We start from the raw sequence: 288,358 nt of genomic DNA on the forward strand, positions 1-288,358 counted from the left end.
AATACTCCATAGGAGTGAGTTGATCAGGATGCATACTATCCCAATTATGTATCATGAATTTGTATTCAAGTAGCATTAGCTTAGAACTACCTCAGCCTGAAATAAGAAACTGTGGTACTAAAAAACAATGAAGAAGCCAAAAATTAACGACCACACTATTGCTGTGTATCTTTGGTTTTAGTAGTTATGATTACAGTAGTTATGGTTATAAGAACTGAAATGTTCATCAATTGAGGACTGATTCAATACACAACGTATCTGTCAATGTTAAAGAGAATGAGGCAGACAGAGCTGTATGCACTTATACGGAATAACCTCCAAATATTGGGAAGGAATAATGTTACAGTTCACATATTCTTTTCTTGAAAATCTATTATTTTCTAGATAGTATGTTCCCGGGTTATGAATGTCCAACTTATGGACAACTTGTACTCTCCCTTTAATATTATGCAAATTTGCCCTCACTCTGAAATGAGCTACTCACGACAAATTCTTCATCACAATCACCTTTACTTGCTGCACTTGCAGCTTTTTAATCACTGAAAAGGCTTCCAGCCTTTTCTTGCACTAAAAAAAAAAAAAAGTTAAGGCTAAAGAAGAATGTATGCATCTGTTCAGCTAACCTACAAATTCTTAAAGGCACACTTAGGAACAGATCTCATTCATAACCTGGGGACTGTCTGTATTTTTAATCTCATTTTCTGTTATGCACATTTTCTGATTCCGTTCTGGCAAAAAGCAAAGGGAAGCCTGTCTAAGCCCTGATATTACAAGCTTTAGTAAGAAAGAATTTTAGACAGCTAAGAGGATTGGAAATACAGATGCAAAAAGGAAACAGAAATCTGTAATGTAAAAACATTGAGAAACAAGGTTAACATGAAGACAGAAACCATTCAAAAAAGCCTAAGGCTTAACTGTTTAAAACGCAACCATTATAGAGTATCTTGTAACAGTAATTGTGAAGTCCCTTTCAAAGATTTCTGGACTTCAAAGGCATGATGTTTTCTTTGGCGGGGGGCGGGGTGGGTTATACTTATTCTTAAAACACCCTATGCTAACTTGTTGCCATGGGTAACCATATTCCTAATGTCATCTGTAACTGTCTTCTGAGGATAAAAGGTTGGGATTATTTTGTTTGGGGGAAAAGCCTTAGAAACATGCCAGTTTTCCTTTGGGGTAAAGGAAGATTAACAGATCAGTTTCTGACTTGTTTTAAAACTGTGTATGGGAAAGATTTTGTTGGGGAAGGGCAGTGTATATGTTATGCTAATAATTATCTTTAAAAGATGTATGTGAAAGAATATGTTTGTATATGTGCAAAATATCTCTGGAATAAGGTTATGCAAATTTGCCCTCACTTTGAAACGACTGAACTAACCCAGTCATTTATGAAAGACATAGGTAACAGCTTGCTGGGAGAGGCCTGGGAGACTGGGGTTAGGGTGGGAGGGAGATGGACTTTTCACCTCACACCCTTTTGTGTTATTTTAATTATTATTATTTTTACCATGTGTATATATAGGTTTGGAAACCCTGGTGGCGTGATGGTTAAGTGCTACAACTGCTAACCAAAAGGCCGCCAGTTCGAATCCACCAGGTGCTCCTTGGAAACTCAACGGGGCACTTCTACTCTGTCCTATAGGGTTGCTATGAGTTGGAATCGACTCAACAGCAGTGGGTTTTTGGTATGTACTGGTTATCCAGATGAATAATTTTAAAAGATTTCTAAGTATAATAAAAAGGGAATGAGGGGGAAAAGACAATGTTTATATATAAATTCACAATAACCCTGCAAGATAGACATGTTATTCTTATTTAATAGATAGGAGAACAGAAGCTTAGAAAGACAAAATAATTTGCTCAAAATTATAAAGCTAGAACTAAAATACAGATGAATTTGAATCCACAGCCAAGTTATCCTTAAATTTTATACTCTTAACACATAAATAGCTTGGATTGTAGCTATGATACTAACTGAAAAAAAAAAATTTAATAGTAATTAAAATTTTTCTAATTGCAACACTATTGACTGAGATATAAGCCTTTTCTACCTAAGAAATGGCAATGGCAAATGAAATGGTACTTTTTTTCTAAGGCAATCAAAGATTAATTTAAATTCAAAAACTTGCCAAGGACATTACAAAGGTCCTGGTAACAGCTACAATTAAAAAAAAAAAAAAATGTTGCTATTGCTTCTGTACCTTTTTTAAGAAATTTAGAAAATACTACACAAGTGGAGGCAGACAAGTCTTTAGAGGCTCAATGCTGATTCCAACAGACCCAACTCAATAACAAAAGGATCTAGAAAATTTTAAGAATTACTTCCACTTTGGAAGCCTCATTGTATTTCTATAATTAATAGAAGGATGGGATCTATAAATATGTATCTTCATTCTTCTTAAAGAAGCTAAATAATGTTTGTCATGGATTGAATTGCATCCCCCCAAAATACGTCAACTTGGCTAGGCCATGATTGCTGGTATTATGTGATTGTCCACCATTTTGTCATTTGATGTGATTTTCCTATGTGTTGTAAATCCTACCTCTATGATTCAAACACCAATAGCATTCTTTAATGAGATGGAAAAACTAACCACCAACTTTACGTGGAAAGGAAAAGGGGGCCAAATAAGGAAAGCATTATTGAAGAAAAAGAACAAAGTAGGAGGCCTCACATTACCTGATCTCAGAATCTACTCTATAGCCACGGTAGTCAAAAGAGCCCAGTACTGGTACAAAGACAGACATACAGGCCAATGGAACAGAATTGAGAACCCAGATGTAAATTCATCTACCTGGTCAGCTGATCTTTGACAAAGGACCAAAGTTGATTAAATGGGGGAAAAGATGGTCTTTTTAACCAACAGTCTTGGCAAAACTAGATGTCCATCTGTAAAAAAATGAAACAAGACCCATATCTCACACCATACAAAAAAACTAACTCAAAATGGATCAAAGGCCTAATATAAAACCTAAAACAATAATGTAAGAAAAATTAGGGGCAATGTTAGGGGCCCTAATACATGGCATAAATATAAACCATAACTAACAATGCACAAACACCAGAAGATAAACCAGATAACAGGGAGCTCCTAAAAATTAAACACTTACACTCATCAGAAAACTTCACCAAAAAAAAGAGAGGGAAAAATGTTTTGGTTATGACATATCTGACAAGGGTCCAATCTCTAAAATCTATAGAATACTTCAACACCTCAATAACAAAAAGACAAATAATCCAATTAAAAAATGGGCAAAGGATATGATCAGGTACTTCACCAAAGACATTCAGGTAGCTAACTGACCCATGAGGAAACGCTCAAGATCCATTAGAGAAATGCCAATCAAAACTGCAGTGAGATACCATCTCACCCCAACAAGGCTGGCACTAATCCAAAAAACACAAAATAACAAATGTTGGAGAAGTTGCAGAGAGAATGGAACTCTCATCCACTGCTGGTGGGAATGTAAAATGCTACAACCACTATGGAAAACGATATACCAAAAAACCCATTGCTGCCGAGTCAGTTCTGACTCATAGCAACCCTACAGGACAGACTAGAACTGCTGTCTGGTGGTTCCCGAGGAGCACCTGGTGGATCTGAACTGCCAACCTTTTGGTTAGCAGCCATAGCTCTTAACCACTATGCCACCAGGGTTTCCATGGAAAATGATACGGTGCTCCCTTAAAAAGCTAGAAATAGGAATACCATATGATCCAACAATCCAACTTCTAGGAATGTATCTTAGAAAACTAAGAGCTGTCACGCGAATAGACACATGCACACCCATGTTCACTGCAGCATTATTCACAATAGCAAAAAGATGGAAACCACCTAAGTGCCCAGGTGATTGGGTAAACAAATTACGGTATATACACAAAATACTACACAACAAAAAAGAACAATGATGAATCTGCAAAGCATCTCACAACATGGATGCATCTGGAGGGCATTACGGTGAGTGAAATAAGTCAATCACGAAAGGACAAATGCTGTATGAGACCACTATTATAAAAACTCAAGGAAAGGTTTATTCATACATAGATTAAAAAAAGCAAAAAACATCTCTGATGGTTATGAGAAGAGGGGGTGGGGTTGGAAAGTCACTAGACAGTAGACAAGTGTTAGCTTCGGTGAAAGGATAGACAACACACAAAACAGAGGAAACTGGCAAAGCCTCTGAAGCTTCCTAGACACATCCTGGGGATCATGGTCTTGGGGGACATTTAGGTCAACTGGCATAACAAGTTTCAAGAAGAAAATGTTCTATATCATACTTTGGTGAGTAGCGTCTGGGGTCTTAAAAGCTTTCGAGTGGTCATCTAAAATACATATACTGGTCCCATAAAATTCAGAGCAAAGGAGAATGAAGAAAACCAAAAACACAGAGAAAATATTAGTCCAAAGGACTAATGGACCACATGAATCACAGCCTCCACCAGCCTGAGCCCAGAACTAGATAGTGCCTGGCTACCTCCACCAACTGCTCCAACAGGGATGGCAATAGAGGGTTCTGGACAGAGAGGGAGAAAAGTGTAGAACAAAATTCAAATTCACATACCCACACATACAAAAAGACCAGACTTACTGGTCTGACAGAGACTGAAGGAACCCCCAACTATGGCCCCCAGACACCCTGCTAACTCAGAACTGCAGTCCACCTTTCAGCCAAAAATTAGACAGGCCTATAAAACAATAACATACTTGAGGAATGTGCTCCTTACTTAAATCAAGCATAAGAGACCAGAAGGGCAAAACCTGCCTAAAAGCAAAGACAGAAGGCAGGAAGCGACCAGAAACCTAGATGAATGGACACGGGGAATCTGGAGTGTAAAGGGAAAGATGGAGAGGGCTGACGCATTGCAGGGATTGCAACCAATGTCACAAAACAATCTGTGCGTAAAATTTTGAATGAGAAACTAATTTGGGCCATAAACTTTCACCTAAAACATACACACATAGACACACACACACACACACACACACACACACACACACACACACACACACACACACACAAAGAATTCACTTTGAATGAGACCACTGAGGTAATGGTAACCGTGCCTGACTCTGTGGATGAGGGCTCCTACCCCCTTCCAGACTAAGAAGAAAGGCCAGGCAATCTACTTCCAAAAATCAGCCAGTGAAAACCCTGTGGATCCCAACAGTCTGATCCACAACTAATCACAGGGATGGCACAGGACCTGGCAGCATTTGGTTCCACTGTGCATGAAGTTGTCTTGGGTTGGGACTTGGGACTGACTTAACGGCAGCTAACGACAACCTTCTCCCAAGTCCCCTTCCCACTTATTTTTTTCTGCATCATTTCTAGCCTAACTGGCAGGCCCCATTTCCAGACCAGGTGCATATATTTGCTCACAGTGGCAGTTTTGTTTTTATCACTAACGGCCCTCTGCAACTCCATTGAAAGTGATAATGATTACAATTTTCACGTGAAGCTTTCCTCACCGAAAACAGGAATCATAGCTGGAGGTCAGCCTGAGTCTTTCTGAGTCCTTTCCAAAGGCTGCATGAGTTCTCAGCCAGACCTGGGTTCTTCTACGATTGTTGAACATGGCTCATTCCCATCCACAGTGTGTGCAGGGTGAACACGGGGGGAAGGCAGTGCTATCTGACTGACTCAAACATCATACAGAAGACCAGTCACAAAACCTCTCTGGCAGGGCCTTTCCTGGGCTGAATATCGCCTTAGCAAAGGCTTTTATACCATCAGTGCTCAGGATAGGAAGAATTCATCTTTTCACACAAGGAAGGAAAGAAGTAATCATTGCTGAGCAGCTACTATATACCCGGCACTTTCACAAACATCATCTTTTTAATTCCTGAAGGTCTTTGTGACTGTTATCTTAATTTTCATTCTATTGGGAAAAAAACTGACCCATGTAGGAAGAGGCAAGGCAAGCAGTCACACTCGGCTGCCTGACTGCACATTCTAAAAGAGCACATCAATCTAAAGCACTATGGAGACTTTAGTTTATGTTTTTAAATTAATTTTGCTGACTTGTACAGGTAAAAAGCTCAGAGGGACAATGAAAATTGTCTTGATAAAACCTGTTTCCGTCACACTGATTCCAACTCATAGTAACCCTGTAGGACAGAGTAGAACTTCCCCATCCAAGGCTGTGTTCTTTATGGAAGCAGACTGCCACATCTTTCTCCCACAGGGTGGCAGGTGGATTTGAACCACCGACCTTTTGGTTAGCAGCTCAGAGCTAAACCACGGGGCCACCCGTGCTCAATAGGAACCTAAATACTATGTGCTGCTGCTACAAACATTTTCATGTACCCTGTGTTGTTCATACATACTTTCAGATTCAAGAGAATTCCTGTCCAAAGCCCAGTTTACAGCAAAGGGAGCCTGAAATGCCTAAGGAATTGTGCAACATGCATTTATGCTCACTCAACACGGAATCCTCCACGTGTCTGTCAGTTTGTCATACTGTAGGGGCTTGCATGTTGCTGTGATGCTGAAAGCTATGGCACTGGTATTCAGACACCGGTAGGGTCATCCATGGTGGACAGGTTTCAGCTGAGTTTCCAGACTAAGACAGACTAGGAAGAAGGACCCGGTAATCTACTTCTGAAAAAAATTAGCCATTGAAAACCTTATGAATAGAGCGAAACACTGTCTGATATAGTGCCAGGTTGGAAGGCACTCAAAAGATGACTGGGGAAGAAGAGCTGCCTTCTCAAAGTAAAGTGGACCTTAATGACGTGGATGGAGTCAAGCTTGTGGATGGAGTCGGCATTTGCTGATCTGGCACGACTCAAAAAGAGAAGAAACAGCTGCAAACATCCATTAATAATGGGAACCTGGAACTAATGAAGTATGAATCTAGGAAAATCGGAAACTGTCAAAAATGAAATGGAACACAAACATCGATATCCTAGGCATTAGTGAGCTGAAATGGACTGGGACTGGCCATTTTGAATGGGACAGTCATATGGTCCACTATGCTGGAAATGACAACTTGAAGAGGAATGGCATTGCATTCATCATCAAAAGAACATTTCAAGATCTATCCTGAAGTAAAATACTGACAGTGATAGGATAATATCCATAGGCGTACAAGGAAGACCAGTTAATATGACCACTATTCAAATTTATGCACCAACCATTAAGGCCACAGATGAGGAAACTGATGACTTTGTTACCAGCTTCTGGAGTCTGAAACTGATTGAACATGCAATCAGGATGCTCCGATCATTGTGATTGGAATGCGAAAGTTGGAAACAAAGCAGAAGGATTGGTAGTTGGAAAATATGGCCTTGGTGATAGAAATGATGCTGGAGATTCCATGATAGAATTTTGCAAGACCAACGACTTCTTCATTGCAAATACTTTTTTTCAACAACATAAATGGTGACTATACACATGGATCTCGCCAGATGGAATGAACAGAAATCAAATCGACTACATGTGTGGAAAGAGACGATGGAAAGGCTCAGTATCATCAGTCAGAAAAAGGCCAGGGGCCGACTGTGGAACAGACCATCAACTGCTCATATGCAAGTTCACATTGAGACTGAAGAAAATTAGAACAAGTCCATGAGAGCCAAAGTATGACCTTGAGTATATCCCACCTGAATTTAGAGACCATCTCAAGAACAGAGTTGACGTGTTGAACACCAATGACAGATGAGCTGTGTGGAATGACCAGGATATCATACACGAAGAAAGCAAGCAGTCATTAAAAAGACAGGAAAGAAAGAAAAGACCAAAATGGATGTCAGAAGAGACTCTGAAGCTTGCTCTTGAATGTCTATCAGGAAAAACAAAAAGAAGAAATGATGAAGTAAAAGAACTGAAGAGAAGATTTCAAATGGCGGCTTGAGAAGACAAAGTAAAGTATTATAATGACATGTGCAAAGAGCTGGAGATAGAAAACCAAAAGGCAAGAACACGTTCCGCATTTCTCAAGCTGAGAGAACTGAAATTTAAGCCTCGAGTTGCAATATTGAAGGATCCTATGGGGAAAATACTAAATGATGCAGGAAGCATCAAAAGGTGGAAGGGATACACAGAGTTATTATACCAAAAAGAATTGGTCAATGTTCAACCATTTCAAGAGGTAGCATATGATCAGGAACCAACAGTGCTGAAGGAAGAAGTCCAAGCTGCACTGAAGGCACTGGTGAAAAACAAGGCTCCAGGAATTGACAGATTATCACTTGAGATGTTTCAACAAATGGATGCCACGCTGGAAGTGCTCACTCGTCTATGCCAAGAAATTTTGAAGACAGTACCCAGCCAACCAACTGGAAAAGATTGTATTTATGCCTATTCCCAAGAAAAGTGATTCAACTGAATGCAGAAATTATCAAACAATATCATTAATATCACATGCAAGAAAAATTTTGCTGAAGATCATTCAAAAGCAGGCTATAGCAGTATATTGAGAGGGAACTGCCAGAAATTCAGGCCAGATTCAGAAGGGGATATGAAACCAAGGATATCATTACTGATGTCATATGGATCTTGGCTGAAAGCAGAGAATACCAGAAGGATGTTTACCTGTGTTTTATTGACTATGCAAAGGCATTCGACTATGTGGATCATAAGAAATAATGGATAACACTGTGAAGAATGGGAATTCCAGAACACTTAATTGTGCTCATGAGGAACTTGTACATAGATCAAGAGGCAGTTGCTCAGAAAGAACAACGGGATACTGCGTGGTTTAAAGTCAGGAAAGGTGTGCATCAGGGTTGTATCCTTTCACCATACCTATTCAATCTGTATGCTGAGCAAACAATTTGAGAAGCAAGACTATATGAAGAAGAATGGGGCATCAGGATTGCAGGAAGGCTCATTAACAACCTCCATTATGCAGATGACACAACACTGCTTGCTGAAAGTGAAAAGAACTTGAAGCGCTCACTGATGAAGATCAAAGACCACAGCCTTCAGTATGGATTACACCTCAGTTTAGGGATAACAAAAATCCTCACAACTGGATCAATAAGCAACATCATGATAAATGGATAAAAGACTGAATTATCAAGGATTTCATTTTACCTGGATCCACAATCAATATCCATGGAAGCAGCAGTCAAGAAATCAAAAGATGCATTGCATTGGGCAAATCTGCTGCAAAAGGCCTCTTTAAAGTGTTGAAAAGCAAAGACATCAACTTGAAGACTAAGGTGTGCCTGTCCCAAGCCATGGTATTTTCAGCTGCATCATATGCATGCGAAAGCTGGACAATGAATAAGGAAGACCGAAGAAGAATCAACACCTTTGAATTGTGGTGTTGGCAAAGAATATTGAATATACCATGGACTGCCAAAAGAATGAACAAGTCTGTCTTGGAAGTACAACCAGAATGCTCCTTAGAAGCAAGGATGGCAAGACTGTCTTACATACTTTGGACATGTTGTCAGGAGGGCTCAGTCCCTGGAGAAGGACATCATGCTTGGTAAAATACACGGTTAGTGGAAAAGAGGAAAGCCCTCGGACTGACACAGTGTTTGCAACAATGGCCTCAAGCATAACAGCGATTGTGAGCATGGCGCAGGACTAGGCAATGTTTCATCCTGTGATACACAGGGTTGCTATGAGTTGTAACCTACTCAACGGCACCTAACAACAACACAGAACGCTGAGACAGAAATAGAGACAGATATATATACGAATGAGAATCTTTACACAATGGGGGTGATTCTGCTGTCACTTCACTCAAGGAGTATCTGCCCTGTTATTACAGTGACCTGAGCAATATATGAATCTGATGTTCCTTTAGTAAGTCTCAGTTCCCTTATACTTCTTGTCAGCAATTTCACTGTGGTGTGAGGGATTTTACACACAGAATTAGGACTACACTTTGTTTTTGGCCTTTATAAGCCCCTAAGATGCTTTTTTCTTTTTTAAGATGCAAGTCTTCTATACTATAGCTATGATAAGCAAGTAACCAAAACTTAGGTGTTGGAAACTCACTTTCTTGGGTCTGAGGAGAAATAAATCATCTATGCCTTTGAATTCTGACTGATTCTACATTGTCTACATGTGAGGCTGGCCGTGTTTTAGTCATATGGTGGGTGTGAGGTGATGGGAGTCATGACCCAGAGGAGGTCAGGTCACACCCTCCTCTGGCTAGGTGCCACACTTCTGCCCTTGCATCAGAAGCTCTGGTGGTGGCCTGAGCGGGAACAGGAGCCACCTTGATGTGGAGGGCAGTGATGCCTTAACTTTCTGACCCATGATGAGAAAACCCTTTCTGCCTTTGGTTAGGAAAGACCAACTGGCATTTTCCTCAAAAGAAATGTTTAAGAACTTGAAGGTTAATGAAACAAGGGTGTACTACCAAGAACCCACTGCCAGGTAGGCAGAGCCAACATGGTGCTACAGACAGAAGTACCACACCGTCCCTCTACAGCAAAGACCTGAAAAACTAAGTAAAAGGGATACAAACGTCAGTTCTGGAAACCTCAGTGTCAAATGAAGGGATAAAGAACTCAACCAAGAACTGAATGGAATAAGAAACTGACAGAAAACAAGGAGAGCTAAGGAGTGGAGGTCCCCTACCAGCTAATGTGGCACAGACTCATTATCTTGGACCTCAGTCACCAAAAACAGCCGACAGGGAGTACGGGAAGACAACTTTGCAGAGCTCCTAACAGGTGACAGAGCACCTGGTAACCAGGGACATGTTTTCCCATTCCCCACCCTTCTTCCCTCTACACGGCCTCTGCCACTTTCCAACAGGTCACGGTCATTTGCTTGGCCAGAGATGCCAGCTCCTTGCTGCCCAGGTTCGCCCCACCCACACTGGCCGGTTCCTTCAGTGCCTTTTTTGTCGTTTTGGCTTTCGTTTCTTCTCTCGCTCTCACTTCCTTTCCTTTCTCCTGTCCAGCTAGGCTGGGTGCCATTTCTGTCCATTCTTGACATCGCTTGACTAGAAAGCCACTGGCATATGGCTTCCCTGGTCCACGCCACCCCACTAGCAGGCTCCCTCAGTGCCATTTTTTTTCTTGGTTTATTCTCTCTCTCTCCCTTCCTTCCTTTCCTTTCTCCGGCCCATTTAATTGCATGTGCTGTCTCTGCCCCCCCCCCTTTAAAAATTTTTATTGTGCTTTAAGTGAAAGTTTACAAATCAAGTTGGACTTTCATACAAAAATTTATAAACACCTTACTATATACTACTAATTGCATTCCCCCTAATGAGACAGCACACTCCTTCCCTCCACTCTTTCATGTCCATTCTATCAGCTTCGGACCCCCTCTATCCTTTCATCTCCCTTATAGACAGGAGATGCCAACATAGTCTCATGTGTCTACTTGATCCAAGAAGCTCAATCTTCACCAGTATCATTTTCTATCCCATAAAACCAGTCCAATCCCTGTCTGAAGAGTTGGCTTCAGGAATGGTTCCTGTCTTGGGCTAACAGAAGGTCTGGGGACCATTACCTCCAGGGTCCTTCTAGTCTCAGACCATTAAGTCTGGCCTTTTCATGAGAATTTGGGGTCTGCATCCCACTGCTCACCTGCTCCCTCAGGGGTTCTCTGTTGTGTTCCCTGTCAAGGTAGTCATCGGTTGCAGCCAGGTACCATCTAGTTCTTCTGGTCTCAGGCTAATGTATTCTCTGGTTTATGTGGTCCTTTCTGTCTCTTGGGCTCATAATTACCTTGTGTCTCTGGTGTTCTTCATTCTCCTTTGCTTCAGGTGGGTTAGGACCAATTAATGCATCTTATATGGCCACTTGCTAGTGTTTAAGACCCCAGACGCCACTCTCCAAAGTGCTCTGCCTCTTCTTGATGGGCTCTGGTACACTAGCCAGCTAGACAGCCACCGGCCCACAGCTTCGTTGGGTCTGCACCACCCACTTCTAGGCTCTCTCAGAGTGTCTCCCTTCCCTCCCGCCTATCTGCATGGTGCACCAAGCACTGCACCGAGTGGCACAGGCATGGACTACTGGCCCCTGCCCGGCACTGCCTCCCCAGCCCCGTCCTGTCAGCCCCAGTACGTGCTGCAAACGGCCCATACTTGCCCCTCCCCCATGCTGGACCTGCCCTGCTGCACCACAGCTGAGCGATCAGTCCTGCCTACCTGGATAAGCTGGTGAGAAGTACTGTGCCCACAGGGGAGCAAGCAACAAAGCACACCTAGCCCGCCTGCCCAGACATAACCAAATAAAGCAAAAAAGCAGGATGGAACAAATAAATCTACAAGCAATAAACAAAGAAAATAATTCCTGAATGTCCCAAAGACAACAGACTATATCAAACATATTTTAAAAAAACAAAAAAACAGGACAGGATAGCTCCGGAAAGTGTCCAAAATAATATACCAAATGAACTTCCGGTAGAAGAAAAGGCACTGGAACTACCTGATAGGAAATTCAAAACTCTAATATTCAGGGCTATACATGAGATGAAGGAAAACAGACAAAAATAAGAAAAAAAAATCAACACAATCATGGAAAATACAGACAAGGAAAAGACAAAGCAATGGAAGAATGCCAGATAATAACACAGAATCAAAATATCAAAATAAACAAATGACTAGAAATCATACAAAACAGCAATTAGAAATCCAAAATATAAGCAACAAGATTTCAGAAATGAACAGTGCAAACAGAAGGTTTTAGGAGCAAATTTGAAACAATGAAGACAAGATCAGGGAACCTGAAGACAAATCCTTGGATACCATTTATTTTAAGGAAAAATCAGAGAAAAACATGAAGAACAATGAAGAAACCCTGAAAACTATGTGGGATACAATCAGAAGCAAAAATCTGCATATGATCAGAGTTCCAGAAGAGGGGGAGAAAACGGAAAACACAGAGAGGATCACTGAAGATTTGCTGACAGAAAACTCCTAATATCATGAAAGAGAAAAGCTGACCATCCAAAAAGCTCAACACACCCCATATAGGATAGACTCCAACAGAGAAACAATAAGATATATCATAATCACATGTGCTAAAACCAAAGACAAAGAAAGAATCCTGAGAGTAGCTCAAGAAAAATGAAAAGTCACATGAAGAGGGGAAACAATAAGACTAAACTCTGATTACTCAGTAGAAATCATGTAGGCAAGAAGGCAATGGGATATCATATATAAAACCTTGAAAGAAAAAAAAACTGCCAACCATGAATATTATATGCTGCAAAACTCTCACTCAAATATAATGGCAAAATTAGTACATTTCCAGATAAACAGGAATTAAGGGAATATGTAAAACCAAACCAAATTTATAAGCATTATTATAGGGAGTCCTTCAGTTTGAGAACAACATCAGATGACAGCTTGAATCTAGGACACAAGTCAGCATCAGGCAGATACCAACCTAGGTAATAAATTCTCAAGGATAAAACAAAACTAAGATTTACAACAGGGAACCAGAGAGGTCAATCTGTAAATGACAACAATGTCAGAATAATAAAAGAGGGAATAAAAGGTGTAGGTATAGAACTTTCAAATGGAGAGGAGGGCAAGGCGATATCAAGTAATAAAAGACTGGTTTAAACTTCAGAAGGTAGGGGTGAATTTCAAGGTAACCACAAAGAAAGTTAACAAACCTACTCATCAAAATAAAGCAGAAAAGCAAAGACTCAGTAAACACAAAATCTACAAAAATGAAAGAAATGAGAAAAAAAAAATCCAAACAAAATGAACTCAGCACAAGAGAGTAAGAGGAACAAAGAAATGTCAGCACCACACACACACACAAAAAACACTACAAAATGACAGCAATAAACTCTCAACTATCAATAATGACAATGAAAGTAAATGCCTTAAATGCACCAAGAAACAGAGAGTGATGGAATGGATTAAATAACAGGACCCATCACTATGCTGTTTATAAGAGACACACCTTAGAAATAAAGACATAAATATATTAAAAATCAAAGGATGGAAAAAATATATCAAGCAAACAGCAGCCAAAACAGAACAGGAATGGTAATACTAACCTCAGATAAAAAAGACTTTAAAACAAAATTCAGGAAGGACTTTGGACAAGGAAGGACATCATATGATGATTAAAGGGAAAATCCACTATGAGGACATAACCATAATAAATATCTACGCACCCAAAGACATGGCTCCAAAGCACATAAAACAAACTCTAACAACACTGAAAAGAGAAACTGACAGTCCCACAATAATAGTAGGAGACTCCAACATACCACTCTCGGTAAAGGACAGAACATCTAGAAAAAAATCTCAACAAAGATACAGAAGATCTAAAGGCCACAATCAACCAGCCTGACCTCACAAACATATACAGAACACTCCACACAACAGCAGCAAAGTACACATTCTTTTCCAATGCACATGGAATGTTTTCCAGAATAGACTATACCTCAGGCCACAAAGCAACCCTCAACAAAATCCAAAACACTGAGATAATGCAAAGTATCTTCTCTGATGGTGATGCTATAAAAGTAGAAATTAACAACAGGAAGAGTAAGGAAAAAAACAAAACACATAGAAACTGAATAACACCCTGCTTAAAAACCACTGGGTAATAGAAGAAATCAAAGGTGGAATAAAAAAATTCTCCAGATCAAGTAAGAATGAAAACACATCATACCAAACCTTTCAGACACAGCAAAGGCAGTGCTGGGAGGTCAATTTATAGGAATGAGATGTACACATCAAAAAAGAAGGGATAAAATCAAAATAGCTACACAGCTCAACAAATAGAGAACAACAAAAGAAGCCCACAGCCACCAGAAGAAAGCAAATAATAAAGATCAGAGCAGAAATAAAATAAAATAGAGAACAGAAAAACCATAGAAAGAATCAACAAAACCAAAAGTTGGTTCTTTGAAAGGATCAACAAAATCGAAAAACCATTGGCCAAACTGACAAAAGAAAAACAGGAGAGGATGCAAATAAGAAATGAAATGGGGGACATTACAACAGGCCCAACTGAAATAAAAAGGATCATATCAGAGCACTATGAAAAACTATACTCCAATAAATTTGAAAACCTAGAAGAAATGGACAAATTTCTAGAAACACATTATCTAAACTAACACAAACTGAAGTAAAAAATCTGAACAGACCCATAACAAGAGAAGATATTGAAAAGGTAAGGAAAAAAAAAAAAAAAAAACCACTCCCCAAAACAACAATAAAGCCCTGGCCCAGACGGCTTCACTGGAGAATTCTAACAAATATTCAGAGAAGAACTTGCACCAGTACTGCTCAAACTATTTCAGAACACAGAAAAGGAAGAGACACTTCTGAATTCATTCTATGAAGTGAGCATAACCCTGATACCAAAACTAGGCAAAGATACAAGAAAAAAAGAAAATTACAGACCAATATCTCTCATGAATATAGATGCAAAAATTCCTAACAAAATTCTAGCCAATAGAATTCACCACTAAAAAAACAAAACAAAACACCCCAACCAAGTGGGATTCATACCAGGTATGCAAGCATGGTTAAACACTAGAAAATCCATCAATGTAATTCACAACATAAATAAAACAAAAGAATCACATGATCATCTCAATCAATGTAGAAAAGGTATTTGGTAAATTCCAATACCCATTCCTGATGACTCTCAATAAAATAGGTATAGAAGGGAAATTCCTCAACATAATAAGGGGCACCTATACAAGATCAACAGCCAACATCATTCTTAATGGGGGGAGGCTAAAAACACTCCCCTTGAGAAAAGAAACAAGATGAGGGTGTCCTTTATCACTACTCTTATTTAACATTGTGCTCGAAGTCCTAGCTAGAGCAATAAGGCAAGAAAAAGAAATAAAGGGCATCCATTTTGGTAATGAAGAAATAAAACTGTCCCTAATTGTGGATGATATGATACTATTCATAGAGAACCCAAAAGATTCCACACGAAAACTAATGGAACTAATAGAAAGTTTTAGCAGAGTAGCAGGATACAAGACAAACACAAAAACCAGTTGGATTCCTATACACCAATAAAGAGAAATACAAAAAGGAAATCAGGAAAATATTTATAATAGTTCTTAAAAAAAAAAAAAAACCCAGGAATAAATCTAACCAGTGATGTAAAAGACCTATACAAAGAAAACTACAAAATACTGCTGCAAAGATTCAAAAGAGACCTACATAAATGGAAAAGCACACCATGCTCATGGATAGGCAGACTTAACATTGTGAAAATGTCAATTCTACCCAAAGCAATCTACAAATACAATGCAATTCTAGTCCAAATACCAACAGCATTCTTTAAAGAGATGGAAAAGCTAATCATCATATAGAAAGGGAAGAGGCCCTGGATAAGTAAAGCACTACTGAAGAAGAATAAAGTAGGGAGACTCCCACTACTTGACCTTGGAACCTACTATACAGCGACAGTAGTCAAACAGCCTGGTACTGGTACAACGACAGGTACATTGACCAATGGAACAGAACTAAGAACACAGATGTAAATCCATCCACATATGGTCATCTGATCTTTGACGAAGGCCCAAAGTGCATTAAATGGGGAAAAGATAGTCTTTTTAACAAATGGTGCTGGCAAAATTGGATGTCCACCTGCAAACAAATGAAACAGGACCCATACCTTACATCATACACAAAAACTAATTCAAAATCAATCAAAGACCTAAATATAAAACCAAAAACTATAAAGATCATAGAAAAAATAGGGTCAACACTAGAGGCCATAATACCTGGCACAAATAGGATACAAACCAAAACTAACAATACCCAAACTCCAGAAGATAAGCTAGATAACTGGGATCTTCTAAAAATTAAACACTTATGCTCATCAAAAGACTTCACCAAAAGAGTAAAAAGAGAACCTACGGACTGGGAGAAAATTTTTGGCTATGACAAATCCAACAAAGGTCTAACCTATAGGAAAATCCAAAACTCTGAAAACAAAAAGACAAATAATCCAATTAAAAAATGGGCAAAGGATATGAACAGACACTTCATCAAAGAAGATATTCAGGCAGCTAACAGACAGGAGGAAATGCTCATGATCACTAGCCATTAGAGAAACGCAAATCAAAACTACAATGAGATACTATCTCACACCAACATCACTGGTAGGAATCAAGAAAACAGATGATAACGAATGTTACAGAAGCTGTGGGGAGACTGGAACTGTTATGCACTGCTGGTGGGAATGCAAAATGGTACAACCATTCTGGAAAATTATACGGTGCTTCCTTAAAAAGCTAGAAATAGAAATACCATATGATCCAGCAATCTTACTCCTAGGAATACATCCTAGAAAAATAAGAGCCGTCACATGAATAGACATATGCATACTGATATTCATTGCAGCATTAGTTACAATAGTAAAAAGACGGAAACAACCTAACTGCTTATCAACAGATGAATGGATAACAAATCTATGGTATATATACACAATGGAATACTACTCAATGATAAAGAACGATGAAGAATCTGGGGAACATCTCACAACATGGATGAATCTGGAGGGCATGAGGCTGAGTAAAATAAGTCAATCACAAAAGGACAAATATTGTATGAGACCACTATTATAAAAACGTTTACATACACCAAGAAGCAACCTTTGATGGTTAGAAGGGAAAGCAGGGTAGGGAGGGAAAAACACAGAATAGACAATAGCTAAGTGGTAACTTTGGTGAAGGGTAAGACAGTACACAATACTGGGGAAACCGGCACAACTTGACCAAGGCAAGGTCATGTTAGCTTCGTAGACCATCCACACTCCCTGAGGGACCAAATCACTGGGCTGGGGGCTGCGGATCATGGTCTTGGGGGACCATCCAACTCAACTGGCAGAACATAGTTTATACAGAAAATGTTCTACATCTTACTTTTGGTGCATAGCATCTGGAGTCTTAAAAGCTTGTGAGTGACCATCTAAGATACTCCACTCATCCCACCCCACGTGGAGCAAGGGAGAATGAAGAAAACCAAGGACATAAGGGAAAGATTAGTCCAAAGGAATAATGAACCACAATTACCACAGCCTCCACTGAGTCCAGCACTAGATGGTGCCCAGCTACCACCACCGACTGCTCGGACAGGGATCACAATAAAGGGTCCTGGACAGAACTGGAGAAAAATGTAGAAAACTCCAATTCACCATGAGTTTGAGTCAACTTGGTGACAACAGGTTTACGTGTGTGTACGCACACACACATACACACCTTGTTCTTGTGTGCTGTTGATTCTGGCTCATAGTGACCCTACAGGACAGAGTAGAACTGTCCCATAGGATTTTCAAGGCTGTAATCTTTATAGAAACAGACTGCTACATTTTTCTCCCACAGAAGGGCTGGCAAGTTTGAACTGCTGACCTTTCAGTTAGCAGCCGAGTGCTTAACCACTGTGCCACCAGGGCTCCTTACACACATATGCATATATGTACTGCAGCCCTCATATAGCTCCCTCCTTTCATTTCCCCATCCTCTCCCTGAGACTCAACCTCCTTAAGGTTCAAAATTGTGTACAATGGCAAATGCTGCCCAATAGTCTTGAAGGCTAGAGGGTGGCCAGTGTGATTAGGAGCACTGACCCTGGGTGGAATCAGGCTGCCTGGATATCAATTCTCACATTGCCATTTAATACATGTGTGATCTTGGGCAATTATTCGAGCCTTTCTAAGCCTCAGTTTCTTCATTTGTAAAACGGGAAAATAACTACATCTTCCCTCATGTGGATATTGCAAGGATTAAAAATTATTATAAATGACTTAGCATGGAGCTGGCACATCCTAGGCAATCTATGGCTGCCCCGCTTCACAGCAGAGATCTTATTTCAGTTGGATTCTTTATTCTATTCATTGCTATTAAGTTCTAAACTTTTTTGATAAGGAATTCAGCATAACCACATAATTTGGTTGATAATAAGTCAAGGAGCCTTCAAGATCTTTTGTCATCCAATTAAAAAGTCTAAGGTTACAACCCAGTGGGCCAGAGCCATTAAATTTAATCCCACCAGACATCAGTGGATACAGCTGCCTTAGGCCACCTTAGGCAGAATCAGGTGAATTGTTCTCCTGTGTAATCTCTGTGAGCCATGTAAACACTGAGGTTCCTGTGAAGCAAAATACTCTCAAAAACACTGAAATGTTTTAAATTAAAAAAAAAAAAAAATCTATTTCTCATGCATTACAAAAGTTTGTCCAGTAAGGATTTAAAACTCTGAAATATGAGCCATGTTCTGGACTAATTTTTGGTTACTTTCTAATTTTCAAAATAGTAAGCAAGAAACTATTCAACTTTACACATTGCTTCTATTCACAAAACTGACTTCTTAGTTGGTAGCATCATGCTCATTAAGAAATAGTTGCATTTTGATGCCAATTCTACAAAAATCCACCACACTTTCTGAGCAGCTGTCTTTAAAAGCTTGTGAGCAGCCATCTAAGATACTAATGGGCAAATACCACAGCCTTCACCAGACTGAGTCCGGCACAATAGTTCCTGGCTACCACCACCGACTGTTCTGACAGGGATCACAATAGAGGGTCCCAGGCAGGGCTGGAGAAACATGTACAACCAAACTATAACTCAGGAAAAAAAAAAAAAATCCAGACTTCCTGGTCTGACAGAGACCGGAGAAACCCCAAGAGTATGGCCCCTGGACTCCCTTTTAACTCAGTACTGAAGTCATTCCTGTGGTTCATCCATCAGCCAAAGATTAGACAGGCCCATAAAACAAAATGAGATTAGAGAGGCTCATAAAACAAAACGAGACTAAATGGGCACAACAACCTAGGGCCAAGGATGAGAAGTGAGGAGGGGATAGGAAAGCTGGCAATGGGGAACCCAAAGTTGAGAAGGGGAGAGTGTTGACATGTCGTGGGGTAAGCAACCAATGTCACAAAACAATGTTACTAATTATTCAAAGAGAAACTAATTTGTTCTGTAAACGCTCATCTAAAACACAGTTAAAAAAAAAAAAATTCCTTTACACTGCTAGGTGCAGTTTGCTGAGGAGATGCTCTACCTTGTCAGAAAGAAAAAACCGACTATTAATTTAAAATAAAGAAAAGGAAATGGGATTAAAATCTAAAAATACAGTGGAGTCACTAGGGTTGGCGGCACCCCAGTCTAGTAACTCCTGGTGTCACTCCTCCATGGACTTCCTCGCATACCAGAACATACAGAATCCTTAGTAATGTTTTTTGTACTAATGTTAACTGCAAATCATAATTCCCATATATCGCTCCTTCTTTTTCCTCTAAGTTACTACTTCATTCTCAAAATAATCATTGATATAGGTTCACAAATAACTAATTACCACAACATTGTATCTAAAACACCAGAAACTTTGACAAAATCAGCAACTACAAAAACCCTGGCAGCAAGGAAAACAACAGAATGTGGTTGTAGAGCATGCAGACAAACCACGAAACCATGGGTTTCCAAGCATCATTGTAATTCGGTATTAAGGACAGCTCTGCCTAGAGAGCAGAAGGTTCAAAAGTAAATTGTATACATATGTGCGCACACACACACACACACACATACACACCACTTTCATGATTACAGTCCTACATCTGAGGCTCCCGTGAAATAAAACACTCTTGAAAACACTGAAATTTCTTAAAAAAAAAAAACAAAACTATTTCTCACGCATTACAAAAGTCCGTCCAGTAAGCATTTAAAACTCTGAATTAGGAGCACTGTTCTGGGCTAATTTTTGGTCACTTTCTAATTTTCAAAATAGTAAGCAAGAAGCTATTCAGCTTTACACATAGTTTGTATTCATAAAACTGACTTCTTAGTTGGTAGCATCATGCCCATTAAGAAATAGTTGCATTTTGATGCCAATTTTACAAAAATCCACCAAACTTTCTAAGTAGTGTGTGGGGTCTTAAAAACTTGTGAGTAGCCATCTAAGATATTCCACCGGTCTCACCCCATCTGGCGCAAGGCAGAATGAAGACACAAGGGAAAGATTAGTCCAAAGGACTAATGGACCACAACTACTGCACTTTTTAAGGTACACGTGTGTGCGTGTGCACACAAACACACCACTTTCATGATTACAGTCCTACATCTCCTGATGTACTCCAGCATCTACTGTTAATGAAGAAAAAACTCACCAAGAATGGAAAAAAAAGGGAACAGCTGGCTTTGATTTTTACTAGAATAAGATTAGGTGTGGAAGAACTATACTATTGATCTAGAAAATACTGCAAGAAGGGGAAAAAATGTAGGTATTAAGGAAGATGTCACAGCAATAGAGCCCACCCTTGAGAATAAGGTCAAACATACTCAGCTGAACTCTCTAGGATGTAGAGTTGGCTGATAATCTTAGAAATGTCATTGAAATAATGATTCTCAACAGAAAGATGTAATTAAAAACTTGTGTGGCTATTAAAAATTCTTCAACTCCATATGTACCTAACATCAGAGCCCCAAATTACATGAAGCAATAAGTGACAAAATTAAAGGGAGGAATAGGCAATTCAACAACAATAGCTGGAGATTTCAATACCCCACTTTCAATAATGGATACAAACACCAGACAGAAGGTAAACAGTGAAGGACATCTGAATATTAACCAAATGGAGTCCTTGAATGGTGCAAACAGGTAAGCACTGGACTACCTATCAAACGGCTAGCAGTTCAAACCCACCCAGCGGTACCTTGGAAGTAAGGCCTGGTGATATGCTTCCAAAAGGCCACAACCTTGAAAATCCTATGCAGCAGTTCTACTCTGCACACATAGGATTGCTATGAGTCAGAACTGACTTGATGGTAACTAACAACATTAGCCATTTACACCTAACACACATCTGTAGAACACTTCACCAAAAAACAGCAGAATATACATTCTTCTCAAGTACCCATGGGGACAGAACATACGATAGGTCATAAAACAAATCGTAATTAAGGATTAAAATCGAAGTATGTTTTCTACCACAATAGAGTGAAATTAGAAATTTGTAACAGAAAGAAATTTGGGAAATTCACAGCTATGTGGGATTTAAACAACACACTCCTAAATAACCAACAGGTCAAGGAAGAAATCACAAGGGAAACTAGAAAATACTTTGAGATGAATAAAACCGAAAACACAATAAACCAAAATTTATGGGATGTGTGGGAACAGTGCTTAGAGGGAAATTTACAGCTATAAACGCCCATATTAAAAGACAAGCTCAAATTAAACCCAAAGCAAGAAGGAAGAAAATATTAGAATTAAATGAAACAGAATAGAAAAAAAAAAAAAAGGGAAAAACCAATTAAACCAAAAGTTTGTTCTTTGAAAAGATTAACAAAATTGACAAACCTTTAGACTGACCAGGAAAAAAGAAGACTCGAATTACTAAAATCAGGAATGAAAGAGGGGACATTACTACCGACACTGAAATTTCAAAAAGAGAATATGGAAGAATACTAGTGACAACTGTATGCCAACAAATTAGATAACCCAGATGAGATGAAACACATGAACTACCGAAAACAGACACAAATAGATACAGAAAATCTGAAGAGACCTCCAACAAGTTAAGAGATCGAGCCAAAACAAAATCCAAGGACCAGATGGCTTCACCAGTAAATTTTACCAAACATTTAAAGAATTAACACCAATCCTTAAATGCTTCTAAAAAATGGAAAAGGAAAGGATACTTCCTAACTTATTCTATGAGGACAGAATTACCCTGATAACAAAGCCAGATGAAGACATCACAAGAAAATTTCACCGATAAATACATATGCAAAAGTCCTCAACAAAATGCAAACAAATCAAATTCAGTAATGTAAAAAAAAAAAAAAAATCAATGTTATATACCATAATAATAATAAAGGGCAAAAACCATATGACCATCTCAATAAGTGCAGAGAAAGTATTTCACAAAACCCCACTCTGTTTCATTATATAAACAGTCAACAAACTAGGAACAGAAGGGAACTTCTTCGACATGGTAAAGAGCATGTACAAAAATCCCACAGAGAACATCATACTCAATGGTGAAAGACCGAAAGCTTTCTCCCTAAGATCAGGAAAAAGACAAGAATGCCTGCTTTCACCACTTCCATTCAACAATGTATTACTGGAAGTTCTAGCCAGGGTAATCAGGCAAGAAACTGAAATAAAATGGATCTTGATGGAAAGGAAGAAGTAAAATTATCTCTATATGCACAGACATAATCTTGTACATAGAAAATCCTAAGGAATCCACTAAAAAACCATTAAAGCTAATAAAAGTTCAGCAAGGTTGTAGGGTAAGAGATTGGTATAAAAAAATCAATTGTATTTCTATAATCAACAATGAACAATCTGAAGACGAAATTAAGAAAACAATTCTATTTACGGTGGCATCAAAAAGAATAAAATGCTTACAAGACTTAGACATTGGAAACTACAAAACATCATTGAGAGAAATTAAATAAATGAAAAGACATCCCATTTTCTAGGGCTGGAAGACAATATTGTTAAGATGGAAAAATTATCCAAGGCAATTTAGACTTCACACAAACTCTACCAAAATCCCACTTTTTTTTTTTTTTTGCCGCTGTTGACAAGCTGATCTTAAAATTCACTTGGAAATGCAAAGGACTTCAAATATCCAAAACAATCTTAAAGAACAACAAAGTTGGGGGGACTCACATTTTCTGATTTCAAAACTTATACAGAGCAACAGTAATCAATATTGTGTGGTACTGGCACAAGGATATACAGATCAATGTAATAAAACTGAAAAGTCCAGAAATAAACTCATACATTATGGTTAACTGATTTTTGACAAGGGTGCCAAGACCATTCAATGGAGGAAAGAATAGTCTTTTCAACAAATGGTGCCGGGAGAACTGAATTTCCACAAGCAGAAGGATAAAGTTGAACCCCTGCCTCACACCATATACAGATATTAACTCAAAATGGACCGAAAACCTAAATTTAAGTGCTACGATGATTAAACTGTTAGACATTTTTGTGGCCTTGATTTAGGCAATGGCTTTTTAGATTTGACACCTAAGGCACAAGCAACCAAAGAAAAAATAAATTGGACGTCATCAAAATCAAAAAGTCACTTTTCACTCTTCCTGTTGCCTGAGCTATGGACTTTGGGACACAGGATTATAGGAATCTCCAGCCATCACTGATCTACAGATTTTGGACTTGCCAGCCCCCCACAATTGTACTAGTCAAAGTCCTTAAAATCTCTCTCTCTTTATATATAATACACACACCTCACAGGTTCTGTTTCTCCAGAGAACACTAAGACATTAGGGGGGTGTGGGGCAATGGCACAGGTGGGAGTCTCAGGGCAGGGTGAAAGATGGGGAAAGTTACTGCTAATGGGTATGGTGGCTAATAATGGCTATGGGGTTTCTTTTTGGGGTGATAAAAATGTTCTGGAACTAGATACTGGTAAATACCTAAAAACCACTGAAACGTACACTTGGAAGGGTGAATTTTATGGTATGTGAACTATATCTCAACAAAAAACAAAAAATTCTTCAACCCTGTTTCAATTTCAGAATGATATAGTGAACCTCTATTATTAATGGGACTATGGTCTCATCCCTCAGGTATACTGAGGTGGAAGGTTAAGAATTCACTGCTCAAAACATTTTCAAATACTGGTAATCCTTCAAGTACACAACTCAATATAGAACAGTTCAACATTTTACTCACCCATTAAGTAAAAGTATTTCACTACACATGTAAAATTACTCACAACCAACTTTTTAGACTTTGCAGTTTTTAAAAGAATAGTGAGCAAACTAGGTAAAAAAAAATCTAGTACAGATATAATTTATTACTAATCAATGTGTATTTTAAAAAATCTTTCTTGCACTCATCCCTTCATCCCACAAATATTTATTGAGCACTTACTATGTGCAAAGCACTCTACTAGGTACAGAAGATACAGTGTGAAGGACACACTTAAATGTCCCTGATGCCTTGGAGTTGAGTTTCTGGTACTGGGAGACCAGCCATAAGCAAATGGATAAAAAAAGATCAGAGAGTAAATGGCAACTCTGAGGAAAATAAAATAGTTCCCGAGAGGGCACTGTTGCACAGGACATCTCCACTCCTAGGATCCTATTTGGGCACAAAGAGCCAATGTGAAAATATCAATAGAAAGTGTCAGCGTTCCTGTCATGAGCACGTCTGTCTCTGAAACACAAATAAATCTGGGAACATGATCTCCAAATCAGCCCTTGAAACCCAAGTGGATGAATAATACTCAACAGCACAGTATTTTTATTATTTATTTCTTTTAATACAAAGCTTTGGCATTAGCAATTTTATGAAAAAATAAAATGTACTAAAAATAAATGCTTGTATGGCATGATTGGTAAATGATGCACAAAAATAGGTTCTTTTTTCTTTCAAGGCAGTCAGTCAGAAAGCAGTTTTTTTTCATCTTCAAAACCATTCTACCCTACGGAATAAAAAGAAAAAAGAGGTCATGAATTAGTTAAAAGGTAGTTGTCAATGTTTCAAAATAACAGAGAACATGATCTTAACTGGAGAATCAGGTGGCCCAGGGGCTGTCCCCAGCTATTATTCCTCAACCCCTTTTGGGAAGCCAGTTAGCCATTAGCATTTTCCTGAAATCAGCAGTTTCAGATCTGTAGTAAAGTGGCTCAGTGATCTTAATTGTCTTAACACTCCCAAAAGGAATGAAGAAAAAAAAACTATTGTTCTAATAGTATCTTGGTTTTAAAAACACAGGGACAACTATATCTACAATTTACAATTTTTCCTGGTTTAAATACATGTTCTAAACGCTGACTGTCCTGAGATCTGTAGCTGCTGTCTTTGAAATGTGCCTCCTTTTACCCCTCAAATAAGACTCTTGTTACTTATTTTGAAATAAGATTTGAAGAGCACAGACTTCCAGGCTGTCTTTACAGGAGCTCTCCAGATTGGGGGTGGGGGGGGCTGGGCGTGGGGGTGGGGGGTGGGGGAAGGTGTGCGTGTGTTTATTCCTCTCTCTCCCAGGTGCTAAAAAGTACCTGAAGTCTTTTGAAAAGTTTCCTATGCTGCCCTTTTTGTAGGTCCTGACACTACAGATCAACCCTAGCTCCTTGGACCCTAGTTCTCCCTCTAATTATTCCACAGGGCAGTCTGGCTGGTTCTTCATGGTTCCCAAATCATGTGTTTATTAGCTCTGATCTCTTTTCTCTCTGCTCAGTTCCAGAACTGTATTTCTAACCTCTTATCTTTGATTATCATACAACAGTCTAGCATCTCTTGACTTTTACCTCCTCCCCGTCACCCTGACACCTCCTCCTCCAATTCCAGCCTAAGCCCTTTTAGGTTTATATTTTTACCTAACTTACCTTCCTGCCTCCCGTCTCTACCACTCCAAAGCAACTTACCAGCCACTAGGTGTTACCTTTCTGCTGAAAAACCTTTCTTTGATTGTTTACCAGAATAAAGTCCAAATTCTGCTACCGCTGCGCCACTGCTGCCACCACCTACAGTAGACATGTCAAAACCACACAACTCCCTAAATGTATTTTACTTTTTCCTTGCTCTGTGCCCTTGATTATGCCCTGCCTGGTTCCTAAGTCACTTCCTTTATGAAGCCTACTTCAACTTGCCTCCCTGGGAAAATCAGCAGTCCTCTCAGGTACAACACAGAGCATACCATACTCCTCATCTTGCGCTCACTCCCTCACGCCCTCCTCACACACTTGCTCAATCACTTCAACAAACACACACCATGAATATATGTACAGCACCAGCAGTGCAGGAGGCCTCCTTCCCCAGAGCTCCAGAAGGGCAAGGCAAGGACTGCTGGCTTCATCTCCCAGAGCCTAGCACCTGGCTCTAGGCCTGAGCCCTGGTGAGGACCGGAGATGTTATCAAAATGAATGAAAGGGAGTTGTTCAACTTTTTTGAAAAGGCTCTGATGTGAAGTATGCTTATAACAACTGCACATAATGCTCTATACTTTATTACTTGTGGTTCATATTTAAGAGAACACATGGTCTTTATAAAATTTCCTCAGAAGAACTGGATATCAGATATTTGTAATGGTGAATCAAGGTTTTCAAACTTCCTTTATTTTGCTGCCATTTTAAGAAATTATAAACAACAAATGCAGCCATAATATGAAAGGTGTTTCTTCCGAAAACTGAAAAACTGACTACTGCCACACGTAGTACAGAAATCTAATCAAAAGCCCCCAGTTGCCTTTAATCTCCCTTTCTTCATCGTGTTTTCAGAAAACAAAAATTTTCTTCCCCAACCACGTTATTTGGAGCCCTCAATTGGCTATCTGGAGCAGAGACAAGGGGTGTAATGGGAAGAGCTGGAGCCAGGAATAAAAAAAAAAAAAGTGAATTCCAGGTGCCCTTCTCTTATGGCATCTCTTGGGAGCCACTCAATCCCTCTGAGCCTCAGTTTATGCATTGTGTATATATCTTATACTCAGAGTAAATAAAAGGAGAAATGAATACTAAGAAAAAGAAGAGGATTCACTAGTCACCAATACATCTCAAACCAAGGGTTGAGTTCAAATCTTTGCTGAAGTTGCTATAAGAAATGCAGTCTCGGTAAAATAAAAATAATCGAAGATCGGTGCTAGTGTGGGCAAAACGCATTAGATTAAGAACTATAAATTTAAAATATTTAGATTATTGCTCCTCAAACTGCAGACTGCAACCCAAGAGTGGGTTTAAAAATCAATTTAGGAGTTCATGACTAGCATCAACAATAACGACGGCGATGAAAGTACACATTAGGATGTATCAGAGACTACTGCATGTAGTAAGGGAAATGTTTGTGAAACTTCTGTTTGAGTTACGTATGTAAGTGTACTGGGTCACAGTGTAATATATTTCTTACAGTGGGAGATGGTAAAAAAAAAAAAATTCTGAAAACACTGCTTTTTTAACACGTAAGGGTTCTCATAGAGGCATCAGGAAGAGAACCCAGACCTTCTCTTCAGACTCTGATCTCTCCTAAGGGATCATATGGGACAGACAATTCAATCTGGACCCTCGGAACTGGAACGAATCTCAGAGACTTGCACCTAACATAGGAACTGCCTCTGAAACAGCTCTAATGAGAGATGGCCCAGTAGCTTCTGTCTGAATAAGCAGGTCCTGGCAAGCCCACTAGCTTTCAAAGTATCCTGTGTCATGGATAGACAATTCTGACTGGTAGAAGTTCTTTCTTACATTAAGTGGAAATCTACCTCTCTGTAGCTGTCTTCAGAACTCCAGAGTAAGTATCACTCTTCTGTATTCACTGGTTAGTCAACATGGGGCTATTATTAAATGAGACAACACGGGTAAAGAGTCCAGTACAGTAGCAGCCTCTTTGTCGGCACTCAATAAATAGTAGTTATTCTTATCTCTGGAGTTCTTGGGAGGTGCAAAGAGCCGCTGCTAACTGAAAGACTGGAGCCTTGGGTTCACCCACAGGTGCCTCGGAAGAAAGTCCTGGTGAAAAATCAGCCACTGAAAATCCTATGGAGTACAGTTCTATGCTGACACACATGGAGTTGCCAGGAGTCAGAAGTGACTTGATGGCAGCTGGTATTCTTATCTCTGGGAGTCTTTCAAATACCTGGAGGCATCTTTCATATAACCCACGTTTCCTCTTTTCTAAGCTAAGCACTCCCAGGACATCAAATGATTAAATTTTCAGACCCATTATACTGAGACATGCTCATCTGTCAATGTTCTTAATAAATGCCCTGAGCAGAAACACTCAGTACAGAGTACAACGAAAGTTATCAATTTTTTTTCTCCGGTCTATATGTTTCTGCTAATACACGTAAGAGGAAAACAGCTCAAAGGGACTACCGGCGAGGACAACCAAAGCCCGTTGTTGGCTGCAGTGCTAGGTTTTCTTGATAGTGGCTTTATGCTGAAGGATTTTACATTTGTTCCCTACTTCATCATGTTTACCATACCTGACTCATTTTCTCCTGCCAAGATTGTTTTGAATCTTGAATGTCTGAGCTACACTCCTCAGGGTATCACAGAATATGATTTCTATGAATCTAATGTAGGAGTTGGAAAAAGGCTTTAGAGGAGGATACCCGGTGGAGCCTCTCAGTGAATTAAAAACTCTGCTAAATTATCTATATATCTTGAAATTTGTTCCCCCAAATAAAAATTAAAAAGCAATTTGTTTCTCAAACAACATTTACTTTTCTTATACTGAGATAAAAACAGATTGACAAAAATATAATCTGGTAAGTGTTGGGCTCTTGCAAGGTTTATCTGAATAATGAAGAAGAGCAAAAACTTCCTTTGAGAACTGAAGTTCCATAATTTTGCTTAACTAGGTACTAAGAAAAGGAGGTATGAAAAGCTAATACATAAATATATTTACTTGAATTTATTTGCCTCTTTGTCTATCATCCTGTTTATATTTGCAAAGTCTCAAAATTCACCAGGTATGTTTGAGGTGTTAAAAAATTTAAGCACAACTGGAGTTGAGTACTTAAATAGTACTTCATGGTAACAGGAGGGGAGCGACCCAAATATGTGAAATTTTGATAGACTTGTGATGTAGGACAACGGAGTCAAGCCCTTGATAAATGTGCAAAGCATGGTAAGAATCGGGCAGAGTGCCTTCGTCCCCAGCTAGAGCCTCTCCCTGGGCAGCCATTACTCCATCCACTGCAAGAGGAAGGCCGGATCCACCACGGTTCCACATGCCTGTCCTGACATCTGGCCTCTACTGCTTTATCTTGCCCACAGGGTGTAATGAGCAACTAGAATGGGTGAAGGTCTTGCTGAAATAGCAATACACAAGATCAGTGTCTAGTAACATTGACAGAAAAGTAAACTAGAATAGGTATACACACAGAGGTGATGCTCACTATCAATTTTCAGACAAGTCACTAAAAAGCCAAAAGATGGGATCTATTTATATATAAGACTATCTTACAAGAGGATGGTTATCTATAAAATAAAAACAGCAATTAAAATGGGAAAAAAAAAAAAAAAGGATCTCATTTTGGCTGTAAGTTTCTTGGCAGACAAAGGCAAAAAAGAGAAATAAGGCAAGTTTCACGGAATTCATTAAGGAAGTAAAGATTATAAATTAAAGTCATGTAGGAATTTTTTATCAACATCTCTAAGAGACCTTAAGAATGGTTATTAGCTTTTCTTTTCTCTCCCACAAGAAAAACAGTCTTCTAAAAAGTTAACTAACTCATACTTATTGTAAAAAACAAGATGTAAAAGCACAAGTATGAGAAAAACATCGCCCAAAATTTCACTAGCTTTAGATAATCACCATTAATATTTTTGTCTTTTTTTAAAATTGAACTTTAGATGAAGGTTTATAGAACTAGTTTCTCATCAAACAGTTAGTACACACATTGTTGTATGATAACTGGTGAACAATCCCCAACATGTCAACACTCTCCTTTCTCAACCCTGGATTCCCTGTTACCAGCTTTCCTGTTCCCTCCTACTTTCCAGTCCCTGCCCCAGGGCTGCTGTGCCCCTTTAGTCTTGTTTTGTTCCATGGGCCTGTTCAATCTTTGGCTGAAGGCTAAACCTCAGGAGTGGCCTCATTACTGAGCTGAAAGGGTGTTCAGGGGCCATACTCTCAGGGTTTCTCCAATCTCTGTCAGCCCAGGAAGTCGCATCTTTCTTTTTGAATTAGAATTTTGTTCTATATTATTCTTCAGCTCTGTCCAGAACCCTCTACTGTGATCCCTGTCGGACCAGTCAGTGGTGGTAGACGGGCACCATCTTGTTGTACTGCATTCAGTCTGGTGTAGGGCTGTGGTAGGTGTGGTCCATTAGTTCTTTGGACTAATCTTCCCCTTGTGTCTTTAGTTTTCTTCATTTGACCTTGCTCCTGAAGGGGTGAGACCAGTGGTGTATCCTAGATGGCCGCTCAGAGGCTTTTAAGACCCCAGACGCTACTCACCAAAGTAGAATGTAGAACATTTTCTTCCTAAGCTCTGTTATGCCCGTTGAGCTAGATGTTCCCTGAGACCACGGTCCCCACAGCCCTCAGCCCAGCAGTTCAGTCCCTCAGGGAGTTTGGATGTGTCTATGGTGCTACCATGCCCTGCTTTGTACCGGCTATGCTGGCTTCTCCAGTATTGTGTACTGTCTTACCCTTCACCAAAGTTACCTATTGTTTTTCCATCCCCACTCCTCCTCACCCTCGTAACCATCAAAGATTGTTTCTTTTTGTACGTAAACCTTTTCATGAGTTTTTATAGTAGTGGTCTCATACAATATTTGCCCTTTTGTGATTTACGTATTTCACTCGGCATAATGTCCTCCAGATAGATCCATGTTATGTTATGTGATGCTTCACAGATTCATCATTGTTCTTTAGCGTTTCGTAACACTCCACTGTGTGTATGTACCACAGTTTATTCATCTGTTGATGAGCATCTAGGTTGTTTCCACCTTTTTGATATTGTGAACAATGCTACATTGAACATGGGTGTACATATATCTATTCGTGTAATGACTTTTATTTCCCTAGGATATACTCCTATGAGTAGGACTACTGGATCATATGGTATTTCTGTTTCTAGCTTTCTAAGGAAGTACCATATCATTTTCCAAAATGGTTGTATCATTTTGTATTCCCACCAGCAGTGCATAAAAGTTCCAATCTCCCTGCAGTCTCTCCGACATTTGTTATTTTCTGTTTTACCCATTCGTGCCAGTAATGCTGGGACGAGATGGTATCTCATTGTGGTTTTGATGTGCATTTCTCTGATGGCTAGAGATCGTGAGCATTTACTTCCTCATGTGTCTGTTGGCCACTCGAATGTCTTCTTTGGTCAAGTGTCTGTTCATATCCTCTGCCTGTATGTTAATTGGATTATTTGTCTTTTTGTTGTAGAGGTATTGGATTTTCTTGTAGATTTTAGAGATTAGACCTTTGTCTGGTTTGTAATAGCCAAAATTTTTTTCCCAGTCTGCACGTTCTTTTTTTACTCTTTTGGTGAAGTCTTCTGATGACCCGAAGTGTTTAATTTTTAGAAGACCCCAGTTATGTAGCTTATCATCTGGAGCTTGTGTGCCATTAGTTGTAATTTGTATCCTGCTAATGCTGTGTATTAAGGCCTCTAGCGTTCATCCTATTTTTTCTTCTATGAATTCCATGGTTTTTGGCCTTATATTTAGGTCTTTGATTCATTTTGGGTTAGTTTTTGTATATGGTGTGAGGTATGGGTCCTGTTTGATTTTTTTTTTTTTTTGCAGATGGACATCCAGTTTTGCCAGTACCATTTGTTAAAAAGACTGTCTTTTCTCCATTTAATAGGCTTTGGGCCCTTGTCAAAGATCAGGTGACCACAGGTAGATGTATTTACATCTGGGTTCTCAATTCTGTTCCACCGGTCAATGTATCTATTGTTGTACCAGTACCAGGCTGTTTTGACTGCCGTAGCTGTATAGTAGGTTCAGAGATCAGATAGTGCGAGTCCTCCTACTTTATTCTTCTTCTTCAGTAGCGCTTTACTTATCCAGAGCCTCTTCCCCTTCCATAAAAAGTTCATAAGTTTTCCCACCTCTTTAAAGAATGCTGTTGGTATTTTGATTGGTACTGCATTGTATTTTATAAATTGCTTTGGGACGAATTGTCATTTTCACAATGCTGAGTCTACCTATCCATGAGCATGGTATGTTTTCCACGCTCCATGTTTTTGGTTTCTTGCAATAGTGTTTTGTAGTTTTCTTTGTATAGGTCTTTTACATCCCTGGTTAGATTTATTCCCAAGTATTTTATTTTTTTATTTTATTTTTTTTAGGGGCTATTATAAATGGTATTTTCCTGATTTCCTTTTCAAAATTCTTTTTATTGGTGTATAGGAATCCAACTGATTTTTGTATGTGGATCTTACAGCCTGCTACTCTGCTGAGTCGTTCTATTAGTTCCAGTAGTTTTCTTGTGGAGACTTTTGGGTTTTCTATGTATGGTATCATATCATCTGCAAAGAGGGACAGTTTAACTTCTTCATTACCAATTTGGATGCCCTCTATTTCTGTTTCTTGCCTTATTGCTCCAGCTAAGACTTCCAACACACTGTTAAGTAGGAATGGTGATAAAGGGCATTTCTCTCTTGTTCCTATTCTCAAGGGGAATGTTTTCGGCCTCTCTCCATTGAGAATGATGTTGGCTGTTGGTTTTGCATAGATGCCCTTTAGTATGTTGAGAAATTTCCCTTCTATATCTACTTTATTGACACTTTTTTTTTTAAATCAGGAATGGGTGTTGGACTTTGCTGAATGCCTTTTCTGCGTCAATTTAAATGATCATGTGATTCTTTTCTTTCTTTTTATTTACGTGGTGGATTACACTGATTTTCTAATGTTGAACCACTGCTGCATACCTGGTATGAATCCTACTTGGTCATGGTGTGTTATTTTTTTTTTTTGATATGATGCTGAATTCTATTGGCTAGAATTTTGTTGAGAAGTTTTGCATCTACATTCATGAGAGATATTGGTCTGGAATTTTCTTTTTTTGTGGTGTCTTTGTCTAGTTTTGGTATCAGGGTTATGCTGGCTTCACAGAATGAATTCTGAAGTATTGTTTCCTTTTCTATGTTCTGAAATAGCCTGAGTAGTGCTGGTATAAGCTCTTCTCTGAATGTTTCGTAGAATTCTCCAGTGAAGCCATCTGGGCCAGGGCTTTGTTTGGTTGGGTTTTTTTTTTTTTTAATTACTTTTTCAATCTCTTCCCTTGTTATGGGTCTCTTCAGGTTTTCATCGTCATTTTATGTTAATTTAGGTAGGTAGTGTGTCTCTAGAAATTTGTCCATTTCCTCTAGGTTCTCAAATTTGTTGGAGTAGAGTTTTTCATAATACTGTGTTATGATCCTTTTTATTTCAGTTGGGTCTGTTGTAATGTCCCCCATTTCATTCCTTATTTGGGTTATTTGCATTCTCTCCTGTTTTTCTTTTGTCAATTTGGCCACGTTTGTCGATTTTGTTGATCCTTTCAAAGAACCAACTTTTGGTTTTGTTGATCCTTTCTATTGTTTTTCTATTCTCTATTTCATTTACTTCTGCTCTGATCTTTATTATTTCCTTTCTTCAGGTGGCTGTGGGATTCTTTTGCTGTTCTCTTTCTGTTCAAGTTGTATAACTAGTGCTATAAACTGACCTCTGAGGACTGCCTTTGCTGTGTCCCAAAGGTTTTGGTATGATGAGTTTCCTTCTTGTTTGATTCTAGGAAGCTTTTGATTCCATCTTTGATTTCTTTTATTAGCCAGTGGTTTTTAAGCAGGGTGTTATTCAGTTTCCATGTAATTGATTTTTTGTTTCCTTACTCTTCCTTTGATGGCATCCTGGCCAGAGAAGATACTTTGTATTATCTCAGTGTCTTGGATTTTTTTGAGGTTTGCTCTGTGGCCTAAGATGTGGTCTCTTCTGGAGAATGTCTCAAGTGCCTTGGAAAAGAATGTGTACTTTGCAGCTGTTGGGTGGAGTGTTCTATATATGTCTACGAGGTCAAGTTGGCTGACAGCGCTCTTTAGTTCTTCCGCATCTTTGAATTTCTTTCTTAGATGTTCTGTTCTTTACTGAGCGGTGTGTCGAAGTCTCCTGCTATTATTGTGAAAACTGTCAATTTCTGTTTTCAGTGCTGTTAGTTTGTCTTATGTATTTTGGAGCCTTGTCATTGAGTGCACAGGTGTTTATTATGCTTATGTCTTCATGATGGATCATCCCTTTAATCATTATATTGCGCCCTTGTTTGTCTTTTATGGTGGATTTTGTTTTAAAATCTATGTTATCTGAGATTAGTATTGCTACTCCTGCTCTTTTTTGGTAGTTATTTGCTTGAGGTATTTACATCCTTTGATTTTTAATACATTTACGTCTTTGTTTCTAAGGTGTGTCTCTTGTAGACAGCATATTGATGGATCCTGTTTTTTCTATCCATTCTGTCACTCTGCATCTCTTTATGGGTGCACTTAGGTCATTTACATTCAGTTTAATTATTAATAGATGTGAGTTTATTGCAGTCATTTTGTAGTGCCTTTTTTTTGTGGTGCTAACATTTTCTTTGTTTCCTCTTACTGTCCTGTGCTGAGTTCCTTTTGTTTGTGGATTTCTTTTGTTTTTGTACATTTTGTTTTTATTGAGACTTTATGTTTTTCTTCTTTATTTTGATTAGTTTTGTTGACTTTCTTTGTGGTTACCTTGAAATTTATCCTTATCTTCCTAGGTTTGAACCAGTCTATTATTACTTGGTATCGCCTTGCCTTCCTCTCCATTAGAAAGTTCTATACTATACCATTTATTCCCTCTTTTATTGTTCTCACATTGTTGTCAATTACAGATTAACTCGTCTGGTTCCCTGTTGTAGCTGTTTTGGTTTTGGACAGTCTTTCGGAGTTCATTTCCTAAATTGTTATCTGGCTGGTACAATCTTGCCTCCTAGATTCAGGCTATGGTCTGATGATGTCTGTTCTCAGACCAAAGGACTCCCTTTAATAATTCTTGTAGGTCTGGTTTGGTTTTTACATATTCCCTTAACTTCTGTTTATCTGGAAATGTGCTAATTTCACCATCATACTTGATTGAAAGTTTTGCAGGGTATATTATTCTTGGTTGGCAATTTTTTTTCCTTCAAGGTTTTATATGTCATCCCATTGCCTTCTTCCCTGCGTGGTTGTTGCCGAATAATCAGAGCTTAGTCTTATTATTTCTTCTCTCTATGTGACTTTTTGTTTTTCTCGATCTGCTCTCAGGAGTTTTTCTCTGTCTTTGGTTTTAGTGAGTGTGATTATGATACCCCTTGGTGTTTTTCTTTTGGGGTCTATGCTATATGGGGTTCGCTGAGCTTCCTGGATAGCCAGCTTTTCATCATTCATGATATTAAGGAAGTTTTCTATTAGCAATGCTTCAATGATCTCTGTGTTTTCCATTTTCTCTCCCTGTTCTGGAACTCTGATCACTTGAAATTTTTGCTCTTGATTGTATTCCACATTATTTTCAGGGTTTCTTCATTTTTCTTTGTTCTTTTTTCTGATTTTTCCTCAGAGTTGTATCCAAGTGTTTGTCTTCAATTTCGCTGATTCTGTTTTCCACCATTTCAGACCTGCTCCTCAGCCCTTCTATGACACTGACCATTTTTGAAATCTTGTTATCTTTTGGATTTCTAACTGTTGTTTTGTATGATTTCTAGTTGTGAGTTTATTTTGGCATTTTGTTCCTGTATTACTTTCCTGAATTGTTCCATCTTTTTGTCTGTATTTTCCACGAATTTGTCTGCCTTTTCCATAAATTTGTCTATTTTTTCCTCATTTTTGCCTGCTTCTTGCTTCAACTCTCGGATTGCTCTGAATACTAGAGATTTGAATTCCCTGTCAGGTAGTTCTACTGCCTATTCTTCTACTGGAAAGTCATCTGGTTTTTTATTTTGGAAGCCTACTGGAACCATCCTGTCCTGTTTTTTTTTTTTTTAATATGTTTTGATATTGTCTGCTGTTCTCGGGACATTCAATAGTTATTTTCTTCATTTCTTGATTGTAGATTTGTTTGTTTTGTCCTGCTTTTTGTTTTATTTGGTTATGTCTGAGCAGGCGGGCTGTATGTTCTTTGTTGTTTGCAGTCACAATACTTTTCGCCTCCTGGTCCAATGGGCAGGGTCAGTCCTTCAGCTATGGTGCAGCAGGGCAGGTCCAGCTAAGGGGAGGGGCTGGGATGGGTTGTTTGTGACACGGATTAGGGCCAACAGGCCAGGCCAGGCATCAGTGCTGGGCAGGTTCCCACAGGCGATGCCTGTGCTGCTCGGGGGTATAATGTTCAGTGCACAGTGCAGGTAGGCAGGAAAGAGGGGGGAGGTTGTGATGGGTGGAGCTAAGAGGGGTACGGGAAAGCGGAGGGAGAAAAATGAGCTAAAAGCAAAGAAAGAAAGAAAGAAAAAAAAAGGGTGCTAAGGGAGCCTGCCGTTGGAGTGGAAACGAAACTGAGAAATGGAGAAAAGAAAAAGGGAAAAAGAAAGAAATGAAATAACTAGACAAAAATCTGGAAAAGAAAAAAAGAAAAGCCCCCAGGAGTCCTGGAGTCCCACCAGCGGGGTTGCTAAGACCGGGGAAGTAGCTCCCAGGCTGCACAGTATAGCCTGGCTAGAGAGGGTATAGATGTCACACAGTACCAGGTATTCAGGAGACAGGAAAAGATGATGAGTGTAGACAGACGAGAACTGAGAAATAAGGAAAGACAGAAAGGGAAAAAGAGAGAGAAAAGAAAGCAATGCCCCCAGGGATCCCACCCACAAGGCTGCGCAGATTGGGGTATGGCTCTTAAGTCGTGCAGCAGAACCCAGGTAGAAGGGGCTCCCACCCTTCAAAAAGAAAAAGAAAACAAACAAACAAAACAGAACAAAGCAAAACAAGGTGGAAAAAAATCCCCAGGGATCCCATCAGCGTGGTGTCACGGGCCGGGGGAGTGGTTCCCCAGTAGAGTGTGGCTTCACAGCCTTTCAAGAAGCAGCAAAGATGTCACACGGAGCCAGATGTTCCAGAGAAAGGAGGGGGAGGTGGTAGGAGGCACAGAAGAAACCAAAAGAGACAGAAAGAACCAACACCAGCTCAAGAGCCCTGCCAGTGTGGGCAGGGCGAATCCAAGCAGCCTGAGGATAAAGCAGTTGTCTCGAGGCCAAGAGACTGCAGCTGGTAGGAAGCAGAGGAGGCCAAAGTGGGGAGGAAAAAGAGGGGGGCTAGCAAAGCATATATCGCTCATTACCAGGTGCTCTGTCTCCTGCTGGGAACCTCTTGAAGCTGCTTCCCTGTTCTCCCTGTCCGCCCATCTCCGACATGGGTGGGGTGAATCCAAGTGGCACGGACACTGCACTTCCTGGGGGGCCAAGCCACCGCAGACAGCCAGCAAGCTTGAAGGCAGAGCAACAGGGAGAGAAGGGGGGTGGTGGTGGGAAAGGGTGTATCGCTGGTTACCGGGTACTCTGTCTCCTGCGGGGAATTCCCCGAAGCTGCATTCCCATGCTCTATCTGCTGATCCCCAGTGGAAGTCCAAGATGGTGGATTCGTGCTGCATTAGCAATGGGGCCCTCCACATGTTATCTCTCCTTGTTCACTGTCCTCTGTTAGTTTCTTATTCCATTTGGTGCTTGGCTGAGTGCTCTCTTCATTTGACACTTCAGGGTCCAGGAATGATGTTTGTTTTACTTAGTTTTTTGGATCTTTGCTGTAGAGGGACAGCGGTGCTTCTGTCTATGGTGCTATGTTGGCTGGAAGTCACCATTAATATTTTGGTGACCATTCTTTCATTCACTTACATGCACGTAGGCACACACATGCATGCATGTGTGCACACACACACACACGCTCTGACTAATTTCTCTCTCATGAATATCGTCCTTCATAGTGGTTTTGAGTGAAGGCACGGAAACAATATTCAAACGAGCAATTCCAGTACCACTCTTCTACAAAGGCTGATGGCAGAGGGGTTGGCCTAAGACATAGATCTAAGACCCATGACTTAGATTCCAAGTCATGAATGCATTTATGCATGGAACTGAAATATTATGGCCCAGGTATTCTGATGTCTAAAAGCTAACATGTCTAATGAGCATTCTCTAGAATCTCAAGTATGAGTTGAGCACCTGGCAGATTCTGAGCAGTAGTCAGGTTACCAATGAATTACTTGATAATCCTCTAAAAGTGCCCAGAATGCTGCTATTTGCTGTTATTGGTGATCATTCGTTTAAGAAATTTTTAAGAAGTCAGCTTATGTTATCTAGTCTGATGGGTCAGTATGGGAGTAAGCAAAAGGGGCAGTTGCAGGTAAATATTTCCCTCCAAATTGAGGTGTGAATCACAGGTATTTGCAGAGCTCCTATGTTTCTGTATCCTATTTTATGGAAGAAATTGAATTCATTTACCAATGATAAAGGCAGATGGCCATGTTACCCACAGAACTTTGATAGAATCCCAGTGGAATTGCTTTGGTTAACATTTATTGAGCACTCATTACGTACCAGGCACTGTGCTAAAGCATTTTACATGCTAATTATCACAACAACCCTATGAGGTAGTCCTACAATTATCCCTGTCTTATAGATGAGTAAAACGAGCTTCAAATAAATATAACTCAGGTCTCATAACTAAAAAAAGGAGTTGGGGTTATACCGAGGTCAGTCTGACTCTAGAGTCTGAGCAATGAACATTTACCTGCTGGGTGAGGCCTAGACTACTCACTTATCTGAACTGGCCATGACATCCTCCCAATCTGTAATGGATCTGGGATGCCAAAGGGCATTTCTTACAAGTATCAAGCCAATGTCATTGGAAGTGGCCTGTTGTTTCTTGCCCTTTGTTTCTGAACTGGACAATGGGCAACCAGTTAAATTAATTGCACAAGGTTGTTTGGCCATGATTAATCAATTAAAGTACCAGGACATAACTGAATATGGACAGCCTATGAATTCCATCTGTACCAATTTAGGTTCAGTTGTGGGCAGTGTCCCAGGGTTGCTTTCATCTCTAATTAGTTTCCATAAATACTGGTAAAAGAAAGGACTGAATAATAACCTACAGTAAATGCCCTATATTTAAGATAAAACAATGAAAAAGTCCTTTCTGTATTTGATCCCTGTGAAAATTACTTTTGGAAAATCATTAGATTAAAAGGGACCTCAACAGGCATCTAGTTCAATTTTCCAACCTCCAAAAGCATCTAACCTATAGCAGCCCGACAACTTACATCCAGCTTCTGCAACCCCAGGCCTGAGCACTCCCCATTCCCAAGGCAATCCATCCCACTGTTCAGTGGCCTAATTGCCTGATGTTCCTCCTTTTAGGGAGGCAACATTTGCCTGTAATCCTGCACTCTACCCTCTTGTCCTCATTTTGTCCTTTGGAGATACAGTCTATACTTATTTTCTCATTCCCCTGATAGTCTTCCTAATATTTGGAAATAGTAGGTCTTCCTTATTGTTTCTCTCCAGCAGGCTAAAACCCAAGTCACTATTTCTTGAATGTGGGCTAAGGTGCTAGTGTTCCACCCAAAGCTCCACGTGTCAGACTCCAGGTAAGGTCTGATGAGCGCACAGTAGAGTGGGGCCATCCTTTCAACGACTAGGACACTGACACTCTTGACATCATAAAGACTGTACTGGTTCCCTTGGCATTTGTATTACGCTGCTGATTCATAAGCTTGTGGCTAATAATAGCCCCTATATCTTTTCTCAAGTGAGCTGTGGTTGAGCAAGGTGAACTCCCAACCTGTGCTACTAACTGAAAACATATGTCAATAAAATAAATTATTTTGCTAGATATGATCCCGTTAGGATCAGCTTGAAACTGGTGGGAAGCCAACTCTTACCACCTTTACGAAAAATACATTTTTTGGGGATCATTTGGCACATGCAATCCAAAGAACAAACTAAACAATTTGTTACTTACTCATTAGCATTCAAGCTAGCTGTGGCTCTGATGATCATGTAGCAGAGTGTGAGAGCACTGAGGAGGCCAAAACTGGCAATAATAAACCATTCTTCTGTTGACAAAGGAAAGGGAGGAAATCATTCTGGGGAGAAGGCTTATGTCAAATCGACGTCAACATTTCCCTCAAATGCAACGAAGCAGACGTCAACGGAGGTGAGAGCCAAGACTGGCCCAAGGAAGAGAAGCAGAAGGAGATTTGCCAGAGAGCTACTAGTTGGAGAAGGTTAGTGGAAGTAGTAGTGAAAGCTGTAAAGGAGAAAGGATAGCATGGCCCAACCATTTCTTCCTGTTAAGGTCCTCAGGTATGTAAGGAGTGCGGCCACTAGAGTGCAGAGTCAAAATATGTATATGAAATTGTACATGGACTTTTTTTTTATTCTTAATTTAAATGGCAGTAAACTAGCCATACTTATAACCTTATTTCCTTCTTCATGCTGTCATTTCTGCATGGTTGTAGCACTCATTCTAAAATAAAGGCTAGGAAATACAAAGGAGTGGTTCTCACAGGTCTTGTGGGTGTTCCAAGCAGTCGCAAGCTGACCTTCCATGGTATTCATGTCTACATTCTTTTCTCTTACACAACCAAAACCAAACCCACTGCTGTCGAGTCCATTCCCACTCATAGCGACCCTACAGGACAGAGTAGGACTGCCCCATAGGGTTTCCAAGGAGCACCTGGTAGATTTGAACTGCCAACCTTTTGGTTAGCAGCCGAACTCTTCTCTTATGCATACATTTACTTATAATATTTACATAAAAAGGACTTCTTACTGATGTCTCATAAAAAGAGGGACTTCCCTTCACGCTCACATTGCTGAGAAGCAGTACTCAAGCAGAAGCAGGAAGGATAGGTGATTTATGACGCAACCTGACCCACCAAAGAGCTAAAAACTTCTGATGCACAGCATTCTAAGGGTTTTTCTCTAGTCTTTCTCTCTAGATCTAGGAAGTCAGTTAGTATTTCCCCTTAACTTTCAAAAGCCTGTATTGTCAAGGTAACATGCCAAAAACAATATTTATTAAGAATCTCAAAATAACTTGAGAACCAATCTGACTCCCTAAAAAGTCTTAATTATAAAATATTTCCTAGAGCATACACTAACTAGGAGTGGATTAAAAAAGTGCTACAGGGTAAAATTCCCTATATATCTGCATAAAACAGAGGGAAGAAATATTTATACTTGGCATGCCAACTGTTTATACGTAAAAGCTGTGCTTAACATTTAATCTGTATTCCACGAACCCTAAAGTTATGTGCAAAATTGTGTGTGCACAGGCATTCTTCTACAGTAAGGTTACTGTACTTTTAGTAGTTTTTAAAGATGATGACCTTCAGAAGGTTAAGAAGAACTGCCTAAGGGATTTCAGGATGTTGAGTTTGTTCTATAGCATTTTTCTGCCCACCTTGGTTTGTATTATTAAAATGCTTAGCAAAGCTTTTCCTTTTAAAAGATAACAGTGAAGGTTCTGTTTCTTGAATTACGAACTCATCAGGAGAGTGCATTCATGAGGTTTTTATTTGAGTCAAGATAAACATTCAAGAATCCATATAAAATCCATCTTTTCAATGTATATATTTTCCTGTATACATATTTAGGAAAAATGTATACTGGCATTTGCAAAATAATCAAGGGCTGTGTGGTCTCCACTGCCAAGGAGCTGAATACAGCATCCTTGTTTCTTCTTAGAGACTTTCATACATGATAGACTAGCTTGCAAAACTTCAATTATGTCAATGTTTCCTAATTCTGATCATACCATCCATATTTGTGTGGCATTTCAGTTATTAAAAACTAGTAAACAAGAAGAAGTAAATACCATCATAGCAATGTGCAACAGGCCCGGAGGTTTTCTGGCAGCAACCCACCGTGCAAGGGTCTCTAACACCTCTGCCCTCCTCAGTGCTGATTTAGCACAGTGCCTTACACACAGCGGGTACTGAGTGAATGCACTGTCATTGCTATAGAGCTACAGGACTTTGGAGGGAAAAACAGAGGTAGCTTTGGTCTAATTTAAACACGAGGTTTTTTTTAAACTAACTTCATGTATAAACTCTGCTAAAGGTGATTAATTCGGTACATAAAATAGTATTTTTTATCACCCAGACGAGATTTTCTAAGTACATTTTCACATAAAATATAATGGGGTCGGTACTTAATGCAGTAGTAGGTGCTCAATAAATGTCTGATCAATGAAGGACCTATAAAAAGTCATTACAAAAAAATCAATAATCAATCTTCATCTTCTTTATTACCCCTAGATCAATTATTAAAATTCTAGACCATAAAATCTAAACGTCAAAGTAGGACAAACATGAAATGCTGTTAAACAAATCATTGGGAAATGATAAGAAATGAGTCAAGCTACATCATGGTTTTACTTCATAACTGAATGAAAGTTCCTTGAGTTTAGACAAATGACAGAATAAAACTTGGGATATCATTTTTTAATAATAATTTTTGGTTGGTTAAAAACATGTATACTTCAATTGAACAGACCCCATAATATATGAAGTCTTAATATGTGAAAGAAAAAATATTTTGTAATAAATTTACCCATTTTACTGACTCCCAGAGTTAAGCAGAGTTCCATCAGGTTCAGGGCTTGAAGCTCTAGCCAAGCAACAGCATATACTGAAAAAGGCAGTACCAGAATGGCAATATAAAAGATGGGATGAAAGGTTGTTAGATGAAAATAACATGGAAAGAATGGAACTGGAGAAAGAGCTGGCTTGTTACGGCTGAATTTCTACACCGCCCACACACACGTCAGTCAGACCACTCATACTGTATGTAGGCATTTCTATCAGAACATTTGACTGCTTTGTTCAGAACCAGCCCAAAGAGTATTTTTTAGGCAGACTACACTTTGACTTTTTTCCTGACTCGTGTACAACCATATCAAAAAGTGTCAAGAAACCAACATTAAACCAACTTCCATAAAAAGCGTAAAATAAAGACCATTTCAACTATCTCTAAAGATGTGAATTTTATTGTAAATTTTTATGTTCTAATTCTAGGTTAGTTTTTTACTAGGTTGTCTGCAGCTTCGTAAATATAAAGCATTAGTGCTCAGTTACAAAACGTACCAGAGAAGCTGTGGACAGCCTACATCAAATCCCAAAAATTACCTTTTATAATATCTGTTTGCAATGCAATGATTTCAAAACATGTTTATAAAACAGCTACTAAAAGCACATCTCTGAACACTACTCATCGAATGATAGCTATTATGGCTAATCACATACAAATACACAAGGTCCTTAATATAAAGAAATTTTCATTATTCCAAACATCTCTTTTAACAAAAGCACACATTACTTTCTTGGTTACAGACTAAATCGATGGCCTAGGTGAATGGCTCAACTCTCTTCTTGAGCAGTCACCATAGGCCCAACGCAAGAAGCAATAATTGCCTGCACCTGGGGCAAAGGGTCCCCACTTACTTGTTACTGCAATGTTGATTTCTCCTGTTCTAGGAGTAAGTTCTCCATCCTGAGGAAGAGGCGATATCCCCGAAGTTCGAAGTGGCTCAAGGCCAAGAGAGCTGTCGCTGGCAAGGTCACTGAGGGCTGATCTTCGGTTAACTGCTTGGGTTCTGGTGAGCCTTTCCATATCAAATGCTACGTTATCAGTACACGGCAAATTTGGCTGCAAAATATTTCCATATTAAAAATAACTGTAAGAATAACAAATCCTTTTATGAAATTCTAAGTGTTTGACACCCATAGAAAAGATGTAACCAAGTTTTTCCATGAGATTTCCTCTTGTTGTTTCCCAATCTACCCTTTCCATTCTTGCCCAGAAATTTTTCTACAAAAGGACAGACTATCTCCTCCTAAGAAAAGTAAAACCCAAATCCACTGCAGAACTGAGAATACTGACCACTGCATCTTTGTAAAGAAATGACAGCCTTTTGTGGACACTGCTCACAGGCAGAGAGAAATCATGTTGTTAGTTGCCATCAAGTTGATTTCTACTCATGGAGGACCCATGTGTGCATAGTAGAACTGCTCCATTGGGTTTTCAAGGCTATGACCTTTTAGAAGCAGATTGCCAGGCCTTACTTCCAAGGAGCCCCTAAGCAGGTCTGACCCATTAACCTTTGGGTTAGTAGTCTAGCACTTAACCGTTTGTGCTACCCCAGGACTCCTTTATTAAAAGACAAGCATTTGATGTAAAAAAACGGTAAATTCTATTTCTTTGGCTCTTATGGTAATGTTGAGGCATAACAGGTAACAAAGTATTGCTCATCCTATTAACTTCTCTATCATTCTCCAGTTATTTAGTAATCAGTTAGGTAATATCTTCTACCTTTAAACACAAGTAAAGCACACATCCAAGAGCAGATCAGTTAAAAGACTTTCGAATGGTAAGAAAACAATTTGTTTTCAAAACTTAAGCAGCTTATCTTGAAGGACATTTGGTGCCAAAGCCTACCAATTAAAATGTGGGTACAAAAGTCTTCTCATTCAACAATATGGATATGGGATTTCCTTAGTAACTTTCAGTTCTCTTAGCCTCTAGTGGACAACATATTAGAAGCAGAGATAGGAAGGCTGGCTGAGAGGAGCTTACATATAAAGAAGTGACAGTCAACCAAATCCAAAACCAACGGTTTCCTGTTCTATATCACCCCAGAGCCCTATTAAAAATTAGAATGCGGTGTAATAGCTGATACTTATAAGCATGCCCAAGGAGCCCTGGTGGTGCAATAATTAAGTGCTTGGCTGATAATCAAAAGGTTGGCCGTTTGAACCCACCCAGTGGCTCCATGGGAGAAAAGACCTGGCAATCTGCTCCTGGAAAGACTATAGCCTAGAAAACCAGGTGGGGCAGTTCTACTCTGTCACATTGGGTTGCTATGAGTCAAAAACAGACTTAATGGCACCTAAAAACAACAACAACATTATAATGCCTGGTTAGTCAAGGTTTAATATTTATTATATTTAAGAAGCCATGGTAGCTTGTAATACATTTTATGAGAATTTCCATTAACTACAGGAGGGAAAGTATTAGTCCTTAAAAAAAAAAAAAAAAAAAAAAGAACAAGGCTGGAGGCAATGAGAGAGGCTAAATTAATATTTTCCAAGTGTCTACACATACCAAGATGCTTTATGTTAAACCAATCTCAAAAGGGGGTGACTTTTCCCCAGGGACATTTGGCAATGTCTGGAAACACTTTTGATTGTCATGACTGGGGTGTGACTGGCATTTAATGTTAGAGGCCAGGGAAGCTGCTAAACAGCCTACAATGCACAGGACACCCCATCCCTCAACACAGAATTATCTGGTCCAAAATGTTAATAGTGCCAAGGTTGAGAAACCTTCGCTGATACGGACCACCACAATCTCAGAAGACAGAGGATAAATGAGGCATTACTGCCTGACTGGACTGCACCTAACCTGTAATCTGATACTGTATTTCAAATACAACTATTTAGCTCCTCTTTGGATTGCAAAGCTAAAATAATGAGTTCTTCTGTTAGGTCAAACTAGACTTTTTGCTCCCTAAGGAGGTTATTCAGTCACTTTTTTTTGAGACCAGGAAGTATTTTATTTTTCTTTAAAAAGCAATAACCCTGAATATACATTGCTCTTAAGCAAGGAAATGTAGACAGTCTTCAAGGTCTTTGGTGGGTCAGCATGGATTTAGCACCTGTCAAACCTCAAATACCAGATGCAGTACATCTGGCTAACGCAATTTCCAGGGTGTCAAAGGTTTCCCCCAGGACTTTTTTCATTGCCCACCTCCACTGTTCACAACTTATCAACACAAGAGGCCAAGGCCAAACTCATGAGGAAGGAACACAAGTGACAACATAGTGTCATATTATGCTGCATACGGAAAAAACTACTACTGGACCAAAAGTTAAGTCTTAATCATTCTTTTTTTTTAAGATACTGGAATAAAGAAAAATCATTTATCTTTCTCTCTACCTCAGTTCTTGATCATACCCACCACTCAACAGAAGCATACTTTTTAAAATGAACTAGTATAGTTATTGATCTTCTTTTCCAGGAGTTCCCTCAGATGGATTAGAGGTTAAATAATCTGGAAGAAAGGTACTGCTGCATTAACTGTGTTTTCTCCTGAGACGTAATTATGCTTATTATGCTAACTGTTATATTATGTTACGCTTAAGATATGATACTACACAAACGTAGTTACAAAACAGGAAACATACCACAATTCCCAAGGCCTTCAAAATATTAAGTTTGCACATAGGACAGGTACAATGTTCACTAAGCCAGGGGTCCACGCAGGATTTGTGGAAAACATGCCTATAAAACAATGGAAAATTATGTTACAAGTTATACACTGAAAACCTACTAGTGCCAAATGCAAACATGTGGAATTTTTAATTAGTCTGTTTTTCCTCCCTTTTAGGACATATTTGCAAGTCCCAAGAAACAAATATTGGAGATTTATTAAACAAAAAATCTGAACCCAGTATTATGTATCTATACCACTGTATAATGAGACTGATAAGTAGATTTGGCTGTTTGGACTTTTTATTTCACCAAATTTCAAAATAGACTTGAGGAAACTTAGGAAATTTATTAGGAATGGAGGTCATGAATCATACCTTAATGAATCAGCTATGTTTTCTGTAATAGCTAAAGCAGAAAAATGGAATTTCAAAAAGATATTGAATCGAGTTCTCTGCATAATTATTAGTTTCATGTAACCCTGTTTAAAAATCACTTAAAATATTATTTAAAAAAAATTCTAAGCAACCTATGTTAACCGTAAAAGTTAGAATAGTTTGAACTGTTTTTAGGGCTGTACTGTGCTGAAGGATCAAATAACACTTAGCTAGCAGATTTCAGCCAAAATGTTAAAAGTGGAGGATGGGTGATATTTCTCTTATTTAGGAGAGGAAAAAGTCACATCCTCGTGACTGGAAATAAGTCAGTCACATAGGGTTTTGGGTTCTTAGAAAAAGGAACCTGTGCCCTTCAGAAGGGAGAAAACACTTCGAGAGAGCTGTAGAAATGATTCCCGAAGTTCGAGTACCCCTGCATGGTAGCCCTGAGAAGCCAAAATGAAGCCATATGGAAGTGACAGAGTCCTGGTCACCTGGAAAGGGCAGATGCCAGGACAGGCACTCAGGGCATCTTTGGAAGGAATGTTATAACCTGAGTATTGGGATAAGAAAAACTAAAGAAATGTTGAGAAGGATACCAAATTGAACCATGGTATGCCTTTAAAATGTTGATTGCTAATTTATAACTTAATGTTTCTATATAGAGCTGCTTAAAAATGCAGTTTTGATTAAAAAGTAAGAGGTCTAGAAAACTCACTGTTTTAAACTGGGATATGGAATAAGCATTAGCTTGAACATTATATACCTACCCACCTATTACCATGTAAGGAACCCATATATAGACCGAGAGGCAGTCCTTTCAACAGAATGAGGGGATACTGTGTGGCTTAAAGTCAAGAAAGGTGTACGTCAGGGTTATATCCTTTAATTGTACTTATTCAATCTCTATGCTGAGCACATAATCCAAGAAGCTGGACTATATGAAGAACCTGGCATCAGGATTGGAGGAATTAACATTAACAACCTGCAATATGCAGATGACACAACTTTGCTTGAGCGAAGTGAAGAGGACTTGAAGCATTTTCTGATGAAGATCAAAGACCATAGCCTTCAGTATGGATTACACCTCAACATAAAGAAAACAAAAATCCTCACAACTAGACCAGTAAGCAACATCATGATAAATGGAGAAAAGACTGAAGTAGTTGTCAAGGATTTCATTTTACTTGGATTCACAACCAATACTCATGCAAGCAGCAGGCAAGAAATCAAACAACGTATTGCACTGAGCAAACCTGCTGCAAAAACCTCTTTAAAAGTGTTAAAAAGCAAAGATGTCACTCACTTTGAGGACTAAGGTGTGCCTGACCCAAGCCATGGTATTTTCCAATTGTCTTGTATGCATGCAAAAGCTAGACAACGAATAAGGAAGACAGAAGAATTGATGCCTTTGAATTATGGTGTTGGCAAAGAATACTTGAATAGGAGCCCTGGTGGCACAGGGGTTAAGAACTCGGCTGCTAACCAAAAGGTCAGCAGCTCAAATCCACCAGCTGCTCTTTGGAAACCCTATGGGTCAGTTCTACTCTGTCCTATAGGGTCACTATGAGTTGGAATCGACTCAACAGTAATGAGTTTGGTTTTTGGTTTTGCCAGAAGAGTGAACAAATTCGTCTTGGAAGAAGTACAGCCAGAATGCTCCTTGGAAGTGAATATGGCGAGACATCGTCTCACGTACTTTGAACATGTTATCAGGAGGGACAAGTCCCTGGAGAAGGACATCATGCTTGGTAAAGTAGAGGGTCACCAAAAGAGAGGAAAACTCTTAACAAGATAGGTTGACAGTGGCTGCAATGATGAGCTCAAGCGCAGCAACAACTGTGAGGATGGTGCAGGACTGGGCAGTGTTTCATTGTGTTACGCACAGAGTTGGTATGAGTTGGAACAGATGGCACCTAACAACATTCGCCTGAACATTATATACCTACCCACCTATTACCACTTGGTGGCCTTGTACCCAATTCTTTGGGATAAGAAGATCTTGAAGTCTGAATCTTTTAATCTAGTCATTCTTATAGCTAATAAAGTTAACCAGACCCTCATCATACCTAAAGGCTTTTATCTAAATTCTTAAGGATTTTATGTAAGGAATGGAAGAGTGACCAATCTGTAGCTGAGACCTAAATTTACTTAGTATACATATAAATGCACTGTTATATTGGCTTCTTGGTACACCTAACAGTCATGCTTGTATCCACCTATGAGCATACTCTAAGATGAAGATGAAGGATGGCGTTCCTTACTGCATAGCTCCACCTGAGGTGGGTTCTCAGAACCAGAGTTTACTTCCCAGCACTTGTCAACTATACCAGTGCTGACTGTAGTCTAACAAAGACAAGGTTTCTTAACTGTTCTGGGGATATAGATCCCTTTAGATCTGATAGAAATTATAGAACCTCTCCCTAAAAAGTTACGAGGGCACATCTGCCTCATATCTGGCATATGTCTTCAGGTGGCTGATGGACCCCTGATTAAAGGGCCCTGAGCATTTAGCTTTTACTGGGTGGAGATGGGGTGGCTGGAAAGGTACTGTAGGCCAGTTCTACGCAGGGTGACAGAGGGATTTGGCAGGTTGACAAGTGACAGAAGAAGTAAGGCTATGTGATCTCTGACAGCGCCAGAAGATCAGGACTGCTTTGGTGTAGAGTGGGGAGATATGAAGGGTGGGGGGCAGCTAAATTTAACCAGCTGTTGAGTGGAGACATTGGTGCAAAAAATCAAGTAGCAGTGACTTTGGGTAAATAGAGGTCTTTCAGCCTTCCTTATTTTAGACAGTGCTTTTGTTTCTTCCCTTTTCTTACTGTCCTTCACTGATTATTTGGAAAGAACAAAAATGTATAATCTCTGTACTTAGATTTAAAAGCTTCATGAGCTAAGTGTTCTTTGCCTATCTGTTCCTTAAACTTTACATTAATTATGGACTTTTCTAACACTGGCTTCTTGAATAATTTTTTCCCTGTAGGTTTACTGATCTAAAAGAAGTGGCCCTCTCCCTTGTTGTAGTATATAAATTCGATAACTCTTCTCCAAACTGTGGGGTATTGTAATGAAAGACAATAAAAACTAACAGGCCCTCTAGGAACAATCTGAAAAAGCCTCCCCTCCTTAGCTAACTCAAAATCTGGAAGGAAGTTTTTCTTTAAAAACAAAATAAACTTTTCCTTTTGACTATCCACCTATCCCATAACTTTTTTATTCCCCCACCCACCTTGGCCTCTCGGCAAAAGTAAGAAATTTTCCTTTTCTTTCCTCTTCCCTTCCTCTGATCTAGCATCTACCTTTTCAGATTTCCTAACAGTCCAGCTTCTGTGCATCCTGCCCAGATATCTTGAGTCTCTGATTCCCACAGCACATCCCTCTTCTGAAAACAAAGTCGAGCAATTTTTCTCTTTACTGACCCTCTGACACAAGCCAAGTGCTCTCCTTCCCATCACTGATGTAATCTTTGTGAAAAACTGTCCTGTATTGTTGCCTCCTTTGGTCATCACCCATTCTCTTAACCCTCTTGCTTCTGTTTCACCAAACTCGACATGGCCTTTCCCTTCCTTCTAGGCAAAGCTCTGTCACTACAGCTGTCTGACTCTCTCCAAACCATCCTTTCTGACTCCGAGCTTTCTCATCTGAAAAGTTGCAGGGGGCAAGGAATACTGGGGAAATGTGTTTGGAGAAGTAAATGAAAAACTGTATGTGGAATACTTAGAAAAGTACCAAAGACTGTACAAATGAAAGGTATTACAAATATATGCTCAGGCAAAGTAACATTAATTTTTTCACATGATACTCCAGTAAATGGTTAAGACATTGTTCTAATGTGCTTCAGGCCCCAGACATGCCAGCACCCATATGCCCGGGCCAACCAACATCCAGTTGTCAGTTGGCCAGGAAGCTGTCTTCCATATTTCTTGGCATATTTCTTCCTGGCCAACTGACTGGAATATGCCTGTTCCCAAGAAAGGTGATCCAACTGAATGTGGAAATTATAGAACAATATCATTAATATCACATGCAAGCAAAATTTTGCTGAAGATCATTCAAAAACGGCTGCAGCAGTGTATCGACAGGGAAATGCCAGAAATTCAGGCCGGTTTCACAAGAGGACGTAGAACCAGGGATATCACTGCTGATGTCAGATGGATCTTGGCTGAGAACAGAGAATACCAGAAGGATGTTTACCTGTGTTTTATTGACTATACAAAGGCATTCAACTGTATGGATCATAACAAGTTATGGATAACATTGCGAAGAATGGGAATTCCAGAGCACTTAACTGTGCTCACAAGGAACCTTTACATAGATCCAGAGGCAGTTGTTCAGACAGAACAAGGGGATGCCCAGTGGTTTAAAGTCAAGGAAGGTGTGTGTCAGGGTTGTATTCTTTCGCCATATCTATTCAGTCTGTATGCTGAGCAAATAATACGAGAAGCTGGACTGTATGAAGAAGAATGGGGCATCAGGATTGGAGGAAGATTCACTAACAACCTGCGCTATGCGGACGACACAACCTTGCTTGCTGAAAGTGAAAAAGACTTGAAGCACTTACTAATGAAGATCAAAGACTACAGTTTTCAGTATGGATTGCATCTCAACATAAAGAAAACAAAAATCCTCACAACTGGACCAATGAGCAACATCATGATAAACGGAGAAAAGACTGAAGTTGTCAAGGATTTCATTTTACTTGGATCCACCATCAACAGCCATGGAAGCAGCAGTCAAGAAATCAAAATATGCATTGCATTGGGTAAATGTGCTAAAAAGGACCTCTTTAAAGTGTTGAAGAGCAAAGATGTCACCTTGAAGACTAAGGTGCACCTGACCCAAGCCATGGTATTTTCAATCCCATCATATGCATGTGAAAGCTGGACAATGAATAAGGAAGGCCGAAGAGAAACTGATGCCTCTGAATTGTGGTGTTGGTGAAGAATATTGAATATACCACGGACTGCCAAAAGAACGAACAAATCTGTCTTAGAAGAGGTACAACCAGAAAGCTCCTTAGAAGCAAGGATGGCGAGACTGCCTCTTACATACTTTGGACATGTTGTCAGGAGGGATCAGTCCTTGGAGAAGGACATCATGCTTGGCAAAGTACAGGGTCAGCAGAAAAGAGGAAGACCCTCAACAAGGTGGACTGACACAGCAGCCGCAACAATGAGCTTGAGCATAACAACAATTTTAAGGATGGTGCAGTGTTTCGTTCTGTTGTGCATAGGGTCGCTATGAGTCGGAACCAACTCGACAGCGCCTAATAACCACCACCACCAACACCCAGAGAGAGACCTCAGAAGAAGGCACTTGGGGCAACCCAGACTCTTAAAAGAAGCCCCTTTGGACTGTTACAATGCAAAAGATTCAAATAATCAAAGTCCACATAAAAGTGGAAAAGGGCCCACCATATTACAGTTGGGTCTACTGGGGCAGAAATCAGACGATGTATTGGGGAACAATGAAACAGGAAAATCACAGGCATATTAGAGCTTCAACAAAGTCCTTTATTCTGTAAGAAAGACGGAATGTGAAATGTATAGAATATAAAAGGAACAAAACCAATAATTCTGAAATCATGTACCCTCTCCTTTCCTACTTCCCGCATATGCCATAAGCTAGAGAGTGATCAGAAAGCAGCTGGTGGTGGAATGAGGAGTCTATATTTAAGGGAAGTTGTTTTCACAGCTCTGTAGCCTCTTGGCTGCTAACCAAAAGGCTGGCAGTTTGCATCTACCAGCTGCTCCTTTCAAACCCTATGGAGTTCTACTTCGTCCTATAGGGACATTATGAGTGAGAACTGACTCCACGGCAATGGGTTTGTAGCCTATGAGTACGTGCAAAAACCTGGCAAATATAAAAGAATCCAGGATTATTAAGGGTCAGAGGCAACTCTTATCCCCTAGCCTGGGCTGGCAACAGACACTGTTTAAATCAGAACCTCCCCTCCCTGGGTGCAGGGGGAGGGAGGGACGAGTGATCACAGTAACTCCTCAGCCAGCTAGCTGACTGACCCATTTTAGCTTCTAAAGTGGCATCAGAGACTTTAGTTTACCCAACTTGTAGTTCTCCACTCCTAAAAAAGTATTTCTAAGTACTAAAAAATTTGTGGCTCATGTTCAAATAAAAGAGGTCTAAATAAGGTGACAGTTTTCTAGTTTCTAAGACATTCTGGCTAACATCTAAAGGATGATCAACTGTAATCAACTGACACAAGTAGGAGGTCCCCAAAACAATGCCAGATGCCATCTGTCCACAATAAATTAATGTGACAGAAGGTGAAAAGTAAAGGTCACGCAACAAGAAGTCAGTAATCCATGAGAGGCTTCTTATCTACACAGAGTTTTTGTTCCCTCTCCAGGCAGACTTGTTAAAAATTACTGAGGTGAAGAAGAGGAGAGTGCAGACCCTTTTAAAAGTCTGACTTGAAGGGCAGAAGCTGCAGTGTGATATCTGGAGAAGGGTGGGTTCGAAAGAGTTTAAAAATTGGAATAGCAAATGGTTGAGCATGATTAAATGCTGATGAGTAGAGATAGGAAGAATAAAAGCCGGAGAAGGGAACAGAGAGTCAACAGTGCAAACCAGAGAAAACTGGTATGCAGTGGCCCAGGCTGATATGGTGGTACAAGAGAGGTGTCCGAACGCCCGTGGTCAGGAAGTTGAGAGAATACCCATTATTTTCTCTGTGAAGTGATGGGTGAGTTCAGGTGTTTAGGTGAAAGTGCTGCTGTGATAATGGGGAAAGCCAGCCAGGGGAAGAGAGAAGGGTTTAAGGGCAGTGCTCAGGACCTGACTGAAGTGCCATTTTAGCATCTGTCCAGAGTCCTGTGGGAAGATAGTGAGATACCAGAGTCACCTGGCAATGTGAGATCAAGGAAGACAAGTATTCCTTCTAAGGAAGGGGCAACAACTAGGCTTGGTTTCAAAGACCACAGAGACAAAGAAAAAAAAAAAAAAGGAAGGGAAGGGCATCCTAGGCATAAGGAATAGTTCAAGTAGAAGCACAAGGTAAGAGGAAATTCAAAGGTACTTGAGGGACATCATTTGGAAAGAGGTTTGGAGAAGATGTGGCATAAAGATGATCATTTGTGAGCTTTTTGTAGCTATTCTGCCCCCCATGTGTGTAACAGTTTGTAGTACTGTGGGGGCTTGCATGTTGCTGTGATGCTGGAAGCTATGCCATTGGTATTCAAATACCAGCAGGGTCACCCACGGCAGACAGGTTTCAGCTGAGCTTCCAGACTAAGATAGACTAGAAAGGAGGACTGGGCAGTCTACTTCTGAAAAGAATTAGCCAGTGAAAACCTACTGGAAGAGATCAGTATTTATGCTTATTCCAAAGAAAGGTGATCCAACTGAATGTGGAAATTATTGAACAGTATCATTAATATCACAGGCAAGTAACATTTTGCTGAAGATTATTCAAAAGTGGCTGCAGAAGCACATTGACAGGGAACTGCCAGAAATTCAAGCTGGATTCAGAAGAGGGCGTGGAACCAGTGATATCATTGCTGATGTCAGATGGTCCTGGCTGAAAGCAGAGAATACCAGAAAGATGTTTACCTGTGTTTTACTGACTATGCAAACACATTCTTCAACTGTGTGAATAATAACAAATTATGGATAACACTGCGAACGGGAATTTCAGAACAGTGAATTGTGCTTATGAGGATCCTGTACATAGATAAAGAGGCAGCTGTTCAAACAGAACAAGGGGATACTGTGTGGTTTAAAGTCAAGAAAGGTGTGCGTCAGGATTGTATTCTTTCACCATACTTATTCAATCTATATGCTGAGTAAATAATCTGAGAAGCTGGACTATATGAAGAATGGTGTATCAGGACTGGATAAGACTCATTAACAACCTGTATTATGCAGATGACACACCTTGCTTGCTGAAAGTGAAGAGGATTTGAAGCACTTACTGAAGATCAAAGACCACAGCTTTCAGTATGGATTGCACCTCAACATAAAGAAAACAAAAATCCTCACAAGTGGACCAATAAGCAACATCATGATAAGTGGAGAAAATATGGAAGTTGTCAAGGATTTCATTTTACTTGGATCAACAATCAACACTCATGGAAACAGCAGTCAAGAAATCAAACGACATATTGCATTGGACAAATATGCTGCAAAAGACCTTTATAAAGTGTTAAAAAGCAAAGATACCGCCTCAAAGACTAAGGTGCCCCTGACCCATGCCATGGTATTTTCAATCACCTCATATGCATGTGAAAGTTGGACAATGATTAAGGAAGACCAAAGAAGAATTAGCGTCTTTGGGCTATGGTACTGGAGAAGAATATTGAATATACCATGGACTGCCAAAGAACGAACAAATCTGCCTTGGAGGAAGTATAGCCAGAATGCTCCTTGGAAGCAAGGATAGCAAGGCTATGTCTCACAGAGTTTAGACACGTTATCAGGAGGTATCAGTCCCTGGAGAAGGTCATCATGCTTGGTAAAGTAGAAGATTATTGAAAAAGAGGAAGACTCTCAAGGAGATGGATTGACATAGTGGCTGCAACAATAGGCTCAAGCATAACAATGAGTGTGAGGGTGGCGCAGGGCTCGTGTCTTAGGCTGGGTTCTATAGAGAAGCAAAACCAGTAAAGCATATAAGTATATACAAAGAGAGATTTACATTAAGGGAATGGCTCATTTGATTGTAGATGGAAGCCCGTGGACCAGGATAGAGGCTCTTCTCAATTCACATAGCTGCAGGGGCTGGAGAACCCAAGATTGGCAGGTTGGACAGCAGGGCGTCCGCTCTCAGGCTGTGAAGACCCATGAATTCCAAGATCTGCAGATAAGCTGACAGCTCAACTCCCAAGAGCTGGAAGTCAGATTACAGGAGGCAGACGCAGGATCCAAATCCCAAGATCTGCAGATAAGCTGATAGCTCAAGTCCCAAGAGTTTGAGGTCAGATGAACAGTAGGTAGCCACAAGATCCAGAGTGAGCAAAAAGCCAGAATGTCTGTTTATATTCGGATGCAGGCCACACCGCCAAGGAAACTCCCTTTCAACTGACTGGCTACTCACAGCAGATTCCATCACGGGAGTGATCACATATAAACACAGAGAATCATGGCCCAGCCAAACTGATACACAGTATTAACCGTCACAACTGGGCAATGTTTCGTTCTGTTGTACACAGGTTCACTTATGAGTTGCAACTGACTCGCTCACGCCTAACAACAAGCCATTCTCCACATTAGTGGTTCTCAACTTGGGGTGATATTATTCCCTGGGGACATTTTGGCAGTGTTTGAAGTCATTTCTGGTTGTCACGATTGGTGTTGTTGGTGGTGGAGCTACTGCCATCTAGGGGGTATACTGCTAAATATCCTGTAATACACAAGCCTTTTTTTTACACAAGCCAGCCCCCACAACAAAAAATGATCTGGTCCAACATGTCAACAATGCCGAGGTCAAGAAAGCATGATCTAGGTCAAACTGTCAAAACGCTGCTCAACGTGCAGTTAATTTTTAGTACACCTGAGCCTCATACTGTTGTCACCATCTCAGTTCGGTTAAATGTTTTACCGAGCAGGTTGTCCAATATAGTTCAGACAGAGGTATAACTTGGTGAAATTTAAGATGTTACAGTAACAAGTATCAACTGGGTTCCAAAACCACCTGGAGAACTCTGAAACACAGTCAGGCAGTAAGCATTCCTTGTCAAAGACTGAACTAAAAGACAACCAAGTGAATAGTGCAGTAACTATTGAGGCAAAGAAATTCTAGTAAGTTTACCTAAAATTCAAAACTAGACCACAAACACAAAAGGTTGATGGCCACTTCTCTGGTGGTAGGTGCAGTCACGGAAAGGGAAGAGATCAACCAAAGCTGTGAATCTCAAAAAAGGACATGGCTTTGCAGGATCAAACCACCCAGGTACTTATTAAAACTAAAAATGCCTGGGCTCTGCCAGGATGTGTTTTTGAAGTTCCCCTCCCGATTCCAACACACAGTCAGGTTTGGAAAGCACGAGACTAAATTAAGACAAAGAGAACTAAGAATGAAACTTTGGGAAAGCTAACAGTAAGGGATATAGAGAATGGGGAGCAAGCTTCCCTGAATAATCTATTTTCGGTGGGACTTTTTTGAGGAAGATACTTTTATTAGTAATAACCAGGAATGGTTTTGGAGGCCTTCGTTCCTAGGTCCCAGATGGCTCTGGAGGATTGTGGACTGACATAGGAAGACAGAGATTTTGGAAATACTTGGCTTCTTTCTGGTCATTATGCTGTCAAAAAAAAAAATCTGTGCATGTAAAAACATTTTCTTGAAAGCAGGTTATAGCTGGTTATGCTTTATGATGTATTCTGCCAACTGTTTTCCTGATTTTTATCTTTATTTACATTTCTGTTAGGTGTTCTGTTTTTAGATTGTCAATGACTGCAGGTGACGATAACTTGGTCATTACATACTTTAACTTTCTTTAGGACACCATTACTTTATTTTTTGTTTGTTTTAACCTTTATTTTTGAAATTTTTTCTTTTAAAAACATTGTTGAGTGATTTCGTTCTGATTGCAAAATTAATATTACTGTAGGAAACTTAGAAGGTATTTAAAAAATAGAAGAAAATTAAAATAGTGATCTCTAATAGCTTATGGTAAACTTTGTCTATAGCCTACTCATTTTTCTACACATATATATTTTCCTTTCAAAACTTAGATCAGTGGCACATGCTTACCTAATCCTTCAACAACGGCAGCATACTTTTTGTTTCATAGATTTTCCTTCACATATACACTAGAATGACTTGACTTTCGGAATCTTGACTTTTCTATTTTAGTACATAAAATTATTCTTAGGTTCCATGATTTTTAAAAAGACCTATCTACCTTGGCTCAAAATTGATTACTTGGTGAGTAAATAAGACCAGGAGCCTTAATGGAGATAACTACTAACAATTATTTTGTCATTTACATGCTCTGTAAGGCCAGAGTTGTTGTGCGTGTGTTTTAAAAAGAAGAAAGAAGAAACATCCTTCTCAGTACGTAATTTCGTACTTTTTCAATTGATACTCAGCATCACATTACTTAATATTTCACATTCCCCAGAGCTTGGTAGAAATCAACATGCTTATGAAGAAAATGTGGCCTTTTCAGTACACCAAAGTACAGGCCACTACTCTCCTTCTGGAACAGGGGGTAAGGCACTACACAACAAGCACTGACAGGAAGGCAGACCTGGGTGAACATTGGCTCTGCCATTTCTGAATTATGTGACCCTGGGAAATGACTATTGGCTTCATTATTCTTCACTGTACAGTGGGGATAAAAATACCCACATAGGACTGCTGGGAGGATTATAAAAAACCAAACCCATTGCTGTTGAGTCAATTCTGACAAATAGTGACCCTACAGGACAGAGCAGAACTGCCCCATAGGGTTTCCAAGGAGCAACTTGTGGATTCAAACTGCTGACCTTTTGGTTAGCAGCCAAACACTTAACCACTGCACCACCAGGGCTTATTATAGGATTATAGGAGACAGCAAATGCAAATGGCACAGAGTACCTGACCTCAAGCAGGCACGTGACAAATATCAGTCCTCCCCACCTGGCATAATTCCAGTTCAGAAAAAGACTTAATCCAAATCCCTAGAGTTCTGGTATCCACAGCCAAGTGAACACTGCTGAGGTTTTACTGGAGGGCCTAGTGATGTACCCTGATTGCAGATGGAGATAAACAAGTTGCTGTTTTTGAAGCCCACAAAAGTCACAAATAAAACTTCTCAACCTTGTGTTTTTATGTCATAGATGATCCTGGAGTTGTGGCACATCTGTTTACCATAACTAGAAAAGACTTGTGAAATTTGCTCTTGAGGCACACTATTCACTGGTGACTGCAATCTCCCACTTCAGCAACATGTAGTGGGCCCCTGCCTCCCAAAGGCCCTATGCTAGGTGGCTCTCAAAAACAAGTCGGATACCCATTTGGAGTGGGTCTGGTGCACAGGAGACACACAAGCCACATCAGCAGCATTCTTATTTAAGCAAATAAAGTCAACATACTTGCAGGGCAGAATTCGGACAACATCATTCTGCTTATAGCTCTCTATGCAGACTGCACAGTGATCAAAGTCAGGGTCTGTTTCCTGAAAAGAAAAGCACAGTAACAAGTCATGCTAAAAGTACACAAACAGAGGAGATGTAATTGAGCAAAGAATCTTCCTATGGCAACTACTGTAAACAAGTGATTATAAAATGAAAGGTTATTTAAAAACTTAATAAATTATCAACTGCTATCTTTTTTTTTTTATCAATATACTGACCCAAGGTATGACAATATCTAAGCCAACCTATTTTGTTTTTAAATTATGTCATTATAATTAACATTAATTCTGTTTATGAAATATCTTAAAACAAGTCAGATTTCTAATTTTTTTCAAGATCCAAATCAGCAATAACCTTGGGTTATCCTTATATCCTCTCTCCACCTCCTTGCTGAACGCCCACCCTATCACCTGACAAAGTTTCAGCCATCAAGGCTATAATAAGTCATCTCAATTTTTAAACATTTTTCAAATACTCACAACCACGTTACAATTTTCTTTCAGTTCCTGGAAATGCCCCAGTCTAAAGTATATCATTAACAAATCCTTTCATTGTATTCAGCCAAAACTTTATTATGGTTTTCTGAATACAAATTTCTTTCACATATAAAAAAGCAAATCTGTAATATTGCCACAGAGCTAGATACACATTGTTGCATTAATATTGAATTATTTCAAGCTAGCTTACACTCAATTCCATTTAACTTCCTGTTATGTCCTAAGAAGGGAAATAAAAATGGATTATACACTCACATGCCACACTGTTGAGTAAACAGGCAGACTGTTGTTAAAAGGCCTCATTCAAGTGGCTCAGATAGTAGGGGGTACAGTGGCTGAATTTAGACAAGATACCTTGAGTGGCTGAAGAGAAGAAAACTGAGTTGGGTCTTGGAGTATAAATGGGATCTGGACAGAGGAGAGAGAGACTATTCTAAGCAGGCAGAAGAAGAGGTGGAGATGGTGTGGCACAGTAATTGAACAGTCAACAGATTAGTTGCAGTGCTGCAGGTGTAGATGCTAATGTCTTAGAAGGAAAGTGACATGATAAAAACATCTCAGGAGACTAAACTGACTGTGGTATGCAGAATGGCCGAGAAGATGGCAAGAATGGCTCCAAGTAGACTGTGTAGGAGCTTCAAGGGTAAAGTGATATCAGGACCACAGGAGTGACAGGAAGCAATGGAGACGCTGGGATGGAAATGAGAGTGCTATTAGAGAAGACAGATTTGGTAACCAACTAGAGTAAGGAAAAGAGATGTAATTCTCAAGTATGTATTGGAGATTTTTGAGAATGACAGAAAAGCTGGTTAGAGAAGGTGACCTGGGGAAAAGATGCTGAGCTGGATTTTGAACATCTTGAGTAGGGGTTAAATCTGAAGAAATGCCTAGAGCAACTCCTGAGATGACTGACTAAAGATTAACAGAGAAGTGATGGCTCAAGCCAAGAGGTGGGCTGCAGAGAGGCAGACAGGCTCAAGGAAGGAATCCTTAGCAACACAGAGTAAGATGAAGACATCTGGCACTAGAGAAAAGGATAAAGGAGAAGAACTAAGGAATGGTAAGAACAGAAAAAACAACCCTGGTTCATAGTAAGTAGTTTAATAATACTAACTGAAAAATGAGCCAAGTTATGGAGTTATTCTGTTTCTAAGCACTACCGTAACAGAGAGGAGGGCGTGAAATACCTATTCATACTATATTAGCTTTGTTGGTTGCCTAGGAAAATGACGTCTAGTCACCTAGCATGGCAACATGAGGCACAGGTGAGAATTCCAAACTGCTTAATTTTAATAACTGTGATTATTTTATATTAGTTTATAAGAGTCTTTGGAGTTATAAGTTCCTTTTAGCTAATATTAAATCTTAGCAAAAAGTATTCAATTGTCATTCTAGGATTCGTTTTTTCATCTCTGAAACTAAGGAAAGAAAAATATTTGAGAGTATCTAAAAGCAAAGGCAAGAAGGAAGGTGAGCCCTATGATTGTCCCAGCTTACTGTCTGGACAGACTTTCCAGGCCATAGTAGTGCAGGGCAAGGGAGCCCAGAGTCCAGTGTTCTGAGTAAGTTAAGAAGACAGAGTTTGGCTTTTGGGGATACCAAGGCAATTTTCAGGCAGAAATACCAAAGGGGGGCGAGCTGCATGGAGAGAGAACTTCAGAGACCTACAGAGAAGTCTTCTTGAGTCTTTGAGTACTTTTCTGTACGTGCCTGGGAGAAAAACATTCAAGGCCAGGGAAAGAACCACTGGTAAGGAATAGGTGGAACAAGCCCCAGAGTTTACAAAGGGCTGACAAGTTCATGTACCAATCAGCCAAAGGGGACTGGTCTCTTAAAAAGAGAAACATTGAGAAGAGAGTCAAGTACTGAGAAAAGCATTACCTTAATAGTAGGGCCAAATTAGCCCTAGACTAAAGGCTTCTCTTTAATAAAGACTAAAATAAGCCTCAACTGATTCTAAGTAACTTAGCTATGTCCCAGAAGAAAGCCCCCAAATAATTAATGGAATTAACAAAATCCAGCACCCCAAAAATGTAAAATTTACAACATCCAGCAACCAATACAAAATTGCCAGGCATGCAAAAGAAGTAGAAAAGTACAATTCATAACCAGTAGAAAAATCAATCAGTAGAAACAGACCCCAAAATGACAGATAATAATTAGCAGAAAAGGACATTAAAAAAGCTATTATAAATATACTCCATATGTTCAAAAAAATGGAGGAAAACATGACCATGATGAGAAGAGGAATGTAAAATATAAAAGACCAAAATGTAACCTTTGGAGATGAAAAAATAAAAATCTAAAATGAAAAATACACTGAATGGGATTAAGAGCAGATTGACACTTTAGAAGAAAAAATCAGAGAACTTGAAGTCATAGCAATAGACGCTATCTAAAAAGAAACACAAAGAGATAAAAGATAGGGAAAAAACAGAGTATCAACGAGCTGTGTGACAATACCAAGATATCTAACATATGCGTAATTGAGCTACCAGAAGGGGTGGCAAAACATAAAAAATATCTGATAAAATAATGGCAGAAATTTTCCCAAATTTGATGAAAATTATAAACTCACAACAAACTCCAAGCAAAACAAACATAAAATCACATCAAGACATATCCCAATCAAATTCACTGAAAACGAATGATAAAGAGAAAATCTTATAAGCAGCCAAAGAAAAAAGATATTATGTACAGAGGAACAAAAATAAGAACAACAATAGGCTTTTCATCAGAAACCATGCACGCCAGAAGACAGTGAAGCAACATCTCTCAAGTACTAAAATAAAAATGTCAACCTAGAACTCTACACCCAGCAACAATATCTTCCAAATGTGAGGGAGAAATAAAATTATTTTCAGACAAAGTTGAGACATCTCAAGTAGACCTGCACTACAAGGAAAATGATACCAGATGGAAATCTCATCTTCACAAATGAGGGGCACTAGAAATGTACTGAAACATCAAATTTCTCTTACCTACATTTCTAGATTACTTAGGTTCATCTTCTGTAACTCTTTTGAGATTCCCTGAGAAGCAGAAAGCGGCTAATCTCAGGTCTGCCAATTCCTGCCTTGGGCAATTTACTTAACCTCTCTATGTCTCACTGAGGGTGAGAATAATTTATCTCAATGAGCACATTAAAAAAAGATTGCAGGTAAAGCACTTCACAATGCCCAGTTAATGATCAAAGAATATTAACTATTGTATTTTCAATTACTGTATTTAATTTGTACTAATTTTCTATTAAGGCATTTTAAAATGAAAAAAAAAAAAAAGGATCTAATAAACAATTGGAGATACTGGTTTGGAACTCAGAAAAGCAGAATAAGCAGATTTCAATTTGAGAGTACTAAAACCTCCATATAATAGCCTTAACAGTCAAGAAAACAGTGCTATCTCCTCTTAACATAAGGCTTTTGCACTAATACCCACTTCTGCGAAAAGGAGTGGATGATCAAGATGGTAGGAAGCCAAACAAAACAAAAACGAACACCACCACCAACAACCTTATATACCTCTGCTAATTCTACAAATATAAAGCACATTAATTTAGCTATCTGTTGGTTACTAAAACAACTGCTTTAATGTCTAGGACCTATTATAAATCAACAGGCTTTCAATTTAGCCTTCAGTTTCTGCATTGCTATGCACTGCATTTCACTGCAATGAAATAAAATGCTTACAACTAAGGATATGTTTAATGCAATAGCTTTTTAAAAAATTTTTGAAGCAAACTTTTTTCTATTATCAATTTCTATTTTTGTCCCACAAAATCATTCAAAATTTGTTTACCATAAAGAGTACCATAAAGTCTAAGGACTGACTTTGGAATACAAAAGCACATTTATAACATTCAAAATGGAAACTCTAAGGACAGACAGGGACAGAATGATCTAGGAGTGGCTCAGAAACATAATTAACAAGGGAGCCAGGGAGAGTGGCACTAAGTGTTGCGGGGGGAAAGGGGATGCCTCTATAGGAGAGGTTAGCAAACTATGGCCTGCAGGCCAACTCTGCCCACTGTCTGCTTTTGTAAATAAAGTTTTATTGTAACACAGCCACACTCATTCAGTTACACACTGTCTTTGGCTGCCTATGTGCTACAATGCTATTTGAAAGTTGAGTAGCTGAGACAGCATCCCTATGGCTTACAAAGCTGAAAATATTAACAATTTGGCCTTTTGCAGAAAAAGTTTGCCAACCCCTGCTCTAGGGAAAAAGCAGTCTACAGCCAAGGCATGGAAACTGACAGATGCCTGATACACAATTTGAGGATATACGGAGATTATGATCACAACGAATAGAGATTTTTCACAGGACAATGGAGAGTACAGGTTCAAAGAGTTCAAAGATCTAGGACCAAATGGGAACCATTAGAAAGTCTACATGTAAATACACTGAGGACACATTTTAGTGTTATTAGAAAGGAGAACAGTGAAACTACTGTTATCAGGGTTGTATCCTTTCACCATACTTATTCAATCTGTGTGCTGAGCAAATAATCCGAGAAGCTAGACTATGTGAAGAAGAATGTGGCATCAGGATTGGAGAAAGACTCATTAACAACCTTTTATATGCAGATGATACAACCTTGCTTGTTGAAAGGGAAGAGGATTTGAAGAATTTACTGATGAAGATCAAAGACCACAGCCTTCGGTATGGATTACGCCCCAACATAAAGTAAACAAAAATCCTCACGACTAGACCAATAAGCAACATCATGATACAATGGAGAAAAGACTGAAGTTGTCAAGGATTTCATTTTATTTGGATCCACAATCAATACCCATGGACGCAGCAGTCAAGAAATCAAACAACTCATTGCATTGGGCAAATGTGCTGAAAAAGACCTCTTTTACAGTGTTAAAAAGCAAAGACATCACTTTTAGGACTAAGGTGTTCCTGACCCAAGCCATGGTATTTTCAATCACCTCATATGCATGTGAAAGCTGGACAATGAATAAGGAAGACCAGAGAAGGAGTGACGCCTTTGAATTATAATTTTGGTGAAGAATATTGAATATACCATACACTGCCAAAAGAATGAACAAATCTGTCTTGGAAGAAGGTACAGCCAGAATGCTCCTTAGAAATAATGGCAGGACTTTATCTCATGTACTTTGGACATGTTATCAGGAAGTACCAGTCCCTGGAGAAGGGTATCATGCTTGTAAAGTAGAGGGTCAGTGAAAGAGGAAGACCCTCGACAAGATGGACTGACACAGTGGCTGCAATGATGGGCTCAAGCATAGCAACAATTGTGAGGATGGCACAGGACCAAGCAGCATTTCATTCTTTTGTACACAGGGTAGCTCTGAGTCGGAACTGACTTGACAGCACCTAACAACACCGTTATTAAAAGAGCTTGGACTGCTGACTAACCTCAATTTGTATTTGGAGCTGGTAGTTATCCCTGGAAATAACTTTAAATCTTATGTCTATGCTGTTTTCTCTAGCTAGTGTCCCCACAACATTCTTGAATGTCACCCATTCTTCAAGGACCAACTCAAAGACACTAACTCCGTAAGTCTTCTCTGATACTCCACTAACTCTATCAGCTGGAAAACATTTCTCCCTCAATACCTCATCCGTTCTTTTTCATGACCCCCATTACTCTGTGCCTTCAGAGTTATCTATGTGTTTGTCTCTCTTTCCCCTCACGCCAGATCGTGAGTTCACCTGAGGATGGCTCCTTGACAGCCCAGGACCTGACCACAGCACATGCTGTTGCTCTCTATGAATGAATGCTCACATACACAGCGGGCAGGGTCTCCATGGCAAAGGAGGCTCACACTGACCAACAGCTCTGGCACTAACAATGTACCTAATAGTACCTGCCACAGTGTGAATTCTGGATGGAAGGGTAACCACTCTTCAACACAAGGCAGGGCCAGAAGCCTAGGGAGTAGCTGCCTTGGAATACCCTGGTCTGTATTTTCTCTGGTTGCTAAAATATGTGCAAATTATGAAGAGTTCTTTAGTAAAACAAAACATCAAGGACTCTGGAGATAAAAATCCAAGCTCTACCACCGATAAAAGCTATATATTCTTGGGCAAATTAATCTCTTTGAGTCTCAGTTTCCTAACATTAAAATAAGGACAATAAGCCCTACCTCAAAAGGTAGTTGAGAGTTTTAAATAATATGTAAACACCCAGTACAACATTAAAACCCCCTCTTTACAAATAAAAACACTGTATTACTTAACCTCTCTAAACTTCAGCCTTCTCATCTACAAAACAAGGGTACCACCATCTAATACTTAGGGTTGCTGTAAAGATTAGGGGTAATGTATGTATGTAAAGCATTAGGAAAGTATCTGTCACTTAGTAAGGACTATGGATTTTACTGTATATGTTATTACTCATGTATGGTTCAAGTATTACAGGTGGCAGTGACAACCACGGAAGCCTTGGTGGTATAGTGGTTAAGAGCTATGGCTGCTAACCAAAAGGTTGGCAGTTTGAATCTACCAGGGGCTCCTTGGAAACCCTATGGGGCAGTTCTACTCTGCCCTAATGGGTCGCTATAAGTCAGAATTTATTTGACAGTAATGGATTTGGTTTGGTTTGCTTGTGATAAGCACTAGTATCCAGCAAAAAGAATACAGAAAAAATTCCAATCCAGATCCAACTACTTACTCAAGGTTATAACCCTTAGTAACTTAACTTCTCTGAGCCCCGATTATTTTGTGTAATATGGATGCACTATAACTTCTGAAGGTTGTTATGAAGATTAAAGACATTATGTGTAAGATACTACAGCTGAATAGGCACAGAGTCTCTTTCTTCCCTTTCAATATAATATGAGCGTATTCAACGTGAATGCTAGGATACAGAGGAGCTGGTGATATCGCATAGGGAGAAATCTTACTGGGAATGATAGAGGTCTACAGGATGAAGCCTGTTGGGTATAGTCAAACAGAACCCCCTCCAAAAACCTCCCCCAGAGAAATTTACTGCTAAAAAGGGGAAGAGAGACTAGACTTTGGGAAAAATACCACATGGTGGATGGGGCCCAGTGGGAGACTGTTGCTGGGCAAAGTGCTGTGTAATTATTCTAGAGTTTTAAAGGAGGCCAGGTTTCCCAGCTGGCAAGATAGCTCTTCCTATGCCCTCTTCTCACGAAGCTACTGCCGCTCAGTCTTTCTCATTCTATTCACATTGCCATTCTGATCTGAATAGCTTTCATTATACAGCCTACAAGTACCTAAGTAAAGGCAGAAAAGATAGTTAGCCACCAATGACTGCTATCTAGAGACCCACCATAAGTACGGAAGCTGGGCATCTGGCCACAGACTTGGGGTAGAAAACAGTCATGGGGATCATCTCAATATGGGTCTTCATAAACAGGAAGAGTCAGCCAGGTGTTTGGTCACCAGTTTACTTGATTTCCTCCCTCCTCAAGCTGAGGAGGGGTTCCATCTGAGTTGTCTGGACCAAAGCCAGGAACCTAAGTCAGCAAAGGTGAGATTATTTGCTATGTCACTGCCACTTGGTCCAAAGCTCAGTGTGACAACTCTTGGCAGGTCTGGGAAGTACAAACTAGGAAGATGTATTGGTTTTAATGAGGAAAGATTGTTTTGTGCTGGCCTGGTGGACAGAATAAGATGGGTAGGTTATACTCCCGGGAAGGTCAAATTAATATGGCAGCTGGAAGTCACCAGGCCAAGAGATGGAGGAAAATTTTGGAGGGCAAGAAAATGTCTATGTACGTTACCACTCCTCTGGGGTGAAAGTGCAACTGTTTTGATGCTGCTTCTGTTTTCTGTGTTTTTACTTTTTTCCTTCCTTAATGTACAATGAACTTCACTAAAATGTCTCTGCCTTCTAGAGCTGTGTCAAAAGAAACTAGACATGGTGGTGTGAATGCAATGTGAATAAAAATGGGTACAGGCCAAAAAAAGCAGTAAAACTTAGGAGGATGAAGAATCATTTGAAATTATCTTTCTAGGGTTATTTTTTGCTAAAATTTTAGAGTTGAGGGTGGAACATGAGACATTTCTGTTTTTACACCTTTAGAGATGCAATTTTTTTTTTCACTCTAGGTAACCTTAGGCGAAACCCTGACAACTGTGAAGTGCTCTCCTTCTTCCAAACTGCTTAACCCACCGTAATGAGAGCACCTTGTTAACCGAAACTCCCTTGAAAGATGGGTTTCTAGTTTTCCATTTAACTGGTAAAGAAATAAAACAAAGGAGACACAGCAAAGTCACAGGGCACATATGAAAAGAATGCACATCTTCTGGCTGTTTAATGTACAAACTGTCCCATTAGAATTCTTCTAAAACGTATGCTACGTTTTAGCATAAAAAACTCTACTGAGAGACAAGGCTAGGGCAACTGCGCACAGTCCAGTGACATTAACGTCAAGAATGTTAAAAGTTCAGATAAGTTAAGGAACAATAGGGAGGGCTTCCAAATGATAAGTGTACTAAGAATAAGATTTCAAAGAGAAAGCAATTTAAAATAAAACATTAGGTAGCATACTTGGAGAAAAATAATGATCTAACAAATAAAGCACAGAAGATTAGGGGATAGTCTCTCCCACCAAAACTATTATTTCTTCAGTGTTGAAGTTATTTCATTACAATACCTTATCACCCTTTTTTACTGTCCTGGTTGTCAACTTGCTGATGGCTTTCTTAGCTGCATCTCCAAGACGACGCTATGAAAATTACAAAGAAAAAGAGACATTAAGTGCAAGATCTCTGAATGATGCTCTTTATTTTTATTTTACTTTTTTGATTGTACTCCAGATGAAGGTTTACAGAACTAGTTTCATATAAAAGTTAGTACAGACATTGTTCTATGACATTGGTTAACAACCCCACAACATGTCAACACTCTCTCTTTTCAACCCTGGGTATCCTATTACTAGCTTTCCTGTTCCCTCCTGCCTTCCAGTCCCTGCCCCAGGGCTGGTAAGCCCCTTTAGTCTTGTTTTGTTCCATGGGCCTGTTCAGAACAATCTTTGGCTGAAGGGCGAACCTCAGGAGTGGCCTTATTACTGAGCTGAAAGGGTGTCCAGGGGCATACTCTCAGGGTTTCTCCAGTCTCTGTCAGGCCAGGAAGCTGGGTCTTTCTTTTTGAGTTAGAATTTTGTTCTACATTTTTATCCAGCTCTGTCCAGGACCCTCTATCATGATCCCTGTTGATGCTCCATATTTTTAAATAATTAAATTTATACATCAAGTCTCTACTATCGCTCTCCATGTCAAACCACAGAAGACTTTTAAAGAGCAATTAAAAAAGATTAGAAAAGCTGGCAGTTGTCCCACATATTCAGTATTCTGGTTGAATAATTAAGAGAGTATATAATGAAAATGAAAAAGTCAGGTGTTATAAATCACTACTGCATTTTGTATTTTATAAAAATTTGAAATATTACAGCATTAACAAAACCTACTTTTTGTATACTCTGGAGCTACCACTAATGTTCTAACAGCTTTCCTATACTTCAACCCAAGGATGATCACTCTAGATGCATAAACCCTTTCTTAATACAAGGGCACCTTCAATATACCTTTAAATTGTTTATTACATCATGTGTGGCAGAAGAGATGCACTGGAGAAGGCTCTGCCACTGCTGATCACTATGTGGCCTTAACCCATTGCTGTCGAGTTGATCCCGACTCATAGCAACTCTATAGGACAGAACAGAAATTCTCTATAGGGTTTCCAAGGAGTGGCTGGTGGATTCAAACTGCTCACCTTTTGGTCAGCAGCTGAGCTCTTAACAACTGCGCCACCAGGGCTCCTTAAAAAAAAAAGAAACAAAAAACCTAAACCCACTGCCGTTGAGTTGATTCTGATTCACAGTGACCCTATAGGATTTCCAAGGCTGTAAATCTTTTTGGAAGCAGACTTTCTCCTGTGGAACTGCTGGTGGTTTTGAACTGCTGACCCTGCAGATGGCAGCTGATTGCTTTAACCACTGCACCACCAGGGCTCCTCAGGAAGGTGCATTTACCATTCAAGCTGAGTTATTCTCATTTATCTGAGAGAGTTAAGCCAGATAATCGCTGTAACTGAATTTATTCAATGTTTTGCCAGGCATTGTACTAGACATCAAGGACCCAAAGATGAAAAATACAAGTGTAGCTCTAACCTTCAGTTGAACTGGGAAGCAATGTAAACACTTTTAATCTCATATTGTACAACAGAGCATGCCCAGGGTGGTGTGGCAGCACCAAGAAGGCAGTGTAAAGCAGGCAGAGGGGCAGAGGAAGATTGTCAGGGAAGGCTTCAAGGAAATGATGCCTGAGCTAAGACTTCGGAAAATGAGCGGGAAGGAGTGAGATGAGGAATAGGATGAGGATAAGATGGGGATTCTGGACAAGGGAATAGTCTTAGTAAAGACAAACAGGTGTGAACTACAGGTGTGTAAAGGAAAGTATACTTCAGTATAACTAGGATGAGCATATAATTTATTCAAATGAGGAAGCTTTATGAGTCAAACAGGGCACTATTGCTAATTACACTGGGACAATTGGTGCAAATCAAGACTGTCCCAGCCACCAGATACTAAACTGTGAGAAGAGGCAGAAGCTGAGGCTGAAGGAATAGGGTAGGAGCTAAAAAAGAGGAGACCCTGGATATTATCCTGATGACAAAAAAGAAAAATTTTAGGGTACATTGAAAAATTTAGTCATCTGCACAACCTAGGGACATTGCATAGATGTACCACAATTTATCTTTTCACCTGCTGATAGATTCGCATTGTTTTCTGGCTTTGGGCTATAATGAATAAAATTTCTATGAACATTCTTTACTTGCAAGTACTGCAAAAATCTTTGTAAGGACATATACTTTCTTTCCATTGGGATAAATGTCCGGGAGTGGGAAGACTGACGCATATGATAGGTGTATGTTTGACTTTTCTGGAAGTATTTTCCAGACTGAGTCTATTGCATTACATTCCACCAGCAGTGTAGGCGAGGTCCAGTTCCTCCACATCCTCACCAACATTTGATATGGTCAGTCTTTATAATTTAATTTTAATCATTCTAATACCTATGTAGTTGCATCTCATTGTGGTTTTAAATTGCATCTCCCTAATGATTACCATAATGATGCTGCAGCTCTGTTCATGTACTTACTTGCTACCTGTATATCTTCTCTGGTGAAGTGTTTGTTCAAATCTTTTGCCTACTTTTCCACTGAGTTGTTTGTTTTCTTATTATTGAGTTTTGAGAGTTCTTTACCTATTCTAGATACAAGTTCTTTTACAAACATTTTCTCCCACTCTGTGGCAGAAGTTTTTAATTTAGAAGAATTTATCAATTTTTCATCTGTGGATGGTGCATCTGGTGTCATATCTAAGACATCTTTGCCTATCTCAAGGTCACAAAGACTTCCCCATAATTTTTCCTCTAGAAGTTCTGTAGTTTTAGCTTTTATATTTAGGCCTCTGATTCATTTTAAATTATTTTATATATGGATTCGAAGTCTTCCTGCCCTTAGGAATACAGATACAGATTTTTTTTCTACCACCGCTTGTTGGAAAGGCTGCTCCCTGTCCCCTGAATTCTTTGTCCACTGAATTACTTTTGCACATTTGTCAAGCTCCAGTTGTCCAACTTCTAAAAGATAATATGGGAGAAAATCTAGGTGACTTTGGATTTGACAATGACTTTTTAGATATATTAAAATCACGAGCCATTAAAAAAATAATAAAAAGAAGAAAAGGTAACTAAAATTAAAAATGTCTGCCCTATGAAAAACACTGTTAAGAGAATGAAAAGATGAGCCACAGATTGGAAGAAAATATCTGTAAAAAATATATCTTATAAAGGACAAAGCAGCTTTAAAACTCAACAATAAAAAAACAATCCAATTACAGAATGGGCAAAATATTTGAACAGAAACGTCACTAAAGAAGATATACAAATAGCATATACACATATGAAGAAATGTCCAACATCATTTGTTATTAGAGAATTGTAAATTAAGATAAACATGAGATACCACTAATACACATATTAGAATGATTAAAATCCAAAACACTGATAAATTTTAACTGACCATACCAAATGCTGGCTAGGATGTAAAGCAACAGAAACTTTCATTCATTGCTGGTGGGAATGCAAAATCATACAGTCCCTTTGAAATACAATCTGGCAATTTCTTATAAAGCGAAACATAGGCTTAGCATATGATGCAGCAGTCACACTCCTATTTACCCAAACGGAATGAAAACTTGTGTGCAACTGAAAAAATGCACATGAATGTTTATAGCAGCTTTATTCACAACTGCCAAAAAGTGGAGGCAACCAAGAGTCCCTTTAATAAGCAAATGGATAAACTGTGGTATATCCATAAAATGGAATGTTATTCAGTGATAAAAACAAACGAATTATCAAGCTATGAAGACATGCAGAAACCTTAAAGGCATACTACTAAGTGAAAGAAGCCAGTCTGAAAAAGCTACATAGTGTATGATCCCAACTATACGACATTCTGGAAAAGCAAAAACTAGAGACAGTGAAAAGATCACTGGTTGCTAGAGGCTTGGGGGTGGGGGTGGGTTGCTGAACAGGTAGAGCACAGGGCATTTTTAGGGCAGTGAAACTAACCTGTGTAACATTATATTATGCATTTGTCAAAAGCCATAGGACTATATATATAACACAAAGAGTGAACCCTAATGTAAACGATGGACTTTAGTTAGTAAGAATGTATCAATACTGGTTCACCAATTGTTAAGAAATGTACCACACAAATGCACTGATGTTAATAAAAGAAACTGCAGAGGGTAGGGCAGTATATGAGAACTCTGTGCTTTCTGCACAATTTTTCTGTAACCTACAACCGCTCTAAAAAACAAAGACTATTAGAAAAAAGTGAGTACTGGTATAAGGATAGACTTATGGGAATAGAACTGAGAGTCCAGAAATAGACCCACAGATCTATAGTCAACTGATTTTTGACAAGGGTAGGGTGCCAAGTCCATTTAATGAGGAAAGAATAGCTTCTTCAACAAATAGTGGTGGGACAAATGAATATGCACATGCAAAAGAATGAAGTCAGAACTATACTATGCACTATATATGAAAGTGAACTCAAAATGGATCAATGGCCTAAATATAAAAGAGCTACAACCATAAAACTATTAGAAGAAAACATAAAAGTAATGCGTTGAGACCTAGTTTTCAACCACAGACACTCAGATATAATATCAAAAGTTCAAGCAACAAAAGGAAAAAAAAAAAAAAGAATAAACTGGACTTCATCAAAATTAAAAACTTTTGTGCACTGAAGGACTTTATCGGCAAAGTGAGGAGAATCAACAGAAAGGGAGAAAATATTTGGGAACCATCTATCTGATAATGGTTTAATATCCAAAAAATACTAAGAACTCCTACAACTCAACAACAAAAAGACAAACAACCCAATTAAAAAATGGCCAAGGAACTTGAATAGACATTCTCCAAAGAAGACATACAAATGGCCAATAAGCACACAAAAAGATGATTAGTGTCATGTAATCATCTTTTTTTTTTAATCATCAGGGAAACGCAAATCAAAACGACATTCACATCCATTAGGATGGCTAATATCAGAAAAATGGAAAATAACAAGTGTTGGAATAGTGGAACAGTTGCAAAACATGGTTGAATGTAATTAATATCTGTGAATTCTACACTTAAAAATAGTTACAACAAATGTTTTGTTTTACATATTTTGCAAAAACAAAAACAAAAACGGATCTATGTCTATAACCATTGATCCATTTGAATGTCATGAAACAAATGTCTAGATTTTTGTAGCTTTATAGTAAGTTTGAAATCAGGTAGTGTCAGTCTTCCAACTTTATTATTTTTCTTTCCAAAGTCCTTTTAATGATTCTTCTTCTTTTTGGCTTTTAAGTGTGATAGAAAATTATTAGGGTTATAAGAGTGTATGATTTGAATTTTTAAAAGATCACTCTGGCTGCTGGGTGGAAAATGGATTAGCGGAATGAGGCTAGAACAGAGGTTGGCAAACTACAGCCTACAGGCCAAACCTTCCCACCACCTGTTCTGATTATTTTTGATCCTATGAATTCCCACATGAATTTTAGAATCATCTTGTCGATTCCTACAAAAAAGTCAGCTGGGTCTGGGATTGTGTTGAATCTATAGATCAATTTGGGAAGTGCTGACATCTTAACAAAAATGAATCTTCCAGCCCATGGACACAGTATAGCTCTCCACCTATTCAGGTCATCTTTACTTCCACTCAGTAATATTTTGTAGTTTTCAGTGTACTGGTCTTACACATCTTTTGTCAGATTTATCTCTAAATATTTCATATTTTCTGATGCTACTGAAAATAGTATTTAAAAAAATTCAACTACCACCCGTTGTTTGCATATAGAAATAAAACTGATTTATATAAATACTGAGCTTAGCCTGCGACCTTGTTAAACGTTCTAGTTGCTTTGTTTTATGGGATCTGTCCAATTTTCTACATAAAAAATAATGTTGCCTGAGAATAAAGAGTTTTACTTCTTCATTTCCAACATGGATGCCTTTCCCTTTTTTTCATTATTATGCGGACTAGAATCTCTACTATAGTACAATGCTGAAATAGAAGTGGTCAAAGCAGACATTCTTCTCTTGTTCCCAAAGTATTTAGTCTTTCACCATTAAGTAGGATGTTAGCTGTCAGTTTTTCATAGATGCCTTAATCAGGTAATGAAATTATCTTCTATAACTAGTTCCCTGACTTTTTGTCAGGAAGAGATGTTGGATTTTGTCAAATGTTTTTTCTGCATCTATTGCAAGAACATATGCTTTTTCTTTTTTAGTATGTTAATACAGTAAATTACATTTATTTTCCAATGTTAAATCAACTTTTCATTCCTGGGAAAAACACATTCAAAATGAAAGACTCTTTTTATATATTACTGAAAATGATTTGCTAGAATTTTTTAAAAAAATCTTTGCATGTATGTTCATGAGGGATTCTGGTCTGTAATTATCTGTTCTTGTAATTTTTCTGTCTGGTTTTGGCATTAGGATAATGCTGGCTTCATATAATGAATTGGGAGGTTTCCTGCCTTTTTACCTTCTGAATGAATTTGCGTATAATTGGTATTTTCCTGTGAATGTTTGGTAAAATTCATCAGAAGCCATTTGTACCTGGAGTTTTCTCTTTTGGAACGTTTTTAACTACAAATTCGATTTCCTTAGTAGATAAATGGCTATTTAAATTATCCATTCTTGAATGGGCTCTGGTCAATATTATCACTCATGGGATTTGTCCATTTCATCTAAGTGGCTGAACATTAACTTGTTCATAATATTCCCTTAAAACTCATATCGTCCTTATAATATCTGCAGAATCTGTAGTGATGCCATTTTTCTCAATTCTGATATTGCTAAATTTGTACTTTCTCTTTTTCCTGATAAATATAGCAATTTTATTCATTTTTTTCTCAAGAAGCAGCTCTTGGAGTCATTTTCTCTATCATTTTTCTGTTTTCTATTTCACTGATTGTCGCTCTCTTCATTATTTCCTTTCTTTTGCTTTGGGGTTTAATTTTCTGTTTTTCTAGTTTTTTAATGTGTAAACCGAGAGTATTGAGACCTTTTATCTTCTACAAATAGGCATTTCCTGCATCCCCTAAAATTTTGATATATTGTATTTTTTCACTTAGTCCAAACAATATTCTAATCTCCCATTTGCTTTCTTCTTTATCCCATGGGTTATTCAAAGTGTGTCGTTTAGTTTCTAAGTATTTGGGGAGTTTCTAGAAATCTTTTTATTATTGATTTCAAATATAATTCCACGTGGTCAGAGAAAATGCTTTATATAACTTGAATCCTTTTACATTTATTGAGACTTGGTTTATATGTAGCCCAGAATGCACTTGAAAAGAATGTCTATTTTGCTTTTGCCGGATGAAGTATTCTTTAAATGCCAAACTGGTCAAGTTAGTTGATTATGTTGTTCAAGTCTTTTATCTTTACTGATTTTTTCAATTAATGAGGGGAAATGAAACCTCTAACTATAGTTGTAGGTTTGTCTATTTCTCATGACTTTGCTATTGGTTTTCACCTCACATATTTTAAGCTTTGTTATTAGGTGCATAAACATTGAGGATTGTAATGTCATTTTGATGAACTGACCCTTTATTAAGAAATGACTTTTATCCCTGGCAATATCTCTGCTCTGAAATCTACTCTGTCTGATATTACAACCATTTCAACTTTTTAAATTTGTGTTGGTATGGTATATATTTTTCATCCCTCAAACCTGTTTGCATATATATACATTTTTGAAAGCTGCAAATTGACATTTTATTTTTGGTTTGGATATTAAGTCTTCTTGGAATGGTTTCTGCCCTGGAGATGTAGTATCTGTCATGAAGATGGGATCTGTCAACCGATTTTAAACACATGACATAATTGTTTCAGAAAGGTCCACATGTGGATTTCAGTGAATAATCTAGATAGCAAGATTAACCTTTTTTTTCTTAAATTTTTATTGTGCTTTAAGTGAAAGTTTACAGATTAAGTCAGTCTCTCATACAAAAACTTATATACACCTTGCTATACACGCCTAGTTGCTCTCCCCCTATTTAGACAGCACGCTCCTTTCTACCCTGTATTTCCGTGTCTGTTCAGCCAGCTTCTGACCCCCTCAGCTTTCACATCTCCCCTCCAGACAGGAGCTGCACACATACTCTCATGCATCTACTTGGTCCAAGAAGCTCACTTCTCACCAGTATCATTTTCTGTCCCACAGCCCAGTCTAATCCCTGTCTGAAGAGTTGACTTTGGGAATGGTTCCTGTCTTGGGCTAACAGAAAGTCTGGGACCCATGACATCCTGGGTCCTTCTAGTCTCAGTCAGATCGTTAAGTCTGGGTTTTTTTAAAGAGAATTTGAGGTCTGCATCCCGCTGCTCTCCCGCTCGTTCAGGAATTCTCTGTTGTGTTCCCTGTCAGAGCAGTCATGGGTTGTATGTAGCCGGGCACCATCTACTTCTTCTGGTCTCAGGCTGATGTAGTCTGATTTATGTGGCCCATTCTGACTCTTGGGCTCATACTTATCTTGTGTCTTTGGTGTTCTTCATTCTCCTTTGCTCCATGTGGGTTGAGACCAATTGATGGATCTTAGATGGCCGCTTGCTAGCGTTTAAGACCCCAGATGCCACTCTCCAAAATGGGATGCAGAATGTTTTCTTTATAGATTTTATTATGCCAATTGAGCTAGATGTCCCCTGAAACCACAGTCCGCAAACCACCACGCCTGCGATACTGGGCTTCGAAGCTTTCGGTTTATTCAGGAAGCTTCTTTGCTTTTGGTTTAGTTCAGTTGTGCTGATCTCTTCTGTATTGTGTACTGTTTTTCCCTTCACCAAAATTAGTTCTCTACTATCTAATTAGTGAATTCCCCTCTCCCTCCTTCCCTCCCCCCTCTCGTGATCATTAAAGAATATTTTCTTCTCTTTTTAAACTATTACGCAAGTTCTTATAATGGTGGTCTCATACAATATTTGCCCTTCTGCAACTAATTTCACTCAGAACGATGCCTTCCAGATTCCTCCATATTATGAAATGTTGTACAGATTCATTGTTCTTTATCAATGCATAGTATTTCATTGAGTGACTATACCATAATTTATCCATTCATCTGTTGATGGGCACGTTGGTTGCTTCCATCTTTTTGCTATTGTAAACAGTGCTGCAATGAACATAACTGTATATATATCTGTTCATGTAAAGGCTCTTAACTTCTCTAGGATATATTCCAAGGAGTGGGATTACTGGATCGTATGGTAGTTTTATTTCCAAATTTTTTTTTTTTAATTTTTATTGTGCTTTAAGTGAAAGTTTACAGATCAAGTCAGTCTCTCATACAAAAATGTATATATACCTTGCTATATACTGCTAGTTGCTCTTCCCCTAATGAGACAGCACACTCCTCCTTTCTACTCTATTTTTGTGTCCATTCACCCGCTTCTGAACCCTCTCACCTCTCATCTCCCATTCAGACACGAGCTGCCCACATAGTCTCATGTGTCTACTTGACCCAAGAAGCTCACTCCTCACCAGTATCATTTTATATCCTATAGTCCAGTCCAATCCCTGTCTGAACAGTTGGCTTTGGGAATGGATCCTGTCCTGGGCTAACAGAAGGTCTGGGGACCATGACCTCTGGGGTCCTTCTAGTCTCAGTTTGACCAAAAGTCTGGTCTCCTTAAAAGAATTTCAGATCTGCATCCCACTGCTCTCCTGCTCCCTCATATACTATTTGTCCTTTTTCAAGTAACTAATTTCACTCAGCATAACGCCTTCCAGACTCTTCCATGTTATGAAATGTTTCATGGATTCATCATTGTTCTTTATCGATGCATAGTATTCCATTGTGTCAATATAACATTATCCATTCATCCGTTGATGGGCACCTTGGTTGCTTCCATCTTTTTCCTACTGTAAACGGTGCTGCAGTAAACATGGGTGTGCATATAACTGTTTGTATAAAAGCTATTATTTCTTTAGGATATATTCCAAGGAGTGAGGCTGCTGGATCGTATGGTAGTTCTATTTCTAGCTTTTTAAGGAAGCGCCAAATTGATTTCCATAGTGGTTGTATCATTTAACATTCCCATCAGCAGTGTGTAAGTGTTCCAGTCTCTCCACAACCTCTGCAACATTTATTATTTTGTGTTTTTTGGATTAATGCCAGCCTTGTTGGAGATGGAATCGCATTGTAGTTTTGATTTGCATTTCTCTAATGGCTAATGATCATGAGCATTTCCTCATGTATCTCTTAGCTACCTGAAAGTTTTCTTTAGTGAAGTGCCTCTTCGTGCCTTTTGCCCATTTTTAAATTGGGTTGTCGCATTTTTGCAGAAACACGTAGATTTTAGAGATCAGCTGCTGATTGGAAATGTCATAGCTAAAAACTTTTTCCCAGTCTGTACATAATCTTTTTACTCTTTTGGTAAAGTCTTTGGATAAGCATAGGTGTTTGACTTTTAGGAGCTCCCAGTTTTTTTTTTTTTAGTTATCTAATTTCTCTTCTGGTATTTGTAAAGTTCTAGTAATTTTCTGTATACTGTTTATGCCATGTATTAGGGCTCCTAGCATTGTTGCTATTTTTTCTTCCATGATTTTTATCGTTTTAGATTTCATATTTAGGTCTTCAATCCATTTTGAGTTGGTTTTTGTGCATGGTGTGAGGTATGGCTCTTGTTTCATTGTTTTGCAGATGGATATCCAGTTATGCCAGCAACATTTGTTAAAGAGATTGTCTAGTCCCCATTTAAGAGACCCTGGGCCTTTGTCAAGTGTCAGCTGCTCATATGTGGCTGGATTTATGTCTGGATTCTCGATTTGTTCCATTAGTCTATGTATCTGTTGTTGTACCAGTACCAGGCTATTTTGACTACCGTGGCAGTATAACATGTTCTAAAATCAGGTAGTGTAAGGCCTCCCACTTTGTTCTTCTTTTTCAGTAATGCTTTACTTATCTGGGGGGCCTCTCTCCCTTCCATATGAAGTTGATTTGTTTTTCCATCTTATTAAAAAATGTCACTGGTATTTGGATCGGGATTCCACTGTATCTATACATCGCCTTTGGGCAGAAGAGACATTTCTACAACGTTGGGTCTTCCTATCCATGAGCAAGGCATGTTATTCCACTTACGTAGAGCTCTTTTGGTTTCCTGCAGTAGTGTCTTGCAGTTTTCTCTACATCTTCCTTTTACATCTCTGGTTAGATTTATTCCTAAGTATTTTACCTTCTTACAGGCTACTGTAAATGGTATTGATTTGGTGATTTCCTCTTTGTCTCTCTCTTTGTTGGTGTAGAGGAACCCAACTGATTTACGTATGGTTTATCTTGTATCCTGATACTCTGCTAAACTCTTCTATTAGTTTCAGTAGTTTTCTTGAGGATTCTTTAGGTTTTTCTATATATAAGACCATGTCATCTGTACACAGAGACACTGTTATTCTTCTTTGCCAATTTGGATGCCCTTTATTTCTTTATGTAGCCTAATAGCTCTAGCTAGGACCTCCAGCACAATGTTCAGTAAGGGTGGTGATAAGGGGTATCCTTGTTTGGTTTCTGATCTCAAGGGGAATATTTCAGTATCTCTCCATTTAGGATGATGGCTTTGTATAAATGCCCTTTACAATGTTTGGGAAATTTTCCTTCTATTCCTATGTTGCTGAGAGGTTTTATCATGAATGGGTATTGGACTTTGTCAAATGCCTTTTCTGTACCAATTGATAAGATCATGTGGTTCTTGTATTTTGTTTTTTTTAATGTGATGGATTAAATTGTTTTTCTAATGTTGAACCATCCCTGCATAAAAAAAAAAATATATATATATATTTTTTTTACCTGGTATGAATTCCACTTGGTCATGGTGAATTATATTTTTGATAGTTTGTTGAATTCTATTGGCTATAATTTTGTTGAAGATTTTTGCATCTAAGTTCATGAGGGATGTAGGTCTGTAATTTTATTTTTTGTGGTGTCTTTACCTGATTTTGGTATCAGGGATATGGTGGCTTCATAGAATGAGTTTGGGAGTATTCGTCCTTTTCTATGCTCTGAAATACCTTTTGTAGTAGCGGTGTTAACTGTTCTCTGAAAGTTTGGTAGAATTCTCCAGTGAAGCCATAAGGGCTAGGGCTTTTCTTTGTTGGGAATTTTTTGATTACTTTTTCAATCTCTTGTTATAGGTTTATTTAGTTGTTCTGCCTCTGTGTTAGTTTAGGTAGGTAGTGTGTTTCTAAAAATTTATCCATTTCCTCTAGGTCTTCAAATTTTTTAGAGTACAACTTTTCCCAGTACCCTGTGTTATAATTCTTTTAATTTCAGTTGGGTGTGTTGTGATAGTGCCCATCTCATTTCTTATTTGGGTTATTTGGTTCATCTCCTGTTTTTCTTTTGTCAGTCTGGCCAATGGTTCATTGGTTCTGTTCATCTTTTCAAAGAAGCAGCATTTGGTCTTGTTAACTCTTTTGTTTTTCTGTTTTCTATTTCATTTAATTCTGCTCTAATTTTTATTATTTGCTTTCTTTTGGTGCCTGAGGGTTTCTGTTGTTGCTTTGTATTTGTTTAAGTTGTAGGGATAATTCTTTGACTTTGGCCCTTTCTTCTTTTTGGATGTGTTCATTTATTGATATAAATTGGCCTCTGAGCACTGCTTTCACTGTGTTCCAAAGGTTCTGATAGGAAGTGTTTTCATTCCCATTGGGTTCTATGAATTTCTTTATTCTGTCCTTAATGTCTTCTATAATCCAGTCTTTTTGAGCAGGGTATTGTTCACTTTCCAAGTGTTTGATTTCTTTTCCCTGCTTCTTCTGTTACTGGCTTCTAGTTTTATGGCTTTATGGTTAGAGAAGATGCTTTGTCATTTTTTGACGTTTTGGGTTCTGTTAAGGCTTGCTTTAAGGCCTAATATGTGGTCTATTCTAGAGAATGTTCCATGTGCACTGGAAAAGAAAGTATATTTGGCTGCTGGTGGGTCAAGTGTTCTGTATATGTCTGTGAGGTCAAGTTGGTTAATCGTGGCATTTAGCTCTTCTGTGTCTTTGTCGAGCTTCTTTCTGGATGTTCTGTCCTTCACTGAAAGTGGTGTGTTGAAGTCTCCTACTATTATTTTGGAGCTATCTATCTCACATTTCACTACTGTTAGAGTTTATGTATCCTGAAGCCCTGTCACTGGGTGCATAAGTATTCCATATGGTAATATCCTCCTGGTATATTGTCCCTTTAATGATTATATAGTGTCCTTCATTATCCTTTGTGTAGATTTAAGTTTGAAGTCTTGTTTTTTCAGGAATTAGTATAGCCACTGCTGCTGTTTTGAGTGTTGTTTGTGTGATATATTTTTTCCATCCTTTGAGTTTTTGTTTGAATCTTTATGTCTAGGGTGTGTCTCTTGTAGGCAGCATATAGACGTCATGTTTATTTTATCCATTTTGCCACTCTCTGTCTTTATTGGTGCATCTAGTCCACTTCCATTTAGAGTGATTACAGATAGATATGGGTTTAGTGCTGTTGTTTTGATTCCTTTGTGTTGCTGACATTTCCATTTTTCACTCACTTTCTTGTGCTGAGTTTTAATTTGTAAACCGTGTGAAACTCTTTTTCATTGTAGTTGTATTTGTTTTTGCTGAGTCTTCATGTTTTCCTTTTGAAATGTCAGATTGTTCATCTTCCTTGTGGTTACCTTAATATTTACCCCTATTTTTCTAAGTTTAAACCTTACTCATATCTCTCTACATCTACTTAATTTTCTCTCCATATGGAACATCTATGCCTACTTTATCTGGTCCCTCTTTATTGTTTTAACGTTGTCATCTTTTACACAATGACATCACTGATTCCCTGTTTTGAGCTTTTTTTTTTTAATCTTTATTTTTGTAATTTCCCTATCTGGGTTGATATCTGGTTGCTCTGTCCTATGTTCTAGTCTTGGGTTGATACCTGATATTATTGATTTTCTAACTAGAGAATTCTCTTTAGTATTTCTTGTAGTTTTGGTTTGGTTTTTGCAAATTCCCTAACTTTCTGTTTATCTGTAAATGTCATTTCACCTTCATATTTGAGAGACAGTTTTGCTGGATATATGATTCTCCGTTGGCAATTTTTCTCCTTCGATGCTTTATATGTCATCCCATTGCCTTCTTGCCTGCATGGTTTCTGCCGAGTAGTACAAACTTATTCTCATTTGCAGGTGACTTTTCGCTTATCCCTGCCCACTCTTAAAATTTTCTGTTTATATTTGCTTTTAGCAAGTTTGATTATAATATGTCTTGGTGACTTTCTTTTGGGATCTTTCTTGTATGGGGTTTGATAAGCATCTTGGATAGATATTCTCTCATTTTTCACAAGGTCAGGGAAGTTTTCTGCCAACAATTCTTCACCAATTCTCCTTATATTTTCTGTTATCCCTCCCTGTTCTGGTATTCCAATCACTCTCAAGTTATTCTTCTTGATAGAGTCCCACATGATTCTTAGGGTTTCTTCATCTTAAAAAATTCTTTTATCTAATTTTTCTTCAAATATATTGGCGCCACGTGTTTTATCTTCAATCTCACTAATTCTGCATTCTACTTCCTCAGGTCTGCTCCTCAGGTTTTCTACTGAGTTGTGTAATTCTGTAGTTTTATTATTAATCTTCTAAATTTCTGACTGCTGTCTCTCTGTGGATTCTTGCTGTTTATTAAATTTTTCATTATGTTCTTGAATAATCTTTTTAATTTCTTCAAGTGCTTTATCTGTGTGTTCCTTGGATTCTTCTGTGTGTGGCCTGATCTCGTCCCCGATGTACTGAAGAGTTCTACACATTAATCTTTTGTATTCTATATCTGGTAATTCCAGGAATACATCTTCATGTGGGAGAGTCCCTGATTGGTTTTGGAGTTTGCTGAAGCATTCATGGTCTTCTTTTTGTGATTTGATATTGACTGTTGTCTCTGAGCCATCTGTAAGTTATTGTATTAATTTATTTTATGTTTGCTCATGGTGTCCTAGTTTTTTGCTTTGCTTTGTTTTGATATACTCAAATGGGCTACTATAGTGAGCTAACTTGATTATTGGAGCCTTTAAAGCACTAATGTCCAGTTACCAGATGGCTAGAGCTGTTACCAGGTATATGAGCCTAGGGATCCGTTCACTGTTCTTGTGTAGATTCAGCTCAGGTGTCCTGTGTCCTAGTGTGTGGTGTAGGCTCTCACCTACTATCTTAGAGAAGCAATGATGACAGCTGTATGCACAGGTTTCTGGCAGCAGCAGGGGTGGGGGTCACAATCTGAGGAAGGCAGGGTGCTGAAAGCCGTCCCCTAAGTGTCCTCGTTCTCTACAGCACTCTGGTGGGTGGGCTCTGCAGTTGTACGTTAGGCACCCAATGCTTAAGGACTGGTAGGCACCACTATCCTTTGACCCCTTTCACGGGTGGCTAGGTTGCATGGATGTTGCCTGCCGTCCTCAGGCCCCTGCTGTGGGTAGGTGAAGGCCCTGTTTAATAGGCAGAGCAGTATCAAATCTCCAAAAAATGCCTCTCCAACGCACAGCTGAAACAGTTACAGTCAGGCCTCACACAGATTTGTCCTTGTAATATAATAGCCAGATCCTATCTGGTATAGTGGAGCCACTTGGATCCAAGCAGGGGTGAAAGATAAGGCATGTGTATCACTTATGCCTGGACTAGAGCTGCTTATGCTCTGAGCTTCCAGATTAGAGGAGCTGGCAGAGTATCTTTCCCCCATTTGTTAATCTGTTCCTTCTCCAAGGCCAGGAGAATGGCTCAGGGAGCACAGCAGGACCTATTTCAGGCCCAGTTAAATCAACTGTTAATGAAGTCGGCTGGGTTAGAGGGAGGAGGGATCAGACAGACAGGAGAGAGTTCTTTCAAAAGAAGGAGCTATTAGATCTGCCCAGAAAATTAGACAAAACTACTTGTCTTGTGCTGAGAGCGCTGTTTTATCTCAGATTCCAGAGGAATGTGTGTATGGCCAGTGTGCACTGGCTAGGTCCCCACCGAGAGTGTCCCGCGGGTTAGGGTTGCGTCTTGTGATTGCCTTCTTTCGCTGAAGCAGCTGTGTCCTAAACTCTACCGCCAATCCCACAGCCGTCACATCAGGAGGTCAGGGGTGACAGCACTTTGGTTGTTTTCGTTCGCTGAAGCAGCTGCTTCTTAAACGCCATGGCCAGCCCCACTGTAGATACGACACAGGGTCAGGGGTATACCACTCTGCTTGCCTTCTTTTGCTGAAGCTGCCGTGTCTTGGAAAACTACCACCAGCCCCACTGCAGTCATGCCAAGGAACGCGCCACGGAATCGGAGCTCAGGCACTGCCGTGGGCTCGGCAGCAACTCCTTGCTGCTCAGCACTGTCTCTCCTTCCCTCATCTCTCAGTTCGATTCCTTAACTTTGCCTTTGATGCTCAGGGCTCCTAGCTTGTCATATATATAATCGATTCACTTGTTATTTTGGGTCTTTGTTGTAAGAGGGATCACCGGAAGCATCTGACTACTTTGCTATCTTGGCCCTGCCTCCTGTGTATTTATATTTAAAGTGGGTTCCTTGTAGTGATATTAAAAATGTCCAGAGGGTTCAGATTTTGTCAGCCTGATCCATCCATTATAAAGCTTCCCATTAATCTTTCACCTGATTTTAGTATTCACTGATCACTGCCTAAATCCATCATTTTATTAAGGGTTGCAAAATTGTGATTTTTTAATTCTGCATTCATTTATGAGTTGGAATTCTTCTATAAAGAACTTTCTCCTCATCGACTGGTTACTCTGCAACGTGATTCATAAAGAAATAGGAGGATAAATAATTATTTTCTGTTATTGGTTTTCAGAATAAGCTGGTCTTTTCAAAATGCCAGTTTCAATCCATTGCAGTATTTGTTCCTTGGAGTCTCTAAATGTCTCACCTGTGGATATGGAGAGTTCCTTCAAGTTGGCATCTTTGTCCTTTTTGTATCACCTCAGTAGTCTTTAATAGCTTTCTTGCTTTCGGGCACAATGTTCATCTTATATACTTTCTGCCCTAGACCTGAAAGAATTAAGTTTCTCCAAGGAACCCTGGTTTCTTCTAGTGGGAAATGACATTTAAAGACAATCTTAGAGCAGTCTGGGGTACGATGAAGTGGGGCAGAGATTCACTATTTTATTAAGTAAAATGGTCGTTTTCTAATTGTCACTCCTTCTGCATTTATTACTTGAAATTCTTTCATAAACAGAGGTGCTCATTGTTATTGGGTTGTCATTGTCATGGACAGAGGGGCTCTGTGATTTTAGAAAAAGAAAAATAAACCATGTGTTCATACTGATTATTTCCAATTCAAAAATAAAACTGTAGGGTTATTACTTAATTTCTTTGATTTTAATCTTTTTCTCTTACTCTAAAAATCTTGGTTCCAAATATCATTAGTATAATTACTTATTTGCTTTATCCTACAATATACAAATAATAGTTTCAAAATAAATTACTTCATATAATATTAACAATAGGACTATTAAATATAGTTTAGAATTTTTTTTTATCCTTGGAATACATTCCAATAGAAAAGTACCATCAAAAAAGACCTTTCTCTGTGTGTTTATGCTACCAACCAGCTTGACATATATTTAGATTAATTTGTTTCCATTTATTTTTCAACTTTGATCGTTTTTTAAAATTATTTACAACATTTACATGATTTCAAAGTCAAAACTATACAGTGAGATACAGGGAAGTCTCACTTTACTCTAACAAACTACTACATGAACACTGTTCTGCACCTTGCTTTTTTTCCCTTAATAACATATCCTAGAGATCACTCCATAGCAGCATACAGAGATCTTTAGAAGCCCCTTCTTTTTTGCAGCTGCATACTACTCCATTGCATCAGAGTATTTCATTGTGTAGAATAGTTTATTCCACCAGCCTGCCCTATTGATGGCTATTTGGGTGTTTCAAGTCTTTTGCTATTACAAATAATATCACAATGAATAGTCTTGTCTATCTGTCATTTTTCATTTCATAAATTTATTTTCAATATAGATTCCTAGATGTAAGATTACTAAGACAAATCACATATGCAGTTTTGCTAGATAGTACAAATCCATGCTTCCTTCCCATTGGAGCTGTACCACTTTGCATTTCTATCTTCGATGTATAAGAAAGCCTGTTTTCCTGTAACCCTGACAAAAGAGTATGTTGTCAAACTGTTTTTTTTCCAAACTGATTGATACAAAATCAACCCCTCCCCCCCGAATTTGATAAAAACCAGTATGGTTTTAGTTCACATTTAACTTATGCATGAGGTTGAGCATCTTTTAACATTTTAAGGACCATTTGTATTTGTTTTTAGTCCACTGTCTTCAATCCTTTTTGCCCCCATTTTCCTCTCTGGAGTCCCTGAGTGGTACAAACAGTTGCCACACTCAGCCGCTAACTGAAAGGTTGGCAATAGACCCTATCCAGACTTCTTGCATCAGACTGAGGTTGGTGAGTCTTTGGGAATTAGCAGTTTTAAAAAACTGTCCCCACAAAATTCTTTCTCATAGTAAGGTTTGTGACTGAGTTAGTGGACTTATAAAATGGAGGCTTTTGAGTCAGACCTAAGACAATGGAACAGCAAATTCTGTCCTGTGATAAGCAGAGGCAAAGGGGAAGGGTCCCAAGGAAATAAATGTTGAAAGATAAGCAAAAGTGCCAGTTTTAGATGTTTGCAAAAAACTGCTTGCTTCATTTCTCTATCTCTTATGCACACTGTTCTAATGATTAATGTTGAAACAAGATAGTTAAAACGTTTATCAAGAATGCTTGTGTAGCTTGTTCTAGAAAGAATGAATGTTTAAAATAAGATTAATGATGTTAAGAAAACCGAGATCATGCACCCACCTCATGACTTGAATCATGCACACCTTCCCCATTTTATCATATAAAAGACCTACCCCTTTTTCCACTAAGTTGGAAAAATCTGTGTTCCCACACTGTACTGTGTTTTCCAGTCTGGCTGTTTCTATTCCCTGAATAAATCTCTTTGCTTTCACTTTCAACAGCGTGTGAGTTTTGTTCAATGTTATGACATTTCTGGTGCCAGAAGTGGGATTTGAAGGTTAACTGCCAGTGTTGACCCCAAAGTGCTGAAGACCTGAGCTCCAGTACCAGCAACAGCTATTTTGTCTCATCGTCTTTGTGAACTCCTGGGAGTTGTGGCAGGTAAATAACTTCCTAGATTTGAGTTTCGCTTTCTTGCACTGATGCTCTCTTAGATTTTATTTAGGGATCTGGTGTCTATATATTTGTCTGTCTCTTTTTGTTCAATGTCAATTTGGATACTCTGGCTGAGACACGAGTTCAGGTTTGTGACTTGATCACTGCCTAAGAATCTCAGAATCTATAAGCCACAAAAATGTAGGCACGGGTTTGATAAAAGCCCTAGGGCGCCTGGCTACCAAATTAACGTCTCCTCTGAAGGGCAAGAAGCATTAGGCTGCCCTCCAGTCTCAGGACAACTGCCCTGCAATGAGGCACACATTGGTATAAACAAAACACATTGTCCAATCCCCGTGGTAATCCTTTTTAGGTATTTGTTTGACTCTGAGAAACCGAAAGCAACGATCAAGGTTGGATTTCATCGTGCTCATGTTCTGTCTGTCAGAAAGTAGTTTGCGGACTGCTAAGTCTAAGAGTAACTCAGGACCCCCGCCTCTGGGACCGCTGCTCACTACATGAATAAGCACTTTGGTCTTCTGACCTGTGCATATATATCTTGGTGGCATAATCTTACTAAGCATATTTTGAAAAACCAGTGGCCACTCTAGAGTTCTTTTTAAACTATTGGTTTTCCTGCACAGTGAAGTAGGAAATAAAGGCTTCCAAATTAAGCAACCTCAGTGGAATGCCTAATTTGACGTTACCTAGAGGCACCTAAGAAACATCAGGGCAGTAAGATTGTTTCCCTGCAGGATATCCCCACCTCCAAAAAAAAAAAAAAAAAACCCCAAAAAGCAAACTCGTTGCCATCGAGTTGATTCCGACTCACAGTGACCCAAATATTGCATAGCAAAACTGTTCCACTGGGTTTGCAAGGAGTGACTGGTGGATTCGAACTGCTGACCTTTGGTTAGCAGCCTGAGCTCTTAACCACTGTGCCATCAAGGCTCGGTTCCCTGCAGGATACTATCTCGAAATTAACCAAACAGAATAAAGAATTGCAAGGTCAAACTTCAGATCCTACCTCCTCTGCTCTATTGCTGGCTACTACTCCTTTGTATCCTTCTCCACCCTCCTACTCCTCTAATAAAACTCTGTCTGAACTCCCTTTCCAAAGAAACCAGCTGGTAAGCCTCTGCTTGAAATGCCTTTTAAAATCTGCCCTGGTACAGATGAAAATACTACTCGTATCACTTTTACTCCTTGGATATGGTCCAAACTACATGGTATTGCAAAAGATTTTCCAAAACTACACGAGGACCTCTATAAATTTGCAAAAGAATTTAAGATCCTTGTTGAGGCTTACCAGCCTGGACTCCTTGATTTATACCAACTAAACAAACACAGTGCTGGGGTGCTAACTCATCTATGCCAAGAAATTTGTAAGGCAGCTACCTGCCCAAGCAACTGGAAGAGATCCACATTTGACCCATTGCAAAAACAGTAATCCAACAGAATGTGAAAATTACTGAACGATATCATTAGTATCATACAAAAGTAAAATTCTGCTAAAGATCATTCAAAAGCTTTTGCAGCAGTACACAGACAGGAAACTGACAGAAATTCAAGCCAGATTCAGAAGAAGACGCAGAACCAGGGATATCATTGCTGATGTCAGATGGATCATGGCTGAAAGGACAGTACACCAGAAAGATGTTTACCTGTGTTTCACTGCCTATGCAAAAGCATTCAACTGTGTGGATCATAACAAATTATAGATAACATTGAGAAGAATGAGAATTCCAGAACACTTTACTTGTGCTCATGAGGAACCTGTAAGTAGAACAAGAGGCAGTCTTTCAAACAGAACAAGGGGATACTGAGTGGTTTAATGTCAAGAAAGGCGTGCATCAGAATTTTATCCATTAACCATACTTACATAATCTGTATGCTAAGCAAAGTTCAGAGAAGCCAGGCTATATGAAGAAGAATGTGGCATCAGGACTGGTGGAAGACTCATTAACTTGCAATATGCAGATGACAAAACCTTGCTTGCTGAAAGTGAAGAGGACTTGAAACACTGATGAAGATCAAAGACAACAGCCTTCAGTATGGACTGCACCTCAACATAAAGAAAACAAAAATCCTCATAACTGAACCAATAATTAAGCAACATCATGATAAATGGAGAAATGATTGAAGTTGTCAAGGATTTCATTTTACTTGGATCCACAGTCAATGTCCATGGAAGAAGCAGTCAAGAAATCAGACAACGCACTGCACTGGGCAAATATGCTGCAAAAAGACCTCTTTAAAAAGCAAAGATGTTACCTCGAAGACTAAGGTGCGCCTGACCCAAGCCATGGTGTTTTCAATTGCCTCCTATGCATGTGAAAGCTGGACAATGAATAAGAAGACCAATGAAGAACTGATGCATTTGAATGATGGTGCTGGCAAAAAATACTGGATATACCATGGAGTTCCAGAAGAACGAACCAATCTGTTTGGAAGAAGTACAGCCAAAATGCTCCTTAGAAGCAAGGATGGTGAGACTTTGTCTCATGTACTTTGGACATGTTATCAGGAGAGATCACTCTCTGGAGAAGGACATCATGCTTGGTAAAGTAGAGGATCGGTGAAAAGAGGAAGATCCTCAATGAGATGGACTGACACAGTGGCTGCAACAATGGTCTCAAGCATAACGATTAAGGATGGTGAGGCATTGGGCAGTGTTTCGTTCTGTTGTACAAAGGGTTGCTATGAGCCAGAACTGACTCGGCAGCACCTAACAACAGTTCATATGGTAATTAGTCAGAGTGAGGTCCCTCTAATTTAAGAATGAAAGAATTAATTCCAGCCATAAAGAAACAAGAAGTGGAAGGTTCACAGGACTGGGAAAATTTAGACTCCCATGTAACAGCTTTCTGACTCCCTAGCACTGAGAACAACCAGGGACAACTAAGAGAAACAAAGGAAAAACCCTTCAAGAAAGGCTTGTGTTGAGCTGCTTTGAAGAGATTTTATTGGCTTCCTCTAGAATGTCCTGATAACTGTCCCTGCCAAGATAACCAAGGAGCAACATACTTGCAGCTGCAATAGTAAGATGAAAAACTAAAATGAGAGGGACTGCCTCTGTGCTACCAGGCAACTGGGTTGAACTCATGCTGCTTGCACTTAAAATGTTGGAGGCATGGCTCCACAAATGACTGAGGGCTCTGCCAACTTTGCCCAGATTGTCTGACTTACAGAAGTAATTAAGACTGAGGAAATTAAGGGAAGCAAACCTACAGACAAGGCATCTAAATAAGCTGCTTCTCAGATTTACTCTTGCCCTTATGATGAGGAAGGAAAGAGATTTCTCATGTTTATTTATTGATTACTCTAATTTTCATGGATTAACTTTAGAAAGACGTTTAAAACACCAATAATTAGCTCAAACAGAAGAAACTGGAAGATGGGAAAAGGATAAACTGCTTACCAAGAAAACAATAAAAATCAGAAGGAAAAGAATTCAGTTATCTCTTGTCTTTCAAAATACCTAGGCCAGCTTAAACATATATAAGTAAAATGAGATTAAATGACTTTTTATTAATAATGAACATTTGAAACCTACACTGCTCCAGACAAGATTCTGAAATGACCAAATGGAAACCTTTTTAAGACAAAAGAAAATTTATACTCTATTTAGATGAACTTTAACAACAATTATGTTTTGCAGTATATAGGCTCAATTTCCAAGATTTTTAGAGAACTTACTGATATTGAGTTAACAGATATTCATTAAAGGAGACATATGTATAAAATCAGGTCTGATAATATGTTCATCTTTGTAACTTAAAAGGTTATACTACAAGAGATATGTAACAAGGACAAGAAATTTCAAAGCTTCATCAAAAAGGAATTTGATGGGGGGGCTAAGATGGGAGAGTAGTCAGATGCTTCCGGTGATATCTCTTACAACAAAGACCCAAAAAATCAAGTGAAGCTATTATATTTACAACAAGCTAGGAGCCCTGAACATCAAAGGCAAAGTCAGAAAACAGACTGAGCAGCAGCAGGAGAGAGAGACAGTTCAGAAGCGGAGACGAGTTACTGGAACTGAATCATCAGGAACCCTCAGGGATCATTCCCTGGAGCGACTGCAGTGGGGCCGGCCATAGCTCTCCAGGTGTGGTTTTCTCAGCGAGAGGCAGCAAGCCGCGCAGCCTACTCATACATCTGGAACTAGAGCAGAACAGTGCCCTCGGCAAAAGCTAAGTACTTGCGCTTATTTTATTGTGCTCCCAGGCCCCAAGCTGGCTTCGGCGGCTGTTGATTTCCCTGGGCCTGAGATAGGGCCTGCTGTGCGCTCGGAGCCATTCTCTTGGCCATGAACAAGGAGTAAATTCACAATTATGGGAAAAGATAATCTGCCAGCTCCACTAAGCTGGGAGCTCAGGATGGAACCGGCTCCTGTCCAGACATAAAGAGTCTATGGCCTTTAAATACCTTTCCTCATTGTATGGACCTGTGTAGGCCTATTTTAGGAGAACAGACCCCTCTTGGCAGACTGCGAATGTTTCAGCTGTGCAGTAGAGAGGTAGGTATTTGATGTTTGACACAGCTTTGCCTATTAAACAGGGTTCTCACACACCCGTATCAGGGGCCTAAGGACTGCTGGCTCCACGTATGTCCCCTAGCTACCCACAACAGAGGTCCAAGGATAAGTGGCACCTCCCAGTCCTTACGACCAAAATCTTTGGATGCCTGTGGTCTATCTGCAGAACCAACCCACCTGTGCGCTCTAGGGGACAGGGAAACACTTTCCTCACAGACATTCAGGGGATGGTTGTCAGGCCCTACCTTGTTCTGAGCATGACCCCCCGCTGCAACCGGACGCCTATACCTACATCAATCGTCCCTGCCCCTCTAAGACTGGAAGACAGAGCCTGTACCACATGCTTGATGACCAAATACCTGGACACCTAAGCTGAATCCATACAAGAAAACTGAATGGACTTCTAGGCTCATATACCTGGTAACAGCTCGAGCCATCTAGTAACAGGACATTAGAGGTTCAAAGGCAAAAATAATCAAGCCAGGTCACTCAAGCAGCCTATCTGGGCATATCAAAACAAAACAAAGAAGTTAGGATACAGTGAACAAGCATAAAATAAACTAATACAATAACTTATAGGTGGCTTAGAGACAACAGTCAATATCAAATTACATAAAGAAGCAGACCATGATCACTTCAACAAGCTCTCAAAACAAAGAATCAAGGAATCTTCTGGATTAAGGTGCCTTCGGGAATTACCAGATGCAGAATACAAAAGATTAATATACAGAACTCTTCAAGACATCAGAAACGAGATCTGGAAGCAGATCAGGCAAAACACAGAATGAGCCAAGGAACACACAGATAAAGCAGTTAAAGAAATTGAAAATGTTATTCAAGAACATAATGAAAAATTTAATAAACTGCAAAAATCCACAGAAAGAGAGCAATCAAAAATTCAGAAGATTAACAATAAAATTACAGAATTAGACAATTCAATAGAAAGAGGAGCAGAACTGAGGAAGAGGAAGGCAGAATTAGTGAGACTGAAGATGAAACATTTGGCACCAATATATTCCAAGAAAAATCGGATAAAAGAATTTTAAACACTGAAGAAATCCTAAGAATCATGTAGGACTGTATCAAGAGAAATAACCTATGAGTGATTGGAGTACCAGAACAGGGAAGGATAAAAGAAAATACAGACAGAATTGTAGATTTGTTGGCAGAAAACTTCCCTGACACCGTGAAAGATGAGAAGGTATCTATCCAAGATGCTCATTGAACTCCACATAAAGTAGATCTCAAAAGAAAGTCACCAAGGCATATTATAATCAAACTTGTCAAAACCAAACATAATGAGAGAATTTTAAGAGTGGCTAGGGATAAACAAAAAGTCACCTACAAAGAAGACTCAATAAGAATAAGCTTGGACTACTCGCAGAAACCATGCAGGCAAGAAGACAATAGGATGACTTATACGAAGCACTGAAGAAAAAAACTGCCAGTGAATAATCATATATCCAGAAAAACTGTCTCCCAAATATGAAGGTGAAATTAGGACATTTCTAGATAAACAGAAGTTCAAGGAATTCAGAAAAAACAAACCAAAACTATAAGAAATACTAAAGGCAGTTCTCTGGTTAGAAAATCAATAATATCAGATATCAACCCAAGACTAGAACATGGGACAGAGCAACCAAATGTCAACCCAGATAGAGAAATCATGAAAATAAGACAAGATTAAAAAATGCTCAAAACAGGGAAACAGGGATGTCATTATGTAAAAGAAGACAATATTAAAAATATAAAGAGGCACCCAGTTACAGATCTTTCACATGGAGAGGAAGTCAAGGAGATATAAAGAAATAAAATTTAGGTTTAAACTTAGAAAAACAGGGGCAAATATTAACGTAACCACAAAGGAGACTGACAATCCTAGTAATGAAAATAAAATACAAGAAATAGAGACTTAGCACAAACAAAATCAACAGCAACGAATAAGAGGAAAAGACAATATATAAACTACTCAGCACAAAAGATTAAGTGGGGAAAAAAAACTGTCAACAACATACAAAAAAAGACATCAAAATGACAGCACTAAACTCATACGTATATCCATAACTACACTGAATGTAAATGGACTAAACGTACCAATAAAGAGACAGAGAGTGGCAGAATGTATTAAAAAAAATACGATCCGTCTACATGCTGCCTACAAGAGATATACCTCAGACTTAGAGACACAAACTAAAACTTGAAGGACGGAAAAAAAATATATCAAGCAAACAACAATCAAAAAAGAGCAGAAGGGGCAATATTAAGTTCTGACAAAATAGACTTTAAAGTTAAATCCACCACAAAGGATAAGGAAGGACACTATATAATGATTAAACGGACAATATACCAGAAAGATATAACCATATTAAATATTTATGCACCCAATGACAGGGCTGCAAGATACATAAAACAAACTCTAACAGCACTGAAAAGTGAGATGGATCGCTCCACAATAATAGCAGAAGACCTCAACACACCACTTTCGGTTGAAGGACAGGATATCCAGAAAGAAGCTCAATAAAGACATGGAAGATCTAAATGCCACAATCAACCAACTTGACCTCACAGACATATACAGAACACTCCACCCAACAGCAGCCAAGTATACTTTCTTTTCCAATGCACATGGAACATTCTCTAGAACAGAACACATATAAGGTCATAAAGCAAGCCTTAGCAGAATCCAAAACATTGAAATATTACAAAGCATCTTCTCTGACCAGGCTGTAAAAGTAGAAATCAGTAACAGAAGAAGCAGGGAAAAGAAATCAAACACTTGGAAACTGAACAATACCCTGCTCAAAAACTACTGGGTTATAGAAGACATTAAGGATGGAATAAAGAAATTCATAGACTCCAATGGGAATGAAAACACTTCCTAACAGAACCTTTGGGACACAGTGAAAGCAGTACTCAGAGGTCAGTTTGTATCAATAAATGCAAACATACAAAAAGAAGAAAGGGCCAAAATCAAAAAATTATGCCTACAACTTGAACAAATAGAGAGCAACAAAAGAAAACTTCGGGCACCAGAAGAAAGCAAATAATAAAAAATTAGAGCAGAATTAAATGAAATAGAGAAAATAAAAGCAATTGAAAGAGTTAACAAGACCAAAAGCTGGTTCTTGGAAAAAATTAACAAAATTGATAAACTATTGGCCAAACTGACAAAAGAAAAACAGGAGAGGAGGCAAATAACCTGAGTAAGAAATGAGACAGGCAATATCACAACAGACCCAAATGAAATTAAAAGAATCATATCTGACTACTATGAAAAATTGTACTCTAACAAATTTGGAAACCTCGAAGAAATGGATCAATTTCTAGAAACACACTACCTACCTAAACTAACACAAATAGAGGTAGACCAACTAAATAAACCCGTAACAAAAGAAGAATATGAAAAGGTAATCAAAAAACTCCCAGGAAAAAAATGCCCTGGCCTGGACGGCTTCACTGGAGAGTTCTACCAAATTTTCAGAGAACGGTTAACACCACTACTACTAAAGGTATTTCAGAGCACAGAAGAGGATGGAATGCTCCCAAACTCATTCTATGAAGCCAGCATATCCCTGATACTAAAACCAGGTAAAGACACCACAAGAAAATTAGACCTACTTTCCTCATGAACTTGGATGCAAAAATCCTCAACAAAATTCTAGCCAATAGAATTCAAAAACAACTTATCAAGAAAATACTTCACCATGACTGAGTGGGATTTATACCAGGTCATGCAGGGATGGTTCAACATTAGAAAAACAATTAGTGTAATCCATCATATAAATAAAACAAAAGACAAGAACCACATGATCTTATCAATTGATGGAGAAAAGGCATTTGACAAAGTCCAAGACCCGTTCACGATACTCTCAGCAAAACAGGAACAGAAGGAAAATTCCTCAACATAATAAAGGGCATTTATACAATGTAGTCAACAGCTGACATCATCCTAAATGGAGAGAAACTGAAAGCATTCCCATCGAGAACAGAAACCAGACAAGGATGCCCTTTATCACCACTCTTATTCAACATTGTCCTGGAAGTCCTAGCCAGAACAGTTAGGCTAGATAAAGAAATAAAGGGCATTCAGATTGGTAAGGAAAAAGTATCTCTATTTGCAGATAACATGATCTTATACAGAGAACACCCTAAGGAATCTTCAAGAAAACTACTGAAACCAACAAAAGAGTTCAGCTGAGCATCAGGATACAAGATAAACATACAAAACTCAGTTGGATTCATCCACACCAATAAGAAAATGTTGAAGAGGAAATCACTAAATCAATACCGTTTACAGTAGCTCCCAAGAAGACAAAATCCTTAGGAATAGATCTAACCAGAGATGTTAAAGACCTATACAAAGAAAACTATAAGACACTACTGCAAGAAACCAAAAAAGACCTACGTAAGTGGAAAAACATGCCTTGCTCATGGATAGGATGACTCAACATTGTAAAAATGTCTATTCTACCAAAAGCGATCTATAGATACAATGCAATCCCAATCCCAAATACCAATGACATTTTAAAATGAGATGAAGAAATAAATCATCAACTTCATATGGAAGGGAAAGAGGCCTCAGATAAGTAAAGCATTACTGAAAAAGAAGAACAAAGTGGGAAGCCTCACGCTACCTGATTTTAGAACATATTATACCGCCACAGTAGTCATAACAGCCTGGTACTGGTATAATAACAAATGCATAGACCAATGGCACAGAACTGCGAATCCAGACATAAATCCATCCACATGTGAGCAGCTGATATTTGACAAAGGCCCAAAGTCAGTTAAATGAGGAAAAGACAGTCTTTTTAACAAATAGTGCTGGCATAACTGGATATCCATTTGTAAAAAAATGAAATAAGACCCATACCTTACACCATGCACAAAAACTTAAGATGGATCAAAGACCTAAATATAAAACCTAAAACGATAAAGATCATGGAAGAAAAAATAGGGACAACGCTAGAAGCCCTAATTCATGGCATAAACAGTATACAAAACATTACTAACAATACACAAACACAACAAGAGAAACTAGGTAACTGGGAGCTCCTAAAAATCAAACACCTATGCTCATCCAAAGACTTCATGAACAGAGTAAAAAGGTTACCTACGGACTGGGTAAAAGTTTTTAGCTATGACATTTCCGATTAGCATCAGATCTCTCAAATCTACATGGTACTGCAAAAACTCAACTACAAAAAGACAAATAATCCAATTAAAAAATGGACAAGGGATATGAACAGGCACTTCACTAAAGATGACATTCAAGTAGCTAACAGATACATGAGGAAACACTCATGATCATTATCCATTAGAGAAATGCAAATCAAAACTACGATGAGATTCCATCTCATTCCAATAAGGCTTGCACAAATCCAAAAAACAATAAATGTTGGAGAGGTTGTAGAAAGGCTGGAACACTTATACACTGCTGGTGGGAATGTAAAATGGTACAGCTACTTTGGAAATCGATTTGGCGCTTCCTTAAAAAGCTGGAAATAGAACTACCATACGATTCAGCAATCCCACTCCTTGGAATACATCTTAGAGAAATAAGAGCCTTTACACGAACAGATATATGCACACCCATGTTCATGGCAGCACTGTTTACAACAGCAAAAAGATGGAAGCAACCAAGGTGCCCATCAAAGGGTAAATGGATAAATAAATTATAGTATATTTACACAATGGAACATTACACATTGATAAAGAACAATGATGAATCCATGAAACATAACATGGAGGAATCTGGAAGGCATTACGCTAAGTGAAATTAGTCAGTTGCAAAACAACAAATATTGTATGAGACCACTATTATAAGAACTCAAGAAATAGTTTAAACAGAGAAGAAAATATTCTTTGGTGGTTACAAGAGTGCGGAGGGAAGGAGGGAGAGGGGTATTCACTAATTAGATAGTAGACAAGAACTATTTTAGGTGAAAGGGAAGACAACACAATATAGGAGAGGTCAGCACAACTGGACTAAACCAAAAGCAAAGAAGTTTCTCGAATAAACAGAACACTCTGAAGGCCAGCTTAGCAGGGGCGGGGGTTTGGGGACCCTCGGGGACATCTAGGTAAACTGGAATAATATAATCTATTAAGAAAACATTCTGCATCCCACTTTCGAGAGTGGCATCTGGGGTCTTAAAACGCTAGCAAGCAGCCATCTAAGATCCATCAATTGGTCTCAACCCACATGGAGCAAAGGAGAATGAAGAACACCAAAGACACAAGGCAATTATGAGCCCAAGAGACAGAAAGGGCCACATAAACCAGAGACTACATCAGTCTGAGACCAGAAGAACTAGATGGTGCCCAGCTACAACCCATCACTGCCCTGCCAGAGAACTCCTGAGGGAGCAGGAGAGCAGTGGGATGCAGACCTCAGTGTCTCATAAAAAACCAGTCTTAATGGTCCAACTGAGACTAGAAGGACCCCAGAGGTCGTGGCCTCCAGACCTTCTGTTAGCCCAAGACAGGAACCATTCCCAAAGCCAACTCTTCAGACAGGGATTAGACTGGACTATGGGATAGAAAATGATACTGGTGAGAAGTGAGCTTCTTGGATCAAGTAGACATGTGAGACTATGTGGGCAGTTCCTGTCTGGAGGGGAGATGAGAAGGCAGAAGGGGACAGAAGCTGGCTGAATGGACACGAAAACAGAGGGTGGAGAGAACGAGTGTTCTGTCTCATCAGGAGGTGAGCAACTAGGAGTACACAGCAAGGTGTATATAAATTTTTGTATGAGAGACTGACTTGACCTGTAAACTTTCACTAAAGCACAATTTAAAAAAAAAAAAAAAGGGAATTTGGTATACCCAAAGTTCTTATTTGCTGCAGCTAAAAGTCTGATGGCTTAATTTATAAGGATTTTTTTAAAAAGCTTTAATGTCAAGTAACAAAAAGTTGAATTTCTTGCTGTTAAAAAACAACAAAACTTTCTTTAATTACTAGATTACCAATTAATTTTTCTACATTTTCAAGCTTTTCTTAAGTATTCTCTAGATATTTTCACTAACTCCTGCTCAGAATTAAAGAGAATGTTTTTGTTAAGCTGGCTCAATCTGTGGCTAATGCAAGTGATTTAACTGACTGCTGGATATGTCATCACGTTCCTCAAAGTGCATGAGAGTATTGTGATCCCCTGTCTCTGCCACTACTAAATTACAAACTTGTACCCCACTTTACCATAGATTTTGAAAGACAGTTGATACAAGACACATGTGCCAAATTCTGGCATCCTCCTGAGCCCTGACCTATCCCCTCGTATCTTGCCTTAACTTAACCCATGTTTTGGTGGTCCCTGATGAACGTTCTAGCTCCCTGAAAAATGCACTCCTTTTGTTTGTAATGTCCGGCATTATCCTGCTTGAACAGACAATTGCGTTGCCAACGATCAAGCGTTCTCAGTTTTCTCTAAACTCAGGGAACACCTGGATTTTGGAGGCTTACCCCTTTGCGGTGATTCACACTCACTGAAGAATAGCTTGAGAGAGCTAGCCAAACTATTCCTTTTCCCAACAAACTGGAGCAGTGATGTTATGTACCCTACGTGGATATGAGTTTTTACGTGGAGGGTCACTCTATTTGAGTAAACATCTTGTTGACACCTATACCTGGGCTTTACTATGTCTGAATGGATGGAACATGTAGGGCCAAAGCACCTTGGGTACCCTAGGGTTCCATTAAATATTTATTTATATATTTAACATTTGTATTTGTTCATAGAAAACCAAAAAGAGAATTAAACCCCCCTAGTTTTTTTTTTAAATATAAAAAAAAAATTCATAAACATAATAAGGAGGGATATGTGCTATTGCTCATACCTCTTCTTGCTACTAGATAAAAAAAAAACCCATTGATAAACACCACAAAGGAGAATAAGATGTCAAGAAAATCTGAAGGAAAGCTATATGGCTACACACTCCTCCCAAGCCTGATTCCCCTCTTGACATTTTTAGCTCGTTACCTGTGATGGTTAAGGTTGTGTGTCAACTCGGCTGGGCCATGATTCTCGGTGTTTATATATGATTACCCCCAGGATGGGATCTGCTGTGAGCAGCTAATCAGTTGAAAGGGAGTTTCCTGGAGCGTGCAGCCTGCATCCAAATATAAGTGGAACTTCTGGCTTTTGCCCTCTCTGCAGCCGCCTCTTGTTCATCTGACCTCCAGTTCTTGGGACCTGAACAGCAGCTTATCTGCCGATATTGGGATTCATTAACCTTCTCAGCCTGTGAGCAAGAGCCCTGCTCTCCCACCTGCCGATCTTGGGTTCGCCAGCTCCTGCAGCTACATGAATCCGGAGAGTATTGTGATCTTGCCTGCTGATCTTGGGATTCATCAATCTTCACAGCCTGTGAGCAAGAGCCCTGCTCTCCGGCCTGCTGATCTTGGGTTCTCCAGCCCCTGTGGCTATGTGAATCAGGAGAAGCCTCTATCCTGATCCAGACCTGGGATGTTTCAGCCCCTACAATCACATGAGCTGTTTCCTTGATATAAATCTCTCTCTCTCTATATATATGTTTTACTGATTTTTCTTCTCTAGAGAACCCAGCCTAAGACATTACTCAATAGTCTTGGTTCCTGGATTAGAACCGCATTACTAACTATCTTGATGTTACTCTTACCTGTCATAGCAATCACTGGATTAATTAAATGTGGCATGAAATGTTTTTCTAAACGCTTTTGATCAGACTACTAGTTCTATGCCTATGAAAAGAATCATGTATAGATGAAACTATTTTCTCAAGAGCATAATTTCACTCCTTGATTAAATGCCTAATGTTCTGACTATACTTTGTTACAGTTTCAATATTCTTGATTAATCCAATGTATTATGAAATGTTTGTCTAACACCTATGACCAAACTACTAAATCCCTTGCTATGCAAAGAATTATGTATATTGAAGATATATGACAGACAGTCCCTAAACTCCTTTCTGCCCTCCCAAGATAGAATATTTAAGTTTCCATTGTCCTGGCTTAATTTATGTTGTTCCCCACATGTGGCCTATGTCTCTTATCTTTACCCCGATCAACCAGCTCACCCTGAAGATGACACCTATTAACATGGCAAGGTGAAGGTGGGCCTCTATTGAAAATCAGCAATGAAATGCCCTAATAACTAGATGGTGCCCAGCTATGCTTTTATTGAGTAGTGCCTGGGGTCTTAAAGGTGTGCAAAGACAATCTGCTATCTAACTGGTACTCCTACATAAAGAAAGCCCCTGCAGAAGAAAGGATACCCCTTGTGGGCAATTTTAAGTGATCATGGCCCCATAGTGGAGACTTGATCAAAAGGGGGAATGAGTTCATAAAATTGAGGCATTTGAGTCAGGCCTGAGACAGTGGAACAGGGCATTCCATCTTGTGACAAGCAGAAGCAAAAGGGAAGATGCCCAAGGAAATGAATATTGAAAGATAAGGAGGAGAGCCAGTTTTAGATGGCTGCAAAAAACTTGGTGGTGTAGTGGTTAAGTGCTACGGCTGCTAACCAAAGGGTCAGCAGTTCGAATCCACCAGGCGCTCCTTGGAAACTCTATGGGGCAGTTCTACTCTGTCCTATAGGGTCGCAATGAGTCGGGATCAGCTCGACGGCACTGGGTTTGGGTTGGTTTTTTGGTTCATTTCTCTATCTCTTATGCAAACTGTTCTAATGATTAATGTTGAAACAAGACAGTTACAATGTTTATCAAAAATGCTTGCGTAGCTTGTATTCTTGATTAACATTTTAACTTTCTTGAAGTTCCTTTGGCACGCATGCTCCCTGTAATTCTTACTGTACCCTATTCAAAGGAACGTGTTGCATATGATTCAATCAGTTGGCCTTTTGTATAGCAGAATCACCTCTGCTCGTTGCTGTCAAGTCGACTTTGACTCATGCAACCCCATGTGTCTCAGAGTAGAACTGTACTCCATAGGGTCTTAGGTGTCTGATTTTTCAGAAGTAGATCATCAGGCCTTTCTGCCAAGGATATTAACTGTTTGTACCACCCAGGTACTCCAATGTAATCACCTTATATAATGTCATCAAACGTAATATAATCAATCAGTCGAGGTCATACCAGCATAAGGTGGAACCTAAACCTAATCATTTCTGAGTTATAAAATGGAACAAAATAGATACAGTTACACAAAAAGGGGAAGAAAGATGACATGCTGAAGATTGTCTATAAAAGCAAAGGAACAGCAAGGATCACCACCAGACCCCTGAAACTAGGAGAGAGGTTCACTGAAGGAACTGACATAGTTGAGACCCTGATTTGGACTTTTAGCCTCCAGAACCACAAGAAAAAAATTTCTGTTCTTTAAAGCCACCCACTTGTGGTATTTGTCTTATGGAAGCTAAGACACTAGCACAAAATATGAAGTGATACTGTCAGGTTATATTTTTCACTCGGTCAAAGCTACCATAACACTAATTTCAAAACTGTTCTGTATTTGGATGCAAAGTGTCAAAATGCCTTAAACCGGTGGAAAATGATTTAAAACAATTTACTGCTTAATCCAACAGGAATAATTGTTCAAAGGCAATTCAATGATCATTTGCCACATGGTTCATAGTATATTGAGGACACTTTAATGAAACTCATTTCAGGTTTCTCACTTTCAATAAACAGAGATCTCCTATAAAACAGATTTAGGTATATATTGGCACGGACTAGTGTTTTCTTCTTTTAAAACACTGGTAAAATCCAGGTGCTAGAAATGTAATTTTTCTCTGATTGAAACTGTCCATGTTGTCTACATCCTCTTTTATTCACTCTCTCTCTCTCTCTCATCACTACCACCGTTTTCCCTTTTTGTCTCCAAAGAAGTGGCCCTCTTTTCCAAAGTTAATCATATGTCTGTGATTCCCCTCCTCCAGCTCCCTACAGAACTCTGCTTTATTAATATTATCTTTCTTTGTTCTTCAATATTTTGCTCTTCAATACACTTCCTTTCCTCTCAGACTCTTCCATCCTACAAAATTCTTGTATGACTCCCCTGCTAAAAAACCTTGATGACTCCTTACTGCTTAGAAAACAAAGTCTAAACTTCTCAGTATATGATTGAAGCCATTCTAAATTCTAGTGTCAGTTTACTCTTCTAATATCATTTCACAGTCCCCGGTATCCTCCCCACTTTTCCTGATGTTCCAGCCACTCAGCTCTCTTCTCTCTCTTCATGGCTCTGTGGAAAATGATTCCTTTGCTTAACTTTTCTCCCTGTCTCTGTATGATAAAGTCTTATTCAGGCTTTAAAACTGAACTCAAATGTCACTACCTCTTCTGCGAAGTGTTCCTGACTCCCCTAGGGTAAAAGCACCCTGCCCAAAAAGAATAATTCAAACCACACAGTAGTCTGATTAGCTGCACAGCTGTCTGCCTTTCCAAATAGATTTTAAGTTCATTCTTTACTTCATTTAAACCTTTACTGAATCAGTGTGACACCCAGGCCACATGCTAAGCCTCGAGGATGGAGAAATGTTCTAGAAACACTCTGACCTCAAGAGCATATTTTGTGCTAAAAAAATTAATTCTCAAGCTCTTGAGGTATAATGTTTGGAAGGTATATAGTCTCCATGTACAGAAAGTGGTGCTCATTTACATAAATTTGTCATTATCAGCAGGACATGAAAAAGATGGTATCAGAGTATTTGCAATATATTAAAAATTGCAAAGGCAATACATTCTAGGCTCAACCACCTGTTCCCCTTTTCTAGTCCTTCTGGAATTGTTAATCCCTAATAAACACAATAAGCAACATTCATTCTACCATGCAACAATACCGAAAGAAGTCTGCCTCTTTTGGCCATAAAATCTTCCGAGAGAAAAAATTATGGCAGTATATGCAATATGCATTTTCTAAAAAACTGTAAGGAAAAACCTTTGAATCTACTACCTTTCAAAGATTAACTGTATACACTCAAATTATTAGCCTTCTTCTAACACAGAAACATTCAATGTTCTTCCACACCCTGCATGCTACTCAGTGACCTTCCAAAATAAAAATGGGCAATAAAAGCATGCTTTATTTCATACTGGTGATTTCAGGTAAGACTGTGGGATCTGGCTGGGAGCCTAAAAACAGTCCCACCTAATAGGTCCAGAATGACGGCTCCTCTGCAACACAGCAGAATAGCCAGCCCTGTACCATGTGAAGAAACAACTACAGTTCATAAGTGATTCAACTAGGGGACTGGGAAGGCAACAGCTCCGGTGTGCTTTATTAAGTACAATTAACACTGTGCAATGTTTTACATTGTATATACGTTCTAATGCTCCTAACAGCACTGTGAGGCAAGTAGTAGTGTGGTCTCCTCAATTTAAGAATGAAGAAAATGAGGCTCAGAGAGTTACGTGAATTGTACACAATTACTAAGAGACAAAGCTGAAATAAGAATGGAGGTACGCTATTCCCTCTGTACCTGGCCTTGCTTAAGAGTTCTTGTTACATATGTTCCTGAGTATTTTATCCTATTTGATGCTGTTGTGAACGGAACTGTTTTCTTAATTTTGTTTGGACTATTCATTGCTAGTATATACAAATGCAATTGATTAGTGTGTGTAATGTGCAACTAATTTTTGTATATCGATCTTATGTGTCCTATGACTTTACTAAACTCGATTAGTTCAGTAGTTTATTTTTTATAGATGCCTTATGATTTTCTATGAGATCATATTGTTCATGAATAAAGACATTTTTATTTCTTCCTTTCCAAAAAAAAAAAAAAAAAAAGCATATTTCATTTCGGCAACTTTGAGGCATTTATAAAGTCTAAGAATACTGTATATACAGATTGTGGCAAGGAGCTTTTGCAGGTTTTATATACCTAGAAACTGTATGTATTTTTATGAGGAATTCTGATAAGAAGGCAGTGTCAACTCAGGAGTTCACGAGGCTGTGCAATTGTTCATATCTGCCCTATTCCTCAACAGTAAAACAACATTTTATTACTTTGTTTTGGGAACCAAATTTGACTACTTTGTTATTAACTATGCAATATTAATCATGTCATTGTTTAAAAATTTACATTTCTCAGAAAAACCTTAGTCACCCTTCGAATATAAATATACCAAATTTATCTTCTTGTGTGAAATAACTAACAGACTTATACAATGGTGACATTTAAGTTGGAGCCCTGGGGATGCAGTGGTTAAGAGCTCGGCTGCTAACCAAAAGGTTGGCCGTTTGAATCCACTAGCAGCTCCTTGAAAACTCTACAGGGCAGTTCTATTCATTTAAGTTTACCATCAGTCATCATCTGAGCTATTCACACCTAAAAATTGCATTTAAATGTATTCTAATAGTTTTTGAGGGAAGTTAAACCACAGAGAGCCTTAGCAGTAAACCAAAGAGCCAAAGCCATCCTTCTTATTTCATGGGTGAAATGCTCTCAATTTTGAACATCTTACACTGTGCTTACAAAGTTATTTACAGTATGTGCTCTCCTTGGTAGCATATTCTGTAGAAAGAACTGCTTCATGATGAGAATATGAGAAATTGCTTCACTGTTTCCTCTTTGCTAAGAGTTCTGGCTTTTCTTAAGGTAGCCAAAGGTTTCAACCAGTCAAGTTGCTGCCACCGTCTTATTAAACTTTAATAAGCTAAGCTTTTTAAACCACATAAAAATTTAATCGGGCATTTTTCAACCTTAGGAGAAATGGAAGGAGGAAAAAAGGTCAGAAAAGCATGTCTCATTAAAGCAGCTTCTGAAGTGGGATGCTTTGAAATGAGCCTGCATGTCATCATCACAAAATAAATGCTATGAAACAAATTCCCCATTTCTGACCCGCACCAGATGGTAATTATATTTCATCTTTTGCCATGCAAAGGCACCACACTGGGTGCTAATTAAAGCCCTATCATGGAAGTCAGGACTGGGAGGAATCACTCACTTCTGTTTAAAAGTCCTTGGATGTGCCAGATTCAACCCACTATTAGAGGTCTTCTGTCAAGAATAACATTTCAAAGCAACTTCTGATCATTTTACTTTCACTGTTTCAAAATGACAACATATTTAAATAGAAAATCTTTAGTGAAAATTTTAAAAAAGGTGTATAAGTTTGTTACTTAGCTATATAAACTTAGTAACAGAAGAAACAGGTAAGAGTTGAAGAGGTGACTTATTGCTGCGCAACAAGAATTAAGAATAGGAAAAGAATGGGCAAGGAACCAAGTCTTGCAAGTAGTAGTTATTTTTTAAAATCACGTGTAATATTGGCTAAAAATTAAATTTAGAAAATGAAGGCAACATTACTGAATACAGAGGGCTGTTTAAAGAAAAAAAAAAACATGCTATAATACTGTCCTTCAAGAATCTGAAAAGCTTAAAATGACACCTGTGTTCTTCAAACTTCATTAGACCCAGAATTTCTTGCCAGGCACTTGGATGATAAATGCATAAATGCTGCCATTCTGTTACTGCTGACATGACTCTATTTTCCACGCCATAGAATTTGATTTTACATTTATTCACTTTTGTCAAAAATCTCATAAAAGGGTATATTCTATTTTGAAGCTGTAAATCTGACTACATATATATATATTCAGTAATCTTTCCTACAAAATGGCATATTTTTAAACCAGTTACCACTTTCATCTAATATTCCTTAATTGCTTCTATCACATATGTCCATGTCAAAAATCATGTGGGATCCTATGCGGGCCTCTGGTTCCGCCAAAATGGAGGCAGCCTTTTTCCTTCCAGCACCCCTCCTCTTTACAACTAGAAAACCCTGAATATAACACCACAATAAACAAGCATAGGAAATCTCTGAAAGGTTGAAGATGAGGTGTGGGCTGCCAGGGGACCTTGAGACTTAAGGAATCACAGGGTGGTGAGTTCCCTTGGTTTCCTTATTGGCTCCCATATATCCTGAACAACATGCTGCAGAAGTCCCTAATCCAGAGCCACCAACAGGGACAGAAAAAAAAAAAAAAAAAGTTCAAGAGAAGCCAGTTTCTCCTAGAAAAAGTACCAGGAAAAGAGTGGCCTAACAACAGAAAATCTTTTTGTTAATATTTGGCCTACTCCAACCAAACACCAAAAGAAAAACTGCACCCCTCCTCCTCCCGTGGTTTTATCAGGGCCCAGAGGGAAACTGATCTTCCATCCCACCTTCTTGCCTCTTGGAGACAAGCTTAGTACACCATTCTAACTGACAGATATAAAACGTTCCACCCAACAGCAGAATAACTGCCATTAAAAGGAGAACATGGGAATACCATGAACAAGTTTAAACTTATAAACTTGACAACAAAAAGGAGACTAATTTCTTAAAAACTCAAACTACCAAAACACAACCAAATCCATCAGCCATTAAAGAAATTAAATTTGTAATTTAAAAGTTCCTGAGGAAGGTATCTCCAAGCCCACATGGTCTCGTGGAAGAATTCTACCAAATATTTAAGGTGAATTAACAACAATTTTACACACTTTAAGAGGTCAGTATACCTGGACATCAAAACCAGATAGACAGTACCAAGAAACAAAACAACTATAGACCAATATCTCCCATAAACATAGACCTAAAAAATCCTCACCAAAAAATTAACCAATCAAATCTAGCAATGCGTTAGAAGAATTACACACTTTGATCAAGTACGATTTATTCCAGGGATCAAAGGCTGGTTTAACGTTCAAAAATCAATGAATGCGATCTGCCATATCAACAGGCTAAAGAAGAAAAATCATATGATCACATCAACCAATGCAGAAAAAGTATTTGACAAAACCCAATACCCATTCATGATAAAACCTCACAGGAAACTAGGTTGATGATTGTTGTTGTCAGTTGCTGTTGCATCAATTCCAACTGATGGCAACCCTGTTAAGCATCTAGAAAACACAAACAGCTAATAATACACTTAATGATGAAAGTACTAAATCCTTTCCCTGTAAGATCTAGAAAAAAGGCAAGAATGCTCACTCTTACTACTGCTGTTCAACATACTACTGGAAGTTGTAGCCACTACAAGAAGGCAAGAAGAAGAAATAAGGCATGCAGACTGGAAAGGAGGAAATAAAACTACCTTTATGTGCAGATGACACAGCTGTCTACACAGAAAATCTACAATAATAAGTGAATTTACCAAGGTCACAGGATACAAAATCAACGTATGAAAATTAATCGTATTTCTATACACTAACAATAAACATATGAAAACAAAATAAAAAACACAATGCCATCGACAGTTACTCCAAAGAAAACAAAATACTCAGGTATAAACTTAACGTGTAGAGTGTCTGCATGTTGAAAATTATGAAATGCTGATAAAGAAATAAAAAAATTTCTGAATAAATACAAAAACATACAAAGTTCATGTACTGGAAGACTCAACATAGTAAAGATATTACTTCTCCACAAATTGCTCTATAGGTTTAATGCCCCCCCTCCACCCTTTTTTAAATAGAGACACAGACAAGCTAATTCTAAAATTTATATGGGAATCCTATAGGACCTACAATAGTTACAACAATCTTGGGGAAAAAAAATAAAGTGGGAGGAATCATTTTTCCTAATGTTACCAGTTGCCACTGAGTCAATTCTGACTCATGGCAACGCCATGTGTGTTGTAGGACTGTGCTCCATAGGGTTTTCAATGTCTGATTTTTTGGAAGTAGATCACCAGGCCTTTCTTCCAAGGAGCTTCTGGGTGGACTTGAACTGCCAACCTTTTGGTTAGCACCTGAAAGCATTAATTGTTTGCACAAAAATAAGGGACTCCCTATCCAGTATTAAGGCCTAATATATAGCTATACCTGGGGTACTAGCAGAGGGACAGACACACGGATTAATGGAACAGAATAGAGAACCCAAAAACAGACCTGCACTAACATGCCCAAATGATTTCTGACAAAGATGCAATACTAGAAATACATAGGTAAAAAAGGACCTTATACCTAGAACTCATACCTTATACAAAAATCAACTGAACATGGATCACAAACTTAAATATAAAACTTTTAGAAAAAATAGGAGAAAATCTTTGAGATCTAAGGCTAGGCAGAGTTCTTAAACTCGACACCAAAAGCATAGTCCACAAAAGGAAAAATTGGTAAATTAAACCTCATCACAACAAAAAATGTTAGCTCTGCAAAAGACTGTTAAGAAGTTGAAAAGTAAAGCTATGAACTGGGAGAAAGTATTAGTAAACCACATTCCCAAAAAAGGACTTATATCTCAATTATAAAGAACTTTCAAAACTCAACTGTAAATAAAAATCAAACAATCCAGGGAAAAAATGGGGAAAATATATCAACAGACACTTCACTGAAGAGCATATACAGATGGCAAATAAACACATGAAAAGATGTTCAACATCATTAGCCATTAGGGGACATAGAAATTAAAGCCACAATGAGATGTTACTCCACATGTGATGAGAATGCCAAAAATAAAAAACAGTGACACCACCAGATGTTGGTGAGAATATGGAGAAACTAGATCAGGCATATGCCGCTGGTGGAATGTCAAATGGTACAACCACTGTGGAAAGAGTATGGAAACGTCTTAGAAAACTAAACATGCAACTACCATACAACCCAGGAACTGTTATTTACTCTTTGGGCATTTACTTATTCTAGAGAAGCAAAAATTCATGTTCATACAAAAATCTGTACATGAACGTTCATTGTAGCTTTATTTGTAACAGACTAAACTGGAAGCAACCCAGATGTCCTTCAATGGTTAAACAAACTATGGTACAGCCTTACTGCTGAGCAGACTACTACTCAGCAATAAAAAAGAATGAATGAACTACTGATACACACAACAACATCAGTGGATCTCAGGAGAATTGTGCTGAGTGAAAAGTCAACCTCTAGAGTTTACATTACATATATAATTTCATTTATGTAACATTCTTGAAATGACAAACTATAGGAACAAAGAGCACGTCAGTGGTTCCTAGAGGTTAAACAGGGTGAGGGTGGAAGGGAAGTGGGTGTAGCTATAAAGGGGCAATATATATACGGATCGTTGGGTGATAAAAACATTCTGTGTCTTGACTGTATCAACATCAATATCCTGGTTGTGATACTGTACTACTGTTGTAATTTTGCAAGCTGATACACTGGGGCAAACTGGGTAAAATGTACCCAAGATCTCTCTGTATTATTTCCTACAGCTCCATGTGAATCTACTATTATCTCAAAGAGTTTAATTAAAAAAAATAATAAAAATCAGGTCTTAGATTTTGCAGCACTGGCAAACAAACATAAAAAAAACCTGCTTTCTGAAAAAACTCTCAAAACTTAATAAGCAAGCAACCCAATGTAAATACAGGCAAAATATCTGAACAGATATTTTACCAAAGAAGTTATTACACAGTTTGTAAATAAAGACACTAAAAGGTGTTTGATATCATTAGTTATTAGGAATATGCAACTCAAAACCACAGTGAGATACCACTATATATCTATGGTTGTTGGCTTGCGCTGAATCAATTTCAACTCATGGCGGCCCCATGGGACCTCATATGTTCATGGTAGAACTGCTCCATAGGGTTTTCAAGGCTGTGACCTTTTGGAAGCAGAGTGCCAGGCCTGTCTTCTGAGCTGCCTCTGGATGGGTTCAAACTGCCAACCTTTCAGCTAGTAGTAGTGCGCTTAAGCACTTCCACTGCCCAGGGACTCCCACTAAAACTCGTTGCTGTTGAGCTGATTCTGACTCATAGCGACCCTATAGGACAGGGCAGAAGTTCCCTACAGGGTTTCCAAGGAGCAGCCAGTGGATTCAAACTGCCAACCTTCTGGTCAGCAGTCAAATGGTTAACTGCTGTGCCAGCAGGACCCCATATACCCACTTAAAAACAAAACAAAACACCAAACCCATTGAGATCGAGTTGATTTCGACTCATAGAGACCCTACAGGACAGAGCAGACCTACTCCACAGGATTTCTAAAAAGTGGCTGGTGGACTCAAACTGCGACCTTTTGGTTAGCAGTGGTAGCCTGCCATAGCTCTTAACCACTGCACCACCAGGGCTCCATATATCTACTAGAGAATGCGTAAAATTATAAAGACAGACCCTACAAAGATGTGGAGGAAGGAACTCTCATATAATGCTGGTGGCAATGTAAAACTGTATAACCACTTTGGAAAATATTTTGGCAGTTTTTTAAAAAGTTAAACATACTCCTCTCATACGGACATTACACTCCTAGGTATTTACCCAAGGGAAATGAAAGCATGTGTCCATACAAAGACATGTATGTGAATGTTCACAGAATTATCTGTAATAGCCAAAAATCTTGAAACAACCCAAATGTCCATCACCAAAACCAAAACCAAACCTACTGCTGTCAGTCAGTCCTGACCCTACAGGACAGAGTAAAACTGTCCCATAGAGTTTCCAAGGCTGTAAATCTTTAGAGGAGCAGACTGCCACATCTTTTTTCCATGGAACAGCTGGTGGGTTCAAACCCCCGACCTTTCAGTTAGCAGCCAGAGTGCGCCTAACCACTGCATCACCAAGGCTCCATCAAATCTCCATCAACAGGTGGATTAAAAAAAAAAAAAGTGGTATAACCATACAATGAAAGACTATTAACCAATAAAAAGAAATAAACTATTGATATATACAAAATGGATCAATCTCAAATTAATTATAATGAGGAAAAGCCAGACAAGAGAGAGTACATATTATATACTTTCATTTACATAAAATTAGAGTGTACACTTCATGATTCTATTTACATAAAATTCTAGAAAATGCATATTATACTGACAGAAAGCAGATCCGTGGATGCCTGGGGACAGAGAGGGTCAGAGGAGGACGAGAAGAATGTATTCAAAGGGTCACTAGGAAGCTTGTGAGGTAATGTACCTTTTTATCATTTGATTTTGGTGATAATTTCGTAAGTATGTACATTGTATCAAACTTATCAAAGTATATACTTTAAATATGGGTCCTTTATTGTATGTCAATTATACCTCCAAAAAAGCTGTGAGAAGGTTAAAAATCACATGAGGTTTCTATTTCAGACTGGGTGGGTAATGCAATCTGACAGTGTCCAAAGTGACAGGCTAGTCCTTTCTTCTCATCTTTTCAAGGATGAAGCTAGCTTCCTTTCCCTACTCCTGAAAATGGCCTTTTTATCTTCCACAATTTACACAAGGTATCCTGTAACCAGTTAGTTATGTCATATATATCACATTATCAAAGAACGACTAGGTCAGTGGTTGGGAATCCTCTGATCTGTTAAATACACTAACCGAAAAACCAACCCCACTGCCGTCGAGTCGATTCCAACTTATAGTGACCCTACAGGACAGAGTAGAACTGCACCACAGGGTTTCCAAGGAGCGGCTGGCGGATGTGAACTGCTGACCTTTTGGTAAGCAGCTATAGCTCTTAACCACTGAGTCACCAGGGCTCCTAGAGACTATCAAAAGCATTAATATTTCCTCTCTCTTTCTTCTTGGCAAACCTTGGACTAACGCTTCTCTTGCCATCTCTATCTGAATTTCCTACAACTATACAATTGATTAGTAAAGTTGTAGCACAATATTGGTCTCTCTTTGAACCCTGGCTGCTCACGTAAAATTGTACAAACAAGTACACTGCCACATCACAAACACCAAGCTAAACTACGCTCCAGGCACGACTCAGGCCCATCTGCTTGATGCAGGGCCCTGCTGAAGCATTAACTCTCCACTGTACAATCACAACTGAATGAGTATTGTGTCTTGCTATAACATAGTATTACAGATAGCTTTACTGTTTATCTGAAGTTGTAGGTGGTACCTGTCAATCTATAAAAGGTTATGTATTTTTTTCAGGGATGTAAAACATTCACATTTAAAACTAAAAATGAATTGCTTTTTAAAAATAACAGGTGTGATGAGACCGATGTGGCTCAAAATGAAATAACTCATTACTGCTGTCTAGTTCTTTGGCTAGTGTAAACAACAATAACGGTATACAAAATAACAGTAGTATGTTGAAAACTCAGTCACTCAGTGAAAGCATGGGTATTTCTTGTGTATGCACACAAACACACACACACAGAGTTGAACAGAGGATTTACTATCTTGTAGGATGCTATGACAGAGTCACTCAAAAACAAAAAAGTACAGTGAAAAGTTACTGATTTTTACGGCAGAAAAATGTGGACATTTAAAAAATTTTTAATTTTTACAAAAGACTTCCATGGTTACATCATCTGGAAACAAAACACTGTCACCACAAAAATAAGGCTTTCTATTACTGAAAAAGAAGAAGAAAGTGGGAGGCCTCACTACCTGATTTTAGAACATATTATACACCCACGGTAGTCCAAACAGCCTCGTACTGGTACAACAACAGGCACATAGACCAATGGAACAGAATTGAGAACCCAGATATAAATCCATCCACGTATGAGCAGCTGATATTTGACAAAGGACCAGTGTCAGCCAATTGGGGAAATGATAGTCTTTTTAACAAATGGTGCTGGCATAACTGGACATCCATTTGCAAAAACATGAAACAGGACCCATACCTCACACCATGCACAAAAACTAACTCCAAGTGGATCAAAGACCTAAACATAAAGACTAAAATGATAAAGATCATGGAAGAAAAAATAGGGACAAAGTTAGGAGCCCTAATACATGGCATAAACAGAATACAAAACATTACCAAAAATGACGAAGAGAAACCAGATAACTGGGAGCTCCTAAAAATCAAACACCTATGCTCATCTAAAGACCTCACCAAAGAGTAAAAAGACCACCTACAGATTGGGAAAGAATTTTCAGCTATGACATCTCTGACCAGCGCCTGATCTCTAAAATCTATATGGTTCTGTTAAAACTCAACCACAAAAAGACAAACAACCCAATCAAAAAGTGGGCGAAGGATATGAACACGCACTTCACTAAAGAAGATATTCAGGCAGCTAACAGATACATGAGAAAATGCTCTCGATCATTAGCCAGTAGAGAAATGCAAATTAAAACTACGATGAGATCCCATCTCACTCCAACAAGGCTGGCATTAATCCAAAAAACACAAAATAAGAAATGTTGGAGAGGCTGCGGAGAGATTGGAACTCTTATACACTGCTGGTGGGAATGTAAAATGGTACAATCACTTTGGAAATCTATCTGGCGTTTTCTTAAAAGGTTAGAAATAGAACTACCATACAACCCAGAAATCCCACTCCTCGGAATATAACCTAGAGAAATAAGAGCCTTTGCACGAACAGATATATGCACACCCATGTTTATTACAGCACTGTTTACAACAGCAAAAACATGGAAGCAACCAAGGTGTCCATCAATGGATGAATGGTTAAATAAATTATGGTATATTCACACAATGTAATGTTACACATCGATAAAGAACACTGATGAATCTGTGAAACATTTCATAACATGGAGGAACCTGGAAGGCATTATGCTGAGTGAAATTAGTCAGATGCAAAAGGACAAATATTGTATAAGACCACTATTACAAGATCTTGAGAAATAGTATAAACTGAGAAGAACACATTCTTTTGTGGTTACGAGAGGGGGGAGGGAGGGAGGGTGGGAGAGGGTTATTTACTGATTAGATAGTAGATAAGAACTACTTTAGGTGAAGGGAAGGACAATACTCAATACAGGGAAGGTCAGCTCAACTGGACTGGACCAAAAGCAAAGAAGTTTCCTGGATAAACTGAATGTTTCAAAGGTCAGTGGAGCAAGGGAGGGGGTTTGGGGACTATGGCTTCAGGGGACTTCTAAGTCAATTGGCAAAATAAATTCTATTAAGAAAACATTCTGCATATCACTTTGAAGTGTGGTGTCTGGGGTCTTAAATGCTAACAAGCAGCCATCTAAGATGCATCAATTGGTCTCAACCCACCTGGATCAAAGGAGAATGAAGAACACCAAGGTCACTAGGTAATTATGAGCCCAAGAGACAGAAAGGGCCACATGAACTAGAGACTTACATCATCCTGAGACCAGAAGAACTAGATGGTACCTGGCCACAACCGATGACTGCCCTGACAGGGAGCACAATAGAGAACCCCAGTGGATGTAGACCTCAAAAATTCTCATAAAAAGACCAGACTTAACAGTCTGACTGAGACTGAAGAATCCCGGCGGTCACAGTTCCCAAACCTTCTGTTGGCCCAGGACAGGAACCATTCCCGAAGACAACTCATCAGACACGGAAGGGACTGGACAATGGGTGGGAGAGAGATGCTGATGAAGAGTGAGCTACTTGTATCAGGTGGACACTTGAGACTGTGTTGGCATCTCCTGTCTGGAGGGGAGATGGGAGGGTAGAGAGGGTTAGAAACTGGCAAAACGGTCACGAAAGGAGAGACTGGAAGGAGGGAGCGGGCTGACTCATTAGGGGGAAAGTAAATGGGAGTATGTAGTAAGGTGTATATAAGTTTATATGTGACAGGCTGACTCGATTTGTAAACTTTCACTTAAAGCACAATAAAAATTATTAAAAAAAATAAGGCTTTCTGATTCTTTCAGAATAAACTGAACATCTTGATGTTACTGGGGGAAAGATATCTGTAAATTTAAACCACACTGCAAATATATCTATAAGGTTATTAAAAGAAAGTTACTGGGTCATTAACGAGAGGCATATACCATAGAGAAAAGCGCTGGCAGCATATTATAAGTACATCAGATGAATGAGCACACAGTACACAGAGGCGTAATACCACTGCCTGTTAATATATCTTGAAAAGAATTTAAGAATGCACATGTAATGTAACTGATGAATTAATTCAAAAGCTGAGAGTATGAAATCTTTATGACTCAAATGGTAAAAGGACAACTATTTTTGTTTATAATCTCTCCATTTTGCTTGGGTTCATATTATTTATACATGCAGTTGAACTGAAGATTTGTTACTGTGCAAAATATATGATATTACCAGCATCTGGATCAGCTTTTAATACCATCAAATGAGATGATAAAAATGTCGTCATACCTGATTCAACAGTGGGAAGGTGACGGCAAGAAAAAGCCAATGTTAGCTGCTTATATAAACGCTACTGCCAAAAGTATTCATATGGTCATTCTACCCAAGAGCTAGATAGGCACTAACTGTTAACATGCCAGCATCTTTCAGAACAGAGCTGAAATATGCCATACAAAGTATCAGTTTCATCAAGGAAGTATTTAAATTGAACTTTTCTGAATTATCTGAGCTCCAGATTTTTTTTTTTTCCCAATCAGTGTCTGTTGCCCATCCAGAGGCAAAGCCTAATAGAGACATTTCAAATGACAGAAGTCTTTTTTTTTTTTTTGAGGGATGTGGACTGTGATAAAAACGCCCCGCCCCCCACCCCCCCCCCCCCCAAGAAAATACCCTAAATATCAATAGGAAGTTGGTTAAAGAAACTATGGTATACCTGTACTACAGAAAACCATGCAGCAGTTAAAACAAATTAGGGAGATCTAGTGTACAGAGGACCGATGCTTTCCTATATCAAAGGAAATTAATTTAGAAAAACAAGCTGTAAAACATCAATCACGTTAATGCCCATATGTATGATTCAGTTGGGAGAGGGGAGAAGGGGCAGCCAGGCTTAGCTCGGCTCCAGAGATTGGTTCCCTTTGTGTCAGGTTTGTACTCCTGATTCATTGAGAATTGGCTAGGCTATCACACTGTCACACTCTACAAAGACCAAGCCAGATGGTAGTGGGCACCAAAACTCTAACATCTTGTAGCTGCTGGTTGTGTTGAGTCACTGCACAAGCACAGAAAGTCTCCAGGGAGGAACATGGAGCAGTACACAGTGGTAAACCAAAAACTGTCGCTGTAGAGTCAATTCTAACTCATAGTGACATTACAAGACAGAGTAGAACTGTGCTATAGGATTTCCAAGGAGCGGCTGGTGGATTCGAACTACTGACCTTCTGGGTTAGCAGCCGTAGCTCGCCGTAGCTCTTAACCACTGCACCACCAGGACTCCTTACACAGAGATTAAGTAGTGCTGAAAAACCATGCTATGGGGGTGGGGGTGGAAGCGGGGTGATGGGGTGGTAGAGGGAGTACCTGTATGACTTTGCAGTGTCCACAGAGCTCATTTTTACCTACTGTACTTTGCTTCCATGGGATTCCCTGGTATTCTTCCAACAATTCTCCACTTAGACAAAATTTGACCGTTTCTATTCCTTGTAACTAAGATATGGGTGCAATGTGAGGCAATGCAATAAAGTAAGGATTTTTATGTACTATCTTTTTGGAAGGGAAAGGAGGCAAACTGATTTCCCATACAGGCCTATCATATCAAGGCCATTCCTGTAAAAAATATTTTGAACAATTTTAAAAGGTAGCTTCTAAAGTGACAGTGCCCTTTAAGGTTCTTGCTTCTTAGCCAGCCTCTTCAAATATTCTTGTCAAAAATCTTCCCAGCCATGCCACCTCTCTTTTCTTAAATCACTCTGTGAACATTACCTTTTGCCCAATGTAAACTTTTTTAACCTCACCCTCTAGGGACTTTCTCTATCAACAAATGCTTTTTGCTTAAGAGTCAGATATCTACTTCTATTCAGCCGCCTTTATCCTGCCCCCCCCCCCTTTTTTTTAGCATAGGAGTGGGATGACAGTGGAGAGCATGCGGAACAGGAACTCAAGGAACTTGAGCCAGAGATCATCTCTCTTGGGGAAAAAAATATAGCTGAACTCCACACTAAAAAGGATCTCTGAGGAGAACAGACTATGGACAAAGCTCTCCAGACCCATCCTTCTCACTCTGGTAGAGACCAGACTGTCTGTCTCTAAGGTTTAGCTGTTCCTTCTCATCGTTATTCTGAAATTTTATAAAAGTTGCAAAAAAAAATCAGTTTTCTCTGAATGAAAGTAATGACAATATTTTTCTGTTTTCCCACAGCAGACAGGAAAACAGAAGTCTCTATTTTGATTCTCCTTTACCCACCTCATTCAGACAGAAATGAAAAACAAAATTAAAAAATAACAAAAGATAAATCACTCTTTATCCTAAATTTAATTTGGAGACTATGTAAAGCACTGACAGGTATGTTGCATTTACCAAGTGCCTGGTCTTTATGTGGGCAATTCCAGACCAAATGAGGCTTCTGGTATGCATGTGTGTTTCAGGAGAGAGTCATTTTATAACTATAGTAGGGATGTAATAATACAGGTATAAATCTTTAATAATGGTTAAGCTTTAATTCTCTTGAATAAAAAATAGTAATTACAAGTAAAACTGAGGAAATATGAGTAAGATCAATAGATTGATTCAATGTCTACTTCTTGGTTGCAATACTTAGTATATTTTTATGCAAATAACACGTGCCTTCTACATGTATTTGCCAACTGCCCCCCCATGAGTTGTTTTCATAAGTGTTGCTATGTTAGTTTTTTTTACTTGTTGCTTATAAAAAAATCCTCATGGGGAAGGGACTGGTTGGCAAACAAATGTAGAAGGGATATGTTATTTACATAAATATACAGTAGTTATGTGAGATTCTGCCACTGGGGGAAAATGAGTGAAGGGTCTATGGGAGCTCTCAATATTATTTATTAAGAATGCATGTGAATCTATAATTATCTCAAAATAGAAAGTTAAAAAAATGTAAAGGACTGGTATTCCTGACAAAAATGCAAACAACCTGAATCTCATCATGAAGGAACATCAGACCAACTCAAATACAAAAGAACAGGCCTGTGCACTAAAAAACATCAGTGTCATGAAACATATTAAAAGAGACATGCCAAATGAATGCAACACACAATTAGATCTGATCCAGGCTTTTCCTCATTAAAAAAAAGAAAAGAACAAAATCCTGTTGCTGTAGAGTTGATTCCAACTCAGAGCAACCTACAAGACAGAATAGAACTGCCGCACAGTTTCCAAGGAGTGCCTGGAGGGTTTGAACTGCTGACCTTTTGGTGAGCAGCACTTAACCACTACGCCACCAAGACATTACTAAGACACATTTATGAAATTTGAAAAAGGTCTACAGATCAAATAACAGTATATCAATGATAATTTGCTGATTTTGATAATCATACTGTGGTTATATAAGAGAAGGTTCTTGTTTTTAGAAAACACACAATGAAGTATTTAAGGGTAAAGGGGCTTCATGTCTCGAACTCCCTCTCAAATGGTTAAAAAAAGATGTGTGTGTGTGTATAACAGAAAAATGAAAAAAGTGGCAAAAACTAACAACTGGAGAATCAGGGTAAAGAAATACTTTGTACTATTCTTGCAACTTTTTTGTCTAAGTCTGAAATTATAAATAAATAACAAACAAACAAAAAATTGGTTTTGAGGTTGGGATTTGAACTTGGATCTGTCCCATTAGAACGTTCTTTTCACTAGAATGAAGAAGGATGAAAATTTCAACTCTCCCACAGGGATCTGGTTATACTCTGGTTTAGGAGAGGATGGTGTTATATAAAAATCAGCTTCAAACCACTCTCTAAGCAATTCATGCCTTAGCTTCCTACATGGAAAGCCTAGGACTAGGCCTTAACACCTTGAATCTTGCTCCCAGGGTAGATATTTCATCTATACCACATCAAACAGAATACTGACCTGGGAGAACTATCATCTCCAGGCCCCCACTACAGGGCAGCACACTTTCTTTCCTGTGGCTTTATTCATTCAACCACAATTTAACAAGCACTTACTTTATGTTGGGTGGGTACTATATACTACATAATGGAATTTTAGGGTAGCTATACCTTTTTTTTTTTTTTCTACCTAGACAGGAAACCCTGGTGGTGTAGTGGTTAAGTGCTACGGCTGCTAACCAAAGGGTCAGCAGTTCGAATCCACCAGGCGCTCCTTGGAAACTTTATGGGGCAGTTCTACTCTGTCCTATAGGGTCGCTATGAGCTGGAATCGACTCAACGGCACTGGGTTTGGTTTTTGGTTTGCTACCTAGATAGAGCTCTTCTACTAGTATTTACCTCCCAAACAGTCCTCCCTCACCTCACTCTTACCCCTATATCTTAGACATGACAGAGAATTTGTTTTTAATTAACTTACTTTTTTCTGAATAAATATATAGTTCAAAATTCACATGGAAATAAAATTCACATGAAACAAGTCTGCCTCCCCCAGCCACCCAGCTCCCCTCTCCAGAGACAACCAATGTTTCCAGTTTAAAAAAGCGACTTCCTGATATTTCTCCAAATTAACAAAATTAGCTAGATCATATGATATTAAGCTATCTACCAGAATATTACAAGTCATCACTATAAACTTGATAATTTCCCCTTTTAGGCATTTAAAATATCCTTCAAATACTTTTGTACATATGTTTTCAACATATTAAAATAACATAATAAAATGAAGGCCACTAATGTTTTTTTAAATAAAAAATGTTTGTAATATGTATGATTACAACAGATGTATATGAATTATGGCTGGTAAGAATCAATCACTATAGAGTATTGGTAGCTCACCTGATTCCTGTCACGTGCATTTGTGTACCTGATCTTCTGAATGAAGTAGAAGATGAGCCATGCTGAAGAAATAATCATCAAAACAATAAAGGATATTGACACGAAGACTAGAGAGCCACGGCTGAAGTTCTTTGGCGGCATACGAGCTCCAACAGCTATTGTCATTTGTACAGAGATGTTTTTCTCCAGATAACTCAAAATATCCTTACCCCTCAATTCTGTAATCATGACAGCAATAATATCTCCAGTGCCTGTAATGTAAAATAAATATGTATTCTCAAGTGACATTTAAAATTTACAGAAACATCAAATATATAAAAATGCTTAGAAAAACAACCGCAATTTTCAACTTTTCAACTGTGCGCAGAGCTAGTGCAAGGAATACAAAGAAGTACAAGATGCAAAGTTTTATAATATCTCAGACGTAGGACATACACTTGATAATAGCGTCGCAACAGCGAAATGCCAAACAGTGGTACCTTTTATTAATGACATGTGAAACTAACTCTGGTCTATGACTAGACCTGACTGGAGTAAGATACCTTCCTAATCTGCCCCAGAACCTTCCTGGAAGACAAACACTTCCTGAGACAGGTCCAAGCATCAACACTCCAGACTACTTCCAGCTTCTACAGTAAAACCTGGAAAGTCGGAAATATTTTCCCCTAAAACCAATGATAGAAAAGTGGTAAAGACTGCACCCTATCAAAGGCGGAGAACTTGCAAGTCCTGGAAAAACAAGGCAGTCAATCCCATTGAGTTCCCGCTCTCACAGGTTTCACTGTAATAGCTGGCACAAACTATTTAAGTTCATTATAAGGATGTCCTTATATTGCCTTTCTAGTCACATTATTTTTTCTCTTACCTAGTTTTCAGAAGCAGAAATACATTAAAGGCAAGTGATCATCTCCCCCATGAATGGCATGAAATTACAAGACCTTTCCTCCTCTACAAAGGGAGTAACTTCCCACTTTCCTTTAAGGAAAAAAAAGAAGCCCTTCTACCACCAATCTAGCAACCAGTGTCCTTTCAGAGGCTACATGCAAGTTTTACCAGTTGCCTTCTTCAAGGTGCCTCAGTGGGAAACTAGGCGTCAGGGGAAGGGGAATAAACATTTTATTTGGGAAACAGAAAATTATAACCACTTATTCAAATTTGAATAAGGTTTGTACATACAAATGTAAGTCATCAAAACAAAACAAAGCAAGCAGCAAACAAAAAACCGAAAACTGGTCCCTTCAAAGGCTTCTTGAATGAATACTACGTACTAATATTTGGTTTTGTATGTTTCATTGACCATATTTAGTTAACGAGGCTATCCTTGTGTCACATACAGTCAAAAGACCACATGCAACTGAAAAGAAATTCATTAATAAAAGGTATTTTATGAAAAAATGTAACCCCATGGAACATATACCTTTGCATTACCTTATGCAAAATTGTTCCAGATACTTTACCAGAACAGCAGTTTATCAAAATGCTGATTAAAAACCCCAAAACAAAAAGAGAACTAAAAAATTAAAGCAAGCAATAAAGTTAACATCTAGTTTTCTGAAATAAGAATTCTGATCAGTAAGTTAAAGAAAACCGTATTTCCATTTAGAAACCTTAGGCTTGTGCTACTGAAATGTTGGTCAACAGGCAATGATCTGTGGTATAAGATACCAGGTATGGCTATAAAGTAACTGAGACGGATCCCACAAACTACACATGACAATCAGTCTCATTGCTTTATAATCACACCAGGTACAAACAGTTTTAGGAATCGGTTCTGAGGCTCCCTCTTGAAGGCTCAAGCTGGAAAAGGAGTAGGGAACACTGCACAGGTAGCCAAGGGAGCCAATCCATGTAATTTCACTCTTTCAAGGAACACTAAGTGAGCTGCAACTAATTTCAACTGGAAAGCTGTTTGGGAAAAGAAGTTTAATTACTTCAACCATCCATTGAACAGTACTTTTTGAGCACATACTATGATCAAGGTTCCTTAATGTTCATCTTTCAAAGAAGGTGAAAAATTACCTGCTCTGGATTAGATGAAAACGTCACCTACCCTCATGAGGGCAAAGGAGGATATAAAAGGCACTAAAGAGAGGGGCCAAACACAGGCAGTCTCATCATGCTAGTAAAAAGGGAGGAGGCTGGGAAGAGCAACAGGGAAGAAAGGAGGCTAGGCCACTGGTTGAGCAAAACGAAAAACAATTATAGCAGATCATTAGAACACCAGCAGGTTCTTTACCATTTTACGCGCCTTAGAGAATCTGAGGACCTCTCCCAGAAGACCACCACCCCCCACCTCCCCCCCAAAAAATTCTGCTGATTTCAGGAGGGGTCATGAACTTCCTCACCCCTACCCCTTGACCCTGTCTGGGTCTTAGACCCTTAAGGATGCTTGGCTTTTGATTTGTGGAATCCTAGCCCAAGTTCAGGAGGGATATCAAAGAGAAAACTAAAGCTTTAGGGTGAGACTAGGGTGAGATCAAGCAGTGACTGAGAAGAGTTAAGGATTAGCCTGTAATGATGTAACCATTCAACCAAAGATGGCAAATATTTGGAACATCCATTCCTACTCCCACTTCCTAAGTCCTTGGCAAACACTGCTAATAAATCAAGGATATGGCCTCAGAATCCCATGCATTTCAGCATGTCAGGTAGAAGCTCCTATAAATTTACCAGAGACAATTAATTAAGTAAAAACCTAGGAATTTATGATCCCTGCTTTCAACTACTTCCTTCAAAACTTTGTCCACTGTTACTCTTAATGCAAACCTATGTTTCTACTACTTGGGTTTGGCTACTTTAACAAACAATTTTATTTTTCCTCACTTTATTTTGAAATTTTCAAACTCACAGAACAATTTAAATAATACTCACATACTTTTTATTTAGATTTGCCAACTAGTTAACATTTTGTCACATTTCCCCTTTCCGTATATATTTTTACTGAACCAATTGAGAGTAGGATGTAAACATCACAACATTTCATCCTTAAATACCTCAGCATTATCCTCTTAAAACATATTCTAAATAATCACAATTCAACTATCATACTCAAGAAATTTAACTCTGACACAACATGGTTCTTTACTGTACTATCCATACCAAACATCTCCAGCTGTCCTAATACTGACTTTTACAATTTTTTGGCTTTGTTTAGTTTCGTATCTGGGATCCAATCAGGGACTACAGACATCATGATTAGTTATCACATCTCATTAGTCTCCTTTAATCTAAAATAGTTCCTCAGTTATTTTTTGTCTTTCATGACGCCGACCTTGTTGAGGAGTCCAAACAAGATGTTCTGAAAATATCTCTCAATTTCTGCTGTCTGACTGTCTCCTCATGATTAGATCCAAATTAGACATTTCTGGTAACAACAGTCCATAGAGGATGCTGTGTCCTCCTCGCTCAATCACCTCAGGAAGCACAGGCTTCATCTTTACTGGTGACGGCAAACTTGATCACTTGGTTAATCTGTCTGCCAGGTTTCTCCGGTAATCGTACTCTTTTCTCTTTAATTAATGAGTAGCCTGTGGGGTGATACTTTCAGATTGTGTGAATATTTAGTTCCCCAAGAAACTTTCCCTGAATGTTTTCAACATCCACCAGTGCTTGCCTGAATTGGTTATTACAGTGGTGTCTGCAAAATGATCTTCTACTGCTATACTTTCTCCTACATTTTGTAAATGGATTCTATAGCAGAGGCATTACTGTATTTTTCTACTTATCTTTTTTCTCATTAAAAAAAAAGAACTGCTGGGTAAGCAACTTTTTAGTAAAAGAAAGAACCTTCCGCTCTCAGCAATCCCATTTTTAATGGGAAAAAAGTATGTGGAAAAATATGGTAATCCTGCTACAATCCCAACTACAGAATCAATCTTGAGGGGCCCACAGAAGGAACCTCAGAATTAACCTCCTTTAAGCTCTGGAGTCAAAACATCTAGGCTCAAACCCCAGTGTGATACTCAACCTCGCTGAACTTCAGTCTCTTCTTTCAAAAAATGAGATGCTAGCTAGCTACTGCAGGCTTCATGACAGACACTCGGTAAGTGCTACAGTTTACTGAGTTATCCTATCTGAACTGTGATTATTTACAGAAAGTAAAGGAAGGCATTCTGGGGAGGAAACCAAAAAGTCCCTTCCACAAAACTTTGCAAGTTCTATTCCCTCTGTTAAATTCCATCCTGTTAGCTCAGAAAATGCTCAGCTATGAGATGACCATCAAAATGTGCCTCTCAACTATAAAAGGATTCAACTTCCAGCTCAGAAAATGAGTCCACCAGTTGGGAAGTGTCAGAAACACCTCCCTTCCCGCTTGTTTTCCTTCCACCCTTTCTAGGAGTGAACCTTAGGGCAAGTACAGTTCAGCTGGAAAGCTGGGCGGAGTTCATACCTTAACCCTAGAAGGGCAGATTTAGGAAGAGCAGAGTGGCTGTCTAAGGTGACCAGAAACTGGTGAGAGGTGGTTTTACTGTAAACTTAACCTGCTTTCCAAGAAAACATCCGTATACAAAATGCCATTAAGGAGATGTTTTATACCTTAACAGATGAACTTGTTTGTTGTTTATATCACCTGCCAAAGTTTTAAGGAATTTCAAAACTCTAAAAAGACAGAGAATTTTAGGGAATTTCCAATAAAAAGAGTTCAGGGGATGCTGTATTCCCACATTAAGTATCTGCTATGATACTTTTATGACTTCTAGTCGGTTACTATCTATGGCTTTAAGGGTATTCATATAGAATTCAATGTCCTACTTATATGTAAAGCTCAACACCACATACTTTAAATCAGAGATTAAAACTGCTTTAAAGCTCTAGAATAACTAATGCTGAGGGAACAGTTAGTTATAATTCAGGGATTTTCTGTAATACTCTCCTAGTCAAGTTACCCAGATGTGCCTGCTGAGCCCTGGACTAGTTGTGTCTACAATTTGTCTGATGTTTGACCTCTTTCCATTTTCATTTCCACTGGCTTAATTTAAATCTTCATCAAATGCTTATCTACAATACTTTAATTTCTTCAAACCTGGCCCTCATTTTTCTCTCTTCTGATTGCTTAAAGAACTCAAGGGCAAGACAAAGAAAAAAAAAAAAAGATTCACTACATTCTTTTCTGAAGTGAATACAATGGTACTTCTGCCAGATGTAGATGACAGGTTATAGTATCAATTACAGAATTCCTGCTTAGATATGTCAGAGTAATTTTCCCATAACAGAGATTTGTCATCTCACTCCCTCGTTAAAAATCCTTTGATGTATCCTTTCTGTCAATTAAATAAAGTTCAAACTCCTTAACCTGACATTCAAGGCATTTTGGAAGCCAAATAGGCCTAAAGGTAGTTATCTGATAGTCATGTTACAGTGAACACTCCTTGCTGACCAAATGAAATTTGTTGGTCAAAGTGACTGAAATAGTGGCTCATGCAGTCTAAGCAGAATGGAGGAGTGAAGCCAGGGGGAGAATAATTGGGAGAGAATAAAGACAGGGTCCAATGAACTGGAACAAAACCGAATTATAGAGGAGAGAAAGGGAAGAGAAAATAGTCACAGGACAGAATACTGGACTTTGAGACTCAAGAGAGGTAACAATTACGGGAGATGAGGTCCAGGGAAGTAGTGGAATGGTCTAATGACATGAGGAAGGAATTTCAGGTTAGTGTGTTCACTTTCCACACAAATTCTGAAGTTGCCCAGGATGATGGCAGAACTGTGGGCAGATAAGTAAGCCAGGAGTCAAGGCTTTTAGTGAATGTGAAGAAGGCAAACAAGTAAATGACTGTGATAAGGAGGGACAAAGGGTGTGTAGCATAAGACTTAAAGGTGAGTTTTTGTTTCTGCGGAAGTGTATTGGTTTGAAAGCAGCAGTACTGAATCAAGGAAATGCTGGCACCTGACTGTCCAGTTGGTACCCACACAAGGGTTCACCAGCTACTAATTTTGCTGAAGCACAGAAGTGCTTTTGCAGAAAGAGAGGGATAGGGGAAATTATGAAGACAAATCACCATTCAGCAGAGAGTCACAGACTCTTTTAGTTAAAAGAGCCCTTAGGGGTCATCCAGTTCAGCCTTCAACGTAATACAGAAGTCCGCTATAACAGACCTTTCTTAGGTAGCCGATTATAGGTAATTTTAAGTATTAAGAAGGTCTTCCTTTTAACTAAATATTCCTCGAATGCCCATTCATGGCTCTTGGTTCTCTCCTTCTGGAGAAGCAACACTGAAAAAATGAACTGTATTTCACTTATTTCTGGTGTAGAACACCATCAATTGTAAGATACATCATAATTTTATGTATCACTAAGAAAAGAATAATCTTGTCAATAAATTGTTAAGATGCCACTGAATCTAAGAAATGTCCCAACTTCTAACTGCACATCCTAAAATCAATGAAAATTCCTCTTCCATACAATTCTTCAGATATTCAACCACATCTTCCCTTAGACCCCATCTCAGTGTTTTCTCCATATTAATTATTTCTTGTTGTTGTTAGCTGCTGAGTAGGCCCTTAACTCACGGTGACTTCACGTACAAAGGAATGAATCACTGCCTGATCTGGGCCATCCCCATGATTGGTTGTGGATTCGACCGTTGTGGTCTACAGGTTTTCACTGTATGATTTTCAGAAGCAGACCACCAGGCTTTTCTTCCTCGCCTGCCTTAGTCTGAAGCTCTGCTGAAACTTGTTCAGCATCATAGTAACCTGTAAGCCTCTACTGACAGACAAGTGGTGGCTGTGTGTGAAGTGCACTGGCTGAGAATCAAACCTGGGTCTCCCAAATAGAAGGCAAGAGTTCTACCACCGAACTGCCACTGACTCATAACTATTCCTAGAGCCCCAAATTACTCATTTTAAAAATATTTTTGAACTATCGAACAATCTAAAACTTTCACAGAAGCTGGAAATATCATATTAAAAAACTATCTTCCCAACACTATTTTGAGTAAGTTGCCAACAGGATACCCTATCGCTCCCTAATATTTACTGTGTATCTTCCTACAAACCAAAAACATTTATAACAGAAAACCAAAATCAAACCAACCCGTTGTCACTGAGTCAATTCTGACTCAAAGCAACTCTATAGGACAGGGCAGGACTGCCCCGCAGGGTTTTAAAGGCTGTAAATCTTTACAAAAGCAGACTGCCACATCTTTCTCCCATGGGGTAGGTGGTGCGTTCGAACCGCCGACCTTTTGGCTAGCAGCCTAAGCACTTACTGCTCCATCAGGGCTCCTTTATAACAGAATATCTCCAAAACCCACTGCCATCGAAGAATACAACTACCAAAATCAGGAAATGAACACTGACACATTACTACATCTAATCTCAGATTCCATTAAGTTTTCCCAACTGTCCCAGTAATGACTTACAGCAGTCCAGGCCAGAGTCACACATCACATTTAGTCACCATTTCTCATTGGTCTCCGTCAATTAGGAACAGTTCCTTAGTCTTTCCTTGACTTTCATGACCATGACACTTTGGAAGATCACAGACCAGTTATTTCATGAGGATACCCCTCCTTGTGGATTTATCTATTTCCTCATGGCTAGATTCAGGTTGTGTACTTCCGGCAGGAATATCACAGAAGTGATTCTGTATTCTTTTCAGTGTATACTATCAGGTGGTGCATGGTTTTGATTTGTCCCTTACTGAGGATGTTCGCTTTGATCGTCTGGTTTAAGTGTTGTCCTCCTGGTATTTCCAATATGAAGCTACTCTTTTTCCTTTTGTAATTAATAAGTGTTTTGTGGGGAGGTACTGTTAGACTATGCAAATGTTCCGTCTCTCATCAAACTTTCAATTTATTCTTTTATTTATTCTATCAGTATGGACTCATGGTTCCCATTTTATTCAGTGGGTTAAAATAGTTACTATCATTACCCATTTTGATACTCAAATTCCAAATTATTCTTCATAAAGCACTGTTTACAGAGTTTTTCCATGCTGTCCCCTTTTGGACATCAGTTTTTCACTGTCCTTAATAAAATAAGTATTGAACACAATACTTCCTATATCAAGGGTAATATGAAACGAACCTCTCCCTACATCTGAATATTCACAGGGATACAGACTAAGTCTTCAGTATTTTTTAGCTGCCATGGCAAACACCAGTGTACACTGAGCTCACATTACTGAAGGTTCCCAGGAGTTCTCCACTTGAACTGTTACTTAAACCAGGTCTCCACGAACCTTTATGACTAATTTTTTGAAACCATTTGCAGGTCGACTTAATGAATACTTTCTTCTTGTTAATAACTGTATTCCAAGATCCACCTCCTTTGTTCTGTGTCATTTTCAAGTAAGATATGTACATTTATGCTTTCCTTTAAGTTTTTTTAAGTGGGTGGAGAAAGAAAGGTTAAGTACACAGTCAGGCATTCCAACCAGGGAAGATTTAAGTTGGGAGGAAAACCGTCTACATTAGCTTTCACGCCAAGCACCAAAACTCTAAAAGCCTTTGAATTTGTGACTTACATTTAAGAATTTATGAGAGCTCAGTGAAGTGAACAATTAAGTAAATGGATGGCGGAGGGGGAAGACAGGTTTATCACTGTTGGAGCGAGAGGTTACAGATAAGCAAGGGAAGGAAGCTAGAGTGATTCATGTGGTAATGGATTAGAACTGGAGACGACATTAAGAATGCATGTTTAAAGTAATATAGATATGGATGGTACACAGAGAAATACTTACAGATATGAATATATATATGGGTTAGTATACACACATTATTTCCTTGTTCTGTCAGCCAAGATGACCTAAAAGCAATGACACCCCAGTAGCAAAAAGTATGCCTAGTGCCCAGATTTTTGTTTCTAATAAAAGGAAACCAGGGTGCCTTGGAAAACTAGCTGATTTTAAAGCTGGGGCAGGAAATATACAACATGAACCAAAAGCATCTTGTAGTACCAGAAACTAAAGAAGTGCTCAAAAAACAAAAACTAACCACACACAATGATGGGATATGTAAAACGGTCCCGGAGCCAAATGAAAAAGATTCCAATGGTGAAAGCTGAAATAATTTGAGCAACAAAATAAAGCAGTAGTATATTATATCCCAAAGTAGAAAATAAATATTCATGAGTCCATGCTGATATAAATAAATAATAAACAGAGGAGAAAAGATAAACCTCCCTGCAGAAAAATTCCAAATAATTTATGTAGATACTCTACCCTCAAGGAGATGGAACATAACTCTCCACTCCGTAAGTGTGGGCTTGGCATAGTGACTTCCTTCCAAAAAGTCACTTTTTGTCATGCAAAGGGAGACGAAACATCACAAACACTAACCCAACCAGATGATCAAAGTCAGCATCAACAGTGATAAGTCATGTCTTATATGACAGTATGTACTACTGATAAGATGTGACGAGAATGGCATTTTAACTTCTGCAGTCTTCCTCCCCAAAAATCCATATCCCCAGTCAAATCATGAGAAAAATATGAAACAAATCCCAATTGAGGGATATTCTACAAAATACTTAATCAGTATTCCTCAAAACTATCAAGGTCATTGAAAACAAAGCCTGAAAAACTCTTCAAAGCAAAGAGAAGCCTAAGGAGACACGATGACTAAATGTAATGTAGAATACTGGATAGGATTCCAGAACATAAAAAAGGTCATTAGGTAAAAGCTGAGGAAATCTAAGTGCGAACTTTGGTTAATAATAATAAATCAATATCAGTTCACTAGCTGTAACAAATGTACCATAATAATGTAAGATGTTAGTAATAGATGAAACTGGGTATAGGGTGTAGGGGATTCTATGTATTCACAATTTTTCTGTAAACCTAAAACTATTCCAAAAAATAAGGTTTTTTTTTTTTTAAAGACTAATTATATAAAAGGGAATAACTCACAGAAAAAATGAAGGCTAGAAAATATAGGAACAACACCTATAAAGAGCTGAAAGAAAAATACTGTTAACCCAACTCAAGGTTCTTTATCTATGCCCTTGATGAATGCTGATGAAAAAAGACACTTTCGGATAAATGAATGAGATAATTCATCACCAAGAGATCTAAAGTTAAGAGAAATAAAGGAAAAATTAAGAACTTATAGAAAAATTCCTAAACTATCAGCATGTATTATTTACAGCAATTTTTACTTTTTAAAATCTACAGTTTAAGAGTTTCAGCTTTAGGTATTTTTTTTTATAATTATTGATTTTTTAAGTATTACAAAAACCAGCAGACTCACCCATGGTGGACAGGTTTCAGCAGAGCTTCCAGACTAAGACTGAAAAGAAGGATCTGGCAATCTATTTCTGAAAACAATGGTCAGTGAAAACCTTATGAACAGCAGCAGAATACTGTCTGATAATGGTGCCAGAAGATGAGTCCCTCAGGTTAGAAAGCACTGAAGATATGTTTGGGGAAGAGCTACCTCCTTAAGGTAGAATTGACCTTAATGACATGAATTGAGTAAAATTTTCGGGATCTTCATTTGCTGAGGTGGAATGACTCAAAATGAGAAGAAACACCTGTAAACATCCATTAATAACTGGAATGTAGAACGTATGAAGTATAAATCAAGGAAAAATGGAAGTTGTCAAAAATGAAATGGAATACTTGAAGATCTGTATCCAAGGCATTAGTGAGCTAAAACGGACTGGTACTGACCACTGTGAATCAGGCAACCATATGGTCTACTATGCCAGGAATGACAAATTGAAGAGAACAGCTTTGTGTTCACTGCCAAAAAGAACATTTCGAAATCCATCCCGAAGTACAACGCTGTCAGTGATAGGATAATACCCATATGCCTACAAGGAATATCAGTTAATATGACTATTATTCAAATTTATGCACCAACTGCTAAGGTCAAAGATGAAGAAATAGAAGATTTTTACCAAATTCTGCAGTCTAAAATTGATCAAACATGCAATCAAGATGCATTGATAATTACTGGTGATTGGAATGTGAAAGTTGGAAACAAAGAAGGGGACCAGTAGTTGGAAAACACAATGGTCTCGGTGATACAAACAATGCTGGAGACCGCATCATAGAATTTTGCAGGGCAGACGAATTACTCATTGCAAATACCTTTTTCAACAACATAAACAGCGATTATACATGTGGAAATGAAGAAGACTTGAGGCACTAACTGATGAAGATCAAAAATTACACCCTTCAGTATCGACTATACCTCAATATAAAGAAAACAAAAATTCTCACAACTGGATCATTAAGCAACATCATGATAAACAGAGAAAAGACTGAAATTGTCCAGGATTTCATTTTACTTGGATCCACAGTCATCACCCATGGAAGCAGCTGTTAAGAAATCAAGAAACACATCATGTTGGGCAAATCTGCTGCAAAAGAACTCTTTAAATTGTTGAAAAGCAAAGATGTCACCTTGAAGACTAAGGTGCACCTGATCCAAGCCATGGTATCTTCAATTGCATCATGTGCATGTGAAAGCTGGACAATGAATAAAGAAAACTGATGAAGAATTGACGCCTTTGAATTGTGGTGCTGGCGAAGAATGTTAAATATATTATAGACTGCCAAAAGAATGAACAAATCTGTCTTGGAAGAAGTAAAACAGAGAATGCTTCTTAGAAGCAAGGATGGAGAGACTGCGTCTTCCATGCTTTGGACCTGTTATCAGGAGGGATCAGTCCCTGAAGAAGGACAGCATGCATGGTAGAGTACAGGGTCAGTGAAAAAGGGAAGACCCTCAACGAGATGAAGTGACACAGTGGCTGCAACAATGGGCTTAAGCATAACTACGACTGTAAGCATGGCGTAAGACCAGGCAGTGTTTTGTTCTATAGTACACAGGGTCACTACGAATCGGAACCAACTCCACAGCACCTAACAACAACGACAACAGACACATGGACCTCGTCAGACGGAATACACAGAATCAAATCAACCACATCTGTGGAAAAAGAAAACGGCAAAGCTCAGTATCATTCATCAGAACAACACCAGGGACCAAATGTGGAACAGGCCATCAATTACTCATTAGAATAAGTCCATGAGAGCCAAAGTACGACCCTGAATATATCCCATCTGAATTCAGAGACCATCTCAAGAACAAATATGACACAATGAATACTAATGACTGAAAACCAGATGAGTTTTGTGGGATGACATCAAGTACATCATACCTAAAGAAAGCAAAAGGTTATTAAAAAGACAGAAAAGAGAGGAAGGTGGGGCCAAGACGGTGGAGTAGCCAGACGCTTCTGGTAATCTCTCTTACGACAAAGAACTGAAAAAACAAGTGAAACAATTAGATATATGACAAGCCAGGAGCTCTGAACATGAAAGGCAAAGTTAAGAAATCTGACCGAGCAGCAGAAACAGTTCAGAAGCGGCAAGGAGTAGCTGGACCTGACTCAGTGGGAACCACTGACCCTCAGGCACAATGCCCTGGAATGACCATGGCGGTGCTGGTGGCAGCATTCAGGACAGGGTTTCCTCTGGGAGTGATGGTGAGCTGCACAGTCTACTCACACCTCCTGAACCAGAGAACGGTGCTCTGGGCAAAAGCTAAGTACTTGCATTTATTTTACATCATCCCCAACCCCCAAGCTGGCTTCAGTTGACTGTTGATTTCCCTGGGCCTGAGACACGTCCTGCCGCTCAACCTGAGCCATTCTCCTGGTCTTGGAGAAGGAATAAATTAACAATTGGGGGAAAAGATCATCTGCCAGCTCCACCGAGCTGGGAAGCTCAGGACAGACGTGGCTCCTGTCCAGGCACAAACGGTCCATGGACCTTGAATACCTTTCACCCCTGTCTGGACCCGTGTGGGCCCATTTCAGGACATTAGGCCCTTGTTACTGCAACAGTGCATGTGAATGAGATCTGACTTCAACTGTTTCAGCTGTGCGGTGGAGAGCTGGGTTTTTGATGTTTGACACCACTTTGTCTATTAAACAGGGTCCTCACCTGCCCACATCAGGGGCCTGAGGACTGGTGGCTCCACCCATGTCACCTACCCACCTGTGACAGGAGTCCAATGATAAGTGGTGCCTCCCAGTCCTTACAACCAAAAGCACTGGGTACCCACAGTACACCTACAGAACCCACCCACCTGTGTGCCCTAAGGAACAGGGGCATGCTGTCCTCACAGACACATGGGGGACAGTTGTCAGCCCTCTGCCTTGTTCAGAGTGCAAGCCCCTGCTGCAACCAGGTATCTGTGCTGACATAATCACCCTTGCCCCTCTAAGACTGTAGGACAGGGCCTGTAACACACATTTGATGACCAACTACCTAAACAACTGAGCTAAATCCATAAAGGTGAATGGACTCCTAGGCTTATATACCTGGTGTCATGGATTGAGTTATGTCCCCCCAAAAATGCATGTATCAACTTGGTTAGGCCGTGATTCCCAGTATTGTATGGTTGTCCTCCATTTTGTGATTGTAATTTTATGTTGAGAGGATTAGGGTGGGGCTGTAACACCACCCTCACTCGGGTCACCTCCCTGATCCAAGGGAAGGGAGTTTCCCTGGGGTGTGGCCTGCACCACCTTTTATCTCTCAGGAGATAAAAGGAAAGGGAAGCAAGCAGAGAGTTGGGTACCTCATACCACCAAGAAAGCAGCACCAGGAGCTGACAGAGAGAGAAAGCCTTCCCCTGGAGCCGACGCCCTGAATTTGGATTTGTAACCTACTAGAAAGTAAGAAAATAAATTTCTCTTTGTTAAACACATCCACTTGTGGTATTTCTGTTATTGAGACAGATAGGGTTAACAGTGCTGGCGGAACAAAAGAACGGTTAAAAGATTACCATCTATAAGTTGGGTAAACAGGAACCACATTCTGTCAACATGAGATAGGATTGGAACAACTGGTGAATTACTATCCCTTCTTAGTGTTTTTCTATTCCCTTCCCCCTTTAAAGGCTCGCACATGCACAGAACAATGTGTGACCACTGTTAAACTTCCTTAACCCTCCAAAGATGGTGATGTAGTGCCAAGGATCAGCACACTTGCACTATAGCCCATAAGTGATGCCCAGGGCTGCCGAGAGGACTGCATTTTGAATATCAGCAGGTTCCATCTTGGATTCCAGATGCGGGCGCAACCTAATTAACATGCACCACCATTCTGAGAAGTATCCGCCCCTCAAAAGAAGCCCACTAAATATTCATTACTCTATTGTCTCCACCAAGCCCATCTAAGCCCTAGCCTTGTCTCCCTTTTTGAGTCAGTCTTTCGGAGAGATTAGATCCCCACTGACTCCTTTTGCTTGACTCAAGCAAAATAAAGCTTGCTGAAGATACAGTTTGTCTTTCGTGTGTATTCTTACTTGGGAAAAGACAAGGGCCATTTGTGTCAGATTGGCGATTGGTAACACTATGGCATCACTGATGACTAAGGCACCTGGTAACAGCTCTAGCCATCCAGTGATGGGATGCTAGAGCTTCAAAGGCAAAAATAATCAAGCTGGCTCACTCAAGCAGCCTATTTGGGCATATCAAAACAAAACAAAGCAAGAAGCTAGGATATGGTAAGCAAACATAAATTAATACAATAACCTGTAGATGGTTCAGAGACAACAATCAATATCAAATCACATAAAGAAGCAGGCCATGATCGCTTCAACGAGCTCTCAAAACAAAGAATCAGGGAATCTTCCAGATGAAGATGTTCTCCTAGAATTACCACATGCAGAATACAAAAGATTAACATACAGAGCTCATCAAGAGATCAGGAAAAACAAAGAACGAGCCAAGGAACACAAAGAGAAAGCAGCTGAAGAAAATAAAAAGGTTATTCAAGAACATAATGAAAATCCGAATAGGCTGCAAGAACCTATAGAGAGGAAGCAATCAGAAATTCAGAAGATTAACAATAAAATTATAGAACTAGACAACTCAATAAAGAGGAGCAGAATTGAAGAAATGAAAGGCAGAATTAGTGACGCTGAAGATAAAACACTTGGCACCAATATATTTGAATAAAAATCAGATAAAAGAATTTAAAAAAATGAAGAAATTCTAAGAATCATGTGGGACTCTATCAAAAGAAATAACCTACGAGTGGCTGGAGTAGCATAGCAGGGAGAGAAAACAGAAAACACAGACAGAATTGTTGAAAATTTGTTGGCAGAAAACTTCTCTGATATCATGAAAGATGAGAAGATATCTAAGATGCTCAATGAACCCCACATAAGGTAGATCTCAAAAGAAAGTCACAAGACATATTAGAATCAAACTTGTCAAAACCAAAGATAAAGAGAGAATTTTAACAGTGGCCAGGGATAAACAACAAGTCACCTACAAAAGAGAGTCAATAAGAATAAGCTCGGGCTACTCTAGCAGAAACCATGCAGGCACAAAGGCAATGAGATGACTTATTTAACGTGCTGAAGGAAAAAAATTGCCAGCGAAGAACCATATACCTAGGAAAACAGTCTCTCAAATATGAAGGCAAAATTAGGATATTTCCAGATAAACAGAAGTTTAGGGAATTTGTGAAAATCAAACCAAAACTACAAGAAATATTAAAGGGAGTTCTCTGATTAGAAAATCAATAATATCAGATATCAACCCAAGACTAGAACACAGGACAGAGCAACCAGATGTCAGCCAACATAAGGAACTAACAAAAATAAATCAGGATAAAAAAATACTCAAAACTGGGAAAAAGGGATGTCATTATGTAAAAGAAGACAACATAAAAACAATGAAAAGGGACTAAAAAAAGGTAGTCATAGATCTTTGATATGTACAGGAAGTCAAGGTGATATAAAGAAATAAAAGTTAGGTTTAAACTTAGAAAACTAGGGATAAATATTAAGATAACCACAAAAGAGACTAACAATCCTGCACATCAAAATAAAATTCAAGAACAAGATAAAGACTCAACAAAAACAAAATTAGCAACAACAAATAAGAGGGAAAGACAATACATAAAGGTGAACTACTCAGCACAAAAAATTAGGTGGGAAAAAGAAACTGTCAACAACACACAAAAAAAACACATCAAAACGACAGCACTAAACTCACACCTATCCGTAATCACACGGAATGTAAATGCACTAAATGCATCAATAAAGAGACAAGAGAGGTGCAGAATGGATAAAAAAACATGATTCGTTTATATGCTGCCTGCAAGAGACACACCTTAGACTTAAAGAGACAAACAAACTAAAACTCAAAGGATGGAAAAAAATGTATCAAGCAAACAACAATCAAAAAAGAGCAGGAGTGGCAACATTAATTTCTGACAAAAAAGAATTTAAAGTTAAATCTACCACAAAGGATAAGGAAGGACATTATATAATGATTAAAAGGACAGCATACCAGGAGGATGTAACCCATATTAAATATTTACGTACCCAATGACAGGGCTTCAAGATACATAAGACAAACTCTAGCAGCATTACAGAGTGAGATGCACAGCTCCACAATAATTGTAGGAGACCTCAACACGCCACTTTCGGTGAAGGAATGAACATCCAGAAAGAAGCTCAATAAAGACACAGAAGACCTAAATGCCATAATCAACCAGAACACTCCAACCACCAGCAGCCAAGTATACCTTCTTTTCCAGCACACATGGCACATTCTCTAGAATAGTCCACATATTAGGTCATAAAGCAAGCCTCAACAGAATCCGAAACATTGAAATATTGCAAAGCATCTCCTCTGACCATAAAGCCATAAAAACAGAAATCAATAACAGAAAAAGCAGGGAAAAGAAATCAAACACTTGGAAACTGAACAACATCTTGCTCAAAAATAACCGGGTTGAGGCGGAACCAAGATGGCTCACTAGGTAGAAGCTTCCGCTTATCCCTCCTACAACAGAGACTCAAAAAAAAACAAGTGAATCAATTACATACAGGACAATCTACGAACCCTGACCATAAAACACAGAACTAAGGAGCTGACTTGAGTGACAGGGGAGCAAAAAGCCACAAGCTGAAGCAGCGACCGCTTGCGGAGCCAGTGTGCCACACCGCAGCCTTGACCCCTCGTGGTTTCCTGGTGCCAGAGTGGTGGGGCTGATTGTGGCTTACTGAGATGGGGCAAGCATGGATGCAGGCCTAACCCTCGGGACCAACCTCGGAGGGGACCCAGCCAGCACACACAGGCTGCACATCAATGCGGCTGACAGGCAAACAGAAAACCACAGGGAAGCAGTGACTGGTTTTGAAGCCTGGAGCACAGCATCCCAGATAGGAAACCTTGGCGCTGGGCTTTGGACTAAGCATGGAGGAGCTGACTGCGGCTTTCTGAGATGGCGCAAGCACAGGACGCAGCCCTAACCCTCAGGGGCAGTCTCAGCGGCAATCCAGCCAGTGCACACAAGCTATGCGCCCCTCTGGAATCTCAGAAAAAAAACAGTCCTCACCAAATAAAATAAGTAACTTTGTCTATCTTGCTGCGCTGATCTCTACTATCTATCTGATCCCTCGCCTCCCTGCCCCAGCTGGCTTCATTAACATTGGAATCCCCTGGGCCAGAGAGTGAAGTGCACTGCTGGCTTTTTTTTTTCTTTCTTTTCTAACCCATTCTCCTGGCCTGAGAAAAGCAGCATTGAACAATCAAAGGAAAAATCCTCCCCTGACTTCCCCAAACTGGAATAACAATACAGAATCAGCTCCATTCAGGCCTAAGAGACCCACAGTCTTTGGCTTTCATCCCTACAGGTAACCAGGTGGCTATTATTACGCAAAGGCAATTCTGAGAGAGATATGACTTAACTGTTTTAGCTGAGCAGTGGAAAGGCAAGTTTTGGGGGTCAGATATCTGCCTATTAAACAGAGTCCTCATTGATCCACACCAGGGAACTGAGGGCTGAGGCTCCACCCACACCACCCAGCCACCTGTTAAAGGGGTCTGAGGATAGTGACGCCTACCAATGAGTAGAGGTACAAGCATTAGGTGCCTAAGGTACAGGTGTAGAGCCCACCCACCAGAGCACTCTAGAGAATAGAGCCACTCTTACCTCGCTGACACTTGGGGGAAGGCTGTCAGCATCCTGCCCTCCTCAGAGTGTGACTCCCTGCCGCTACTAGGAACTTGCACATACAACCATCACCACTACTCCTCTAAGTTCATAGGTGAGAGCCTCCACCACACACTAGGTGACCCGCTATCAGGATACCTGAGCTGATTCTATTCAAGAATAGTGAATGGACTCATAGGCTTATATACCTGGTAACAGCTCAGACAAGCTGGTAACAGGACATAAGTGAATCAAAAGCTACAGCAATCAAGATAGCGCAATCTAGTAGCCCATCTGGGTGTACCGTACCAAAACAAAACAAGAAAGTAAGACTCAGTGAGCAAAAATAAAACATTACAATATCTTATAGATGGCTAAGAGACAGCAGTTGATATCAAATCACATAAAGAAGCAGACCATGATTGCTTCTAAAAACCCCCAAATCAGAGAATCAAAATCATTTCCAGATGTAGATACATTCCTGGAATTGCCAAATGTAGAATATAAAAAACTAATATACAGAATGCTTCAAGACATCAGGGACGACCTCAGAAAAGAAATAAGGCAATCTACAGAAAAAGCCAAAGAACACACGGATAAAGCAGTTGAAGAAATCAAAAAAGATTACTCAAGAACATAGTGAAAAAATTAATAAGCTGCAAGAATCCATAGAGAGACAGCATTCAGAAATCCAAAAGATTAACAATAAAATTACAGAATTAGACAACTCGATAGGAACTCTGAGGAGCAGAATCAAGGAATTAGAATGCAGAGTGGTGAAGCGGGAGGATAAGGCAACTGACACCGATAAAGCTGAAGAAAAATCAGATAAAAGAATTAAAAAAAATGAAGAAACCCTAAGAATCATGTGGGAATCTATGAGGAAGAATAACTTGCGCATGATTGGAGTTCTAGAACAGGGAGGGGTAACAGAAAATACAGAGAGAATTGTTCAAGATCTGTTGGCAGAAAACTTCCCTGGCATCGTGAAAGATGAAAAGATATCTATCCAAGATACTCATCGTACCCCATACAAGAATAGACCCCAAAAGAAAATCACCAAGACATATTACCATCAAACTTGCCAAAACCAAAGATAAAGAGAAAATTTTAAAGGCAGCCAGGGATAAACTAAAAGTCACCTACAAAGGAGAATCAATAAGTTCAGACAACTCAGCAGAAACCATGCAGACAAGAAGGCAATGGGATGACATATACAGAGCACTGAAAGAGAAAAACTGCCAGCCAAGTATCATATATCCAGCAAAACTGTCTCTCAAATATGAAGGTGAAATTAGGACATTTACAGATAAACACAAGCTTAGAGAATTTGCAAAAACCAAACCAAAACAGCAAGAATTACTAAAGGAAATTCTTTGGTCAGAAAATCAATAATATCAGATATCAACACAACACAAGGTCACAGAACAAAACATCCTGATATCAACTCAGATAGGGAAATCATAAAAACAAAATAAGATTAATTAAAAAAATTTTTTGCTCAAAACAGGGAATCATGGATGTCATTATGTAAAAGATTACAATAGTCAAAAAAGAGAGACTAAAAACAGGAGGCACAGATCTTACATATGGAGAGGAAACCAAGGCGATATAGGATGATACGAGTTAGGTTTTTACTTAGTCAAATGGGGTAAATATTAAGGTAACCAAAAAGAGGTCTAACAATTCCATACTTCACAATAAAAACCAAGATAAACATAATGACTCAGCAAAAACAAATTCAACGGCGGAGGTGGACTCAAGATGGCAGAATAGACAGACACTTCCGGCGAGCCCTCTTTACAACAAAGACCCCAAAAAACAAGTGAAACGAGTATATTTGTGATAAGCTGGGAGCCCTGAGCATCAAAGGCAAGCTTAGAAAACAAAATGAGGGGCAGGGGGAGGAAGAGACTGTTCAGAAGCAGAGAGGAGTTACCAGGCCTGAATCACGGAGAGCCCTCAGGCACCATTCCCGGAGCGGTGGCAGGCTAGTAACTAGCGTTCGGCTGCAGATTCATCAGGAAGAAGCAGCCAGCCACACAGCCCACTCACACCTCCGGAAACTGAGGAGAACGGCGCTCTTGGCAAAAGCTAAGTACTTGCGTATACTTTAACGTGCCGCCCCACCTGCAAACCAGCTTCAGCGGCTGAATTCCCTGGGCCTGAGATAGGCCCTGTTGAGCACCTAGAGCCATCCTCCTGGCCTTGGGAAAGGAAAAAATTTGCATTTGGGGGAAAAGATAATTTGCTAGCTCCAATAACAGGAGGAGCTCAAGACAGAAGCAGCTCCTGTCCAGGCATAAACCATCTGTGGACTTTGAGTACCTTTCCCTTCTGCATGGACCTGGGTGGGCCTATTTCGGGAGAATAGGCCCTTGTTGGCAGACTCCAACCATTTCAGCTGCGCAGTGGAGAGGTGGGTGTTTGATGTCTGACATTTCTTTGCCTATTAAACAAGGTCCCCACCTACCCACATCAGGCACCTAAGGACTGGTAGCTCCACTCAGGTCACACAGCCACCCGCGACAGGGATCCAAAGATAACTGGTACCTCCCAGTCCTTAACAACCAAACGCTTTGGGTCCCCATGGTCCGTCTGCAGAACCCACCCACCTGACCACTCCAAGGAACAGGGAAGCGCTTTCCTCAGAGACACTCGGGGGTTGGTTCTCAGCCCCCTACCTTGTTCAGAGCATGACCCCCTGCTGCAATCAGATACCAGTATATATGCCAATCACCCCTGCCCCTCTAAGACTGTAGGACAGAGCCTGTACCACACACTTGATGATCAGCTACCTGGAAACCTGAGCTGAATTCATACAAGAAAACTGAATGGACTCCTGGACTGATATACCTGATAACAGCTCTAGCCAGCTGGGGACAGGACGTCAGAGCGCCAAAGGTGAAAATAATCAAGCTAGTTCACTCAAGTAACCCATACGGGTATACCAAAACAGAACAAAGCAAGAAGCTACGACACAGTAAGAATGCAGAAGAAAACCTAGACAACTGGGAGCTCCTAAAAATCAAACATCTGTGCTCATCTAAAGACTTCACCAAAAGAGTAAAAAGACCACCTACAGACTGGGAAAAAATTTTCAGCTATGACATCTCTGACCAGTGCTTGATCTCTAAAATCTACATGACTCTGCTAAAACTCAACCACAAAAAGACAAACAACCCAATTAAAAAATGGGTGAAGGATATGAACAGGTACTTCACTAAAGAGGACATTCAGGCAATTAACAGATACATGAAGAAATGCTCAGGATCATTAGCCATTAGAGAAATGCAAATCAAAACTACAATGAAATTCCATCTCACTTCAACAAGACTGGCACAAAGTAATAAATGTTGGAGAGGCTGTGGAGAGATTGGAACACTTATACACTGCTGGTGGCAATGTAAAATGGTACAACCACTTTGGAAATTGATTTGGCGTTTCCTTAAAAAGCTATATTTAGAACTACCATACGACCCAGCAATCCCACTCCTCGGAATATATCCTAGAGAAATAAGAGCCTTCACACAAACAGATATATGCACGCCCATGTTTATTGCAGCTCTGTTTACAATAGCAAAAAGATGGAACCAACCAAGGTGCCCATCAATGGATAAATGGATAAATAAATTACGGTATATTCACACAATGGAATACTATGCACCGATAAAGAACACTGTGAAACATTTCATAACATGGAGAAACCTGGAAGGCATTATGCTGAGTGAAATTAGTCCTTGCAAAAAAGGACAAATACTGCATAAGATCACCATCATCAGATCTTGAGAAATAGTTTAAACTGAGAAGAACACACCCTTTTGTGTTTACAAGAGGCCAGAGGGAGGAAGAGTGGGAGAGGAGTATTAACTAAATAGATAGTAGACCAGAACTACTTTGAGTGAAGGGAAGGACAACACTCAACACAGTGGAGGTGAGCATAACTGGACTAAACCAAAGCAGTTTCCTGAATAAACTGAGTGCTTTGAAGGCCAGCGTAGCAGGGGCAGGGGTGTGGGGACCATGGTTTCAGGGGACATTTAAGTCAATTGGCATAATAAAATCTATTAAGAAAACATTCTGCATCCCACTTGGAAGAGTGGCGTCTGGGGTCTTAAACGCTAGCGAGCAGCCATCTAAGATGCATCAATTGGTCTCAACCCACCTGGATCAAAGGAGAATGAAGAACACCAAGAACACAAGATAATAACAAGCCCAAGAGACAGAAAGGGCTACAGAAACCAGAGACCACATCATCCTGAGACCAGAAGAACTAGATGGTACTCGGCCACAACCGAAGACTGCTCTGACAGAGAACACAACAGAGAACCCCCGAGGGAGCAGAAGAGCAGTAGGATGCAGATCCCAAATTCTCATAAAAGACCAGACTTAATGGTCTGACTGAGACTGGAAGGACCCCGGTGATCATGGCCCCAGACTTTCTGTTGTCGCACTACAGGAACTATGCCCGAAGCCAGCTCATCAGACACGGATTGGACTGGACAGTGGGTTGGAGAGGGATGCTGGTGAGGCGTGAGCTACTTGGTTCAGGTGGACAGTTGAGACAATGTTGGTATCTCCTACCTGTAGGGGAGATGGTAGGGTAGAGGGGCTTAGAAGCTGGCAAAATGGTCACAAAAAGAGAGAGTGGAAGGAGGGAGCGGGCTGTCTCACGGGGGGGGGGTAGTAATTGAGAATATGTAGCAAGTTGTGTGTAAGTTTTTATGTAAGAGACTGACTTGGTTTGTAAACTTTCACTTAAAGCACAATAAAAGTTATTTAAAAAAATAACTGGGTTATAGAAGATATTGAGGATGGAATAAAGAAATTCATAGAATCCAATGAGAATGAATACACTTCCTATCAGTGCCTTTGGGACACAGCTAAAGCAGTGCTCAGAGGTCAACTTATATGAATAAATACACGCATCCAAAAAGAAGAAGGGGCCAAAATCAAAGAATTATCCCTATAACTAAAACAAATAGAAAGAGAGAAACAAAAGAAACCCTCAGGCACCAGAAGAAAGCAAATAATAAAAATGAGAGCAGAATTAGAGAACAGAAAAACAACTGAAAGAGTTAAGACAAAAAGCTGGTTCTTCAAAAAAATTAAGAAAATTGATAAGGCACTGGCCAAACTGACAAAACAAAAACAGGAGAGGAAGCAAATAACCCAAATAAGAAATGAGATGGGCGATACCACAACAGATACAACTGAAATTAGAAGATTCATATCACATTACTAGGAAAAATTGTACTTTAAACAAATTTGAAAACCTAGAAGGAATGAATGAATTTCTAGAAACACACTATCGACCTAAACTAACATAAACAGACGTAGAACTAAATAGATCCATAACAAAAGAACAGATTAAAACGACAATTAAAAAATTCCCAACAAAAAAAAGCCCTGGCCCTGACGGCTTCACTGGAGAGTTCTACCAAACTTTCAGAGAAGAGTTAACACCACTACTACTAAAGGTATTTCAGAGCATAGAAAAGGATGGAATATTCCCACACTCATTCTGTGAGGCCAGCATACCCCTGATACCAAAATCAGTTAAAGAGACCACAAAAAAAGAAAATTACACAGATCTATATCCTTCATGAACCTAGATGCAAAAATGCTCAACAAAATTCTAGCCAAGAGAATTCAACAACTCATCAAGAAAATAATTCACCATGACCAAGTGGGAATCATACCAGGTATGCAGGGGTGGCTCAACATTAGAAAAACAAATGATGTAATCCATCAAAGAAATAAAACAAGAACCACATGATTTTATCAACTGATGGAGAAAAGGTATCTAACAAAGTCCAACACCCATTCATGATAAAAACTCTCAGCAAAATAGGAACAGAAGGAAAATCCTCAACATAATAAAGGGCATTTATACAAAGCCAACAGCCAACATCGTTCTAGATGGACAGTCTGAAAGCATTCCCCTTGAGACTGGGAACCAGACAAGGATGCCCTTTATCACCACTCTTATTCAACATTGTGCTGGAGGTCCTAGCCAGAGCAATTAGGCTACATAAAGAAATAAAGTTCATTCAGATTGGTAAGTAAGAAGTAAAAGTAAAAGTCACCTGTGGGTGACATGATCTTATACAGAGAAAACCCTAAAGAATCCTCAGGAAAACTACTGAAACTAATAGAAGAGTTCAGCAGAGCATCAGGATACAAGATAAACATACAAAAATCAGTTGGATTCCCCTACACTAACAAACAGAACTTCAAAGAGGAAATTACCAAATCAATACCATTTGCAATAGCCTTCAAGAAGATAAAATACTTAAGAATAAATCTAACCAGATACGTAAAAGACCTACACAAAGAAAACTACAAGAGACTACTGCAAGAAACCAAAAGAGACCTACATAAGTTGAAAAACATACCTCGTTCATGGAGAGGAAGACTCAGCATTGAAAAAATGTCTATTCTACCGAAAGCGATCTATAGATATGATGCAATTTTGATCCAAATTCCAATGACATTTTTTAATGGGATGGACAAAGAGATCAACCAACCTCATATGGAAGGGAAAGAGGCCCTGGATAAGTAAAAAAAAAAAAAAAAAGCATTACTGAAAAAGAAAACATGGGAGGCCTCACGCTTACCTCATTTGAGAACATATTATACTGCTACAGTAGTCAAAACAGCCTGGTACTGGTACAACAACAGATACATAGACCAATGGAACAAAACTGAGAATCCAGACATAAATCCATCCACATATGTGCAGCTGATATCTGACAAAGACCCAGTGTCAGTTAATTGGGGGAAAGTAGTCTTTTTAACAAATGGTGCTGGCATAACTGGATATCCATCTGCAAAAGAATGAAAGAAGACCCATACCTCATATCATGAATAAAAAGTAACTCGAAATGTATCAAAGACCTAAATGTAAAATCTAAAATGATAAAAGATTATGGAACAAAAAATAGGGACAATGCTAGGAGCCCTAATCCACGGTATAAACAATATATAAAACATTACTAACAATGCACAAACACAAGAAGAGAAACCAGATAACTGGGAGCTCCTAAAAATCAAACACCTATGCTCATTCAAAGAGTTCACCAACACAGTAAAAAGATTACCTACCGACTGGGGAAATGTTTTTAACTATGTCATGTCTGATCCGCATCCGATCTCTAAAATTTACATCATACTGCCAAAACTCAACAACAAAAAGGCAAATAACCCAATTAAAAAACGGGCAAGGATATGAAAAGGCACTTCACTAAAGATTACATTCAAGTAGCTAATAGATACATGAGGAAATTGCTTATGATCATTAACCATTAGAGAAATACAAATCAAAACTACAATGAGATTCCATCTCACTCCAACAAGGCTGGCTTGAATCCAAAAAACACAAAATAACAAATGTTGCAGAGGTTGTGGAGAGACTGGAACACTTATACACTGCTAGAGGGAATGAAAAATGATACAACCACTTTGGAAATTGATTTGGTGCTTCCTTAAAATCTAGAAATAGAACTACCATACAATCTGGCAAAACTACTCCTTGGAATATATTCTAGAAAAATAAGAGCATTTACACGAACAGATAAATGCACACCCATGTTCACTGCAGCATTGTTTGCAACAGAAAAAAGATGGAAGCAACCAAGGTGCCCATCAATGGATGAATGGATAAATTATGGTATATTGACATAAAAGAATACTGCACATCGATAAAGAACAATGACGAATCCATACAACATTTCATAACACAGAGGAATCTGGAAGGCATTATGCTGAGTGAAATTAGTCAGTTGCACAATGACAAATATTGTATGAGACCCCTATCATAAGAACTCAAGAAAGAGTTTAAACAGAGAAGAAAATATTCTTTGGTGATTACAAGAGTGGGGAGGGAGGGAGGGAGAGGGGTACTCACTAATTAGATAGCACAAAAAATTAGATAGTAGACAGGAAGTATTTTAGGTGAAGGGAAAAACACACAATACAGGAGAGGTCAGTACAACTGGACTAAACAAAAGCAAAGAAGTTTCCAGAATAAGCCGAACACTTCGAAGGCCAGCATAGTAGGGGCAGTGGTTTGGGGACCATCGGTTTCAGGGGACATCTAGGTCAACTGGCATGATAAAATCTATTAAGAAAACATTCTATATCCAACTTTGGAGAGTGGCATCTGGGGTCTTAAACACTAGCAATCGGTCACCTACGATGCATCAATTGGTCTCAATCCTTCTGAGGCAAAGGAGAAGGAAAAACACCAAAGACACAAGGTAATTATGAGCCTGAGAGAGAAAGGGCCACATAAATCACAGACATCAGCCTGAGACCAGAACTTGATGATGCCTGGCTACAACCGATGACTGCCCTGACAGGAAACACAACAGAGAATTCCTGATGGAGCAGGAGAGCAGTAGAATGCAGACCTCTAATTCTCGTAAAAAGACCAGACTTAATGGTCTGACTGAGACTAGAAGCACTCCAGACCATGACCAGAACCATTCCCAAAGCCAATTCTTCAGACAGGCATTGGACTGGTCTGTAAGACAGAAAATGATACTGGTGAGGAAGGAGCTTCTTGGCTCAAGTAGACACATGAGGGTGATCGGGAGATGAGAAGGCAGACGGGGACAGAAGCTGGCCGAATGGACATGTGGAATACAGGGTGGAGAGAAGGAGTGTGCTGTCTCTTTAGGGAAAGAGCAAGTAAGAGTACATAGCAAGAAGTATATAAATTTCTGTATGAGAGACTGACTTGTAAACTTCCACTTAAAGCACAATAATAAAAAAAAAAAGATTAAAAAAAAAAAAAAAACCCAAGGAAAAAAAATGGATATGAGAAGACTCTGAAACTTGCTCTGGAACGAAGAGTAGCTAAAGTAAAAAAAAAGAAATGATAAAGTAAAAGAGCTGAACAAAGGACTTTCAAAGAGTAGCTTGAGAACACAAAATAAATTACTATAATGGAATATGCAACAACCTGGAATAGAAAACCAAAAGGGAAGAACACGCTTTGCATTTCTCAAGCTGAAATAACTGAACAAAAAACTCAAGCCTAGAGTTGCAATATCGAAGGATTCTATGGGCAAAATACTGAACAACACAGGAAGCATCAAAAGAAGATGGAAGAAATATACAGAGTCACTGTACCAAAAAGAATTAGTCAACAGTCAAGCATTTCATGAGGTAGTGTATAATCAAGAACTGACGGTACTAAAGTAAAGTCCAAGCTACACTAAAAAAAAAAAAATTTTTTTTTTTTTAGTGTAGCTTGGACTTTACTTTAAAAAAAATTTTTTTTTTTTAGTGTAGCTTGGACTTTTAGTGTAAAAAAAAAAAATTTACAGTCAAGCATTTCATGAGGTAGTGTATAATCAAGACCGTCAGTTCTTGATTATACACTACCTCATGAAATGCTTGACTGTAAATTTTTTTTTTTTTTTTTACACTAAAAGCACTGGTTAAAAACAAGGCTCCAGCAACTGACAGAATACCAACCGAGATGTTTCAACAAACAGATGCAGCACTAGAAGCAGTCGTTCACCTATATACCAAGAAATTTGGAAGACAGCTACCTGGCCACCTGACCGGAAGGGATCCATATATGTGCCTATCCCAAAGAAAGGTGATTCAGTAGAATGCAGAAATTACTGAACAATATCATTAATAACACATGCAAGTAAAATTATGTTGAAAATAATTAAAAAATGGTTGCAGCAGTACAGGGAACTGCCAGAAATTTAAGCCAGATTTGGAGGAGGACTTGGAACGGGAGATATCACTGCTGATGTCTGATGGATCCCGGCTGAAAGCACAGAATACCAGAAAGATGTTTAGCTGTGTTTTACTGACTATGCAAAGGCATTTGACTGTGTGGATAATTACAAATTAGGGATAACACTGTGAAGAACGGGAATTCCAGAATACTTAATTGTGCTCATATGGAACCTGTACATAGACTAAGAGATAGTGGTTTGAACTGAACAAGGGAATACTGCATGGCTTAAAACCAGGAAAGGTGTGTGTCAGGGTTGTATCCTTTCATCATACTTATTCACTCTGTATGCTTAGCAAATAATCCGAGAAGTTGGATTATATGAAGAAAAACGCAGCTCCAAGATTGGAGGAAGATTCACTAACAACCTTCAATATGCAGATGGTATAACCTTGCTTGCTGAATACTTGAAGCACTTATAAAGAAGCTTAAAGACTACAGACTTCTGTATGGATTATACCTCAACATAAAGAAAAGAAAAATCCTCAAACAGGACCAATAAGCGACATCATGATAAATGGAGAAAATACGGAAGTTGTCAAGGATTTCATCTTACTTGGATCCACAATCAATGCCCCTGGATGTAGCAGTCAAGAAATCAAACAGCTTGTTGCACTGGGCAAATCTGCTGCAAAAGACCTCTAAAGTGTTAAAAAGCAAAGATGTCACCTTGAGGACTAAGGCACACCTGACCCAAGCCATGGTACTTTCAATCGCCTCATATACATGTGAAACCTGGACAATGAACAAGGAAGACTTTAGAATTGATGTCTTTGAATTATGGTGCTGGCAAAGAATACTGAATATACTGCCAGAAGAATGAACAAATCTGTCTTGGAAGAAGTGCAGCTAGAAAGCTTCTTAGAAGTGAGTACAAGGAGACTTCATCTCACATACTTTGGGCATGTCATCAGGAAGGATGAGTCCCTGGAGGACATCATGGTTGGTAGAGGGTGAGCGAAAAAGAGGAAGACCCTTAAGAAGATGGATTGACACAGTGACTGCAACAAAGGGCTCAAACAGAGCACTGACTGTGAGGATGGTGCGTGACTGGGCAGCGTTTTGTTCTGTTGTACATGGGGTTACTATCAGTTGGAACTGACTCAACGGCACCCAACAATATAACAAAAATTTTTAAAAAGTATACAGATCATATGAAAGATATAGGAGGAATATTTGCAAACTCAGGCAAAAAGATGCACAGAATTTTAACTTGTACTTCTTGCCACAGCAGGTTCCACCTTTTCTGTAGTAATTAAATTTATACAAATTAGAAGCTATAAAAACCTTAAAGAGTAAAACAATAGTATATACTACATAGTATTCCTTTTCTTGATGGGCTTTTAGAACAAAAATCAAAGATATACATTGGCCCAAACTGTTGATATGTAAAGACATTTTGCAATGTCTTTGTGATTTATCTTTACCAGTTTTCATAAAGTATGGTTTTATATTCACAAACTAATTTTTCTATACTTCAACAACCGTGATATTTCTGTATTTATCACTAGATAATAAGTATAAAGGTAAATAAGTTTTTTTTTAAAAAAAAGAATGTGATAAAAAAAGTTGAAAGTCCATCCAACTAATTTTGTTCAAACAGCCAATGGAACTGTAAGAAGTATCTGATACTGCCGGCTGATATAAAGGCTGAAAAGCAACATTAGTATTATCATGTTTTTCTAAATTATCGTATCTTCCCTGTAACAGTGGTGATCCTTAAAGCTGACATAAATAAAACTATGGAGAGTTTTCCAACTGACAATGATTTAACACAATTTAAGACTGCTGATCATAACAGTAAAGTCTACATAAATTTTTAAAAGCCAGGAAAACAAATCCTTAATTTTCAGACAAATGTACATTGTTTTAAACTATCCAAGAGCCCGTAACTTCCCCTTTTTACTACCCCATATCCGCTACCTACATTACAAAGAACTCTTTCTGCTAACTAGAGGTAACAAGTCAAGCCACAAATGAAGCAGCCTTTCCTCCCAATGATGTCATGGACACTGCAGGGGGAAGATGTCCTTCGGTCACCAAATGAAGGGCATTCACTGGAAAAGCAGGACCAAACTCCTGAAACACCACTGACAAAGGAAACAAAATGTATATGCTTAAAAACGGGAAAATTTTAGTTATATTTACTTAAATGGGAAGAAAAGCTTAATAACAAATCTTAATGAAATCATTTTAATGCAACACATAATTATTTTGTTCAAAGCATTTTACTCACCTCTGCAGAGAACAGAAGGATGAGTAAGATACAAACTTTAAGTTAAAGAAGCTGGTAGTCCTTTCCCTACTGCCAGGCAAGCATGTGAATAATGATAATATAAAAGGGTGATACTGTCAGAGAGGTACAAAAAGGGGCTCTGAAGAATGCAGGGCCTTGGACTGTAAACTCACTGAGGGCAGTGATCAGATTTCTTTATTTCTGACAGCTCACATTACAACGCCTAGCACAGAGAGATACTAATCCAAAGTTCTTTTAATAAAAGGGAGAGGAGAACTGACACAGGAAAAGGGCAGGGCAAAACTCCTGGAATCAGTATGCTTTAAAAGCACCACAAGTGATTTTGATGCAAGGGCCTAAGACTCCATAGTCCTGCCCTGCAGGTGAGAAGGGTATTTGTGGAGGGAGCCTGCAGCAATAAGCACATGAATGAGTTAGGAAGGCAGGGGCTCTCAATGAATAAAGATTTTCTCTAGAATACAAATAAAAACCTAAAAGCAGAGTGCTATATGGCACAGAAAATTATAAGAGTCAAGTCAAGCAATGCCTGTCTGAAAAGGTGAGAGCCAGAGAAGGCTTCTGATGATGAGTATGCTAAATCTGTACTACTGACCCTGCACTTCACCCTATTTGAAGGGAGTAGCAGGATTCCATGTAGTACAGCTCAGCTGGACTGAAATGAATCTTTCTCTGACCACCATCTCTCCGACCCTAAACAAGGAGATTACTCTCAGTAACGTGGTGGGCCTCATCCAATCAGTGCAAAACCATAAAAGCAAAAACTGACGTTTCCCCAAAAATAAGGAATTCGGCCCCAAAACTGCACCATTAATTACTGCCCAAGTTTCCAGCCTGCTGGTTCACTCTACAAATTTCACACTTACCTCAATCATGTAAGCCAATTCTTTTAAATAAATTTTTATGTATTTTCGTATCCATATCTACTGGCTCTGTTCCTCTGGAGAATCCTAATTTGATGGACCATATCTCTACTAATTTTAAAGCTAAGTGTGTTTATTTTACATTTTTCTTGCCCACCTTTTTTATACCATTCTATCCTTATACAGTATTTTAATTTCTACTCTGAATACTTAAAGGTGTGCAACTCAAAACTGTTCCAGTTTAGGAATATTATTTTTGTGTTTTTCTGAATTTTGGTCTGCATTACATTTTTAAAAAACAGCTTTAATGAGGTATCATTTACATGTCATAAAGTTCATCTTTTCTAAGTGTACAGTTCAATTATTTTAGTAAATGTACAGGGATGTACAATCATCAGCACAACTCAGATTTAAACACCTCCATCACCCTTAAAAGCTCCCCTATGCCTATTTGCAGTTAATCTCCATGCCCAGTCACAGCCCTACACATCCACTAAGCTACTTTCTGTCTCTAGAAATTTAACTTTCACATACATGGACTCATAGAATATGCAGCCTTTTGTTCTAGCTTCTTTCACTTACCATGATGTTTTTGAGGTTCATCCATATTGTAGCATGTATCAGTAAATTCTATTTAATTTTAAGGACATAAACCACATTTTGTTTATCCATTCAACAGCTGACAGACATGTGGGGTGTTTCCACTCTTTGGCTATTATGAATAACACTGCTATGAACATTTGTGCCTATGTCTTCGTGTAGACACTTGCTTTCATTTCTCTTGGGTAGATTCTTAGGAGTTGAACTGTCTAACTATTTAAGAAACTGGCAAACTGTTTCCAAATTTGTGGTACCATTTCACATTCTTAATTGCAATGCATGAGCACTCACTCCAATCCATGAATATTAAATGACTCACCATTAATCTGGATCTTTTTTAATTTCAGCAACGTCTGTGGTTTTCGGTGTACAAGTTTTGTGCACTTCTTCTGTTAAAATGACCCCTTATATTTACCCTTAAGTGTTTTATTCTTTTTGATGTTATTGTGAATGAAATTGTTTTCTTAATTTCATTTTTAGAATGCTCATTGCTAGTGTATAGAAATACAGCTGGTTTTTGTATAATGATCTTGTGTCCTGCATCCTTTCTAAACTCACTTACTAGTAACTCTACTAGCTTTTTTTAGACTTCATCAGATTCTTCTACGTAACATAATCTGTGGATAAGGACCATATTATTTCTTCCTTTCCAATCTAGATGCCATTTATTTTTCTTGCCTGCTTGCAACTGCTAACACCTCAAGTACAATGCTGAATAGAAGGGGTGAGTAGGATACCTTTGGCTAGTTCCTGATCTTAGGGAGAAAGCAGTTACTCTTTCCTGATTAAGTACGATGTGAAGTTTTCACAGATGCCCTTTATCAGGTTGAATATGTTTCCTTTTATTCCTTGAGTTTCTTTTTTTTTTTTAAATCATGAATGGGTATTGGACTTTGTCCGATGATTTTTCTGCATCTATTGAAATGATGATGTGGTCTTTGTCATTTATCCTATTAATTGATTTTCAGATGTTAAAACAACCTTGGCTTCCTGGGATAAATCCCCCTTGGTCATGGGTATAATCCATTTTACATACTGCCGGATTGTATTTGCTAATATTTGTTAAAGGATTTTTGTATCTTTGTTCATGCGAGATATTGCTATGCAGCTTTCTTGTGTATCTTTGTTTGGCTTTGATATCAGGGTAATGCTGGCCTCAAAGACTACCGTACTTTTTCACAAATAACATACCCACGTAAATAATGCACCCACACATATAACACAGGGCATAGTGCACTTACAAAAATAGCACTGGGGGGGTGCGAGATTGACAAAAAACATATAATACTCATGTTATTTGTATAAAAATACAGTAAGTTGGGAAATGTTCTCTTTCTCTATTTTCTGAAATGGTTTGTAAAGAAATGGCATAATTTTTTCTTAAATATTTGATGGACTTCACCAGTGATGCTATCTGGGGTTAAATTTCTCTTTAGGAAAAAATTTTAATTACTAATTCAATTTTTTTACTTGTTCTAGGTTTAAACAGATTTTCTACTCCTTTGAGTCAATTTTGCAAATTTGTATCTTTTTAGGAAGTCACTAATTTATCTAAATTGTCAAATTTGTTGGTATGCAGAAAGGAGTTAACACAGCAGGTCTGTGTTAACAATAAAAATCAAGGGCCCTGAGTCTCTAATGAGCTTCCCTGGTTGCCTGTATTTCACACGTGTTGTCACAGCCCAATGCTGGGGGAATTAAGCAAGTCCCGCATGATTCCACTGGAAGGGGACTCTGAAGGGTCATGCCTATTTTCCTCAGACTTCACTCCGTACACCTTTTTCATTTACTGATTTTGCTCTGTATCCTTTCACAGTAATAAATCATATCTTTGAGTCCTCCTAAAGAGTCATCAAGCATGGGGGGCGGGGGTGGGGTGACAGTTGGCATAAAATTGTTTACAATATTCCTTTAAAATCCTTTTAATTTCTATAGATTCAGTAGTGATATCCCCAAGTCCCCCCTCTTTTATTTGTGATTTCAGTAAATTTATGGCTTCTCTGTCTTTTTTTTTGGACAGTCTAACTAAACCCGAACCCTGGTTTGTCAATTTTGTTACATCTTTCCAAAACCCAACTTTTTTTTTCCTATTAGTTTCTGTTTCTTTGGCTTCTCCTCTCATCTGTATTTTTGTTGTTGTTGTTATGATTTTTGGGGAGCTTAGTTTACTCTTCCTAATTTCTTAAGGTGAAAGCTTAGGTTACTGACTTGAAACCTTTGTTTTCGGATTTAAATATTTAAAGTTATACATTTTTCTCTGAGTACTGCTTTAGTGGCATCCCACAAATTCTGATAATGCTGTTTTCTCATTTTCATTCAGTTCAAAATATTTTTTAAATGTCCTTGTGATTTTTTTCCTTTGCTCCAAGAATTTAGAAGTGTGCTGCTTAATTTCAAATACGTGGGGATTTCCCAGACTTCTTTACTGATTTTTATAACAAATTCCATTGTGGTTGGAGAACATACTTTGTATGATTCCAATCTCTTCAAATTTATTCAGACTCATTTTATTCTCTGGCATGTGATCTATCCTGGAGAATGTTGCATGTTCAATTGAAACAAATGTGTATTCTGCAGTTGTTGGATGGAATGTTCTACATAATGTTGATTAGGTCGAGTTGGCTGATATTTCTTTTCAAGTCTTCCATATCCTTGTTAATTTTCTACTTAGTTGTTTTTATCAGTTAAGAGCAGGGTACTGACATCTGCAACTGTAGCTGTTGAAGTGTCTCTTTTTTCTTCCAATTCTGTCACTTTTTGCTTCATATACTTTTTGTGTCTGATATATGTGACCCTTTTACCATTATGAAATGTCCCTCTCTAATAATATTTCTTGTCTTTAAATTTATTTTGCCTGTTATTAATATAGCTACTCTAGCTCATTCTTGGCTACTGTTTACATGGTTTATCTTTTTCCATTCTTTATTTTAAACCTATTTTTGTCTTTGAATTTCATAGTTGGATCTTGCTTTTATATCCAGTCTAACAATCTCTGCCTTCTGACTGGGATGTTTAGAACATGCAATACAATTATAGTTACGGTTGGATTTACATTTGTCATTTTGCTTTTTGTTTTCCATGTCTCCTGTCCTTTTTATTCTTCTGTTCCCCTTTGATTGCCTTCTTTTGCATTATACATATATTTTTAGTGCACCATTTAAGTTCCTTCGCTGATTTTTTTTCCATTTTTTAATTTTGTTTTTGTTGAGAATATATACAGCAAAACATAAACCAATTCAACAGTTTCTACATGTACAATTTAGTGACATCAATTACATTCTTCAAGTTTTGTCAACATTCTCATCCCACTTTTCTGAGCTGTCCCTTCCTCATTAACAAACTCACTGCCCCCTAAGTTTCCTGTCTAATCTTTTGAGTTCCTGTTGTCAATCTGATCTCATATAAATAGTTCTCAAAAGAGCATAATGCTCAAGGCAGACCTTTTTTACTAGTTAAGCTAAACTACTGTTTGATTTTAAGATGAGTTCAGGAAATATTTTTGGTTTAAAGTTTAAAGATTATCTCAGGACATTAGTTTCAGAAGTTTATCCATCCTCCATGGCTCTAGAAAGCCTAGAGTCCGTGTGAATTTTAACTTCTGTTCTGCATTTTTTCCCTTTTGATCAGAACTCTTCTATGGAATCTTTAATCAAAATATTCGGTAATGGTAGCCGGGAACGATCCGGTTCTTCTGGTCTCATGGCAAAGGAGGCAGTTGTTCATGAGGCAATCAGCCACACATTCCATATCCTCCCCTCCTATTCCAGACTCTCCTGCCTCTGTTGCTCCTGGTGAATAGAGACCAATTGTTGAGCCTTGGATGGCCACTTGTACGCTTTCAAAACCCCAGACACTACACAACAAACTAGGAGGTAGAACAGAAGCACTAAGCACGTTATTAGGCCAATTAACTGGAATACTCCATGGAACCAGCCCATGAGGTGTTTCATCATACATTAGCAGCCTCAGTAGCTACTTTTTTTTTTTTGCCGTTGTTGTAAATACATGACACAACTTCTGCTAATTCAACTTTTTACAGGTGTACAATTTATTGACAGCAATTATAATAATCGGCTGCGCAACTCTAACCTTAATCGGTGTGATTTTTTTCATCACTGTTAACTATCCTTTTCCCCTTCCCTCCCACCTCTGGTAATTACTAATAAACTCTGGTCTCTATACATTTGCCCTTTCTTGTCTTTTTATATAAGTGAGGTCATATGATATTTGTCCTTTTGTGATTGGCCTATTTCGCTCAGCACAATGTCCTCAAGTTCCATCCAGACTGTAGCATATATCGAGACTTCATTTCTCTTACTAGCTGAGTAGTATTCATTGTATATATGTACCGTACGTTGTTTATCCATTCATCCTCTGATGGGCATTTGTTTCCGCCTTTTGGCTTTTGTCAATAGCAGTGCAACAAACACTGGTGTACAAGTCTCTTTTTGAGTCTCTACTTTCAAGTCTTTTGGGTATACACCTAGGAGTGGAATTGCTGGGTTGTATGGTAGTTCTATTTTTAGTTTTTTTAGGAACTGCCACACTGCTTTCCACAATGGCTTTGCCATTTTGCATTCCCACCAGCAGTGGATAAGGGTTCCAATTTCCCCACATCCTCACCAACACTGGTTATTTTGTTCTGTTTTTTTAAGTATTACTCATTCTAGTAGGAATGAAATGGTATCTCACCATGCTTTTGATTTGCATCTCTCTGACAGCTAATGACACTGCACATCTTTTCATGAGTTTGGTGGCCATCTGAATGTCTTCTTTGGTGAAACATCTATTCAAGGCCTTTGCCCATTTTATGATTGGGTTATTTGCCTTTTTGTTGTTGTCGAAGTTTTATATACATTTTGGTTGTTAGGTATATGGTTTCCAAAGATACTCTCCCAGTTGGTAGCTTGTCTTTTTGCTTTTTTGGTAAAGTCTTTTGATGGACAAAGTTTTTAATTTATGAGATCTCATTTATTTTGTTTTTTGCCGTTTGTGCTATTGTTTTATAAGATAATCCACTGTGGAAAGCTAGGCCTAACAGTGTTGTTCCTGTTTGTTCTTCTGAGGATTTTATGGCTTTAGTATGCCTTTGTTGTTTTCTTAATTGTACTTTTTTTTTTTTTTTAATTATGTTCTTAATGGTTGCTCCAGGGATTACAATACACACCTAAATTTATCACAGTTTACTTCAGGTTAATAACACCTTAAGTACAGGAAGACACAGAAACTGTTGCAACACAGGTCCATTCCCTTACCCTCTTTTGTGTTTTTACTGTCAGACATACCACACCTATACATGTTATAAACCCAACAATAGTGTCATGCTACTACACTGTTTTATCTAATCCTAACTTGTTTAAAGAAGATAAGAAATGAGAAAAAAATGTATTGGTACAATCTTTTATATTAACCTACATATCTACCTGCACGAGACCAGGCAATGTTTATTCTGTTATACATAAGGCTGCCAGGAGTCACAGCCAACTTGATGGCAACTAATGACAACACATTTACCATTTCTGGTGGTCTTCACTTCTTCCTGTAGATTCATATTACCACCTACTGTCACTTCCTTTCAGCTGAAGACATTCTTCAGTATTTCTCGTAAGGCAGCTCTGCTACCACTACATTCTCTCAGACTTTGCTTATCTGGGAATGTCTTTATTTCGCCCTCACTTTTGAAGGATAGTTTTACTTAATACAGAATTCTTAATGACAGTTTTTTCTTTTAGCACTTTAAATATGTCATTCCAATGATTTCTGTCCTATACTAGTATTGATGAGAATTCAGCTATTAACCATATTGATGCTCTCCTGTGCATGATGAATTTTTTTTTCTGCCTTCAAGATTTTTTCTTTGTCTTTGCCTTTCAACAGTTTGACTATAATGGATGGGCCCAGATGTGGATCTCTTTGTATTTATTCTACTTGGCCTTCTTTAAACTTAATTTAATGTTGTCATCACATTCGGGAACTTTTCAGCCACTATTTCTTCAAATATTTTTTTCTGCTTTCTCTCTCTCTCCTCTCATTCTGGGACTCCCATTACATACGTATACGGTGGTATGTTTGACAGTATCCCACAGATCTCTGAGGTTTTGTTCATTTTTAAATTGTTTTTTAAACTTGCTCTTCAGGTTGGATATGAAGATCTATACAGATCTATGGATCTATCTTTGAGTTCACTGAGTCTTCTACCATTTTGAATCTTCTATTGAGGCCCTCTAGTATTTCAGGTTTTGTGCTCTACAATTCCACAAATTTCCACTCGGTTCTTTTTAATAGTTTTTATATGCTTTATTGAGAATATCTGTTGATTCATTGTTGCCATTCATTGTTGTCATACTTTCCTTCAATTTTTTAAATATAGTTTCCTTTAGTTCTTTGAACATGTTTATATTAGTTGCTTTGAAAACTTTGAAAACTCTGCTAAATCCAGTATCTGGGGACACTCAGAGACAGCTTCTGTATTTGTTTTTACCCTTGAGTATGAGACATTTTCCAATTTCCTTGCATGTCTTATAATCTTTTGTTGAAAATTGGACATTTTAGACACTATATGGCAGCAAATCTGGATTCTGATGTTTTCCCCTTAAGGTTATTGTTGTCACCTTGTCTACTGGCTTGTTTTGTTTAGTAACATGCCTGGGTTAAATCTCTGATTTCTGTCTCCCCTGTGGTGTGCAGCCACTTTTGTTGCTGCTCAGTTTATTTTTTTATTTTTCTTTTTCTTCTTTTTAAGACTGGCTTCCCAGGGGTTGTCAATGTGTCTGCATAGAGATTAGTCATCAGCCAATGGTTGGCCACAGGTTGTGCTCAAAACATTTCAATCCAGTAAAGCTTCTATTGTCTGCTGATAGATCTGTGTGTGGCTGAAGTACTCAAAGTTGAGGCCACTGTCAATTCTGCCCAGTGATGTATTTTCACCAAGTCCCTTTCAAGTCTCCTATGTGCATACACACAGTTCCAGGGTCAGCCGGGAGTGTCTGAATAGCTTGAGCCTCTCTGGTCTCCACTGTGCATGTGGTCTTAGACAGGAATATGTTATTCTCAACCTCAGCCTAGTTGGGTCAAGCCTCTGCTCTCCTCTGCTTGTGTATCTCTGTGAAGTCACCTCCACAGACAATGACACAGGACGTGTCACCCACACTCCAAATAAAGAGAGCTCCTTTTCTACCACTGCAGAGTAAGCTCCTGGGATCCTTGAGACCTACCCCACTCTGGCAGAACCTTCACAGAGCAAGGCTTGGGGATCATGGGGAGCAGTCCCAGGCCAAACACTCCAGCTTCCCATCGTTCTTGCCCAAAGTTCGGCAGTTTTTCATAGCACAAACGTGTCTCAGATTGCTGTATGTCTCTGACTGATTTCCAGAATGCTGAAATGGTTGCTTTTGTCAATTCTGCCCAGTTTTATACTTGCTTTTTGGGAAGAGGGTTTGCTGATTTCTTCACTTGGTCATAGACGTGCCACAGCTCTCTCTCCATCATGTTTTAATCCTACCTTATAAATCTTTTACAGTTTTTTCTTCCTTATGATTCTTATTTTGAAATATTTCAGATAACAAAAAATTATAAAAGAATATAACGAACACCTGTGTATCCAAAACTCAGCTTAAAAAAGAAAACATTCCTGTATGTTCAAAGCTCATTACTTTCTCCCTGATTTATTCTCTTTCTTCCTTCTCCAGAGGGAAGCATTATCCTCAATTTGGATTTATTAAGCTCATGTATGTTTTTATTTATATGTATATGTGTTCATAAAGTACCAACTGTTTTACATTTTTTAACTTTATTCAAATGGTATCTGCACGTACATATTCTTCTACAACTTACTTTTTTGTTCATTATTATGTTTTTGGGGTTCGTTCATACAAATATACATAGTTTTAATTTATTTACAGTTAATTGCTGTATAAATATGCTACAATTAATCCATTTTCCTGTGATGGATGCACAGGTGTTGCCAATATTTGTGTACATGTCTTCCATAAACATGTGCAAGAGCAACAAGGGTCTAGATAAGGATAGAACCAAAAACCAAGCCAAACCCATTGCTGTGGAGTTGATTCCAAGTCATAGTGACCCTATAGAAAGAGGCTGTGAATGACTGTGCAGCACATAAAATCTAGCCATTGGCTCTCACATGGTTCGAGGTGGAACGCTAAATACATTTCAAGCATTTTCTAAACTTATTTTACCATTTAACCTTTTTTCCTCCATAAGGGCCATCTATAATCATATCTGAATAACGTTTTAAGGAACACAGATGGGAAATGCTGCATTAATTTGAGTTTGTCTTCCTTTTTAAAACAAGAATCATTTTTAAAAAATTAGAAAGATTTCCATTCCCCTCTTATAATCCCCAGATCTTTTCATGCCTAATTAAAATATTCTCATTCTAGCTACCTCTGTGTAGTTTTGTGTTTGTAAAGAAACATCACTGGAAAAAAAAGACATACATTTTGCCTGACTGAATTTGTCCTCTCTCCGTTTTTCTTATGTTTCAAGGAAAGAAGAAATCAGTCTGGAATGAAGATAAGCTATTGTGGGTCCAAAATTTCAAATCATTTTCCTTCCCTCTAAGACAACTAAGGAGAGCAAGCTGGCACCTGCTTGGAGGCCTAAGCTGAAAATCACTGTCTTGAATGCCATGTTCCCACATGGATGTCCGGATAAATTAGACTGCCCCTTAATTTACTTTTGGTTCACGTGAAGAAATTAGAAGTTCCAAGACTCAAGTGATCTCTGAGTCATGAAAATCACACATTCTTTCTATTTGCTTCTATGTGCTTTTTCTACTTTCAATGTTTCTACAATGAGCATGTGTTAGTTACTGTTACAATTAGAAAAATATATATTTTAGTTCTAAAAGGCTTAATTTGAAAGGAAGAAAACAAGTCACAGCAATACAATTTAAATCCATCTTCATTATTCTGTCAAGATACACACAAAAGTTATCAATGACCCTTAATTAGGGTGAACAAGTCTTTGAAAAATAACTGTCTAAAAACTGATTATGTGATTAAAAGTTAATTCTTTAAATAAGTCACCAGACTCTAAAATCTTTACGAATGTGGAAATATACTTTCACTAGGTTTCACCTTAAAGAGACAGTCTAATAAAACTGAAACAACATCAGCAAATCTGGTTCTGTCCCTTTTTTGTGCTAGACTTTACCTGCTTCGGTCTCCTGGCCTGAAAAATGGGGACAGTACCTACACCGTACATACACAGGTGTCAGGGACTGAATCGTGACCCCAGAAATGGGCTGCAAGTTCTATCCTTAATGCCTGGGGTTATAATCCCATTTGGGAATGTGTTGTCTTTGTTCTGTTAATGAGGCAGGATTTGTGTAGGATGTGTCTTGAGTCATTCTCCTTTGAAAAACATAAGATATTAAACAAGCAAGCTAGAAAGGAGAGATAGGAGAAGAGAGATGCCAAGCCACATGAAGATCACCCAGGAGCAGAGGCTAAAAAGAGACAAGAACTTTCCTCCAGAGCCAACAGAGAAAGTCTTGCCTTAGAGCTGGCACCCTGAATTCAAATTTCTAGCCTCCTACACTGTGAGAACATAATTTTCTATTTGTTAAAGCCACCCACTGATGGTATTTTCGTTATAGGAGCACTAGATAACTAAGACAATGGGTATTGCGAGGGCTGCCTAATAAACAGAAAAACTGCTTGTAGCACAGTACCTGACATATAGTAAGTGCTCAATAAATTGCCACTATTATTATTAAAACAGTAACATTAGAAATATCTTAAATGCTTCCACAAGAAATGAAGAAATATTGTTACTACTGAAATTATATTAATTACTAAGTCAGTTGCAACATTAATCCTGATAAGGTCAAAAGAATCCTTCCCAAACAAGCAATCCTTGATAACCCATGACATAATCTGGGCGAATGATTCTAAATTGAATACTTTGTTTTTCAGAGTTATCAAGCAAAATGTAGACAATACAAAAGACTTAAGGATTCAATCATAGCCAGTTACTTAACAAATACATGTTTTACAGACTCTCAGTCATTACTTGAGAAAAAAAAAGATAATTCAACTAAAGGAAAAATATATGCATCTCAACAAACAGGTGGAAATGTCAAAAATAAATAGAGTCACAGGATTACACTGAAAATTATATGATTTCAGCAGAGGTAGAACACCTACCTCTATAGAAATAACTTTTACGAGAAAAAATCTACAGCCCCTTCTTTTTGTTTACCTGGATGAGTCATGGTGACTGGTTCCTCTTTGGATTTATTATTGTAGATGACTACAGCAACTGCATTGTGGAAAGCAGCCCGTGATATTTTCTCTTTAAATGTACAATTTCCCCTCTGCAGCAAGGCAATCCACTGTTTGATATTAGGAGGAACAAAGAATCGTGTTTGAGGATCACAGCCCAGATGATCAGCAACTAAACAGAAAAGGAAAAACACACACAGAAAGATTAATTTTTTCCTGAGTAAAGAAAAATAATAAAACTGCTCAAGTCTTTATCAAAGTGCTCAACTGTTCTCTGAATAATTTATAGCTCTAAAGCACTTCAAAAGCCTTGCTGCCAGCAGAGCTATGAATATGTCCACAAACAACAGAACAATGAGTCTGAATCAAGATGTGTACAAAGAGCCACTCCACTAAAATGCAACCTGTGATGCAAATTAAAACAATGAAAGTCTCTTAACTTTACAGGTTGACACACACACAAAAAAAGGGCTGATAATATCCAGTGTAGGTTGGTGAAGAAAAGGCAAAGCCAGAAAGAAAAAAACTAGGACCCTAGTTCTATACCCTAACCCTAACATCTGCTCCTTCATTTGCACTTAGAACCTCCCCGCTCCCTGGGGTAAATGAGAAAGCCACAGAAACCCTTGGTTCAGTTACCAACTGGTCTCGTTGAAATTCATTCTTGCTTGAACAAATTCCTTAATAAGTATCTACAGAACTGAGGAAATTTCAGTTTTGGCTTGTATTTGAAAGTTTAAACAGTGAAGATAATATTAAGCTAGAATAAATATACTACTTCTCTATATTTATTGGTAAAAATTACTCTACAACTCAACATTAAGATAAATATTAACTTACTTTATCTACCTGTCTAAAGGGATACATGAAAACACCGAGACCATCCCTTGGAACTACAAATCACCCAGTCATTGTTGTAAATTTCCTGGACAGTTTGTTTCAAATACCAGTAAGTACACTTGAATTTGGCCAAGCTCCTCAATTTTTGATTCACGGTCATCACAGCTATAGTACCTGTCATGGATTGAACTGTGTCCCCCGAAAATGTGTGTCAACTTGGTTAGGCCATGATTTCCAGTATTGTGTGGTTGTCTGCCATTTTGTGACTGTAATTTTATGTTAAAGAGGATTAGGGTGGGATTTTAACACCCTTACCAGGTCACATCCCTGATCCAGTATAAAGGGACTCTTTCTGCAGTGTGGCCTGCACCACCCTTTGCAAATCTTAAAAAGTAGCCCCTAGCTTCTTTTTACCACTCTGCCACCCCCTAACAATATGAAAGGGTAGAGCAGTCCAGAATGGGAAAGAAGTCACAAAAAGTAAGTCTGAGGACTGTTGTACATAGTGGCGGAGAATGGGGAGCCCAATGCCCCTGGAGTCAGTCTCTGCCAGGACAGTGTGTGTTAGGGAGGGGAGGTGAACACAGAAGGGTGACTCTAGAAGAAAATGAAGAAGAGAGGAGTAGCTGTGATACACAAAAGATGGCACCAGTGGGGAAATGTTTGCTTTCCACACACCTGGAAGCCCAACGCTTAGCAAAAGACCTAAATCTTACACTACTTAAAGAAACTGTAAAATGTAGATATGCCACTAACTTCAGAGACTTTCAGAGAAATATTACTCTATCATTCCTACACAAATACTACCTTTCCCAAATTTCTCTTATAGTTATCATGGAGGGACTGCAACGAGAACATATTTGCTACCAGAGGTCTCATAACACACAGTAAATGGGAGAGAACTAATTTCACAATTTGTCACAATGGATATTGTCTACAACTATTACCCACCTTTTTCCTTGAACAATTTTTGCACTCTGAAATTTCAACCCTTTCTCTATCAAATTAAACAGGAAAATCAAAGCCTATGCCATGATTTTGGTAGCTGACTATTAAAAAACACAGTCAAGGCATCATGAAACTAGGAAATCCTGAAACAGACTGTTTTCTTTCAGTGTTATATGTCTTACAGATAATTATGCTATCTTAAAAAAAAAAATTTTTTTTAAACATAAGCACTTAGGCAGTCTGTCATGATAACCTCATTGTCTTAGAAAAACTTCCAGTACCATATATCCAAATAAAGAGCAATCAAAAAACTGGTTTTAAGTGTTTCACTTGTTATTTTTCAAAAAATACTGTGGCATAAATCCCGAAAGGAAATGCAGAATCAAGACTATCCAAAGAGATCTGTATGCCTGCCTTCTGTGAAACATTCACTCATTTTTCTGTGACTTATCCCTTCCTCCCTGTGGTTTCATACGCATTTATAGTGCAGTAAAGAGGAAAGAACATAGCTGTAGAATCAGCAAGAGCTAGGGTCCAAATTTTAGATCAACTGTTTACTAGTTCAGTAATTGTCACAGGCTACTCAAATTTTGATCTTCAATTTTTACTTATTTATAAAGATTGCAATAAAATTTGCATCTCACACAGTTGTATACGTGGAAAAATATAAATTCCTTTACTCTTGAGTGCTTAAAATTTTTTTTTTTTAATTAATTCTTTTTTCTTTTCTTTTATTGGTGTTCACACTGTCCTGTCTTAATGACTCAGTCTGGTGCCTTGGAGATTTTCTGTCCTGGTGAATGTGCAATTCAACCATAACTCAGCAGTACACTTCCATTCCATATTCCTCTGCTCCTGACAGCTTCCACTCCTAAGTTTCATTCTCTTCCCCTGTTCCCTTTTAGACAGTGTTGCTGTCCACTTAGAACGGCAGTTCAGGAATATTCACAATGTTCTAAGAGTAAAAAACAAAACAAAAAAAACATAGCAAAGGGTATATCTTAGTTACTAGTGCTCCTAGAGCAGAAATACCACAAGTGGATGGCTTTAACAAACAGAAATTTATTCTCTCACAGTCTAGGAGGCTAGAAGTCCAAATTCAGTGTGCCAGCTCCCAGAGACGGCTTTCTCTTCTCTCTTGATTCTGGGGAAGGTCCTTGTAATCAATCTTCTCCTGGTCTAGGAGCTTCTCAGAGCAGGGACCCCAGGTCCAAAGGATGTGTTCCCCTCCTGGTTCTTCATTCTTGGTACCAAGAGGTCCCTGTCCTCTCTGCTCAATTCTCTCTTTTATATGTCAAAAGAGACTGACTCAAGATACAACCTAGTCCTATAGATTGAATCCTGCCTCATTAATATAACTGCCTAATCCTGCCTCATTAACATCATAGAGGTTAGGATTTACATCAGATCACAAAATGGTGGACAACCACACAATACTGGAAATTATGACCCAGCTAAGTTAACACACATTTTGGGGGGACACAATTCAATTCATAACAGGGTGCAACCACAAAGCAAAGTATTTCAAACATACTACAGGAGGACTCACAAACTTTCCTAAGGGAGTTCCCTCTCACAAAAAACAGGTTATATGAAAAAATGCATGATCAAAACAAATTCAACAGACTCTGAGCAAACAAATGTTCCCGTTCCCCCAAATTTACCCAGATCGTCATCCATAGAAGGTCTCTGACATTAATAACCATAAGAATATAATATGCAATAATATGTATGAATAAGATATGCAAGTTGCTGTTTAAGGAAGTAGTAGTCATATCTAGAAAAAGAAAATACGGGCTTTCTACAATCACCTAATACTGTAGTATGCTCGTTTTATCTAGGTATTCCTTCCTGTGATTAAGAAATAGAAGAACAATGAAATTAATATTAACAGCTCTAAAACAAGTTTTCAAGAAGACTGATAACTGAGTATGATTAAGTGGCACTACAAAATTTAGCATCAGTTAGTTATACTTGAAGCAATTTATTAAGTGAAGGTATATTACAGCATAAAAGATTTATGTAGTAATTACGATGTGAGCAGTTGATATTTGACAAAGGCCCCAAAACAGTTAAAAGGGGGAAAGACAGTCTTTTTAACAAATGGTGCTGGCATAACTGGATAATCATCTGCAAAAAAAACAAAACAAGGCCCATACCTCACTCCACACACAAAAACTAACTCAAAATGGATCAAAGACCTAAATATAAAATCTAAAACAATAAAGATCATGGAAGAAAAAATAGGGACAACGTTAGGAGCCCTAATACATGGCATAAACAGCATACAAAACATTGCAAAGAATGTCGAAGAAAAACTAGATAACTGGGAGCTCCTAAAAATCAAACACCTATGCTCATCCAAAGGCTTCACCTAAAGAGTAAAAAGACTACCTACAGATTGGGAAAAAGTTTTTAGCTATGACATTTCTGATCAGCGCCTGATCTCTAAAATCTACATGATACTGCAAAAACTCAACTTCAAAAAGACAAATAGCTCAATTAAAAAATGGGCAAAAGATATGAACAGACACTTCACTAAAGAAGACATTCAGGTAGCTAACAGATATATGAGGAAATGTTCACGATCGTTAGCCATTAGAGAAATGCAGATCAAGACTACAATGAGATTTCATCTCACTCCAACAAGGCTGGCATTAATCCAAAAAACACAAAATAATAAATGTTGGAGAGGCTGTGGAGAGATTGGAACACTTATACACTGCTGGTGGCAATGTAAAATGGTACAACCACTTTGGAAATCGATTTGTCACTTCCTTAAAAAGCTAGAAATAGAACTACCATATGATCCAGCAATCCCACTCCTTGGAATATATCCTAGAGAAATAAGAGCCTTTACACGAACAGATACATGCACACCCATGTTCACTGCAGCACTGTTTACAATAGCAAAAGGATGGACGCAACCAGGGTGCCCATCAATGGATGAATGGATAAATAATTTATGGTATATTCACATAATGGAATACTACACATCAAGAAAGAACAGTGAGGAATCTGTGAAACATTTCATAACATGGAGAAACCTGGAAGGCATTAATTATGCTGAGTGAAATTAGTCAATTGCAAAAGGACAAATATCGTATAAGACCACTATTATAAGAACTTGAGAAATACTTTAAACTGAGAAGAAAACATTCTTTTGGTTTTTACGAGAGAGGGGAGGGAGGGTGGGTGGGAGAGGAGCATTCACTAATTAGATAGTAGGTAAGAACTACTTTAGGTTAAGGGAAAGACAGCACACAATACAGGAGAGGTCAGCACAACTAGACTAAACCAAAAGCAAAGAAGTTTCCTGAATAAACTGAATGCTTCGAAGGCCAGCGTAGCAGGGGCGAGGGTCTGGGGACCATGGTTTCAGGGGACATCTAAGTCAATTGGCATAATAAAATCTATTAAGAAAACATTCTGCATTCCACTTTGAAGACTGGTGTCTGGGGTCTTAAACGCTAGCAAGCAGCCATCTAAGATGCATCAATGAGTCTCAACCCACCTGGATTAAAGCAGAATGAAGAACACCAAGGACACAAGGTGATTACAAGCCCAAGAGACAGAAAGGACCACATGAGCCAGAGACTACATTATTCTGAGACCAGAAGAACTAGATGGTGTCCGGCTACAGCCGATGACTGCCCCGACAGGGAACACAACAGAAAACCCCTGAGGGGGCAGGAGAGAGTAGGATGCAGATCCCAAATTCTCATAAGACCAGACTTAATATCTGACTGAGACCAGAAGGACTCCAGTGGTCATGGCCCCCAGACCTTCTGCTGGCCCAGGATAGGAACCATTCCTGAAGCCAACTCTTCAGACGTGGATTGGACTGGACAATGGGTTGGAGAGGGATGCTGGTGAGGACTGAGCATCTTGGATCAGGTGGACACTTGAGACTATGTTGGCATCTCCTGCCTGGAGGGGAGATGAGAGGGTGGAGGGGGTTAGAAATTGGCGAAATGGACACGAAAGAGTGGAGGGAGAGAGCGGGCTGCCTCATTACGGGGAGAGTAATTGGGAGTGTGTAGCAAAGTGTATATGGGTTTTTGTGTGAGACTGACTTGATTTGTAAACTTTCACTTAAAGCACAATAAAAATTATTAAAAAAAAGATCTATGTAGTAATTATGAACTATTAAAATTTATCAATAACAATTTTGCTCAAATTAATGATTATTTTACTTCAGTTTTTCTTACTTGCCAAATTCATAAGAGGGCTACTACCTCTGCTTCTTTGTGTTTATTAGTTACACTGTCAGGAAACATTTTCTAGAAATTATAATAAAATTGTTAAACTATAGATGACATAAAATACTACAAAAAAGAAAAACAACAAAATACTATACTACATAAAAACTAAGCTAATTTTAAAGAACTACTAAATTTATTGAGGAGGCATGACTGACACAGAAATTAAACATCAACAAGATAATATAGATTAAGTGAGGACAGGAGGAGTACACAGAAATTTAGGAAAGGAAGACAGCAACATAATGGTACAGGTTTAGTGGGAGTTAGAATCCAAGAAGGGGCCCTGAAAATTGCCCAGGCAGAAAGGAGAGGGGTGCAGAAATGGCTAGCAAAAGAACAGAGAACAACAATTAAGTCCTTCTCTTGAATTCTGGTGAAAATCAAATAAGATGATATGTAACCAAAGCTACAACACTATATAAATTTAAGACAATCAAGTTCTGAAAAAAGGACCCCAGCTGTAATGGGAAGAATATTCTGGTAGGAAGACTGTAAGTATTTAAACGGTTCCTGGTGGCATAGCGGTTAAGAGGTATGGCTGCTAACCAAAAGGTTGGCTGTTTGAATCTACCAGGCGCTCCTTGGAAACCCTATGGGGCAGTTATACTCTGTCCAATAGGGTCGCTATGAGTTGGAATCGACTCTACGGCAACGGGTTTTTGGTTAAACAATAAGAGCCCTAGAAACCCTATGGTGGCAGCTCTAAACAATAATAAGTAAGAGTGCCCTTCCTCACGCCACCAGTCTGAAACTCTCTCCTTTGGTTCATTTGATTTAATAAGACCAAATCTCTTTAAAATGCAAAGCTCTCACGATTTTGTAGTCACCACTTTATTTTGTGTATTAATGGTTAATGGTTTCCTACCTAACCCTGAGAATAGGTCAGTTGGCTTCGGATGAGAGTCCCGCAGGGTTGGGGCTCAAGGGAGAACTGAAGAAAGCATTTTCTGCAGAAATAGTCACAACAGGTTGTCTTCACTCTAGGCATACAGCACAGCTGCCCAAATGTGCCTCCTGATGTCAGAACCTGAAATATCTTGTTTCATCTGCCTGAAATACCAATCCCATCATTCCCCTGTAGACCACACCTCCTAAACCTGGGGATTCCACTAAAAAAACATCTCCAAAAAACCTTCGCCTGCCTCTAGGCTGAACTGGGTGCTGTTTCCATGGCACCCTGGGATTACATCCAGTGTGGCATTTATTGTACTGTAACTGGCTGTTTATTTCTGAGTCTCTACTAAATTGTGAGATCTATCATCTCCTCCAGTATGTCTGGCACACAGTAGATGCTTAACATGCTTGATAAATGGAGGAGGAGAATGACAGGGGAAGATTACGCAAGAATCGACATAAAGAAAAACTTGTGCCAAAGGTCTCTGTTTGTTTTGTGCGGTAATGTTCTGATCAGGGTAATGTTCTATCAGCTGTTACCTACAAAAGAAGTAAAAATGAAAATAAGCCTAACTAGTTACCCCAGATTTAGGTATTTCCATTGTCAGGATGCATTCTGGTTATTTGGTCTCCTATTCCCACATTAGATTATGACTTCTTTAATCTTTAGGTTTCCTGCTTCTATTTTGTCTTTATTTTCTTTTTGTTAAATTCAAATTTCACGGTTCAAAGGAAAAAAAATTTATTGTGCTTTAGGTGAAGGTTTACAGAGTAAATTAGTTTCCCAGTAAATAGCTTATACACAAATTGTTCTATGACATTGGTTGGAATCCCAGCAATGTGTCAGTCTCTCCCCATTACCACCCTGAGTACCCCATTTCCATTTGTCCAGTTTTCCTGTCCCTTCCTGCCTTCTCATCTTTGCTTTTAGGCAGACGTTGCCCTTTTGGTCTCATATACGTGACTGCACTAAGGACCACTTTCCTCACAGGTGTTTTATTTTATAGGAGGAAAAAATATTTTTGCTCCCAATTTCTTAATCTTATTTTTAATGTTCAACTATTGAATTAGTGTCTATTTTTCATCCCTTTATTGACTTCCATGAACATAAGTTATTCTCTATTTCTACATTTTTGCGAGTCTAATTTCTTAATTCTTTTTATTACTTATCTTCATCAGGTTAAATACCTTGTTGAAAAATTATTACTCTTCCTTTTCTCTTGAAGTTTTTATTAACTTACTCATAATTTTCTATTTTGTCTTAAACTTATGTCTACTTTATTCCTCTTTTTTAATCCCCTTCCCATTTCCCCTTTTTTTCTTGTTGCCCTTCCTCTTCTGAATTTGTTATCATAATGGCCAGCAAAAATGGTCTGGATTCTATCCATTCTTGATTTCTCAGGAATCTTGTATTAGTGACCATTCCTTCTGTTTCCTTTTCCTCTCACTGAAACCTGCTGGTCTCTTCCATCTTTTTAAAAATAAAGGGAAAAAAAGACACCTCAAAAGGTTTGCCTGCACTGAGGGTTGTGGGGACCATGGTCTCGGGGAACATCTAGCTCAATTGGCATAACATAGTTTATAAAAAAAAAAGTTCTACATTCTACTTTGGTGAGTAGCGTTTGGGATCTTAAAAGTCTGTAAGCGGCCATCTAAGATACTCCACCAGTCTCACCCCTTCGGGAGCAAGGGAGAATGAAGAAAACTGAAGATACAAAGGAAAGATTAGTCCAAAGGACTAATGGACCACAACTACCACAGCTTCCACCAGACTGAGTCCAGTGCAACTAGATGATGTCCAGCTACCACAACTGACTGCTCTGATAGGGATCACAATAGAGGGTCCTGGACAGAGCTGGAGAAAAATGTAGAACAAAATTCTAACTCACAAAAAAAAAAAAACAGACTTACTGGCCTGACAGAGACTGGAGAAACTCCAAGAGTATGACCCCCAGATACTCTTTTAGCTCCTGAGGTTCACCTTTCATCCAAAGATTAGACAGGCCCATAAAGCAAAATGAAACTAAAGGGGCATAGCAGCCCAAGGGCAAGGACTAGAAGGCAGGAGAGGACAGGAAAACCGGTAATTAGGGAACCCAAGGTCAAGATGGGAGAGTGTTGACATGTCATGTGGTTGTTAACCAATATCATAAAATATATGCACTGTTTAATGAGAAGCTAGTTTTGTTCTGTAAACCTCCATCTAAAGTACAATTAAGAAAAAAAAAGATTACCCTGCTGTTCCCATCGCCTTAGTTTCCACTCTTTCCTCTTCACTTTTCAATCTTCTGCCTCCAACCACTCTACTAAAACTGCTGATTAAAAGACACCAATAACCTCCATGTTGCTAAATCCCAGGACACTCTTTGTCCTCCTCCAAACTGACCTCTTAGCAACATCCGAACCTGTAAGCACTCACCTTAGCTCCGAGGGACCACATCCTCCTGGCTTTCCTCCTTGGAGCCTGCTTTATTGACTCCTCTCCCTCCACCTGAACCCTAAATGCTGCCATTCCTGCACTTTGACGAAGGCCTAGGACTCTCCAAGGCTGTAATAAATGTATAGATGGTACACCTTTTTATTACTGGAACAATGAAGCTTACTAACACCTCATGCCAACCAGCCCATTTTGGGGAAACAATTTTTCATTTTTACTTATTTAAACCCACAGATTCCAACGTGTACAGCTAAATCAGGTCAACAGCATGTGAAGAATTGAGAGAGAAATGTGCAAAATTACACACAGGGAACGGACCCATTCTGAGCTCTGGTTTTGACCTTGATGAGTTAACAGACATGCCCGAATGTGTCTACTGGTTCTCATGGAAGGTGGCACAGGAAGGAATTTCTGTAGTCAGATTTATGGCAAATCACTCCACATCTAATTTATTTCTTTCCAGGTTGCTTTGCCCCACTTTCAGGTAGGGTCACAGGATCACCTTGGGACTTGAAGTAGACTCTGTTAGTTGCAACCAGCATCTGCTTTATTTAAAAACAGAAATCTTATTCCATTCTGGTATCTGCACATCTCCTCCACATAGGCATGTGCTTTATGTGAGACCTACCCAGCTCCATGGATAAACACAAGACCTCAGACTGGCACACAGAAGTGAAGAACTTAAGTACCTGAAGGAGAGGTTTTTTCTGTTTCCCACTGGATGCGGGTAAGAAAACAAGTGATTCTGGCTGTGGCTGCCAGCCATCTTATGATGAAGAGGACAACCTTAGATCGACATTGTATCTATGGATGACAAGAGGAAGAGATGGAAAGGGTGGAGATACCTGATAACACTGCTGACATGCTGAATCCGTGAACCCTAAAAACTGTTCTACCTTTGAACTTCCAGTACTGAGACCGGGTAAATGTCCTCATTATATTTAAGCAATCTAAGTCAGAGACTTCACATGGAGCACTCATCTTTTTTTTTTTTTTTTTTTTGGTGAAAATATATAAAATCATACTCCATTTCAACAATTCCTACATGTACAACTGAGTGACAGTGATTACATTCTTAAGTTGTGCTATCATTCTTGCCATCCTTTTCCATATTATTCTACCACCATTATCTTAAACTCACTGCCCCCTAAGCTTCTCACCCAAACTTTCTAGTTTCTGTTGTTAATTTGATCTCACACAGATAATTCTTTAAAAGAGCGCAATGCTCGAGGCAGATATATTTAATTTATTAAGATAAACTGAGGTTTATTGGTTCACAGAAGACTCCCAGGGATAGTTTTGGTTTAAGGTTTAAAGATTAAAGATTATCTCAGGGCAATAGTTTTAAGGATTCATCCAGTCTCAAAGTCACCAGAAAATCTGGATTCCTCTGAGAATGTGAAATTGTGTTCCACATCTATCCCCCTTTTGATCGGGATTCTTCTATAGAATCTTTGAGCAAAATGATCAGAAATGGTAACCAGATACCATCCAGTTCTTCTGGTCTCGTGGCAAATGCAATCCACTTCCTCCTCTAATTCCTGACTCATGGGGGACTCATTCTTATTACATAAGACAAGCAGAAACTGCCTATATCAGGGGTTTATCCTTGTTGAGGGGCTCTCTTAATTTATCTGAATCCATATTTGGGAACTCAAGCCCACCGAGAAGGTCAGAACCTAACAAGAAAGTGAGCTGCCTTGGAAAAGTCTTTTGAGCACAGGTGCCAATTCTTTGTCTCATTACATGAGGGAAGAGATATAACTATTTGGGAGAAGAGAGTGTCATTTCAGGTTAACATTCAGAGTAAGGGTTTCTGACAAGGACTCCACAGACAGAAGAATTCAGGGGATCAGCAAAACTTAGATGGGGGAAAATTCATCTTAATTCTTATTAAACTTTAATTGAAATCTAGCATTTCTTTTTCATGTATGAATGTAGACAACAAACCATCTACAACTCTGCAACTGGTAGCAATCACATAACACTTATTACGGATAATGCAAAATACCAGTAATTAAAGTAATTAGCTACTACATGTCTGTCAGTTTGTCGTACTGTGGTGGCTTCTGTGTTGTGATACTGGAAGCTTTGCCACCGGTATTTCAAATACCAGCGGGTCACCTTTAATGGACAGGTTTTAGCAGAGGCTAGAAAGAAGGAACTGGCAGTCTACTTCTTTAAAAAATTGGCCAGTGAAACCTTATGAATAGCAGTAGAACACTGTCTGATATAGTGCCTGAAGATGAGCCCCTCAGGTTGGAAGGCACTCAGAATACGACTGGGGAAGAGTTACATCCTTAGAGTTGATCTTAATGACATGGATGAAGTCAAACTTTCAGGACCTTCATTTGCTGATGTGGCATGACTGAAAATGAGACAAAACAGCTGAAAACATACATTAATAACTGAAACGTGGAGTGCACAAAGTAGGAATCTAGGAAAATTCAAAGTTGTCAAAAATGAAATGGAACACATAAGGATCAATATCTTAGGCATTAGTGAGCTGAAATAGGCTAGTGTTGGCCATTATGAATCAGGCAATCATATGGTCTATTATGCCAGGAATGGCAGATTAAAGAGGAATGGTGTTGCATTCATCGTCAAAAAGAACATTTCAAGATCTATCCTGAAGCACAACGCTGTCAGTGAAAGGATAATATCCATACACCTACAAGGAAGACCAGTTACTTACGACTATTATTCAAATTTACACACCAACCACTAAGGCCAAAGATGAAGAAATTGAAAATTTTTACCAACTACTGCAGTGTGAAATTGATCAAACATGCAATCAGGAATGCACTGATAATTACTGGTGATTGAAATGTGCAAGTTGGAAACAAAGAAGAAGGATTAGTAAGTTGGAAAATATGGCCCTGGTGACAGAAACAACAATGGAGATCACATGATAGAATTCTGCAAGACCAACGACTTCTTCACTGCAAATAACTTTTTTCAACAACATAAACAGCGACTATAAAAGTGGACTTTGCCAGATGGATAAAAAGGAATCAAAGTGACTACATCTGTGGAAAGAGACAATGGAAAAAGCTCAGTATCATCAGTCTGAACAAGGCCGGGGGCCGACTGTGGAACAGACCATCAATTGCTCACATGCAAGTTCAAGTTGAAGCTGAAGAAAATTAGAACAGGTCCACAAGAACCAAAGTACGACCTTGAGTATATCCTACCTGAATTTAGAGACCATCTCAAGAACAGATTTGATGTGCTGAGCACTAATGACCAAAGACCAGACCACTTGTAGAATGATATCAAGGACATCATACATGAAGAAAGAAAGCAAGAGGTCATTAAAAAGACAAGAAAGAAGGAAAAGACCAAAGTGGATGTTAGAAGAGACTGAAACTTGCTCTTGAATGCAGAGTAGCTAAACCAAATGGAAGAAATGATGAAGTCAAAGAGCTGAACAGAAGATTTGCAAAGGGTGGCTCAAAAAGACAAAAAAAAGTGTTATAATGAAATGTGCAAAGACCTGGCAATAGAAAATCAAAAGGGAAGAACACTCTTGGCATTTTTCAAAATGAAAGCACTGAAGAAAAAATTCAAGCCTTGAGTTGCAATATTGAAGGATTCTATGGGGAAAATATTAAACAACACAGGAAGCATCAAAAGAAGATAGAAGGAATAAACAGAGTCACTGTACCAAAAAGAATTGGTAGCATTTCAGAAGGTAAATAGGATCAGGAACTGATGATACTGAAGGAAGAGGTCCAAGCTAGACTGAATGTGCTCGTGAAAAACAAGGCTCCAGGAATTGACAGAATACCAATTGAGATGTTTCAACAAACAGATGCACTGCTCGAGGTGTTCACTCATCCATGCCAAGAAATTTAGAAGACAGCTACCTGGCCAGCCAACTGAAAGAGATCCACATTTATGCCTATTCCAAAGACAAGTGACCTAAGTGAATGCAGAAATTATCATAGGATCATTAAATCACATACAAGTAAAATTTTGCTAAAAATAATTCAAAAGATGTCACTTTAAGGGCAAAGGTGCACCTGACCCAAGCCATGGTGTTTTCAATTGTCTCATATGCATGTGAAAGCTGGGTAATGAATAAGGAAAACCAAAGAAGAATTGATGCCTGTGAATTATGATGTTGGTGAAGAATACTGAACATACCCTGGACTGCCTGAAGCCAGATTCGGAAGAGGACGTGGAACGAGGGATATCATTGTTGATGTCAGATGGATCACGGCTGAAAGCAGAGAATAACAGAAAGATGTTTACCTGTGTTTTTACTGACTATGCAAAGACAGTCTTCGACTGTGTGGATCATTAACAAATTATGGATAACACAGTGAAGAAAGGGAATTCCAGAACACTTAACTGTGCTCATGAAGAAGCAAGAGGCAGTCATTCATACAGAAGAAGGGGATACTGCATGGTTTAAAATTAGGAAAGGTGTGCGTCAGACTTGTGGCCTTTCAAAATACTTATTCAATCTGTATGCTGAGCAAATAATCTGAGAAGCTGGACTACATGAAGAACATGGTATCGGGACTGGAGGAAGACTCATTAACAACCTGCGTTACGCAGATGACACAACCTTGTCTGCTGAAAGTGAAGAGGACTTGAAGCACTTACTGATGAAGATCAAAGACCACAGCCTTCCATATAGGTTACACCTGAACATAAAGAAAACAAAAATCTTCACAGCTGGACCAATAAGCAACATCATGATAAACGGACAAAATATGGAAGTTGTCAGGGATTTCATTTTACTTGGATCCACAATCAACGTCCATGGAAGCAGCAGTCAAGAAATCAAATGAAGCACTGCAGCAGGGAAATGTGCTGCAAAAGACCTCTTTCAAGTGTTAAAAAGCAAAGATGTCACTTTAAGGTCAAAGGTGCACTTGACCCAAGCCATGGTGTTTTCAATTGCCTCATATGCATGTGAAAGTTGGGCAATGAATAAGGAAAACCAAAGAACTGATACCTTTGAATTATGATGTTTGCAAAGAATACTGAACAGACCATGGACTGCCAGATGAATAAACAAATCTGTCTGGGAAGAACTACGGCCAGGATCCTCATTAGAAGAAAGGATGGTAAGACTTTGTCTCACATACTTCAGACATGTTACCAGAAGAGACTAGTTCCTGGAGAAGGACATCATGGTAGGTAAAGTAGAGGGTCAGTGAAAGAGGGAGACCCTCAAGAGTTGGATTGCAACAATGGGCTCAAGCATAACAAGGATTGTGAGGATGGCGCAGAGTTTCATTCTATTATTGACTGGGTTGCTATGAGTCAGAACCGACTCAAAGGCATCTAACAAACACTAACAAAACAATTAGACCTACCACTAGCTCTGTTATTTAATATGCTGATAAAGAAATATACACATTACTAATCACAAATATTTTGAATACTTTGGTAACTCTGTTTTAGTATATTTGCTATCCTTTTAATCCTATTTATTTGTGTACTTAACACTCTTAAGAGAAACAGCCCACAGGTTTCACCAGATTGAGAAAGCAGACTCAACTGCCAGGGTTAGTCTATTCACATTATTTATTGTGTTTACTGATACATTTGGATTTATTTCTGTTTTATTTTTTGCTTATTTACCCTGTTTTTCTTAAGCTTCTTTATACATTTTCCCTCCTTCTCCATCTTTGAAAGGATTGATCAAATTTTGTTTACTCTCCCCTTTTACTCCATCTATATACTCCAGTTCTACTATTCAGTGGTTATTCTTAAAATGCTAACATGCGTACCTCACGTGACGTCTACACTTAATCAATACCTCTTTTCTCCTCCTGAATAGCACAAGGCCTCTGAATATGCATTAGGACTACCGTAACAAATTATTACAAACTTGGTGGCTTAAACAACAGAAATTTATTCTCTCAGTTCTGAAGGACATTAGTCTGAAATCAAAAGTGTCAGCAGGCCTGTGCTCCCTCTGAAGGCTCTAGGAGAGAATCCTTGCCTCTTCCAGCTTCTCTGGCCGCTCCAGGCCTTCCTTGGGTTTGTGGCTACATAACTCCAATCTCTGCCTCTGTCTTCACATGGTCTTTTCCTCTCTCCTCTAGGTTTGTGTCTTCTCCACTTCTCTTATAATGACACTTATCATTGGATTTAGGGCCCACCCAGGTAATCTAGGATGATCTCATGTCAAGATCTTTAATTTAATTACATTTGCAAGAATCCTATTTTCAAATAAAGTTCTGGGGAACAGAATGTGGCTGTATCTTTAGGGAGGTCATTATTCAACCCATTATTGAGTGCAACTCCAATCACCCACCCCAGTTCCACCTTGCTTTATTATCTATCCCCACCCCTCAAATATTAAAGGTTTTATACACTTTTTCTTTCTACATTCCATTTCCTTTGTCCTTACTCTGTATCTTTTACAAATACCTTCAAGGAGGATCTGTTGGGGATAAACTGTCTTTTTACATCTGAAAATGCCTTTTTTTTGCCCTCACTCTTGAATAATGGTTTAATTAGGTTAAAAAAAATATTCTAGATTGTTATTTTTCCCTCAGCATTTTGAAGATAGTATTGTCTTCTGACTTCTCATGCTGATGCTGAGAAAGAAGCTGAACAAAACATTTTAAAACAAATTGTGTAGGCTCTCAAATGTTACAGTATCAACTTTATACTTTTGAATCTATTGTTTTTAAAACTATAATAAATGTATTTATTATTTTTCTCCTAATCGGCAATTTTTACTTCTGTGATTATTTTCTAAACATTCTTATAGCAAATTACAAGCCTTTCTGAAGTAAAAGTATCCCTATTTGCAGATGGTATGATCTTACACATAGAAAACCCCAAAGAATACACAAAACTACTGGAACTAATAGAAAATTTCAGCAAAGTATCAGCATACAAGATAAACATACAAAAATCAGTTGGATTCCTCAATACCAACAAAGAGAACGTTGAAGAAGAAATCACCAAATCAATACCATTGACAATAGACCCTAAGAAGATAAAATACTTAGGAATAAATCTAACCAGAGACATAAAAGAACTATACAAAGAAAACTACAAGAGACTACTGCAAGAAACCAAAAGAGACCTATATAAGTGGAAAAACATACCTTGTTCATGGATACGAAGACTCAACATTGTGAAAATGGTCTATTTTACTGAAAGCAGTATGTAGATACAGTGCAATCCTAATTCAAATTACAATGGCATTTTTAAGCAAATCACCAACTTTATATGGAAAGGGAAGAGGCCTCGGAGAATTAAAGCATTGCTGAAGAAGAACAAAGTGGGAGGCCTCACACTACCTGATTTTATAACCTATTATAAAGCCATGGTAATCAAAACAGCCTGGTACTGGTACAACAACAAATACATAGACCAAAGGAACAGAATTGAGAATCCAGACATAAATTCATCCACCTATGAGCAGCTGATATTTGACAAAGGCCCCAAGTGGGTTAAATGGGGAAAAAACAATCTCTTTAACAAACAGTGCTGGCATAACTGGATACCCATCTGCAAAAAAATGAAACAAAACCCATACCTCACACCAGGCACAAAAATGAATTCAAAATGGATCCAAGACCTAAATACAAACTCCAAAACAATAAAGATCATGGAAGAAAAAATAGGGGCAGTGCTAGGAGCCCTAATACATGGCATAAACAGAATGCAAAACATTACTAACAATGCACAAACACCAAAGAGAAACTATATAACTGGGAGCACCTAAAAACACTTACGCTCATCAAAAGACTTCACCAAGAGTAAAAAGATTACCTACAGACTGGGAAAAAATTTGGGGCTATGACAAATCTGATCAGGGTCTAATCTCTAAAATCTACAAGATACTGCAAAACCTCAACAACAAAAAGACAAATAACCCAATTAAAAATGGGCAAAAGATATGAACAGGCACCTCATCAAAGAAGACACTCAGACAGCTAACAGATACATGAGGAAATGCTCATGATCATGAGCCATTACCCAGTACCCAGTGCCATTAGAGAAATGCAAATCAAAACCACAATGAGATAGCATCTAGCCCCAACAAGGCTAGCATTAATCCAAAAAACACAAAATAATAAATGTTGCAGAAGTTGTGGAGAGACTGGAACACTTATACACACTGCTGCTGGGGGTGTAAAATGGTACAATTACTTTGGAAATCAATTAGGTGCTTCCTTAAAAAGCTAGAAATAGAAGTACCATATGATCCAGCAATACACTCCTTGAAATAAATCCTGGAGAAATAAGAGCCATCACACGAACAGATATATGCACACTCATGTTCACTGCAGCACTTTACGATAGCAAAAAGCTGGAAACAACCTCAGTGTCCATCAATGGACGAATGGATAAACAAATTACGGTATGTTTACACAATGGAATACCATGCAATGATAAAGAACAACAAAGGATCGGTGAAACATCTCATAACATCAATGAATCTGGAAGGCATTATGCTGAGTGAAATTAGTCAGCTGCAGAAGGACAAATATTGTATGAGACCACTATTGTAAGAACTCAAGAAAAGGTTTAAACACAGGAGAAAACATTCTTTGATGGTTATGAGAGTGGGGAGGGAAGGCGAGGGCTATTCACTAACTAGATAGTAGACAAGAAGTATCTTAGGTGAAGAGGATAACACAAATACAGGGGAAGTCAGCACAACTGGACTAAATCAAAAGCTAAGAAGTTTCCTGAATACAACCAAACACTTTGAGGGACATAGTAGCAAGGGCAGAGGACCATTGTTTCAGGGGACATGCAGGTCAACTGGCATAACAAAGTTTATTAAAAAAAATGTTCTGCATCCCATTTTGGTGAGTGGTATCTGGGGTCTTAAAAGCTAGCGAGCAGCCATCTAAGATGCATCAATTGGTCCCGACTCATCTGGAGCAAAGGGGAATGAAGGACACCAAAGACACAAGGCAAACAGTAGCCCAAGAGATAGGGCCATGTAAACCAGAGACTCCAACAGCCTGAGACCAGAAGAATAATGCCTGGCTACCACCAATGACAACCCTAACAGGGAACACAACAGAGAGTCCCTGACGGAGCAGGAGAAAAGTGAGGTGTAGAACTTAAATTCACGTAAAAAGACCAAACTTAACGGCCTGACTGAGACTGGAGGAACTCTGGAAGACATGGCCCCCAAACTCTCTGTTAACCCAGAACTAAAACCATTCCCAAAGCTAACCCTTCTTTTTTTTTTTATTTTTAATGGGCCTTAAGTGAAAGTTTACAAATCAAGGCAGTCTCTCATACAAAAATTTATATACACCCTGCTATATACTCCTAATTGCTCTCCCCACAATGAGACAGCCTGCTCCTTCCCTCCATTCTCTCCTTTCGTGTCCATTCAGCCAGCTTCTAAACCCCTCTGCCCTCTCATCCCTCTCCAGACAGAAGATGCCAACATAGTCTCAAGTGTCTACTTGATCCAAGAAACTCACTCTTCACCAGCACCTTTTTCCATCCGATTGTCCAGTCCAATCTCTGTCTGAAGAGTTGGCCACAGCCAACTCTTAAGACAAAGATTAGACTGGCCTATTAGACATAAAACAATACTCATGAAGAGTCTGCTTCTTAGCTCAAGGAGATACATGAGACTAAATGGGCAGCTCCTGTCCAGAGGCTAGATGAGAAGGGACAGAGAGGCAGGAGCTGGTTGAAAGGAGTGTGCTGTCACATTAGAGGGAGAGTAACTAGGCTCACAAAACAATGTGTGTATAAATTTGTATGAGAAACTAACCTTAGCTGTAAACTTTTACTTAAAGCACAATAAAAAAAATTACTAGTCTTTCATATAAAATTTTTTAGAAGACAACAATAAAATATCTTCTATACACCTAGAGTGCTGGATATATCAATCAACATTGCAAGAAGGGACATATACAGCTGAACTGTCAGCAAGTTTAACTGTCAATAGCTATCCATTATCATTTGTCTTCTATACTTAGTTACTGTACATCTCAAATGGATTTTGATTATTTTTTAAATCCTTAGAACTCAAATATATATGCTGGATGTTCTCCATGACATAATAAAAAGCATCTTAAGAGTAATTTTAAATGATGGCTCATACAAATCACTTTACATGAAAAGTAAGTTCAAAAATAATATCTTGAGGCAGGGCCGAGATGGTGGAATAGACAGACACTTCTGGAGAGCCCTCTTACAACAAAGACCTGAAAAACCAAGCAAAACGAGTATATTTAGGACAAGCTAGTTTATTCATTTTTTTTTTAGTAGCCCTGAAGATCAAAGGCAAGATTAGAAAACAAACTGAGCGACAGGGGGAGGAAGAGACATTTCAGAAGCGGAGAGGAGTTACTGGGCCTGAATCACTGAGATCCCTCAGGCACCATTCCCAGAAGCGTCTGCGGTGGGCTAGTGGTAGCGTGCAGCCACAGTTTCCTCAGGGAGAAGCAGCCAGCCACACAGCTTACTCACACCTCTGGAACCAGAGAAGAACAGTGCTCTCAGCAAAAGCTAAGAGCTTGCATATATTTCACTGTGCCCCCTGCCCCCAAGCCAGCATCAGTGGCTGTTCATTTCCCTGGCCCTGAGATAGGTCCTGTTGAGCGCCTAGAGCCATCCTCCAGACCCGGGAGAAGGAATAAATTTGCAACTGGGGAAAAAGATAATTTGCTAGGCCCACCAACCGGGGGAGCTCAGTACAGAAGCGGGTCCTGTCCAGGCATAAACAGTCAGTGGACTTTGAATACCTTTCGCCTCTGCGTGGACCTGTTTCAGAATAGGCCCTTGTTGGCAGACTACAACTGTTCCAGCTGTGCAGTGGAAAGGTAGGTGATTGATGGTTGACACCGCTTTGCCTATTAAACAGGGTTCTCACCTACCCACATCAGGGGCCTAAGGACTGGAGGCTCCACTCAGGTCACCCAGCCACCGGTGACAGGGGCCCAAGGATAACTGGTGCCTCCCAATCCTTACAACCAAAAACACTGGGTGCCCACGGTCTGTATGTAGAACCCACCCACCTGTACACTCTAGGGAACAGAACACACTTTCCTCAGAGACACTTGAGAGACGATACTCAGCCCCCTGCCTTGTTCAGAGTGTGACTCCCTGCTGCAACCAGATACCAGTACCTACAACGATCACCCCTGCCCCTCTAAGACTGTAGGACAGAGTCTGTACCACACACTTGACGATCAGCTACCTGGACACCTGAGCTGAATTCATACAAGAAAAATGAATGTACTCCTAGACTGATATACCTGATAACAGCGCTAGCCATCTGTGGACACGATAGCAGAGATCCAAAGGCGAAAATAATCAAGTTAGCTCATCAAGTAATGCATCTGGGCATATCAATACAAAACAAAGCAAGAAGCTACAATATAGTAAGCAAACATAAAATAAACTAACACAATCATTTATAGATGGCTTGGAGACAGCAGTCAATATCAAGTCACATAAAGAAACAGACCATGATCACCTCAGCAAACTCTCAAAACAAACAATCAAGGGATCTTCTAGATGAAAGTACCTTCCTGGAATTACCAGAGGCAGAATACAAAAGATTAATATACAGAACCCTTCAAGACATCAGGAAGAAAATCAGGCAGAACAAGCCAAGGAACACACAGATAAAGCAGCTGAAGAAATTAAAAAGGTTATTCAGGAACATAATGAAAAATCTAATATGCTGGAAAAACCCACAGACAGACAGCAATCAGAAATTCAGAAGATTAACAATAAAATTACAGAATTAGACAACTCAATACAAAGTCAGAGGAGCAGAACTGAGCAAGTGGAAGTCAGAATTTGTGAACTTCAAGACAAAGCACTTGGCATCAATATATTTAAAGGAAAATCAGATAAAAGAATACAAGAAAATGAAGAAACCTTATGAATCATGTGGGACTCTATCAAGAGAAATAACCTACGAGTGACTGGAGTACCAGAAACAGGGAGGGAAAACAGACAATACAGACAGAATTGTTGAACATTTGTTGGCACAAAACTTCCAATATCATGGAAGACGAGAAGATATCTATCCAAGAAACTCATCAAACTCCACATAAGGTAGATTTTAAAAGAAAGTCACCAAGATATATTATAACCAAACCTGCCAAAACCAAAGATAAAGAGAATTTTAAGAGCAGCTAGGGATAAACAAAAACTCACCTACAAAGCACAGTCAGTAAGAATAAGGTCAGACTACTCAGCAGAAACCATGCAGGCAAGAAGGCAATGGGATGATTTATATAAAAAACTGAAGGAAAAAAACTGCCAGCCAAGAATCACAAACCCAGCAAAACTGTCTCTCAAATATGAAGGTGAAAATAGGGTATTTCCAGATAAACAGAAGCTTAGGGAATTCGTAAAAACCAAACGAAAACTACAAGAAATACTAAAGGGAGTTCTTTGGTTAGAAAATCAATAATATCAAGTATCAACCCAAGATTAGAACACTTGGGCAAATCAATCAGATGTCAACCCAGACAGGGAAATCACAAAAAAAAAAATCAAGATTAAAAAAACCACTCAAAACAGAGCAACAGCGATGTTATTATGTAAAAGAAGACAACATTAAAACAATAAAGAGGGACTGAGAAATGCAGTCATAGATCTTTCATATGGAGAGGAAGACAAGGCAATACAAAGAAATACAAGTTAGGTATAAATTTAGAAAAATAGGGGTAAATAATAGGTAATCACAAAGGACACAAACTATCCTACACATCAAAATAAAATACAAGAAAAAAATAGAGACTCAGCAGAAACAAAATCAACAACAATGAACACGAGGTAAAGACAATATATAAAGATAATCTACTCAGCAAAAAAAATTAAGTGGGAAAAAGAAACTGTCAACACCACACAACAAAAGACAACAAAATGATAGCACTAAATTCATACCCATCCATAATTACACTGAGTGTAAATGGACTAAATGCACCAATAAAGACACAGAGAGTGGCAGAATGGATTAAAAAACATGATCTGTCTATATGCTGCCTACAAGAGACACACCTTAGACTTAGAGACACAAACAAACAAAACCTCAAAGGATAGAAAAAAATATATCAAGCAAACAACAATCAAAAAAGAGCAGGAGTGGCAATATTAATTTCTGACAAAACAGACTTTAAAGTTAAATCCCTCATAAAGGATAAGGAAGGACACTGTATAATGATTAAAGGGACAATATACTAGGAGGATAGAACCATATTAAATATTTATGCACCTAATGACAGGGCTGCAAGATACATAAAACAAACTCTATCAGCACTGAGAAGTGAGATAGACAATAGTAGGAGACTTCAACACACCACTTTCAGTGAAAGGCAGGACATCCAGAAGCTTAATAGAGACGCAGAATATCTAAACGCCACAATCAACCAACCTGACCTCACAGACATATACAGAACACTCCACCCAACAGCAGCCAAGTATATACTTTCTTTTCTAGTGCACATGGAACATTCTCTAGAATAGACCACATATTAGGTCATAAAGTAAACATTAGCAGAATCCAAAACACTGAAATATTACGAAGCATCTTCTCTGACCATAAGACCATAAAAGTAGAAATCAATAACAGAAATCTGGGCAAAGAAATCAAACACTTGGAAACTGAAAAATACCATACTCAAAAAAGACTGGATTATAGAAGACATTAAAGATGGAATAAAGAAATTCACAGAATCCAATGAGAATGAAAACACTTCCTATCAGAACATTTGGGACACAGCGAAAGCAGTGCTCAGAGGTCAATTTATATCAATAAATGCAAACATACAAAAAGAAGAAAGGGGCAAAATCAAAGAATTATCCCTACAACTTGAACAAACGAACACAGCAACAAAAGAAACTCTCAGCCACCAGGATAAATGATAAAAATTAGAGCAGAACTAAATGAAATAGAAAACAGAAAAAAAATTGGAAGAATTACCCAGATCAAAAGGTGGTTCTTTGAAAAAACTAACAGAATTGATAAACCACTGGCCAAACTGACAAAAGAAAAACAGGAGAGGAAGCAGATAACCCAAGTAAGAAATGAGATGGGCGATATTATAACAGACCTAACTGAAATTAAAAGCATCATATCAGATTAGTATGAAAAATTGTACTCTATCAAATCTGAAAACCTAGAACAGATGAATTTCTAGAAACATACTACCTACCTAAACTAACACAACAGAGGTAGAACAACTAAATAGACCCACAACAAAAGAAGAGATTGAAAAGGTAATCAAAAAAACTCCCAACAAAAAAAACCCTGGCCTGGATGGCTTCACTGCAGAGTTCTACCAAACTTTCAGAGAAGAGTTAACACCACTACTACTAAAGATATTTCAGAACATAGAAAAGGACGGAATACTCCCAAACTCAATCTATGAAGCCACCATATCCCTAATACCAAAACCAGGTAAGGCACCACAAAAAAAAGGAAATTACGGACCTATATCCCTCATGAACTTAGATGCAAAAATCCTCAACAAAACTCTAGCCAATAGAATTCAACAACATACCAAAAAAATAATTCACCATGACCAAATGGGATTCATACCAGCTATGCAGGGATGAGTATGCAGGGATGGTTCAACATTAGAAAAAACAATTAATGTAATCCATCATATAAATAAAACAAATGACAAGAACCACATGATTTTAGCAATTGATGCAGAAAAGGCATTTGACAAAAGTTCAGCACCCATTCATGATAAAAACTCTCAGCAAAATTTCTCAACATAATAAAGCACATTTATACAAAGCCAACAGCCAACATCATCCTAAATGGAGAGAGCCTGAAAGCATTCCCCTTGAGATAAGGAACCAGAGAAGGATGCCCTTTGTCACCATTCTTACTCAACATGGTGCAGGAGGTCCTAGCCAAAGCAATTAGGCTAGATAAAGAAATAAAGGGCATCCAGATTGGTAAGGAAGAAGTCAAAGTATCTCTATTTGCAGATGACATGACCTTATACACAGAAAACCCTAAGGAAGCCGCAAGAAAACTAGTGAAACTAACAGAATACTTCAGCAAAGTATCGGGATACAAGATAAACATACAAAAATCAGTTGGATTCCTCTACACCAACAAAAAAAACATCGAAGAGGAAATCACCAAATCAATACCATTTACAGAAGCCCGGAAGATGACAACTTAGGAATAAATCTTACCAGAGATGTAAAAGACTCATACAAAGAAAAGCACAAAGCACTTCTACAAGAAACCAAAAGAGACCTACATAAGTGGAAAAACATACCTTGCTCATGGATAGGAAGACTTAACATTGTAAAAATATCTATTCTACCAAAATCCATCTATAGATTTAATGCAGTTCTGATCCAGATTCCAACGACATTTTTTAATAGGATGGAGAAACAAATCACCAACTTCTTATGGAAGGGAAAGAGGCCCTGGATAAGTAAAGCATTACTGAAAAAGAAGAACAAAGTGGGAGGCTTCATTCTACCTGATTTTAGAACCTATTATACCACCACAATAGTCAAAATAGCCTGGTACTGGTACAACAACAGATACATAGACCAATGGAACAGAATTGAGAATCCAGACATAAATCCATGCACATATGAGCAGCTGGTATTTGACAAAGGCCCGAGGTCAGTTAAATGGGGAAAAAATAAGTCTTTTTAACAAATGGTGCTGGCATAACTGCATATCCATCTGCAAAAATATGAAACAAGACCCATACATCACGCCATGTAGAAAAACGAACTGAAAATGGATCAAAGACCTAAATATAAAATCTATAATGATAAAGATCATGAAAGAAAAAATAGGGACAATGTTAGGAGCCCAATACGTGGCATAAACAGTACGCAAAACATTACTAACAATGCAGAAGAAAAACTAGATAAGTGGGAGCTCCTAAAAATCAAACACCTATGCTCATCCACAGACTTCACCAAAAAAGTAAAAGGATTACCTACAGACTGGGAAAAAGGTTTTAGCTATGACATTTCTGATCAGCGCCTGATCTCTAAAATCTACATGATATTGCAAAAACTCAACTATAAAAAGACAAATAGCTCAACTAAAAAATGGGCAAAAGATATGAACAGACACTTCACTAAAGACGACATTCAGGCAGCTAACAGATACATGAGGAAACGGTCACAGTTATTAGCCATTAGAGAAATGCAAATCAGAACTATAATGAGATTCCATCTGACTCCAAGAAGGCTGGCATTAATTCAAAAAACACAAAATAATAAATGTCAGAGAGGTTGTGGAGAGACTGGAACATTTGTTCACTGCCGGTGGGAATGTAAAATGGTACAACCGCTTTGGAAATCGATTTGGCACTTCTTAAAAAGCTAGAAATAGAACTACCATGTGATCCAGCAATCCTACTCTTTGGAACATATCCTAGAGAAATAAGAGCCTTTACACAAACAGATATGTGCACACCCATGTTCACTGCAGCACTGATTACAATATCAAAAGGATGGATGCAACCAAGGTACCCATCAATGGATGAATGGATAAATAAATTATGGTATATTCACACGATGGAATACTATGCATCGACAAAGAACAGTGATGAATCTGTGAAACATTTGATAATATGGAGGAATCTGGAAGGCATTATGCTGAGTGAAATTAGTTGCAAAAGGACAAATAGTGTTTAAGACCACCATTATAAGAACTCGAGAAATAGTTTAAACAGAGAAGAAAATATTCTTTGACGGTTATGAGAGGGAGGGAGGGAAGGAGGGAGAGAGGGGAGTATTCACTAATTACATAGTAGATAAGAAGTACTTTAGATGAAGGGAAAGATAACACAGAATACAGGAGAGGTCAGCACAACAGGACTGAACCAAAAGCAAAGAAGTTTCCTGAATAAACTGATTGCTTCGAAGGTCAGCATAGCAGGGGTGGGGGTTTGGGGACCATGGTTTCAGGGGACATCTAAGTCAATGGCATAATAAAATCTATTAAGAAAACATTCTGCATCCCACTTTCGAGAGTGGCATCTGGGGTCTTAAATGTTAGCAAGTGGCCATCTCAGATGTGTCAATTGGTCTCAACCCACCTGGAGCAAAGGAGAATGAAGAAGACTAAGTACACAACATAAGTATGAGCCTAAGAGACAGTAAGGGTCATATAAACCAGAGACTACATCATCCTGAGACCAGAAGAACCAGATGGTGCCTGGCTACAACCGATGACTGCCCTGACAGGGAACACAACAGAGAACCCCTGAGGGAGCAGGAGAGCAGTGGGATGCGGACCCTCAATTCTTATAAAAAGACCGGACTTAACGGTCTGACTCAGACTAGAAGGACCCCAGCGGTCATGGCCCCCAGACCTTCTTTTAGCCCAAGACAGGAACCATTCCCAAAGCCAACTCTTCAGACAGGGATCGGACTGGACAATGGGATAGAAAAAGATGCTGGTGAAGAATGAGCTCCTTGGATCAAGTAGACACGAGAGTATATTGGCATCTATTTGGAGGGGAGATAGAGGGCAGAGGGGGTTAGAAACTGGAAGAACGGACAAAAAGAGAGAGCGGAGGGAGGGAGTGGTGTGTCTCATTACTGGGAGAGCAATTTGGAGTATATGGCAAGGTGTATATAAATTTTTGTATGAGAGAGTGACTTGATTTGTAAACTTTCACTTAAACCGCAATAAAAATTTTTAAAAAATAATATCTCTTACAACTGATATACAAATACTTCATGCAAGGAAGATACTATCAATCAAAGTAACTTTTTTTATATAAATTTTTGTATGAGAGAGTGACTTGATTTGTAAACTTTCACTTAAACCGCAATAAAAATTTTTAAAAAATAATATCTCTTACAACTGATATACAAATACTTCATGCAAGGAAGATACTATCAATCAAAGTAACTGCAAAGTATAGTTAGGTCGTGATAAAATCATGGTGTCATACTCGTTGAAAACAAACCCACTGCCATCGAGCCAATTCTGACTCATAACGACCCTACAGGACAGAGCAGAACTGCTCCACAGAGTTTCCAAGAAGCGGTTAATGGATTTGAACTGCCGAACTTTTAGTTAGAAGCCAACATCTTAACAACTACTGTGCCACCAGGGCTCCAGTATGGTATCACAGTACACCATTAATAATTATTTAATCCACATCTCTCCCCATTCCGCAAAAGGGTTACAGTGCTACAACTCTTTCTGAAGCTCTCTTCCCTCTGAACTCCTATCCATCATGTTTCCCTCCCACCTCTGTTTTTTCTCATATTCCATTGCTAGCCCTGTTAGATGGAGGTGTTACCAAGGTTCTATCCTAGGCCCTCTTTTCACAGTGGACAATCTCTTCCACTCCCATGTTTCCAACTACCACTTACATGGAGAATAACTAAAGCTAAATCTTTCTTGAGCTTCATTCCACTCCCATGCTTCCAACTACCACTTACATGGAGAGAATAACTAAAGCTAAATCTTTCTTGAGCTTCATTCTTTAATTTTCAGTTGCCTGCTAGATCTCTCTCCCTAAATACTGAGTACCTCAAACTTACTATTCCCCCAAATGTGATTCCTTCCTGTGTTTAATTTCTGGCTAACAGCATCATCATCTACCTAAACATACAAGAATGAAATCCCTGTTGAAAAACAGGGAAGTGGCTAGATAGAGACCCAATTCAGAGTAGTAGTATAGACTATTGTGCAACTAAGGGCCCACCGAGACAAAGCAGAGCCATTGTCACTCAACACTTTTAATGCACAGAGGGAAGAAAGGACACCATCAGGAGCCCAGAGTACTATCTGCAGGCATTATTAGTTCTTGGACAGAAAAGTAAAGGATGTGGGAGCAAACTTGTTTTGTTTTAATCATTTGAACAGTTTTAATCATATGACCTTAAAGGAAACCCAAGTAAATAAAGGCATTCAAGACTACAGGTCTTGTGTCAGAATTCACGTCTGAGTGACAGAAAAGAGAAATGAGATTGTGACTGGGGAATATGCCAAGATCAACTGGCCAAATGGAATAAATCAATATGAAAGTTCTTGACAAATCACAAAACTGGCAAACGAGCTGAAGCACCAATGGAGATTCCATCTATCTATAAAAAAAAAATCTATACCATGCAGAAATCTAGTTCAGCCAAAAGCAGGAGGTCTAACAAGTTCTTGATTCATTTTACCATCTGTTTCTTCTTCCAGAGGATAATGGCTAGGGATAAGGAAACTGCTACCAGAACCTACTGACGGCCCAGAATGAAAGGACACTAGAAACTTGAAAGAAAGCAACAAAACCCAAAACCCAGGGCAATGAAAGCTGGGTAGTTACAGATTATCTGGATGACGAAGAAAATGAGACATACAGAAACCAGCAAGAATACACAAGGTAAATTACACTTTAAGAAAGACATACAAAAGCTTTAAGGCAAATGTGGGATGCTAGTACAGACCTTTAGAAATTATTTTAAATTAACAAGCCCAGAAAAAGTTAAAGATTGCCAATAATGACAGTAATGTGCAAAGGAGTTTCCATCACTCCTTTTCAAAACAAATTTAAAAAAACAAAACTTTTTTAAAAGTATATTCTGAGCAAGAAGAATAGAAAATAGGTCTACTGCTCAAAACCAACAAAGCAATGGATAAAAACATCTCTCAAAACTTTTTGCCACTCGTCTAGGGTCTAAAACGCTAGCAAGCAGCCACTAAGGTACATAAATTGGTCTCAAACCACCTGCAGCAAAGGAGGATGAACAACACCAAAGACACAAGGTAAATACGAGCCCAAGAGACAAAAAAGGCCACGTAAACCAGGGACTCCATCAGCCTGAAACTGGAAGAACTAGATGGTGCCCAGCTACCACTAATCACTGCCCTGACTGGGAACGGAACAGAGAATCCCTGATGGAGCAGAAGAACAGTGGGATGCAGATCTTAAATTCTCATAAAAAGACCAGGCTTAATGGTCTGACTCAGACCAGAGGTACCCTGACTGTCATGGTCCCCAGACCCTTTGATAGCCCAGGATTGGAACCATTCCTGAAACCAACTTTATAGACAGGGATTGGCCTGGACTATAAGATAGACAATGATGCTGGTGAGGAGTGAACTTTGTGACTCAAGAAGACGTGTGAGACTATGTGGGTAATTCCTGTCAGGTGGCGAGATGAGAAGAAGAGGACAGGAGGCGGGTGAATGGACATGAGGAAAGCAGGGTGAAGAGGAAGAATGTGCTGTGTCATTAAGGGGAGTGCAGCTGGGAGTGCACAGCAGGGTGTCTATGGCTTTTTGTATGAAAGACTGACTTATTTGTAAACTTTCACCTAAAGCAGAATAATTAAAAAAAAAACAAAAACTTTTTTTTTTTTTCTCTATCAAAGAGAATAACCTGGGGACTGAGAAGATGAGAGCCAGGTTAAAGGGCGGTGAAACACAAAATAGGTGTAAAGACTATACCCGTTGCCGTCAACTCACAGTAGCCTTATAGGACAGAGTAGAATTGCCCCATAAATTTTCCGCAGAGCACCTGGGGGATCTGAACTGCTGACCCTTTGGTTAGAAGACGTAGCACTTAACCACTACACCACCAGGGTTTCCGTAAAGAGTATAAGAAAGCAAATTCCTCGGTCAGACTTCTCTATTACAAACTTTCACTTCACTTCATTGAAACTTCTGTTTATATCTTGTACATTCATGCTGGTTTCTTCAAGCGATCTCTCATTTTCTTTCCTATTAAGATAATTTGCAATTACCTAGTTTTCTTTGCCTGGGATTTGCAAACTTAAAAAACGACATAACTTGCTTTCTTCCAATGTTCTAGGCACTTCTACTTGACAAATGACTGAATGCAAAGACTATTTCCCATCCTCGGCATACCACACTCCTCAGCGATGTCACAGGTGCCCACTTTTTCTTTTTCTGAAACACTCTATTCACTTAACTTTTGAGATAACACACATTCTCCTATTTCCTTGACCCCCCCCCCGGCCCCGCCCCCGCTGGCTTCTCTTCTTCTACTTTTAACTCTTGAAAGGGCACAAGGGGTTGCACTAGGCCCTCTTGGATTCTAGCTCATCTCATCCTCTCCTAATTTAGTTACTATCTACATATTGATGGCTGCTTTTATATCTCTTCTAAATCCAATTACCTATAAGACATCAAATGGTCCCAAGGCACTTCAAGCTGAACATGTTCAAGACAATTCATCAACTTTCCTCCAAAAATCTCTTACTCCTCAGTATTTCCTATATCGGTCAACAGCACCACCTTTTATCCAGTGTGTAAAGCCAGAAGAGACATCTCCCTCTTCAGACCACCCATATCCACTTAACTACCACGTCCTATTGATCCAAACTCCCACCTAAGTCTCTGAAACGTATCTATTTCTCTCCATCTCTAAATACATACCAATGGTTTTCTTTGACATTAGCTAATACCATATGGCCCAATACTGAGGTTATTAACAACAGCTGCAATAAATCTGTGTTTCTAATAGTCTTCATGTTCATTTCTTATTTTTTGGCTTTCTTTCCCAAATTTGATTTTTTTTTTCTCTCAATCTTTTACAGTAGCTAAGAAGAGCTTGTACTGGAGTAGAAGTGTTGGCTCTGCCAGCTTCATTTTGCTTTTACTTTTCAGGGATCTTTTTAAGCATTTGTCCATCTTACGAGGGACCCACTAAACCCAAACCCACTGCTATGAGTCGATTCTGACTCATAACAACCCTACGGCATAGAGTAGAGCTGCTCCATAGGGTTTCCAAGGCTGTAAATCTTTACAGAGGCAGACTGCCACATCTTTCTCCCATGAAGCAGGCTGGTGGGTTCAAACCATCCTGGTGGGTTCGAACCACTGACCTTTCGGCTAGCAGCCAAGCGCTTAACCACTGTACTATCTGGACTCGAAAAAACTAATGAAGATCTAAATAAATGTAAAGACATTCCATGTTCATAGATCCAAAGATCCGATATTGTTAAGATGAAATACTCCCCCAAATGACCTGCAGGTTCAACACAATCCTATGAAAATTCCATCTAGTTGTTTTTTTTTTTTTTGCACAGATTGCAAACTGAGCCTAAAATTCATATGAAAATGCAGGTGACCCAGCATAACCAAAACAATCTGAAAAAGAACAAAACTAGAAGACTCACATTTCCTGACTTCAAAACTCATTACAAAATAGTGTGGTACTGGCGTAGGCTTATAGATTAACGGAATAGAACTGAGACCCAGAAAGGGGGGGAAAAACTTACATTTTTAGTCAAGTGATTTTAGACAAGGGTGCCAAGACCATTCAGTGGTGGAAAGAATAGTCTTTTCAACAAGGGGTGCTGGTATGAATGGTTATACACATGCAAAAGAATGAAGCTGAACTCCTACTTCATGCCACACAAAAAATTCACACAAAATGGACCAAAGATATAAATGTAAGAACTAAAGCTATTAAGTTCTTAGAAGAAAACACAGGGGTAAATCTTCATGACCTTGGATTAGACAATGGTCTTTTAGATATGATACCAAAAGCACAAGCAGCAAAAGACAAAATAGATAAACTGGACTACATAAATATTTAAAACTTTCGAGCTGCAAATGATACCATCAAGAAAATGAAAACACAATCCACGGAATGATAGAAAATATCTTCAAATAATGTACCTGATAAGAAGCTTGTACCCAAAATACATAAAGAACCCTTACAACCCAATAACAAAAAGACAAACAACCCAATTAAAAATGGGCAAAGAGACGTTTCTCCAAATATATACAAATGGTCAACAAGCACATAAAGATAATATCAATAATTAGGAAAATGCAAATCAAAACCACAATGAGATACCACTTCACACCTACTACCAGCTGCCGTGGAGCTGATTCAAACTCATGACAAGCCCATACGTGTCAGAGTAGAACTGTACTCCGTAGGGTTTTCAATGGCTCATTTTTCGGAAGTAGATTGCTGGGCCTTTCTTCTGACCTCCAACCTTTCAGGCAGCAGCCAAGTATGTTAATCATCCGCACCCTCAGGACTTCTCACACAAACACAATAACAAGTGTGAGTATGTGAAGAAATTGCAACCTTCATATACTGCTGATGGAAATGTGAAATGGTGTAACCACTGTGGAGAAGCAATCTGGTAGTTCCTCAATAAGCTAAACAGGGTTCTCATACAACCACGTAATTCATTCTTAGGTATATACCCAAGAGAAAGGAAAACAAGCAGAGAAGAATCTGGCGGTTCCTCAAAAAGTTAAACAGGGTTCTCATGTGACCAAGCAATTCATTCTCAGGTGTATACACAACAGAAATGAAAACAAGTTTTTACAAAAACTGGCATGGAAACATTCATAGCTGCAGTATTTATAATAGCCAAAATATAGAAACAAACCAAATGTTCATCAACTGATGAACGGATAAACAAAATGTGGTACTATCCATATAACAGAATATTATTCATCCACAAAAATGTTTCAAGTACTGACACATACCACAATATGGGTGAACCTTGAGAACATTATGTTAAAGTAAAGAAGGCAGTCACAAAAGACCACATACTGTATGATTCCATTTATATGAAATTTCCAAAATAGACAAATCTATAGAAACAGGAAGTAGATCAGTAGTTCCCAGGAGATGGAGGAAGGGTGAGTGGCGGGTAACTGGTTTCTCTTTTGGGGTGATGAAAATGTTCCAAAATTAGACTGTTGTGACAGTTGTACAATCTTGTAAATATGCTGAACACTGAACTGTACACTTTTAGATAAATGAATTTTATGGTACGTGAATTATACCTCAATAAAGCTGTCAAACAAGCAAACAAACCTAGGAATATAACCATCAAAAGATGTGCAAGGAGTCAGGAATCAGAGGAGTATATGGATTGCATGTCTGGTTGCCTCCATGACCAACTGCCTCTTTTGCCATGAGACCAGAAGAACTGGATGGTGCCTGGCTACTGTTGCTGATCATTTTGCTCAAAGATTCTATAGAAGAATCCTGATCCAAAGGGGGAAGCCTGTGGAACAGAATTTCAAATTCTTAATGGACTCCAGACTTTCTGGACCCTTTGAGGCTGGATGAACGCTTCAAACTGCTGCACTGAGATAATCTTTAAACCTTAAACCAAAACTATCCCTGGAAGTCTTCTTTGGACCAAAAAAAATAGGATATCTTAAGTAGTAAAGTATATCTGCCTTAGCATTGTGCTCTTTTAAAGACTTACATGACATTAAATTGACAACAGCAACTCAAAAGATTGGATGGGAAGCTTAGGGGGCAGTGCATTTAATATAATGGAGGTGGAATAATTTGAAAAAGGATAGCAAAAATGGTAGCAAAACTTGAAGACTGTAATCAAGGTCACTGAACTGGAGATGTAGAAACTGCTGAAATGGTGTATTTTTGGCTGTGTATTAAAAAAAACATATTGCCACCTCATCAAATAAAAGTTCCCTTTATGAAAATCTTCACTAAAAAAAAAGATAAGACCTGCACAGAGAACAATATGAAACATTACTGAGAGAAATTAGGGAAGAACTAAATAAAAAAGAGGGATAAACGTGCACAGATTGGAAGCCTTAGTATTGTGAAGATGTCAATTTTCCCCAAATCGATCTATACATTCAATGGAATCCTAAGCAAAACCCTGGCAGGTTTGTGTGGGGGTAAGAAGGGGGGGTAGAAACTGACAGGTAATTCAATAAATTATACAGAAAAATATAGAGTGAAGAATAGTCAGGACAAACTTGAGGTTTAAATAAAGTTGGAGAATTTATTATCAAGTTACAGTAATCAAAACTGTGTAAAGTGCAAGGACAGAAAGATAGGTCAGTGGAACAGATTACAGTCTAGAAACTAACTCAGGCATATATGACCACTTGATATGTAATAACAGTGACACTGCAGAACAATGTAGAGAAGCCAGTCTTTTCAAAAAACAGTACCTGAGTCAACTGGATAGCCACATAGAAAAAATTTTGACTCACGCCTCAAAATAGCCACAAAAATTTCAGGTGGACTGTAGATTTAAATGTGAAAGGCCAAAGAATAAAAATTCTAGAAGATAAATAAGAAAACATCTTCATGATTTCTTAAACAGGAAAAAAAAAAAAAAACTAACCACCAAAAAAAATCACTAGTGAACTGAACAATATTAAAATTAAGAACCTCCCTTACCATTTCAAGAAAGAAGGCAAACCACAGACAGAACAAGATACCTATAAAACGTACTACTGACAAAGGACTCAAATCCCAAATATATAAAGAACTACAAATTTAAAAAGAGTGAGACAAAGGGGAGGAGGAGTGAGAACCCAGTTTAATAAACAGGCAAGAACTCAGACACACACTTGGTGCTCAACCTCACTAGTCATCAAGGGAAAGCAAATTAAAACCACAATAAGATACTACTACATTTATACCAGAATGGCTAATTTAAAAAGACTGGCAATGCCAAATACTGGCAATGAGAGTATAAAACAGTACAATTACTGTTAGGCAATATCTACAAAAGCTGAATACACGCATGCCAACTCATGGAGACCCCATGCATGTCGTGTAGAACTGTGCTCCATAGGATTTTCAAGGGTTGATTTTTCAAAGGAGACCTCCAGCCCTTTCTTCTGAGGTAGCTCTGGGGGACTCAAACCTCCAACCTTTTGATTAGCAGCCAAGTGTGTCAACCATCTGCACTACTCAGAGACTCTCATGCACCCCTAGAACCCAACAATTTTATTCCTAGGCAGGTTGTTGTTGTTCTTACAAGCTGCTGAGTAGGTTCTGACTCATAGCGACCCTATATACCACAGAACGAAACACTGCCCTGTCCTCACCATGCTCAATGGTTGTTATGCTTGAGCCCACTGTTGCAGCCACTGTGTCAACCCATGTTGTTGAGGGTTTCCCTCTCTTCCACTGACTCTGTACTTTACCAAGCATGATGTCCTTGTCCTGACAACACGTCCAAAGTATGTAAGATGCGGTCTTCCCATACTTGCTTCTAAGGAGCATTCTGGCTGTACTTCTTCCAAGACAGATCTGTTCATTCTTTTGGCAGTCCATGGCCTATTCGATATTCTTCACTAACACTACAGTTCAAAGGCATACTTCTGTGTTTCTTATTCCTCGTCCAGCTTTCGCATGCATACGATGCGACTGAAAATACTGTGGCTTCGGTCAGGCGCACCTTAGTCTTCAAGGTGACATCTGTGCTTTTCAACACTTCAAAGAGGTTCTTTGCAGCAGATCTGCCCAATGCAACGCGTCTTTCGATTTGACAGCTGCTTGCATGGGTGCTGATTGAGGATCCAAGTAAAATGAAATCCTTGACAACTTCCATCTTTTTTCCATTTATCATGATGTTGCTTACTGGTCCAGTTGTGAGGATTTTTGTTTTATGTTGAGGTGTAATCCATATTGAAGGCTGTGGTCTTTGATCTTCATTAGTAAGTGCTTCAACTCCTCTTCACTTTCAGCATGCAAGATTCTGTCACTGGCATATTACAGGTTGTTAGTGAGTCCTCCTCCAATCCTGATGCCCTGTTCTTCTTCATTTAGTCCAGCTTCTCAGATTATTTGCTCAGCATACAGACTGAATAGGTATGGTGAAAGGATACAACCCTGACACACAGCTTTCCTGACTTTAAACCACACAGTATCCTTGTTCTGTCCGAGCAATTGCCTCATGATCTATGTACAGGTTCCTCATGAGCACAATTAAGCGTTCTGGAATTCCTATTTTTCACAATGTTACTCATAATTTGTTATGATCTGCACAGTTGAATGCCTTTGTATAGTCAATAAAACACAGGTAAATATCCATCCTTCTGGTATTCTCTGTTTTCAGCCAGGATCCGACATCAGCAATGATATCCCTGGTTCCACATCCTCTTCTGTATCTGGCCTGAATTTCTGGCAGTTCCCTGTCGATACACTGCTGCAGCCACTTTTGAATGATCTTCAGCAAAATTTTGCTTGCGTGTGATTTAATGATACTGTTCGATAATTTCCACACTCGGTTTGATCACTTTCTTGGGAATAGGCATAAATATGGACCTCTTCCAGTTGGTTGGCCAGATAGCTGTCTTCCAAATTTCTTGGCATAGATGAGTGAACACTTTCAGTGCTGCAACTGTTTGTTGAAACATCTCAATTGATAACTGTCAATTCCTGGAGCCTTGTTTTTCACCAATGCCTTCAGTCCAGCTTGGACTTCTTTCTTGAGCACCATCGGTTCCTGATCATACGCTACCTCTTGAAATGGTTAAACATCAACCAACTCTTTTTGGTATAATGACCCTGTATATTCCTTCCATCTTCTTTTGATGCTTCCTGCCTCATTTAATATTTTCCCCATAGAATCTTTCACTATTACAACTTGAGGCTTGAATTTTTTCTTCAGTTCTTTCAGTTTGAGAAATGCCAAGCGTGTTCTTGCCTCTCCAGCTCTTTGCACGTCATTATAATACTTTGTCTTCTCAAGCTGCCATTTGAAATCTTCTGTTCAGTTCTTTTACTTCATCATTTTTTCCTTTTGCTTTAACTGCTCGATGTTCAAGAGCAAGTTTCAGAGTCTCTTCTGACATCCATTTTGGTCTTTTCTTTCTTTCCTGTCTTTTCAATGACCTCTTGCTTTCTTCATTATGATGTCCTTCATGTCACTCCACAACTCGTCTGGTCTTCGGTCATTAGTGTTCAACACGTCAAATCTGTTCTTGAGATGATCTCTAAATTCAGGTGGGATATACTCAAAGTCATACTTCGGCTCCTGTGGACTTGTTGTAATTTTCTTCAGTTTCAACTTGAACTTGCATATGAGCAACTGATGGTCTGTTCCACAGTCAGCCCCTGGCCTTGTTCTGACTGATATTGAGCTTTTCCATAGTCTCTTTCGACAGATGTAGTCAATTTGGGTCCTGTGTATTCCATCTGCCGAGGTCCATGTGTATAGCTCCCGTTTATGCTGGTGAATAAATGGTATTTGCAATGAAGGAGTCGTCGGTCTTGCAAAATTCTATCATGCGATCTCCAGCATCGTTTCTATCACCAAGGCCATAGTTTCCAACTACTGATCTTTCGTTTCCAACCTTTGCATTCGAATCACCAGTAATTATCAATGCATCCTGATTGCATGTTCAATCAATTTCTGACTTCAGAAGCTGGTAAAACTCTTCAGTTTCTTCATTTTGGGCCTTAATGGTTGGTGCGTAAATTTGAATAATAGTCATATTAACTGGTCTTCCTTGTAGGCATATGAATATTATCCTTTTACTGACAGCACTGCACTTTGGGATAGATCTTGAAATGTTCTTTTTGACGATGAATGTAATGCCATTCTTCTTCAAATTGTCATTCCTGGCATAGTAGACCATATGATTGTATGATTCAAAATGGCCAATACCAGCCCATTTCAGTTCACTAATGCCTAGGATATCGATGTTTACACATTCCATTTCATTTTTGAAGATTTCCACTTTTCCTAGATTCATACTTTGTACATTCCATGTTCCGATTATTAATGGATATTTGCAGCTGTTTCTTCTCATTTGGAGTTGTGCCACATCAACAAATAAAGGTCGTGAAAGTTTGACTTCATCCACATCATTAAGGTCGACTCTACTTTGAGGAGGCAGCTCTTCCTCAGTCATCTTTTGAATGCCTTCTGACCTGGGGGGCTCATCTGCCAGCACTATTTTCAGACAATGTTCCACTGTTATTCATAAGGTTTTCACTGGCTAATCCTTTTCAGAAGTAGACTGCCGGTTTTTTTCCCTAGTCTGAAAGCTCAGCTGATACCTGTCCACCATGGGTGACCCTGCTGGTATCCGAATACCAGTAGCATAGCTTCCAGCAACACACAAGCTGCCACAGTACGACAAACTGACAGACACATGGGGGGCTCCTAGGCATATACCCAATAAAATGTGTATATATACGTGTCAAAACACATGTACAAAAGTATTTATGATAGCATTATTTGTAACAGGCAAAAGCAGGCAACCCAAATGTCCAGCAACAGTAGGATGGATAGACAGTAGAATGGATAAACTCTACTGCATACCACTCCCCCCTTCTTCTCTAAACTCCTTTCAGCTCCTCAGGTACACCCAAGCTCTTTTGGACTTCACCTACGTTCCCTCTGCCTGGAATGTTCTTTCCTTTCTGTGCCCCATTTAATTAATATCCGCTCATGCTTTAAGTCTCAGCTTAAACATTTCTTCAGGGAAGCCTTGAATGTCCATCCTAGACCAAGTTAATTCTGTTGCTGCACTATTAGTATCCTAATGCTTTCCCCCAAGAACTATCATTAACTCAAGTGAGTCACGTGACCCCTGGAGTATTAAACAAGGTGGGTACAAGACTTCAGGGTCCTTCACCTACAGTGCCATGTGGGGCACCGTGGAGCAGTCTCTGTTCCACTCAGTTTTCCGAGCCCAGGAGGGACCAGCTCACCATGAATCTGTTCCTGTTGTTTCCTGTCTGCTTTCTGTAATATACAGTTTTCACTCTGCCAACACTGTTTAAGTGTCTCATGTGTGGGACTCAATCAAACCAGATGGATGTAGCACCCATTGTAGGATTACTCCAACTGGTTGGGGCCCTTATTGTAGTAGTCTTGTGACTGCCTGAGATCTTGGGACCACCTTTGAAGCTACCTCCATGTGCAGCATGAAGCTGGAAAAGACAAGGAAATGGATTCTCCTGCAGAGCTTCCAGAAGGAACTCAGTCCCATCAACATTTTTGACTTTAGTCTGGTGAGACCCATTTCAGACTTTCTGACCTCCAGAACTGTAAGATAATAAATTCGTGTTGTCTTAAGTCACAAATTTTGTGGTACTTTGTTACAGCAGCAACAGGAAACTAACGCACTATGGCTAAGTCATAAAAGATTACTTTCTTTTCCTCTCTTGGCATGGTGCCTACCCTAGCCTGGCAGATCGGAAACACAGGGTAAAAATGTCTTTATATTTCTTTCATCAAAGCACTTGATTATGTCTTTTATGATATCACAAGACAAAAAAATATGACCCAAATGCAAAGTGAATTTAGAAAACTTCATCAAATGCCCACTCCCCACGAGTGCTGATTAATGGAGTAATTTCAAGTACCTTAGAGTTTTGCAGCACACCACAAGGGTCTGCTCATTCACGCTCTTCAATACTTTTATCAGTAACTTACAGCAGATATTCTTAACCTAGGGTTTGTGGTCTACTTGGGGCTTCAAGAGGCATCTGAACCTCCTCTTATTAAAAATCTCGTGTATTTCTACATAAATATGCACTTTTCTGCAGAAACGTCCACAACTTTCCTCAAAGTCTTAAAGGGGATCTATAACTCCCAAAGGTTAAGAACCACTGACTTCGAAGAAGCTGTATAAAGTATGCTCATCGTATTCATAGGTGGTGACCCAAAGCTGATAGAGTAAAGACTGCGGATCACAGATCAGGATCCAAAAAACATCTTGAAAGGCTGAAAGAACAGGCTGGATCTAGCAAAGATAAAATTACACAGCTTAGGAGCAGCTTGTATGAAAAAGACTAAGAAGGTTTAATCAACAGTAAGCTCAGTATGAGTCAGTGATGAGGGCTACCAAAATAACTCATATGACTTTAGGCATGTGTCAAGAATGATGAAAAAATAGTAGTTCCATTCTCTTCTGCACTGGTGTAACCAATTCCCTTTTAGTGGCATACAGACAACACATTCTAAGCAGAGAAACTAGAGTGCTGAAGAGGTTTAAGATACCACATTACTTAAGAATGGTGGAAAGAAATAGGCACATAAAACCTACAGGTCAAAGAACCTGAGTCAGACAAAAAGATTTACTACTGCCTACAAATATCTGAACCTTTTTTCCCCCCAGCTGAAAAAAAAACTTTCTAACATTCAGAGTTTTCTGGAGATGGACATGGTAGATTCCTGTCACTGAGTATGTTTAACCTTGAGCTGTACAATTATCCAACAAGAATGCTGAAGCCTCAGATGGGCAGCTAGACTTGATGATCGCCGATGACCATTAAGTTCTATGATTGCATAATTCCTCTCCCAATCTCCATCTGCTCCTTTAATTGGCCAAGATATAGAACCAAAGAACCACAGAATTCCATCAATATAGCAAACACTGTACTGGGGGGGAAGATGGAGGTGGGTGGGATGCTAGCTAGAATCTATAAAGAATACTTAGCAAGCCTGAGGACAGGCTGAAAGAAGATCAGAATGACTTCAGCAAGGTGAGCAAGGATGAATATGAATGGCCTGAGGGAGGAAGAGGCAACAAGCAGTGAGTAACTTGTATGCCAGAGGAAAGAGTTCAAATTTCTATCCTAAGGACAATGAGAAGTCACTAAAGGGGTTTAAGCAATGAGTGACATGACTGGTTGAAGCTTCAAGATTATTTTGGCTACTTCAGGGGAAAAAAATTGATGGAAGTTAAGAGAAGAAGCAGAGATTAAGGCAGGACAAGAGAAGGTGTGCCTGGACAAAGATGGCAGCAGTGAAAATGGCAAGCAACAGACAGATATATCCTGAAGCTAAACTGTGGAGAATGGACTGGATGTGAGAAGAATCAAGGACAACTCATAAATTTGTTTAAATAACTTGGGTAGACAATGATGCCATTTACTGAGATGGGGAAGACTGGGGACTGGTGGTAGCAGACTGGAAAGAGAAAAAGCTCCATTTTACGCTTATCAATTTGTAGATGACCTTGAGGCATTTAAGTAAAAATACCAAGTAGGCAGTTGAATGTATGACTCTAGAACTCTAAGGCGACAACTAGGCTAAAAGTAAAGATACAGGAAAAGGTAATGGGAGGCATGTGGAAGATATGTAATTGTTGTCTCAGAGAGTAGCCTCGCTGTTTCTTTACAAGAAAATGTTGTTGGATTACTGGGTGTTGTTAAGTCCCCATTTGATTTGGCTTAAAATTTATTACATCAAACCTTGGTCATTTGGGTTCTCAAGGATTTTTCTCCAGCTGCTTGGGTATGGGCATGGAGAAGATGAATGGCAGATGGTTCATCCAGCATGGAGGTATTAACCAGTGTGACAGAGGAATAGAGGGGGGAAAAGGTGATTATCATGACAAATCACAGAATCTGCACAGAATAAGGAAAGAAGAGAGAAGGGGCCTAAACGATAGCTTACTCTAGTCAATGGGGCCAAGTGGACAGGATCACAATTCAATTAATGCTGAGGGCTTTACCACACTGGACTGGGGAGTGAAGTAGTTGCCAGGGAAAAGGCAATCGCTATAAACCAAGCAATGTAGTATCTAGTATAATAAAAAAAAAAAAACTATTATTAGGGTCCAGGTTGTTAGACCTGTTTATCAAATAAAATCATTTTATTCAATGGTACTGTTTCCTGGCTTTGTAGTCTAAGTCAGTGCTTATTAAATAAAAGACTTCCTGGGATATTGCTTAGTGTCTGCAGGGTCCTAAATTATACTGTATGTTACTGGTGTTGGAGGAGATATTGGGAAAACAGGGCCTTTTCCAACAGAAAATAGTAAGAGAACAGAATTCGTCTGCAGTGAGCAGTGAGGAAAGAGTATGAATCTTACTGCACATCTTATTGAAAAAAAGCAAATTCATCCGATGGCTTACAATGAAATGCACCTAACCCATTCACCCTGCCCAAGTCCCTAGAGGCAACCCACTTTTAACTGTCTGCATTTAGTTCTTTTGATGGTCACCTTATACAACACTAAATAGACTTATAGTGTTTTGGCTTGTCAACTTTAGACAACATCTGTGGATCTATGATGTCACAAATTAGGATTTTATTCACAGCATGCTTTTTTGTCTCCCTTCTCTTCTTATTTTATTATTTCATTATTTTCCGCTATGGTTAAACCTTTACAGTTTCTGCAACTACAGACTATCTCTTGAATCCTCACTCTGTGAGATGAAGATACTAGCTCCCTTACCCATCTAAACATCTCTTTTCTCTCTTCCATTTCTCCACTTTTGTTATCTATATTTGCATATTCTTAGGACTGATAGCATTTATTTCTGCTCTGTGACTATAACGAACTCTTCCATGCTTTAAGAACAAATTGATTATAAGCAATGAAAACCAATAAAAACATAAATATCATCACCATAGAAATACTACTCACGGAAAAGTCAAGTCAGTCCTGTGTTATTGTTGATGTTGTTGCCATTGTGTTGATTCTAACTCAGGCAATCCCATGTGTGCAGAGCAAAACTGTTCCAAAGGGTTTTCAAGGCTGTGACCTTTTAGAAGCAGATCACCATGCCTGCCTCCCAAGGTGCCTCTGGGCAGGTTTGAACCACCAACCTTTCAGTAAGTAGTCAAGCACTCAACTGTCTGTGCCACCCAGGAAACCCTGATGCTGTGCAAGGATTCCAATTCCTTCTCTAGGATTCATCACCTGCTCAAAATCATGCCACATTTTAGGTTGCTTCATATTTGGACCAAGCATTTTTGTCTAGTTTTGTGTCCTGGAGTTCTTCTTACTGGGGGGAAAAATGACCTTTTCAAAACACTCCTAGTACCTACCAGTTTTTTTACTCATTCTAACTACTGCTTGGAATTCATTCCATTCTTCTTCTTGATCTTACTTTCAGAGAGTATGACTTTTTTCCCCTTTTCCCCATAAGGAAGTTTTTTTTGCCCCTTTTGTATTGAAAATTAATAATTAAAAAAAAGAAATTGTCACCGACGATGCAGTCAACATAACACAACCACTTTTATTTTTGCATATTACTCTGAATCCTTGTCCACTGTAAACAAACAATGCAACTGCAGTCACAGTTCAATCACTTTAAAGTTGTTGCACATACGAAGCTTTCACAATGATCCTTTTAGTGACTGTGTAACAGTCCAGTGAGTGGATATATAATTTATTAAATCCACTTGGGAAGTACTACAAAGGAGTGGTTAAAGTGTGGACACTATAGTCAGACAGACCTTGTCAAGTCCCAGCTCCACCAAAGCCCCAGGACCACACAGCTAATGAGTTACCTCACTACCATTAATTCACACAACACTCATTACCCAGTGCTACCTTACTATGTTCCAAGTACCACAATAAGTACTGAGTATACAAGAGTGAACACAAGAGCACATATTGTGTTTCTAATGGGATTTAAAAATTCATGGAGTGAAAAAAAAAGAAAAGGATTCACACTATATTTATACAAGAGTGAACACAAGAGCACATATTGTGTTTCTAATGGGATTTAAAAATTCATGGAGTGAAAAAAAAAGAAAAGGATTCATACTACAACAGGAATGGACCTTGAAAACATTATGCTAAGTGAAACAAGCCAGACACAAAAGGTCACATATTGTATGATTCTATTTAAATGAAATATCTAGAACAGGCAAATCTAGAGACAAAGAGTAGACTGGTGGTTGCTATGAGAGGGGAGGGTAGAGAGAGGGAAAGAGGGATACAGGGGTGATAGTTCAAGTGTATGGAGGTGATGAAAATGTTCTAAAACTGCAGTGATGGTTGCACATATCTGTGAATACACTGAAAACCACTGAACTGTACACCGTAAGTGGGTTAATTACATGCTATATGCATTATATCTCAATAAAGCTGTTATTTAAAAATGAGAGTGAACACAAGGTACAGGATCCCTGCCCTGTGAAATAAAATGCATATATAATTTCCAACCATGTTAAGTACTACAAAGAAAAAAAGTACTAAATGAGAGATCAGGGTGCCTCGAATTCCCACCCATAAAATGAGGCTAACAGTACTACCTAGAGCTATTATAAAGATTAAATGATAATCCATGTAAAATACTTAGCATCATTTTTGGTGCATAGCGAGCACTGAATACATTCAATAAACCAAACAAAAACCCAAACCCAGTGCCATCGAGTCATAGCGACCCTATACGGCAGAGTAGAACTGCCCCATAGCTTCCAAGGAGCGCCTGGCAGATTCAAACCGTCGACCCTTTGGTTAGCAGCCGTAGCACATAACCACTACACCACCAGGGTTTCCGCACACTCAATACTCCCAGGATAAAACGAGACCATCAAAGCAAGGAATAATTATCCTTTCATTATACCCAGTACTTTTTCCTCTCCTTTTTTTTTTTTTGTCACTATAAATTCTATACTTTTTTCAAGTTTGAGTTCACAGTGAGAAATCTGACGTGGGTCTTATTCATATCCACTTCCCTCCTCATCATATTCATGTTTTCTTTTACCTCCTTAAATATATAAAGTGTATTTATAATAGCTGTTTTAACATTCTTATCTGCTAATTCTATCATCTGTGTTATTTCTGGGTCTGCTTGTACCAACTGTTTCTTCTCTGGTTATGGGTTATATTTCCCTGCTTCTTTGCAAGCATCTTAATTTTGAATTGGATGATGATTTTGGATTTTATGTTTTTTGGAGCTGGATTCTTTCAAACATTGTTGGGCTTTGTTCTAGGACCAGTTAAGTTACTTGGAAATCAGTTTGATCCTTTTAAGGTTTGCTTTTAAGCTTTGTTAGGTGGGTCAGAAGAGGTTTTCTCTAGGATTGGCCCCACTTCATGCCCTGTGCATTGGTGGTCTTTCCACTGTGGCATGAACTCTGACAGTATGAACTATTCCCACTCCTGCATGAACTCTAAGAATTGTTCTGCCACCAATTTCTGGCAGCTCTTCTCCCCAGCCTCCAGCAGTTTCCTTATAAGATATGCAGATCAGCACTCAAGTAGACTTGAGAACCTCTCTATAGCTATCCAGAGTTTGAACTCTGTGCAGCTCCTTCCATCGTGGTATTTTGCCTTGCAAGTTCAAACTGCCTTGGCCCTTGAGCTCTGAACTCCGTCTCCTCAGCTCAGTGAGACCACCAACTCTTTTTGGCTCCTCCCTTCCTGCTCTGCTGCCTAGAAACCCTCTCCAGGTAGTAAGACCAGGCAATCATAGGGCTCCTTGTTTACTTTCCTTTTCTCAGGGATCACAACAAGATGCTGTCTGATGACCTATTTCTGAAAACTTCTGTTTCATAACCTTGTCAGGTTTTCTAGTCATTTAAGGTGGGAGGATATATTTGGTCCCTGTTACTTCATCATGGCTGGAAGCAGAAGTTTTCAAATTTAAGTATAAATTTCAGATTTTCAACAAAATCTTTCTGGATTACAAGTCTAAATAATTTTTCATTGCTCTGGTCGCCACACCATTTGCAATCAAGCACAGTAACAGAGGCCCTCCAGTATACTCTGTCCAGCAACACCTCTCTCCCATCATACAAGGCCTGCCATCAGTCTCACTACCAGTCTAAGCACCACAGGATTAAATGCAATCACATATTCGAGTGGCTTGCTACTGTTAGGTACAATGCTAGGTGCTTAGCTAAAACAAAGAACATACTGTCCCCAACTTCAAGAGCTTACACTCTGGGACGACTTAGGAATCAAATCCCCATCTATAACATAACTTGTATGGAGAAAAACTAATGGTATAAATGAGCCTTTAATAAGTATCAACAAACTTTTTCTTAAAGAGCCAGAGAGTAAATATTTTAGGCTTACAGGATAGGTAGGCTCTGCTATAACCATTCTAACTCTGCTGGTCTTGCGTGAAAACAGCAAAAGACAACATGTAAACATATGGGCGTGGCTGTCTTCCAATTAAGCTTTGTTTACAATAACAGGTTGCCAGCCCCCAGGCAAGCTATAGTTTGCAGACCCCTGCTTTAGAACAACATCAACCTCTAAACTGAGGACAGCCTACAGTCTTTTATAATGGCATGCTCTGGTTGTTTCATCCAGATACGGCTGACCTCCTCAACAAGACTACCACATTCTCTCATGCAGGAATCATACCATGTCTTTTGCTCACAAGACTAGCACAACACTAAGCACAGAGTAGGTGCTTATTAAGTACTTTCTGATTTATTTCATTTGACTCGACGTTTGAAGGGTTCCCTTTGTTTTATCCAAAATTGCCTCTAACAATAAAGAAAACTACACTATTAAAATTGATAGAAAGTAATAACCGTCCAGAGTATGAAATACTTTAAGAATGACAAAACCAATAAATGTTGATGGTCTGGAAAGAAAACTTAATACTTTCATTTTGTAAATGAGTCATAACAGCAATACTTAAAAGAACTAGCCCTGGAGGACAATCCATTTACCCCACTGATGCAAACCTTGCCCAAAACACTACTGGCCTTCCTCTTTGAGAATAATCTAAACAAAAAGCTTGCAAGCACATAAGAAAAAAGTTTCCTCCCTTTATAGTTTCTTTCTCTCTCTTGATCTAAAAAAAAAAAAAAAAAACTCTCATTACCTTGCTTAGGCAGCCACCTTATTCACCACAACTGCTTCTAAATAACTTTAAACTGTCGAAATTCACATCTACCTAGAAAAGACAAAGATTTGATATACTGCAGATATTTTTAAATTACTGAGTCAAAAAGAGCTCACAAAACAAATTCTAAAAATGTTTAATGTTTTCATTACTGCATACTGGGTGCGGGCGTGAGGGGGCTGAAACTAAGAAAAAAATTAATAGGAATATGTAATCCAGATTTGGTTTTTAAAAAAATTACTTGCATAGCATCTCCCAATGTGACTGATTTGAAAAAAATTCCACCCTCCTTAATAGCAGGTTTGTTTAAGAAGATTTGTCTTATTACTTTACAATAACACTTTGTTCAAGGTAGGAGCGATTTGAGAAGCCATTTAGTCGTTATGAGTCTGAATTGACCCAACAGCAATGGGTTTGGTTTCTTTCAAATGAAGAAACCCCTTTTATAGCACTCTTGGCAAAACGATGGTCTGTAGTTTGTTCATCATTTAAAACTCATATTCAGAACTAAACATAAACTGAATGTGGTTTTGGCCTATATGAAGTGGGACCACTGTGCCCTAGATCCAGACACCCAGTGCAGCACAAGGTTAGACAGGGCAAAATCAGTGATGGCTCACAGGCTTTGTCGTGTGACATGCATCTAAGCCTTACCTCCCTTCACCTATACCTACGCAGGTGATTTTTTTTAAACCCAAATCTGGATTATATATTCTTTCCTAATCATTTTTCTCTTAGTTTCAGTCCATCATTCTATACACTGAAATCTTAAGACTCCTGACCTTGTCTTTCCAATGTATCAGTTAAATACCCATGTCTTTCTCACAATCACTTGGCACAGCAAAGACCTTCAGGATATGAAGAATAGCAGAAGGAAAAATTGGAGGCAGCAAGTATAGAGAACACTTTTGAGAAGCTCTGCCATAAACAGAAACTGAGAAATGAAGTGGTGGCAGGTTGGAAATCTGAGGGCAGGAGTGTTGTGTAGGTTTTTTTGTTGTTGTTGTTAATGGTAGAAATATTTATATGCTAATAAAATTATCCCAAAATGAAGGGAAAATACAGCTTCTGAAAATACTTCCTAAACTGTAAAGTTCAAAATAAATATAACTTACTATATACAGCTCCTTTTTCTTCTTCCCTGGTTATTTCCATTTACGTCAAAATTTGGTTTTTAGCACCTTCTCCTTGTGAATCCTTTCCCCTCCCTGCTCCCTAGATTGTACCTACTTTCTCTCTGAAATATTTTAAAATCTCTAACTATGCTCAGTAGTCTCCTGCCTTTGCCATTATGAATTCTAACATTACCTGACACTTTTTCACCCAAGGTCCTGTTTTATCAAAATATTAAAAACCAATTTCAGGTTTAACCATTTGGCAATCCTGAAAAATTCTACGCAAAGCAAAAAGGGGCTGATTGGACCAAACTCTTCCCACCAGCACATCTGCACACATAATTACATCACCAACACGGCCTTCTCCTCTCCCAATCCCCACTCTAGGCTCAAACAAAAAGTCTGTGTGAGCACACATGTCTGCGCCACAGGAGACACTAGCTAGTCTGCTAGGCAAAGTTGTTAAACATTGTGTTTCTAGTTCTAAGCATTCTTCTGATTAAGTTTCAGTCAATCAGTGATAAAAAAGCAACTGTGAGCTGAGCTTAAATACAAGATATGCTCCTTTAAAACCTCATTTCTAAAAATTATCAGATAAAACATGAAAAAAATGAATCTCCATTCACCAGTACATTACATTTAATACAAAGTATATATTTTCAGAGTATAACACTTGTTTATGAAGTATATTTATACTTTATAAGGTATACTATATAAAACATAACACTGTCCAAAATATTCTTTTTAAATACCAAAGCACTTAAGGAAAAAATTGTCGTATTTGTTTTCAAAAGTATAGGACAATTGAACCTTACCAAGTATATTCATATATGCCTAATCAATAGAGGCAATGCAACATAAGAAACGTTTTCACCTTCACAAACCAAGTCATAGATCTAAAATGAGCCATCATGTTAAGTTCATTTTTACTCAACACTTACCCTTAAAACGAGTTTTCATTAATTTCACATCTACCGACCGTAGTTTTTTTCTGAGTCAGGAATTCTGTCTCATAACTTTTTTTTGTAATTTGAACATAGCTTAGTGTCAACAACACACAGTAAGTCCTCAAAAACATGTTAAGAATTCTCTTCAACTCAAAATTATGAAAGCATATAGGTCATAATTGGAATGCATTATTTTTTCTTAAAATATAAAATTTTTAAACTGAGTTAAGAACATTGTAACGTAGAACACTCAAATATTATTCCAATTTTAAATGATTTCCTTAAACATGAACAATTTAAAGAAATTTCTATACCATTCTTGTTTTAAAAATACGTTACTAAATTCCTGCTGCAAAATCAGAAAAAATGTCTTGAATTCCACATGAACAATTTACACAGAAATGACTTACAATTTACAGTTAAGCCTTATAAAGACCCTCACTAGAAGGTGAGCTCCAGAAAGGTAGAAATTTTCACCCATTTTGTTCACTACTGTTGCCCTATCTTCACCTCCAGTGCCTTGAATGGTGCTTGGCAGACATTAGGATTTCAATTAGCAATGCTGAAATGAATGAACAGATGTGTGAGGACCCCTTAGTAAAAGCCAGACTCAAATCACCTGCAGGCTCCCGCCACCAGCACCATGAGAAAACCTACAGCTATCTCATGTTGTACAGGTAAAAATGTTCTCCCTGAGAACAGGAGTCCCTGGGTGGTACAAACGGTTAACGCACTCCCTGCTGCTAACCCAAAGGTTGGCAGTTTCAGTCTACCCAGAGACACCTCAGAAGAAAGGTTTGGTGGTTTACTTCCAAAAAATCAGCCACTGAAAAACCCATGGAGCACAGCTCTACACTGACACACAAGGGGTCGACATGAATCAGAATCAACTCAATGGCAACTGGTTTTAAAGAACCCAGGAAAAGAAACAGAGAGAAGCTCAAGAAAACTGACCTCAGACTCAGCCTTCACAAACACTGTCCCAGTGTGTTCATTTTGTTGCAGCCACCAATTCAGAGATTCCTTCAGGCTAGCAAAGTCTCTTCATTTAAGAATGCAGGGAACTACTTAAACCTCTCAACAACCTTAGAAGGAAAATACACCATCATTCCATTTTATAAATGAGGAAACTAAAGTCAAGCAGTGAAGTTACTTTCCCAGTGTCACAGAGTATACAGACAGCACAGGTGGACTCAGAACCTTTAATCCTACTATGTTACTTCCCCATTTGAGAGGGACTAACCTTCAACCACACATCCTAATAACCTTCTCAAAAGACGGTGCTTTTAACTCTTCAGACAGGGACTGGACTGGACTATAGGATAGAAAACAATACTGGTAAGGGGTGAGCTTCTTGGATCAAGCAGACATATGAAACTATGTGGGCAGCTCCTGTCTGGAGGGGAGATGAGAGGGCAGAGGTGGTCAGAAGCTGGCCGAATGGACATGCAAATAGAGAGTGGAAAGAAGGAGTGTGCTGTGTCATTAAAGGAAGAGTGACTAGGAGTATGTAGCAAGGTGTATATAAATTTTTGTATGAGAGACTGACTTGATTTGTAAACTTTCACTTAAAGCACAATAAAAACTAAAAAAAAAAAGATGGGGCTTTTGCTTGGGGTGACAGACAAGCAAACAAGTCGTTTTAACACAGAGAAAGAACACTTTGGAGCTCTAGAATCTAAAGTGAGGGTCATGGACTTGGGGTGCCTGAGGGAACCAAGCTCCAAAGACAAACCACAGATTTCAAAACACTGCTCCAGAACAGCTTGCCTCTCTTCCTCTTCCTACCCTTCCACGTGACCCTCACGTTTCTCCACACCAGAAAATAGGCTGTCATTGTTAGTGCCATAGTTTGGCAACATTATGCGTCCCAACCACCGTGACTGGCACAGGGCAGGCAGGAAAACATTTACTGAACGAACGAAAGACACAGTTGTTTCTGGGGGCAAGCTGTGACCCTAACTGCTGCTTTTAACAAAGTGGAGATGAGAAATACACCTTAAGCACCTGATTAGTGATGTAAAAATGAACTTTAAAAGGTTGGTCTAAGTTGGGGATGGGCTACAGCGTAAGAAGCTTCGTGTGCTTCATTTTTGTCAGCCAGATCGCCTCCAAGAAGAGAACAGTTTACTATTCTAACATACAAACACAGATCTTAGAGCATGTTTTCATATTTTAGAGTATAAAAACAAACACCATTACCTCATTTAGGTTGTGTAGTTTAGGTCATCTTAACAACAACTAAAAAAAAAATCTCTCAGCCTTCTCAGGGTGAGAGTGGGTGTAGAGAATAGAGCAGACGCTCTCCAAAATGTTCACAATGTGCCACAAAGCAAAAAAACATACTTTGCAATGTGGAAAGTTTTCTTAACAACATGACCGATAATCTACCCAAATATACGCGTTTTATGCTAAACAAGTGAACAGAGGCCATGTTTACAGGAAGACATTAGAGTAAGCCAAATGACTTCAAAGACAATTCTTGAAAAATGTACCTATTTCTCTCTTGGTGGGCACCCATGACCTACAGACTTGGCTACTAGCTCCAACTGGTATCAGATTGTTCACAATGTGAGATTTTCAGGAGTCACATTACAGTGAAACTACTGGGGTAGAACAAGAGCCAAAAGCAACAGGGAAGATGCCCATTTTCCTCTTCCACCCCTCCTCCCATTTGCCACTTAAGAAAAACAGCACGTTTTCACGTTCGAAAAGGCCTCATCCTCGCAGATCCAATGCAGTGTTAATCCGTGATTCCGGAAACAAACCTGCTGATTCCAAAACACAGGTTAAGATCTCATCCACCACGAATTAGTTTTGCGCTTTCCCACCACCTCCTTTGTCTGAGCTGTCTCTGAAACTCGCAGTTCAATGCCCTCCTGTAAACAAGCTACCCAAAAGAAAAAAAAAAACAAAAAAACAATGTTCTAAGTCTTTAAAACAAAAAAGAACAAAACCTAGTAACGCTTCTGAAGCCTTACTCCCAACCGTGAGCAGGCCGGGATCTACCCCCGAGGAAACCTCGACCCGGGGACCGCCAGCCGGGTGGCGCGGAGCTGGAGAGCCTGGGCTAGGGCGGCGAAAGCCCCGCCCGGCGCTGCCGCCCCCGCGAGCCCGGCGCCCGTGTACGCGGGGACCCCGGCCCGCCGCCGCTCCCGGCGGACACTCACCTCCGTGGATGGGCAGCGGCGCCAGCACCTGGCCGCGCACCTCGGCCTTAGGTGAGTCCAGCCCGTAGCGCCCGCGGTCTATGCGGAACGTGAGGGGGGCGCCGCGGCCGGGCTCCTGCACCGTCACGTTGATGAGCGCCGTGTAGTACTCCTGGCTTGCGTTGTCGGCCCGAGCCGGCCACACGCTGCATGTCAGTAGCGCGAGCGCGGCGAGCCGGGCCGGGCCCGCCCGCGCCGCGCCGCCCATGGTCCCTCCGGCCGCCGCCGACCGCTGACCGGGCTCCCGGGCCGGGACCGAGAGGCGGGGCGGGCGCGGCCGGGGCTGAGGCGGGAGCGCGCGCGCGCAGCCTGCGCGGGGCCGAGAGCGAGGCCCCCCTTCGCCGCCGCCGCCGCAGCTGCCCAGCGGCTCGCCGCCCCCCGGGCTGGCCGCGCCGCCCTCACGTCCGCGGCCCGCCCGCGGGGGCCCGCCCATGGGCCCCTCGGCGAGGACGGCAGCTCAGGCCGCTCCCGGTCGTCTCCTCGGGGCTCCCTGAGGGCTGTGGGGACTGACCCTCTTCATCCCCCGGGGTCAGCCCTGCCGAGTGGGGGGGGGGGGGGCGACTCTAGAAAACGTGTCCGAAAGACTGTGGAGCCAAGTGGCCGGCTAGCCCGGAGGCCGCCCCCGGCGCGCGCTCCCCGCCGCCGCCCCGCCCCGCCAGCCGAGCGGCAACGCGCAGGCCTGAGGCGCAGCCCGGTCCTCATGCACATGCGTGCGAGGCCCTGCTCTCTCCCGCCCGCCTGCACGAGGGCCGGCCAACAGCTCTCCCGGCACGGACCCCGTTTAACCATCAGACGTAATGGGCACGGCACCTGGAGCCTAGGAGCTTTCCAGGGATCCACCAAAACGTTTGATAGCAGAATACAAAAGAAAAAAAAAAACCTAAAACTTTAAAATTAATCATTATGCTATTGTTACTATCTAGGAAATTTCTAATAAACTTTGGTCTGTATGCATTTGTCTAGGTATTTCATAACAATGGGAGCATATAATATTGGTCGTTTTGTGTCTGATTTATTTCACTCAGCATAATGTTTTCAAGACTCATCCATATCATAGTATGTATCAGGATGTCACTCTTTATGGCTGAGTAATGTTCCACTGTGCAGACAGCCCACGTTTTGTTCACCCATGCATTTGTTGGTGGACACTTGGGTTGTTTCCATCTTTTGACTACTGTGAATAATGCTACAATGAATATTGGTTTGTAGGTTTGAATCTTTGGGGTATATACATTGTGCATTGATGTACAAGTATTGTTAAATATATTTTTCCCACAGTAAAAAAAAGAGAAAACCACCAAAAAATGTCCATGACATCTAACATTTCAGCTGGCGAATGCAAGTCATATAATCAACATGGTGGGCAGGTCTCTGTAAATAAAAGTACCAAGGAACTGCAGGGCCCCCTGAGTGGCTGAGAAGGACCTCTACAGGCTAGATGAAAGTCCCTAGAACCCTGGAGGAGAAAATTGTAGTGAGGACCCACCACCCTCCACCACACACAGAGGCCATGTCAATTAAAACTGTCCACCATCCTAAAACATAAACCACGGGAAAGGATGGGTGTAGCTTCAGGTGTGGCTGTATCCAGGAGGTTATAGGCTATTTGGCCATGTACTCATCATTGTGGGCAGGTGGGAGGTAAGGATGGCATCTTCTGATCAGCCAGGCTTGGGTCTTCTGCCTCTTCTGGTAGGAAGGGGGTAAAGTTAACCTTCAGCAACCAAATGTACTGAGAATCCAGAAGAAAGGTGGCTTTCCAAAGGAAAACTGAGTATAGATGCAGTACAGGCTAAAACATCAGATGTCTACTGGCGACGCTTTGGTGGCTTCCTTCACAGTTTCTCCCTCCAGTTCCCTCCCTCTCACCCCTACTACCATCTTCTGGCACTGGTCTTTTATTCATTTGCTTGCCTCCAGGAAGTTCAGCCCTTAGACCAAAGCAACTGAGCCCCAACCTGCATCCAGCACTGAAAGAGGGCTCTGCTCTAGTCCTGGATCCAAGGTGTCCATGCTCCAAGCACCCCCAACCCATTGCCGTCAAGTCAATTCTGACTCATAGCAACCCTGTAGGACAGAGTAGAACTGCCTCATAGGGTTTCCAACGAGCAGCTGGTGGATTCAAACTGCTGACCTTTTGGTGAGCAGCTGAGCTCTTAACCACTGTGCCATCAGGGTACCCCACTCCCTACAGCTCCCTGCCCAAACAGCCTGGGCCACTTCTAGGGCCTGCGTGGGTCTCTTCCCTCGGTGGGATCTCCAGGATCTGCTCCTCTCCCTTGGCTTGCCCCAGCCCAGCCTCTGCCCTGAAGCTCTCACGATCTCTGCTCTCTTGCTCTCATAAAGCCATTACTGTTGGGTTGATTCTGACTCACGGCGACCCCGGGTGTTACACAGTAGAACTGATGTCCATGGAGTTTTCTTGACTGTAATCTTTAAGGAAGCAGATCACCGGGGCTTTCTATTACTGTGCTACCCTGTTGCTTGGTACCACCAACCTTTCAGTTAGAAGCCAAGAGCAAACCATTTGCGCCACCTAGGGACTTTGGCTGTCACAAGGGTCTTTCAAAGTATGGAATGTTCATGCCCTGACATGAGAAGCAATTATAGCGGCCACAGATCCCATTGTCGTTGAGTCGATTTCAACTCATAGTGACCCTATAGGACAGTAGAACTGCCCCCAAGGCAGTAGAGCTTATAAGGAGCAGCTGGTGGATTTGAACTGCCAACCTTTTGGTTAGCACCCGTAGCTTTCAACAACTCCACAGACACCACCCTGTTAAATCAGGTGGGAGAAGGCAGCTCCTTTTAAAGCTATTTTTGGCCCTAAATCTGTCAAGGAGATAGTCACCGTGCTAGAGCACCTTGACCCCCTTTTTAGTGTGTGCCAATCTCCGTTTTAAACAAAGTGTCACTGGGTCTCAGTACATAGCCTCAGCAGATGCCAGCAGTGAGGTTGATCTTAATACTGCTACTACATTTAAGAGTTTAATTGTCTTTAAGGAGCACTAGTGATGCAATGATTAAGTGCTTGGCTGCCAACCGAAAGGTCGGTGTTTTGAACCCAACCAGCAGCTCTGTGGGAGAAAGACCTAGCCATCTGCTTCCATAAAGATTACAGCCTAGGAAACCCTATGGGGCAGCTCTACTCTGGCACATGGGGTCACTATGTGTTGAAAATCAACTCAACGGCACCTAACAACAATTGTCTTTATTTTCATGGAGGCAGTTCCTTTAGGCCAAGAGATTTTCCACTTCAAGTAGTGATACAAAGCTACTTTTAAAAATATTTAAGTTAAAAAAAAAAAAAGTGACTTGATTAAAATGAAGGAAACAAAACCATAGGTGGACTTGGCTATGCCAAATACCTTGAAGGACATGTGCAGGGGTCCTAGTCAGGCCATGCTGGCCTGAGTGAGCTGCTGGCCTGGAATGGGCCTTCAGAGCCTGGCGTCTCCCAGAACAGCCTGGCTGTGCCTCCCTCCTCCATGGGGCCATTTCTCTGACTCAGCCACACATCACTCACCCCTGGCTCTACAAGCCTACTCACCTGCTTCTGCTCTTATCTCTCAGCCCCAGTTCAAATTCTTATCTTCCCAGAGCTCCAGCAGGGCCCCAGCTGCCAGCCTCCCTGGTCTAGGCCCCGGCAAGGGCTTCAGGCCTCCAGGAGTTGACCTGCCTCCTCTGTGAGCAATGTCTACCTTCCCAGGGATGTGAACAGGGGTAACTGTGTGTAAAGCACACAGCATAGTACTTGGGGGCTCCAGGGATCAGAGTCTAAGCTGGGTCCCCAGGGCAGTGTTGGAAACCTCAGCTCTTCCAGGTTTCCCCAAGTAACCTCTCCCTCCTCCTCCTCGTTTTTCTTCTTAGATGGCACATGATTCCCACAAATCCAAGCAAGGCTATCTTAGTTTTCTAGGGCTACTGTAACAAAAAATACCACAAGTGGGTGGCTTTAAAGAACAGAAATCTATTTCCTCACAGTTTAAAGCCTGCAAGTGCAAATCAGGACATAGGTTCTAGGGGAGGGTCCTTAACCTTGTAGGTAGCCCCAGGCGTTCCTTGACATTCTTTGGGGGCTTACAGATATATCTTCACGTGGCATCTGTTCCCCCTCTTCATCCCCCAACTCCCCGTGTGTACCCGTGTCTATTTTGCTGATTTTATAAGACTCTGCTCAGAAGGAATTAAGTTTAAGGCCTGTCCTACTCAGGTATGAATCACCTCGTTAACATAACAAAAGAAAACCCGTATTTTTAAACAAGGTTCTATTTACAGGTACTTCAACGTAATTTTTTTTGGGTGAAAACAATTCAATCCATACAAAGGTGCTGCCTGCTGTTATTTTGTCATTTACATGTTCCCATTTATCGCCATTCCTCACTCTTTTCCCCTGCCCCATAGAAACCATTCTAATGTGCTTCATGTGTATCTTTTGTTTGTGTTCTTACAAAATGTGTGTTGCCGTTTAGCTTATATGTAGTTTAAAATTATTACACAGTATTGACTTATTGGTGTCATTCTGTTTCTCACTTTTTTCACCTAGCACTGTGTTGTTCTTCTTACCTTTTTTTTTATATTTATTTATTAAATTTTTATATTGAAATATAACATACCTGTAGTAAAGTGCAAAGATCTTAAGTACATACAGGTCAGCAGACGTTTACTGAGTGAAGACACCGCTGTAACCACCACTGAGATCAGGATGGAGGACATGACCAGCAACCCTGGAAGCTTCTCTGGGCCTCTCAGTCATTCTTGTTGTTATGCCGGTAATTGCTGTCAAGTCAGCTCCGACTCAGTGACCTATTCATTACCACCCCGCTGTGATGATTTCAATTATCATAAATTAGTTTACCAATTTTTTAACTTTTGCATAAAGGTCATTGTACAATATGTACTCTTTGGTGTCTGTGTTCTTTTTCTTAACATTATGTCTATGAGATTCTTTCTTTTTTGCATGTAGTATGTCATAAGGAGGAACCAATCATGCTTGGTAAAGTAGAGGATCAGCAAAAAAGAGGGAGACCCTCGATAAGATGGGTTGGCACAGTGGCGGCAACAATGGGCTCAAACAGCAACAACCATGAAGATGATGCAGGACCAGGCAGCGTTTCCTTGTAATATATGTAAGGTAGCTATGAGTCAGAATCAAATCGATGGCACACAATAGCAACAATCCACAATTGATTTATCCATTTTCCTGTTGATGGGCATTTGTGTTAATTTCTCTTTGGGCCTATTATTAACACGGCTGTTCAGAAAACTCTCTGTGTGTCTTTTGGTGGGCATGAGCATGCATCTCTGAAAGTATATGCTTTGGAGTGAAACAGCTGCATCACAGGGTAGGCGGGTGCTTAGCTTTGGAAGATGCCATCATTGTGTTTTTAAGCTGCCTTTCCTTCACCCCTGCCTGAGCCTCTCTTTTCTGCTTTTCACCTGGGGCTCTGCCCCTAGCGGGTCTTGTTCATGTTGGCTGCTCCTGCTGCTGCTGATCACCATACCCTACCTTAAGACCAGGCTGCAGGTGAAATCACTACAGGAACCCAGTCTAATCCCCATGGGGCAGACTGTCCGGGAGAGGCCACTCACAATGTGTTTCCTGTGGATCCTAAAGTCCTTAGAGATGCCACAGGTGAAGAGCTCCAAGGAAACACTGAGACTGACAAGAGATACCTCTGAATGTTGGCTGAGCATTTTCACATTCACAACAGATGTGCTGTCTTCTTTTGAAGGACTCAGTGAGGAGCTGTGGCCTTTTCATGTAATGGCTTTTACCGAAGGTGGACAGAGGGATAGGCCCCAGGTGGCCAGAGTGCTGCTCTGGACTGCCGGGACCAGCGCGTGGCAAGGGGATTTTAGGAAATACAAAGAACATTTTTTATTTTAGTAATTATATGTTTGTTTTAATATTAACTTCTGCTTTATAGCAAGTTATTTAGTTTTCAGTAATAGTAATAACAGCTGTCTTTAAAAAAGTGAGGTATCTTAACAAAAAATCTTTAATAAGTAATAGGTAAAACACAGATACAGTGAAATTATAAAATTGGTGCACAAAGGACCGAAGTGTAGGAAATACTGACAGAGAAAATTGTAGAGGCTTGGAGGACAGACACCCAGGACTGGTTCAAATCAGTGGTATGCTGGGGATTTTGCAAGCCTGCTGTTAAACAATTGACGCTTTGAAGTGGCCATGGTGGTAGTATTTATACCACAGAAATGGGCAAACACTACAAATCAGAGCTTCCTTCCTTCCTCCCTTTCTCTCTCTCTCTTTATTTTTCAGAGAACAGTTTGCCAGAATGCCACTGGTTCAGATCTAAGCTTGGCCACATGTCAGTTGTCAGTTGTATGACCTCTGCATGTTCCTGTCTCCTCTGGGGTCAGTTTTCCTCTGTGAAGCGGAGGCAATGATCTCTCCCACCCTGGCTCTGCCAGGTGTAAATCAGATGATGGGGCCCTGGAAGTTGTAGCTATCACAGTCACCCCACTTCCTTACAACTTGTTACTGGAGGGACAACGGCTGGTGACAAGTCCCAACAGGGACTGAATGAGGGCAGCAGCACTGCCCTCCCAAGGGCATCCATAAATGGGTAGATGCTGAGGGCAGCCAACGTCCTGCACACACACAGGCAAAGGGTGCCTCACAGCCCCCAGGAGCACATGTAATTTTTCTTATTAAAAAAATATATAAATATATTTGTATCATCAATCTAAATTTTTCAATCTTAATGAAAAATTTCAAATATACCAAGAAGTTGCAAGAATGGTACTTTATTTCTTAGAGCACATTATTTCTCCTGTTAACATCTTACATTCCTGTAGTACATTTGTTACAATTGAGGGACCAATGTTGATACATTATAGTGAGACTTCATCTTCCTTACTTTGGACCAGTCACCAGGAAAGATCAATTGCTAGAAAAGGCTGTAATGTTTGGTAAAGTGGAAGATCCGCGAAAATGAGGGAGAGCTTCCATGAAGTGGGTTGACAGGGTAGCTACAACCATGGGCTCAAACATTTAAACAATTGTAAGGATGGCTCAGGACTGGGCAATGTTTCATTCTGTTATACGAAAGGTCACCATGAGTCAAAACCTACTCCGCAGCGACTAACAACAACAACAAAATCATTAAAGTTCATAGGTCACATTAAGATTCACTGCTTGTGTTGTACAATCCTATGGGTTGCACAGATGCTTAATGTCATATATCCACCATTACAGTATCATATAGAATAGTTTCACTGGCCTAAAAATGCCCTGTGCTCCACGTATTCATCCCTTCCTCCTATCCCTGACCCACTGGCTTCTTTCACTTAGCAGTATGCATTTAAGGTTTCTCTGTCTTGTCATAGCTTGATAGTTCATTTGTTTTTTTCCCTGAATAATACTGCATTGTTTGGATGGGCCACAGTTTGTTTATTCATTCACCTATTGAAGGACATCCTGGTTGCTTTCATTTTGGGGCAATAATTAATAAAGATGCTATAAACATTTTCAGGTAGGTTTTTTTGTGGGTATATGTTTTCAACTCATTTGGGTAGATACCTAGAAGTGTAATTGCTGCATCAAACAGTAAGACTATATAATGGTAAGACTAAGCTTTGTAAGAAACTGCCAGACTGTCTTCCGAAGTGACTGTACCATTTTGCATTCCCACTAGTGATGAATGAGAGTTCCTTTTGCTCCATGTCCTTGCCAGCATTTGGTCTTGTCAGTGTTTTGGATTTTAGCTACTCTAATAGGTGTTGTACAAGTACAACCAGAATGCTCCTTAGAAGCAAGGATGGCAAGACTAGGTCTCACATACTTTGGACCTATTTTCAGGAGGAATCAGTTCCTGGAGAGGACATCATGCTTGGTAAAATAGAGAGTCATCGAAAAAGAGGAAGCCCCTTAATGAGACGGATTGATACAGTGGCTGCAACAATGGGCTCAAACATGGCAACAATTGTGAGGATGGTGCAGGACCAGTCAGTGTTTCATTCTGTTGTACACAGGGTCACTATGAGTCAGAACTGACTCAATGGCACCTAACAACAACAACAACAGTAGATGTGTAGTGGTATCTATGATTTTTATTTAATTTTTTTTTTCTGAACCATTTTTTGACACTATGACAAGACGATGAACAGTAATTTCTAAAATAATCTCATAACTCATCCTTATTCAAATGTTCCAACACATCTACAACTGTCTTTTCTTCCCTGTTTCATTTAAGTAGGATCTAATGAAGGTTCTGCATTGACTTTGCATATGCCTTTTTCTAGAAAGTTAGACATCTGAGGGTACAGCCCCAGCTCCAGCAGATTAAAAGAAGTTGGTGATCATCCTGCAACTTTAAATTTATGTCCTTGGAGTTCACCATGCAATGTACTGAGTTCTGTGATTATCTTGTCAGTAACACAAATACATTGTATTCTACTTGTTTTGTGTAAACATTTATATCACAGTTACTGTAACTTGGCATTTCCTCATTTTTAGTACACCAGGAGCTTCAAAAAATGGAAGTGGCCCAGGTTCTTCTCACTTCAGAGAGGTCCTGCCGGAGGAAGGAAGCAGCTGCCCTCCCTTTCCTGGGGGTTTCTCATTAGGGAAGTGATGGTGGGGGACCCTAGGGAGGAAAGGCCTGTCATGCCCAGGGGTCATAGGCCATGCTGGTGAAATTGGCTTGGGCAGGTGGGGTGACACTGGGAAGAGGCCTGGAGGCAAAAGAACAGTGACAGATAAAACAGCTCAGATCTGGAGCCTGTAGTGTCCTGGGGCGGGGGCGGGGGGAAGAGGATGGAAAGGGGGGTCCTGGTGGTGCAGTGGTTAAGAGCTATGGCTGCTAATCAAAAGGTCACCAGTTCGAATCCAGCTGCTCCTTGGAAACCCTATGGAGCAGGTCTACTCTGTACCACAGAGCCACTATGAGTCGCAATCAGCTCGAAGGGAACGTGTTTTACAGGATAGGTTCCAGGGACTGGAATTTAATTCTCATGAACACCCTCAGACCTAGGGACTATTAGGCTTCTTTGCAGATGAGGAATCTGAAGCTTAGAGAAGTAAGTTCTTTGCTCAATGAACTTGCCCAGCTAATGAGTGAGTGTCCTGGGTTCCTAAAGTAACAAAACTTTAATGCATTGCTATCCAGTCAATTCCGACTCATAGTGACCCCATAGGACAGAGTAGAATTGTCCCATAGGGTTTCCAAGAAGTGGCTGGTAAATTTGAACTGTCGACTCTTTGGTTAGCAACTGTAGCTCTTAACCACTGTGCCACCAGGGCTCCAACAAAGCTTTAGACAATGGAAATTTATCATCTCGCAGTTCTGGAGGCTAGTAGTCTAAATGCAGGGTGTTGACAGGGCCACATTTTCTCAGAAGACTTTAGGGGAAGATCCTTTCTTATCTCTCCCAACTTCCTTGGAGTTCACCATGCAATGTACTGAGTTCTGTGATTATCTTGTCAGTAACACAAATACATTGTATTCTACTTGTTTTATGTAAACATTTATATCACAGTTACTGTAACTGTAACTGGTAGCCCCAGATGTTTCTTGGCTTGTAGGTGAATCTTCTTGGCTTGTAGATGTATGGCTGTCCTTCCTTTCTCTGTCTGTGTTTCTTCTCCTCGTTTATAAGGGCACCAGTTATATAGGATTAGGTCTCACTCTTCTGCATTGTGACCTCGTGTTAATTTATAACAACTTCAAAGGCCCTGTTTCCAAACAATGTTGCATTTGCAGGTTTCTGAGGTTAGGGCTTCAGGGTATCTTTTTGGGGTACCATTAAGTGCATAACAATGAGTGAGTGATGGTGCTGGCTGGCTCCCAGGCCCTCATTCATTGCATTATCATGTTCACCACAGGCTCGGGGATTCAGATGACCCATGGTTTTCCTATTCCTTGGCCCAGCTGAGAAGCCAGAGGCTCTTGGCTGAGCTCTGTCCAGGAATCCGGGTGGGGCTCCAGCTGATCCCTCACTTGGAATGCTGTGCAGACACAGGCTGCAGGGTGAGGATGAGGGGTGGCTGCATTTTAGTGAGATCGAAGGCATCAACTTGTCCTTTGTCAAAATTTGTTTGATCAGAGTGATGAATGGGTAAGCCACAAAGAGCTCTGACAGAGGAGATGCCAGCTAGGCTGAGGCAGGCCTGGGGCAGCTGGCGGCTCTCGCCTGACTGCTGGCCCTTGGGCTGACCTGGAGTAGTGGTCCCTAGGGCCCTGCAGGCCCTCTACCAGGGAACCTGGGTGTATCTGTGAGTGCCTCTGCTCACAGCAGCAGATTAGATTCAGCCCAACTTGAACAAAAGGCTTCAGGGCAGCTCATCTGCTTGAAGGCCAGACAGCAAGGTCAGACTCAGAAAGAACAGCACCCAGGTGGCTCTGGGCTCCTGGGCAGCTGGAACTGAGGGATGGTTTTATCAGTCAATGCCGCATCCCTCTGGATGAAAGCATCTGACCTGTCTAACTTGGGCCATGTACCCACGCCTTGGCCGTGGAAGGACGGGGCATCTTGACTGTCAGGTCTGCCAAGGGACTAGCCGATAGAGGAGGACTAAATCCCCAGGGCCAACATAGGTGCAGTGGGCACGAGGCAGGCAAGGGCAGCAACTGCCTATTGCAGGGGGACTTCAAACTGGCTGCCCAATCCCTGGCCTGCCAAGTGAATGCTGGTGGTTTCTTCCAGAAGCAGAGGTGGGTTTCCAAGCCTCTTTTCAAACATCTCATCTAGTTAGGAGATTTTGCCACTCCCAGGCCATTTGTGGTCAGCTAAGCTTCCGACATCAAAGGCCCAGGGGCCCAGCAGCTTTTCTGTGACTGCAGCCTGGAGATTCAGACAGAGCAGGATAATGTGAGCTGCCAGCCCAGAGTGTTCGTGCTGCTTCAAAACCAACATTTGACCCAAGAAAACAAACAGTGTACATAAGGACGTTTATTGCGGCATTAGCTACAGGGGCAAAAAGTTGGGAATAGGCTTACTTATCTGTTAAGCAAGTTATGGTGTAACAAATTTGAGGGTGAATATGCAGCTATTAATATATCTTCAAGCTGTGGCTATGTAAAGAATGCTTATGATAGAATGTTGAGTGCAAAAGCAAAGTAGAAAATAAATCTCTGGTTGCCACTATGTAGGATAAGTCCACATGCGTGAACAAGAGCTGGAAAGGAACAAGCAAAATGAAAATAGTTGGGTTTATTTGGGAGGACTACAGGTTTCCAATTTTTTTTTTCTCAAAACGTTGTATTGTTTAGCACAACGTGACCAAGGTAAATGAAGACACTGCGAGGTATGCAAGAATAAGGGACAACTAAGATATAAATGCTATAACATATATAATTCTGCAACTACAGCAATAACAACTAAAAATTTGTGAGTGGTTATGTAGGTAAACATGTATGCTATATAGGTGTGGGAGGGTATATGGGAGTACATGTATGTGCATATATAGATATAGTAGTGGGCATTTGTATATATATATTTGTATGTGCTGTGATTATATTCATGTATGTAATAGAGCACATAGAGGTACAGTTATGGAAATGTCTTAGACATATCCAAACACCTTGTGGGACTGAGTTACTGGGCTTGAAGGCTAAGCACCGTAGTCTTGGGGGACATCTAGGTCAATTGGCACAACATAGTTTACAAAGATAATGTTCTACATCTTAGTTTGGCAAGTAGCATCTGGGGCCTTAAAAGTTTGCAAGTTGGTCATCTAAGATACAACCATTGGTCTCTTACCATCTGGAGCAAAGGAGAGTGAAGGAAACCAAAGACTCAAGGAAGCAATTAGTCCACAGGACTAATGGTCCACACAAACTACAGCCTCCTTTAGCCTGAGACCAGAAGAACTAGATGGTGCCCAGCTACCACTACTGATGGCTGGGACCAGGGACACAACAGAAGGTCCCAGTTAGAATGGGAGAAAAATGTAGAACAAAACTCAAATTCATAAAAGAGACCAGACTTACTGGCCTGATAGAAACTGGAGGAACCCCCAAGACTATCACCCTAAAACACCGTTTTAACCTGGAACTGAAGCCACTCCTGGAGGTCACCTTTCAGCCAAATAATAGATTGGCCTATAAAATAAACAACAACACCTGTGAGGAATGTGTTCCTTACAACAATCAACTATACGAGACCAAACATTTGCCCAAAAGCAAAGTAGAAAAGGCAAGGAGGGACAGGGAAACCAGGGGGACGGAAACAGGGAAAGCAGGGTGGAAATGGGGAGAGGGCTAACATGATGGGGGGATACCAACCAATGTCACAGAACGATTTGTGTATGAACTGTTGAATGGGAAACTAATTTGCTGTGTAAACTTTCACTTAAAAAAAAAACCACTTAAGCACAATAAAATGTTAAAACAAACAAAAAAAAAAGAATTTAGGAAGTATTAAAAAATGTGTTGTTTTTACAATTAAAAAAAAAGTATCTTCTGATGATCTGTCAAGGGACCAATGAGGAATCTATTAGCAATAGTTGGATTGTGGCAGATGAAATGATGGGTAGGGAGACTGGGGTATTGTTGGTAGGTCGGTGTTGGCAGAGTTGGGGTGGTGATTCCAGGCAGCTCTCCAACCAATTCTTCTTTACCCACCTGAAGCCTCCTTAACACTCCCTGTACTTTCAGTAATTCTATTCCCATCTGTTATGGATTGAATTGTGTCCCCCCAAAATATGTTGTAAATCCTAGCCTCTATGCCTGAGATTATAATCCCACTTGGGAATGGGTTGTCTTTGTTTTGTGAATGAGAGAGGATTAGTGTAGGGTGTGTCTTGAGTTAATCTCTTTTGAGCTATAAAAGAGATTAAACAAGCAATGGAGAGAAGCAGAGATGGGGGAAGAGAGGTACCAAGCCACGTGAAAATTGCCCAGGAGCAGAAGCTCAGAAGAGAGAAGGATCGTCTTCCAGAGTCTACAGAGAGAGAAACCCTCCCCTAGACCCAGTGCCCTGAATTTGAACTTCTAGCCTCTTAAACTGTGAGAAAATAAATTTCTGTTTGTGAAAGCCATCCACTTGTGGTATTTGTTATAGCAGCACTAGATAACTAAGATACCATCCCTTGAGAAAAAATATAAACAGAAATTTAGCCCATTGGCTGTGTGCACCATTGTTAAAGATAAATCTCACATTGTAATACATAGAATATAAATGTTAGTGATGTTCCTAGAAGTCTTTATTCAAAAGTCGAGTCAGCTTGGTGTCTAATGTCATTACTGGGTAAGACAAGGGCCTGCCCATCACACTCGCAGGAGTCACAATTTGATATCATTCCTGCCAATCATTTTTGCCTCAGAACAGTTACAAAAAAGTCAAGAACACATCTCCCCAGTGAATCATATGCCCCATGGTGGGTAAGAATCTCTTAAGAAAATTTGAGGGAGGGCTCCAGGTCTGCTCAGATATATGGGTCATTTTGCATCTGCTTGGAGAAATACCACTTTGCAGAGGATGAATGCTAGCAGGGAATGCCAGGAGATTGCTTGCCAGTGAGAGGAACAAGGTGGGAAATGCTGTGTGGGGTCACTCATTACCACTCCAGTCCGTTCTTTCTTTGTCTGACTCTACCATAGAGGTTGTGGGTGGTAAAAAAAAAAAAAGATTTTACTGTACAAGCATGCACCCTCCCATCTGTCCACCCACCCATCCGTCCATCCATCCATCCATCTTGTACATTTTTATTGAGCAGCAGTTCTAGGTATTTGGAATACATATGTGAACAATCAGGCAAGGGCCCTTCCCTCAAGGAAGGTTCCAGCATAATGCAACTCTGGCCAGCTCACTGGGAAGGGAGGTCTGCTGTTGCCATATCTGCCCCGCCCCCTCCTTTCCATGTGCGATCATGAAGCAAAAGCCACACACTAAGGGCTGTGGAGAAGCAAAGTAGAAGGAGCCTAGGTCTGTGATGACTTTGTTAAGAAGCTGCACCAGCCTTCTACATTCTTCTGAACTTCCTGTTGTGTGGGGAAAATAAAACCTTTCTTTGTGTAAACCACTGCATCAAAGATTTTCTGTTATTTATATCTGAACACAGCACTAACTGATATAAGTGGGTGGGGGGCTGGGCAGAAAAACTCTATGTCTGAGCTCTGGGTATCTTAGTTGTCCTAAAAATTTTCCCCACTCTGCTAATTTTAAAAGACCCCCAAATTAGGTCTCGCATAGAGAAGGGAGCCCCTCCTGACTGAGGAGACATAACTCTGAGGATGAAGAAGGAGTCAGGGAGTTTTTGCTATGAAAGAAGAGGGCTCTGCAGCAGGCTGATGGTTGCACAGGGCTGTGGCAGTCTGTATTAAGCAGGGCCATTTTAGTTGCAAGTAGCAGGAACCTAACTCCACCAGGAGGAGAATTTACTGGATTACTTATGAAAAGTCTGGGAGGTGGTCTAACATCTGGCAAAATGGAATCTAGGAGATCAAATGAGATCCCTAGAGTTGGAAACCTCTCTCAGCCTTGCTGTCTTCTGTGTTGCTTTAATTCTAGGTGGGCTTTCCTCATTCTGGGGAAAGATGACCTCCAGCAGGTCCAGGGGGCACATTCTGTTCTCTTAGGATCCCAGAAGAGCACTGCAGGAGACAAATGCTTCTCTTTGCCAATGGACTTTCCCCTCATTGGTTTATCTCATGTCATGTGTTCACCACTGAGCAAATCACTATGATCAAGTTGATAAAATGCTGTGATTGGCCAGATTGTACCACGTGCTCATCCATGGAGGCAAGGGTAGAGTCACTCTCACCCAAACCCATGTACTGAGAATGGAGAGTTTTCCCGAGGAAAATCAGGATGCTTATAAGAATAAGGAGACATATATGTATGCAGGGATAACACTAGATGAACTTAGAGTCTGTTTTGAATGGAATTGCATCCCCCAAAAGAAATACTGAAGTCTGTGAATATGACCCTGCTTTGAAATAGAGTCTTTGAGATGTTATCAGTTAATATGAGGTCATACTGGAGTAGAGTGAGTCCTAATCCAATACAAGTGGCGTCATTATAAAAGAGCAGATGAGAGATACAGAGGGAAGACAGCCAGGTGAAGATGGAGGCAGAGATTAGAGTGATCTACAAACCAAAAAATCCTAAAGATTGCCAGTTAGCCCCAGAAGCTGGGACAGTAGCATGGAACACATTCTTTCTCAGAGCCCTCAGAAGGAATCAACATGGCCGATATCCTGATTTTGAATGCCGAGTCTCCAGAACTGTGACACAATTAAATTTCTGTTCTTATAAACATTTTGTTTGGGGTGCTTTGTTGGGGTAACCACAGGAAAATAATACAGAGTCGCTGCCTGTGACCAGAGGTGGCCTCGCTCTGGTCCTGGCCTCAGAGTCTTCAGCACCAACCTGGGGGCTGATGGCTTCTATAGTACATGTAAGAGCAGCTTAGGCTGGGAGGAGACCCATTAGGATGCTTTGGGCTGCAAGTAACAGAAGTCTTAAGAGAAGCCAGCATTCACTTTTCCATGTGCAGACTTTATTCTCAGGCTGTCTTCTCTCCCAGCTGCAAAATGGATGCCAACAGCAACTGTAACAACATATTTCCTTGTTCCTGTTGGTGGGAAAACAGAAAGCATTTCCCTCAACCATAGAATAAAAATCCTCATCTTCAGCCAATTTTGGTGACCTGCCCAACCACCCCTGGACAAATAAGAGACAGCAAAGAAATCCAAGGCTGATTGGTTTAAGCCTGAGCTCCTGAACTAACCACAGGGAAAGGGGATAGGATTACATTATTGCTTAGACAGGCTAGTCAGCTTACACAGACTTCATGGAGGAAGAACGGGCAAATAAAGGGGTGGATTCTGAGTAGGTACTCTCAGTGCAGAGTTGCAGTTGCCTGATACTGCCCTATACTGGGGAAGGAGACCTCCTCACCTTTCCTACTCTCTCTTCCTTCTCTACCTCTTCATTTTTTCCTTTTCTTTCTCACTTCACCCTCTCTCTCCCCCACCACTCTGTTTTTCTATTTTCTGTTTCTTTTTTGCCCTCTCCTGCTGACTCCACACACCTATTTTATTAGCCAATTAAAAATGTGGTCACTCTATTTTATGTGTATGTGTATACATGTAATTATACTTTAGTGTTGGTTGTATGGGTACGGGCAAGTGACTATAGCTCTTTAAGCTTCTGTTTTTTATTATCTATTAAGTAGGAAAATTAATATCTACCTTGCCTGGTCATTGGGAAGATTAAAAGTTATATTTTTGGGCTCTGCTGCTGGTTAAGATAGAGTAAGCTCAGTGCAATCTAGCTATTTCATTGATTACAACTGTAAACTCTGGGCAACTACTTCGATGACTGAAAAGTTAGCAATACCAGGCAGATTGTGGGAAGAGAGCCAAAACTTAAAGAATTACCCACAATGGGGGTGAGTTCCCATTTTTTCCTCTTTTGTCTACAAGATTTTTTTTTTAATTTTTATTGTGCTTTAAGTGAAAGTTTACAAATCAAGTCAGCTTCTCATACCAGAATTTATATGCACCTTGCTATATATGCCTAGATGCCCTCCCCCTAATGAAACAGCACACTCTTTCCCTCCACTCTCTCTTTTCCTGTCTATTCGGCCAGCTTCTGACCACCTCTGCCCTCTCATCTCCCCACCAGACAGGAGAGGCCCTCATAGTCTCATGTGTCTACTTGATCCAAGAAGCTCATTCTTCACCAATATCATTTTCTATCCCATAGTCCAGTCCAATCCCTGTTTGAAGAGTTGGCTTTGGGAATGGTTCCTGTCTTGGGCTAACAGAAGATCTGGGGACCATGATCTCCAGGGTCCTTCTAGCCTCATTCAGACCATTAAGTCTGGTCTTTTTATGAGAATTTGGGGTCTGCATGCCACTGCTCTCCTGCTCCCTCAGGGGTTCTCTGTTGTGTTCCCTGTCAGGGCAGTCATCGGTTGTAGTTGGGCACCATCTAGTTCTTCTGGTCTCAAGCTAATGTCGTCTCTGGTTTATGTGTGGCCTTTTCTGTCTCTTAGGCTCATAATTACCTTGTGTCTTTGGTGTTCTTCATTGTCTACAAGTTTTGAATCAATGGCAGCCCAGTATAGAACTGCACAGTGGGCATGGGCAAAAAACACACCAAGAGAAATTGTCTGGGAAAGGCTGGGAAAGAAGATTTCTGTAAGATGAGGAGTGTAGGGAAATCCTTGCACCTGTTTTCTTTTTCCATTTTTTCTGAGGGCAGCACCAGTTGCAAGCTGCACTCTGGTGACAGCAGTGCAAACACCTAAGCCTTGAAGAGAAAATCCACCTTTCTGGCCAAAGCATGGGGGAAAGGGTCCCCTGTGAGCCAGAATGTGGAAGGAATCCCAGAGAGGAGAAAGCTGGAGAAAGGTATTCCCAATTCTTTGTATGAGCCGATACAAATTTCAGGCTCACTCCCAAGTGGTGCACATGCAGAACAAACCCAAAGAAGCATAGCAAAGAATTTTTAAAGGCTTTTCATTTGGAAGAGATTATAGATTCACAGAAAGTTGCAAAAGTGGTACTGAAAATCCTGTGTACCTTTCACCCAGCTCCATCCAATAGTAACATTTTATATTAACCACAGTACACTATCAAAATCAGGAAATTGACGTTGGCACAACACTGTTAAGTAGGCTACAGACCTCATTCAGTTTCACCAGTTTTTATATGCACTTGTGTGTGTGTGTGTGTGTGTGTGTGTGTGTAGTTCTATGCAATTTTACCCCATGTGTAGATTTGTGTGTGAGGCACAGGTGGTTCAGTGATAAAATTTTTGCCTTCCATGTGGGAGATGGGTTCAATTCCCAGCTGACACACCTCATGTGCAGCCGTCACCAGTGTTGCTATGATGCTGAACAGGTCTCAACAGAGCTTCTAGACTAAGATGGACTAGGAGGAAAAGCCTGGCAACCTACTTCTGAAAATCAGCCAGTGAAAACTCTATGGATCACAACTAATCATGGGGATGGTGCAGGACCAGGCAGCACTTTGTTTTGTTGTGCATGGAGTCACCACGAGTCGATGGCTGACTTGACTGCAGCTAACGAGAATCACTGTGTGTACCCACCACCACAATCAAGATACAGAAATGTTCTGTTCATTATCACAAAGCATCTCTCCCTTGTGCTACCCCATTATAGTTGTACCCACCCTTGCCCCATCCCTGTACCCTGAAAAGCACCAATCTGTTCTCCATTTCTACAGTTTTGTCATTTAGAAAATGTTACATAAATGGAATCATACAGTATGTAACATTGTGAGATTGACTTTCTTCACAACATCCATACATGTTGTGTGTGTCAATAGTTTGTTACTTATATTTTAATTGGTTTCTCATTAAAGAATACACATATTGTTTTGTGATATTAGTTGCCAACCCCACGACATGTCAACGCTCTCCCCTTCTCGACCCCTCACTGGCTTTCCTGTCCCCTCCTGCCTTCTCGTCCTTGCCCCTGGGTTGGTGTACCCATTTAGTCTCATTTTGTTTTATGGACCGGTCTAATCTTTGGCTGAAGAATAAACCTCAGGAGTTACTTCAGTGCTGAGTTAAAAGGGTGTCCAGGGGCCATACTCTCAGAGTTCCTCCAGTCTCTATCAGACCAGTAATTTCGGTCTCTTTTTTTTTTTTTGTAGTTAGAATTTTGTTCTACATTTTTCTCTAGCTCTGTCTGGGACCCTCTATTGTGATCCCTGTCAGAGTGGATGGTAGCTGGGCACGATCTAGTTGTGCTGGACTGAGTCTGGAGGAGGCTGTGGTAGTCGTGGTCCATTAGTTCTTTGGACTAATTTTTCCCTTGTATCTTTGGTTTTCTTCATTCTCTCTTGCTCCAGATGAGGTGAGACCAGTGAAGTATCTTAGATGGTCGCTCACAAGCTTTTAAGACCCCAGACGCTACTCACCTAAGTAGTATGTAGAACATTTTCTTTATAAATTATGTTACGCTAATTGAGCTGGATGTTTCCCAAGATCGTGGTCCCCAGCCCTCAGCCCAGTGATTTGTTCCCTCAGGGAATTTGGATGTGTTTATGGATCTTCTATGACCTTGCCTTTAGTCAAGTTGTACTGGCTTCCCCAGTATTGTGTACTGTCTTGCCCTTCACCAAAGTTACCACTTATCTATTGTCTGTTTATTGCTTTTCCATCCCCACCTTTGCCCTCCCTCATAACCATCAAAGATTCTTTTTGTGTGTAAACCTTTTCACGAATTTTTAGAATAGTGGTCTCATGCAATATTTGTCCTTTCGTGACTGACTTATCTCACTCAGCATAATGCCCTCCAGATTCATCCATGTTGTAAGATGTTTTGTAAATTCATCATTGTTCTTCACCGTTGTGTAGTATTCCATTGTGTGTGTACCATAGTTTGTTTATCCATTCATGTGTTGATGGGCATTTATGTTGTTTCCATCTTTTTGCTGTTGTGAATAATACTGCAGTGAACAGGGGTGTGCATATGTTTAGTAGTGTGACAGCTTTTATTTTTCTAGGATATGTTCCCAGGCGTGGGATTGCTTTTTAAGTAAGTGTCATATCATTTTCCAAAATGGTTGTACCATTTTTCATTCCCACCAGCAGTGCATAAGAGTTCCAGTCTCCCCACCTTTCCAACATTTGTTATTTTCTGTTTTTTTTTTTTTTTGATTCGTGCCAGTAATGTCAGGGTGAGATGGTATCTTATTGTAGTTTTGATTTGCATTTCTCTAATGGCTTTTTTTTTTTTAATGGCTAGTGATCGTGAGCATTTCCTTATGTTTCCATTAGCCACTTGAATGTTTTCTTTGATGAAGTATCTAGCCATAGCCTTTGCCCTTTTTAAAATTACATTATTTGTCTTTTTGTTGTAGAGGTATTGGATTTTTCCGGTAGATTTTAGAGATTAGACCACTGTCGGATTTGTCATAGCCAAAAATTTTCTCCCAGTTTGTAGGTTCTCTTTTTGCTCTTTCTGTGAAGTCTTTTGATGAGCATCTCGCTGTTTAATTTTTAGAATATCCCGGTTATCTAGCTTATCTTCTGGCGTTTGTGTATCCTGTTTATGCTGTGTATTTTTTTCTTCTATGATCTTTATAGTTTTTGTTTTTATATCTAGGTCTTTGATCCATTTTGAATTAGCTTTTGTGTATGGTGTGAGGTATGGGTCCTGTTTCATTTTTAAAGAGATGGACATTCAGTTTTGCCAGCACCATTTGTTAATAAGACTGTCTTTTCCCCATTTGATGGACTTTGGGCCTTTGTCACAGATCAGGTGACCGCAGGTGGATGGATTTACATCTGGGCTCTCAATTCTGTTCCATTGGTCAATATGTATGCTGTTCTAGCAGTACCAGGCTGTTTTGACTACCATAGCTGTGCAGTAGGTTCTGAGATCAGGTAGTGTGAGTCCTCCTACTTTATTCATCTTCTTCAGTAGTGCTTCACTTATCTGGGGCCTCTTCCCTTTTCATATAAAGTTAATGATTAGTTTTTCCATCTCTTTGAAGAATGCTATTGATATTTGAATCAGGATTGTGTTGTATTTGTAGGTTACCTTGTAGAATAGACATTTTCTCAAGGTTAAGTCTACCTGTGAGCATGGTATGTTTTTCCCATTTATGTAAGTCTTTTTTGGTTTCTTGCAGTAGTGTTTTGTAGTTTTCTTTGTATAGGTCTTTTAGATTTATTCCTAAGTGTTTTTTTTTTTTTTAGAGGCTATTATAAATGGTATTGTTTTCCTGATTTCCTTCTCACGGTTCTCTTTATTGGTATTTAAGAATCCAACTGATGTTTGTATGTTTATCTTGTATCCTGATACTCTGCTGAATTTTTCTATTAGTTCCAGTAGTTTTCTTGTGGAGTCTTTTGAGTTTTCTATGTACAGTATCATATCATCTGCAAATAGGGGCAGTTTTACTTCTTCCTTGCCAATTTGGATGCCATTTATTTCTTTTTCTTGCCTTATTGCTCTACCTAGGACTTCCAGCACAATGTTAAATAGGAGTGGTGATAAAGGGCATCCTTGTCTTGTTCCTGTTCTCAAGGGGAATGTTTTCAGCCTCTCTCCATTGAGAATGATGTTGGCTGTTGGTTTTGCATAGACGCCCTTTATTATGTCGAGGAATTTCCCTTCTATACCTATTTTATTGAGAGTTTTTATCAGGAATGGGTGTTGGACTTTGTTGAACACTTTTCTGAGTCAATTGAGATGATCATGTGATTCTTTTATTTATGTGGTGGATTGTTTTGATTGATTTTCTAATGTTGAACCACGCTTGCATACCTGGTATGACTCCTACTTGATTGTGGTGTATTTTTTTGTTGTTGTTGATATTATGCTGAATTATATCGGCAAGCATTTTCTTGAGAATTTTTGCATCTCTATTTATGAGAGATATTGATCTGTAATTTTCTTTTTTTTGTGGTGTCTTTGTCTGGTTTTGGTATTAAGGTTATGCTGGCTCCAAAGAATGAACTCGGCAGTATCCCTTCCTTTTCTATTTTCTGAAATAGTTTGAGTACCAGTAACCCAGTAACGGTTTGAGTAGTGCTGGTATAAGCTCTTCTCTGAATGTTTGGTAGAATTCTCCAGTGATGCCATCGGAGGCAGGACTTTTATTTGTTGGGAGTTTTTTTAAATTACCTTTTCAATCTCTTCTCTTGTTATGGATCTGTTCAGATTTTCAACTCCTGTTTGTGTTAGTTTGGGTAGGTATATGTTCCTTGAAATTTGTCCATTTTCTCAGGGTTCTCAAATTTGTTGGAGTAGAGTTTTGCATAGTACTTCGTTATGGTCTTTTTATTTCATTTGGGTCTGTTGTAATGTCCCCTATTTCATATCTTATTTGGGTTATTTGTGTCCTCTCTTATTTTTCTTTTGTCAATTTGGCCAATAGTTTGTGGATTTTGTTGATCCTGTCAAAGAACCATTTGGTTTTGTTGATTCTTTCTATTGTTTTTCTATTCTCTATTTCATTTATTTCTGCTCTGCTCTTTATTATTTTCTTTCTTCTGGTGACTGTGCTTCTTTTGCTGTTCTCCTCTTATTTGTTTGAGTTGTGTAGCTAATGTTTTGATTTTGTCCCTTTCTTCTTTTTTGGTGAGTTCATCTATTGTTATAAATTGACCTCTGAGCACTTCCTTTGCTGTGTCCCAGAGGTTTTGGTATGGTGTGTTTTCATTCTCTTTTGATTCTGTGGATTTTTTGTTTCCTTCTGTGATTTCTTCTGTTACCCAGTGGTTTTTAAGAAGAATGTTATTCAGTTTCCATGTATTTTTTTTTCTCTTGCTCTTCCTGTTATTAATTTCTACTTTTATGGCATTGTGATCAGAGAAGATACTTTGTATTATTGCAATGTTTTGGGTTTTGGCCTAAGATGTGATCTATTCTGGAGAACATTCCACATGCATTGGAAAAGAATGTGTACTTTGCTGCTGTTGGGTGGAGTGTTCTATGCATGTCTCTGAGTTCAGGTTGGTTGATTGTGGCCTTTAGATCACCTGTATCTCTGTTGAGTTTCTTTCTAGATGTTCTGTCTTTTACTGAGAGTGGTGTGGTGAAGTCTCCTACTATATTGTGGAATACTCAATTTCTCTTTTCAGTGCTGTTAGAGTTTGTTTTATGTATTTTGGTGCATAGGTATTTATTATGGTTATGTCTTCATGATGAATTGTTCCTTTAATCATGATATAATGTCTTTCCTTGCCTTTTATGGTGGATTTTCCCTTAAAGTCTATTTTAGCTGGGATTAGTACTGCCACTCCTGTTCTTTTTTGGTTGCTGTTTGCTTGATATATTTTTTCCATCCTTTGATTTTTAATATATTGATGTTTTTGCTTCTAACATGTGTCTCTTGTAGACAGCATATCGATGAGTCCTGTTGTTCATCCATTCTGTTACTCTCTGTCTCTTTATGGGTGCATTTAAGCCATTTCCATTCAATGTGACTATTGATAGGTATGAGTTTATTGCTGTCATTTTGTAGCACTTTTTTTTTGTGGTGCTAAAGTTTTCTTTTTCCTCTTAACTCTGTGCTGAATTCATTTTGTTTGTTGTTGTTTAAAATTTCTTTTATTTTTGTAGATTTTCTGTTTACTGAGAATTTATTTTTTCTTTTGTATCTTAATGAGTAGGTTTTTTAACTTTCTTTGTGGTTACCTTGAGATTTACCCCTATCTTCCTAAGTTTGTACCAGTCTTTTATTACTTGTTAATGCCTTGACTTTCTCTCCATTTGAATGTTTTATACCTGCACAGTTCATTCCATCTTTTATTGTTCTGATGTTGTTGGCATTTACAGATGGACCTCTCTGGTTCCCTGTTGCAAATCTTTTAGTTTTGTTCTATCCTTGAGAGTTCATCACCTAGGTTGGTATCTGGCTGATGTGGTCTTATGTCCTAGATTCAGGCTGTTGCCTAATGTTGCTGGTTCTCTAACCAAAGGACTCCCTTTAATAATTCTTGTAAGTTTTGTTTGATGTTTGCATATTCCTTAATATCTGTTTATCTGAAAATGTGCTGATTTTGCTATAATATTTGGGCAAGAGATTTGCAGGATATATTCTTGGTTGGCAATTTATTTCTTTCAAGTTTTTATATACGTCTTCTCATTGCCTTCTTATCTGTGTGGTGTCTGCAGAGTAGTCAGAGCTTAGTCTTATTGCTTCCCCTCTGCATGTGACTTTTTGTTTTTCTTGAGCTGCTCTCAGAATTCCTTCTTTACTTTGGTTTTAGTGACTGTGATTATGTCTTGGTGATTTTCTTTTGGGGTCTGTCCTATGTGGGGTTTATTTAGCTTCTTGGATGGTCAGCTTTTCCTCTTTCATGATATTAGAGGAGTTTTCTGTCAGCAAATCTTCAATGATCTTGTCTGTGTTTTCCATTTTCTCCCTTTGTTCTGGAACTCTGGTCACATGCAAATTTTTCCTTTTGATTGTGTCCCACATTGTTGTCAGGGATTCTTCATTTTTCTTTGTTCTTTTCTCTGATTTTTCCTCAAAGTGGTATCCAAGGATTTGTCTTCAGTTTTGCTGATCCTGTCTTCCATTGTTTCAAATTTCCTTCTAAAACCTTTTATGGCACTGTCCATTTCTGAAATCTTGTTGTTTATCTTTTGGATTTCTAAATGCTGTTTTTGTATGATTTCTAGTTGTTTGTTTTGACATTTTTTTCCTGAATTGTTCCTTTGCTTTGTCTATCTTTTCCTTATTTTTGTCTGCATTTTCCTTCATCTCTTGGAAAGCCCTGAATATTAGAGTTTTGAATTCCCTATCAGTTAATTTTAGTGCCTTTTCTTCTACCAGAAGGTCAACTGGTATTTTATTTTGGATGCTTTCTGAAGCTATATTGTCCTTTTTTTTAATATTTTGAAATTCTCTGGTATCTTTGGGGTCAGTCAGGAATTATTTTCCTCATTTTTCGATTGTAGATTTCTTCACTTCATCCTGCTTTTTTTGTTTTATTTTGTTATGTCTGGGCAGGTACGCTGGGTGTTCTTTGTTGTTTGTTCATCTGTGGGCATGATACTTCTCACCACCTTGTCCAGATGGGCAGGGCTGGTCACTGAGCTATGGTGCAGCAGGGCAGGTCCAGCTGAGGGGGAGTAGCAAGGCTGAGTCATTTGTAGCTCATACTGGGGCAACAGGGAGGGGCTGGGGGCAGTGCAGGGTGGAGTCCAGAGGTCCTGCCTGTGCCACTTGTGAGTGTGGCACTCAGTGCATGATGCAGATAGACACTAGGGAAGGGGGAGCATGTAATGTGTGGAGTTAAGTGGTTGTAAGAAAGAAGAGAGGAGAAACTGAAGCAAAAAAAAAATTGTGCTGAGGGAGCTTGCCAGGGGAGTGGTGTGGACCCGGGGAAGCCATGTGCTGGTGGTTTTCTAGCTGGACAGTGTGGAAGTATATCAAGAAGGGACAGAGGGAGGTGGTGCCAAGATGGCAGAATAGCCAAATGCTTCTGGCAATCTCTCTTACAACAAAGACCCAAAAAATCAAGTGAAACGATTATATTTGTGACAGGCTAGGAGCCCCGAACATCAAAGTCAAAGTTAGAAAATGGACTGAGTGGCGAGGGGAGGGAGAGTGGGTTCAGAAGCGGAGAAGAGTTACTGGACCTGAATCACTGGGATTCCTTAGGCAGCATTGCCAGGAGTGGCTGTGGTGGGCTGGTAGTAGCATTCGGCCACAGTTTCCTCAGAGAGAAGCAGCCAGCTGCACAGCCTACTCACACCTGTGGACCCAGAGAAGAATGGAACTCTCAGCAAAAGCTAAGCACTTGCATACATTTTACTGCGTCCCCTACCCCCAAGCCAGCTTCACTGGCTGTTGATTTCCTTGGGCCTGAGATAGGCCCATTTCAGCACCCTGAGCCAGGCTCCTGGACTTGGACAAGGAATAAATTCACAACAGAGGGAAAAGATAATTTTCCAGCTCCACTAACTTGGGGAGCTCAGGACAGCAGCAGCTCCTGTCCAGGCATAAACAGTCTGTGGACTTTCAATACCTTTCCCCCCTGCATGGACCTATGTAGGCCTATTTCAGGAGAATAGGCACTTGCTGGCAGACTGCAATTGTTTAAGCTGTGCAGTGGAAAGGTGGGTATTTGATATTTGACACCACTTTGCCTATTAAACAGGGTCTGCACCTACCCACATCAGGGACATAAGGACTGGTAGCTCCACTCAGGTCACCCAGCCACCCACGACAGGGATCCAATGATAACTGGTACCTCCCAGTCCTTATAAACAAAAGCATTGGGTGCCCATGGTCCATCTGTAGAACCCACCCACCTGTACACTCTAGGGAACAAGGACAAGCTTTCCTCAGAGACACTCGGGGGATGGCTCTCAGCCCCCTGACTTGATCAGAGTATGACCACCTGCTGCAACCAGATACTGGTACCTACACCTAACACCCCTGCCCCTTTAAGACTGTAGGACAGAGCCTGTACCACACAACTGATGACCAGCTACCTGGACACCTGAGCTGAATCCACACAAGAAAAGTTAATGGACTCATAAGCTCATACCTGATAACAGCTCTAGCCATCTGGTGACAGGACGTCAGAGTTCCAAAGGTGAAAATAATCAAGATAGCTCACTCAAGCAACCCGTTTGGGCATATCAAAACAAAACAAATCAAGAAACTATGATACAGTAAGAAAACATAAAATAAACTACTACAATAACTTATAGATGGCTTGGAGACAACAGTCAATATCAAACCACATACAATGATAGCTTCAAGAAACTCTGAAACAGAGAATCAAAGGATCTTCTGGATGAAGGTGCCTTCCTGGAATTACTGGATGCAGAATTCAAAAGATTAATATACGGAACTCTTCAAGACATCAGGAAGGAGATCAGACAATATGCAGAACAAGCCAAGGAAAACACAGATAAACAGCTGAAGAAATTCAAAAGGTTATTCAAGAACATAATGAAAAATTTAATAAGCTGAAAGATTCCATAGAGACACAGCAATCAGATATTCAGAACATTAACAATAAAATTACAGAATTAGACAACTCAATAGAAAGTCAGGGGAGCAGAATTGAGCAAGTAGAAGGCAGAATTGGTGACCTTGAAGGTAAAGCACTTGGCACCAATATATTTGAAGAAAAATCAGTTAAAAGAGTTTTAAAAAATGAAGAAACCTTAAGAATCATGTGGGAATCTATCAAGAGAAACAACATACAAGTGATTGGAGTACCAGAACAGGGAGGGATAACAGAAAATACAGACAGAATAGTTGAAGATATGTTGGCAGAAAACTTCCCTGATATTGTGAAGGATGAGAAGTTATCAATCCAAGATGCTCATCGAACTCCACATTAGGTAGATTTTAATAGAAAGTCACCAAGACATATTATAATCCAACTTGCCAAAACCAAAGATAAAGACAGAATTACAACAGCAGCTAGGGATAAACAAAAAGTCACCTACAAAGGACAATCAATAAGAATAAGCTCAGACTACTCGGCAGAAACCATGCAGGTTCAAGGAGGAAATAGGATGACTTATACAAGGCATTGTGGAAAAAAATTGCCAACCAAGAATCATATATCCAGCAAAACTGTTTCTCAAATATGAAGGTGAAATTAGGACATTTCCAGATAAACAGAAGTTTAGGGAATTTGTAAAAACCAAACCAAAACTACAAGAAATACCAAAGGGAGTTCTTGGGTTAGAAAATCAATAATATCACATATCAACCCAAGACTAGAACACTGGACAGAGCAATCAGATGTCAAATGAGACAGGAAAATCACAAAAATAAATCAAGATAAAAAAAATGCTCAAAACAGGGAAACATCAATGTCATTATGTAAAAGAAGACAACATTAAAATAATGAAGAGGGACTAAGAAATGTAGTCATAGATCTTTCATGTGGAGAGGAAGAAAAGGCAATATAAAGAAATAAAATTTAGGTTTAAACTTAGAAAAATCAGCGTAAATAATAATGTAACCACAGAGGAGACAAACTATCCCACACATCAAAATAAAGTACAAGAAAGAAACAGAGACTCAGCAGAAAAAAAATCAACAAAAAGGAGTAAGAGGAAAAGACAATATATAAGGATAAACTACTCAGCATAAAAAAATTAAGTGGGAAAAAGAAACTGTCAATAATATGCAAAAAAAAAGACATTAAGATGACAGAATTAAACTCACACCTATCCATAATTACGCTCAATGTTATTGGACTAAATGCACTGATAAAGAGACAGAGAGTGGCAGAATGGATAAAAAAACACGATCCATCTATATGCTGCCTTCAAGAGACACATCTTAGACTTGGAGACACAGACAAACTAAAACTCAAAGGGTGGAAAAAATATATCAAGCAAACAACAATCAAAAAAGAGCAGGAGTTGCAATATTAATTTCTGACAAAATAGACTTTAAAGCTAAATCCACTACAAAGGATAAGGAAGGACATTATTTAATGATTAAAGGGACAATAAACCAGGAGGATATAACCATATTAAATATTTATGCACCCAATGACAGGGCTGCGGGATACATAAAACAAACTCTAATAGCATTGAAAAGTGAGATAGACAGCTCCACGATAATAGCAGGAGACTTCAACACACCACTTTCAGTTTAGGAGAGGACATCCAGAAAGAAGCTCAATAGAGACATGGAAGATCTAAATGCCACAATCAAACGACTCGACCTTATAGACATATACAGAACACCCCACCCGACAGTAGCCAAGTATACTTTCTTTTCTAGTGCATGTGGAACATTCTCTAGAATAGACCACATATTAGGTCATAAAGGAAGCCTTAGCAGAATCCAAAACATCAAAATAATACAAAGCATCTTCTCTGACCATAAGGTTATAAAAGTAGAAATCAATAACAGAAAAAGTAGGGAAAAGAAATCAAATACTTGGAAACTGAGCAATACACAGCTCAAAAAAGACTGGGTTATAGAAGATGTTAAGGATGGAATAAAGAAATTCATAGAATCCAACAAGAACAAAAACACTTCCTATCAGAACCTTTTGGACACAGCTAAAGCGGTGCTCAGAGGTCAATTTATATCAATAAATGCACATACAAAAAGAAGAAAGGGCCAAAATCAAAGAATCAAATAGAAAGAGAGCAACAAAAGAAACCCTCAGGCATCAGGAGAAAGCAAATAAAATGAGAGCAGAAGTAAATGAAAGAGAGAACAGAAAAACAATTGAAAGAGTTAACAAGACCAAAGCTGGTTCTTTGAAAAAATTAACAAAATTGATAAACCATTGGCCGAACTGACAAAAGAAAAACAGGAGAGGAAGCAAATAACCTGAATAAGAAATGAGATGGGCAGTATCACAGCAGACCCAACTGAAGTTAAAGGAGTTGTAACAGACTACTATAAAAAATTGTACTCTAATTTTTTTTTAAATAAATTTGAAAGCCTAGGAGAAATGGATGAATTTCTAGAAATACACTACCTACCTAAACAAACACAAACAGAGGTAGAACAACTAAATAAACCTATAATAAAAAAAGAGATTGAAAAGGTAATTTAAAAACTCCCAACAACAAAAAACCCTGGCCAGATGGCTTCACTGGAGAGTTCTACCAAACTTTCAGAGAAAAGTTAACACCACTACTACTAAAGGTATTTCAGAGCATAGAAAATGTTGGAATACTCCCAAACTCATTCTATGAAGCCAGCATATCCCTGATGCCAAAACCAGGTAAGACTCCACAAAAAAAGAAAATTACAGACCTATATCCCTCATGAACTTAGATGCAAAAATCCTCAACAAAATTCTAGCCAATAGAACTCAACAACATATCAAAAATGTAATTCACCATGACCAAGTGGGATTCATACCAGGTATGAAGGGATGGTTCAACATTAGAAAAACAATTAATATAATCCATCATATAAACAAAACAAAAGACGAGAACCACATGATTTTATCAACGGATGCAGAAAAGGTATTTGACAAAGTCCAACACCCATTCATGATAAAAACTCTCAGCAAAATAGGAGTAGAAGGAAACTTCTTCAACGTAATAAAGGGCATTTATACAAAGCCAACAGCCAGCATCATCCTAAATGGAGAGTCTGAAAGCATTTCCCTTGAAAACGGGAACCAGACAATGATGCCCTTCATCACCACTCTTATTCAACATTGTCCTGGAGGTTAGATAAAGAAATAAAAGGCATCCAGATTGGTAAGGAAGAAGTAAAAGTATCTCTATTTGCAGATGACATGATCTTATACACAGAAAACCCTAAGGAATCCTCAAAAAAAACTAGAGAAACTAATGGAAGATTTCAGCAGAGCATCAGGATACAAGATAAACATACAAAAATCAGTTGGATTCCTCTACACTAACAAAAAGAACATCAAAGAGAAAATCACCAAATCAATACCATTTACAGTAGCCCCCAAGAAGGTAAAATACTTAAGAATAAATCTTACCAGAGATGTAAAAGACCTATACAAGAAAACTACAAGACACTACTGCAGGAAACAAAAGAGATCCACATAAGTGGAAAAACATACCTTGCTCATGGATAGGAAGACTCAACATTGTAAAAATGTCTATTCTATAGGTACAATGCAATTCTGATCCAAATCCCAACATTTTTTAATGAGATGGAGAAATAAATCACAAACTTCATTTGGAAGAGAAAGACGCCACGGATAAGTAAAGCATTACTGAAAAAGAAGAACAAAGTGGGAGGCCTCACTCTACCTGATTTTAGAACCTATTAATCCACCACAGTAGTCAAAACAGCCTGGTACAAAAACAGATACATAGACCAATGGAACAGAATTGAGAATCCAGGCATCAATCCATTCACTTGTGAGCCACTGATATTTGACAAAGGCCCAAAGTCAGCTAAATGGGGAATAGACAGTCTCTTTAACAAATGGTTGTGGCATAACTGGATATGCATCTGCAAAAAAACGAAATAAGACCGATACCTCACACCATGCACAAAAACGAACACAAGATGGATCAAAGACCTAAATATAAAATCTAAAACAATAAAGATCATGGAAGAAAAAATAGGGACAATGCTAGGAGCCCTAATACCTGGCATAAACGGTATACAAAACGTTACTAACAATGCACAAACACCAGAGGGAAACTAAATACCTGGGAGCTCCTAAAATTCAAACACCTGTGCTCATCCAAAGACTTCAGTAAAAGAGTAAAAAGATTACCTACAGACTGGGAAAAAGTTTTATGCAATGACATTTCAGATAAGTGTCTGATCTCTAAAATCTACATGGTACTGCAAAAACTCAGCTACAAAAAGACAAATAATCCAATTAAGAAACGGGCAAAGTATATGAACAGGCACTTCACTAAAGAAGACATTCAGGTAGCTAACAAATTCATGAGGGAATGCTCATGATCATTAGCCATTAGAGAAATGCAAATGAAAACTACAATGAGATTCCATCTGACTCCAGCAAGACTGGCATCACTTCAAAAAACACAAAATAACCAATGTTGGAGAGACTGGAACACTTATACACTGCTGGTGGGAATGTAAAATGGTACAACCACTTTGGAAATCTATCTGGCACTTCCTTAAAAAGCTAGAAATAGAACTACCATAGGATTCAGCAATCCCACTCCTTGGAATATAACCTAAAGAAATAAGACCCTTCACACGAACAGATATATGTACATCCATGTTCATTGCAGCAGTGTTTAGAATAGCAAAAAGATGGAAGCAACCAAGGTGCCCGTCAGCAGATGAATAGATAAATAAATTATGGTATATTCACACAATAGAGTATTATGCATCAATAAAAAAAATGATGAATCTGGAAGGTTTATGCTGAGTGAAATTAGTCAGCTGCAAAGGACAAATATTATAAGAGAGCACTATTATAAGAACTCAGGAAATAGTTTAAACAAAGAGGAGAATATTCTTTGATGGTTACAAGAGGGGGGAGCGAGGGAGGGAGGGAGATAGGTTTTCACTAATTAGATAGTAGATAAGAACTATTTTAGGTCAAGGGAAAGACAACACACAATACAGGAGAGGTCCACACAACAGGACTGAACCAAAAGCAACGAAGTTTCCTGAATAAACTGAATGCTTCAAAGGCCAGCGTCGCAGGGGCAAGGGTTTGGGGACCATGGTTTCAGGGGACATCTAAGTCAACTGGCACAATAAAATCTATTAAGAAAACATTCGGCATCCCAGTTTGGAGAGTGGCTTCTGGGGTCTTAAAAGCTAGCAAGCGGCCATCTAAGATGCATCAATTGGTCTCAACCCACCTGGAGTAAAGGAGAAGGAAGAACACCAAAGACACAAGGTGATTATGAGCCCAAGAGGCAGAAAGGGCCACATAAAGCAGAGTCTACATTAGCCTGAGACCAGAATAAATAGATGGTGCCCGGCTACAACCGATGTCAGTCCTGACAGGGAACACAACAGAGAACCCCTGAGGGAGCAGGAGAGCAGTGGCATGCAGACCCCAAATTCTCCTGAAAAGACTAGGCTTAATGGTCTGACAGAGACTAGAAGGGCCCCAGAGGTCATGGTCCCCATACCTTCTGTTAGCCCAATACAGGAACCATTCCCAAAGCCAACTCTTCAGACAGGGATTGGACTGGACTACATGATAGACAATGATACTGGGGAAGAATGAGCTTTTTGGATCAAGTAGACACATGAGACTAAGTTGGCATGTCCTGTTTGAAGGGAAGATGAGAGGGTAGAGAGACCAGAAGCTGGCAGAAAGGACAGGAAAAGAGAGAGTGGAGTGAAGGAGTGTGCTGTCTCATTAGGGGGAGAGCAATTAGGGGTATATAGCAAGGAGTTTATAAATTTTTGTATGAGGCTCCGACTTGATTTGTAAATTTTCACTTAAAGCACAATAAAATTAAAAAAAAAAAAGAAGGAACAGACATGACACATGTGGCTAGGTGGGCAAGAGAATGGAATGGAAGGGAGAGAGAGATAAGAAATCGAAAAAAAAAAAAAAAAAGGCACACATGGCCAGGTGGTTGGGAGAACGGAATGTAAGGAAGGTAGAGACAAGAAATTGAGAAAAAAAAAATGCCCTGAGGGAGCCCACTGGCATGGAGGCACAGACCGGGGAAGCTGTGTGCCTGTGGCTCCCCATCCAAGTAGTGTGGCAGAGCCTGTCAATAAGTGGCAGAGATGGCACACACAGCCAGGTGGTCAGGAGAAATGAAAGGAAGAAAAGTAGAGAGAGCCAAGAAACCAAGAAAAATAAATGTCCTGAGGGAACTAATCAGTGTGGTGGCACGGACTGGGGAAGCCATGTGCCAGCAGCTCCCCAGCCAAGTGGTGTGGCATGACACCTCAAAAAGCGGCAGAGATAACACACGCAGCCAGGTGGTTGGGAGAAAGGAAGGTAGAGTGAGACAAGAAACAGAAAAAGAAAAAAATGTTCCAATGGAGCCCAGTGGCACAGTGGTGCAAACCAGGGAAGTGGCTCTCCAGTCTAACGGCATGACACAGCACATCAAGAAGGAGCAGAGATGGCACACGGCGCCAGCCCGGTGGAAGAAAGGAAAGGAAGGAGGTGAGAGAGAGAAGAAATAAAAAGAAGCCAAAAACAACAACAACAAAATGGCCCTGAAGGAACCAGCTGGTGGGGTGGGAAGAATCTGGAAGCAGCGGAGGCTGCACGGAGAGAAGAGTTGGGGTGGGAAAGTATGTATCCCTGTTTACCAGGTCTTCTGCTGGGAACTCCGTTAAGTTGCCTTCTTATACTTCCTGTCCATCGTTTTTGGTAGCTGAGGGGTCCAAGATGGTGAGTCCATGCTGCATTAGCTGGTAGGGGACCTCCACTCCGTAGCTTTCCTTGTTCTCTGTTCTCTGTCAGTTTCTTATACGATTCAGTGCTTGATTGAGTTCTTCATCCCATCATTTGATGCTTAGGGTTCCAGGATTGATGTTTGTATTTGTTTTACTTAGTTTTTTGGGTCTTTGCTGTAAAGCGACTGAGTGGTGTCTCTGTCTAAAGCACCATGTTGGCTCTGCCCCAATAGTTTGTTACCTTTTATTACTGGGTAATACTCTATTATATGGATGAACCAGAATTTGTTTAACCATTCACCAGATGAGGGACATTTGTGCTGTTCTCAGATTTTGGCTATTATAAATAAAGCTGCTATGAAAATTAATGCATGGTTTTTGTGTGCATGTGAGTCTTCATTTTTATGGGATAAATGCCCGAGAGTGTGATTGCTGAATTATATGGTAAGTGCATGATTAGTTTTCTAAGAAACTGCTAAACTGTTTTCCAGAGTAGTTGTGCCACTTTATATTCCCACCAAGCAAAGGCTTTGAAAACTAAGGTGACATTGGATTTACTTCCCGCCAAAGGTGAGACAGAGTATGTGGTCTGAACCTAACCAGGGGTCTTAGGCAAGGTTCTCCACAGAAGCAAAATCAGTGAAGTGTATATATATAGTCACTTTGAGGACTATGGTGCGTCTAACCCAAGTCGTGGTGTTTTTAGTTGCCTCATATGCATGTGAAAGCTGGACAGTGAATAAGGAAGACTGAAGAAGAATTGATGACTTTGACTTGTGGTGTCGGTGAAGGATATTGAATATACTATGGACTGCCAAGAGAAAGAAAAAGTCTGTCTTGGAGGAAGTACAGCCAGAATGCTCCTTAGAAGTGAGGATGATGAGACTTCATCCCACATACATTAGACTTGTCATTAGGAGAAGGACATCATGCCTGGTACAGTGGAGGATCAACGAAAAAGAGGAAGACCCTGAAGGAGAAAGATTGACACAGTGGTTGCAACAATGGGCTCAAGCATAACGATGATCATGAGGATGGAGCAGGATCGGGCAGTGTTTTGTTCTGTTGTACATAGGGTTGCTGAGTCAGAACTGACTTGATGGCACCTAACAACTATATATATATATATATATAACAAATAATTTCTTTTATACAAATCAGCACAAAGCTGGTTCCTATGAGGTAGAGGCTAAAGCCAAAAAAAAAAAAAAAAAAAAAAAAAAACCCACTGGAGGTTAAAGATGTCCCAAATGTCCAACTTTTCCAAACTGCTGTACCACTCCATCATCTCTAACATTGACTACTCCCTCTCTCCTCAGTACTTTCCTTCCCATCTTTGGGTTCCCTCATTCAATGCAATGTCTCACAGAACTCACGAACCATATAAAGGAAATGGCTCATGTGGTTGTCGAGGCTGGCAAGTCCCAATTCTGTGGGTCAGGCATAGCCTTCTGCTGACACATGTGGCTGCAGGGACTGATGAACCCAAACCAGCAGTTCAGACCACAGGCTGCTGACTCACAAGGCTGTGAATCAGGTCAGATGATAGCTTGCCAGCCCTTGGGGCTGTGGAGGCCTGTGAATCCTCGAGTTGACATTTCAGACAGCTGATCTCTGGCTCAAGTCCCAAGAACTGTAGGTCAGCTGATCACAAACCGGACATGGGATCCAGATGCAGAGACAGAGCCCTTCCAGGACACACACATATATCTTAGGTGCAGATCACACCCCAGGGAAGGGTATAACTTGAGTAAGGGTTGGACTTGAGTCACCCCCTCCTACAAGGCTGCAATGGAATACACCTTACACCAATCTTACCTCATCAACATGTAGAGATCAGATCGACAACATGTAAAATGGAGGGCAACCACACAATATTGGGAATCATAGCCTAGCCAAGTTGACACATAACCTCAACCATCACGGATTCCTTATACCTTATTTGCATAGTCCCACTCAATCATTGTGTGTGAGTCACAAAGACCATGGCTAGAAAGTCCATATTACACACACACACACACAGAGATATTTATATCAAGGAAATGGCTCACATGATTGTAGAGGCTGAAAAGTCCCAAGTCTTCAGGTCAGGTGTCAGGCTGGAGGCTTCACCTGACTCACGTGGCTGCAGGGGTTGACGAACCCAAGATTGGCAGGTCAAATGGCAGGCTGATAGCTCAAGTTCCAAGATGATGGCGAGCTGAATGCAGGGTTCAGAGCACAGCAAAAGCCAATAAGCTTTGCCAGAAAGTCCATATATTTTGGATGCAGGCCATATCCCCAAGGAAACTTGCTTTCAACTGATTGGCTGCTCATAGCAGATCTCATCATGGAGGTGATTATATTATATCAGATCTCATCATGGAGGTGATCACATTACACAATTGCTAAACTACATCATAACTGCCAAACCACTGAAAATCATGGCCCAGCCAAGTTGACATGCAATCTTAACCATCACATCAAGATTATTTGCTTGTTAAAGCAAACAAATGAAAAATCTTTCTCCACAGGATTTTAACAGTACCTCGTTAGGGTTGCTATGAGTCAGAATCGACTCGACGGCACTGGGCCTGGGGTTTGGGTAGTGTCTCACAGCATATTGTTCAAAATATACAGAATACAATTCAAAATTACTTGATACACAAATAACCAGGAAAATGTGACCAATTCTCAAGGAACAATCACCAAAAATGTCAACCCCCAGATAACCCAGATATTGAAGCAGCTGTTTTTATAAGCACACTGGAGGAGTTAAAGGTAAGTAGTCTCTGGAAAAATGGACAGATGTTCTCAGCAGACAAATACAAACAACCAAATGGAAGTTTATGTCAAAGAAATACAATATCTGAAATAAAAAATTCACTGGATGGAATGTATAGCAGAATGGAGTTGACAGAGGAAATAGACAGTAAACTTGATAGCAGAGGAATAGAAATTACCCAAGCTCTACAACAGAGAGAAACAAAGGGTGAAAAATAATAATAATAATAATAGAGCCTCAGGGATCCAGGGGACAATATCTAAAGGTTCATTCATTGGAGTCTAAGAAAAAATTTGAAGAAATAGTAACCAAGAATTTCCCAAACTGGGTGAAAGACATGCATTTACAGATTCAAAAAAGAAAATCTCAAATAGTATAAACTTAAAGAAAATCATGTTCAAGTACAGCATAATCAAACTGATGAAAACTAAAGAAAAAGAATAAATCTCGAAAGCAGCCAGAGAAAAATGACATGTTGTTGTTTATAAGGGAACAACAATTCAAATGACTGTGTATTGTTCATTAGAAAACATGGAGGACCGGAGTAATATTTTTAAAGTGCTGAAGAAAAATAATTGTCAACTGAGAATTATATGTGCAGTGAAAATATCCTTCAGGAATGACCTAGTTTCCTAAGTCTGCTATAAAAAAATACCACAAAGCGGGTGGCTTTAAAGAACAGAAATTTATTTTCTCACAGTTTTAGAGGCTAGAAGTCCATATTCAGGGCATAGGAAGAGCCAAGTTCTCGCTGCCAGCTTTCGGGAAAGATCTTTCCTGGTCTCCTTCAGTTGTTGGTTGTTGTTGTTAGGCGCGTTGAGTCAGTCCCGACTCATAGCGACCCTATGTACAACAGAACGATGCACTGCCTGGTCCTGTGCCATCCTCATAATTGTTTTGTTTAAGCCCATTGTTGCAGCCACTATATCAATCCATCTCCTTCAGTGTTGACCTCTTTTTTCCTGACCCTCCACTTTACCAAGCGTGATTGTCCTTCTCCAGGCACTTGTCCCTCCTGATAACATGTCCAAAGTATATGAGATGAGGTCTTGCCTTCCTCTCTTCTAAGGAATTTTCTGGCCATAACTTTTCCAAGGCAGATTTGTTTGTTCTTTTGGCAGGCCGTGGTATGTTCAATATTCTTCGTCAACACCATAACGGAAAGATGTCATTTCTTCTTTGGTCTTCCTTATTCATTGTCCAACTTTTACATGCATCTGAGGCTATTGAAAACACCATGGCTTGGGTCAGGCACACCTTAGTCCTTAAAATGACATATTTACTTTTTTTTTTTAAAAACTTTTATTGTGATTTAAATGAAAGTTTACAAATCAAGTCAGTCTCTCATACCAAAATTTATATACACTTTGCTATGTACTCCTAGTTGCTCTCCCACTAATGAGACAGCACACTCCTTCACTCCACCCTCTAATCTGGAGTCCATTCAGCCAACTTCTGTTCCCCTCTGCCTTCTCATCTCACCTCCAGACAGAAACTGCCCACATCGTCTCATGCATCTACTTGATCCAAGAAGCTCACTCCTCACCAGTTTCATTTTCTACCTTATGGTCCAGTCCACTCCTTGTCTGAAGAGTTAGCTTTGGGATTGGTTCCTATCTTGGACGAACAGAAGGTCTGGGGACCATGACCTCTGAGGCCCTTCTAGTCTCAGACCATTAAGTCTGGCCTTTTTAAGAGAATGTGAGGTCTTTATCCCACTGCTCTCCTGCTCCTTCAGGCGTTCTTGGTTGTGTTCTCCGTCAGGATAGTCATTGGTTATAGCTGGGCACCATCTAGTTCTTCTGGAAGCAGGCTGATGTAGGCTCTGGTTTATGTGGCCCTTTCTGTCTCTTGGGCTCATAATTACCTTGTGTCTTTGGTGTTCTTCATACTCCTTTGCTCCACGTGGGTTGAGACCAATTGATGCATCTTAGACAGCTGCTGGCTAGTGTTTAAGACCCGAGACGCCACTCTCCAAAGTGGGATGCAGAATGTTTTTTTAACAGATTTTATTATGGCAATTGACCTAGATGTCCCCTGAAACCATGGTCCCCAAACCCCTGCCCCTGCTATGCTGGCCTTTGAAGAATTCGGTTTATTCTGGAAACTGCTTTTGGTTTAGTCCAGTTGTGCTGACCTCTTCTGTATTGTGTGCTGTCTTTCCCTTCACCTAAAATAGTTCTTGTCTACTATCTAATTAGTGAATAACCCTCAACCTCCCTGCCTCTCCCCTTTCGTAACCATCAAAGAATATTTTCTTCTCTGTTTAAACTATTTCTTGAGTTCTTATAATAGTGGTCTCCTACAATATTTGTTCTTTTGCAACTGACTAATTTCACTCAGCGTAATGCCTTCCAGATTCCTCCATGTTATAAAATGTTTCACAGATTCATTATTGTTCTTTAGAGATGCAGAGTATGCCATTATGTGAATATACCATAATTTATCCATTCATCGTTGGTGGGCACCTTGGTCACTTCCATCTTTTTGCTATTGTAAACAGTGCTGCAATGAACATGGGTGTGCATGTATATCTTTGTGTAAACGCTCTTTTTTCTCTAGGATATATTCCAAGGAGTGGGATTGCTGGATCCTATGATAGAAGGGGAAACCCTGGTGGCGTAGTGGTTAAGTGCTACAGCTGCTAACCAAGAGATCGGCAGTTCAAATCCTCCAGGCGCTCCTTGGAAACTGTATCGGGCAGTTCTACTCTGTCCTATAGGGTCGCTATGAGTCTGAATTAACTCAACGGCAGTGGGTTTATGGTAGAAGGAAGTGCCAAATGGATTTCCAAAGTGTTCGTACCATTTTACATTCCCACCAGCAGTGTGTAAGTGTTCCAGTCTCTCCACAACCTCTCAAACATTTATTATTTTGTGTTTTTGGATTAATGCGAGCCTTGTTGGAGTCAGATGGAATTTCATTGTAGTTTTGATTTGCATTTCTCTAATAGCAAATAATAGTGAGCATCTCCTCATGTATCTGTTAGCTACCTGAATGTCATCTTTAGTGAAGTGCCTGTTCATATCCTTTGCCCGTTTTTTAATTGGATTATTTGTCTTTTTATTGTTGAGGTTTTGCAGTACCATGTAGACTTTAGAGATCAGCCATTGATTGGAAATGTCATAGCTAAAAACTTTTTCCCAGTCTGTAGATAATCTTTTTATACTTTTGGTGAAGTCTTCGGATGAGCACAGGTGTTTGAATTTTAGGAGCTCCCAGGTATTTAGTTTCCCTTCTGGTGTTTGTGCATTGTTAGGAATGTTTTGTATACTGTTTATGCCATGTATTAAGACTCCTAGCTTTGTCGCTATTTTTTCTTCCATGATCTTTATCATTTTAGATTTTATATTTAGGTCTTTGGTCCATCTTGTGTTTGTTTTTATGCATGGTGTATCGGTCTTGTTTCATTTTTTTTGCAGATGGATATCCATTTATGCCACAACCATTTGTTAAAGAGACTGTCTATTCCCCATTTAACTGACTTTGGGCCTTTGTCAAATATCAGTGGCTCACAGTGGATGGATTGATGCCTGGATTCTCAATTCTGTTCCATTGGTCTGTATATCTGTTTTTGTACCAGTACCAGGCTGTTTTGACTACTGTGGTGGATTAATAGGTTCTAAAATCAGGTAGAGTGAGGCCTCCCACTTTGTTCTTCTTTTTCGGGAATGCTTTACTTATCCGCGGCCTCTTTCTCTTCCAAATGAAGTTTGTGATTTATTTCTCCATCTCATTAAAAAATGTTGGGATTTGGATCAGAATTGCATTGTACCTATAGATAGCTTTTGGTAGAATAGACATTTTTACAATGTTGAGTCTTCCTATCCATGAGCAAGGTATGTTTTTCCACTTATGTGGATCTCTTTTTGTTTCCTGCAGCAGTGTCTTGTAGTTTTCTTGTATAGGTCTTTTACATCTCTGATAAGATTTATTCTTAAGTATTTTACCTTCTTGGGGGCTACTGTAAATGGTTTTGAGCCATCAATAAGTTATTTTATTTATTTATTTTATGTTTGCTTGTTGCATCCTAGCTTCTTGTTTTGTTTTGATATGCCCAAATAGGCTGCTTGAGTGAGCTAGTTTGATCATTTGTGCCTTTGAAGCTCTAATGTCTTGTTACCACATGGCTAGAGCTGTTATGAGGTATATGAGCCCAGGAGTCCGTTCACTTTTCTTTTATGGATTCAGCTCAGTTGTCCAAGTAGTTGTCATCAAGTGTGTGGTACAGGCTTTGTGCTACAGTCTTAGAGGGGCAGAGGTGATTGGTTTAGGTACAGGTATCAGGTTGCAGCAGGGGGTCATGCTCTGAACAAGGCAGGCAGTGACAACCAACTCCTGAGTGTCTGTGAGGAAAGTGCTTCCCTGTTCCGTAGAGCACAAAGGTGGGTGGGTTCTGCAGCCAGACCATGGGTACCACATGCTCTCGGTTGTAAGGACTGGGAGGTACCACTTAACCTTGGACCTCTGTCATGGGTGGCTAGGTGATGTGGGTGGAGCCACCAGCCCTTAGGCTCCTGATGTGGGTAGCAGAGGACCCTGTTCAATAGGCAAAGTGGTGTCAAACATCAAACACCCAACTGTCCACCGCACAGGTAAAACAGTTGCAGTCTCCCAACAAGGGCCTATTCTCCTGAAATGGGCCCACACAAGTCCTTGCAAGGGTTAAATGTATTCAATGTCTGCCAACTGTGCCTGAACAGGAGCTGCTTCTGTCCTGAGCTTCCCAGCTTAGTGGAGCTGGCAGATTATCTTTTCCCCCAGTTGTGAATTTGTTCCCTCTCCAAGGTCAGGAGAATGGCTCCGGATGCTCAGTAGACCTTATCTCAGGCCCAGGGAAATTGAAAGCCACTGAAGCAGGCTTGGGGGTGGGGGCATTGTAAAATAAATGTGAGTACTTAGCTTTTTCCAAGAGCACTGTTCTTCTCTGGTTCTGGAGGTGTGAGTAGGTCATGCAACTCGCTGCCTCTCCCTGAGGAAACTGCATCCAGAATGCTATTGCCAGCCCTGCTGTGGTCCCTCCAGGGAAGGGTGCCTGAGGGTTCCTTACATTTCAGTTCCAGGAACTCCTCGCCCTTCTGAACAGTCTCTCCCTCCCCTTGCTGGTCAGTCTGTTTTCCAACTTTGCTTTTGATGTTCAGTGTTCCTTGCTTTTCATGTATATAGCCATTTCAATTGTTTTTTTCATCTTTGTTTTAAGAGGGATCACTGGAAGCATCTGACTACTCCGCTGTCTTGGCCCCACCTCAAAGACTTTGTTTTTTTAACACTTTAAATAGGTTTTTTTCCAGCAGATTTGCCCAATGCAATGCATCATTTGGTTTCTTGACTGCTGCTTCCATGGGTGTTGATTGTGCATCTGAGTAAAACAAACTCCTTGATGACTTCAATCTTTTCACAATCATTTGTTGGTAGTGCCAGGCATTTCTTGGGGTTCCCTGGTTTGTATGTAGATAGATCCTCTCATGCTGTCTTCCCCTTTTTATGACTCTTTTTCTGTGTCTGTCCTCCTCTTTTTTAAGACACCAGTAGAAAAATTAGGACTATCTTACTCTGATACGACATCGTTACTTTAAGTGACAACTGATAAGAAAAGCCCTATTTCCCTAAGCAAGGTCACTTTTACTGATCAGGGGTTAGCATGTCAGCATAACTTTTTCAACATAACTCTCAACCCATGACAAGGAATGATAGTGAAATAAAGAGATTCTCATATGAAGGAAAATGAAGAGATTTGTTGCCAGGAGCCTTGTTATAAAAGATATGCTAAAGGAAGTTTTTCAGGCTGAAAGGGAAATTATACCAGAGGGAAACTTAGAACTTGAGGAATAAAACAACAAAAAATAATATACATTGATGTAGAGTGAAATGCTCACACTCTGCTAAATTAAAACAAAGAGATTTATTGAATGTATATTTTAAAAAAACATTCAAATAGGGATACATTAGCCCACACAGAGTGAAGACCAAAGAATCCAAGGAGCGGCTGTCTTGAGAGGATAAATATACGGCAGAATCAGGACTCTCCCAGCAAGATTCTCATTGGTTGACTCTCCCTGGACTTTCCTACACATGCTCAGGCTTGCCCAGGTTTGCCTGGCTTGCCTGGGTGTAGCCACATTGTCTGTTGGTTCCACCCAGCCAGATGCCCATGTCCATACGCATATGAATAGGAAGAAGTCAAAGCATTTTCAGGAACGCAGAAGGAGAAATTTATAACAAAGTGGAACCACCTGTTCCTAGGCCAGCCACCCTAAATAGGCAGGCACTTCTATTCTGAAGCTCTTATTCATTCCCTCTTTTTGATCAAGAATTTCTAAGAAATTCTTTGATCACATTATCAACCACCATTTTGGGGAGAATACATTCTTCTGCATGGACTCAGATTTGTATTTACCAGTAGGATAACATTTTTAGAATACGTTTGAGGAAAGAAAACTTTATTTTGTTGCTGTCTTTCACAGGCTCTTATAGATGGCTGCTTACTATAGTAAGTCTTTAAGACCCCAGGTGTAAATAGCTGGGCACCATCTAAAATCTTAAGCATACCATAGCTGGAGCCTCTACTTCTGTAGTGTTAACCTTGGAATGACATAGAAAGCAGGCCATGTTAAGAAATAACCTGGCTTTACAAGGGCTGGTTTAAGCAGTGAGCTCGAGTGTCTGAAAATATGAGTACATAATTCTCTTTATAGTAGTTATTAAATTGGTGTTCTAAGTAATCAGAAACATTTGAAACATTGAGTATGAAAACAGCAAATACAGTGATAATCTGTATGGAAAATTCTTACCAGTCAATAAACCCAAATTGGCAATGTAAAGCAACCTCAAGAACAACAAAGATTTAAACAAAGTCCAACAACCTCAGGGACTGGCATTTGATAGAATGGGTGAGAGGTTTTGTTTGGTGACCTTGGGTAAGCTGTCTGCTCTGGGCACAGTCATCTGCTTCTGCCAAGTAGGGTGTTTCAGCTTCAATTTTAAATTTCCAGATGACTGGAAAGTCCAAATGAGTGCTTTAGTTCCTTTAAGCTGTGACAAATGTATCTAAGTTTTAACATCTTCCACAGTTCAGCTGCATATGGATTGTTGAGGAGGGCAAAGCTCAGTAAATTCCAGTGGGGTTTTAATGAGTCCTTTAACTGATGTCTCCTCCAATATATATAATCTTTTCAGGTGAAATCAGGCAGGCCTGGAGAGTCTAGTTCAGGAACCAGTTTTTTTCAAAGCTCAAGTTTCAAAAGGACACCCAAGTGCAATGGCCTGTGTGAGTTACCCCAACCTCCTTGAAAGCCAGAAATCTGAATTCCAGAAGAAGTACAACTCTTTCATCATTCCCGCCTTTTGATCATAATTCTGCTATAGAATCTTTGATCAAAAGTGTTCAGTAATGGTAGTTGGGCACTATCTGGTTTTTAAGACCTCAGGCACCATGCAATGAACTAGGAGGTAAAAGAGAAACACTAACAATATTAGGCTAATGGCCTGAAATAACCAATAAAACCATGACCCTAAGGTCTTTGTACCAAGGAAATAAATCTCATGATGTGTTTGTTTACACATTAAGTAGCATCAGTAATTACTTTTCATGTGCCTCATAAGCAACTGCATTCTGCAAAACCTCAAATTGTGTATTAATATAAACACAGCAACATTTATCTATTAAGGCAGAAACTGTTCCTTGGGAGACTAACAGAAAAGCTAATGCCATTCTATTTTGTAAAATCATAGCTTGAACTTCAGACACTTCTCTGGTTATGATATTTACAACTTTGCTAAGTTTACTAACAGGAATTCTAATTAGAGATTACAATATCTAAACCCATTAGTTAGATAATTTATTAAAAAGGAGGTAAATATTTTCTTATATCCAGAAAGTAGGACCTTAAAATATCATCAATATTCCCACATAAAATTCATAATAATCCTTTAGTCCACTCAGCCCTATGTAGTTAATTTGTGTTCCACATGATTCTGGATTACCCATAGTCTGTGAACCTGTAGCTTCTACATAAGAGTTCTGGAAATCTTGATCATTCTAGTAATATCCACATTCAAAATATCACAGTCCTTTACATGAGCTCAATATAGTCCATCTTTTTGCTGAGATATTTTGTTCAAACATTTTCAGCAAATCAACAAAGTTAAAACTTATCTGTGGGTGACAAAACTTAATATGGTCATGATTAATTTATAGAAATACTCTTAAAATTGAAAGACCTCATAGAAATTAGTGACAAAGTTAATGCAAAGCCAAATATAGTCAGTTAAAAAAACTTTAGACAAAATATCTATAAATATAATGGTTAACTTTATTTTCAAAGAGCTTCAAATGTAATACATAATAATTTTGAGGTGTAATACCGTATAGTCAGCATATACCAAAATTATCAAGTCACTAGTAATAAAAACTCCATGTAATAAAAACTCCATGGATAAGCAATGTGAATTCCCCAGTTAAACATTGGCTTTGATGCTGTTAGATTCAAAAGAAATAAAGCTGTGACCAAGTTAGAAATGAAAAAATAATAGAATTATGATATAATATTATGCATTTGTTGTCTCATATTAGGCAAAAACATAAGAGGAAACACTATCATAAATTTGAACCCAAAGAGAATCAGGCGCATCTCCTGATTTTGACAACACGTTCCATGTAATTTATAACACATTAAATAAATCCTTTTCACATTTTTCCTTTATAAAATTGTTTTTTATGGCTTTCCATGAGGTTTCAAAGTAGTCAGGTGTTTATTATAGGTTACCAATAAACAATACTTGAGTTCATTTAGCTGAAGATCTTAAAGGTAAAATTTTTAAACTTTTTCAATGCCATATGGTTTTATTTTGATTCAGGAATTTATTCTAACGAGACATGGAAGACTTGCCTTCAAGGCAGATTGCACAAAGAATAAATTAAACCTTCAAGGCAGTAATCAAAGAAAATTTTGTTATTTTAACATTGAGAAACACAATTCTTAGTTTTATATGATATTCAACATTAACCCAGAAAACCCAGTGCCATTCAACATTAAAGCTTCTAAAAATCTCATAAATTAAACCATTAAACTTTTGCCATACAGATAAAACTTTTGACCATATCAAGGAAATTTCTTTTTAATAAACCTCTTAAACATTGTCTTTGTTGAATATCTCTTATAGTACATCTCTTTAAATGGCAAAAAATAAACACACATTAGCAGACCCAACTATATATCCTTTCTTTGTGGTATAAAAAGTACATAACCTTAAATTATGATGAATATCTATGAACTTAATTTAGCATTAGTTATTGTTAGGTGCTGTTGAGTTGGTTCCAACTCATAGAGACCCCATATACAACAAAACAAAACACTGCCTGGTCCTGCACCATCCTCAATTTTTATTCTTAAGCCCATCGTTGCAGTCACTGTGCCAATCCATCTCCTTGAGAGTCTTCCTCTTTTTTGACCCTGTACTTTTCCAAGCATGATGTCCTTCTCCAGGCACTGGTCCCTCCTGAAAACGTCCAAAGTATGTGAGATGAAGTCTTGCCATCCTCGCTTCTAATGAGCATTCGGGCTGTACTTCTTCTATGACATATTTGTTTGTTCTTCTGGCAGTCCATGGTACTTTCAATACTCTTTGCCAACACCATAATTCAAAGGCATCAATTCTTCTGTCTTCCTTATTCATTGTCCAGCTTTCACATGCATATGTGAAAACATCATGGCTTGGGTCAGGCCCACCTTAGTCCTTAAAGTGACACATTTGCTTTTTAACACTTTAAAGAGATCTTTGCAGCAGATTTTCCCAATGCAATGTGTCCTTTGATTTCTTCACTGCTGATCCCATGGGCATTGATTGTGGATCCAAGTAAAATGAAATTCTTGACAATATCAATCTTTTCTCTCTTTATCATGATGTTGCTTGCTTATCCAGTTGTGAGGATTTTTGTTTTCTTTATGTTGAGCTTTAATCCATACTGAAGGCTGTAGTCTTTGATCTTCAAGATCAAAATGCTTCAAGTCCTCTTCACTTTCAGCAAGCAAGGTTGTGTCACCTGCATATCATCTGTTGTTAGTGAGTCTTCCTCCAATTTTGATGCTCCATTCTTCTTCATATAGCTCAACTTCTTGGATTATTTGCTTGGCATACAGATCGAATAAGTATGGTGAAAGGATAAAACCCTGACACACATCTTTCTTAACTTTAAACCGTGCAGTATTCCCTCGTTCTATTTGAACAACTACTTCTTGGTCTAAGTACAGGTTTCTCATGAGCACAATTAAGTGTTTTGGAATTCCCATTCTTCACAATGTTACCCATAACTTTTTATAATCCACGTAGTCTAATGCCTTTGCATAGTCAAGAAAATATAGGTAAACATCTTTCTGGTATTCTCCACTTTCAGCCAAGATCCATCTGACATCAGCAATGATACCCTTGTTGCACATCCTCTTCTGAATCTGACTTGAATTTCTGGCAGTTTCCTGTCAATACATTGCTGCAACTGCTTTTGAATGATCTTCAGCAACATTTTACTTGCATATATTATTGATGATATTGTTTGATAATTTCCTCATTCTGTTGGATCACCCTACTTTGGAATGGGTACAAATATGGATCTCTTCCAGTTGGTTGGCCAGGTAGCTGTCTTCCAAATTTCTTGGGATAGATGAGCAAGCACTCCCAGCATGGCATCCTTTTGTTGAAGCATCTCAATTGGTATTCTATCAATTCCTGGAGCCTTGCTTGTTGCCAATGTCTTCCACTGGTTATTTACCATGTGCTGTCTACCAAAACAGTTGAACATCAACAAATTCTTTTGTATATTTCTTCCATCTTCTTTTGATGCTTCCTGAATCGTTTAGTATTTTCCATGTAGAATCCTTCAATATTGCAACTCAAGGCTTGAATTTTTTCTTTGGTTCTTTCAGCTTGAGAAATGCAGAGTGTGTTCTTCCCTTTTGGTTTTCTAATTCCAGGTCTTTGCAAATTGCATTATAATACTTTACTTTGTCTTCTCGAGCCACCCTTTGAAATCTTCTGTTCAGCTCTTTGACTTCATCATTTTGCTTTAGCTACTCTACTTTCAAGAACAAGTTTCAGAATCTCTTCTAACATCCACTTTGGTGTTTTCTTTCCTTCTTGTCTTTTTAATGACCTCATGCTTTCTTCATATATGATGTCTTTGATGTCATTCCACAACTCATCTGATCTTTGGTCATTAGTGTTCAATGTGTCAAATCTATTCTTGAGATGGTCCCTAAATTCAGGTGGGATATACTCAAGGTTGTACTTTGGCTCTCATGGACTTGTTCTACTTTTCTTCAGTTTCAGCTTGAACTTGCATGTGAGGAATTGATGGTCTGTTCCACAGTTGGCTTCCAGCCTTTTTCTGACTGATGATATTGAGCTCTTCCATCATCTCTTTCCAGAGATGTAGTTGATTTTATTCCTGTGAATTTCATTTGGTGAGGTCCACGTGTATAGTTGCTGTTTTTGTTGTTGAAAAAATGTATTTGCAATGAATAGGTTGTTGGTCTTGCAAGATTTTATCATGTGATCTCCAGCGACATTTCTGTCACCAAGGCCATATTTTCCAGCTACAAATCTTTCTACTTTGTTTCAAACTTTTGCATTCCAATTGCCAGTAATTATCAATGCTTCTTGATTGCATGTTTGATCAATTTCAGACTGCAGAAGTTAATAAAAATTTCAATTTCTTCATCTTTGGCCTTTGTTGTTGGTGCATAAATATGAATAATATTACTAACTAATAAGTTACCGAAAAGTTCATGGAAATTATTTTAAGCCAGTAAACCATAAAACATAATTACTGTTGAAATAAAGTTTGTTTAAATATTCTAAGTTTTCATTCAACTTTCACTCTTTCCCATATTTTACCTTACCTAATTTTAGTCCTTAAAGATTTTATCAACTGACCAACTTATTTATATGGATGTAACCTTAAGTCTCTGGTTAGGGGTGGAAACATTCCCCCATGCCATTTCAGGTGTGTTTCATTGTTATTTGTGTCTTTTTGCTTCTTAGAATTCCTCTACCACAAAGAGAACTTGTTTACAGGTACTTTATGATTGGGATCCACCCAATTCCTGGTAACTACAGTAAGGCAGCATTTTTCTTATTCTGTCTAGAAAAGTCTCTACCTATGTCCAGTGGTTAAGATTGTGTGTCAATTTGGCTGGGCCATGATTCTCAGTGTTTATATGTGATCACTCCCATGATCGAATCTGCTGTGAGTAGCCAATCAGTTGACAGGGAGTTTCCTTGGAGATGTGACCTGCATCTGAACACAAGCAGATGTTCTGGATTTTTTGCTCAGTCTGGATCCTGCGGCTGCCTACTGTTCATCTCACCTCTGGCTCCTGGGACTTGAGCTGTAAGCTTATCTGCAAATCTTGGGATTCGTCAATCTTCACAGCCTTAGAGCAGAAGCCCTGCTCTCTAACCTGCCAATCTTGGATTCGCCAGCCCCTGTTGCTACATGAATTGAGAGAAGCCTCTATCCTGATCCACAGACTTGGGATACTCCAGCCTCTATAATTGCATGAGCTGTTTCCTTGATATAAGTCTCTCTCTATATATATTTTATACGCTTTACTGGTTTTGCTTCTTAAGAGAACCCAGCCCAAGACACTAGGTGAAAGGGGTCTTTCAGAAGCTTCCCTGGAGGTATATAATCTCAGAGGCTGGGGTCCAAGGAGGCCTGCCATCCCTATATTTGGCTCATGATTGAAGACAAGAATTAGTCATCCCAAACTCATTTACATATGTTTAGGTTGGCTTAGGTATTTTGAAAGAAAAAAATAACTAATTTTTTGTTAAGCAGTTTGCCTTCTCTTTATCACAACCCAGTAAATACCAAAGCTCTTTAGCAATTTTGTAAAAGATCATATTAGTTCTTGGTTAGTCTTCTTTTTTTCCTCCCTAGGTTTGGTCCTATGCCTCCTTTTTCCCACCCTGGAAGCAGTAGTTTTACTTTGATACAAAATTCCCCCTTTTCCTTTAACAAAAACATATTTTATGTAATATCAAGCTTAAGTTACTTGGAAAGGTTTTGCTTTTTAGATATAGTGCCCATAAAACCTGGTGCCACTGAGTTGATTCCAACTCATAGCAACCCTATAGTGCAGTGCATAAAAATCTTTGTCAGAATGAATTCACTTTTATTAATTCCTTGAAACATTCAGACTTTTAAATTTATACAAGTGCTTATTTATCATTAAACCAACCAGAAAAACAATTTTAAAGGAATTCTTTAATATAGTTTTAATAATACCATCTGGAGTGAGAAAATTATTATGTTTTCATAACCTTTTCTCTTTCCTGCTTTGTAGGATCTTTTGGAGAAGAAATTTAGAATAATTTGTCTCTTTTTAAGGCCTTTAGTAGGAATTAAAATAAATTATTCATTTTTTAATACACTTTTCACATAGACTAATTTATATTAAAGTTTTTCAAAGTAGCTACTAAAAGTCTAAATCATAAGACAGACACGAGATGAAGTTTTTCTTGGATGAGGAAATATTGAAGTTGTAAGACAGCCTTATAAAAACAGCAACTGTCAGCCATGACCTCCAACCTGAGACAAGACATAAACACAGACACAACACTCTAGACTAGAAGCAAGCTCTCAGAACCAAATGGAGCAGAAAGATCACATAAACTCACCTGTCTGTGAGGCCAGCTCAAAGAACAGCTTATACAATTCCATACAAATTTTTGTAAGATTGACTCAATTAAACAGAAAAAAACGGGTTCTAGATAAAACTTATTAACTTGCCAGGGCCTCAGATGGAGGACTCTCAGACCATCTGACAAGCCTGAGCACCAAAGCTCCCCAAAGAGGAAAGAAGAGACAATACAAACCAGAGCTCATTTTTCCAAAGTGGAAGGGGAAAAAAATAAACAGAGCAGATAGGAACACATTTTCCCAAAGTGATCACAGAAATTCCAAATTACTTCTGGTATACTGTGCTTATAGTATTTTTAAATATTAATTCCAATCCAGTGTCCCAGTGGATGGGAGGGGATCCAGGCTCATTTATTAAGATGTTTAGCTCTAAGGTTCAAGTTTTGGTTTCCTTCTTTCTGAACTTAATTCATTCTGCTGGCTAGAGACTTAGTCTCTTATTTTAGACCTTAAATATACTAGTTCCCCCACTTAGAAAGTACTTTAAAGTGGCTACTGACGATTTTAATTTTAACAATGTGATTTTTTATTGAGAAACTGTATCATAAAACAGGTTTGGAGCTGCAACCTCCCCATGCAAATTTCATGAAAGAGGTCAGGAGCTGCCACCTTCCCCCTGTGAACTGGCATCACCTATTTTCATCAAAGATTTGGTGATTCCACTTGTCTTGGTTGTCTAGTGCTGCTATAACAGAAATACCAAAGGTGGATGGCTTTAACAAAGAGAAATTTATTTCCTCACAGTAAAGTAGACTAAAAGTCCAAATTCAGGGCATCAGCTTCAGGGGAAGGCTTTCTCTCTGTTGGCCCTCTCAGAAATCTTCCCCTGGACTAGGAACTTCTCCATGAAGGGACCCTGAGTCCAAGGGATGAACTCTGCTTCAGGTACTGCTTTTTCTCTGTTCCTGGCACTGGTATGATATCCCCTGTATCTTTGCTCACTTAGCTCTTTTATATCTCAAGAGATTGCCTCAAGACGCAATCCAGTCTTGTAGACTGAGTCCTGCCTCACTAACACAGCTGCCACGCATCCTCCCTCATTAATATCATAGAGGCAGGATTTACAGCATATAGGAAAATCACACAATACCAGGAATCATGACCCAGCCAAATTGATACACATTTTTGGAGGGACATGATTCAATCCATGACACACCCTAATCCTCTTTAACATTAAATTACAATCAGAAAATGGAGGACAACCACACAATACTGGGAATCATGGCCTAACCAAATTGACACATATTTTTGACACAATTCAATCCATGACACCATTCAAATGTGTACTTATAAAATTTTAGAATTTGAAAGCAAAATGTTACTTTTAGCTTCTCAGAGGCAAGACAAAATCCTAGTGAGGGACTGCCATGGAATGGGGTGGCTCAAAAAAGACTCTAAGATCCTTTGTAACAACCTTCATCAAGCCAATTTGTGCACCAAAATCTAGGTCAACTAAAAAGACAACATAAAGAAAAACAAAAGCAAAAATACAGGGCCAACAACAACAACAAAAATCTCAAAGGGCATTTCAGCAGGAGTGAAAGAAGGTAAGTATGGATAAAGAGGAGTAACTATAGGAAGAGCAGAAGGGGGAGAGGTAGGGTCAGAGACAGTAGAGAAAGAAATGGCTGAAAAAGTTGCAGAGATCTGACATTGCATTTCTTAATTTGCTTGGACTGTTTAGAAACAGTGTCTTGTAAAGGCACAAATTTACTGTCCCGATGTCTTTTAGTGGCTTTTAAATACCAATGAAACACAGAAAACTGACAATAAATCTCCCAGAGTTTTTTCTACAACAAAGAGGAGGCTTGAGATTCGAGAGGGCTTACCTTCGCAACCCTGAGATTTCCTGGAGATGGATCGAGCCCAAGGGACACAAGCTGGTGGCAGAGGTCCAGTCCTTAACAATCTTGGTGTTCGCTGAAGATAAGACACTTATGAAATCCTGCCAACTACACGAAATGTTGTAGAATGAAACTCAGATCGTGCTAAAGAAAAACAAAGAGATTTATTGAAAGCATAAGAAAAGTTTGAACAGGCAGACATTAGCTCACACAGAGTGAAGACCAACAAATCCAAGGAGTGGTTGTTTCTCGAGGATAGATATAGGGTGGAATCAGGAACCGCCTGGCAAGATTCTGATTCGTTGACCCTCCCTGGACTTTCTTGGACTTGCCCAGCCTTGTCCAGGCTTTCCCTGGCTTGTCTAGGCATAGCCACATTTTCTGTTGGTTCCATCAGCCCAAGTTCATATACATATGAATGGGAAGAAATCAAAGTCATATTCTAAGGACTGCAGAAGCAGGAGATAGTAAAAAAAAATGGAGTCGGTCCTACTTCTAGGCCAGCCATTTTCACTGTGCCAGACACTCCTATTCTGCAACTCTTATTTAATATCTGCAAAAATATGATAGACTTGTGCAAGGGTTCCAAAACTAAGGTGACTGCCATGCCTAGGGTGGTTGGCTCAGGTGTAGGCCCGACTACATTTTGTAACTTCTGCTTCTGCATCCCTGAGAAGTAACCTTGCTTTCTTCATATACATATGGCCCTGGGCCTCCGGCTGGGTGAAACCAGCAGACTAACTTCTTCCCATTCAGATGCATATGGCCTTGGGCCTCTGCCTGGATGGAACAAGCAGAATGACTTCTTCCCATTAAGACGTATATGGCTTGGAACTCTGGCTCCATCAGAACCAGAAGACTCTGGCCCCCTAGCGATCATCTTGTGACCCTCTTGCAAGGTAGTACTTCTGCAACTGTGTGAGTGTACTAAATTCCCTTAGCCCACATTCATGTTTCCAACTAATCACTTCGAGTCGTCCTGCCTCCTGCTTACCCAATCTTGCGACTTCCAATCAGAATATTGCATTTTACATCATAAAAATGCCTCTGTAATTCCACCATTTTGGAGCACTGGTTTTCACTTTATGAGATGCAATGTGTCCCTGGCTCAAGCTGCTTTTGCTCTCAATAAATCTCTTTATTTTCATTTTAAACAGAGTATGCATTGTCACTTGACAACAGACTATTTTCTCCTTTTAAACTGTTTAAAACACGAATGACTGTTAAAAGCAAAAAATTGTAACATTGTTTGGTGGGTGTACTAATTTTCTAGGACTGCTGTAACAAAGTACCACAAACTGAGTGGCTTAAAATGACAGAAATTTATTGTCTTGCATTTCTAAAAGTCTAAATTCAGAGTGTCAGTAGGGCCATGTTCTTTCCAAAGGCTCTTAGGGAAGGATCCTTTTTTGTCTCTCCCAGCTTCTGGTAGCTCTAGGTAGTCCTTGACTTGCAGCTGCAGCAAAATTCCATCTCTGCCTCCATGTCACATGTCCATCTTCCCTCTGTGTGTCTCTCTCTGTCTCTGTGTCTCTTCTCATTTATAAGGACACAACTCATATTGGATTAAGACTCACCCTACTCCAGTATGACCTCATGTTATTTTAACCTATAACATCTTCAAAGACCCTATTTCCAAATAAGGTCATGTTGTCAGGTACCAGGGGTTAAGGCTTCAAAATATCTTTTTAGGAGACATAGTCAGTCCATAACAGTGGGGTCTGCAATATATGTAGATACAATACGTATGACAACTATCATATAAAGGCAGGGAAGAAATTTATACAGAGGTAAGGCAACTAGTTCAAAGTTTAAGGAAACCTTAAACAGACTAAAACATTCATGGTGTGACTCCTTCCCCTCCCATGCCAAGGTGCCCAATGCCAAAATGTGACTTGCAGGCTCTATTTGTACATCTCATTTAGACCAGTAGTTTCAGCAACCAATGAAAATTGATTGAAAGAAAGAATTAATTAATTAATTAAGTCTCTGGTCTGCTGTCAAGCCAACATTTTCAGAATTGGCCTTTGGTTTTACTCTCAAACAGATGGATCTTTCTGGTGAGCTCCTCAAGATCGATGCTTCATTTACCTTTTCTTCCATATCTTCACCCCTTCCCCTCACTTCCCTCCCCACTGTTCACATTCAGGGCTGACACAGGAAGTGTGGCCCTGGGAGGCGGCCAGCTTTGGAGAACTGCATCCTCAGCTGTGCCCTGCCTGGGGCTGTTGTCTGCTTGCCTGCCTGGGGCTTTTTTACATGCTACCCTCTTCGGTTAATCAAAAACCAAACCCACTTCTGTGGAGTCAGTTCCTACTCATAGCAACCCCATAGGATTTCCGAGGCTGTAAATATTTAAGGAAGCAGACTGCCACATCTTTCCCCCACGGAGCCACCGGTTGTTTTGAACCACTGATCTTTCGGTCGAGGGCTTTAACCACTGCGACCCCAGGGCTCCTTCTTAGGTTAAAGAACCTTGATTTTTCTTTGTGGCACCCTCGTTCCCACTCTTGGCACATGTGGTTTGGGTGAACCCTACTGTTAGCAATTACCAATCTGACACAAAGGGCCCTGTCTTTTCCAGAGTAAGAATACATGCGAAAGACAAACTTTATCTTCAGCAAGGTTTATTTTGCTTGAGTCAAGCAAAAGGAGTCAGTGGGGATCTAAGCCTCTCCAAAAGACTGGCTCGAAAAGGGAAGCAAGGCTAGGGCTTACATGGGTTCAGTGGAGACAATAGAGTAATGAATATTTAGTGGGCTTCTTTCAAGGGGCGGGTACTTCTCAGAATGGTGATGTATGCTAATTAGGTTGCACACGCATCTGGAATCTAAGATGGAACCCACTGATATTCAAGATGGAGTCCTCTTGGCAGCCCTTGGCATCACTTATTACGGGATATAGCGCAAGCAACTTGGTCTTTGGCGCTACATCTCTATCTTCGGAGGGCTAAGGAAGGTTAAGCAGTGGTCACGCTTTGTTCTACTGCACATGCAGAGCCTGTAAAGGAGGAGGGGACTAGAAAAACACTAAGAAGGAGGAGTAATTCATGGGTTGTTTCAATCTTATCTCATGTTGACAGGGTGGGTTCCTGTTTACCCAACTTCTAGATGGTGATCTTTTAACACATCTTTTGTTCAGCTGCTGGCACAGTTAACCCTACCTGTCTCACTACCTCCCAGTTCCTGGGTGTTATGGATTGAATTGTGTCTGCCTAAAAGATATAAAGATATATTGAAATCCTAACCCCTGTGCTTGTGAATGCCATCTTGTTTGGAGAGAGGTTTTTTTTTTTCTTTTGTTATCAGTTAAGTTAACGAGGCCATACCAGAGTAGGGTAGATCCTAATCCTTTCTGAGTGGTGCCTTAAAAAAGGGGAGAATAGAAACAGGGCCACACAGGGGAAGACAGACATTATGTGAAGATGTATCTACAAGTCAAGGAACACCAAGAAATACTTGGGGCTACCAAAAGCTGAAGGAGACAAAGAAAGTTCTTTCCCTATAGCAGACAAAGAAAGTTCTTTCCCTATAGCAGACACAGAAAGTATAAAACAGCTGACGCCCTGGATTTGGACTCCCACCTCCAGAATTGTGAGGCAATAAATTTCTGTTCTTTAAAGCTGCCCACTTTGTGGTATTTTGTTATGGGAGTCCTAGGAAACAGACCCAGGGGAAACACGTGGACCCAGCCTGGCCAAGCTAGACACAACCATAGGCAGGGCTGACTCATCCGTCAGGTTCAGTAGGCATAGTGCTGAGGGCCCATGATACTTTTTAGGGGTTTATCAAAGTGTTTTAATTTCTTTTAAAATCAGAAGAAAAAAATGGCCTTTAAGGTAAAAAAAAAAAAAGCAGTCATAAAACGGAACCCCTGGTAGCCTAGTGGTTAACAGCTATGGTTGCTAACCAAAAGGTCAGCAGTTCAAATCCACTAGGCGCTTCTTGGAAACCCTATGGGCCAGCTCTACCATGTTCTATAGGGTTGCTATGGGCTGGAATTGGGTTTGGTGTTTTTTTTTTTTTTTTTAGTCATAAAACAGAATTTTTAATATGTGTCATAGAGGAAGGGGCACAAATGCAAAGTTGGCGGCCCTGTGGTGGTTAATTTTCTGTGTTGACTTGGTTAGGCTGTGGTGCCAGTTGTTTGGTTAAATACTAGTCTAAATGTTGCTGTAAACATATTTACATGTGATTAACATTTAAATGAGCCCCTGAGTGGTACAAACCGTTAACATTCTCAGCTGCTAATCAAAAGGTTGGAGGTTTGAGTCCACCCAGAGGTACCTCAGAAGAAAGGCCTGGTGATCTACTTCAGAAAAATCAGCCATTGAAAACCCTATGGAGCACAGCTCTACTCAGACACGCACAGGGTCACCATAAGTCAGCAAATGGGGAAAAAAGAGCATTTAAATCAGTTGGCTTTAAGTAGATTACCCTCTGTAATGTCGGTAGGCCTCATCTAATCAGTTGAGGCTGTAAGAGCAAAAACCGAGGTTTCCCAAGGAAGAAACATTCTGCCTCAAGACTAACAGACATCCTGCCAAAGTTCCCAGACTGTTGACTGACCTAAGGGTTTTTGGACTTGCAAGCCCTAACAATTGTGTGAGCCAATTACTTAAAATAAGTTAATATCCATCCATCCATCTATCCATCCATGCATCCAATTCATCCATCCATCTACCCATTCACACAATCATCCAGCTATCTATCTATCTTATTGGTCTGCCTCTCTGAAGAACCTCAGCTAATACAGGCCCAAAAAGGTCATCATGCAGCCCTACCTACAGGCTAGCAATGAGCTCAGAGTGGGCCTGTGCTGCTGGTTACCCACAGTATGTCTTCAAAGATCCTGGCTGGCTGGGACTTCTGGGAAGGAGGGTTGCCACACTCACGGAGGGTCAGCCTGGAGCTGCAGTGGAGCAGGGGTGTGTGGCTGTACAGCCCCTCAGGCGTGGCCTGCCTAGAGGGGGACCAAGCCAAGAGGAATGAGTAAGCTCTGAAAGCCTCACACGTATAGGCAGGCCTGGAGTCACAGCTGACCTGGGCTTTCCAGTTTCTTGAGTCAATGACTCTGACATGTTGCAAGAGCCAGCTATGTTGGGTTCCTGTTATTCGCAACCAAAATAGTCCTGGCAGATGTGGCATATAGGGAAATGCCCTTTTTTCTTTTCTTTTTAAAATAATGTGTTTTTGGTGAAAGTTTACACAGTGTCTAAGGCTGGGTTCTCTAGAGAAGCAAAACAAGTGAAGTGTATAAATGTATGCAGAGAGAGATTTGCGTCAAGGAAATGGCTCATGGGGTTGTAGAGGCTGTAAAGTCCCAGGTGCGTGGGTCAGGGTGGAGGCTTCTCCTGACTCATGTAGCTGCAGGTGCTGGTGAATGCAAGGTTGGCAGGTCAGACAGCAGACCTCTGGCTCACAGGCTGTGGAGGATGACAAACCCCAAGATCAGCAGGTAAGCTTCTAGCTCAAGTCCCAAGAACCAGAGGTCAGATGAACAGGAGCCAGCTGCAGAGTCCTGAGCAGGGAAAGCCAGTGAGCCATGCCAGAAAGTCTACCTATATTGGATGCAAGCCACATCCCCAAGGAAATTCCCTTTCAACTGATTGGCTACTCATCATGGAGGTAGATTACATTATTTTGTAGCTACCAAACTACATCGTAACTGCCATACTCCTGGGAATCATGGCCCAACCAAGTTGACACACACCTTAACCATCACACACAGTAAATTAGGTTCCCATTTGACAATTTGTATACAAATTGTATACAAATTGTTCAATGACATTAATTACATTTCTCACAATGTGTCAACATTCTCTTTAATTGTGTGCTGGTTATTCCATTTCCAGTACTCTAGTTTCTCTGCCCTCTTGTGTTCTCATCTTTGCTTTACAGTAAATGTTGACCTTTTGGTCTCATATATATGGGTTTTAGTAGAGCACTGTACTTAATGGATAATAGCCTTTACTTTGTATGCCACTCCGTTATTTCACTAAACGCTGATCTCAGGGATAGTTTCGTTTCAAGGTTTAGAGTATCTCAGGGCAATAGTCTCAGGGAGTCCTCCAGTCTCAACTGGTCCAGTAAATCTGGACTTTTTAAGACTTTGAATTCTGTTCTGTGTTATTTGCCCCTTCTATCAGAGTCCTTCTATTGTGGCCCAGATCAGAACGGTTGTTAGTGGTAGCTGGGCACCATCTAGCTCTTCTGGACTCAGGGTACATGACATCTTGGCTCATGTGGGCTATTAGCCCTGTAGACTAGTTTATTCTCTGAGACTTTTATTTCCTTCTTATTCTTTCGCTTCTGACAAGTATAGTTGTATCTTAGACGGCTGCTTGCAAGACTCCAGATACTACTCACTTCACTAGGATGCAGAACATGAACTTTTTTTATGGCAAACTACGTTATGCCAGTTGACTGAGTTGTCTCATTAGACTAAGGTCCTAAGCCTTCAAACCTAGAAAACCATTCTTGCAAGGTATTTGGTTATGTCTGAGAAGTATCTGAAATTGTGTCTTCTGTGAATATATGTGCCTGAACATACAATATCTGTACTTAGACATGTATTCAGATACTTCTATCTGTGCACATATATATACATATTTATATACACCTGTACCTACCTGTATGCCTATATGCTTATATACATAGGTAAGTGACCATATACTCGTTTTTTGGTCAGTATTAGTGTTGTAGAAAATGCCTTTTTTTCTTAATAAAGCAGAATTCAGAGCTCCTTGAATGCTTTAAGATTACAGACCTATTCAGATTTTTTATTTCTTCTTGCCAGCTTTGACAAGTTTTATTTTTCTAGAAAACTGTTCCTTTTTACTATGTTGCCATTTTTAGCATAAAGGTTTTTGTTTGTTTTTAAAGAATACTGTTTTTTAAGTCCTGACTGATACATCTGCCTTGATTTATGCTAAGGTACCAAGGCATCATAGCTTTTTCACCATCTGTGCAAATATCAAATGGTAAAAAAGACAAATAATATCTTTGTATTCACATGAAAATGGTTTTGACTTTGCAAACTCCCTGAAAGTGTTCCGGGCTCCCCCGCAGGGCTCCACATACCACTGTACTGTGCTGCTTTGATTTCATAACTATGTAAGATAATGCTTCCTGGGATAAATGTGTGCCTTCACACTTCCTTAGATTAGAAAGGAAGCAATGAGGTATAACTGAAAAAGCCGAGAACCTGGAGACAACTCGGGACTTGTAGTTATAATTCTGCTTTTAGAAGCTATGCGTGTGACCTTGGAAAAGTCAAATTATTTTCTCTGTGTTTCAGTTTCCACATCTCTAGATGGAATGAAATCATCTGTTTCACAGAAATTTCTGAATTTCATTAGAAGCTTCTGAAAGTAATTTCATTCCAAATATTGTTTGTTGTCTATTTTCTGGGCCATTTGGAAGTAACAGTTTTTCAATATTGTTGATCCCCTCTACTGTATTTTTATTATTTTTTTTAATAAATTTCTGCTCATCAGTATTCTTTCCTTCTTTGTATGTACTTTGGGTGAATTCTATTACTCTTTTTCTAACATATTAAGTTGGGTACTCGGCTCGTTGAGTTTTTTCCTTTCTGTAATTTTATTTCATACCCTTAAAACCATAAAAATTACTTTAGCAGCATCTCCCAAATATTAAGATATGGTATTTTCATTCAGGCCTAAGTATTTTTTAAAATTTCCTTTACAGATTTCTACCTTGACACATTAGCGTTTTACAAGTGCACCTTTAAGTTCCCACTTATAACGAGGAATTAATCCGTTGGCTGAAGAGATTCCTCCCTGTCACCAGTGGGACACTGGGTTACTGCCCCACTAAGGAAGCAAGGAGGACTATATGTGGAACCCAGCAAATTCTCTGGGACCCTCTTAGAATTTCAGTGTTGTTAGGTGTTGTCAAGTTGATTTTTGAGTCATAGCGACCCCATGTCACAGAGTAGAACTGCCCCATAGGATTTTTTTTGTTTTTAATTTTTATGGAAGCAGATCACCAGGCCTTCCTTCCACTGAATAGCTGGGTGAGTTCGAACTGCTAACCTTTTAGTTAGCAATGAGGGCTTAACTGTTGTACCATAAAGGGTTACGGAAAGCAACAGCAACCAAAGGGCAGGAGGGCTATGGACTCAGATGTTTCAGGAATGAATCATTGCATCAGGTAACAAACCTGGAAAGCTGATTATTATTGCTTGTTATGTGCATGTATTTATTTTTATACACTAGTAATATACTTGAGGAAAGTGAAGAGGACTTGAAGCACTTACTGATGAAGATCAAGACTATAGCTTCCAGTATGGATTACACCTCAGCATAACGAAGACTAAAATCCTCAGGACTAGGCCCATAAGCAACATCACGATAAACAGAGAAAAGATTGAAGTTGTCAAGGATTTCATCTTACTTGGATCCACAATCAATGTCCATGGAAGCAGCAGTCAAAAAATCAAAAGACACATTCCAGTGGGCAAATCTGCTACTAAAAACCTCTTAAAATGTTAAAGAACAAAGATGTCACTTTGAGGACTAAGGTGCACCTGACCCAAGCCATGGTATTTTCAACGATCTCATATGTTGGGAAAGCTGAACAACGAATAAGGAAGACCAGAGAAGAATCGATGCCTTTGAATTATGGCATTGGTGAAGAAAATTGAGTGTACCATGGACTGCCAGAGGAATGAACAAATGTGTCTTGGAAGAAGCATAGCCAGAATACTCCTTAGAAGCGAGGATGGCAACTTTTGTCTTGTGTACTTTGGGCAACATCAGGAGGGACCAGTGCCTGGAGAAGGACATCATGCTTGGTAAAGTAGGGGGTCAGCGAAAGAGAGGAAGACCCTCAATGAAATGGACTGACACAATGGCTGCAATGATGGGCTTAAACATAGCAACGATTGTGAGGATGGCACAGGTCTGGGCAGTGTTTCATTCTGTTGTACATAGGTGATCGTGAGTCGGAACTGACTCAATGGTACCTAACAATAAAAACAATAATTATTTTCTCTGTCACTCCACTTTAACTTTACATATAAGTTGGAAATTAATTTTAAAACTTAATTTTTAAGTGACAGGGCCAATCTGACTTACTCCATTCAGCTTTGCCAGCAACAAAGTCCTAACTTCAGTGTCCAGAACCCAACCATCAGATAGAGAACTGCCAGACATACCAGACAGTCTGTGGGATCTTTTGGATGTAAAAAAAGAAAGAAAGAAAAAAAAAAGAGCAGTTTAATTTTCAAGTGTATGGAACATTACCCAGACTAGAAGGCTGTGTGTGGATATAATTCTAAAGCACAAGGATACCATCTTGGGGTCCCCTGAGTGTCCCAAATCTACCTGACAGCAGCCCAGGCAGGCCATCTAGATGGGTGAGTGGAACCACTATTAGGAGACATGGCCCAGAACTGACAGATGGTGCAGGTTTTTAAGAGAAGCCAGAAATCCAAATTTTTATGTGCAGTTTCTCAATTCCAAATTCAAAGAACTACACTGCAACTACCATGCAGGCCATGCTCAAGGGGTTCTGGGCTGGGGTTTGTGATCACCAGCTTGTGATTTCTGCATGGTCAGTGGCTTTGGTGCTATGGTGTGCAAAGCCCAGGGCTGCTGTTTTCTGAACATGGGGATCCTGGACCACTTAGGCCAGCATCACCTGGGGACACATGTTACCAAAATGGCAACCAGGCCCACCCTAGATTCCTGATCCTGAGGCCTGGGAGTGGGACCTGGGGCTCTGCTTTTGCCACAAGTGCCAGGGCAGTGGCTCCTTTGCCTGGAGACTTAAGCACCCCTGGCCTGGGTCCACAGTGGGGTGCCGAGGCATCCAGACATCCAGAGCTGTTAGGCCCAATCGGTGTCATATTTGGGACTTATGTGACATAAATGTTCCTTCAAAAAAATGGTTGCATCTGCTAAATGAAGTTGGTCAAGTAGCTCTGCAGGTGTGTGTGTGTTGGGGGGGGGAGGCATGTAATCCACAGCAGCCAGAATGATCTCAATTGTTTGAAGACTCATTAAACCATGTTGCCTAGTTGTTTATACCCTCCAGTGGACCCCCTCCCCCCCATATACTCTCTGTACTGTCCTCAGCCCTCACCACAGCCTCAGGCCCATGATGTCTGGATCCCTGTCCTCTCTCTGTCATTCCCCACCTTCCTACTTGCCCCTTTCTCAAATGTCACTTCCTCAGTAAAACTCCTCCTGACCTACCTATAAAACAGAGTCGCTCCCATTCCACTGTCTCCCTGTGTGACGGTTACTGTTCTGTGTCAACTTGGGTAGGCTTCTCAGTGGTTGGCAGACTCTATGTAATCACCTCTCATTTTGTGATCTAATGTGAGCAGCCAACCAGTTGGAAGAGGAGTTTCCTTGAGGGTGTGGTCTGCATCCAGTATATAAATGTATACATAAACGATGTTCTAGCAAAGCTCTCTCTCGACCCTGCAGTCTTTTCCGGGTCTGACTTCTGGTTCTTGGGACATAAGCAGAGGCCTCCAGCCTATTGATCTGACCTGCAGGTTTTTGATTCACTAATCCCCACACCCCATGAGCCAGCAGAGGCCTCAGCCTGTCACCTGACCTGCAGGTTTTGAGTTCATCAGCCCCTGCAGCCACGTGAGCTGGCAGACGTCATCAGCCTGTCGTCTAACCCACAGATTGGGGGCTTGCCAACTCCTAGAATTGTGTGAACCATTTCCTTGAAGTAAATTTCTCTCTACATGTATCTACATATGCTTCACTGGGTTTGTTCCTCTGGAGAACCCAGACTTAGATGCTACTTTGTATTTCTTCCTAGCCTTTCGCTACTTTCACATACCCACACTGTATTGTAGGATGTTTTGTCCCCTGTGGTATTCCCAGTGAACAGTGCCTAGCACATAGCTTGATCCATGGCTGGCTCCTTGGCACTCAGGTCCCAGCTCAGATGGCCTCACCTCAGAGAGGCCTCCCCTGTCCTTCCTAATACCCTACCTACCAGCCTGTCTTTCACAATGCTTTATTTTCTTTCTTTTTTAATTGAGATATCATTCACATGCCATCAAATTTCACATAACATGAAATTCACGTTTTAAATGTACAGTTTGATGGGTTTTAGTATATTCACAAGGTTGTATGACCATCACCACTATCAAGTTCCATACATTTCCATCACTCCAAAAAGGTACACTTTACCCATTAGTAGTCACTCTCCATTCCTCCCAGTAATGTTCTACAGTTTTTTCTGTAAAGGCCTTGCACCCCATTTGGTGGCTATATTCTTAGGTTTTTCCCCAGTGCTATTTGTTTATTAGCTTTATTGAAATATACTTCATATACCATAAAATTCATTCATTTAGAAGTGTACAATTCAATGTTTTTTAGTGTATTCACTGGGTTGTGCAACCATTACCACAATCTAATTTTAGAACATTTTCATCACCCCAAAAAGAAATCCTGTGCCCCATTGCCAGCCATTCCTCGTTTCCCCTCTCCCCATACCTTGGCAATCACTAATCTGCTTTCTGTCTTCTATAGATTTGCCAATTCTGGACATTTCATATAAATAGTATCATATGGCCTTTTGTGACTGGCTTCTTTCACTTGGCATGTTTTTAAGTTCCATCCATGTTGTAGTGTGTGTCAGTACTTCAATCCTTTTCACAGCTGAACAATATTCCATTCTATGATTATACCTCATTTTGTGTATACATTCCACTTTTTGGCTATTATGAACGAACATTCGTGTACAAGTTTTTTGTAGGCATATGTTTTCTTTTCTCTTGGGTATATACCTAGGAGTAGAATTGCTAGATTACGTAGTAACATTTTATTTTCTTTAGAACTCTTATTGGAAATTATTATCGGGTTTACTTGTCTATTTATAGACTCTCCCAGGGCCAGGACTAGGTGGAAGTGAGTGAGACATTTGCCTCAAACACGAAACTTAAAAAGCGTGCCCCAAATTCAATAATCAGCATACATAATATTTTAATGCAATATTTAAAAAACCGAAGTCAGGGTCAAAGTGCTATGCCTGAGGCAAAAGGAAAAATCAGCAATACTGATGCTGTCTTTATTTAAAACTCTGACATTTTGTTCATCCTGAATTTTTTTGCATTAATTTTGATTTTTAAAAAATACTTCGTGAAAGTGATATTTATTTCGAATATTGACTTTTTTGGCATCTTCTTAAATTTTGTGCCTCATTCCCCTCACCCTAGCCTCAGCCCGGCCCCTCCCATATAATGTAAGCGGCACACAAGCAAGCTTTCAGTGGTTCATGGCCAGCTGAAGAAAAGAATTGTTCCAAGCAGGGAGTATATCTTCGGCTTTGATTTTAGGGCAGGCTCTCAAACAGTGAGGTCACAGCCGCCTGCTGCCCCACATAACCCCAGATGAGAGCGGCTGAGTCCAGAACTCAGGCGGCGTGATGGAGAAACAGATCCAGGGCACCTTGGGTGAGAAATGGACACAGCTTGGCCACTAACTGATGGGGGATGAGGCAGAGGGCGGCATAGAGATGCCCTTGGGGGTTTCAGGAGGGTGGCTACGTAAATGGGGGCAGCAGACGGGGCGTTCCAAAGAAGCCCATGGGAGGCGCTCCTCAGTGGAAATGTTAGGTGCGCTGGGGGTAGGTGTCTCGAAAGAGCTTCAGGGGTGAGTGTTCTAGAGCAAGAGGTATGGACCTCGGAAATGTCGCCAAAAATGTCCCGCCACACAGCAAGACTTCATTTTTTTTTTTTAAAAAGCATTTGAGTGTCTGGCTTTAATTTTTTTTATTTTACCGTCCTGACACCCGGCATTCGTGCTGCGAGAACCCCAGCGCAGGCTGCGAGCTCTAGGCCGAGGGACCGCGGGGACAGCTGCTTCCCCAGGCGGCTGCGGGCGCTCGCAGCGCCCAGACCTCGTGCCAGCCGAGACAGGGCGCCGGACGGAGAGCGCCCCCTGGCGGGATCCGCGCAGCGCCGACCCGGGCCTCGACCTCTGCGAACCTGGAAAGAGGAAAACTCTAGGGTAAACAACACACGGGGGTCAGAATTCTCTCGCCTCGGATGCAAAATTGAAGGGGTCGCCAAAAACTCAGTAATCAAGCTTAACATTTTAATGGAGTCGTACTGTGGGGTATTGCTTGTTGCTGTGATGCTGGAAGCTATGCCACTGGTATTCAAATACCACCAGGGTCACCCATGGCAGAAGTTTCAGCTGAGCTTCCCTGGTAAGACAGACTAGGAAGAAGGGCCTGGTGATCTACTTCTGAAAATAATTAGCCACAGAAAACTATGAATAGCAGGGGAACATTGTCTGATATACTGTTGGAAAATGAGCCCCCTCAGGCTGGAAGACACTCAAAAGACGACTGGCAAAGAGCTGCCTCCTCAAAGTAGAGTCAACCTTAAGGATGTGGATGGAGTCAAGCTTTCTGGACCTTCATTTGCTGATGTGGTAGGACTCAAAATGAGAAGAAACAGCTGCAAACATCCATTAATAATCAGAATGTGGAATGTACTAAGTATGAATCTAGAAAAACCGGAAATCATCAAAAATGAAATGGAACATATAAACATTGATATCCTAGGCATTAGTGAGCTGAAGTGGACTGATATTGGCTGTTTTGAATTGGATAGTCACATAGTCTACTATGCTGGGTGTCTTAGTTATCTAGTGCTGCTATAACAGAAATACCACAAGTGGATGGCTTTAACAAAGAGAGGTTTATTTTCTTACAGTAAAGTAGGCTAAAAGTTCAAATTCAGAGCGTCAACTCCAGGGGAAGGCTTTCTCTCACTGTCAGCTCTGGAGGAGGTCTTTCTCGTTAATCTTCACCTGGACTAAGAGCTTCTCTGCGCAGGAACCCAGGGTCTAAAAAGCACGCTGTACTCCCAGGGCTGCTGTTTCCCTTTCCTTTTACCTTTTGAGAAATCAAAGGTGGTACAGGCCTCACCCCAGCGAAACTCCCTTTACATTAGATCAGGGAGGTGAGCTGAGTAAGGGTGATGTTACAATCTCACCCTAATCCTCTTTAGCATAAAATTACAATCACAAAATGGAGGACAACCACACAATACTGGAAATCATGGCCTAAGCAAGTTGACACATATTTTTTGGGGGCACAGTTCAACCCATGACACTGGGAATGACAAATTGAAGAGGAATGGCGTTGCATTCATTGTCAAATAGAACATTTCAAGATCTATTCTGAAGTACAACGGTGTCAGTGATAGGATAATATCCACACTCCTACAAGGATGACCAGTTAATGTGACTATTATTCAAAGTTACACACCAACCACTAAGGCCAAAAATGAAGAAACTGAAGATTTTTACCAACTTCTGCAGTCTGAAATTGATTGAACATGCAATCAGGATGCATTGATAATTACTGGTGATTGGAATGCGAAAGTTGGAAACAAAGAAGAATTGGTAGTTGGAAAACACGGGCTTGGTGATAGAAACTATGTTAGAAATCGCATGATACAATTGCAATATTGAAGGATTCTATAGGGAAAATATTAAAGGATGCAGGAAGCGTCAAAAGAAGCATCAAGGAATACACAGAGTTACTATACCAAAAAGAACTGGTTGACATTCGACCATTTCAGGAGATAGCATCTGATCAGGAACTGATGGTCCAAGCTGCACTGAAGGCATTGGCAAAAAACAAGGCTCCAGGAATTGACGGAATACCAATTGAGATGGTTCAACAAATGGATGCAGTGCTGGAAGTGCTCACTTGTTTATGTCAAGAAATTTGGAAGCCAGCTTACCTGGCCAACTGACTGGAAGAGATCCATATTTATGCCTATTCCAGAGAAAGGTGATCAAGCAGAGCAGAATTTATTGAACAATATAGTTAGTATCACACAGAAGTAAAATTTTGCTGAAGATCATTCAAAAAGCAGTTGCAGCAGTGCAATGACAGGGAACTGCCGGAAATTCAAGCCAGATTCAGAAGCGGACGTGAAACAAAGGATATCACTGCTGATGTCAGATGGATCCTGGCTGAAAGCAGAGAATACCAGAAGGATGTTTACCTGTGTTTGACTATGCAAAGGCATTCAGCTGTGTGGATCATAACAAATTGTGGATAACATTGTGAAGAATGGCAATTCCAGAACACTTAATTGTGCTCATAAGGAACCTGTACATAGATCAAGAGGCAGTCGTTTAAATAGAACAAGGGGATACTGCGTGGTTTTAGTCAGGAAAGGTGTGTGTCAGGATCATATCCTTTCACCACACTTATTCAATCTGTATGCTGAGCAAATAATCTGAGAAGCCGGACTATATGAAGAAGAACGGGGCATCAGGATTGGAAAAAGTCTCATTAACAACCTGTGGTATGCAATGACACAACCTTACTTGCTGAAATTGAAGAAGACTTGAAACACTGATGAAGATCAAAAACTACAACAGCCTTCAGTACAGTTTACACCTTAACATAAAGAAAACAAAAATCCTCACAGCTAGACCAATAAGCAACATCATGATAAATGGAGAAAAGATTGAAGTTGTCAAGGATTTCATCTTAGTTAGATCCACAACAGAAACCCTGGTGGCATAATGGTTAAGTGCTACAGCTACTAAGCAAAAGGTTGTCAGTTCAAATCCACCAGGTGCTCCATGGAAACTCTATGGGGCTGTGAGTTGGAATCGACTCGAGGGGAATGGGTTTGGTTTTTTTTTGGCTTGGATGCACAATCAATGCCCATGGAAGCGGCAGTCAAGAAATCAAATGATGCATTGTATTGGGCAAATCTGCTGCAAAAGACCTCTTTAAAGTGTTAAAAAGCAAAGATGTCACTTAAAGGACTAAGGTGTGCCTGAGCCAAGCAATGTTGTTTTCAATAGCCTCATATACATGTGAAAGCTGGACAATGAATAAGGAAGACCAAAGAATTGATGCCTTTGAATGAGGGTGTTGGCAAAGAATATTGAATGTACCATGGACAGTCAAAAGAAACTCTGGTTGCGTAGTGGTTAAGAACTATGGCTGCTAACCAAAAAGTTAGCAGTTTGAATCCACCAGGCACTCCTTGGAAACTCTATGGGGTAGTTCTACCCTGTCCTATAGGTTCACTATGAGTCAGAATTGACTCGATGGTAGTGGGGTTTTTTGGGTCAAAAGAACAAACAAATTTATCTTGGAAGAAGTACAGCCAGAATGCTCCTTAGAAGGAAGGATGGTGAGACTATGTCTCACATACTTTGGATATACTATCAAGAGGGACCAGTCCCTGAAGAAGGACATCATGCTTGGTGGAGTAAAGAGTCAGAGAAAAATAGGAAAACCCTCCACAAAATGGATGGACACAGTGACTGCAATAATGGGCTCAATTATGACAATGATCATGAGAATGGTGCAGGAGCAGGCAGTGTTTTGTTCTGTTGTACACAGGGTGGCTATGACTTGGAACTGACTCGATGACACCTAACAACATGAAAAATATCAAATCAGCAAGCTACTGCCCCTGGCCTGGCTGACTGTTTTTGTAAATAAAGTTTTATTGGAAGTTTGGCAAAAGTTAGAGAACAAAAACTTCCATGCAGGTCAAGGTGCAAGGGAATTGCACTCTCAGGTATGACTGAGGGGACTGACTATTGACACAACCTTTGGGGAAAGTAATTTGTCAATATCTATTAAAATCCACTTCTCCTCTCAAGCTGTCGTTATGTTTTTAGGAATCTATTTAATTTTTATACAATCAAAAATACAGTATAGCAGGATATACACACACACAGTATTTTTCTCTTGTTTATGGTGATAAAAAGCTAGAATTCTCAGAGGCGGGGCCAAGATGGTGAAGTAGCTGGAGGCTTCCTGTGGTCCCTCTTGCAATAAAGACCTAAAAAAACAAGTGAATCGATTATATATGAAAATATAGGAGCCTTGAACATCAAAGGCAAAGTTGAGGAATTGGACTGAGTGGCACAGGGAGGGAGAGATAGTTCAGAAGCAGCAAGGAGTTGCCAGACTTGCCCAGCAGGAACTGGCACCCTGCAGGCCAGATCCACTGGCGTGAGCGTGGCAAAACAAGCAGTGGTGTTCGAGACGCGTTTTCCACATTGGGAGAGACTGAGCCACAGAGAGTCCACATATGCCTCCAGAATCAGCAAAAAGTGGTGAGCAATCAGGAAATGATAAGTACTTGTGTCTAATCTATCACATAGAGCAAAAAACACCCCTTTGGGAAAAAACTCACTCCCATTTACCTGACTCTTCCCTGCTCTGCACTAGGTCCCGAGATGGATTCAGTGATAGCCACTTTCCCTGGGCCAGAAGTAGGACCTGTCGCGTGACCTGAGCCACTCTCCCAGCCTTAGAGAACCAACAAATTAACAAAGAGGGGAAAAAATAACCTGCTGGCTACCCTAAGCTGGAAACTCAGGGTAGTAACAGCTCCTTTGCCTAGGCACAGGCATAAGGGGTCTACAGACCTTGAATGCCTTTTACCCCTGCATAGACCTGTGTGGGCTCATTTCAACAGCATAGGCCCTCATTAGCACAGTACAACAGGGTGTATAATTGAAGTCTAACTTCAACCGTTTCAGCTATATGGTGGAGAGGCAGGTTCGTGACATTTGACACTGCTCTGCCTATTAAGCAGGGTCCTCATTTACAAACATCAGGGGCCTGAGGACTGGCAGCTCCACCCACACCATCTAGCCACATGTGATGGGGGTCCAAGGATAAGTGGTGCCTCCCAGTCCTTACAGCCAACAGCACTGGGTGCCCATAGTCTGGCTGCAAAACCCACCCACGTACGTGTTCTAGGGAAGAGGGACACACTTTCCTGACACACTTTCAGAGGCAGTGGTCAGCCCCCTGCCTTGCTCAACACGTGACCCCCTACAGCACCCAGATACCTATGCCTATGCCAATCACCCCTGCTCGTCTAAGACTGTAGACGAGAGCTTGCACCACACACTTGGTGATCAACTACCTGGACTCCCAAGCTGAATCCATACAAGAAAATTAAATGGACTCCTGGGCTCACATACTTAGTAGGAGCTCTAACCACCTGGTGACCAGATGTTATAGCTTCAAAGGTGCCAATAATCAAACAAGCTCACTCTAGCAGCTTATTTGGGTATATTGAAACAAAACAAGAAGCTAGGACACAGTAAGCAAACATACAATAAATAAATACAATAACTTATTGGTGCCTTGGAGACAACAGTCAATATCAAATCTCATAAAGAGGCAGATCACGATGGCTTCAGCAAGCTCCCAAAACAAAGAATCAAGAAATCTTCTGGATAAAGAGAATTTCCTGGAATTACCAGAGGTAGAATACAAAAGATTAATATATAGAACTCTTCAAGAGATCAGGAAGGAGATCAGGCAAAACACAGAAAAACCAAGCAGCACACAGACAAAGCATTAGAGGAATTTAAGAAGATTAGAGAAGAGCATAATGACAAATTTAATAGGCTACAAGAATCCACAGAGAGCAAACAGAAATCCAGAAGATTAACAATAAAATTTCAGAATCAGACAACTCAATAGAAAGTCATAGGAGCAGAATTGAGGCAATGGAACTCAGAGTTAGTGAGATTGAAGATAAAGCACTTGATGCCAAAATATTTGAGGAAAAAATCAGATAAAAAAATTCAAAAAATGAAGAAACCCTAAGATTTATGTGGGACTCTATCAAGAGGAATAACGTATGAGTGATTGGATCACCAGAACAGAGAGGGATAACAGAAAATAAAGAGAGAACTGTTGAAGATTAGTTGACAGAAAACTTCCCTGGTATTGTGAAAGACAAGATGATATCTATCCAAGATGGTCATCGAACCTCACACAAGGTAGATCCCAAAAGAAAGTCACCAAGACATATTATAATGAAACTTGCCAAAACCAAAGATAAAGAGAGAAATTTAAGAGCAGTAGGGATAAACGAAAAGCCACCTACAATGGAGAGTTAATAAGACTAATCTCTGACTACTCAGCAGAAACCATGCAAGCAAGAAGGCAATGGGATGACATATATAAAGCCTTGAAGGAAAAAAGTTGACAGCCAAGAATTATATATCCAGCAAAACTGTCTCTCAAATATGAAGGTGAAATCAGGATATTTCCAGGTAAGCAAAAGTTTAGGGAATTTGCAAAAAACAGACCAAAACTACAAGAAATACTAAAATGAGTTCTCTGGTTAGAAAGTCAAAAACATCAGATGACAACCCAAGACCAGAGCACAGGACAGAGCAACCAGATATCAACCCAGACAGGGAAATCACAAAAATAAATCAAAGCTAAAAGGCTCAAAACAGGGAAACAGAGACATGATTATGTAAAAGATGACAACATTAAAACAAAAAAGAGGGACTAAAAAATGTAGCTTTAGATCTCTCATATGGAGAGGAAGTCAACGCCATATAAAGAAATAAAAGATTGGTTTAAACTTAGAAAAATAGGCGTAAATATTTAGGTAACCACAAAGGAAACTAACAATCCTACACATCATAATAAAAAACATGAAAAAACAAAGACTCAGCAAATACAAAAGCAACAACAATGAAAAAGAGGAAAAAAAAATACATAAAAACAACTCAGGACAGAAAATTAAATGGAACAAAGAAACTGTCAACAATACACACACACACAAAGAGACATCAAAATGACAGGACTAAACTCAAACCTATCAATAATTATGCTAAATGTAAATGGAATAACTGCACCAAAAAAAAGAGACAGGGAGTGGCAGAATGGATAAAAAAAACATGATCTGTCTATACGCTGCCTACAAGAGACATACCTTAGACTTAATGACACAAACAAACTAAAACTCAAAGGATGGAAAAAAATATATCAAGCAAACAACAATCAAAAAAGAGCAGGAGTGGCAAAATTAATTTCTGACAAAATGGACTTTAAAGTTAAATCCACCAAAAGATAAGGAAGGGCACTATATAATGATTAAAGGGTCAATATAACAGGAGGATATACCATAATAAATATTTATGCAGCCAATGACAGGGCTCCAAAATACATAAAACGAACTTTAATAACATTGAAAAGAGAGATAGACAGCTCCACAATAATAGCAGGAGACTTCAACACACCACTTTTGGTGAAAAACAGAACATCCAGAAAGGAGCTCAATAAAGACACGGAAGATCTAAATGCCACAATCAACCAACTTGACTTCATAGCCTTATACAGCGTACTCCACCCAACAGCAGCCAAGATACTTTCTTTTCCAACACACATGGAACATTCTGCAGAATAGACCACATATTAGGCCATAAAGCAAGCCTTAACAGGATCCAAAACATGGAAATACTACCAAGCATCTTTTCTTACCATAAAGCTGTAAAAGTTGAAATCAATAACAGAAAAAGCAGAGGGAAAAAAAAAATCAAATACGTGGAAACTGAACAACACCTTGCTCAAAAACTAGTGGGTTTTATAGAAGAAATTAAAGATAGAATAAAGAAATTCATAGAATCAGATGAGAACGGAAACACTTCCTACCAGAACCTTTAGGACACAGCAAAAGCAGTGCTCAAAGGTCAATTTATAGCATAAACGCACACATACAAAAAGAAGAAAGGACCAAAATAAAAGAATTATCCCTACAACTTGAACAAATAGAAAGAGAGTAGCAAAAGAAGCCCTTGGGCACCGGAAGAAAGGAAATAATAAAAATTAGAGCAGAATTAAATGAAATAGAGAACACAAAAACAATTGAAAGAGATAACAAGACGAAAACCAGGTTCTTTGAAAAGATCAACAAAACAGATAAACCATTGGCCAAAGTGACAAAATAAAAACAGGAGAGGAAGCAAATAACCCAAATAAGAAATGAGATGGGCGATATCACAACAGACCGAAAAGGAAATTAAAAGAATCCTAACAGAATACTATGAAAAATTGCACTCTTAACAAGTTCGAAAACCTAGAGGAAATGAACAAATTTCTAGAAACTCACTACCTACCTAAACTAACACAAACAGAGGTAGAACAATTAAATAAACCTGTAACAACAGAAGAGATTGAAAAGGTAATTAAAAAACTCTCAACAATAAAAAGAAAAAAAAGCCCTGGCCCTGATGGCTTCACTGGACAATTCTACCAAACTTTCAGAGAAGAGTTAACACCACTATTACTAAAGGTATTTCAGAGCATAGAAAAGGATGGAATACTCCCAAATTCATTCCACGAAGGTAGCGTAACACCGATACCAAAACCAGGTGAAGACACCACAAAAAAGAAAATTACAGCGCAATATCCCTCATGAACATAAACGCAAAAATCCTCAACAAAATTCTAGCCAATAGAATTCAACAACACACAAAAAATAATTCACCACGACCAAGTGGTATTCATACCAGGTATGCAGGGATGGTTTAACATTAGAAAAACAATTAATGTAATCCATCACATAAACAAAACAAAAGACAAGAACCAGAGGATCTTATCAATTGATGCAGAAAAGGCATTTGACAAAGTTCAACACCCATTCATGATAAAAACTCTCAGCATAATAGTAATAGAAGGGAAATTCCTCAATATAATAAAGGGCATTGTATTAGTCATCAAGCTGCCTTAACAGAAATACCACAAGTGGGTGGCTTTAACAAAGAGAAATTTATTCTCTCACAGTCTAGTAGGTTACAAATTCAGGGTGTCAGCTCCAGGGGAAGGCTTTCTCTCTGTGTTGGCTCCAGAGGAAGATTCCTTGCATCAATCTTCCCCCGGTCGAGGAGCTCCTCAGGCACAGGGACCCCAGGACCAAAGTTCACACTGTGCTCCTGGTGCTGCTTTCTTGGTGGTATGAGGTCCCCAAGTCTCTGCTTGCTTCCCTTTCCTTTTATCTCTTGAGAGATAAAAGGTGGTGCAGGCCACACCCCTGGGGAACTCCCTTTACCTTGGATCAGGGATGTGACCTGAGTAAGAGTGGTGTTCCAATCATACCTGAATCCCCTCAACATAAAACTACAATCACAAAACGGAGGACACCAACACAATACTGGGAATCATGGCCTAAACAAGTTGACACATATTTTTGGGGGGATGCAATTCAATCCACAAAAGGCATTTATACAAAGCCGACAGCCACCCTAAATGGTGAGAGTCTGAAAGCATTCCCTTTGAGAACAGGAACCAGACAAGGATGCCCTTTATCACCGCTCTTATTCAACATTGTGCTGGAAGTCCTATCCAGAGCAATTAGGCTAGAAAAAGAAACAAAGGGCATCCGAATTGGTAAGAAAGAAGTAAAAGTACCTCTATTTGCAGATGATAATATTCACAGAAAATCCTAAAGAATCCACAAGAAAAGTACTGCAACTACAAAAGAGTTCAGCAGAGTATCAGGATATAAGATAAACAAAAAAATCAGTTGGATTCCGCTACACCAACAAAAAGAACGTTGAAGAGGAAATCACCAAATCAATACCATTTACGATAGCCCCGAGAAGATAAAATACTTAGGAATAAATTTAACCAAACATGTAAAAGACCTATACAAAGAAAACTACAAGACACCAAAAGAAACCAAAAGAGACCTACTTAAGTGGAAAAACATACCTTGCTCACGGATAGGAAGACTCAACATTGTGAAAATATTCTACCGAAAACAACCTATAAGTACAATGCAATCCCGATTCAAATTCCAATGGCATATTTTATGAGATGGAGAAACAAATCACTAACTTCATATAGAAAGTGAAGAGGCCCTGGATGAGTAAAGCATTACTGAAGAAGAACAAAGTGGGAGGCCTCACACTGCCTGATTTTAGAACCTATTATACTGCCAGGGAACCCTGGTGGTATAGTGGTTAAGTGCTATGGATGCTAACCAAAAGGTTGGCAGTTCAAATCAGCCAGGCGCTCCTTGCAAATTCTATGGGGCAGTTCTACTCTGTCCTATAGGGTCGCTATGAGTTGGAATCAACTTGACAGCAGTGGGTCAGTGGTGGGACCAGTTATCTAGTTTCTCTTCTGGTGTTTGTGCATTGTTAGAAATGTTTTGTATACTGTTTATGCCATGTACTAGGGCTCCTAGCATTGTCCCTATTTTTTCTTTCATGATCTTTATCGTTTTAGATGTTATATTTAGGTCTTTGATTCATTTTGAGTTAGTTTTTCTGCATGCTGTGAGGTATGGGCCTTGTTTCGTTTTTTTGCAGATGGATATCCAGTTATGCCAGCACAATTTGTTAAGGAGGCTGTCTTTTCCCCAAATATCAGCTGCTCACATGTGGATAGATTTATGTCTGGATTCTCAATT

The 288,358-nt window shown here is 39.5% G+C and overlaps 1 protein-coding gene across 2 annotated transcripts; it reads right to left on the minus strand.

Moving 5' to 3' along the window:
- Positions 1-25,141: 25,141 nt before the first annotated feature.
- On the minus strand, positions 25,142-213,861 carry RNF130 (ring finger protein 130). 2 transcript variants are annotated; one of them, XM_049874555.1, is made up of 9 exons: positions 213,563-213,860; positions 161,710-161,904; positions 120,083-120,333; positions 68,084-68,155; positions 58,945-59,027; positions 46,507-46,603; positions 43,765-43,969; positions 40,278-40,371; positions 25,142-25,328 (listed from the first exon to the last, which is right to left on the minus strand). In XM_049874555.1, exons 1-9 carry the CDS (start codon positions 213,807-213,809, stop codon positions 25,313-25,315), a joined length of 1,260 nt encoding a protein of 419 aa, XP_049730512.1. In that variant the 5' UTR covers positions 213,810-213,860; the 3' UTR covers positions 25,142-25,312. The 2 variants fall into 2 exon arrangements, with proteins under 2 accessions (XP_049730512.1, XP_049730513.1); XM_049874556.1 differs by lacking the exon at positions 40,278-40,371 and having other exon boundaries at positions 213,563-213,861.
- Between the last annotated feature and the right edge of the window lie 74,497 nt (positions 213,862-288,358).

Source organism: Elephas maximus, chromosome 2, assembly GCF_024166365.1.
Source record: "Elephas maximus indicus isolate mEleMax1 chromosome 2, mEleMax1 primary haplotype, whole genome shotgun sequence".
NCBI lineage: Eukaryota > Metazoa > Chordata > Mammalia > Proboscidea > Elephantidae > Elephas > Elephas maximus.

Coding starts and splice junctions, on each gene's coding strand:
- RNF130 (XM_049874555.1), bottom strand. CDS start 213,809: ATGGGCGGCGCGGCGCGGGCGGGCCCGGCCCGGCTCGCCGCGCTCGCG. Junction 161,905..213,562: donor GCCGCTGCCCATCCACGGAG/GTGAGTGTCCGC, acceptor TTTTCTGTTTAG/TTGCTGATCATCTGGGCTGT. Junction 68,156..120,082: donor ATGCACGTGACAGGAATCAG/GTGAGCTACCAA, acceptor TAATTTTCATAG/CGTCGTCTTGGAGATGCAGC.